At 42.6% G+C, this 287496-nt stretch overlaps 10 protein-coding genes and 1 long non-coding RNA gene across 15 annotated transcripts; 8 read left to right on the forward strand and 3 right to left on the reverse strand.

The window, feature by feature from the left end:
• The first annotated feature begins 2116 nt into the window (after nt 1-2116).
• LOC307041946 (uncharacterized protein) lies at nt 2117-47001 on the forward strand. The gene is made up of 3 exons (XM_079685561.1): nt 2117-2358; nt 27048-27491; nt 43071-47001. The coding sequence occupies exons 1-3, from the start codon at nt 2154-2156 to the stop codon at nt 45866-45868; spliced, it is 3447 nt and encodes a 1148-aa protein (XP_079541687.1). The 5' UTR covers nt 2117-2153; the 3' UTR covers nt 45869-47001.
• Nucleotides 47002-54715: 7714 nt separating this feature from the next.
• Nucleotides 54716-69281, forward strand: LOC307039710 (uncharacterized protein). The gene is made up of 2 exons (XM_079682044.1): nt 54716-68997; nt 69087-69281. The coding sequence occupies exon 1, from the start codon at nt 54763-54765 to the stop codon at nt 55387-55389; it is 627 nt and encodes a 208-aa protein (XP_079538170.1). The 5' UTR covers nt 54716-54762; the 3' UTR covers nt 55390-68997; nt 69087-69281.
• A 7966-nt stretch (nt 69282-77247) lies between these two features.
• Nucleotides 77248-149759, reverse strand: LOC307040629 (anoctamin-1-like). 3 transcript variants are annotated; one of them, XM_079683653.1, is made up of 25 exons: nt 149407-149757; nt 143907-144290; nt 126654-126752; nt 124099-124250; nt 123732-123786; nt 123119-123167; nt 122144-122199; nt 122000-122041; nt 121246-121310; nt 120294-120428; nt 118089-118249; nt 116143-116225; nt 114768-114779; nt 108144-108218; nt 107952-108020; nt 107658-107859; nt 106808-106919; nt 106653-106710; nt 96009-96109; nt 92206-92348; nt 85583-85735; nt 84614-84666; nt 79436-79620; nt 79063-79168; nt 77248-78373 (listed from the first exon to the last, which is right to left on the reverse strand). In XM_079683653.1, exons 1-25 carry the CDS (start codon nt 149509-149511, stop codon nt 78116-78118), a joined length of 2913 nt encoding a protein of 970 aa, XP_079539779.1. In that variant the 5' UTR covers nt 149512-149757; the 3' UTR covers nt 77248-78115. The 3 variants fall into 3 exon arrangements, with proteins under 3 accessions (XP_079539779.1, XP_079539780.1, XP_079539781.1); XM_079683654.1 differs by lacking the exon at nt 114768-114779; XM_079683655.1 differs by lacking the exons at nt 77248-78373; nt 79063-79168; nt 79436-79620 and adding an exon at nt 79628-82154 and having other exon boundaries at nt 149407-149759.
• Nucleotides 149760-167471: 17712 nt separating this feature from the next.
• Nucleotides 167472-170105, forward strand: LOC307041867 (general transcription factor II-I repeat domain-containing protein 2A-like). The gene is made up of 2 exons (XM_079685427.1): nt 167472-169138; nt 169340-170105. The coding sequence occupies exon 1, from the start codon at nt 168019-168021 to the stop codon at nt 169132-169134; it is 1116 nt and encodes a 371-aa protein (XP_079541553.1). The 5' UTR covers nt 167472-168018; the 3' UTR covers nt 169135-169138; nt 169340-170105.
• Nucleotides 170106-170257: 152 nt separating this feature from the next.
• On the forward strand, nt 170258-172551 carry LOC307041968 (E3 SUMO-protein ligase ZBED1-like). The gene is made up of 3 exons (XM_079685588.1): nt 170258-170638; nt 170783-171290; nt 171510-172551. The coding sequence occupies exons 1-3, from the start codon at nt 170275-170277 to the stop codon at nt 171712-171714; spliced, it is 1077 nt and encodes a 358-aa protein (XP_079541714.1). The 5' UTR covers nt 170258-170274; the 3' UTR covers nt 171715-172551.
• Nucleotides 172552-204015: 31464 nt separating this feature from the next.
• On the forward strand, nt 204016-268877 carry LOC307039601 (uncharacterized protein). Of its 2 annotated transcripts, XM_079681839.1 has the most exons (4): nt 204016-204448; nt 204629-204786; nt 268234-268317; nt 268625-268877. In XM_079681839.1, the coding sequence occupies exons 1-4, from the start codon at nt 204400-204402 to the stop codon at nt 268679-268681; spliced, it is 348 nt and encodes a 115-aa protein (XP_079537965.1). In that variant the 5' UTR covers nt 204016-204399; the 3' UTR covers nt 268682-268877. The 2 variants fall into 2 exon arrangements, 1 of the variants encoding a protein (XP_079537965.1); XR_013808269.1 differs by lacking the exon at nt 204016-204448 and having other exon boundaries at nt 204598-204786; nt 268667-268877.
• On the reverse strand, nt 205039-209306 carry LOC307039603. The gene is made up of 3 exons (XR_013808270.1): nt 207236-209306; nt 206991-207128; nt 205039-205892 (listed from the first exon to the last, which is right to left on the reverse strand). It is a non-coding gene; the product is annotated as an uncharacterized lncRNA (long non-coding RNA).
• On the reverse strand, nt 211422-219854 carry LOC307041161 (uncharacterized protein; the record flags this gene model as incomplete). Its single annotated transcript, XM_079684484.1, has 3 exons — nt 219768-219854; nt 214969-217015; nt 211422-211468 (listed from the first exon to the last, which is right to left on the reverse strand). Exons 2-3 carry the CDS (start codon nt 216944-216946, stop codon nt 211422-211424), a joined length of 2025 nt encoding a protein of 674 aa, XP_079540610.1. The 5' UTR covers nt 216947-217015; nt 219768-219854.
• A 4601-nt stretch (nt 268878-273478) lies between the features above and the next one.
• LOC307039953 (uncharacterized protein) lies at nt 273479-275482 on the forward strand. 2 transcript variants are annotated; one of them, XM_079682418.1, is made up of 6 exons: nt 273479-273632; nt 273749-273883; nt 274214-274340; nt 274600-274680; nt 274911-275118; nt 275311-275482. In XM_079682418.1, the coding sequence occupies exons 2-6, from the start codon at nt 273782-273784 to the stop codon at nt 275336-275338; spliced, it is 546 nt and encodes a 181-aa protein (XP_079538544.1). In that variant the 5' UTR covers nt 273479-273632; nt 273749-273781; the 3' UTR covers nt 275339-275482. The 2 variants fall into 2 exon arrangements, with proteins under 2 accessions (XP_079538544.1, XP_079538545.1); XM_079682419.1 differs by lacking the exon at nt 274600-274680 and having other exon boundaries at nt 273481-273632.
• A 341-nt stretch (nt 275483-275823) lies between these two features.
• On the forward strand, nt 275824-276581 carry LOC307038801 (uncharacterized protein; the record flags this gene model as incomplete). The annotated part of the gene is made up of 3 exons (XM_079680477.1): nt 275824-276072; nt 276161-276339; nt 276425-276581. The coding sequence occupies 3 exons, from the start codon at nt 275824-275826 to the stop codon at nt 276564-276566; spliced, it is 570 nt and encodes a 189-aa protein (XP_079536603.1). The 3' UTR covers nt 276567-276581.
• A 240-nt stretch (nt 276582-276821) lies between these two features.
• On the forward strand, nt 276822-279683 carry LOC307041947 (uncharacterized protein). The gene is made up of 8 exons (XM_079685562.1): nt 276822-277053; nt 277195-277312; nt 277389-277480; nt 277592-277709; nt 278043-278159; nt 278277-278468; nt 278714-279337; nt 279506-279683. The coding sequence occupies exons 2-5, from the start codon at nt 277231-277233 to the stop codon at nt 278150-278152; spliced, it is 402 nt and encodes a 133-aa protein (XP_079541688.1). The 5' UTR covers nt 276822-277053; nt 277195-277230; the 3' UTR covers nt 278153-278159; nt 278277-278468; nt 278714-279337; nt 279506-279683.
• Nucleotides 279684-287496: the final 7813 nt, after the last annotated feature.

The following is a 287496-nucleotide window of genomic DNA, read 5'->3' on the forward strand; positions in this document are numbered from 1 at the left end:
ATATATATCTATGGCTGTGTGTGACTGACTCCAGCCTCGTCATTCTGAAATCTCCGCCCCTTCACTTCAACCCCCCTCCCTCCCCCCACATCTACAGGTGAAAATTACTTTTGGGACACATTTATCGCAAAAAGTGTAGCAAAAGTCAAGACCGCAGATTCGTCGATTTATACTGCCACAGAGCAGATTCGTCAAGTTGTAATGACTGATTTGAGAGGTTGTAATAACCAAGTTGCAGTTGTAATGGAAAATATATTTTTAAAATATGTATTTTTCTGCAAGTGAACATTTCATCACTAAGTTCCTTTTTTTTTACAAGCTACAAAACTTCTTTTTTTCTTCTGTGACTTCAAATTGCTTCACAGTTATGTGGATATGTTATACAAGTGTACATTTGGTTCACAGTTACGTGGATATTTTATACAAGTGTAAATGTATGCACACAAGCTCAGATTTTTTTTCTGCAAGTGCTCACATCAGATTTTGCACGCCCTCGCATTTTGCACCATATCTACCTTCATATCTTTCGTGTTCTATTTGGGACAGTGGTGGAATTTTGTTAGCCCCATAGGGCCATTTTAAGGGTGGGGCGTAACAAATAGGATTACAGTGGGTTGAAGAGGTCAGACCAGATACGGTGGTGATATCCACATATTCATTATCCGTATTAAAAATCATACAGTCAACAACTGTCAGAGAAGATATACTCATAGAACTTAACCATAGCTTGTTAAGACTTCACAGAGGCGGTATAGATCTTCAGTTCTGCTGGGTGCTTGCACATGAGGGGGTAAAAGGGAACGAGTGTGCTGATAAATTAGCAAAAAGTACATTAGAAAAGGAAATACCAGTTCAACTTGGAAAAGCAGTAATTAACCCTTTGATGCATAAGTGGGTCTTTTTTGACCCGGTGAGGTGGTTTTCTTAGAGTATCTTTGTAATTACACTTTTTTATCATTTCATATTCCAGCTATTCCTCAAACAACATGTTTTGGATATCATGCCATTCACATTTTAAATGTTATACATTTTAAGAAATTGTAGTTTTTGTATTACTACCCTAAGCTTCCATAATTGGGTCTTTTTTGACCCATTGAGGTGGTTTTCTTGAAGTATCTTTGTAATTACATTTTTTTATCCTTTCATATTCCAGCTATTCCTCAAAAAACATGTTTGAATATCATGCCATTCAAATTGAAATTTTAAGAAATTATAGTTTTTGTATTTCTACCCCAAGCTTCCATAAGTGGATCAAAAATGACCCACATGCATTTTCTATGGAATTACGTTTTTTTTTCAAAATGTAAAAAAAATGTCTAAAATAAAAAATAGTGAAACATTTAATATAAAATATGTGTAGTGTGAACCAAAGATGTAATACTAAATAGTATACAAGTGATTTTTCTGAACCAAAATGACAAAAATGGCATACAAATATAATTATTCTAATACGGGTCCTTTTTGACCCACTTATGGAGAGAGAGAAAAGTGTAGGGTCCAGTCACTCGTGCATCTAAGGGTTAAGAAAATACTAAAAGGGATGGAGATCTGAGAGAAAGACCAGAAAGGCAAAGAGTATCATACAGTACAAAAGACAATCACAATTAATATTTATAAAGAAAGAAACAGAAGGGAGGAAATCATGATAGCTAGACTCAGACTGGATCACAGAGCATTGCATAGTACTCTGTATGTCATGGGGAAAAGTAACAGTGACAAGTGTGGGAACTGTGGAGTTAAAGAAAATGTCTTATTACATTGTGAAATCTATAAAACTGAAAGAGAAAAACTAAAGGATAAAGTTATAGAGACAGAGAGGGAGTGCAATGTGGTTGGTATTCTGGGAACAGAAGGAGTAAGAGCTACCAGAAAGGCACTGTTTACCTTTCTGAGTGAAACTGGGGTAGGTAAAATAATCTAACATTAGGATAGAATAGATCATGGATTTTTGTTTTGTTTTATTTATTTTATTTTTGTTTAGTTTATGGATATAGACGTCCATGAGTTGAGTGATGGAATGACATGATGATACACACTCATGTACAGTAGGTGGCGGTATGCAACTAAAAGCTGTTTGCGACCCGCCATTAAAATAGAAAAGAGAAGAAGAAGAAGAAGAAGAAACGGAGTTACAACCCTATTTTAAACAGTGTATGATTGAAAGTATGTCTAAAGTAGACATGTTGAGAGAGGTGGTGAGCGAGCGTCTCACTGCGGCGGCTTTAGAGATATTCGGGCTGTTTGAGAGAACCGTGGCTGAATATGAAGAACAACTCTGTCGTTCTAAAGAGGAGAACGAGCGGCATCGGAAACTTCTGGACGCTGTTCTGAAGCCGGAAGTCCGTTTACACAGAGCAGGTCAGAAACTAAACTTCGTAAACTACTGTTTGTTCTATTCCTGTGCCATTACCCTGCTGAAAAAAACAGATTAGACCATCTAAGTTGACCAGCTAGTAGATGGGTTGGCTGGTTTAGAGAGGTTTTGGACACTTTAGCTAGCCAGGATGGCTGGTGCCAGCTAAACCAGCTACCAGCTAAACCAGCGATCCTGGCCACCTAAAGTGTCCAAAACTTCACGACGCTGAAGTTGGCTTCCGATTCAGAGCATCCGATTCGGCAGTTAAGGGGAAAGTTAAGGGACATTTAATTTACAGCGCTGAGCGAACAATCCTCCGTGTTTGAACCTCTTAAATCGCTGCATAGCCGATTTATTTGGACTGGATTATCCCAGAGAGTCTAAAGATTATTTATAACACCGTTTCAGATTTGTGAAACCTTTATTCTATTTGTGAAAATACAAACAAGGGAGATTTCAGTGCTTTTTTCGCATCCTGACCACATTAGACCAGGTCCTGATCTAAAACCACTTGACCTAGACTCATCAAATCTGGACTGGATTATCCCAGAGAGTCTAAAGATTCTTTATAACACAGTTTCAGATTTGTGAAACCTTTATTCTATTTGTGAAAATACAAAAAAGGGGGATTTCAGTGCTTTTTTTTACATGTAGACCACATTAGACCAGGTCCTGATCTAAAACCACTATACCTAGACTCATCAAATCTGGACTGGATTATCCCAGGGGGTCTAAAGATTCTTTATAACACAGTTTCAGATTTGTGAAACCTTTATTCTATTTGTGAAAATACAAACAAGGGAGATTTTGCAGCTTTTTTCGCATCCTGACCACATTAGACCAGGTCCTGATCTAAAACCACTAGACCTAGACTCATCAAATCTGGACTGGATTATCCCAGAGGGTCTAAAGATTCTTTATAACACAGTTTTAGATTTGTGAAACCTTAATTCTATTTGTGAAAATACTAACAAGGGAGATTTTGCAGCTTTTTTTAAATCTAGACCACATTAGACCAGGTCCTGATCTAAAACCACTATACCTAGACTCATCAAATCTGGACTGGATTATCCCAGAGGGTCTAAAGATTCTGTATAACACAGTTTCAGATTTGTGAAACCTTTATTCTATTTGTGAAAATACAAACAAGGGAGATTTCAGTGCTTTTTTTTACATGTTGACCACATTAGACCAGGTCCTGATCTGAAACCACTATACCTAGACTCATCAAATTTGGACTGGATTATCCCAGGGGGTCTAAAGATTCTTTATAACACAGTTTTAGATTTGTGAAACCTTAATTCTATTTGTGAAAATACAAAAAGGGAGATTTTGATGCTTTCTTTTAATCTAGACCACATTAGACCAGGTCCTGATCTAAAACCACTACCCCTAGACTCATCAAATGTGGAATGGATTATCCCAGAGGGTCTAAAGATTCTTTATAACACAGTTTTAGACTTGTGAAACCTTTATTCTATTTCAGGGTGTCCGCGGGGTCTTAAAAAGTATTAAAAGTTGATAAATCAACTTTTAATACTAAACGACTACGGTAACAGGTCCCAAGGTGGGTAGACCGGCATACGCAACGCGCTGGGGCTCCAACGGCTCCGTGTGTAAGCCCTAGTATATGATCGTTTTCTGATAACGATTAAATAGCCCGCCTCCCTCTCCCCGCGTCTCCTGCTGCTGCTGGGTTGTCAGAAGAGGGGGAGGAAAAGAGAGGCAGGCACCGTTTATTAAATATTATTATATTATTATACAGAGAACAGAGTCGTTATCAATTTGTTTTAAAGCTCAATAAATAACAAAGAAGACCTCTGACCGGCACTTTTCTAATTTTGTACGGAAGATTTAAACTTTAAAGGACATGTTGACCGGTGGAACATTTCTTTTACGGAAACTCTGCCGCACGGTCCCCTCGTTCCATGGAAGAGGCGGTGAGGTGGATGTTTTTGATCTGCTGTGGACTACCGGAGAGATATACAGCAGGAGAACACGCCGTCCACCGCGGAGAATAAACAGAAGGGCAACCATGGCAACCATGCTCCGGGGTCTTCTTCGCTGCTTTTGGTGTATTTCGGGCAGCAGCAGCGCCACTTACAAGCCTGGCATATGTACTACATCGTTTCCAGCATTTCCAGCGGTCTAGTGTGAACGGACACGTTAATGAATCGAATGCGTGTGAACGGAAGCCTTTTTTGCGCTTGCGTATGCGTTTTACCGTATGCGTCTACGTGGAGCCGGGGTCTAAGCCAAACTATATCCGGTAGCACAGTGATCTGCTATTTTAAAGTAAAGTCAACACATATCGACCCTAAATATAGTCTATATTAAGAACGAGAAAAGTCATAACATATATATCCTTTTTTTGTAAACATATGACAAATGTGTGAGGGTGATGACGTCAGAGCATCGTCCTATGTGCCAGGGCTTAGCCCCGGACAGCCCCAGCCCAATTTAACCCCTGGGTATTTGAGAGGGAGCTCCTATATGGCATTACCCCGCTGAAGCTCACCAAAGTTTAACATCGCATAGTTCAAAGTTTTTTCAATTGTTTTGTTTATTGGTCAAATACTGGTTTCTAATGGTTTCTGAGGAGTTTTACTGGAATGAAAGAGCACAGAGTCTACAGAAGCAAAAAAGCAGCATACTGCATTAAACCTGACCTTCACAGAGAGGTTGAAGTTCATGTGGAAAGGAGGCTTCAGTAGTCTATCTGCACTCTGTTTAGTTTTGCTATCTTACAATCAATATAGTAAATGTGAGGTAAAGTGTGTTGTCAATGTAACCGGTTAGAACTCAAAGTTGCGATGAGGTCTTAAAATGTATGGAAAGGGTCTTAAAAAAGGTCTCAAAAGGTATTAAATTTGACTTCAGGATTCCTGCATACCCTGTATTTGTGAAAATACAAACAAGGGAGATTTTGCAGCTTTTTTAAAAATCTAGACCACATTAGACCAGGTCCTGATCTAAAACCACTAGATCTACACTCATCAAATCTGGACTGGATTATCCCAGAGAGTCTAAACATTCTTTATAACATAGTTTCAGATTTGTGAAACCTTTATTCTATAAAACCTTATACCTTATACCTTATTATACCTTAAAACCTTATCTTAATTCCAAGGGCAGCGGTCAGTGCAGCTGACAGTAATACACTTCTGTGCTGCTCACATGCTGAAGTTGATCATTATGAAGTTGTCCATGGTTCAGTGCAGAAAGGAGACAAAACTATTTTTTTTGTACTGTTTTGCCCTCCTTCAAAATGCTACTGTATTTGGCCAGGTATTGTCAATTTCAAGGTGTATGGTACATGTTTTTTCATCAAAGACTGAAACTAATGGGTGCAAGAAACATCTCTCAGCACTGCAGGAGCCCATACCACAGAAGTCAGAAAATATCAATTTCAAAAATGAAGATTAAGACCACACACCTTCTGATTTTGAAGACCTGCACAGATCGCTCACAAAATCATCCCCTTTCTTTGCTCCTATCAAAGAGGTGGTCACACAAGCACAGGAGGAAGCAGGGAAGGAGGATGACGCAAACGGAGCATGCCAGCCAAATCCTCATTATTGTGAGACACTTGTGGAAATAATTCTCCATTACACTGGTACTGTGCCTCTTTGGACAGGTCTGATGCTTAAAGATCTTGGCAAAACCTGTGACAGTAATGCTGTTGTAGAGAACTGGTTCCGCACAACAACAAAAAGTGATCCTTTCATCAAAATTGCGCAGAAGAGCAGGAGACTTTCTCCAGCTACAGCAAGAGTTTGTGGTTGGAAGACTCAAGGGCGTTGCAATAATGAAAAAACAGGTGCATCCTTCAAAAACATACGCTGAAGACAAAAGACAATCTGAGGGACCAGAGACATTTCCTCTGTCACAAGAGGAGACATGGAAGAAGCGAAGTAAAACGCAGAAAAGAAAGTCGAAGTACTTCAGCCACCCTACTCCAACTGCTCAGAGAAAAAAGTATAAACTGTCTGAAACAGATGCAAGGGAAAAGCAAAAGGGATGCTGTCCACATTGGGGAGGAGAGGGAACAATTGGACAGCAAACTGTGTCAATGACAACACTTGCACAGTGGACAACCTCCTGTACACCCTGCATCTCGCAATAAAAAGGAGACATTACATTACATTTAGCTGACACTTTTATCCAAAGCGACTTACAATAAATACATTCGACCCGGAAGATACAACCTTGAAGAAAACAGAATCATATAAGTACATCAGGTTTCATAGAGCTAAAACATTTCAAGTACTACTCAACTGGCTTTAGATAAGCCAGTCCTTTATTAGTATATAAGTGCTTTGTTAGTAATTCTATCGCTCGAAGTGGAGTCTAAAGAGATGAGTTTTCAGTCTGCGCCGGAAGATGTGTAAGCTATCTGCTGTCCTGATTTCAATGGGGAGCTCATTCCACCATTTTGGAGCAGGGATAGCAAATCCACGTGTTTTTGCTGATGGGAACTTGGGTCCCCCTCGCAGTGCGGGTGCAGCGAGCTCTTTGGCTGATGCAGAGCGGCGTGCACATGCTGGGGTGTACGGTTTAACCATGTCCTGGATGTAGGAAGGGCCAGATCCATTCGCAGCATGGTACGCAAGTACCATTGTCTTGAAGTGGATTCTAGCAGTTACTGGAAGCCAGTGAAGGGAGCGGAGGAGCGGCGTGGTGTGGGAGAATTTAGGAAGGTGGAAGACCAGACGAGCAGCTGCATTCTGGATGAGCTGCAGAGGTCGGATGGCACATGCAGGCAGACCAGCCAGGAGGGAGTTGCAGTAGTCTAGGCGTGAGATGACGAGAGCCTGGACCAGAACCTGCGTCGCTTTCTGGGTCAGCTGGGGACGTATCTTCCTGATCTTGTAAAGAGTGTATCTGCAGCAGCGGGTTGTGGCAGAGATGTTTGCAGTGAAGGACAGTTTGTTATCTAGGGTCACACCCAGATTCCTTGCAGTCTGAGTCGGGGGAAACAACAGAGGTGGCGATGTTGATTGTTAGGTCAAGAGTGGGACGATCTTTTCCCGGAAGGAAAAGCAGTTCAGTCTTGTCAAGGTTGAGCTTGAGGTGGTGAGCAGACATCCACTGAGAGATGTCTGCTAGACAAGCAGAGATGCGTGCGACAACCTGGGTCTCTGAGCGGGGAAAGGACAGAATTAGTTGGGTGTTGTCAGCGTAGCAGTGGTATGAAAAACCATGCGGGCTAATGACTGATCCGAGCGAGTTTGTGTACAAGGAGAAGAGGAGGGGACCAAGAACAGAGCCCTGAGGGACCCCTGTAGTTAATTGACAAGGGTCGGACTCGGACCCTATCCAAGTAACCCTGTAGGTGCGGTCTTTGAGGTATGAGGTGAGGAGGGAAAGTGCACAGCCTGAAACTCCAAGTTCTTGGAGAGTGCGAAGGAGGATCTGATGATTCACCGTATTGAATGCAGCAGACAGGTCCAGAAGGATGATGACAGAGGAGAGGGAGGCTGCTTTAGCCATGTGCAGTTCCTCAGTGACTGCAAGGAGGGCAGTTACTGTTGAGTGACCTGCCTTGAAACCACACTGGTGCGGATCCAGAAGGTTGTTCTGATGGAGATAACAGGAGAGTTGTTTAAAGACAGCGCGTTCAAGTGTTTTAGACAGGAACGGGAGGAGAGAGACAGGCCTGTAGTTTCTAACATCGGACGGGTTGAGAGTGGGTTTCTTTAGAAGAGGGTTTACTAGGGATGTCCCGATCACCTTTTTTTGCTCCCGATCCGATTCCGATCATTTGATTTTGACAATTTGCCGAAACCGATTTTTCCCGATCCGATCTTTATGCAATGCATTAAGAGAAAAAAAAGCATTCAAGTTGTCCCTTAAGGTTATTTTTTCTTATTTAAATTGGATATTCTATCCAACATGGATATAGCTCCTTTCTTTCACAGCAGCATTGGATCAGTTCAGTTGTGCAGCATTGGATCAAAACAAAATAAAGCTTTCAGTACTCGTTAGCTTACTGCTACAATTGGACACCGCGCCCTGCCCACTCTGTTGACAGATTTGAGAGAAATAAGCAACCAGGTCTATGAAAACAAGCCCCAAAGAAGCAACACATACATGATGTTCTGTAATTTGAAACCAAAACTAAGGCCTCAGGATGACTTTAAGACTTGAACATGGTCATTTTTGTTTTGTAGCATTGAATACAAAATGTAAAAAAAAGTATATAAAAAAAATCCTGATCCCCGATTTTTTTCCTCCCGATTCCGATCTTTTGAAAATCACGTGATCAGCCCCGATCACGTGATCGGATCGGGACATCTCTAGGGTTTACTCTTGCCTCCTTGAGACTGTTTGGAAAGTGACCAGAAGTTAGAGAAGTGTTGATGAAATGGGTGAGAAACGGTAGAATATCAGGAGAGATAGTCTGAAGGAGGTTTGAGGGGATTGGGTCCAGATGACAGGTAGTAGGACGGGCAGAGGTAATGAGGGTAAGAACCTCACTTGGAGAGAGAGAGAGGAGAAGGAGGTCAGTGTGTGGGTGAAGGGAGGGTCTGGTGAGTGAAGGTGAGTCAGAAAAAGAAAAGCGAATATCATCAACCTTTTTTTCAAAGTGGTTAACAAAGTCGCTTGACAGAAGGGAGGAGCGGGAAGGGTTTTTTGGGGGGTTTTAAGAGGGTGGAGAAGATAGAAAATAGTTTTTGGGGGATTGGAATAGGAAGATTGGATCTTATCTTGAAAGAAAGTGCTTTTTGCCTGAGAGATCGAAGCAGAGAAAGAGGAGAGGAGAGCCTGATAGGTTAGGAGGTCGTCATGGTGTTTGGATTTCCACCATTTCCGCTCTGCTGCCCGAAGGATGGTTCTTTTAGCAAGCAGTGCGTCATTTAGCCAGGGAGCAGGAGGGGACTAATGAGCCTGCCGAGATGTGAGAGGACAGAGAGAGTCCAGAGAGGATGAGAGAGTAGAGAGGAGAGTTTCTGCAGCAGAGTTTGGAGGAAAGAGTTGGAACGAGTCAGAGGAAGGGAGGGCTGAGAGCAAAGATGAGGCAAAGGTAGAGGGGGAGAGGGAACAGAGGTTATGGCGGACAGGTGTAGGATGAGAAGAGATTAGTTTGTTATGTTTGGAAAGGGGTAGAGAGAATGAAATGAAGAAGTGATCGGATGTGTGGAGCGGGTTTACAAAGAGGTTAGAAGTAGTGCAGTTCCTTGAGAATATGAGATCAAGGACATTGCCAGCGTTATGAGTTGGTGGGGATGGAGACAGTGAAAAAGCAAAGGTGGTTAACAAAGATGTTAGTTTGTCTATCTTCCCTGTCTGGAGGTTGAAGGTATCGTGGTTTTAGATCAGGACCTGGTCTAATGTGGTCTGAATTTAAAAAAAGCTGCAAAACCTCCCTTGTTTGTATTTTCACAAATAGAGTAAAGGTTTCACAAATCTGAAACTGTGTTATAAAGAATCTTTAGACTCTCTGGGATAATCCAGTCCAGATTTGATGAGTCTAGTTCTAGTGGGTTCAGATCAAGACCTGGTCTAATGTGGTCTACATGTAAAAAAAGCACTGAAATCTCCCTTTTTTTGTATTTTCACAAATAGAATAAAGGTTTCACAAATCTAAAATGGTGTTATAAAGAATCTTTAGACCCTCTGGGATAATCCAGTCCAGATTTGGTGAGTCTAGGTCTAGTGGTTTTAGATAAGGACCTGGTCTAATGTGGTCTAGATTTAAAAAAAAAAGCATCAAAATCTCCCTTTTTGTATTTTCACAAATAGAATAAAGGTTTCACAAATCTGAAACTGTGTTATAAAGAATTTTTAGACTCTCTGGGATAATCCAGTCCAGATTTGATGAGTCTAGGTCTACTGGTTTTAGACCAGGACCTGGTCTAATGTGGTCAGGATGCGAAAAAAGCACTGAAATCTCCCTTGTTTGTATTTTCACAAATAGAATAAAGGTTTCACAAATCTGAAACGGTGTTATAAAGAATCTTTAGACCCTCTGGGACAATCCAGTCCAGATTTGGTGAGTCTAGGTATAGTGGTTTTAGATCAGGACCTGGTCTAATGTGTTCTAGATAAAAAAAAGCATCAAAATCTCCCTTTTTTGTATTTTCACAAATAGAATAAAGGTTTCACAAATCTGAAACTGTGTTATAAAGAATCTTTAGACCCTCTGGGATAATCCAGTCCAGATTTGATGAGTCTAGGTATAGTGGTTTTAGATCAGGACCTGGTGTAATGTGGTCTAGATTTGAAAAAAGCTGCAAAATCTCCCTTGTTTGTATTTTCACAAATATAATAAAGGTTTCACAAATCTGAAACGGTTTTATAAAGAATCTTTAGACTCTCCGGGATAATCCAGTCCAGATTTGATGAGTCTAGGTCTAGTGGTTTTAGATCAGGACCTGGTCTAATGTGGTCAGGATGCGAAAAAAGCATTGAAATCTCCCTTGTTTGTATTTTCACAAATATAATAAAGGTTTCACAAATCTGAAACGGTGTTATAAAGAATCTTTAGACCCTCTGGGATAATCCAATCCAGATTTGGTGAGTCTAGGTCTAGTGGTCTTAGATCAGGACCTGGTCTAATGTGGTCTAGATTTAAAAAAAAGCATCAAAATCTCCCTTTTTGTATTCTCACAAATAGAATAAAGGTTTCACAAATCTGAAACTGTGTTATAAAGAATCTTTGGACTCTCTGGGATAATCCAGTCCAGATTTGATGAGTCTAGGTCTAGTGGTTTCAGATCAAGACCTGGGGCCGTATTCACAAAGCATTTTATCTTACCACTAGAAGTGCTCCTAACTCGCGCTAAAACATTTTACGTAGGAGTATTTTCTTAAAAGTTATTCACAAAGCCGCTGAGACCTACTCATACTAAGGATAAATCACTAAGAGTGAACTAAGAGTGACGCACCGTTGCTATGGATTACGTCGATTCTCGTGCATGAGTTTTGAAGCGGTCAGTACGGTGATTGGTTGTTCAGAGCAGACGGTCTCGGTGAAACTCATCCGCAACATCCCACAAACGAGCCCACTAAATCACAGAAAAATAGGGAAATAGCCTAGGCTAGAAATGTATTCCTATCAAATAGTTATGGACAGTGCAGTTAGCAGAATACACGCATGATGACAAGTTTGGGCAGACCACGATAATGACGTTGTATATGCACGTTAAAGAGTGAGAGCAAACAATAAAAATACGTAAATTGCATTAAATCAAGGAGGCAATTAAAAGCACCTGCAAACTATTATCCAATGAGCATATTTCCAGCACTTAAACACTTTCAATAACAGCCCATACCGCCGTTCAAGTCCCCCTATCATGATGAATGAAAACAATCTGCGTGTTGATGGAATGTACTTTCTTTCTATTGACAAACACGTCCTCATCTTTTGATGGCGCAATTATTTTTATGTGCGTCCCGTCAATAGCACCGACCACACCGGGCATACCTGCAATTGCCATGAAGTTGGCTTTGATCCTGTGTAGTTGTTGATTGTCCAAAGGAAACCGGATAAACTGTTGGATGATATGTGGTCTAGAGAGCGCGTTGATGGTTTGGTTTATGGCATGGCTGACTGATGGTTGCGATATTCCTAAATCGTCGGCATTGCAAAGTTGCATTTTCCCTGTTGCTAAATATCGTAGTGTTGCCAAACATTTTATTTCCGGACTAATCGGGTTATTCCTGTTAGTCGGGGATGTTATTGCATCCCGCACTAATTCCACAACAAGTTTGATACCCTCACGATTTAGCCTATATCTCTTGATCAATTCACAGTCTTCCATTGTCTCCAAAACTTTTTGTCTCGCAGCCAATTTCAGATTCTTTGTGAATAGGTCTTACTGAGTTAGGAGTCCTCTCGAGGACTTTTAAGCTCTCCTAAACTTAGGTGCTACTTTTAGGCCTAAAACACTGTGAATTGCTCTTAGTGAATAAAATAAGGAGTCCTAAATTTAAGACTGACACGCCCATTATGTTTAGGAGTTTCTCCTAAATTCGCCAGTTAGGAGCTACTTTTAGCCCTAAGATCCTTTGTGAATACGGCCCCTGGTCTAATGTGGTCTACATGTAAAAAAAGCACTGAAATCTCCCTTTTTTGTATTTTCACAAATAGAATAAAGGTTTCACAAATCTAAAACGGTGTTATAAAGAATCTTTAGACCCTCTGGGATAATCCAGTCCAGATTTGATGAGTCTAGATATAGTGGTTTTAGATCAGGACCTGGTGTAATGTGGTCTAGATTTAAAAAAAAAAGCTGCAAAATCTCCCTTGTTTGTATTTTCACAAATAGAATAAAGGTTTCACAAATCTGAAACGGTTTTATAAAGAATCTTTAGACTCTCTGGGATAATCCAGTCCAGATTTGATGAGTCTAGGTCTAGTGGTTTTAGATCAGGACCTGGTCTAATGTGGTCAGGATGCAAAAGAAGCACTGAAATCTCCCTTGTTTGTATTTTCACAAATAGAATAAAGGTTTCACAAATCTGAAACGGTGTTATAAAGAATCTTTAGACCCTCTGGGATAATCAAGTCCAGATTTGGTGAGTCTAGGTCTAGTGGTTTTAGATCAGGACCTGGTCTAATGTGGTCTAGATTTTAAAAAAGCATCAAAATCTCCCTTTTCGTATTCTCACAAATAGGATAAAGGTTTCACAAATCTGAAACTGTGTTATAAAGAATCTTTGGACTCTCTGGGATAATCCAGTCCAGATTTAATGAGTTTAGGTCTAGTGGTTTTAGATCAGGACCTGGTCTAATGTGGTCTAGATGCGAAAAAAGCACTGAAATCTCCCTTGTTTGTATTTTCACAAATATAATAAAGGTTTTACAAATCTGAAACTGTGTTATAAATAATCTTTAGACCCTCTGGGATAATCCAGTCCAGATTTGATGAGTCTAGGTATAGTGGTTTTAGATCAGGACCTGGTCTAATGTGGTCTACATGTGAAAAAAGCACAAAAATCTCCCTTTTTCGTATTTTCACAAATAGAATAAAGGTTTCACAAATCTCAAACTGGGTTATAAATAATCTTTAGACTCTCTGGGATAATCCAGTCCAAATAAATCGGCTATGCAGCGATTTAAGAGGTTCAAACACGGAGGATTGTTCGCTCAGCGCTGTAAATTAAATGTCCCTTAACTTTCCCCTTAACTGCCGAATCGGATGCTCTGAATCGGAAGCCAACTTCAGCGTTGTCAAAACTTCTCTAAACCAACCATCCTGGCCAGCTAAACAAACAGCATAGACCAGGTCACCAGCATCCATCTATCACCAGTTTATGTTTAATAATAGCATTAAATATACCATGCTGGAAGCTTACCAGGATTCCAGGTGACCAGAATTGTTTATGATTATTTAAACCAGAGAACATACATATATTATAAAGATTAATTGTGTCATGTATTCTGGTACAAAATAAAGACATTGTATAGTGTTCATAACATTATTTTTGATTTAATAAATAGCAATACCAAATTAATAATAATACTTTTTTTTTTTTATGAGATCCATTTGTGGCGGACGATATTTATTTGTGGCGGCCCGCCACAATTAAATCAATGCATGGGAAACACTGATTCAGAGCTTCCGATTCGGCAGTTAAGGGGAAAGTTAAGGGACATTTAATTTACAGCGCTGAGCATACAATCCTCCGTGTTTGTACCTCTTAAATCGCTGCATAGCCGATTTATTTGGACTGGACTATCCCAGAGAAGTTCAACATTCTTTATAACACAGTTTTTGAATTTTGAAACCTTTATTCTATTTGTGAAAATACAAAAAAGGAAGATTTTGCTGATTTTTTCGCATCTAGACCACATAAGACCAGGCCGTGCGCCGAATATTCGGCCACCAAAAATTATCGGCCGAAAATGGTTAAAAAGGCCCTTTCGGCTTTCGGCCGCGGGCATGGTCGCGCGCCGTGCTTGTCGCCGCGTTTTGATTACGCCATCACAACAACACGTTAGGTTACCAAACTTATAGGTGCATTTGTTGTTGTTGAAGGCCTGGCTGTTACAGTCTTTATTTACACTATTTTGTTGTGGGCCTACTGGCCTAGATGTTTATGCAGTTTTAAAGCACCTTGGCTTTGTTCTGAATGCACTTTGTTGTAGTTATCGTACAGAGAAAAGAAAATGCACTTGACTTGGAATTAATGTACTTTATGCCTTCAAAAGTGCTGAATAAATGTTCTATGAACCCATAATAGTGATTATTATTTAAGTTAAGTTTTGCCATAATTATGTCTTTTTACATAATCAGGTAGCTGAACAACATTGGTAAAAAATGTATACATTATATATATATATATATATATATATATATATATATTTCTATTAATCGTTTTCGGGCATTCGGTTTTCGGCCAACTGTTTCCTATTTTCGGTATCGGTTTCGGCCAAGAATTTCCCATTCGGTGCACCCCTAATAACCACTATACCTAGACTTATCAAATCTGGATTGGGTTATCCCAGAGAGGCTAAACATTCTTTATAACACAGTTTTAGATTTGTGAAACCTTAATTCTATTTGTGAACATTTAAAAAAGGGAGATTTCAGTGCTTTTTTCGCATCTAGACCACATAAGACCAGGTCCTGATGTATTAACTAGGTTGCTAGTGGCTAAAGCTATTGAATGTTGTGTCGGAAGCATCCTGAGGCCACAGTGGCTTGAGAACATGTATATAGTCTATCTTACAAAACATCATGAATTTATTTGTAGAAAGTTAGTTTGTTATTTAACAGGTATGGAGACTTTTTTTAGTTTCATACATTTTCAAAAATACATTGTTAGAATTTCTAAAAAGTACTCTTACTCAAACCACTAAAATAATGTAAATGAAGCAAAAGGCTACTGAAATCTTTTCACATGTGTACTCACCAGTGTAACGCTGCCTTGCTGTGGTCCCAGTATATTTAAACTTCATGGGATGATGGCTACTAATGAGCACTGCACATGATATATATCTGGAATGCTTTATTGATTGAAGTGGGGGCTGCATTTTGAATTCTTAAACAAGTTATGCTTGTCAGACTGTGGCATGACCTTTGCAACACAAATATAATAAAGACATGAGCATGTTTAGCAAGTTTTGATATTGTTGCATGCTGTTTATACTTTTTTTGACATAGAAAAACTGATTACTAATGTAAATATAGCTTTACACTGGTATGATCTGGAACTGTGACAGGCTCTGATAGACTCCAATCCACTTCTGTAGTTGCACTTGTCATAGCAGAGTATAGCATAATAAAGGGAAACAATGGCCTTTACGAGTCTAACTGGTCACAAAAATCAAACATTTTTAGATTTTTTTAGGGTTTTAGATCAGGACCTCGTCTAATGTGGTCTAGATGCGAAAAAAGCACTGACATCTCCCTTTTTTGTATTTTCACAAATAGAATAAAGGTTTCAAATCTCAAACTGTGTTATGAAGAATGTTTAGACTCTGGGATAATCCAGTCCAAATAAATCGACTATGCAGCGATTTAAGAGGTACAAACACGGAGGATTGTACGCTCAGCGCTGTCAATTACATTTCCCTTAACTTTGCCCTTAACTGGCGAATCGGAAGCTCTGAATCGGAAGCCAACTTCAGCGTCGTCCTGCAAATCAACCTACACATCAAAATCAATATATTATCTAAAACAGGTGCATTTTATTTAAAAAAAAAAAGAAGTAATACATATAATTCAATATTTAAATCGTAACAAAAACAGTAACACTATGTATGATAAGAAAAAGGCAACAAAGAAAGTGTTTTCTGTTTTTCCTTGTTCATGTTCATAATGTTTCCCGTTGTGTAGCGTCCAGCCTTTCCCAATCTGGCCTGCATTTATGTCTGTTGAAGCCACTTCTTGAAGCAAACTGAAAATAAATGTACAGAAGTACACTGTAAAAAGAAAACTTGACATTTACGTTAACATTTGGGCTGCTGTGGTTGCCAGAACTTGGCCGTTGAAGTATGGTAAAATACATTACAAATTACTGTTAGTTGGCATAGACGTTACAGTCAACAATTGCTTATGGTGAATTACAATGCAGGGCTCGACATTATAAATGGCCCGCTGGCCCGGAAGCATTTAGACACCCCGGGCCAGCATAACGTACTTTCCACTTGTCGGGCCAAAAAATTGTCGTGTGCTATTGGTATTTTGACGAGCAATTTTGCTAAAGTTTCATTTATTAATGCCACAACATAGCGTTTCGTGAGGCGGTTGTCGTTGTTGGAGGAAAAACAAACAGCTGTTTTTGCTGCGGAGCGCAGCGCGAGCAGTGTCCAATGAGCGGGAGCGCGCTCGTTCACTTCAAACTTTAGCGCCACCTAACCATTCACCAAAATGTTTTTAATACCAGCGGTAACCGGCCAATTGCCGGCAAAAAACAATCTTAAAATAAAAGAATGTCACCGGAGGAGTTAAAGGTCCCATGTCATGCTTTTCTGGTTATTACCCGTACCCATATTTTCTATTTGGGTATAGTGACGTTACGTCCACGGAGCCGTTACGTTACACACACACTCAATCAATCTCAGCTGCAGCTCTGCCGATTTCTCGAGAAGCCCCTCACTGCAGTGCGCAGTACCACACGCCCCTCCTTCTCAACCTCAAGATCGCCCCTCCTTCTCAACCTTTGAGACACGTGACGGGACGGCCCCTCCTTCTCAACCTTTGAGGCACGTGACGAGCTTCACTGATGACGCATTGCATCCTGTTTCCGGGGTAGCAGTTATCTTCCCTCCCTTCAATCTAACCCTTCCCTTCCCCCCATCCTAACCCTAACCACTCCCTACCTTTTTACCTAATCTTCTTTCCTCCCTCCCAAACCTAAACCCCAAAACCTCTCCTACTGTAAGAAATTAAAATCAATGTTGATATGACGTAATTTAAATTAAATAAAGGGTTTTAATATAAAGCAGTTTTATTCTGAAAAAAACGGAAGTTCACACTAACTATTAACTTAACAATTTTATTCTGAAAATTCTTCATTTCCGGTTAGCATTAGCATGTGGCTAACGTTTTGAAAACCGTGAATTGAAGGTGAAATGAGATGTGATGTTGCACACTAAACACACTGGGATTAACACTCATTTATTGACGCTGACATAACGGTTATCAGGGAATGTTTAAATAACCACAGACATCAGAATTATATATATATTAATAATATAAGATATAATATGTATGTTGTACACAAAACGGGAGTCGGGACGTCACGTGCCTCAAAGGTTGAGAAGGAGGGGCGTCCCGTCACGTGTCTCAAAGGTTGAGAAGGAGGGGCGTCCCGTCACGTGCTCAAAGGTTGAGAAGGAGGGGCGATCTTGAGGTTGAGAAGGAGGGGCCTGTGGTACTGGGCACTGCAGTGAGGGGTACTACGATTTCTCCGACTGAGACAGCGGGACGCGGCGAGGCTGTGTGTGAGCACACACACAAACTCCCAGTCAGGCTGCAGGTGTGTGTGCTCAGGCTGGTTTTGGGCTGGGTTTCGCTGTGTCTTGCTGGCTCGCAGACGGCCACTGGGCTCACAGGGAGGGGGCGGCAGGAGCTCCAACAAGCCGCTTAGGACAGAGAGTGAATACACATACTATACAGAGATGCTGTACGAGAAACCAATGTGAGTTTGGAAAATTGCACAATGTAAATCTATTTTAGTAGACCTCAACAATGGAATTATGATCAGTAGAAATGGCCATGACATGGGACCTTTTAAAAAGGAGAGTGACAGGGAGTATGAAAAGAAGAGGGAGAGAAAGTTTCAGCCACACTGGCTTGATCGATGGATTTGGCTTCAATATGATACCAATATAATTGTAGCGTCCCCGGCTGAATGATGGTCAGACTGATGGTATCTGTTTATTGCACATCCTTGCATTTATACAATCATTACCAACGTAAGAGCTTATGCCCTTATCAGCCATGTGCTAAAAACCGAATGCAACTATTTAGTATGTTAATTTATTCGTTATCTATCCGTCATTATACATGTGTGTTTACACTGCTCCGTTGTCCATTGACTTCCGGTAAAAGTTCCTTCAAAATAAGAGTCCCGTTCTTCTTACTATCAGTGTGCAAAACAAAAACTTTACCATAGAAAAATATTGTCATGCAAATATAATCACTTTTCTAAAAGGTAACTCCTTTTAAATATAGTTAGACATATTCAAGGTAATTTACAGTAATACAAATAATATTAATATTAAAACTGCAGTTACAGAAGTGTGCGCAGTGATGAGCGGGCCCTCGCGTCCTTTTGCCTGTCTGGGAGGGCAGCCGGTCGTCCCGGCGTCAAGCAGACGCGCGCGAGTCCTTGGAAATTAGCCGTTTGTCATTTTTCTAATTTTTGCGTCACAGGTCCTCCGGCAGCGACCCGGAAACGGATGTTGGCACGCCATCTCGAAGGAAAACAGATTTCTCTAAAGGCTCGTTGAGGATCGATTATCGAGGAGGCTGTCTGGAGGTGCCGTAACCAAGGATACACTGATTTAGAGAAGAGAGGAGTCTCTCTGGAGGAGCTATAACCGAGGGTACAAAAATGTATTCACCGGAGTCGATTTTGGATTGGAGGTGCAGCGCAGCATATTGTCATTCAAGAGATGCGCAGTTCTTTTGGAAAACATGTTTTTCTTTTAGCCTATTCACCTCATTAGCATAAATAATACTCATTACATTGAAAAATGCATAATTTGTAGGGATGTAACGATATACCGAATATCGCGGTATCGCGGTAAATAAACTTCCCAATACCGTCGTGAGACTGACAAAATCTACCGCGATTTTTAAAAAATAATAATTTTAAAAAAATATATATTTTTTTTAAACACTTTTTTTTTTTTAAACCTTTATTTAACCAGGTGGTCCCATTGAGATCATCGATCTCTTTTTCAAGAGAGACCTGTCCAACATGGCAGCAAGTAGGTTACAACATGAAAATAAAACAACAGATAACACAAAAGGACATCGTATTTACTAGGGATGCACCGAATATTCGGCCGCCGAAAATTATCGGCCGAAAATGGTTAAAAAGGCCCTTTCGGCTTTCGGCCGAAAGGGTTTTAGCACCGAAAAAATATCACCGAATGTCAGGGGACAGGGTTACGTTGGTAAGCTAACGTGTTGTTGTGATGACGTAATCAAAACGCGGCGACAAGCACAGCGCGCGACCATGCTCGCAGCTGGCTCACAGCCAACATGTCTGGCGCTTGGAGTTATTTAAAAATATCAGAGAAAGAGGCGCGGATTACAATTTGCAAAACGTGTTCAGCTGACATTTCTCGAGGGGGTGTAACTGCAAAGACTTTCACCACTTCGGGATTACTCCACCACTTGAAATCAAAACACCCGGACAAATATGCGGAGTAAGATCAAATCACAAGCACTGACAGCGAGAGACTGTTCAGCGCTGCCTCTCATGTGCTTGATGAGAAGAGGAACAGACTTATGGCTGATAAAGCAGAGACGCTACTGTTCATTAAAAAGAACCTCCCACTTTTCCTTAATAAGTAGACAAGGCTGGCTTATCATAAGCTTATCTAGTTCTACATGTCTACTCTATACCCACTTTCCTGAACAATTTTCATTGTGAGTTATAATTCACCATCTCAGGTTATCATTAGGGGGAAATGACAGCAGCACAGTGTTCAATATATTGTACTTTCGGTATCTAAATGATACAATGTTGTTTACATTGCTCATGAGGACAGACAACCTTATTTGCAGATTCTTGAAATTGTAATTTAATTTGTAATTGATTGTGGATTTTGTATCCAGTTTTCACTTTATGTATCTTTATACAATGTTTACTACTTTGCTTATGAGGACAGACAGCCTTATTTACAGATTCTTGAAATTCAATTGTAATTTCATTTGTAAATTGTTACATTCATGTGGATTTATCCAGTTTGCACATTTGTATGCATGCACTTATAGGTGCATTTGTTGTTGTTGAAGGCCTGGCTGTTACAGTTTTTATTTACACTATGTTGTTGTAGGCCTACTGGCCTAGATGTTTATGCAGTTTTAAAGCACCTTGGCTTTGTTCTGAATGCACTTTGTTGTAGTTATCCTACAGAGAAAAGAAAATGCACTTGACTTGGAATTAATGTACTGGATGCATTCAAAAGTGCTGAATAAATGTTTTATGGACCCATAATAGTGATTACTATTTAAGTTAAGTTTTGCCATAATCATGTCTTTTTCCATAATCAGGTAGCTGAACAACATTGGTAAAAAATGTATACATTATAAATATTTCTATTAATCATTTTCGGCCTTTCGGCATTCGGTTTTCGGCCACCTGTTTCCTATTTTCGGTATCGGTTTCGGCCAAGAATTTCCCATTCGGTGCACCCCTAGTATTTACAGGGCTACATTTACACACCTAGAGACATTGACAAGTACCAACCATATATTTATATCTCGCCATGTCAATAAGCCTGGCGTTAGACTTTTTCGCTGTCCGTCATTTTGACAGACAGGATCGTAAAATATCCGTCAAAATCCCTTATTACCCGTCGGGTCTGAACATATCACGATAGAGCATGCTCGTGAACTGTCAACGGTGGGGGGGGGGGGGGGGGGCGGTGTTATGCCGTGTGTGCATGCACCTCGCGGGACGCGCACAGCCTGAAGCAAAACCTCCCAGACATGTATTGATCTGTACGGTAAAGTACGGTTTGGGAACTATATCATTTCCTTTTGGAGGGCATGCATAACACGGCATAACACCAGAGCCTCGCTGCGGGGAAACGTTGGCGCTGTTCCGAGTTTGTTCTAATCTGTCAAAATGACAGACTGCTTTCAGATTTTTCTGTCATTGTTAAATAAAATATTCGGTTAACGCGACCACTGGTGTCCCAGCAACATCAGTACCAAGCGAGAGAGTTGTTTCCAGAGCAGGGGATATTGTAAATGCCCAAACACCCCAGCTTATAAATACCTGGAAATGTGGACATTCTCATATTCCTAAAAACCTGTCTGATGATGCTGAGTGAGTGACTAGTGAGTTTGAGTTGAGTTACTTGAAAAACTAAAGTGAAACTTGATTTATTTTATTGCAGGGTCTGATTATTAAATGTCCTTGTTTATTTGTGAGATGCAGTGGCATAAAGAAAATGCTTACTTTGTTTGGTAGGACCAGTAGGTACAAAAACACTGGTTTTCTTGTTCCAGTCTGTTACTGTCACTTTGTTTTTGACACTTTAAAATACTGCTATCCTACAAAAAGGCTGTAAAAATCAGATTTATTATGTAATAAAGAAACATTTTCCGAGTAAAAAAATGTTTTATTGAAAAAAAATATTTTATGATTTTTTTCTTCTTCCCTTTATTATTCAATATCGCGATAAATACCGTACCGTGGACTTGTTATCGCGATATTGTCGTACCGTGAGTTTTTGCTATCGTTACATCCCTAATAATTTGTGATTAAAATAATGGTTGTTGGTAATGAATTAGCGACCCCCACAGATGTATGATTTCACTGCGTCCGTGGGAGCTCAGACCCCTCCTTAGGGCAGCTCAGCTCCCATTGGCTCCCACATAACTCGAACCCTGGTTTCGTGAATATCGGAAAAACTATATGCGAGTAGTTTGGAGCAATTTGCGTAAATTGTCAAAAATTGTGTATTCGCTGTTAGCTTACGACCTCCACGATGGATTTATCAAAAATGTATTCCGCAATTTAGCATCATATTGGATAGGGGCTGAACTTGTCCTGGATTGGAATTTTTCCGATCATTCCCCTAGGAGGAGTTCGCAAGAATGTGCTTAAAATGCATGAAAAACGCACATTTTTCAAAATGGCCGACATATTACAAATGAGTAATATGTCCGCAATTCCATGAGGAATGTCTGTGCCTAAATTCGTGAAGTTCTGAGAAACGATATGTGACTACCACACAATAGGGGGTGCTACTGAGCTGTTTTAACACAAAAATAAGTTGGTTTTTTATATTCTCGAAAAGGTCGTGGGCTTTGACGTGTGTCCCAAGTTTTGCGCTCCGAAGCATATTTTAGCACATTCTCATAAAAAAAAAGTACAGGCCACGCCCACATTTGTCATTCGTTGCGACACTTTAAATATAAGTTCATACTCACCCCCAGAGTATGTCTAAAAAATTCAAAATGTATTTCGTCCATCAGTTCTTGAGTTATACATTTGTCATGTTTTTGGCGCCCCCTGTAGTCCAAAAAGAAAATTACTTTTTGTGCCTATTCCCCAATGCAGATTGAACCTTACCACCAACATGTTTTTTTTTTTTATACATTGTTGATGAGTTATGAGCATTTATATCTAAGCCCCGCCTTTTTGCGAACACACAGGCTGCTGTACAAATAAAAACCACTCTCACTGACATAACACCTCACTGAGTGATTTAACTCATATGTCTAGCTTGCAGGTTTTTCTTCAGGAATATTAGTTGATCAATATGATCAGGATGAAGCAAGCTTTGCTGTCACCGGCTGTACTAAACACTCGTTCAGAGGGTACACTTGTTGCAGGGATGGACAGTCATTATTTCACCTCTCCATGAGAAAACATCCAAATAGCAACTCACCTGCAGCCTCACCCCGACAACCAAACCAAACATTTCCCTCTCATTTTAAACCCTGGGTCACGCCCCCTTTGGTGAGCAGCTCACCTGATCTAGTGGGAGGAGCCACGCCCCCCTTCTTCTTCAATGGATTATGATAAATTTATATTTACAGAAATATGGTTTCTGGAGCTGAAAGTTGGTTGAATTATACATATTTACGAATTGATCAAAACATGAATAGAAAAATGTTTTTAAAAATCTCGCCCTCCTTACTTCAGAGATCTTCTCCTAGGAATTTGATCCTATCGACTCCAAATTCGGAGGGTAGCGTCTCAAGACATGGAGGCTGAAAAATCATAATTTTTTAGCGCACGGTGTAGTCGTTATGCGGCGCCCATTTTCACGTTCGCTCGATGCTAGGAGATCCCTCGCCATGGAACACGATGATGTCATAACTCCAACTGACGATCGTCCACCAAACTTTGGTTGTATATCACCGGTCCATTCCTCAACAGCTCTACCAAGTGCCAAATCTCAGGTCTCATCATATGCCATTATCCCTCGCCATAAAACACGATATTGTCGCAACTCAAAGGAAAATCGTCCAGGCGGCACCAGACTTCAGATGATGGTTAATGGTCCGGACCTCAACATATCTATGTGCCACTTGTGAGTTTTCCTCAAAAGCCGTTGCCATGTCAACGCATCCCTCACCGTTAAACACGATATTGCTATAAGTTCACGTGTGCTAACAGCCCAGCCCTTAAGACAGATATATTTAATTTGTGAGATTTCGTCAAATGCCGTTACCAAGGCAACACAATGCTCACCATGAAACACGGTTTTCTCATAACTCTAGTGAACATGCTCCAAACGGCCCAAAACTTCACATGTTCGATAACGATGCAGACCTCAAGTCATCAAAGCCTATTATGGGGTGTCATCATATACCGTTGCCACGGCGACAGATCACTCGCCATGAAAAACGGTTTTCTCATAAATCCAGTGAACATGCTCCAAACTGCACAAAACTTCACATGTTTGATGATTATGCAGCCCTCAAGACATCTAAGCCTATTATGGGTTGTCCTCAAATGCCGTTGCCATGGCGACATATCACTCGCCATCAAACACAATGTTTATGTTACTGCTGTAACTCCCATGTACATTGTCCGATCGGCCTGAAACTTCCCACGTTTGCCAACGACCGAGTCCTTATAACATCAGCGCAACGTCGACATGCGGAAAACAGCGAGCCTACGCGGATGGTCGAAGACCCGCTCATCGCTGCTCGCAGCTTTAATTGTTTTTTAAATTCGTTTTAAATATATTTATGTTGCATTTTTGAAGGAGCCTAGGAATTAAGATTGTCTTTGCCAAAATTATAAGTATCATCACTGAGCGATCAGAACTTGCGACAGGGGAAGCAAAACTAGACAACACACAACGTAGCTTTAGGTAGCAAAACACAGAGATATGCTCACCTCTTTCTGTTATTCTGATCAAAAGTTGTGTTCAATGGCATTAAAACAAGAAAAACGCGGCTGAAGGTTAATCCATAGGTTAATCCAATGTGTCTGTCACTTTGAAAAAATGATTGATAATCCATAATTCCATTTTTATGTAAAAATATTCATATTAGCTGATAATGATAGCTTCCAGAGTGTATGACAGCTTGCTGTTTTGGTTACACGCCACTCTCACTCCTTATGTGGTAACATGTGTGTGTATGTGGAACCTCACCTCGATTTCCTTGGCTCTATCGGTTAAAAAGAGATTTCAATCATCAAAATCAACCAAGGGGGGCCAGAGATAGGTCAAATCCACCCAAATGACCCCAGAAGTGTTTTTTGTGTGCTAAATCTCTCTTAAAAAGGTCAAATTTCACTTGTTTTGCTTCAATCTTGATACAGGGTACTTATTATATGTTATTGTTTGGATTCCTAAAGCTTTTAGTCAACCATCCCATCATTCAAGGGTGGTTTTCACTATAAGTAATGTTTTATTTTTGGACAGACATAATCATTTAAATTGTTTTACTGCGTTCAATCAGATTTTTCTTTAAAGTACAAAAAAATCTATATTGATTCTGACTCTTCTACATCCAACTGTTACGACCCGCCCTCTACCAAAAGGTAGTGGCTCATGGGAAGACCCGCAACACAAAATAAATCACACCAAACACGCAGCACTTAACGGCGAGCATTTATTTTAGAGCACAGCCGTTACTTACATGGGCCAACCGGCAAATGAACAAGTTCTGGAGGACGTGCAAAAACAAACAAAAGGAAGAAGGGGGCCTGGCTAGCCACACCACGAGCCGTAGGTCCCAGAGCTTCCCTCCTCTACTCAGAGATCTAACAAAAACCCTACGGGAAAAATAAAGCCGCGAAAACCTATACTACCTGGTCCTCCAGAGGACACATATGGACATAGTAACAAAAGGGATCTACGGATCAAAACAGCAGAGAGAGATTGTCCACGGACGGAGTCTTCCGGCATAAGGATAGGGAGAGACACCTCTTCTCCTCCAGCTTCTCCTTTTAAGTCCCCAACTGAATGGAATTAGGACACCTGGGGGAGGCGGAGGCAGGGGCGGACCAGGTGTACCTGCGCAGTAGAGAGACAGAGAGGACAACAGAAAAGGGAGCACGTAACACCAACTCACAGATTTATCATTGCTTTGAGAAGATTATTAATTTACCCCTTTTAGAAGTGAAGTTATGGTCATGATGTTTTTATTTTAATGTCAATTCAGATTGAACATAGTGTAAAAATGTAAATTATAGTTTCCGTCCAAAAAAAACCCATTACTTATAGTGAAAACCACCCTTAAATGATGGGATAGTAGACTAAAAGCTTTAGGAATCCAAACTATAACATATAAGTACCCTGTAACAAGATTGATGCAAAAAAAGTGAAATATGACCTTTTTAGAGAGGTTTAGAAAAATAAAACCACCTCTGGGGTCATTTGGGTGTATTTGCCATATCTCTGGAAACCGTTGGTCAATTTTGGTGATTGACACCTCTTTTGAACCGTTAGACCAAATCTAATCTAGGGGAAGTTCCTAAATCAACCTAGACGTTACCATTCAGGAGTGAGAGTGATGCGCACGCAATTTGCCCAAACCGAAAGCTATCTTACGCTCTGAAAAAACTGAAAACTAGGCTTATTGCCATAAATATGATGATGGATTATCAGTAATCATTTCAAAGGGACACAGAGACATTGGATTAACCTTCAGCTGCGTTTGTATGCGTTTTAATGCCCTTGAACACAACTTTTGATCAGAAAACAGCAAAGGTAAGACGTATTTGCCATTTTGGCTATGTAAAGTGAAGTTGTGTGTTGTCTTTGCTGGCTTTCGATGCCGCGAGTTTTGGTCGCACAGTGTTGATACTTATAACATTGGAATCTGTGGAATATCGGCTTTCAGGTGATATCTTGTTTGTGCAGATCCGTTGAAGTATATAATATTTCTACCTGGAGTTATGTGCGTTAGCACTCTTTCGCTTAGTGCTAATTCAGAGGCTCGGCGTTAGACTTGTGTTTTGTTTCGATACAAATGGTTAATATCATCAGGTAGCTGAGTTTCTTTTCGTTAAGTGGGTAAGACACATTCATAGTTTGTTAAATCTTAAGAGGCCCTCAGACGCTGTTTCTTGCAAGATGTTGCCGGGGGCACCGGGTTTCACAGGTTAAAAGGTCAGATAATAGTGAAGTTCAAAGTCGATGCAAATGTCTTGTTTTGTCAGTACAAAGCCCGAAGACATTTCAATGCATTTCTTTTATATAATATAAAACAGGAAAAGCAGATAATCTCTATATTTGAGAACGTAGCAGGACACATAATCAGGGCTGTGCTCAAATAAGATTTGGCTGTCCTTCATGAAGTGACAGGAAGTCACACATGTTAGTGTGTAGAATGTTCTGCTTTCGTTACTTTGTTTTAGCCTGTAGCAGGATTCTCCTTTGTTGGTGATCTTTTCTCATCAGTGACCGCCTCTTCACACATTGTCCCTTACTTAACCGTTCCCTATAACTTAAAATGTTCAACATTAGCATTAGCAAGGGGCTTTAGTTAAAAACTATAACATTTAGCATGAATGTAACGCAGCATCATTACAATTCCTCTAATTAATGACTGCCTTAATGTGTTTCTTGTTTCAGTATTATCTGGAGATGTTCATCAGTCCCCCCACATTAAAGAGGAACAGGAGCAACTTGTCGCTGTGAAGAGCGAAGATGATGAAGAGAAAGCTGAGCCACAGCTAAATCAGAGACAAGAAGAAAACAGCAGCTCAGCCCCACAGATGGAGAAAGAGAGGTATAGAGAGGACTGCAGAGGATCAGAACCAACCAGAAGCTTAGATCCTGATGGCTTCTCACAGCCAGCTCATGATTACAACCCTGCAGATAAACAAGCTGACACTGTGACATTAACTCCGATCCGGGCAGGTGTATCCCTCAGTCCACCAGCTGTGGACGACAGGACTTCAGACTCTAGTGAGCCTGAGACTGACAACAGTGATGAAGACTGGCAGGAGCCAGGGAAACCTCAGCCAGATCTAAAAAAGATCAAGAACAATAGTGTTCCCAAGGGTAATAAAGAAGGTAACACTGGTAGGAAGTCTTTGAACTGCTCTAAATGTGGTAAAACAATTGAGTCCAAGGACTGTGTGTTGGCAAAAATTCCTCCATTCGTTTGCACCGTTTGTGTTCCAAAACCGTCACAGGTTGCATGTTTTGTCACAAATAAGATAAGTGCCTCAGGGGAAAAAGCATTTGGATGTTCGGTCTGTAAGAAACAATTTGGCTTCAAATCAGACGCCGTAAGACATATGAGGATTCACACCGGAGAGAAACCCTTCAGCTGCTCAGTTTGCGGGAATAGGTTCAGTCAAAGCACGGGTCTGAGCTCGCACATGAGAACCCACACAGGAGAGAAACCATACAGCTGCTCTCTTTGCCCTAAAAGCTTTATCCGCAGCGGAGTTCTGGACCGACACATGAGAGTTCACACCGGAGAGAAACCTTACAGCTGCTCAGTGTGCGACACACGTTTCTCTCTGAGTCAGACCCTGTTGAAACACATGAGGATCCACACAGGAGAGAAACCATTCAGCTGCTCCGTTTGTGATAAAAGATTCCTACAACAGGGACACCTGACACAACACATGACACTCCATACAGGGGAGAAGTCTTTCAGTTGCCGTGTTTGTGGAAAAAAATTCACTAGACAGTACCGCGTGAAAAAACATAAGTGTGTTACTGACAGCAGCGGCAGTCAGTGAAACTGCAAAACTGCAACACAAAACTGAATGTCATATGCCAAAGATAGATTAGAAGGTTCAGATAAGAGCAACATAAATCTATTTAAATATTCTTTTAAGAAAGAATTTGTAAATGCTTATATATTTATATTACTGCGCCCACTAATGTCCACTGATTACTGTTAATGACTCATGACAATCATTATTGATAATGTGCCTATACTTCATATTTATGCTGAAGTTGTACAGAGACTAGTTCTTTGTAGGATTTGTCCAGCCCTTCCTTAGAGGTGCGGTAGGTAAGTTTGAGAAACCGACTCGAGATACACTTTTTGTTACATTCCATGGAATGCTCTTAACATCCCGATAGCAATGAATATCTTAAGTGCTTTGACAAAAAATCGATAAAAAAATGTAATCTGTGGAAGCCGTAGTACTGTAAAAAGCAAGACTAGTAACTGGATGTCCTACCTGCCTGTCAGCCTTCCATCTGTGCACAAACTTATCTCGTGCCCTCATTGGTCATGTGCGCGTTCGTGTGTGTTGGAGGAGGGGCTCTATAAGGAAGTGGCAGATTTTTTCCGGTTGTGTATTTTCAAATTCTAGCGCGCTCGAGCTAGTTTCTCCAAAATAACCTACCCCACCTTTAACTGTCATTAACTTTCTATAAAGCGTTGCATTTTTTCACTTGGCACACAACAAAAATGGATTAGCGGCTCAGCGCTGGGTCACCTGCTAGCTTCTACAGGACCATTGCTCTCCTTTTTAAAAGTGTCCTTAAGTGTACAGTGGTTTATTGCAGCATATGCCTGAGTTAGGCCTTAATGAATTGTTGACAGATCTGCTGTTTAAGTGGCCGTGACAGACCTCACTTTTACCTCACTTACCTCTATTAAGCTTACTGTACTGTTCTCGTTTTCAACGTGTGGATATTGAAACTTAACAGCCAGCTAAACTCTCCTCAGCATCATTCCTCCAAGTAACAGGCAGGAGTTGTATTTGGCAGGGATTTTAATGATAAGAAGTGTGAAACTGAAACAAAATACATTTCTCCATAAGTACACATAAAAACAATGATATGTTCTTAACATTTACAGAATAAATGTACTTTTTACAAGAACAGGTTATTGCAGGTAAATATGCAATGCGACATTACACAGCATTACGTAACACACTATAACACAGCAACACGTTTTTACAAAAATAATAATTATCCTTAGTACAAAAATATATTACCACAAATAATATCAAACACTTGTAGCTAAGATAATAATTAGTAACTTGACTTCTGCTACGTTTTGGGCTTAGAACGAAGGATGGATGGGGATTCTGCAGCTAGTGTTCCCATTACATGTTTATTGCATTAGTGTCCATGTATAAAAGGACTTCCTCTAACTTAAGGAAGTGGTCATAGCCACAAAGGAAGTGCCATCTTTTTCAAAGTACATTTCAAAATAAAAGCTGCCTTCTAACTGCTAATACATTCTTATTTGTGTTCCATGACACTTACCATTGATCAAAAATGCTAAATCGGCTATAATTTGGTTTGATGGAAAGGATTTATGTCTCAATAATGTCTTATCAGACATGTGAAACCAGACAGAACATCCTGAACTCTTGACCAATGCACATTATGCATTTTAGAAGGTGCAAGCAAAGCATAAATGTTCCAACCACAATTCTAGGAAGGTGTTGTGGTTTTTGACAACAGTTATGATTGAGGACAACAATGCACACAGGATGTGAGTGAACTGTGTACAGACTGGATGATTTTAGGTCCAACATCCAGGAGCAACAAATCATACAGACAATAGTGACAGTTGTTAAGTTTGTTTTTGTTAATAAATTAAAGTATAAAGTTTGCATATTTGTTCAATTTTGAAAAACTCAATTCTAAACATGACATTGAAAATGTGTTTTGCTTTCATAAAAATGTTAATATTCCCTTTTGTTAAAATTGCATATCATTACTGTAGTCTTCATTGTTTTAATTTGAACTTTACATTTTTAATTTATTCATTAAAGAGAAACTTCCAGGTTAAAGACACTTGTGAATAAATGTGTAGGAAAATGATGAATACACTAGATTTTTAAAAAACATATACAGAAATATACAGTACAGTGACATCTGGCGTCGTTTTTGTAAGAAATGTTCAATTCCGCATAAAAAAGCCTCGGCACGTGACGTAACACGGGGGACACAAGGGGGAGAGCGGCCGATGTAACGTATTAATAAACATGGACCCCAATGCTAGTTTCGACACAGAAGACACAGAAGAAGTTGAACATGAATATTCGAATGCATATGACGGACCACAACCTTATAATTATAAGCCTGCTAGGCGTTCAAGAGACCAGGAGCAGCCAAGGATTAGAAGAAATAACGGCCATCAGAGAGAAATTGAGCTGTGGTGTGAGGAGAACCAGTGGAGAACTGGGCAGCTATCTTGGTCAGTGACCGGCGTTAGCTACAGAATGTTAGCTAATGTCACATCACAACATTGTAAAGTTAGCTATCATATATCAGGCTATAACTAAAGTAGCGTTGATAATATAGTAACGTTACTGGCAGGACTGTTGATACTGATCCATAACAGAAACGAATGCGCAAGTATCAGCCGTATCTCGCGTTACTTAATGCAACTCCACACCACGGTGCTGTGTACCGGAGGAGAGACGCGAGATACGGCTGATACTTGACGATCTGGCGGAGAAAGGTTGTGGAGCCTCCGTTGATATGTCGTTGTAAATGGCTTGATGGAAAGCAGGTGTGTAGTCGGGGAGGGTGCACAGCTGATTGCAGCAGGTGAGTGGAGGTTGAGCCGGGAGCCAGGAGTGACAGCCACCACGCACACACAAACAACACAGACAGGGGGAAACAAATAAACACAAAGGAGACGGCTGGAGCAGTATAGCCACCACAGCGTTACCTAATGCAACTCCACACTATGTCTTACGTTGCCGTGTACCGGAGGGGAGAGAGAAAGAGCAGCGAAGGAGGGGGGGGGAGAGAGAAGTAATACGGTTTCCTGATAAAGCTGTGGAGAGTATGTGCTGCAGGGAGGTGGATGCACAACGCACCCAGGAACGAACGCTAGCTCCGGTCCTTTTTACTGTGGACTCAATGTCCTGACAGGCTGGTATTTGTGCAACCTGCACAAACACAATACTGCACCATGATTACAAATGGTGAAATACAATGTAAAACTACAGAAAAATACCAGCTCCTTAAAACACAACCGCTCTACTCAACGCAACTCTACTGTACCCGCGGTCAGAGAGCGGAGATGTGTCCCCTGTGTGATGTAATATGACGCGTTTGACGTATGACCTTAAAAAAAAGCAGTTTTTAAGAGCAGAGCTCAAAATTGCTCCTTTCCCTCTGAATTCATGCCCTTATGTCTCGTAAAACATATCAAATCCTGCATTCACTTTTTTAATTGTAATTTTCAAGCAAGTTTAAGCATAAATGTAGAAAAAAAAAAAAACTGCAAGATGCTCTTTAAGTAAGAATTGAACCTACGGGACATCTTTCTCACTTCAAAAAGTCCCTACAAGCTCTCAAAACTTTTTTGAGGCTTGATTTTGGGTCTTGGCTGGCTCTTTTAGAGGCTCGACGGGGGTTCACTTGGGAACCTGTTGCTGTTATACTTTGACCTTGTGTCCTTGTAAAACTTTTGTATCTTACTTTTGTTATTTTTAGGATATTGTAAATCCTCAATTTTTGTTAAAAACTTAATAAAACCGGTTTGTACATTGTACATTTCAACCCAATTCCTGGTCTCTCTGGTGGTCTCTGAAGGTATCTTCTTGGTCTTAATGTGAGGTAAGAACACCCTTCCTTGGAAAAGGCTGACATTAGTTGATAATTTGGACTTGAAATTGTTTATAGGAAATAGAAACCCTGCTATGGTTAAACTGTAGTTTCATATTAGTTAGTGTAGTTGATGTGGTTTTGATTGATGCTGAACTATGGCATGTGCTCTGCTGATGTGGTAATATCACTGCTGTGATATCAATGTTTGACTCTGGCTATGTTTGATATCACATTTTCATTGTTTTAATTGGTATAACTTGGGATCAAAAAAGGAGATGCGGGATTGTGGGTCCTGAAGCTGCCCTAATTACAAGGCCAACACAGTCTCACTCCCTAATAGTCCAATAGCGACGCTTGGTCAGGGTCCTTTGGCGTGCAGTTGTGACGCGCCGAGTCTCCTTCAGCTTCATAAACGGACGCAAAGAGCTTTCAACTGATTGCAATGTATTCCCATCGGCGGCGGTATTTGACGCTCAGGGAAGCAACGCATCGGTCCATGTCGGCGGCAGTTAAAGGCAATGTGAAAGTCCATTCCCATTGGATAACGGAGGATTTTACACCCGGATATAAGTATTCTCCTTACTGTCGATTGATTTTACAGTGATATCTGCACTACTCATCAACTCAAAAACACCAGATGATCCTTATTAATTACACAACATTGATTGGTTAAAATGTGTACAATGCTTTTGTATTTTTTCATCCTGGGCCTGATGCTGACTGAAGAGCCTCTGTATGATTGTTTGTTACCTGGGAGTGTTATACTAGCTATTTTAACTAGTATTGAGTGCCACAGTGACGCGTCCTAAAACCCGGATGTAAACTCCTTCCGGTTCCTTAGACAAAAACCAATGCAATTTCTCCATAGGATTTTTGGAAATAGATCGAAATAAGGTCTGTGGTTGACCCAAATTGAAGAGACAGATCACGTTTTGTTCAGCCGGACAATCTCCACATGTCTACCCTACTTTTATAATTTTTGAATCATAAATCTAATCGATCGATTTATGATATTATCCGGCTGAACAAAACTTGATCTGTCTCTTCAATTTTTGTCAACCACAGCCCTTATGTCGAGCTATTTTCCAAAATCCTATGGAGAAATTGCATTGGTTTCTGTCGAAGGAACCGGAAGTGGTACAATGCTAATTTACTTTCGAGTTTTAGGACGCGTCTGTTACGCTCTCCACGAGCTTACATGATTGAACTCACAATGCTGAACACCGGGAAGAGGAGAGAGAGTTTGAGGTAAAAAAGGTTTATTAACCAAAAAACCTTTCAGGAGACAAAAAAAGGGATTAGATGTCCACTTAATCCTGGGCCAGGGTTTTCACCAGCGGAGGTGCGGAGATGCACGGAGGTACGCTGGCAAGGTGAGCCGAGGATTCAGAGCTGGCAAGAGTTTACCAGTTGGAGCTGGTGTGCGTGGAAGCACGGGGGAAACACTGGCGAGGGGAGCCGGGGATCCAGAGCTGGAGAGAGTTGACAGGCTTGAGCTGGTGTGTGTGGAAGCACGGAGGAACACAGACGAGGTGTTGGTGGCTGGACGTGGCAGGCAGAGGAGTAGGCAGACGGATGCTGGACAGAGAGAGCACAAGGTAAGGATAACAAGGACACAGAGAGTATAGTTTAGCTATAGCGAATATACCAAGTCGTATTACCAGCGTGGTGAAATGACAAACTGGTGAATACTGGATGGAGGAACCGGGTATATATGCAGGTGAAGGTGAGTAGTTGTAATCCGGATGATGAGCAACAGCTGAGGGGATGAGTTGGCGGGAAACAGAAGTGGGTAGCCACGCCCAGCCAGGAAGACAAACTGAAGTTACCTACTGTAACTCCAGCTTCAATGAGTATTGGCTTAGCCCACTAAGGCTATCGCTATTGGGTAATCCCCCTGCGCACCCGCGCAGCACTGACACACTTGTAGTCCACGCCCACCCGCAAGGTGGGCCCCACCCTCGGGCTCCCTTCCGGTATAAATAGGAAGGAGGCCCGACAATTTGCTCCCATACAAAATAACTTTTCTTCAGCTATTCGTGGAGCCAGCGGGGCCCAGCACTTAGAGGGTTACGCCATTACTCATAGAAGCTGGAGTTACAGTAGGTAACTTCAGTTCTATTTCATATATAGCTTTGCCCTCTAAGGCTATCGCTATTGGGTTAAGGGCGAAGCATGATGTAGTCTGTGCCCCACTGGGTCCGCCCGGTACTAGAAGCACAGACACACCTGCTCAATAACAACCCATGCCTATTGCGCCATGCGTAATGGCGCATCACCGTCCCTGGAATATAGCATAAGATGAATATTTTCCATGAGGGGACGAAGGCTGGGAACAATACATACCTGCCGCTGTGAAAAAGTAGAGACGAAGGTCACACTTTGCCCAGCGACAAAAGAGGGGGAACGGCTTTGTTTAGTGTGCGTAACACCAAAGCCAAATCCCACTGAGGCGCCAGTGCGCGTGACACAGGTCTGAGTCTTCGTACTCCTCGAAGAAAACGTTTCGTCAGGGGGTAATTAAACAACGTCCCAACCCTGAATGATATGGCAGCAGCATAAACCTTGATTTTGTTGAAGGCCACATTCCTGTCCAATAACAGCTGGAGGAATGACAGCACGTGAGGCAGGGGCCACGTAATGGGGTCCAGGCTTTTCTATACACACCAACGCTGGAACGCTGTCCACTTGGCTGTGTAGGACGCTGGTAGACGCGGCCCTGGCTCCCTGAATGGTACGTACAACATCTTGAGAGAGGCCCAAGCCCTCGAAGTGTTCCCGTTCAGCGGCCATGTCCATAAGTGCTGGCCTATCACTGGGTGACTGCTGATCGCTCCCTCCACCTGCGAGAGAGTGTCCCTGCGCCACGGAATTTCCCACGGTCTGCCTGACAGCGTACGCTGTAGGCATGGAAACCAGGAAGTAAGTAAGAAAGTAAAACTTTATTTACATAGCACCCTTCTCAACACGGATGTACAAAGTGCTTTACAGTACAGTACACAGGACACAATTCAAAGTACAACTATAACATGTAGAATAAAAGGCATAAAACAGCAGCAGGTAATACATAGGATAAAACATACGATAAAACACCCATAAAAAAGACAGGCGCATGGTGGCCATCCCTCCTTCCGTGGGTTCAGACTTAACCTATTGGAAGTCCCCTCGTCCTGTCAGCGGGTGTGCCCCTGGGCAGCGTTACGTCACACATCTCTGTCACACATCAGCGCCTGTGCGCTCCGGGGCAATTAGGATCACTGACAGTCGCTCCTCCTGCACTTGGTCCAGGAACCGAGGGATCAGCGGGACTGGTGGGAAAGCGTACAACAGTCCCCTGGGCCATGGACGATGTGCGAACGCGTCCACCCCCATGGGGGGGGTGGTCCTGCGCTTTCAGAGAGAACCAGAGGGCGCATTGCGCTCTCCGGAGTGCGGCGAACAGATCCACCTCTGCTCTCCCGAACCGGCTCCAAACCTGGGCGATCAGCTCGGGATGGAGGCTCCCGTCCCCCTGGCGAGGAACTCCTCTGGACATGAGGTCTGCCCCTCTGTTCAATTCGCCGGGAACATACATTGCTCTGATGGAGAGCAAGTGTGCGCGTGCCCAGATCAACAGCCGCCTGGCTGTGTTCAGAAGCTGCGCTGAGCATACTCCGCCCTGGCGATTGATGTAGGCTGCCGCGGCTCTGTTGTCTGTGCGAATCAACACATGTTGATTCTGCAGTAACCGGGCAAAATGCTGAATTACTCTCCGTACGGAGAGCAATTCCAGCACGTTTATGTGGAGGGACATGTGAGCCGGCAACTGCCCCCCCCACTGCCTGCGACATACACGTTCCTCCCCACCCTGAGATGTGTCTGTGAACACTGAGATGTGTGACGTAACTATGCCCAGGGGCACACCCGCTGACAGGGCGTGGGGACTTTTCCAATAGGTTAAGTCTGAACCCTATTTAGGGGCAATGGATGTCCATTCTCGGGAGACGACCGACAGTGGTGCGGTTACCCAAAGTGACAGACCTAATGTTAGCCCTATTTACAGGCAATGGACGTCCACTCTCAGGAGAGAGACCTCCAGCGTGTGTCCCTGCCATGGGGACTCTATTTATTTCACACTTCCAGGACAGAGACCGGGGAAATCTCCTATCTGTGGCCCCTCCAAGAGCCAAATGACGGACTAATGACCTCCAGCGTGTGTCCAGCAGCCGCTGATATGGACTGAAATCTGTCCGTTTCGTTAAAACGCCGGACTGGAGCCTGTGCAGGACCCCAGTGAGAGCTCCAGACTGTGTGCACTGTGTCCCCAATCTGATCAATGATGACATGTATAGCCGCATGTCATCATTTCAGCGCTGGTTGTCTTGGTGGTGCCCAGCAAACAATGTGGGCTTCGTAAATAATTGGACAGCCTTCTGGGGAAAACCTAGTCTGATTAAGAGAGACGGCATTCATTCTACTTTGGAAGGTGCAAATCTCATTTCGGCAAACATTTCAGGGCTCTGTGGACTTAATCCATGACAAACTGGAGTTGAGACCAGGAGGCAGAGTCGCAGTCTTACACGCTTCTCTGCGCTCTCTCCTAGGCAGTCATCCATAGGAATCCCGACCCCAATAAAATACCCAATATTAACGGTGTGTGTGTCTGCCCAAGGACAATTTAAGGTAAAACCTAATAGAGGTGTCATACATAATAACCTAATAAAAGTAAATGTAACAACTACTACAGTGCAACAAAACAGGAAGATTAAATGTGGTCTCTTAAACATAAGATCTCTAGCATCTAAAGCAATACTGGTAAATGATTTAATATCAGATTATAATATTGATATATGCTGTCTCACTGAAACTTGGTTGAGACATGAAGAATATGTCAGCATAAATGAGGCCACTCCACCCAGCCATATCAATACTCATATTGCCCGAGGCACGGGCCGAGGAGGTGGAGTTGCAGCAATCTTTGACTCAAGTTTACTTATCAATACTAAACAAAAATTAAATTATACCTCCTTTGAAAGCCTCATTTTCAGTCTTACGCATCCGACCTGGAAAACTTTGCAGCCAATCTTATTTGTTACAGTGTACCGTGCACCAGGTCCTTATTCAGAATTCTTATCAGAATTCTCTGAGTTTTTATCAGCTTTGGTACTTAAAACAGATAAAGTAATTATCGTAGGTGACTTTAATATTCATGTTGACGATGATAAAAATAGCCTTACTGTTGCATCTAACTCTATATTAGATTCTGTTGGTTTCTGTCAGAGTGTAAATAAACCAACCCACTGCTATAATCACACTCTTGACCTTGTTCTGACTTATGGTATAGAAATTGAGCAACTATTAGTCGAACCGCATAATCCTGCTTTATCCGACCATTTCTTAGTAACTTTTGAAGTACTGTTACTAGACTACAAAGCATTAGCCAAAAGCTCCTGCAGCAGAAACCTATCTGTTAGTGCTATAGCCAAATTTAAGGAAGAGATTCCACCAATACTTAACTCGATAGCATGTCTGCATGTAGGGGAGGAAACTTATACAAAATGTACACATCCAGTGTGCATCCAGACTCGGTGAGGATACTATCGATACTGACTCAGCAATCACTGTAAGTTATATTCTTGTTTAAATAGACTTCTCTGTTTCATTTATTCTACTCTGTATAATTGTTCTGTAGTTATTGTAGCTAAAACGGCGATTTCTGAGAGATTTTAAAATCTCAGATCTGCTCTAGTCCAGCAGCTGTAACTCAGGTCTCAGTGAGTCACGCCCCTCAAGTGTGCATTCCAAGAGGTTGGAAGACTCTGCTGATTGCGTGAAGTGCATAACGCTTCCCAGCCGAAAAACATTTTAAATAGCGCATTTCAAATCAGAATAACTGAGTGTGCATCCAGACTCGGTGAGGAGGACACTATCGATACTGACTCAGCAATCACTGTAAGTTATATTCTTGTTTAAATAGACTTCTCTGTTTCATTTATTCTACTCTGTATAATTGTTCTGTAGTTATTGTAGCTAAAACGGCGATTTCTGAGAGATTTTAAAATCTCAGATCTGCTCTAGTCCAGCAGCTGTAACTCAGGTCTCAGTGAGTCACGCCCCTCAAGTGTGCATTCCAAGAGGTTGGAAGACTCTGCTGATTGCGTGAAGTGCATAACGCTTCCCAGCCGAAAAACATTTTAAATAGCGCATTTCAAATCAGAATAACTGAGTGTGCATCCAGACTCGGTGAGGATACTATCGATACTGACTCAGCAATCACTGTAAGTTATATTCTTGTTTAAATAGACTTCTCTGTTTCATTTATTCTACTCTGTATAATTGTTCTGTAGTTATTGTAGCTAAAACGGCGATTTCTGAGAGATTTTAAAATCTCAGATCTGCTCTAGTCCAGCAGCTGTAACTCAGGTCTCAGTGAGTCACGCCCCTCAAGTGTGCATTCCAAGAGGTTGGAAGACTCTGCTGATTGCGTGAAGTGCATAACGCTTCCCAGCCGAAAAACATTTTAAATAGCGCATTTCAAATCAGAATAACTGAGTGTGCATCCAGACTCGGTGAGGATACTATCGATACTGACTCAGCAATCACTGTAAGTTATATTCTTGTTTAAATAGACTTCTCTGTTTCATTTATTCTACTCTGTATAATTGTTCTGTAGTTATTGTAGCTAAAACGGCGATTTCTGAGAGATTTTAAAATCTCAGATCTGCTCTAGTCCAGCAGCTGTAACTCAGGTCTCAGTGAGTCACGCCCCTCAAGTGTGCATTCCAAGAGGTTGGAAGACTCTGCTGATTGCGTGAAGTGCATAACGCTTCCCAGCCGAAAAACATTTTAAATAGCGCATTTCAAATCAGAATAACTGAGTGTGCATCCAGACTCGGTGAGGATACTATCGATACTGACTCAGCAATCACTGTAAGTTATATTCTTGTTTAAATAGACTTCTCTGTTTCATTTATTCTACTCTGTATAATTGTTCTGTAGTTATTGTAGCTAAAACGGCGATTTCTGAGAGATTTTAAAATCTCAGATCTGCTCTAGTCCAGCAGCTGTAACTCAGGTCTCAGTGAGTCACGCCCCTCAAGTGTGCATTCCAAGAGGTTGGAAGACTCTGCTGATTGCGTGAAGTGCATAACGCTTCCCAGCCGAAAAACATTTTAAATAGCGCATTTCAAATCAGAATAACTGAGTGTGCATCCAGACTCGGTGAGGATACTATCGATACTGACTCAGCAATCACTGTAAGTTATATTCTTGTTTAAATAGACTTCTCTGTTTCATTTATTCTACTCTGTATAATTGTTCTGTAGTTATTGTAGCTAAAACGGCGATTTCTGAGAGATTTTAAAATCTCAGATCTGCTCTAGTCCAGCAGCTGTAACTCAGGTCTCAGTGAGTCACGCCCCTCAAGTGTGCATTCCAAGAGGTTGGAAGACTCTGCTGATTGCGTGAAGTGCATAACGCTTCCCAGCCGAAAAACATTTTAAATAGCGCATTTCAAATCAGAATAACTGAGTGTGCATCCAGACTCGGTGAGGATACTATCGATACTGACTCAGCAATCACTGTAAGTTATATTCTTGTTTAAATAGACTTCTCTGTTTCATTTATTCTACTCTGTATAATTGTTCTGTAGTTATTGTAGCTAAAACGGCGATTTCTGAGAGATTTTAAAATCTCAGATCTGCTCTAGTCCAGCAGCTGTAACTCAGGTCTCAGTGAGTCACGCCCCTCAAGTGTGCATTCCAAGAGGTTGGAAGACTCTGCTGATTGCGTGAAGTGCATAACGCTTCCCAGCCGAAAAACATTTTAAATAGCGCATTTCAAATCAGAATAACTGAGTGTGCATCCAGACTCGGTGAGGATACTATCGATACTGACTCAGCAATCACTGTAAGTTATATTCTTGTTTAAATAGACTTCTCTGTTTCATTTATTCTACTCTGTATAATTGTTCTGTAGTTATTGTAGCTAAAACGGCGATTTCTGAGAGATTTTAAAATCTCAGATCTGCTCTAGTCCAGCAGCTGTAACTCAGGTCTCAGTGAGTCACGCCCCTCAAGTGTGCATTCCAAGAGGTTGGAAGACTCTGCTGATTGCGTGAAGTGCATAACGCTTCCCAGCCGAAAAACATTTTAAATAGCGCATTTCAAATCAGAATAACTGAGTGTGCATCCAGACTCGGTGAGGATACTATCGATACTGACTCAGCAATCACTGTAAGTTATATTCTTGTTTAAATAGACTTCTCTGTTTCATTTATTCTACTCTGTATAATTGTTCTGTAGTTATTGTAGCTAAAACGGCGATTTCTGAGAGATTTTAAAATCTCAGATCTGCTCTAGTCCAGCAGCTGTAACTCAGGTCTCAGTGAGTCACGCCCCTCAAGTGTGCATTCCAAGAGGTTGGAAGACTCTGCTGATTGCGTGAAGTGCATAACGCTTCCCAGCCGAAAAACATTTTAAATAGCGCATTTCAAATCAGAATAACTGAGTGTGCATCCAGACTCGGTGAGGATACTATCGATACTGACTCAGCAATCACTGTAAGTTATATTCTTGTTTAAATAGACTTCTCTGTTTCATTTATTCTACTCTGTATAATTGTTCTGTAGTTATTGTAGCTAAAACGGCGATTTCTGAGAGATTTTAAAATCTCAGATCTGCTCTAGTCCAGCAGCTGTAACTCAGGTCTCAGTGAGTCACGCCCCTCAAGTGTGCATTCCAAGAGGTTGGAAGACTCTGCTGATTGCGTGAAGTGCATAACGCTTCCCAGCCGAAAAACATTTTAAATAGCGCATTTCAAATCAGAATAACTGAGTGTGCATCCAGACTCGGTGAGGATACTATCGATACTGACTCAGCAATCACTGTAAGTTATATTCTTGTTTAAATAGACTTCTCTGTTTCATTTATTCTACTCTGTATAATTGTTCTGTAGTTATTGTAGCTAAAACGGCGATTTCTGAGAGATTTTAAAATCTCAGATCTGCTCTAGTCCAGCAGCTGTAACTCAGGTCTCAGTGAGTCACGCCCCTCAAGTGTGCATTCCAAGAGGTTGGAAGACTCTGCTGATTGCGTGAAGTGCATAACGCTTCCCAGCCGAAAAACATTTTAAATAGCGCATTTCAAATCAGAATAACTGAGTGTGCATCCAGACTCGGTGAGGATACTATCGATACTGACTCAGCAATCACTGTAAGTTATATTCTTGTTTAAATAGACTTCTCTGTTTCATTTATTCTACTCTGTATAATTGTTCTGTAGTTATTGTAGCTAAAACGGCGATTTCTGAGAGATTTTAAAATCTCAGATCTGCTCTAGTCCAGCAGCTGTAACTCAGGTCTCAGTGAGTCACGCCCCTCAAGTGTGCATTCCAAGAGGTTGGAAGACTCTGCTGATTGCGTGAAGTGCATAACGCTTCCCAGCCGAAAAACATTTTAAATAGCGCATTTCAAATCAGAATAACTGAGTGTGCATCCAGACTCGGTGAGGATACTATCGATACTGACTCAGCAATCACTGTAAGTTATATTCTTGTTTAAATAGACTTCTCTGTTTCATTTATTCTACTCTGTATAATTGTTCTGTAGTTATTGTAGCTAAAACGGCGATTTCTGAGAGATTTTAAAATCTCAGATCTGCTCTAGTCCAGCAGCTGTAACTCAGGTCTCAGTGAGTCACGCCCCTCAAGTGTGCATTCCAAGAGGTTGGAAGACTCTGCTGATTGCGTGAAGTGCATAACGCTTCCCAGCCGAAAAACATTTTAAATAGCGCATTTCAAATCAGAATAACTGAGTGTGCATCCAGACTCGATGAGGATACTATCGATACTGACTCAGCAATCACTGTAAGTTATATTCTTGTTTAAATAGACTTCTCTGTTTCATTTATTCTACTCTGTATAATTGTTCTGTAGTTATTGTAGCTAAAACGGCGATTTCTGAGAGATTTTAAAATCTCAGATCTGCTCTAGTCCAGCAGCTGTAACTCAGGTCTCAGTGAGTCACGCCCCTCAAGTGTGCATTCCAAGAGGTTGGAAGACTCTGCTGATTGCGTGAAGTGCATAACGCTTCCCAGCCGAAAAACATTTTAAATAGCGCATTTCAAATCAGAATAACTGAGTGTGCATCCAGACTCGGTGAGGATACTATCGATACTGACTCAGCAATCACTGTAAGTTATATTCTTGTTTAAATAGACTTCTCTGTTTCATTTATTCTACTCTGTATAATTGTTCTGTAGTTATTGTAGCTAAAACGGCGATTTCTGAGAGATTTTAAAATCTCAGATCTGCTCTAGTCCAGCAGCTGTAACTCAGGTCTCAGTGAGTCACGCCCCTCAAGTGTGCATTCCAAGAGGTTGGAAGACTCTGCTGATTGCGTGAAGTGCATAACGCTTCCCAGCCGAAAAACATTTTAAATAGCGCATTTCAAATCAGAATAACTGAGTGTGCATCCAGACTCGGTGAGGATACTATCGATACTGACTCAGCAATCACTGTAAGTTATATTCTTGTTTAAATAGACTTCTCTGTTTCATTTATTCTACTCTGTATAATTGTTCTGTAGTTATTGTAGCTAAAACGGCGATTTCTGAGAGATTTTAAAATCTCAGATCTGCTCTAGTCCAGCAGCTGTAACTCAGGTCTCAGTGAGTCACGCCCCTCAAGTGTGCATTCCAAGAGGTTGGAAGACTCTGCTGTCGCCCATCAGCAGAAAATAGTTAACTAATTACAGCGGCGTGCCCCCAAAGCTGTGAGAACTGAGCAATCAGGTATCCATCTTAGGTTGCGTTTTCCTGGAGCGTCAGCTTCAGCGTCAGCCAGACGAAGACTGACAAAGACATTAAGAGTCCTGTGGGAGTCACGTGGGAGGCAAAGAGGAGGCAAATCCTACTCTGCTTGCGCCAAGTATCGCTGGTGTTATTTAGTTTTATTCAATTCTCTTGGGTTCTCTAGCCCCTCATGCTATAATCATGTGTATTTTCTGCATTCCTGTTCATGTGTCTTCTCGCAATTATCACTGGCCCCGTGTTTCTCCTAATCGATTTCACCGGCCTGCTCTCGTCTATCCCACATGCTCCACTGAGATCCAACATCTCGTTTCAGGGGGCCTGTGGAACTGCCAGTCAGCTGTCCCTAAGGCTGACTTCATCTCTGGCTACGCTTCCCTGCAGTCTCTGGATTTCCTTGCTCTCACGGAGACCTGGATCACTCCATCCAACACATCCACCCCAGCAGCTCTCTCCACAGCATATTCCTTCTCCCATACACCCAGACCCTCTGGCAGAGGAGGTGGCACTGGTCTCCTGCTCTCTCCCAAATGGAGCTTTTCCCTCTTCAAGCTACCTAATTTCACTCCTTCTACCTTTGAATTCCATGCCGTCACAGTAACCCATCCTATACAATTAACCATTGTTGTTCTCTACCGTCCACCAGGCGCCTTGGGGGACTTCTTGGAGGAGTTAGATAATCTCCTCTCACACATCCCTGAAACTGGCCCTCCCGCTGTACTTCTCGGAGATTTCAACCTCCAGACAGGGAAGATATCTGAACTAACATCTCTGTTAACCACCTTTGCTTTCTCACTGTCTCCATCCCCACCAACTCATAAAGCTGGCAATGTCCTTGATCTCATATTCTCAAGGAACTGCTCTACTTCTAACCTCTCTGTAAACCCGCTCCACACATCCGATCACTTCTTCATTTCATTCTCTCTACCCCTTTCCAAACATAACAACCTAATCTCTTCTAACTCTGCTCCTGTCCGCCGTAACCTCCGTTCCCTCTCCCCCTCTACCTTTGCCTCATCGGTGCTCTCAGCCCTCCCTTCCTCTGACTCATTCCAACTCCTGCCTCCAAACGCTGCTGCAAAAACTCTCCTCTCTACTCTCTCATCCTCTCTGGACTCTCTCTGTCCTCTCACATCGCGGCCGGCTCGTCAGTCCCCTCCTGCTCCCTGGCTAAATGACGCACTGCGTGCTAATAGAACCATCCTTCGGGCAGCAGAGCGGAAATGGTGGAAATCCAAACACCATGACGACCTCCTAACCTATCAGGCTCTCCTCTCCTCTTTCTCTGCTTCCATCTCTCAGGCAAAAAGCACTTTCTTTCAAGATAAGATCCAATCTTCCTATTCCAATCCCAAAAAACTATTTTCTATCTTCTCCACCCTCTTGGACCCTCCCAAAGCACCTCCCCCCTCCTCCCTTCTGTCAAGCGACTTTGTTAACCACTTTGAAAAAAAGGTTGATGATATTCGCTCTTCCTTTTCTGACTCACCTTTACTCACCGCTGGGTCACCAGACCCTCCCTTCACCCACACACTGACCTCCTTCTCCCCTCTCTCTCCAAGTGAGGTTCTTACCCTCGTTACCTCTGCCCGTCCTACCACCTGTTCTCTGGACCCTATCCCCTCAAACCTCCTTCAGACTATCGCTCCTGATATTCTACCATTTCTCACCCATTTCATCAACACTTCTCTAACTTCTGGTCACTTTCCAAACAGTCTCAAGGAGGCAAGAGTAAACCCTCTCCTTAAGAAACCCACTCTCAATCCGTCTGATGTTATTAACTACAGGCCCGTCTCTCTCCTCCCGTTCCTGTCTAAAACACTTGAACGCGCTGTCTTTAAACAACTCTCCTGTTATCTCCATCAGAACAACCTTCTGGATCCGCACCAGTCTGGTTTCAAGGCAGGTCACTCAACAGAAACTGCTCTCCTTGCTGTCTCTGATGAACTGCACACTGCTAAAGCAGCCTCCCTCTCCTCTGTCATCATCCTCCTGGACCTGTCTGCTGCATTCGACACAGTGAACCATCGGATCCTCCTTCGCACTCTCCAAGAACTTGGAGTTTCAGGCACTGCACTTTCCCTCCTCACCTCATACCTCAACGACCGCACCTACAGGGTTACTTGGAGAGGGTCCGAGTCCGACCCTTGTCAATTAACTACAGGGGTCCCTCAGGGCTCGGTTCTTGGTCCCCTCCTCTTCTCCCTGTACACAAACTCGCTCGGGTCTGTCATTAGCCCGCATGGTTTTTCATACCACTGCTACGCTGACGACACCCAACTAATTCTGTCCTTTCCCCGCTCAGAGACCCAGGTCGTCGCACGCATCTCTGCTTGCCTAGCAGACATCTCTCGGTGGATGTCTGCTCATCACCTCAAGCTCAACCTTGACAAGACTGAACTGCTCTTCCTTCCGGGAAAAGATTGTCCCACTCTTGACCTAACAATCAACATCGGCACCTCTGTTGTTTCCCCGACTCAGACTGCAAGGAATCTGGGTGTGGTCCTAGATAACAAATTGTCCTTCACTGCAAACATCGCTGCTACAACCCGCTGCTGCAGATACACGCTTTACAACATCAGGAGGATACGTCCCCAGCTGACCCAGACATCAGCGCAGATTCTGGTCCAGGCTCTCGTCATCTCACGCCTAGACTACTGCAACTCCCTCCTGGCTGGTCTACCTGCATGTGCCATCCGACCTCTGCAGCTCATCCAGAATGCAGCGGCTCGTCTGGTCTTCAACCTTCCCAAATTCTCCCACACCACACCGCTCCTCCGCTCCCTTCACTGGCTTCCAGTAACTGCTAGAATCCACTTCAAGACACTGGTACTTGCGTACCATGCTGTGAATGGATCTGGCCCTTCCTACATCCAGGACATGGTTAAACCGTACACCCCAGCACGTGCACTCCGCTCTGCATCAGCCAAACAGCTCGCTGCACCCGCACTGCGAGGGGGACCCAAGTTCCCGTCAGCAAAAACACGTGGGTTTGCTATCCTGGCTCCAAAATGGTGGAATGAGCTCCCCATTGAAATCAGGACAGCAGATAGCTTACACATCTTCCGACGCAAACTGAAAACTCATCTCTTTAGACTCCACTTCGAGCGATAGAATTACTAACAAAGCACTTATATACTAATAAAGGGCTGGCTTTCTAAATGCCAGTTGAGTAGCACTTGAAATGTTTGGCTCTATGAAACCTGATGTACTTATATGATTCTGCTTTCTTAAAGGTTGTATCTTCCTGGTCGAATGCACTTATTGTAAGTCGCTTTGGATAAAAGCGTCAGCTAAATGCAATGTAATGTAATGTAATGTAATGTACACCACCCCAAATTGATCATGTTGTTGATAGTGCTACAGATGCGCTGCGAATAAAATTAGACTCTGTTGCTCCTTTGAAAAAGAAGAAAATAAAACAACATAGATTAGCTCCATGGCATAATGCCGAAACCCGCAAAATAAAGCAAAAGTCGAGACAACTTGAAAGGATATGGCGTTCCACTAAACTTGAAGAATCTCGTTTAATTTGGCATATTACTCTCAATGAATATAAGAAAGCACTGCGTAAAGCGAGAGCAGCATACTACTCTTCATTAATAGATGAGAATAAGAATAATGCAAGATTTCTTTTCAGCACTGTAGCCAGGCTGACAGAGAGCCACAGCTCGACTGAGCCTTCTATTCCCATAGCACTCAGTAGTAATGATTTTATGTGCTTTTTTAACGATAAAATTGTTACTCTTAGAAACAAAATCAATGACCTCTTGCCTTTGACCAGTATAGTGTTATCAACAGCTCCCGGAAACGTAAATTCTAATAATATTACACTAGATAGTAAACTAGAATGCTTTTCAGCCATAAACCTTGAACAATTAAATTCAATGATTCTCTCTTCTAAACCATCAACGTGTATCTTAGACCCGATTCCAACTAAGCTGTTAAAAGAAGTTTTTCCATTAATTAGCACTTCTTTATTAAATATTATGAATATGTCTTTATTATCAGGCTATGTTCCAAAATCATTCAAAGTAGCAGTGATAAAACCGCTTCTTAAAAAGCACAACCTCGATCCAGAGGTTTTAGCCAACTATAGACCTATTTCTAATCTTCCGTTCCTCTCAAAAATTCTTGAGAAAGCAGTCGCAAAACAGCTGTGTGATTACTTAAGAAACTATGATTTATTTGAAGATTTTCAGTCTGGCTTTAGAACACAACATAGCACAGAGACAGCTCTGGTTAAAGTCACAAATGACATTCTAATAGCCTCTGACAAGGGACTTGTCTCTATTCTTGTCTTACTCGATCTTAGTGCTGCATTTGATACTATCGACCATGATATCCTATTGCAAAGACTAGAGCACTTAGTTGGCATACAGGGAACTGCTTTAGGCTGGTTTAGGTCTTATCTATCTGAACGCTCTCAGTTTGTACGTGTCAACGATGAATCTTCCATGCAAACCAAAGTTAGCCATGGAGTGCCACAGGGCTCAGTGCTTGGACCTATTTTGTTCACCCTATATATGCTTCCGTTAGGCAATATTATAAAGAATCATTCTGTAAACTTTCATTGTTATGCGGATGATACTCAACTATATTTATCAATCAAGCCTGATGAAATTAATCATCTAAATAAAATTCAAGACTGCCTCAAGGACTTAAAAACGTGGATGACCTTAAATGTTTTGATGTTAAACACGACCAAAACTGAAGTTATTGTACTTGGCCCGAAGAATCTACGAAACAAATTATCTAAAGATATATTAACTATGGATGGCATTAATTTGGCCTCCAGTGAGACTGTAAGGAATCTTGGTGTTATATTTGATCAGGATTTATCCTTTAACGCCCACATAAAATCAATTTCAAGGACCGCCTACTTCCATCTACGTAACATTGCAAAAATCAGGCATATCTTGCCTCAAAACGATGCAGAGAAACTAGTCCATGCATTTGTTACTTCAAGGCTGGATTATTGTAACTCCTTATTATCAGGGTGTACCAAGAAGTCAGTCAAGTCGCTTCAGCTGATTCAAAATGCTGCAGCTCGTGTACTAACCAGAGTTAGGAAAAGGGACCACATTACTCCTGTTCTGGCTGCCTTACACTGGCTCCCTATAGAACACAGGATAGAATTTAAAATTCTTCTTCTCGCCTACAAAGCCCTTAATGGGCAGGCGCCATCTTACCTTAAAGAACTCATTATACCCTATTGTCCTACTAGGGCATTGCGTTCCAAGAATGCAGGGTTGTTGGTTGTTCCTAGAGTCTCTAAAAGTACAATGGGAGCCAGAGCCTTTTCTTATCAAGCTCCACTTTTGTGGAATCAGCTTCCAGTTTGTGTTCGGACGGCAGACACCCTATCCGTTTTTAAGAGTGCGCTTAAGACCTTCCTTTTTGATAAAGCTTATAGTTAGGGCTGATTAGATTCAGCCCCTAGTTTTGCTGATATAGGCTTAGTTTGTCGGGGGACATCTTACTTCTTCCTTCTCTCTGTCTATACCTGTGTACTCTCATGTTCCGATTAACCCAGCTTCCCCAAATTTCTTTCTTTTTGGTGTCTATATACGCCGGGATCCGGAGTCATGGATGATCCTGCGGTCCTGTGTCATGGATTGCGAGTCCTGGATCTTGAGTCGTGGCTGCGGTCCTGGATCATAAGTCCTGGATGGATATCCTCGTGGATTCATCTTCTTATTATACACATATGCATTTCAAAACATTTGGACTACCTATGTTGCAAATGTATTATCTTTTCAATTTACACACGGCATCTATTGCACGTCTGTCCGTCCTGGGAGAGGGATCCCTCCTCTGTTGCTCTCCCTGAGGTTTCTCCCATTTTTCCCTTTAAACTGTGGGGTTTTCTCTGGAAGTTTTTCCTTGTACGATGTGAGGGTCTAAGGACAGAGGGTGTCGTATTGTCATACTGATATTCTGTACAAACTGTGAAGTCCACTGAGACAAATGTAACATTTGTGATATTGGGCTATATAAATAAACATTGATTGATTGATTGATTGATTGATGATAGTCTTCACTGGGGTCTTGCTTCCGGAGGCTTCTGCGGACCGCATCACAGATTTGAGAGGGGTCTCACTCGCAGAGGCTTCTATGGACCGCATGACAGTCTTCACCTGGGTCTCACTACCGGAGGCTTCTGGGGACCGCATCACAGACTTGAGAGGGGTCTCACTACCGGAGGCTTCTACGGATCGCATGACAGTCTTCACCGGGGTCTTGCTTCCGGAGGCTTCTGGGGACCGCATCACAGACTTGAGAGGGGTCTCACTACCGGAGGCTTCTACGGACCGCATGACAGTCTTCACCGGGGTCTTGCTTCCGGAGGCTTCTGGGGACCGCGTCACAGACTTGAGAGGGGTCTCACTACCGGAGGCTTCTACGGACCGCATGACAGTCTTCACCGGGGTCTCACTACCGGAGGCTTCTGGGGACCGCATCAAAGTCTTCACCAGGATCTTGAGAGGGGTATTGCTGCCGGAGGCTACTGTGTTCATGCCGGGGGTACTTGAGATTGCCAGGCCCTTAAATCGTATACATTCTTCGTCTTCCTCAAGCAGAGCAGCAGTGGAACTCTGCTTCCTGGGTTTTAGACCCTGTTTCAGCCTGGAGCGCAGGGTCTTCACCTCATCAATGAGGGCATCCTTCTGAGCCCTCAATGCCACATTTTCCAGCCTCACCTGCCTGCAGTCCTCTTCGTCACACTCGGTATGTGGGGAGAAGGGTGGAGGGTGCACCGGGTATTCCTCCTCATTGTCTATATCCAATGATGTAGCCATTCCAATGATGGGATTAGTCTCTCGGAGGTCATGGAGCAACTGCATGGCCACACTATGTGCCTCATCTCGGGAGAACTCAGGGTGGTCACGAGTTACATGACGGTGTAGTCTCTTCCCAGCATACGAACACCCTGTGATGGGAAAGGGTTTGGTCTGAACATTTATTCTGCCACTGGCCATTTTAAGAATGATGCCTCTTTCCTCCAGGTTCCGCACTGCATGTTTGTGCTTAAGGTGCTTATTCAAAGCCAGATAGCAGAGTCTGCACACCGGGCATTCGGACAACATCCTTCCTAAAACACACACAATGAATTATATTTAAATGGTTTTCTGTTTCTCCGTTTATATGCGTTAGCTAACTGGTGATTGCAACCATGGGTCCGATGCTTCAATGCAGGGAACACGGACCAAGGGGAGGACTTGGGCTACCACCTGGTTAAAATGGTCCCACCTCCGCACCAACTCGGGGCTGGTGATGGGTCCGATACATTGATTGTTTTTTGTTTCATGGTTCTGCCACGAGCTCACAAGACAGTTTTGGGTACGAAAACGTGGGGATAACAGTACCTCCGGGCGCTCCATCCCGCTCCGGCCTTCGCCGCAGCGGGGGGAGGAGGCATGGAACCCCTCGCACCTGCCCCCGGAGGAGGCAGGGGAGTCAGGTACCCGGAGGCGCACGGTGGTCGGCCAGGGCGAGGCCGCCACACCGCACTGGAGTCAGGGTTCCGAGTTTTTCGAGCCAGATCCCGGTGAAACGCAGTACGGAGCACCCGGCAGGAGCCTCCAGCAGACCCCCCCGCGTGGTTCCCTCGTCCCTCGGAAGAGGCGGAGAGGTGGGTGTTTTTCATCTGCTGGCGGACTGCCAGGGAGAACGTGCTGCTCGGGAGCCAGGCTCAGAGTTAGTGGCAGTGAGAGCCCGTGCACCTGCCTTTTACAGCAGGCACGCGCTGGTATCGGGGTGGGGAGAGAAGGTAGAAGCAGAGGCTGCAGAAACAGCCAGAGCCTTCCCCTCTAACACACCCCTCATTCGGTTCATAAGCACTGGGCAGAGTCCCCTGTCAACTCTCCTTATATTCCTCCGGAGACCAGTTGGGACATGGCAGCATCCCACTTCTCCTGGTACACCATATCGTTAAATGAGCTCAGTAATGTACTGCACAAAATCACATGGGTAAATGAGCTACGTAATGCCCTGCAATATCACATTTGGTTTATTTCCAAAAAGCCTGGAAAAAACACATATCCGTCATGTCCTGTAAAATATCATTCTTTGTTTATTTCCATCCTTCAGGCAAATACACATATCTTTGTCCGCTCCAGGAGCACAGTCGAACCCGCAGTTTGGAGGAACCGACCGCCAAGCACCGGAACCTGGACCCGGGGAGGAGGCCCTCCGATGGCGGGTCAGATTTGCTGATACCGCAGCTGGCTGGACACTAGCCGTAGAGGAAACCCCGGGCGGGACCAGGCATTTCCCTCTTTGCAGACAAGCATATATGTGGTTGTTACGCAGGATCAAACAGGTAGCCTGTGATGAAGTAGGGTCCTGTGCCCGGAGCAAGGCCAATTGCTGAATGCCGCAGCCGACTAAGGCCGCTATGCAACAATGGAGGATTAGAGAAACAGGTGTTTGTCTTGCACTCCGCAGCGGAGTGGGGAGGTGGAACTTCCACCCCGCTACGAAACCCGTGGTGGGACCCCTGAGTCAGACGGTTCGTCTTGGAAACGCTTCATATCGGTCGGCCCGGGAGGTAAGAGACACGCAGGGTAATGGACACGCAGGGTTACCCCCACGCAGCCCACGCAGCACACGGAGGAGGCAGGGGAGTCAGGTACCCGGAGGCGCACGGCCGCCACACCGCACTGGAGTCAGGGTTTCGAGTTTTTCGAGCCAGGTCCCGGTGAAACGCAGGACTCCAGCAGGAGCCTCCAGCAGACCCCCCCGACGGTTCCCTCGTCCCTCCCGGCCATCAGAGTCGAACCCGCAGTTCGGAGGAACCGACCGCCAGAGCACCGGCACGAGGCCGGGCCGGCAGAGGCCCTCCGATGGCGGGTCACGTTTGCCATTCGATCTGTGACATCCATAAAAAAGGGGTGAAAATGAAAAAATGTATCCCAAAATAGTGCCTCATAATGCGGGTAGAGTCCCCTGCCAACTCCCCTTGCATTCCTCCAGACTCAGAAAAAGTCTAAGTCAACTTTTTGGAGAACCATAAAAAAGGGTTAAAAGTATCAAAATGTATCCCAAAATAGTGCCTCATAAGGCAGGTAGAGTCCCATCAAACTCCCCTTGCATTCCTCCAGAGGTCATTTAAAAAACTTAAAGTTTGTTAAAAAACCATGCTGGGGGGTCTCCGAGGCAACAAATGTGTCCGGGAAACTCAAAGTTTGCAACCATGACAGAGTGTGGTTGCTCCACAAGTGGTATTCAAGCCAGAATGCAGTTGGGGTGTATGTACAAAAATAATGTGTCCGAAAATGCTGCTCATAATGCGGCTACAGTTTCCTGAAAACTCGTCTTGCATTCCTCCACTGTCACAAAGTAACACTTTACTTTTTGGAGAACCGTACAAAATGGCTAAAACTGTTGAAATGTATCCGAAAATTGTGTCTCATAATTCCTTGACAACACCTGCATTCCTCCAGAGACCAGTTTGGGAAGAACCATGCTGGGGGGTCTCCGGGCAACAAAATGTATCCGAGTCAGAGTGCACATACAGCGGATGAATTCCTCCATGAAGTTACACAGCCGTTTTTTTTCTGAGTCCTCTCAAAAACCGGGTTTCCGATTTCGTGCAGACAGTAGCTTGAAAAACATGAACGGTTTATTCGGACGGAGAAGGGGAAGTTTGGATTCCCCTCTCCGTTGTAAATTGCAACGGGGGGGTGGAAAAGTGTTCGGGGCTTCGGCCCGAAGCGCCGAAGGGTTGAGCATCTCGGAACCCCTTCTCCGTTGGCACTCTTCATTTTTGATTATTTTAAGATATAATTGACCGTTTTCTTTCATTTCTTTTTCTTTCCACGGGTGGGGGCCTATGGCAGGCCGCCTATGAGCTCCCAAATTCAGCCTGGAACCTCCAGGATTTGTGGGATAAGCTCCATAAACTGACAAAGTCATCCAAATATGTCACTTTTATAGCCCAAAGATATATAATGCAAATACATTAAAATAGTAAAAGGTAGAATTGTGCTCCGCATTACCCGGAATTTGATTTATATAGCCCCAAAAAAATGATTAAAAATCATTTTCGTGGGAAAAAGTGTTGAAACGCCTGATTAAAGCATATGCAGGACCTCAGTGAGCTCCAGACTATGTGCATTGTGTTAAGGGACCATGTGAGTGATAGCACCCATCATTTAAACGCAAAGGCCACGATTAAACATCACTTTTAGGGGGAAAACGCCGGCTCTGTCCGTTCCGTTAACAAACTGATAGGCAAATGGACGGAAATGCGTCCGTTTCGTTAACAAACTGATAGGCAAATGGACAAGCGGGTGAAAATGGCCGAGTCGCTGCTCCAGGCTGTGTGCATTGTGTTAGGGGGCCATGTGAATGATAACATCCATCATTTGAACGCAAAGGCCACGATTAAACATCACTTTTAGGGGGAAAACGCCAGCTCTGTCCGTTTCGTTAACAAACTGATAGGCAAATGGACGGAAATGCGTCCGTTTCGTTAACAAACTGATAGGCAAATGGACAAGCGGGTGAAAACGGCCGAGTCGCTGCTCCAGGCTGTGTGCATTGTGTTAGGGAACCCTATGAATGGTGTACATGAGTGTATACATGTTTTAAATAGTAGGATACCTCCAGGGCGCATCACCACATTTTACAAGCCAAGGAAGGTGCATGGATCCTGGGTAAACATTGATTAAGTGTTTTTAAATTTGTGGAACAGTGTTTTGTCACTTTCAAAACTCTCCTGTCATTGACCGGAGAAATTGGGTCGATGTTGTATTCAATCTGGCCATTAATATTCCAGTGAGATGAAGTACGTACATTGACCGGAGTGATCCCATGTTAATTTTGTCCAAAAACCGGAGCATTCCCTAGCCCATCACAGGGTGTTCGTATGCTGGGAAGAGACTGGACCGTCATGTAACTCATGACCACCCTGAGGTCTCCCGAGATGAGGCACATCGGGTCATGACAAGGCTGAAGCCTAGTGTGGCCTTGCAGTTGCTCCATGACCTCCGAGAGACTAATCCCATCATTGGAATGGCTACATCATTGGATATAGATAATGAGGAGGAATACCCGGTGTACCCGCCACCCTTCTCCCCACATACCGAGTGTGACGAAGAGGACTGCAGGCAGGTGAGGCTGGAAAATGTGGCATTGAGGGCTCAGAAGGATGCCCTCATTGATGAGGTGAAGACCCTGCGCTCCAGGCTGAAAAAGGGGCTAAAACCCAGGAAGCAGAGTGCCACTGCTGCTGTGCTTGAGGAAGAGGAAGAATGTATACGGTTTAAGGGCCTGGCAATCTCAAGTACCCCCGGCATGAACACAGTAGCCTCCGGCAGCAATACCCCTCTCGAGACCGTGATGAAGACTGTCATGCGGTCCCCAGAAGCCTCCGGTAATGAGACCCCTCTCAAGGCCCCGGCCAAGACTGTCATGCGGTCCCCAGAAGCCTCCGGTAGTGAGACACTCTCAAAGCCCCGGCCAGGACTGTCATGCGGTCCCAAGAAGCCTCCGGCAGCAATACTCCTCTCAAGACCCCGGCCAAGACTGTCATGCGGTCCGCAGAAGCCTTCGGTAGTGAGACCTCTCTCAAGACTCCGGCCAAGACTGTCAAGCGGTCCGCAGAAGCCTCCAGTAGTGAGACCCATCTCAAGGCCCCGGCCAAGACTGTCATGCGGTCCCCAGAAGCCTCCGGCAGCAATACCCCTCTCAAGACCCCGGCCAAGACTGTCATGCGGTCCGCAGAAGCCTCCGGTAGTGAGACCCCTGTATGCCAGAAGACCCTTGTGTCTGTCTCCAATAAGCTGAAAGCTAATCTGGCTAAGGATTGCCCCTCTCCCCGAAATCAATTGTCCACTGGGAAGGGACGGGGGAATACCATGCGTGAAATCACGTTGCCTAAAAGCATGGAGACGTACATTCAGACATACAGAGGTCATTGTGAGGGTGTCGCACCGACAGTAAAACAGAAAGAGAATTGTCTGTCCAAGGTCAGCCTGAAAAAGAACTTCCTCGTATTCATGGCCCATGGTGTTAACCGGCTGTCAGACTGGCTGTTTCTAAAAGACACGAAGAGGGTCCGTGGCTGGAGAGAGTATATTTCAAAGTCGGGCCGGGCAGTCACAACATCGCTGTTGTTCCTGAAGAATGTGAACCATTTCCTGAGTTACTTGTCTGAGTCAAAGCTCCGGGGGTGGAGGATCACCCAGTCTGATATGACCCACATCATCAGAGAGGTGACAGCCAACATGAACGACTTGAAAAAGTCTGTCACTGTCCACCAGTTTAAGGTGAAGAGGAACAAGCTGGATCGTCTGCCGAGCCAGGCGGAGCTTCTCGCCGACATGGCGGCCGCTGAGAAGCGCATCCCTGATCTCCTTGACCTGATGGCTAGCAATCCGACCTCAATCACTCAGTACCTGCTATATGGCTATCTAACCCTCCATTGGAGCCTCCTGTATGGCCACCGTCCGGGTGTGTACGCAAACATGACCAACACGGAGGTCTTTCAGGCGGACAGAAGGGGCACTGCTGAGGGTTACATTATCCACGTGCAGGATCACAAGATTGCCAAGACATTTGGCAAAGCACAGCTGGTGCTTACAGTAAAGGAGTTTAGCTGGGTCATGCGGTGGATGGGGATTTAAGAGGGCTTGTCGGGTCCTCAGAATGAATTCTTCCTTTTCACAACGGGGAAGCACGCCTTGTTGGAGATTTGGAGGATGTTCAAAACCAACCTCGTCTCCGCGTGTCGTTTGATAAGCTGGGTAAATTCGTAAAAAGGAAGGGATTAAGAAACACCAGAATGCAAGTTAAACAATAATCTTGTTTTAATGATAAAAAGTAACAATACAAATACAAATACAAATACAAATACAAACACAAAGGAATTACTTCCTGCTCTTCCTCCAATCTCACGGATCTGGTCAGTTTGAAGAAAAGAAGAGAGTGGTCTAAAGAAAACATCGGCTTATATCCAAAACCCCAGGAGGAGCTATGCGGCTGCCCCCCCCCCCCCTCCCCCCCGAGGGGTCCTCCACTTAGAAAAGACAGCCAATCAGAGGCGACCCTTACATTCGAGATAACAAACCCCTCCTTGCAAGTTTCACATACTTTTGGCATTTTATAAAGATAGTTTTAAGATATAGTTTTTTATAGTTGGATTATACAAATAACACATGTGAGTTACCTTAACCTCAAACAATAATAACAAGAGGAAAACATCAGCTCTGATCTCAAGCAGTAAAAAGTACCGCACACTCATTTAGCCTGCAGCTCTTCCAGACACTTGAGCTATTGTTCTTTAAGAATATTCCCTGCAGAATCTTTATTTCAAATAAAAGGTTTCACATTGCATATTTCCAGCTTCCTTTACACATACTGCTATTATTAATACAAAGTAATCAACCACACACATCTATTTAAAACAAGTAGATTTCCCTGATCATTTGACATGCTGCTTCCATTTCCCATAGAGTAATAAAACATGTTTAAGCTAATTTCTCCACACTGTTTGTAGCCCTCCAGTACCCACATATGAAAGAATAAAAGCAGAGGAATCAAATAAAACACTAATACAGGAATAGTTGATAAATGATTATACAGGACATCTGATCACAGTAAGAAATACACACACATATTCTCTAGGAAGTGACCCTTGTTATAGGTCCGAATGTCCTGTCCCCTGAAAGTCATGAGTTTTGGTTGATTAACAGAAGTTTAATTGTTCTTGTGGCTTAATGGCTTCCCTGAACTTCCCTTCACCCCAAAGTCAGCTTACTAGGAATGAATACATTTTATTGATAAGCTCAAAAGGACGTTTATCTTGGTTACTGCTGGGTGACCCAAGTCTCCAGGCCTGCAGGATGTGTAGGAGATAAACATTAATTCTACAAGACTTTAACTACATTATCTGAAAATGTATCTGGGACTTCCCCTGTTGATTGCAAGGACTATTGATAATTAACAGAGAGACCCTAGGGGCCTCTTCTTGGTATCTGCTAGGCAGAAGTCACTCAATGCAGAAATCACAAGTTTAACACATATTCTATATAAGGTGACATTAAAATGAATATACCAGATTGAACTTTCCTGCCATAACACGTTACTTTAATCCTTCAAATAACTCAAATAATACTTCAATCCCCCTTTTGGTCTCCCCCCCACGAGACCAACTCACATAAGACATTTGAAACACAACTATTGTCCTTCCTTGCCACTGTGTCTGCTCCCCAACAGTATACCTTTGTGAACAGAACACAACTTTCAATGTCAGTGAAGGAACTATCAGAGTGCGAACCTGAGTGCCAGAAAGCAGCATCCTTGCGTGTTGTTGAATCCTCAGGGCCCCCCCCCCACCCTCAGCGGAAAACGCCAACAAGGGCAGCTGATAGGGAGGGGGAGATGCGGCTTTTCCATCAAAGGTGGAACTGATGAATCTGATCAGAGAGAAGTAGACTCCTCTGCTGCCTCGAGAAGTCCCCCAGCCCGCCTGCTGTCGGGATGTCCGCGAGGTCCTTCTCCTCCAGTCCGCTGATGACAGCTTCCAAGTCGTCTGCTGTAAGGATGTCCTCGTTGACGATAGCCAGGTCCGTCCTGATGTCCTCCATGGTCCTAGCCGGTGATTTCCTCGCCGCACACTGGCTCCAGTAGTACCAGATGTCCCCCTTTGCTCCTCGGCGGACTGCATGAGATGTCCTCTGGGTCACTCTGTAGAGGCCGCAGAACCTGGAGTTGAGCCACGTAGGCCTCTTGACCTTCAGCCAGACGAACTCCGCTGTGTCGGCCTCCTGCTCCTCGGGCCCCCCTTTTGGCGTCAGCAACCTGTGTGGAGAAATCTGATACCCACCCCTCAAGTCTACGCTCAGGGCTTCTGGGCCCTCAGGTGTTTGACCCACCACTGGTAGGCCACTTCAGAATTCTAATACTTGGCCTGTGTCAACAAAATAAACCCCAACATCTTCAGGTGAACTAAATAACATATCTCAATAGCTCTGAATTCCTGACAAGCATCTGTGTTATTATAAATGAAATCCTTGAGATCCCATTTAAAATCTAAATATAATATGAACTGCTAATGTCTCTGGTAATGGAACACACTAATGTTATGGATTAAAAACAACTAAAATCATGATACTGACAAAGTGAATAATTTCCTGGTGATACTACTTCTACCTGTCACTGCTTGGATATTATCAAGCTGAAAAATGAATACAGAAATCCAACATACTGTCATCAAATGTCTTTCCATTATGAATTTAAATTAAATGTACATCCCAATAATGATCTAAACCAAAAAGTCTATGGCTTTTACTTCTTTACCAGGCTAGTTACAAGATGTTGTCTAAATTAAATTCTATCTCATTACATTACTATGTTTTAACTTAACTCTAATATGTTCTTTCTACATTTCAAACCTCAGTTACTTTAATACCTGTTGAAATATTACAAAATTGTTTTCATTATCACCGTTCACCTTCTCATTCTCATCCTGGAATTACCTCTCTCAGTAGCCCCTTGGCCACTGATTCTGCATCTGTGTTACCTGTTATAACTCAATCAATATTAGAAACATTTCAACATTCATCAAACAGTATCTTATCCCCAGATATGGAGCAGGTTAAATCTAAAACTGTCAATCAATGGTCAGATTGAACATCTGAGTTGGGGCGGCAGGTTTCTTCCAGTCCCTAAATGAAAAAATCCCACACTCCCCCTTTTTACACATGTACACATGTGTAACAAACTGCTGTATGGGAAGAAAACCTTCAGGTAACCAGTGGTTATAAGAAAATACCAAACATTATTCACAAAAGTACATCCATCATTTTTCACAGTAAACACTCCAGGGAAAATAAGTATTCATTTCCAGCTGGCAGTCCTAAAAGAAACAGAATCTTTAGATTTTAGTTTGAGTTTTACATTTGCAAACCGCCAACTCCTGTGGGAATTAGAAACGGGTCACATGTGGTTAACCCCCTTTTGCAGAATTTTTAGGAAACCTATGTTTCCCTTGGAGCTCCAAAATAATATGTTAGTCCAAAGACATGCTCGGTTAGTTATTGTTTTAGAATCAAGCAGTTGCACTGATCACATGCAGAAATACATTCACACTCACTCTGTCAGGTAGTAAAGTCAAGTTCGGTCAGCCCCAGAGTCTGTCATTGATAGTGCTTTTCTCAAGTCACACTGTCAGTCAGGGTCAAAGGTCATTTGGTCTCAGTTTCATTGGCCATGTGTCGTGCTCTGCAGAGACTTTAATATTCTACTAGCTGGAGTTGTACTAGTGACATCATTGTGTTGATGTCAACCAATGCAACAAAGTTTTTCTCGTGTTCGCAGCACCATTTTCTTCAGATGTTCAACAAACAAATGATCAATACACTTTATTAATATACCGCCCCTAGGAAACACAATAACAAATGTTCTGACAAATGTTCATGCACGGCATTCTTAAGTGAACCTGCAGAAAACGGCCTTTTGAATTAATATTCCAAATTAATCAATAATAATAATAATAATCCATTTTATCAATTTGTTTACCCTTAGAAGTGAACATACCTCATAATGTTACATCAGGATGTTAAACTAAGTTTTGGCCAAATCAATCATTATTACTGTTTCAGATCTAACTGGAGGTTGAACAAACAAAACCTTTTTTTTTTTTTTTTTTTTTTTCATGTAAACCACTAACATTTTTTCCAATTTCAGCATCAGCCCTGTTACTCGAAAATTACATCCTAGATAGGAATATCAGGAATGGAACAAACATTTAATCTTCAGAAATGTTCTCAACAAATGGAGAGTAATGCCATCTCTCTATCTAGTGAATAGCCAACATATTTAAAAAATGTCAGATATACAAAAATAAGCCTAAATACTCTTTTACTATCAAAGTCTAAAGCTAGACCTAAGCAGAACAGTTTTGGTAATGGACAATTTAATCTAGAAACAAAACAAAACTGGACCTGTGTTCTTCAAAATACATTAGTAAATACCTTGTGAAGTATTCACAATATAACTAATCCTCTCTAGGATATGAAATCCATTCATCTTTAACCAGATACTATTTCCCTATTTATTTTTAGTTCATGATAATAATGGTATAACGTCCACACGTTTACCCATAGCTAGTCACTATGTCAAGATTATCATGTGTGACATAATAATCAGATGTCTTGTTTGCCAAACAAGGATATTAAACTTTATTCTTTTCAGCATTCCAGACCATCATTAAACAATCAGCCTCCCTTCCTAAACGCTGAAGCATATCGTTCTACACCCCCTTCTGATAAACTCTTCCACAGTTATGCTGTAAAATCATTGCATGATTTCTTCAGAGTCTGAACAGACTGAGACCAGCCTGTCTCTTGATCTTGTCATATTGAGAACAGTCAATGATTCAATGTCCTCTTCAGCTGTAGTCAGTGGCAGGGCCCCCAAAACGCTAGAACCGGCCCTGGTCAGTGGGCTCCAAGGAAACTCTCTCTGGCATTGGGATGTCCTGAGGGGGAAGGGACCTCTGGATCAATGTGATACAATCAGAAGACACACGTTGTCCTCTGTACCGCAGAAATCCCCACAAACTGCAGTAGCCTACCTCTTCACACCACGGTTGCCTTGACAACGAGGCACAAGCAAACTGTCAAAACCTCCTTTGAGATGTGTTCTTTGCACAGTTCTTCTGTTTGCAATGAGCAACTTTTCACCAACACACCGATTCAGAGTACAACCCAAAGGTGGCGCACAACTATCCAATGCTGCTGTAATCACAGCAAATCAGCTACTGAGAAAAACTCAATGTAAATCTCTCCCCCAGCGGGTTACAAAATAAAACAGCTGAGTGTCTATATGGTCAGGAATGCTGAAACATGTGAATGCCAAACCCATTAATGGTAACAGTCTTCCTATTCTTCATTACTTCAGTTCTCAGTTAATAGGCAAAACAAAAGACTTTTCTTAACTACTATAGATTCATCTTTAATCTTCTTGCTTATTCTATTCTTTTTCAAATTGTTTATCTAAGTTGTGTTACAAGCATGGTTAGATTTGTAACAGAATACAAAACTAACTGTATCCAGCGCTATATATTTAAAACAAGTAATCTGACTACAGTTAATGAATATATTTTGGAACACTTAAAGGAATTATTACAAAATGTAATCTTCATTATTACTAAAGCTGAAACCTAAATAAATCATCACGGAACATTTTTCTGTCCTTATTACTTAATTGTTTCAATAAAAACTAAAAGCATTGTGAAAACTCCCATTTTTGAGAACATCTCTCAACACTTTTATTCCATCTAAGCACGAATGTTTATGACAAACTCGTCCTATTAATCCCAAACGGTCTTTAATGGTATCAATTGTGAACATTTCTTAATATTAATTGTAAATGCAACGTACGTTCTCTTTAGAACAAAGACAGGATAGTTGCAGCTGAAACTGGCTAATAGCAATGTTCTGTTAACCTAGATAAGCCTGTTGTTCTCATATCTAGTAAATATATTCTTATCTTATGTTACTCATAAAACAATATGACATTTTCCAGAATAGTAGTAACTCTATATAACCTGTACTCTCTCTACTCTTTCAAACCGTCTCATTTCTCCTGTCTTTCTGTCTCACTGCGCCCTGCAGCTGCCTCCGCTCCAGCCCATCACAAATCACCCCTTTGTGAAACTGTGTGAGATGGCTGGAGCAAAACCTCGTGCAGGACCTCTGTCATGCTTAAACATGAACAGATTCCCTCTGACTGACACATTTACAAAAACCTTATTTTTACTGTCTACTTCTTCTTCATAAACTAAAAAACACCATTGTGGTGAATCGTTTACGTTTTCCGTTTCCTATCTACTTTAAACAACCATCAACTGAGAGTAACTGTATATGATAACAACTCCTAAATAACCTCACAATATATATATTTCTTCCAATGAGTTCGTTATTTCATGTCTAACAAATGTTCCTCTTTCCATGTCGTATTCTAGATGGAAAAATCCACCTATCATATTTAATTTGAATAAAACCTTAACTTTAATGTACTTCATATACTCAGTAAATCTCTTTTTACTTTCCCCTAAGGTTACTGTATGTAATATAATTTTCCTTGAAGTATAATTAAGTACAATCCTTAGTTAATGACAAATACCATGAAATTCACAACGCAATGCAACGGTATCAATCAGTTCTCAAAGACTATGTTTAAATAGCAGCAAATCATTGTTTCTTATTTATTTCAATATATCTACCAGTTCAAATCACACATTGATCTGTTCATTTTCAATGTCTTTCAGTCCAACTTCAGATCACTAGAGAAAAAAGCAAGCAGACACCTTCCAGGCTGCTGCTGCTGCTCTCGAGAGGAAAAAAGGTGGGGGGAACTCTCACAGACAAATACTGACACCCCCTTCTCTCTCCCCCGCTGTAGCTCTCAGCCTCTATAGGAAAAGGGGGCTTCTTTCAACAATTAGCACTTCTGCCATCCTTTTATTCACTTTTTCTGCTTGAACCCACTGTTCTCGTAAGCTCTTAACTCACGCTCCTCTCATTAAAATTCTCCCTTCATTATGACTTCGTATCTATTCATCTGACTTAGGCTGTTTCTGTTACCAGTAAATATTCACAGACTTCATATTGATCTGACTTACTGTCCTTGTTACCAGTAAATATTCACAGAAAAAATTCCTCGTACAGTCTATTCAGCTTTTATTGTCCGATGTTTATTCCAACAAGTTTAGCAAGCCTCTCAGCGCGCTTCAACACCGTCTTTCAACGATGTGACGCTGACATGGAGTAACCCAGGCTTACAGAACTCTTTATCGTGACGTTTGGCTTTATAGATTCAACCCCACAGAACAAAGGATTAATGAGATCCGGTCACTTCAAAATTGCTTTTTGAAGGTTGCGTTTCTCTCCTTTGGATGTACTTATAACTCAACTTCGATTCCTATGAACCTAAGAATTGTTATTCTGATTCGTCCCCGGATGCCGTCTGAAAACGGTCACTGGACATCCCCCAACGAGTCTTCAGCCGTCTCCTTTCTGAAAAAAGTACGGGGCCTTTCACCTTCGTCTTACATACCTCGTTGATTCACTTTTATGTTATATAACTTTCCTACCTATCTAAAATATTTATTTGTACTGTTACTATAAAAACACTGTAAACTTCGTCTGACAACCCTAACATTTGGAATATGGTCAAATCACAGGTTTCGAATTAAATCGTGTCTGCTCACCTGGTAGCCTATTGTACAGAGCTCTGTTTTTAGTTGTCAGAAGAAGCCGAGATGTTTAGCCCTGGACTATTCCGTCCGCTTGCTGCTGCTGGTCACTTCCCCGAAAACACCCCACTCAGACACGTCGGGTCACCATTTGTTGGAGATTTGGAGGATGTTCAAAACCAACCTCGTCTCCGCGTGTCGTTTGATAAGCTGGGTAAATTCGTAAAAAGGAAGGGATTAAGAAACACCAGAATGCAAGTTAAACAATAATCTTGTTTTAATGATAAAAAGTAACAATACAAATACAAATACAAATACAAATACAAATACAAACACAAAGGAAGTACTTCCTGCTCTTCCTCCAATCTCACGGATCTGGTCAGTTTGAAGAAAAGAAGAGAGTGGTCTAAAGAAAACATCGGCTTATATCCAAAACCCCAGGAGGAGCTATGCGGCTGCCCCCCCCCCCCCCCCCCCCCGAGGGGTCCTCCACTTAGAAAAGACAGCCAATCAGCGCGAGCCAGAGGCGACCCTTACATTCGAGATAACAAACCCCTCCTTGCAAGTTTCACATACTTTTGTCATTTTATAAAGATAGTTTTAAGATATAGTTTTTTATAGTTGGATTATACAAATAACACATGTGAGTTACCTTAACCTCAAACAATAATAACAAGAGGAAAACATCAGCTCTGATCTCAAGCAGTAAAAAGTACCGCACACTCATTTAGCCTGCAGCTCTTCTAGACACTTGAGCTATTGTTCTTTAAGAATATTCCCTGCAGAATCTTTATTTCAAATAAAAGGTTTCACATTGCATATTTCCAGCTTCCTTTACACATACTGCTATTATTAATACAAAGTAATCAACCACACACATCTATTGAAAACAAGTAGATTTCCCTGATCATTTGACATGCTGCTTCCATTTCCCATAGAGTAATAAAACATGTTTAAGCTAATTTCTCCACACTGTTTGTAGCCCTCCAGTACCCACATATGAAAGAATAAAAGCAGAGGAATCAAATAAAACACTAATACAGGAATAGTTGATAAATGATTATACAGGACATCTGATCACAGTAAGAAATACACACACATATTCTCTAGGAAGTGACCCTTGTTATAGGTCCGAATGTCCTGTCCCCTGAAAGTCATGAGTTTTGGTTGATTAACAGAAGTTTAATTGTTCTTGTGGCTTAATGGCTTCCCTGAACTTCCCTTCACCCCAAAGTCAGCTTACTAGGAATGAATACATTTTATTGATAAGCTCAAAAGGACGTTTATCTTGGTTACTGCTGGGTGACCCAAGTCTCCAGGCCTGCAGGATGTGTAGGAGATAAACATTAATTCTACAAGACTTTAACTACATTATCTGAAAATGTATCTGGGACTTCCCCTGTTGATTGCAAGGACTATTGATAATTAACAGAGAGACCCTAGGGGCCTCTTCTTGGTATCTGCTAGGCAGAAGTCACTCAATGCAGAAATCACAAGTTTAACACATATTCTATATAAGGTGACATTAAAATGAATATACCAGATTGAACTTTCCTGCCATAACACGTTACTTTAATCCTTCAAATAACTCAAATAATACTTCAGCCTCCAAGAACCTGAATGCTCACTTGAAGAGGGCTTGGGCTGATGCTGGGCTAGAAACAGCCGTCACCTTCACCATCTTGCACACTGCCCTGGCTGACAATATCAAGCATCACCAAGATCCAGAAAGCAGGTCGATTCTCGCCAGGTTTATGTGTCACGACGTAAGCACTGCAGAACGGTTCTACGCGAATACGCCTGGAATAAAGGAGGGATTGAAGATCCGCTCCATGTTCAGGGCGGCAACAGCTGCAGCAGCATCATCAGAAGGAGGTCTACTGCCGTCAATCAATCAATCAATCAATGTTTATTTATATAGCCCAATATCACAAATGTTACATTTGTCTCAGTGGACTTCACAGTTTGTACAGAATATCAGTATGACAATACGACACCCTCTGTCCTTAGACCCTCACATCGTACAAGGAAAAACTTCCAGAGAAAACCCCACAGTTTAAAGGGAAAAATGGGAGAAACCTCAGATACCTCCGAAGAGGGCTCAGGGGCGGAGAGCAGCGATACCTCTTCTTCAGAGCCGGTTGATACTCCTGATGAGGGGACAGGGGCCGTGGACTCAACCTTTTTTCCCCGGTGCACCGTACAAGTTAGACGGCTAATATGGCCCCCAGGCCCCCACTAATCATGTTTGTATTATGTTTATTATGTATATTGTGTATACTGTTTTTGTAAAAATCGTGTGATAATTAAATAAATAATAAAACATTAGTATAACCTTGAAGGTTCCCAGGGGTAGATACAGTGCCAGGTATCAGACTATTTAAACAATGTTTACCCGTGATTCAGACACCTTCCCTGGCTTGTAAAAGGCAGTGATGCGCCCTGGAGGTATCATACTATTTAAAACATATATACCCAGGATTCAATCACTTTTCCTGGCTTGTAAAGTGCGTTGATGCGCCCTGGAGGTATCAGACTATTTTAAACAACTTTTCCCCGCCTTTCAAACACCTATTCCTGGGTTATAGCCTTTAATTTTGCACGATATCATTTAACATTGAACCTCTCCTGAAAATGCACAAATTCCGTGCATTTCCAGGAGAATTTCAATGTTAAATGATATCGTGCAAAATGACAGGCGAAAAACCTCTTCCAGACGTTTAAAAACACTTTTCCCAACCATTTAAACATTATTTCTGGCTTGTAAAATGCGGTGATGCGCCCTGGAGGTATCAGGCTATTTTAAACAACTTTTCCCCGCCTTTCAAACACTTATTCCTGGGTTATAGCCTGTCATATTGCACGATATCATTTAACATTGAAGCTCTCCTGAAAATGCACATATTCTGTGCATTTCCAGGAGAGGTTAAATGTTAAATGATATCGTGCAAAATGACAGGCTAAAACTCTCTTCCAGACGTTTAAAAACACTTTTCCCGACCATTTTAACATTATTTCTGGCTTGTAAAGTGCAGTGATGAGCCCTGGTAGTATCAGACTATTTAAAGGGTTACCAGGAGCATGAGAATATCCTCCACAGAAGGGGTGGTGGTGCCGTGAATAAGGCCGAATATGGATGCTGATGGGCGGACGGTAAAGCACCGCAAAATCCACCCCCCTTTTAGGGTCACCAGGGGCATGAGGTTCTGTAGGGTGTGATCATCTGGGTTTAGTCCGTGGGGGAGTGCTTAAGTCCGCGGGCCCGGGGACCTACGGTGTGCAAGGTTATTGAGGTGCCCATGTCAGGGACACATGCTGGAGGTCTGTTGTCCTTCCTTTGGGGGTCTTGGAGAGGCCACAGAGAGGTGATTTCCCCGGTCTCTGTCGTGGATGTCTGAAATAAACAGAGTCCCCATTTCAGGGACACATGCTGGAGGTCTCTCTCCCGAGAGTGGACGTCCATTGCCTCTAAATAGTGCTAAAATTAGGTCTGTCACTTTGGGTAACCGCACCACTGTCGGACGTCTCCCGAGAGTGGACATCCATTGCCTCTAAATAGGGTAAGGGTTGGGGTTGCAGATCCTGACAGGCACCCGTCCATCCTTCAGTGTGGCAAGGGTTCATCCCACACGCCATTCTGTGTCACTGTCAGGGAGAGGCTCAACAACAGCATTGCATGCCTGGTTAGCTTCACCTTCAGATACCTGTGTCCACAGGATCATCTCTGATCGGGGTGGGATTATGACCGGTTGTTGTCGTGGCAATTTTGCTATGCCCTGATAAGCTGGGAGAGGCATTCTGGTGGCGACTCGTTGACACTCTGTAAATGCCTGTTCCCAGAGCTATCCGGCAGCATGAGGCATGGTGGTTTTGAAAGCCGACAGTCCTGGGTGGTTGCCCTGAGTGAGAGCAGACCAAACAAGTTGAATAATGTTCATGCCAGTAAGCCCTTATCGGGTCCCAAACAATCATCATTAACAATGATCACTACTTTTCCAGACACCTTAATGCTTCCTACCATACAGTCAACCAAGGGATAACCAACATATGGGATCTCCAAGCCATTTGCAGCACGAAGGGTCAGCCATGAGACCTCATCGGCACTGGTCACATTGGTCCCTTCTAGGCATTTCCTGAACAGGCTCCGGCTCAGCAATATGACCTGTGATCCTGTATCAAGCACAAAGGGAATTGGACAGCCATTCATGTTTACAACAACATTTGGACACTCACCAATCAGGGTAGACTTAGGCTGGGATGTGGGCTCCTCCTGGGAGATTACTCCTATGGCTTGGCCCTCGGCTGTAGGGGGTTCTAAAAATCCTGGGTCCCTGATGATCCGTGGGGGCGTTGGCGCTGAACATGGTCGGCTGCACCACAACTCCTGCAGATGGGTCTGCCCTGTATATCCCACTGGTAAACTGGTGCTGCTGTGTCTGTTTGCCTTCTTCTCGCCTGGGGGAATCGTGTTTCGGCTGCGTGATGATGCCGATTCCTGGTTGGGGATTTAGGAGTAAGAAGCATGTCCTTCGTTGAGAACTCCATCCTCATCTCCTCCATCAAGTTTGCAGAAAGAGCTTTCATTTGTTCTGCAATCTCTTTCCTCATTTCCCCCATCAGCCCCTGTTGTAGCTCAGCTTGTATCTGGCCCTTTAATTGTTGCAGATTTGAGTTTGGTGTGGTGGGAGCAGTTACCCTTCGAGACAAAATGGCGTCTTCTTCATCATGCAATTCCTGCTCCAGGGCCCGGGCTTCTTTGCAGGTAGCCGTGAAGGTCATTCTTTCGTTCCGCCGGAACTGTCTGTTTATTTCTTGTTTTATTGGTCCTGGTGTTAGACCGACCATTAGCTGGTCGAGCAACAAGTCATCCCCCTCTTCGGTCCCACCTTTATCACGCTCTTGCCACTTGTAAAATTGTTCTCTTAGCCGGAGTATAAAAGCACTGACCTTTTCATCAGTCCGCTGTTTACAATTAAAAAAATGAGATCTCAACTGTGCTTCTGTAGGTCGTTTAGCATACAGTGTTTGCAAAATGTCCAATACTTTCTGTCCTGTGTCTTTGTCCCTTGGAATAACAAGCTGTAGTTCACGCTTGGCTTCTCTCTCCAAGGCGCCCAAAACAAAATCAGCCTGTTTCATGTTGACTGAGTCCTTGGGCCCTCCGCATGGCGTCCACCTGAGCCCTCCATTCAACAAATTTAGCTTTTTCTCCATCAAATTTAGGAATCCAGGCAGCCCCCATAAACCATGGCATCACAAATTGAGCAGTTACAGATGGACTAACACTAGGTCTATCCTGGGCTTCCTCCATTCTTTAACAGTGGAGCTGGTATCCTGCCGACAACGCCAATAAATGTCAATCCCAAGAAATACAAACAAGATTCACAGATAAAATCATGCAATAATCACTCCATTAAAAACCACACAACACAAGTAAAAAATCATGCAATGATCCTTATAAAATCACACCTTAGAATAATGTTGATTAAAACCAAACTTGAATAAATAATGAAAAACATGCACATTTTGGGATTTCAGGCCAATAGAATACTGCCACCCCGACATAAGTATAAACCTAATGCAGGATTTGATATATGGTTAGTTGAAGCGGTGGTTACTAAACTAAAATTAAACTTGTATTGGGCTGCAACAAATAATTATTTTCATTATGATTATTATCCTGGTTTTCTCTATTTAGATGTTTACACATTAATAAATTAAATATGATAGTTGTACACCTTCAAGGAAGATTACAAATGTATATGTCACGGCCCCATGAATCAGGGACATGTGTCCCTGATTCCTAGTGTTTTCCCCAGTCTCCCTTTTCCCTGTGTGTGTGTGCGTGTGCGCGTGCGTGCGTGCGTGCGTGCGTGCGTGTGTGTGTGTGTGTGTGTGTGTGTGTGTGGTTTCCCTTGCAGGCAGTAGCCTGATTGCACTCACCTGGTCCGACCTACTCAGCCATCTCTCATCACAGCACATCTGCTCCGGTCCCCCAGCAACTCACTTCAGATTGTTTTCTACACCAGTGGTACTGCATCCTCCCGGCTGCTCAGTTGAGTTATCTTTTCTGAGTGTTTTTCTGTACTTTATCTAACAAGTTTCTCCTTGTGCCTCCAGTGTGATCCCTCAGCCATCAACCACCAGACCCTCCAGCCAACCTGCCTGCTTCTCCCTTCCCCATACCTGCCTGCCTTGTTCTGTGCTCAGCCTGACCTGCCTGCCTCCCCTTCCATACCTCCATAGTCCCGCCATCTCCAACCCTGCCTGAGTCTCCGAACAATAAATTGGTTGAACATCTTGAGTCATTGTCTGTGACTGGGTCCAGTTTAAAACACAATCCTAACAGTATATGAGGACAATTATTAGTTCATCCCTTACTACTCTGCTGCCCTTTCTTTCTCTTTTTAAATATGTAATCGCTAAGATTTTTATGACAGATTTTTGATACCTATACTACTTCTTATAATACTTATTGAACAGGTGTTTGTTTGGCTGCAGGACATTTTGAGGTAATGAAGCTATATTCAGTCAGGAAGAGTACCTGCTGTTACTGAAAAATGAAAGATTATTTGCTAAAAAGACCAATTTAAATCAGCAGAGCGATAACATTGCATTGCTTTACTTATGGATTTAGTGACGTAGAAATGTACATTATATGGAACTAGAAAATGCATTTCCTGCTGAAAATGCGTGCGAATGCTGTAAACTGTGTACATTTGTTGCTGAATTTAGCTGAAAATGCAGAAAAAGCAGAATATTTTATTAGTTGAATGGTCTCTGTAGCTGCGGAGAAATGCAGAAAAGTGAAATGATTTGAATCAAAATTGTTACAGCTCAAATGCATTGCAATGGCTCTGTTTAAAACTTAAAAGTGAAATGTTAAACTGGAAAGAGTAGGAAAAATAGTGAAGAAGCTTAATATTTAAAAGAAAAGGTTTAAAAAAAGGTATAAACAACTAAATGTATAGCCTCAATGTCCTGAAATAGCTAAATAATGTAATGGTTGAATGGTTTCTGCAGCTGAAAGTAGGCTGAAGGAATTAAATATTAAATGTAAGTAGTAGTGAATGAATGTGTATTAAGAAGAGAAAAGAAAGTAAAAACGCTTTGAAAAGCATCAGAATATTTTAACTGCAAACTTTTGAACTAATTGTGACGACGTTATCAAACACCTGTGTGTGTAAGCCCAGAGATCAAAGGTTACCATGGTGACGACGTTATCAAACACCTGTGTACGTGAGCCCAGAGATCAAAGGTTTCCATGGAGATGTGCTGTGAAAGGAGAGCCTTTCCATTGTTCTGAATGAGAAATAAACCTCTTACATTTCTAACTATAGTTTAAAAAGGTAGCTGTTTTCGGTAGAATGTCAACACGTGGAGTATGTCAGGACCGTAAGGAGCGTCGGAGTCTGCTTTTTGTGTACTTTCGGCTAAATAATGTGGCATTTTTGGCAGATTTACTAAAGGTGTGCAGCTGCTGCTCTGAGTAAAGATCAGGCTGAATTTACAATGGGCCTTAATGGAGACATGTTGAACGTTTTTGTCACTTCATGCCCTCAAGAGGCATTTTGTTGAGTTATTTTGCTTACTTTTTTTAATGTTCCAACCTAGTAGAGGTTTTCCTACGTTTTTCATGAATATTATGTCTCAGGAGTGTAGGATTTGGGATTTATGGCAGGTTTGAAAAAAATGTTTAGGGCAAATTTCAGACTCCACTCTGTTTTGAGATCAAAGCACTGTAGACTTAACGAGCGGCGCAATACACACTAATGTTAAAATCTGAAGAAAGCTTCTTTACCAAGCTCCAAACTAAGTTAAATATCTCAAAAAGTGTAAAAGATATCAAATATCTGAAGAATACCTTTTATAGCTGAAGGTCTTGTCACCGTTTTAAAATTGGAATGAAGTCTCTCGCTGAAAGTATGTGGAAGGAGAAGCATTTGACGCTCGGTGTAGGTACAAGAGGATTTGAAGGTTCCTCCCATTGAGTTACATGTTAAAAAAAGAGTTTAAAAAGCTGAATATTTCAAAAAGTATGAATGTCAAATACAAGCAAACATGTCCTGAAGGAGCTGAACATTTTAATATTTGAATGGTTTCTGTAGCTGAAAGTATGTGGAAGGATTAACAGTTGGCGCACCGTGTAGGTAAAAGAGGATTTGAAGGTTACTCCCAATGAGTTACATGTTAAAAAAAGTTTGAATGTGTGCGCCGTCTGAACGCTCACTCACTGCTAGCTATGCAACTAATGGCGCGTTTCCACTGCAGCGCGGAGCTCGCTTTAAGCGTGCCGAGTCGTGCGGGGCCCGTTTTTTGTTGCGTTTCCACTTGGCCTAGTACCGGCATCGGGTCCTAATTCAGTTTTTCTGACCAAATAAAATCGTGGTTCTAGGGCCAGGAAGAACCAGGCTGAGTCGGGCTGAGTATGCTAAACTAGAGAGAATCGCTGGCAAGGGGGCTACAACTACAACAAGATGAACATATTTGACCATGATTTAATTGTAATACACGTTTCAAAATGATGCCGAAGTAACAACATACTGATACCGGTCAGTAAAAACCATGAATTAATGCTTTGACAAGTCTGCAGACAGACGGCAGGAGAAAAACCTTTTACATTGCGTGTTTTCTAATGGAGATTTGGCTAAGCTAACGTTGTAAATGCTCCGACCGTCCACACTCACAACAACGGCCTATACAGACATAAATAAACCAGCGACTGTATTCGCCATGACACAGATAGTCTGTGGTTTGTACTTGTTTAACTTTTGTCTAGTTTCTGAACAGATATGAGGCAGGGCTGCCAACATTTGAGTTCAGCTTGGAGTTAGATTTTTTTTTTTTGGTGAACCGAAAAAAGAAACGTTCATGTGTACAGTGTTACAAATGTATTGAACATGTACAAACTAGGGTTTCCCATTAATGTACCGGGCGCTACAGTGGAATGCGCACATACACAGTGTACCCGTGACTCTTACAATGAAGGCTTGATAATCAGCTCACAGCATATAAAATAGCAGATAGGTGTAAGCAGAGGTAAAGTGCTATTTTATAAGTGCGGGGGGGGGGGTCCTCACCTCCTCTAGGGGGCTCAGGGGGCATGCTCACCGGGAAGACTTTTGTTTTAAATATTGAAGTTAAATGCATCAACCTGGTGCACTTTGAGACCAAATGAATCTATGGTTAACAGATTTTCTTTTTCTTTATGGATATTTTACAAATCACTCACCTTTTAAACTGTATTCTTGCTTTACTGTTATATAGTATTTCATAACTGTTTTCCTTTATTCTCATAAATGGTGACCAAAACGTTTGAGACCCACTGAGATAACTAGACTAAAGTTAACTAAACAGAGAGTCCCTTACATCACTGAGCTGTAGTTATCTCTCAGTCTGACAGGACAGAGCTCTCCCTCTCCTTGTTTTAGAAACAGCTTTTAATATCCGTTAAGCTAACCAGATGCTAAAAACAACAATGCAAATAGTGAGTTTGGTAGAAATATACTGTATAGGCTAATAGTAAAGTTATTCAGCCATATTTATTGAAGATTTTACATTATAAATATTCCCCAAAATTATTCAAAAGCTTATTCTTCCAAACTCCTTGCTGTAGTACGCAGGGCCGGCCCTCGGTATAGGCAGTATAGGCAAATTCTAAGGGCGCATCAACCCATAGGAGATGCCGAAAATTGGGGAGAAAAAAAAAAAAAAGTTAGAAATTAAAAATATATTTCTTTTTTCATTTCATAACACAATTTCCCGATTTTGGATCAAGTGTACATGTTATTATCTTATACTAACAGAACTACGCATATATTGCATACCGTGTCCATAAACTATGGCACACCCCCCCCCCAAAAAAAATCAAATTGAACTGCCCCAGTAAAAACCAGAGGTTTATGTGAAATTGTTCTTTTTTTGAAATAATGGTTTTAGTGTGCAATTATAGGTTTTAATTTTGTATTTGTGTTAATTTAAAATAAATCAAACTCCCAAAAAACATATACAGCTGCTGTGTGCTTTTATTAACATTGGAATTTACTGTGTAAGCGGCCGTGGGTGGGAGAGCTTTAGAGAGCTCTCTCATGAAAGACTGAGCGGCTCTGATAACCTCAGCTCAGTGAGGTAAAGGCACACCTTTATATGATCATTATAGCTATAAAAAAGTGAATAGATGAAAAACAGGTATAAAATACTATATGACAGTAAAAAAAAGTTGTTATTAATAAACAAGAATACAGTTTGAAAGGGGAGTGATTTGTAAAATATCCATAAAGGAAAAGGGGGGGGGGGGGGCGCCAGCTAAAATCTTGACTAGGGCAGCAAATTGGTCAGGGCCGGCCCTGGTAGTATGACACTATTGATGTGTGTAGTGAGTTTGGTAGTAATAAGCTGTATACAAGTGATTTAATATGTATTCTCTTTTTGCGGAGTTGCACTTTGCAGACGGTCCCTGAGCACTCGTTTCTTCTCCGGCTGCGGATAGAGACCAATGTAATGTGTCCAGCTAAGAGGACGGCGCGTATTGGCTTTTTTTTTTTTATCAAAATTTGATTGTAGTTCGTTGTCAAACTTACCACGGTACTTAGGAGACGTCATTTGTGTCTGAATAACGTTTTGTTCATGAGTTATTGATCCGTGAAATCAGAATCTCCCAATATCGTTCCAACTTTACTGAACTAACCCAGAAGACCGTCTCATTTTGTAGACCGCACGGTTTGCTGTTCCTTCACTTTATTTTTATATTTATATACATTTATTTTTGGACGAAAACTTAGCGTGAGGAAAGGCAAGTGTGGCGTGAGTGCGTGAGATATGGGTTAATTGCGTGACTCTCACGCATTGGCAGCCCTGTATGAGGAGCTGTGAGCTCTGAGTGCTAACAGCTAATGGCTGTGTTGTTTTTCTGGGGCTCTCATTGAAGATGACGTCACGGCTCCGTCTACACTGCGTTACTATAGATACTACCCCAGTTTCTAAACTGTAATGGAAATGCGCCATAAAGTGAGACAGTCCTAACGAGGCCTAACCAAACCGAGCGAGGCCGTGTAGTGGAAATGCGCCATAACTGTCCCTGCTGTTAGGCTGCTCAGCTAGCATTGTTATGGATCTAAAGGTAGCAAAAGCTAACTTTCATAGCACAGCTTTTCTTTACTTCTCACTTAACACAATAAAGAAACACATATAGTACAGCTGTATAGTACAGCACAAACAACACAAATGATCAATACTTACATATATTTTCACTTGTAGTATTATAATAATTGAAATGCTGGTTCTTCTGGGGGTCTTCTGTCCGTGCTCAGCTACTGCAGCTGCACTGTACACTCGCTGGGGGACTGGGCTGTCACTCAAAAACTGAGTAGCCAATGGGGACGCACCCCTGAAAGTCCCGCCTACTTGGGACGTTTGTGTCAGAATTGAAAACAAAAAATGAGGGAGCGCAAACGAGAAAGCTCAGCGAAAGCAAAAGTCTGATCATTGAGAAAGAAGCAAAGAGAACTGCAAACAAAAAGATGTGTTGAAACAAAGAAAAAAGACTTATAGTTTACATGATTACACAAATGATTTGTTTGCAACTTAGTTTTATTTTTGAAATTAAATTTATTTTTTCTCTTAAACTCTTATTTTTGCTTGATTCTGAGAAAGTGTTGCTTTATCTTTATGAAACAAAACTAATCCCATACCATATACATAATTGAAGCAGGGAATCATACTTTACTCTGTACAAATATTATAGAAATACAATATTTATTCAGACTTTACATGGAAACTCACATTTTGATCCTCCTCTCCACATTTTATTACAGGAGAGGCATCATCATCTCTTCAGTCTCAGTTCAAGATGATGTTTTATAGGCAACATTAAAGCAATCAACATAGTTATACATTTATGATGATTAAAGTATTTTATTCTTTAATGTAGGCTAAAAATGCGAAGCTACATTGGAAGGAAAAACATAAAATATATATTAAGAATAGAAAACGTATACAAAGCAAACTTTAAACCTTGGTAATGCAATGAATTGAAAACTATCCATCCATCCATCCATCTTCTCCCGCTTATCCGTGGTCGGGTCGCGGAGGTAGCAGTTCCAGCAGAGAGCCCCAAACTTTCTTTTCCCTGGCCACATCAACCAGCTCTGACTGGGGGATCCCAAGGCGCTCCCAGGCCAGAGAAGAGATATAATCCCTCCATCTGGTTCTAGGTCTACCCCTTGGTCTCTTCCCAGCTGGACGTGCCTGGAACACCTCCCTAGGGAGGCGCCCAGGTGGCATCCTAACTAGGTGCCCGAACCACCTCAACTGGCTCCTTTCGACGCGAAGGAGGAGCGGTTCAACTCCGAGTCCCTCCCGGATGACCGAACTTCTCACCTTATCCCTAAGGGAGACACCAGCCACCCTGCGGAGAAAACCCATCTCGGCCGCTTGTACCCGCGATCTCGTTCTTTCGGTCATGACCCATCCTTCATGACCATAGGTGAGGGTAGGAACGAAAATGGCCCGGCTTTGCCTTCTGGCTCAGCTCCCTTTTCGTCACAACGGTGCGGTAAAGAGACTGCAGTACCGCTCCCGCTGCTCCGATTCTCCGACCCATCTCACGCTCCATTGTTCCCTCACTCGAGAACAAGACCCCGAGATACTTGAACTCCTTCACTTGGGGTAAGGACTCATTCCCTACTTGGAGTGGACAGTCCATCGGTTTCCTGCTGAGAACCATGGCCTCAGATTTGGAGGTGCTGATCCTCATCCCAGCCGCTTCACACTCGGTTGCGAACCGATCCAGTGAGTGCTGAAGGTCGCAGACCGATGAAGCCATCAGAACCACATCATCTGCAAAAAGCAGTGGTGCAATCCTTAGTCCACCGAACTGCAGACCCCCTCCCCCACGACTACGCCTCGAAATCCGATCCATGTATATTACAAACAGGATTGGTGACAAAGCGCAGCCCTGGCGGAGGCCAACCCTCACCTGAAATGGGTCCGACTTACTGCCGAGGACCCGGACACAGCTCTCGCTTTGGGAGTACAGAGATTGGATGGCCCTGAGTAGAGACCCCCTCACCCCATACTCCCGCAGCACCTCCCACAGTGACTCCCTGGGAACCCGGTCATACGCCTTCTCCAAGTCTACAAAACACATGTAGACTGGATAAGCATACTCCCAGGCCCCCTCCAGGATCCTTGCGAGAGTAAAAAGCTGATCCGTCGTTCCACGACCAGGACGGATTCCGCATTGTTCCTCCTCAATCTGAGGTTCGACAATCGGCCTGACCCTCCTTTCGAGTACCTTAGAGTAAACTTTCCCGGGGAGGCTGAGTAGTGTGATGCCTCGGTAATTGGCACACACCCTCTGATCCCCCTTTTTGAAAAGGGGAACCACCACTCCGGTCTGCCACTCCTTCGGTACTGTTTCCGACTTCCACGCAACGTTGATGAGACGTGTCAACCATGACAGTCCCTCAACACCCAGAGCCTTCAGCATTTCTGGGCGGATCTCATCCACCCCCGGGGCTTTGCCACTGTGAAGTTGTTTGACGACCTCAGTGACCTCCCCCCGGGAGATTGGTGTCGATCCCCCTTCATACTCCAGCTCTGCCTCTAACATAGAGGGCGGAGTTGTCGGGTTCAGGAGTTCCTCAAAGTGCTCCTTCCAACGCCCTAACACTCCATCAGTTGAGGTCAACAACGTCCCATCCTTACTGTACACAGCTTTTTGAATTGAAAACTATAAAAATGAAATGCAATAATGAGACATGTTTCAATCATATGTCATGCATCTGTGACCCTGCTTTGACACTACCGACTTGTTTTTATGACATTTGCAGTGGGTATGTGTGAAGCCTAATAAAGAGCAAAATAATAAACTAATGTATGGAACCTTCCTTTCGCTCAAATGTGTAAATGTTTCTTCAACCCTTACCCAAACCTCATAAACTCGTTGTAAATGGCTTTTTATTGATATGTGGAACATTGACATTTTAATTTCCAAGATTGAAATAACAGATGTCTTTGTTTATACCTAAAGTACGCTGTGCCTGTCTTTAACATGTGACATACTTTTAGCGTCGGGTTAGGGTTAGGCCTAAAAACATAACAAACTTTAGGGTTTTCAGGCATAGAGGCCTTTTTATCTGGGATAAGCAGGTAATCTGCAGTATCTTGGGCACACACATGATGAGTAGGACAAGCATCAATGCTTCAAACCTGTTATATTTTTAATCAGCTTTACCTTATCCAATAGTTTCCTCTTGCTAAAATGAATACACAACTGCAGTTGCAAATGTATTCTTTTTAATAAAAATCCCAAGTTCAGCAATATAAATCAATTTGTCTGCATTTCTTTTATTGGCACTTTGTGCAAACTAGTAGCTGGGCTTTAGTCTTGGTAAATACTCAATAATAATAATTTGCATGTTTTTGTGTACATGTGCATAAAGTATATGCAGATTTATAGATTTATGTACACTTTGCAAATCTGAGCATGCATTATTATCATACGTATTCTCAAAAATGCGTTTAAAGGTGGGGTAGGTAATTTTGGAGAAACAGGCTCGAGTGCGTTAGAATTTGAAAATACACAGCCGGAAAAAATCTGCCACTGCCTTACAGAGCCCCTCCTCCAACACACACGAACGCGCACATGACCAATGAGGGCACGAGATAAGTTTATGCACAGATGGAAGGCTGACAGGCAGGTAGGCCATCCATTTATTTTAGCCGGGCCGGCTAAAATGATTGGTCGTGCTTTTTACAGTACTACGGTTTCCACAGATGACATTTTTTTATGGATTTTTTGTCAAAGCACTTAAGATATTCATTGCTATCGGGATGTTAAGAGCATTCCATGGAATAGAGCCAGTTTCTCAAACTTACCTACCCCACCTTTAAGTGTACAGTTTCCTGTACTAATTAAAAAAGTATCAGTTTATTTTACAAATCTAAGTGCACACACTAATTGAGAGCCACATATTAACCCCCTCCCCCAATCAATTCACATCTCATCACCCAACTGCTCTCCCAGTTGTTGGAATGTACTGAAAAAGGATAAAACACAAAGTTAGTTAGCCTGAGCTAGTAGGCTATTAGCAATTCCTGCCAGCCAAGCTCTGCTAATGAAGAGCTAAGGATGAATGTCTCCAGCATCAGAGGCTCCCAGTGCTGTTGTGCGGCCCAGACCGGGGGTGCACTGTAGTGCTGTAGTTGTTGTTGTTGCTGCTGTTGCTGCTGTTGGCCTTCCCCTTCCCGGACACCCTGCTGTCAAGGTTACGGCTCTTGCTGTGCTCTTCCCTCATGAAGAGCTCTACTAGTAGAATCTTCTCTTTGTGGATCTGCATGCTGATGTCTTTTGGGATGTCTGGAATCAGCCAGTCCACAATGTCGCTCATCAGCATCACAACGTTCTGGAAGCGAACATGAAAGAATCTCTTTATCCTGTGTATTCTGGGAAACTTAAAGTAATGCTTGGTCATCTCACCTTCCTACCCTGGGTCATGATTAAGGCAACCTATCATGTATTGTATCCATCTTCACAATATTGTAACAGGCAAGTTGTTTCTATAAGATAATCTTCTTACAGATGTGTTGATAATATCAAATATGTCATTTGTTATCAACTTAGAGAGAGAGAAAATGTTTTTCTTAGTAAATGGAAGAAATTGAGGATTTATGCCACAGCAGAAAATACTGATATCATTTTCCAAGAGGCTATAGGACTTTTGACAATGGCCCCGTGTCACCAAGGTTACTGAATTTTTGTTTTTAGTTCATTTGTTTTATTAAGTGTTTTTTTTCAATTTTTTTATTTCATTTGTATTGCTCTGTTCTAGCCTAAACAAGGTTACAAGTTACTTGTTGAATGTAAAAACGAAATATTTGTAAATATAAAAGTAACAAAAATGTGGGATAAAACACTTGTAACACAAACTTAAAGAACTAAGAGAGGTTTATTTTTATTACACGCTTATTTTGGACCATCAGAGGTCTGGTATTTCTTGATAGCAGAACACTGCACAGGTATAACAGACCATTGGTAAGGCTTATGAAACTTTCTTAATAATCTATTTCCTACTTTCTTTAATTTTCACCTTACCTGGAAAATAATGACAAATGCCAGTCGCACCGCCAGTACTGTCCAGAATTCCTTTGAGATCTCGTATGGTGTGGCTGACCAAGGCGGTTCTCTGTAGTCCTTATACCTTTAGAGAAACAAACACATCTTTTGTTTGGTCTTCAACCCAACAAACATTCTTACTATAAATGTGATCCACTTAAGCGTGACCCTGAGCTCAACAGAACTTCATCAATTTTATTTAATATTGAAATCTCCTGAAGACAATAGATGTCTCAACCTTGGTAGCATTTGATTAATTATATGAAGTAACACATTACAAATGACAGTGGTATATTGATGTTGATAGTTTTTTCATGAGATTGACCATTGTGAACTGAGTTTGATTTCCCACCTGCATATCTCAACGTGGTAGCCAAGGTGCAGAGGATCCATTGGTTCTTTTCCTTCCTGGAAATGGCTGACATTAAAGTAGGAGAGCGTATGGTTGACAAATCCATGCATGGAGCCATCAGGGCTGTACATGTACTGGTAGACCATCCGAGGGATGAAGTCGGATGTGAAGGAGATGACAAATGCCTAGGAGTTTCGGTTTGGGAGGTGGAGGGAGAGGAAGGGGTTCAGAGGTTATGGACATACATGGGAGTTAGAATGTGAAAACAAGATGGTGTGGAATTTATCAACATGCAGTGTCAAGCTGAAATGAAACAATCCATTGGACTGAAGTAGTTGAGTTGAAGATGTTTCATCACTCATGCAAGAGGCTTCTTCACATTCTCTACCCTAAACACATCTCACAACAAGCAGTCATTTACCTTTTTCTGTCTCTGTTATCCATATAAACTTTCATTTCTGAGATTAGAAATTTGACATTGCTGTGTTTAAAACGTACTTTTGAAAAATAAATAGAGCTACCTTAAATTAATAAAGTGTGGATTAATCTTTGAAAAGTTGTATGATGATATGTTTGTATTAGTTTATCTTTTGAATGGTGGTTAGACTGGGGTGTGGTTTAGGGAGGTGGGGGTCAGAACTGACGTCACCCTTTTGGAGGTGTTGGCTGACTTGTTAGCGGTTATGAATGGTACCTGTGTGAGACACCTTTTTTGGAGGACTTTGGGAGCTGGATTGACCTGCCTGACACCGGAGGCAGGACATTTTAGGAGACAACATTATGCCCACCTTTTAATCTGAACAACTACATCGAAGACCGGGCTGGACTGACTGGGTTTTTTCTCAACGGAACATTGAACTACAGATAAAACTCTATGTTATGCCAGTTCCTCATTGCGCAATGTCACATACATTATGTACATCATCAGCTTTTGCTAAATCTGTTACCATTGCACTTGTAGTTTGCTTATATCACCAACACTAACTTTTCAGATTTTGTACACAAGTGTTGCTAGCAGGACTTTTCTTCGTGTTTTTAAAAGAAAAGTTAAAGTTAGCAGCCTGTAGTATATTAATGTTGGCTAGCTGATAGTACTTGCTAGCATTTGCGATATTTTCTCTCGAAATTCAGAGTTTTACATTGTTTAACCATCTTATTGTTTTATTTCTTACACAAGGAATACAAGGAATATTCACAAAAGAAATAGGCCTGAAAATGTTGAATGATTTTTTAAATCAAGTAGTCCTGTTGGTGGAGTTAGAGTGTCCTCAATCTCTATATACAGTTATCTGACTATGAATTGGGAATGGCACTATACTGTATGTTTATATTGGAAATGTTTATAGTTTGTTCGTTCTCCAAGTACCATTGACTAATCATGTTTGAGCAGGTTTTGGTTAAATGCAGGTAAACAATCCGTGGGAAAAGCAAAATGGGTTGATCAAATGCGATCTGGGAACTGGGTGTAAAAGGTTACTCGTGAAACATGGATATCCTCTCTCAATTGGTTTGCTCTGGATTTGGAGCGTGCTCACAGGTCTCTAGCCCCAATCAAGCCTGGGGCTCCATGAGACCTTTCGTGGTGCGTTTCCTGAGATTCCAGCAAAAGGAGCACATTAGAAATGTCGCGAGAAGAAATAAGCTTCTACCAGGATTTCTCAAAGGCAACGCAAGATCGGCGACGCTCCTTTTTGGAATGTAGTGCATCAGAAACGCTATACTTATAGAAACTTATAAGCGTTATCACCAGGGTCGGCTCTAGAACAAATCGAATGTGGGGGAAATCAGTTACCAAGGGGGGTCACACATTGCCGTCAACAACCAACACACAAACACCAACTTCAATTTAAAAACATGCTGTAAAGCCTATTGTCTTTCACACACATTGCAGGGGTGTAGTGCTATTTTATAGCGCACCTATGACTTGTGCATACATGCACGGTTGTGGCACGACCACCAAAACAGAAACATATAAGGACAGAGGGTGTCGTTTTCTCATACTGATATTCTGCACAAACTGTGCTGTTGTATTTGCTTTAAAGTGTCTTTACTGTAGGTTATTTTTTATTATATGTACAGCACGTATGTTTGGCTCGATCAAAAATTGTTTAAAAATGTGCTATATAAATACAATTTGATTTGATTTGATATGGACTATAGGCCGCTATAGGCGGCATACGCTTGCATATAAAAAGTATGCAATTGTATTTAGTATCCTATCCATGTGAACATGTTTTAGGTGGGGGTGGGCCTAACCTCCTGTAGGAGGGTCTGGGGGCATGCTCCCCCGGGAATATTATTTTTAAAATATAGAAGTTAAATGCATCAATCTGGTGCACTTTGAGAGCAAAATTAAGAGATCTATGGATAGCCTACATCTCTCAGCATCCATACTGTATGAAACAGAACTGTAAACAGATGTACTTTTTCTTTATGGATATTTTACTAATCACTCCCCTTTTAAACTGTATTCTTGTGTTACTGTCCTATAGTATTTCATACCTGTTTTTAATTGATTCTCTTATTCTTTAATAACTATAATGATCATATAAAGGTGTTCCTCGCAAATACTTGTTTAGATAAATGGTGACCAAACCGTTTGAGACCCACTGAGATAACTTACACTAAAGTGAACTATCTAAACACTGAGAGAGTCCTTACCTCACTGAGCTGAGGTTATACGATCCTCTCAGTCTGACAGGAGAGGACTCTCCTCCACCTTGGTGAAGAAACAGCTCTTTATATCCGTTAGCATAGCTAGCTAACCAGATGCTAACAACAACGTTCTACGTTACCGCTCGCGCACTCACAAAATACGCTCGTGCCACACACACACACAGAGCCGAGCTTGAATTAAACACAGAGAACCAGAAGTACTTGTACTGTATATCATATTATTTTCGATGGCTTTACTGTATGATTAGTGTAACAGATGAACAGATCACCACTGGGCTTTCATCTAAACACACAGCCACGTAATGATAACAAAACAAAGGTTGGGGGTCATTGGTCAAGCAACACACCAATCAGAGAGCAGCAGTGAGCACACCTCAGGCTGTGTTTTATATTTATATTCTTTATTTCTGATGTATTTCACACCAAAAACTTTAGTGGAAACGTTTTTCCCGTTGGGGGGGCACAGTGACTCATCTGGGGGGGCATGGCCCGCGAATGACCCCCCATGACGCCGACCCTGGTTACCACGGAAAGCGGACTGTGTCTGAGTAAGCTGATTATTTACCCCTCCCCTGAGGAACACTGAGTTATTGTGGTAAGAGATTATGAGCTCCGGTTTTATTAAATAATTCATAGCTGTTTGGCATATGAATATTCTAAGGGCTTGGGGGGTGGGGGGGGGAAAGTGAAGTTTCAGCTGCGCAAGTGAGTGTCTATTATGTATGGAAAGCCCAAAGTGCCATAATTGCGCATCCGTGCTCGCGGGTAGATGGCTGGATCAAGATTGATGCAAAACAAGTGAAATGTGACCTTTATAGAGAAATTTAGAAAAAAACAAACACTTCTGGGGTCATTTGGGTGCATTTTCAATATCTCTGGCCCTCCTGGTTCGATTTTGATGATTGACATCTCTTTTTAACTGTTAGAGCCAATAGAATCGAGGGTAAGTCCCTAAAAATCCATCTAAATATGACCCATTGGTGAATGATTGCTGCTCAGCCAGAATGTCCCTGAACCGGAAGCTGCGATACACTCTGGTAGCTACCATTAGCAGCGAATCTAAAATCTCCGATTTTTACATAAAATTGAATTATGGATTATCAATAATTTTTTCAAAGTGACAGACACATTGGATTAACCTATGGATTAACCTTCAGCAGCGTGTTTATCGTTTTAATGCCATTGAACACGACTTTTGATCAGAATAACAGCTAAGGTGAGAGGATCTCCCGTGTTTGCTCCGTATTGCTACGTGGTGTCTGTGTTTGCTTTCTCTGTCACGAGTTCTGATTGCTCAGTGAAGATACTAATACCTATATAATCTGTGGAATCTCAGTTTTAATCGGATATCTTGTATGTTCAGTTACGATAAGTAATAAGGGTATTTCTACCTTGAGTTCTATGCTAAGTGCGTTAGCATTTTTTCGCTCAGGAGTCATTTAGACGCTTTTTATGAGACTTGTGTTTTGTTTTGGTAAAAATGGTTCGTACTGTCAGTTAGCTGAGTTTCTTCCCGTTAACCTGGTATGACACATTAATAGGTTTTTAAACGTTAAGAAGTCCTGAGACACAGTTTTGTGAAAAACCTGCCGCCCCCTCTACCGGGGGCTCTCGGGCTAAACAGGTTAACAGTGTACGGACGCTGATGTGTATAGGCTTGGTGGGAGAGTGCTGGTGCGAGTGTATGCGTGTGTGTGGGTGCTGGGCAGGCTGTACGGCTGGGCGTACATCGACATTCCATGTGAAAGTGGTACAAACTACTATCTTGTTGTATCTATTTTTTGTTTATTTCACATGTTCTTACGTTACTTGCCCACCTTTTTATTTTTATCTTGATTATTTTATGTTGTGATGGATCTTTTAAATGTGTTCTGATGACTCACTACGCTGATGCGTTGCTCAGCAGTTCGTTAGATCGTCTAGCAATTAACAGATATCACCTGTTCTAATGGCTGGTGATGGTGCTGCCCCTCTTGGGCAGTTAGAGTTCCCAGATTTTAGTTGTTTGTCCAGTTAGGGACTTATCAGGAATGTCGAGGAGTGGTGTATCTCCTCACTCTTCTTGGGTTGTTTTTGAGTTTGTTTATGTTTAATTTTTTTAATTTTTTGGGGAAGGTTTTTTTTTGGGATCTAGATCATGCTTGGAATCCATGTTCCCCATTACGTCACTGGGTTTTGTTTTCTTTCTTTAGATTTGTTTGGTACTGTTTTGTACTGTATTGCATTTTATGTTATTGATTGTACCATTTGTTTAATAAATAAAAATGTTTTGCAGAACGTGTGGCAGAAGCCGACAGAGCTATATTCTTGTGGGAAGCCAGCCTCAATGGCCAGGTGTCACTTAGTCAGAATTTAATTATTGTTTTCTATTCATTCACAGTCTCTGAAAGTCCTAATTAGCATTTCAAAAATAGTGTGAGTACAGAACCAAATCAGTAAGAACATCTTTATACTCTACACTACATGCAACAAAATCAACAAATACAATAACTTTTTACTTACATTTATGATGACGGCCACATTTGCTACCCCTCTCAGTAAGTTGTACCATATACCTGTAGAAAGAATAATATGTATTAACAGCTAGATTGTACAGATATACAGACTATATTATAGTTATAGTATAGATATTCTACAGTACATGGAAATGTTTCCTTGCAGTTTGTTGGTTGTATCGAATATATGTACAGCAACATTTCACCTAGATCTTGCCTTTACTATTGAGTACTTTCATGCATTGTAAGCCTTTTCATAATACGATACGATAATACTTTATTTGTCAGATCAAGTCTGAAATTTGACTTGCGTCACAGCAGCTCTATGTCCAACATCAACAGACAAGTATCCAGACACAATACATGAAACACAAACAAACATTTAACATAACAGCACAATCAGTGAGAGAAAACATGCTCAAAGCCTTCAACGTGCATTTGATCTGGGATTTAGCTCTGTATTTACTGTGAGGATTGACTGATGCACAAAGGAGTGCTTCAGTCTGACTTTATTGAATCGTGGGACCCTGTATTAGATTAGATGGTAGCAGTTCATATTCACTGTTCAGAACATGGTTTGGGTCAGAGATGATGTTGTTGGACAGCCTCACTAGGTTGCTATGATAGGCTGAGTCATAGAGTCTCTGACAGGGTTGACCAACAATCTTTGAGCAGATATTTAACAGGTGGAGCAGTTTTGATTTTAAAGCTGCTGACAAACATTTGTACCAGGTAGTATTGCAGTACTGCAGAATAGACAAGATCACAGATGTAAAGAACAACAGAAGAATTTCTCTGCTCGCCCCAAAAGACCTAAGACGGCGGAGAAAATAAAGTCTTTGTTTTGTCCTTTTGCACAGATATTCAATGTGATCCTTCCATGACAGCAGATGGTCAATCATTAGACCCAAGTATTTGTATGAAACTCCCTGCTTGATTTCTACAGGAGAGCTACAGTATGATGAAAAGAACCCACCAATATCTTTGGCTCTTGCTGCCACCGGTCTTCGCAACTCAGTCACAAATTTCTTGGCATCGAGTCGTATTTCAATGATGTTGTTGAGAAGAGCAAAAAGCGGCGCCAGGGGGAAGGACGCCACGAACAATGTGACAAAACCAAACTGGATGACTGGACAGAGAAGAACAAATTAAAAATCCTGATTGGCATCCCATGCATAAACATAACAAGATGGAGATTAATTATAAGGTGAGAGTTTATATGAATAATTGATTTGGATTAAGTTTGGTAATGAAATTAAATGTACACGAGATGCATCATTTCCCTATGTAAATGGTCTTTTGTTTTGGGGAGCACTTTGTAAAGTCGTTTTTTCTGTTGTTGATAGTCCATCGAGTGTTGCTAGTACCTGGAAATGACTTAGTATTTAAGCAATCCCTGTTCCAAAATTTTTGTCCATGTTTTTGGTTAGATGCCTGATAAACAGTCTCTCGTAAACACAAGCAGAGGACATTTTCGTGTTTTTTTCTAAGACATAAATTAATTTCCGTTCTCCTTAACACTAGAACCGCCAACGGGTCAATTTTACCCGCAGCTGTTTTTTGATTGTATGTAACTTTTTGTTCAAAAAGATGTCTCCCAGTTCATGACTTTTCCTGAAAGTGTGTTATGTAGCACCCTCTGTTGTTAAAAATTGTCAATATGAAGTCAGATTTAAAAAATCACAACATAAATTGCCATTTATACCTATATCCGCCAGTGGGTAATATTTACCTCATAGAAAATGCAGCGTAGAGAGAGAGAGAGAGAGAGAGAGAGAGAGAGAGAGAGAGAGATAGTTATAGATTGTGTAATAATAATAATCAGCTCACGTTGATGACGTAATGCATGTGTGCAGGTTATACCACTCACAGGCTCCGCCCTCTACTGGACTCTATGGATACTACCCTCTATGGAAGCATTCACCTACTGAGAATTCTATAGACGTAGCCGGCCTAGGGCGGGCCTACCTGAAATCGCGCGCATCACACCGTATATAACGAGGCCTGGTCTCCTGCCCATCATCCCTTTCTCTTCAGTGAGCGGGCAACATCTGAAGCAGAGATAAGATGTTTGAAAGAAGAAGAAAGAGTTATCATACCTCCAGGGAGTCGCCACTGCTAGCGGGCCTGTCCTTCGTGCGTGCCCTAGCTGAAATAGCGGGCGCCGATCCCCACCACCTTTGCTTCGAGTGTTTGGGGGACCAGGATATGGCCGCGGCGGTGCCATTCACGTTCGCAATTCCTTCCGGGTCCGGCGTCCATGGAAGTCCACCGCCCAGGGCTGTATTCTTCCTGGATGATGATCATGGCGGCGGGTGTGTGGGCTACTCACTCATTGCTAGAGATGCCCCCGCCTCACCAGGTCAGAGCGATTATTGGGCCGCAAGGCAGAATAAGTAGCTTGGTCCACGGGCCTTGCCCCATGCCCGGTTCCCCTCAAACACAACATCTTGGTGTCATTCTGGACAGCTCCCTCTCATCTGCACCCCACATAAAAAACATCACCCGGACTGCATTCTTTGTACTGTCTTAAAACCTTTCCTTGGAATATGTTATGAATTGTAAGGTGTCCTTGGGTGCTTTGAAAGGCACCCCTAAATAGAATGAATTATCATTATTATTTATTATCTGAAACTATGTAATAACTTTTAAAACTTTTTCCAGTCACTTCCCCCATGCATTCAGCAGCAGCAGGCCATTCACTTTGATTTGATCCCGTTATGAAATGTCATCATTTTGACAATAAATAAATGCTACATAAACGTTATCTTGCGCATTTGATCTAACCATCTCCGTTTCTAACTTTCAATATATTTTAAAAGAGATCTCTCTCTCTCATCTGCGTGCGGGGGCGGGGCCTCACAGACACGCTGCATCTCTCTCTAGCTCACAGACATGCTGCAGCGCTGTGTAGTGTGCACACAGTTCTGCCGGTAATGAATATTACATTTTGTGAGGAAACTTTTCCACCAATAATTCTAATAAGTATTCCAAAATGTATTCACTTCAGGTTTACGAAAGTAACTGTAATCAGATTACTCGTTTTTCAAATGTAACGCCAGCTGAATACAGTTAGCCTACTTGATTTTTGTATTCTGATTACGTAACGCCGTTACATGTATTCCGTTACAACCCAACCCTGCTTCTAGGCTACTGTCCCGCAGCACCTGCCTCTCTGGTGGACTCTGTCGCAGCGGGGCTACTGCTGTGGTGCGGAGCACACAAAGCAGACTCTTCACAACGAAGGATCACTTCTTCTTCAAGGCAGGGAAGGTTTCACAGTACACAGTCTACTGTCCCGCAACTGCTGCCTCTCTGTTGGACTCCGGTACTGCACCTTACTCACGAGACGTTGTAAAAAAAAAATGGGTGGGGGGCGAAAGCAGTAACCACTCCGCCAACTCCAAACTCACCCCCGTCGTGCGGGCCGGATGAGAATGTCTGGCGGGCCGGATGTGGCCCGCGGGCCGCCAGTTGGTGGTCACTGGCCTAGAGCAAAGACTCCAATTAATGCAGTTTACCGTAGTGGTAAAGGCTGCATTATGGCGGAGCCCGCACTTACACAAGAGCGTGTGGCGGTGCGTTCAGGGACCTTAGTAAAAGACACTACGCCTATAAAGACTCAGATTAATGCTGTTTACCGTAGTGGTGAGAACAGCATTATGGTGGAGCGCGCGCTCACACAAGAGCGTGCGGCGGTGCGTTCAGGGTCCTCAGTAAATAATCGGACCTTTCTGTGTCGACCCTCCATGGGCAAATCTTCCCTTCACGGGGAGTTGTGCGGCGGAACGGGTCACCAGAGAGTATCACAGGTTCCTAGCTGCGGCTCCACAGCTGAGGTCTTGTCCATTAATACAATGTTATGGGGAATGGAAACTCAGCTGTGTGCTAACAAAGTGGATGGACAGGACGCTGAAACGGGGCTCTTCACTCCAGTTTTGCAGCATCACACTGTACCACTGTATCACATGGACCACTGTCTTGTGGGTGTCCCACTCCTTATTGGCCACAGCGGAGAGGCTGTGGTTATGGGCTTCAGAGGTGGTGTTCTCTCTGAGAGCACTCTCTATAACTGGGCCCAGTTCGGGAGGGCGGAAGTGGATCTGTTCGCCAGCCGGCGCAACAACCACTGTACCCTGTGGTTCTCCATGGTCCTGAGTGACGACCCACCCTTGGGGGTGGACACGTTTTCACACGAGCCATGGCCAAGGAAGCTGCTATACGCTTTTCCACCGCTGCGTCTCATTCTCCCTCTCCTGGGGAAAGTGAGGCGAGAACGTCTGTCAGTCATCCTAGTGGCTGCGGACCGTGTCGGGGCGCCGTGGTACTCAGAGATGACACAGATGAAGGTGGGCCAGCCCTGGGCGGTTCCCCAGTTCTGGGGGGAGATGTCTCAAGAGGCAGGTGCAATCGGGGTGTTACCCACTCTCAGCCAACCTCTCCAGGCTTGGCTCCTGAGAGGGACAGGCTGAGACAGGGTGGATTGTCTGACAGTATTATTCAGTCTATCCAGGCAGCTAGAGTTGGATCCACCACAGGCTGTTACAGGCCAAAGTGGCTGGGATTCCAGCGATGGTGTGAGGAGCAGAGAATAGAGCTAGTGAGTTAGGCTCTATTTTATCCTTCTTACAGTTACTGGTGGACAGAGGGCTTGCACATTCAACAGTGAAAGTGTATGCAGCAGCCATCTCGTCCTGCCATGAGGGATTTGGCGGCAGGTCAGCCTTTAGTCCAGTGTTTTTCAAAGTGGGGGGCTGCCAGGGGGCGCCAGGGGGGTCGCGCAAAGTTTGAGGGAAGGGGAATTTTTTTTCTTTTTTTAAAGTTACATTTTTTTTTTTAGATGTTATTAATATCTATCAATCTATGTGGCCTTAGATGGCAATATTTTAATTTTTTAATTTATTAATATTTTTGTTTTATTTTTAAAATCACATGACCGCCTTTCAAACCAATCAGAATCGAGCTGCCGCTACTGAGAGTGAAACTGAGTATCTGCTCAGCTTTTGGAGCAACTGAGAGCTAGTGAATATTTCGCTCTGCAGCTGGATGAGTGCATGGATGTAGCAAATATTGTTGTTTATATATGTGAATATAAATATGTTTATTGTTAATATTACTTTTGAATATTATATATAATATTATTAAGACATAAATAGCTTTCAAAAATGCTAAAAGTATATTATAATTGTTCATATTACTGTTCAAGATTATATAATATTATAAAGACAGAAATCACTTTAAAAATGCTTTAAAAATATGTTTACTGTTGATATTACTGTTTAATATTGTGTTAAGAATGTTTATAACAGAACACACAATGAATGTAATGAATGACAAACAAAAGATAAATACAAAAAATGTTTAGAAGAATAACTGATTTTTAAGCTGTATGATTCATTTGTCATATTTTCCATGATAATGTACTCATCATTTCAAAAAAGAATTGCAACAGGGGGGTCCCCGCCAGAGGATAATTCTATGTGGGGGTCCTTGGCATGGCAAAGTTTGGGAACCCCTGCTTTAGTCAACCACTGATGTCGCGGTTTTTACAGGGGGTCAGGAGGCTGCGCCCAGTAGTGCACACCTCCACCCCGCAGTGGGACCTGCCCCTAGTGCTCGAGGCTCTGGTCTCAGAACCATTTGAGCCTCTGCAGCTCTCCTCCCTAAAAGCACTGTCGTGGAAGACAGCATTGCTTCTTGCCTTAACGTCAGCCAAAAAAAGGGTCCGAGTTAACCACTTTGTCGGTTCACCCGAGCTGTTAACTGATTCGGGGTGACCGGAGCGGCGCGACACTCAGACCGAACCCTTCCTTTGTGCCCAAGAGCCTAAGGAGTGCGTTCAGGTCGAGGGCTATTCAGTTAGTGGGTTTTAGTCTTCCCCCCCATGGTGGGAAAAGGGAAGCTAAACTGCACCTCCTCTGCCCGGTGCGTGCGCTAGCATGTTATGTGGAGCGCACGGCTGCCCTTAGATGCACCGAACAGCTGTTTGTATGCTTCGGGGGCGGGGTGATCGGGAAATTTCTGTCCAAGAAACGCCTGGCAGGCTGGCTCTGCGAGTGCATTGCACATGCCTACGGACAGGCAGGGAGAGCCTTTCCCACAGGGATTTGTGCGCACTCCACACGAGCTGTAGCTGTGTCAACAGCCTTATTCAACGGTGTGAGTGTGGAGGATATATGCACAGCGGCGTCTTGGTCAACGCCAGGCCCCTTCATAAAGTTTTATCTCTTGGACATGTCTGGCTCTTTCTCCGCGTCTGTGCTTGCTGGGGCAACACAGGACTGGTGAGGAGGGGGGGGGGCTGTGGGTCAGTGGGCATCTGACCCCCTCCCCAGACGTAATGCGCTTTTGCTTTCCCGGGCCCTCTGAGGTCCCGGGACGGGCGAGGTGCGCACTTGCCCATTACGGGACACTCTCCCTATGATCCTTAGGGACTGGGAGGGTGGGTCCACAGTGAGCCCATACAGGACTGGGGATTCTCCCCATCTGCCTATGGGCGGAGGTCAGCAGCTGCTGACCAAGAAAGCCGGTCAGGGGCAGTAGGGTGGAATGGTGTTGGACGACAGTGCGTACATGCATCGGGGCTCCACCCACTGTACCCATAGAGTCCAGTAGAGGGCGGAGCCTGTGAGTGGTATAACGTTGGGTTACGTATTGTAACCCAACATTTTTATATTAGCACAGGCGAAGCCCTCTACATTCAGGTAGGCCCGCCCTAGGCCGGCTACGTCTATAGAAGTCTCAGTAGGTGAATGCTTGCATAGAGGGTAGTACCCATAGAGTCCAGTAGAGGGCTTCGCCTGTACTAATATAACAAGGGTTACAATACGTAACCCAACGTTACATACCAGTTGAATAAAGATGGACACTCGGAATGAGAGAAGTAGTCCGCGTTGTCTGTTTATGTAGACAATTATATGTCCATAGAACAGAACATTACAGATAGATCAATAGATAGATAGATAGATAGATAGAGAGAGATAGAGAGATTTGTACCTAAACAAAAGTCTAAAACCAAGCGATATTTTATCCTTCATGCTATCTGCACAAACTATGTCATATGACAAGCTGAGAGTTCACAGGTTCTATTGGTATAAGTTTCATCCCTGTGCGATCAAAAATCACTGTTCTGTATGATAAATAAAAGAACATTGTACCTTGAAAATCAATAGCGGGTAAATGTGACCCGACCCAATGCTGCAGTTTGTCATGAAAAACGATGGTTGCTAACAAGTGACTAAATAAACTAGTTAATGTCATCACATGAGTCAGTCTTTGGCTCGGTGGTAGTGAAGCGTAGCCACGCCACTGTGATGTAGTTTGTTTTTAGCATAACGTTCGCTTTTCACAACTGGCGATTGCATTTACGCTTAAAAAAAATCTGAAAATGGCGTTAATATGTGGAGAATATCCTGCTTATTTAAGGCAAAGTAGCTAGGAACTAAATCCTTAAAATAAATGTAGTGGTGAATTAGAGCATTACATTTAAATAGTAGTTAAGCAAAAGTACCTCAATATTTTACTGGATTACTAAATGAGCGTAGTTACTTTCAACCATTAGGTGTGTGTGTGCGTAGTGATATCACGTGTGGTACTGACTCATTTCCATATATTCAGGTGTCAACCCAGCAAATGGTTCCAGGAAGTGATCCGTTTCATATCTCTGCAGCCTCTTCTTCCTCTCTTCTTCTTGAAAGGTTCCTTGCTTTGACCGAATGTAGCGAATCAACTTCTTCAGCTTGCTGAGGAACACACAAACACCCACCCACCCACCCACACACACACACACACACACACACACACACACACACACACACACACACACACACACACACACACACACACACACAAAAGCATACACACACAAACCAATACAAACAGATGTAAATACACTAGCATGAACACAATTATCTTGTATGTTTGATATGTTATTCTTTGAAGCTTCATAAGAGGTGTATTTCAATTCAAACACTTTTCTTACTACTCTGTCATGTTGTGCAGCGTAAACCCTTATTGAGTGCATGAATTTTAACCATGTAGTGTTGTCTCAAATTACACATGGCAGCTGTGCCCTCAGCAGAATTGACGATCGCCGCTGTTAGCTAGCTAGCTAGCTAGCAAATCAATACAGACAGCTCAATTAACCCTATACAGTTTATAGGGGCTTCTTGTCCTTACTATGGTGGCATGTAAATTAAATAGTGACAAACCACACCTGTAGGCTATAACCTTTATTTGTATAGTGCTGTGTTTACTGGAGCAACCTTAATCGCTAAAACTGTAACATAGCCAATGTTACACACTCAACTATTTGAATGTTATGTGTTAAAGGCCATGTAATGCATCTAACACAGGTGTTTTTTAACATGTAGTTTAGATATCACCAGAATAAAAATAAATAAAAATGTTTAAAGTTTGGTCATAATTAAATGACATATACGTTAAAAACCGATGTTGGTTCCGAAGTTTGCCGAGTACGCCCCCGATCACTCCCGAACGAGCGGTGACGTCACACGTGGCAAATATTGCCATTTGATCAAATCAGTCCAAATGGCAAGCAACGCGACAACCTCAGACAGCGACAGCGACAGCGATCATTCAAGCTCAGATTCGGTGGGTTATCTGGATTCAGTTTCAGAAGTAGAGAGTGAACCGGCTAGCCTTTCACTTCAAGGCATCTTGCCTTATCAGTACGAGCCTCCTGCCCGGCAATCGAACAACGAGGCAGAAACTTGTGAAAGAGAAGCGGATTCCGCAGCCGGCAAGACTCGAGTCGGCAATACTGAATGATAAATTCTGTTTTATTTAATTTGACCTGCACTAAATGTCGATCTTAATTTGTCATCTGTTCCTCACACGTCCGGCAGATATTGTTTTTTTTTAATGTTATGTACAATATTCAGGTGTACATGTCAATGCTGTGAAAGCATGCCCACTGCAGATGAATGTGTATGCTGCAGAGAGATCTGGCAGGTGATGGAACAAATAGACAGTTTGCAACCTACTGACCAGATAGCAGAGTCCTGCATCGGGTCGGGTATATGCGGGTACCCGACGGGTAACCCGCAAAAAAGGTGATTTGCGGGTGGTATTTTTTCAAACGCTTTTTTCCGGGTTCGCTTCTGGGTAAAACAAAGATGATGCGGGTCGGGTTGCGGGTGTTGCATAATAAATATATTTAAACAATAATAATTTAGTTTAATGTTTAAATCCTCAGACCTCTCCTCCGCGGGACCGAGCATAATCATAACCTCTGCAGTGCATCTATCTGCTGCTGAGCGCACCACATTCTGAATGGCTGAGGTGAAGCTCTCTAGCGGAGAATACAGCATTTTCAATGACTCTTCCTCAAGAGCGAAATCCAACGTCTGGGAGGCTTTTGGTGTCATCCTAGATGGAGAAAATAACCAACATCCCAGGCTTTTTGAGCCAAATATGCAACTGCGTGTGTTAATAATTGCACGTTTTCACTGCTTATATATATGCGGGTTCGGGTCGGGTTGCGGATCTTGTGCCGGCGGGTCGGGTCGGGTTGCGGAACTAATTGGCAATATGTGCGGGTAGCGGGGCGGGTTCGGTATTGCACGTCACGGGTGCGGGGCGGGAGCGGGTCTTGAAAATCAGACCCGTGTAGGACTCTGTCGGATAGAAGACGCCGACGAGAAACCAAGGTGCATTATTTGCCACCCAGGCTTTAGAGAAGGCTGTCTCAGTGTTTGGACACTGAAAATAGCGTATCTTCAATACAAACAACAACACAGAGCAGTTGATGGCCCACTACACCAGTAAGTAAATATTGATTGACCCAACTGCCTATTGCAGCTTTGCTTTCATATAATACTTTTAGTCGCTACAGATATGGTACACTTTTAAAGATAACATTAAACTCTTTCAAGCAGTCAAAAACAGCTTGGCTTTTATTTTTTCTGTGTATGCAAGTTCAATATATGCTTGGGAAAAGAAACAACTACACATGTGAGGAAATATATAAGAGCCCTATGATTCTGTCAAGCAGTCATGTACAACCTCATATTTATTTTGTACAAGTAAAATACAAATATCATGTTATAAGCCAATTTGTAACCATTGCTACATAATAGTACTACATAACATTTTATTTTTCTCCAAATATATTTATAATCTGTATACTTTTTTTTCATGAGGAAGTATCGATATACAGCTTATCGACAGTTTGTACGTTGGTGCTGGGGTGTACTCGCCCCAAAAATCAGAGTCCCGCTGCCTGCATGTGCTGTAACCGAGATACGGAAGACTTACCCTGAACCGGGAGGCCGCTATCAGGGATTTCAATGGCCAAATCTGTAATTTGACATAAGTCATGCAGCTGAACTGGTTAAAATGGTTTCGCATGATGTAAATAATTTACAAAGTACATCATTTAGAATATTATTTTTCCAAAGAAACATGTAAATATAACAACATTTTCCAAATCACAAGTTTGTAAGATTGTATTAATTTACTGTTTGATAAATAAAAAAGGGTTCTTTTGTTAATTTTTCAATTGTAACATTTGATCTTTATTGCAGTGTACATTAGTCTATTTTGGTATATGTGCGAGCCCACAAATAATTAAAAGTGGTAAAAATAATAAAGATATTCAGACGTAATTCATTTTTGGCCTTACTTATTTCACTTCAACTTTTATATATTTCAGTCACTAGGCAAGTTCACTGTACTCTGGTGACATTTAGCTCAAGCTGGCATAACACCTGTAGTAACTTAATTCTGACCCGAGTTTTGTGCACAATCTTCCAGCACCCATGATCAATGTTTATAGCAATCAGGAAACATTCACAGCTCACAACTACACATCGCTTCCCCATCATGAATTGTTAGATAAAAAAAGTTTAGCGAGGTCCGATTACACATATGTTGAGCGGAAATAGCGGAAGGATACAAAACAAACAATCCAGACGAGGCTGGTGTTTGCCACGTGTGACGTCACACAGCTGGGTTAATGGCTGGCAAGCTTTTCGCTACCGGAGCGGAATAACACGGGAAAGTGGCACACATTTCATGTTATTTGGGGGGTATTTATGGAAAGAATCATTGATGTTGATATGTCAAATGAAACAGTGGAAAGTGATGAAGCGATTTATTAACACAGAATAATGTTTATTTGGGACATTTCATGGACTTTAACCATCCGGGTACTCATTGAGCACATATTGTGCATTGGAACAACAGTGTAACAATCATTAATTTTTTCTGTAGTAATGGTAAATTACTCCAAACGTGTATGAAATGTTTATCATGTGGTTTTTTTTTAACTGACATGGTGGTTTCTGTTTACCAGCTTATTACAACAACAGAGCACATCTTTGAAATACAGAGAATTGTTTATAATCATTAACAAACAATTTAAAGTGATGCATACTTACGGTACTCCAATCTCAAAAAGGTTGTTCTGAATAAGCTGCTTTCCCAACATGGTGATACTCAGCTGGATACACAGCTCCATCAGACAGCCTCCATGAGCACACTGCAACACAAAGCAACACTAAAGTCCAACACAGCAAAAAGGCATTTTAACAACAGGCCTAAAGCAAAATGACAACATGTATGTAATGGCTTAAACAGAGCCGTGGCATAGGCAGTATAGGCGAATGTTAAGGGTGTATCCATCCATGGGGGGTGCTTAAAATAGGGGGGGGGGGGGGAGAAAAAAGGTTGTATATAATTAATTAATACTATTCATATTAAATCAATGGTGGCTGGCCCATAGAGGGCGATAGGGCGCCAGCCTCCCTAAACCACACACAAAAACATTATTATTAATAATAATACTAATTAATTATGTAAATTGTCAATATTTGAGTCTTTAAAATATGAAGTGCACCCAGAAATAAGAGTAAAATGTGTTTTTTAAATAATTTGCGCAAAATATATGCTTTTCCTATACACTGTATATGACTGAAGTTCAGTTCTGGGGCGATGGACAAAATCGCCCCACGGAGACGGGTCTCTGTAGCAGGTTAGCCAATTGCTAATTCAAAGTATATATGTATATATGTTTGTATATATGTCATAAAATGTAGCCAAGCAGCGTGCTCAAAACTAATACTAATTGTATCGCCCCAAGTAAGCAACTGCTACGCAGCTGGACGACGGCCACAGGATTGTGGTGAGGAAACACAATGAGGAGGCGGATAATGACGTTTTGTTGGGCTTTTGAGATGGATTTGTGTGGGCATGACGAGACTAACTCTTCAGTTAACCCTGGCCTTTTCAGGGGATTGGTGGATTTTGTTTCCTCCCTGCACACTGTGCTGGCAACACACTCTCACTCCATAATCGTCCAGGAGCGACGCTTGGTCAGGGTCCCGTGGCGTGCACTTGTGATGCTCCTAGGCTCCTTCAGCTTCATAAAGGGACGCAAATAGCTTTCAACTGATTGCAATGTATTCCCATCTGCGGCGGGATTTGACGCTCATGGAAGCACGGCATTCGTTTGTGTCGGCTGCCCTTAAAGGCAATGTGAGCGTCCATTCCCATTGGATAACGGAGAATTGTACACCCGGATGTAAGTATTCCCCTTACTGTCGATTGATTTTACAGTGATATCTGCACTACTCATCGACTAAAGAACACCAGATTATCCTTGTTAATTACACAACATCGATTGGATTAAATTGTGTGCAATGCTTTTGTATTTTTCCCCTTTGATTCGGAGAAACAAATATTTTTTCGGAGTAAAGGATGGCAGAAGACACTAAGCTGCCCAGAATCCCCAGCTATGGTTTAGGACTACATCCATCTCTGTTTGACAAGCCCCGTGAGTAGCTCTCAAGCTCTGTGATTGGTTGACCTCCAACTGCATTCCATCCATTCCAATGGCTGGCGTCTATGTCACGTGATCTTCAAATGTATCCCTGCAGAAGAAAAAAAACATGGCCGAACTTTTTATTCTCGGTGGAAAATGCCTATTTTAAAGTTAGTTTGGCCATTAAAATGCGTTTTGATGTCATTTGATGCGAGAAATATGAGTTGTTATTTCAGATTATGTGTGCAGTGGATGTACATGATCTTTAGTTTGCTAGTTATTACGAAGATTACTTCAGGAAATTGTGTCCATACAACGTTTTCATTGTTACCAAGGTGGTTGCTAGGGACGCTGCTATCGATATTATTTCTGTTATGTTGTGTAACTGTTTAATGGTGTTATCTTTATTGCTACCCCCTTCCCCGTCAATTTATAGTGTTGGTCCACAGCGCAAACGTATTTGTTTAACAAAATCCGCATCTAAAATTGTGGCATATATACGTTATTTTCCCCTGTGCAATTCCAGTCTCACATCTCACATCACATCGTCATTAACAAATACCGGAAACAGACCAAAAACATTTTAAAAAAATTAAATAATACTTTATTCCGAGTGTGCTTGCTCTTCTCTTTGAAAGTCATCACATAACGGCATTGTAATACACGGTTCAGCTGCATTAAATATTACATATCTGCCATAGTTCTCTATTTATAGAGCCCTGATGAGAAGACTTCTAGACAAACATGAGGAACTGCCGCCAACACTGAAAATGTGACGTGGATCATAAATATATCAGCAAGTAAACAACATCTTACATTTCTTTTCACACAATAAGTCTCCTGGCAGCATCAACACTAATTCGGCTGACTTTTATATTTGATCCAATTGGTAGATAGGCTGTATTTACACAATAAAATGTGCACAGCTGATATAAAGGGACACCTAGTGGTTAAAGCATGTTATTGAATTTCATTATTTTTATTATTAGATATTAATAGGATCCCTATAAATTATATTCATTACTCGTTATTCTCTACTATTACTTAATTAAAGACTGTATATAATGACTATTTTGCACATCCCTTTCAAGATTTCAAGATTTTCTAAGGTTTATTGACATATCATATACACAAACGGTGTAGTTATACAATGAATGAAAAACTTGGGTCGCAGGTTCCTAAATAGTGCATTACAAGACATCTATCAATATTTGTGCATACCTCCAGCAATGTTAACTATGTTGAAGCACTTATTTTAACTGATATTATAAATAATGTATTATACTCTTATAAGATGTATGTATATATTTCATCTGGGGGTGAACAATCAATAAATAAAGAACACAGAATTATTAAATATAAAACACAGAATTTGTGTGATTATACTAAATGATTTACAAATAAACACCACTGCATATTTACAACTGTTACACATGCTGATGTAACGCAAATGTTTCCAACTTGGGATCAATAAAGTATATCTTATCTTAAGATGATCGATGGCTACTGTCATATTTGCAAAATTTCCCTCTGAACCTTGACAAGTGCATGTTTCAGGCTTATCAATTAACAACAGGAGGGGTCACAGACATAAGACCAGCTGTTAAATAAAGCTCTTCTGACCTTAGCTGGCATGTGGGTATATATATTAATGCTGCCCATTATGGGCACAAGCTATTTTCACTCATTTATTAATTATATTTTTTTAATTTGAGTGTTTCCTATCCCCACAGTTTAATACTGGGAACTTCTTATTATGGGGAATATGAAAACGTCTTTTAAAACTACAACTCCCAGTAGAGACGTGCCATAGATAGAGAACATGTTGCAAAACACAATAGCCAGCATGTGTAGTTATGGGGACGGGGTGGGGGAGGGGGGGTCGGGGTGGACCCGTTCAAATCCAGTTTTGGATAGTCTGCCGTGGTTCCATCTCATTTCAAGTGCTGTTCGACGCTCGGGGTAACCCTCTGAGCACACTCTCCAATCACAGAGCTTGAGGACTATCACGGGGTTTGTCAAGCGAAGCGGAGAGAATACTTACTTCCGGGTGTAATATTCTCTAAAGCAAATGAGCTGATCTGACCCTCGGTCCTGACGGACTCCAACTTGTGTTTATTAATCAAACAAATAAATAAACACAAGGATAATTATGTGTTATTGTTGAGTAAATGGAGAATTGCACAGGGGAAAATAACGTATCTATGGCACAATTTTAGATGCGGATTTTGTTAAAGTAATACGTTTGCGCTATGGACCAACACTATACATTGACGGGGAAGGGGGTAGCAATAAAGATAACACCATTAAACAGTTACACAACATAACAGAAATAATATCGATAGCAGCGTCCCTAGCAACCACCTTGGTAACAATGAAAACGTTGTATGGACACAATTTCCTGAAGTAATCTTCATAATAACTGGCAAACTAAAGATCATGTACATCCACTGCACACATAATCTGAAATAACAACTCATATTTCTCGCATCAAATGACATCAAAACGCATTTTAATGGCCAAGCTACCTTTAAAATAGGCATTTTCCACCGAGAATAAAACTAAGTTCGGCCATGGTTTTTTTTTCTGCAGGGAGAAATTTGAAGATCACGTGACATAGACGCCAGCCATTGGAATGAATGGAATGCAGTTTGAGGTCAACCAATCACAGAGCTTGAGAACTAATCATGGGGCTTGTCAAACAGAGCACATGGTGTAGTCCTAAACGATAGCTGGGTATTCTGGGTAGTGTAGTGTCTTCTGCCAACCTTTACTCCGGAAAAATATTTGTTTCTCCGAATCGAAGGGGAAAAATACAAAAGCATTGCACACAATTTAAACCAATCACTGTTGTGTAATTAACAAGGACAATCTGGTGTTTTTTAGTCGATGAGTAGTGCAGATATCACTCTAAAATCAATCGACAGTAAGGGGAATATTTACTTCCGGGTGTACAATTTGCCGTTATCCAATGGGAATGGACGCTCACAATGCCTTTAAGGGCAGCCGACACAAACGAATGCCGTGCTTCCATGAGCGTCAAATCCCGCCGCAGATGGGAATACATTGCAATCAGATGAAAGCTATTTGCGTCCCTTTATGAAGCTGAAGGAGCCTAGGAGCGTCACAACTGCACGCCACGGGACCCTGACTAAGCGTCGCTCCTGGACGATTATGGAGTGAGAGTGTGTTGGTGCTGGAGGAGCACCTGAAGACCACCACCGTTTTTAAAGGCACGTCAAAGACGTACACCACATTGATTTTAAGAATAAGAATAATAATTATTAGTTACATCTTCAGCTTTTTGCATTACTGTTGATTATACCGTTGTTCTGTAATATATGTATATATATATATACATACATATGCATCTATTAAATATATCATACATATATATTTCCATACATATATAAATATATATGTATGCAAGTATTGCCAATGCCATTGTTTTCAAGTTTTTGTACATAGTCCTCAGTCTCAAATGCTTAAGGGGGATAGAATAATCTCTAGGTAAATATCAGAGGGTTGGGTAAGGGACCCTTGGACCTAAATCAGACAGCGCAAGATATGTAACCCGCTCTATCGAAATCAGTCGGAAGTCGCAACGACTCATTTCAAAATAAACGTGGACTTGGGTGTTTTGTTTGATTTTAAATAAACAAAGTCTTGGCTTTCAGAATATGAAACTTTTATTTCCAAAATCACACGATAAATACATTTTTGAAGATTGTAAAGGGAAGATGTATACAACTCAAAATGTGTCTTCGGGTCAATGCGACTGATTTTGATGGAGCAGGTCACATATGGTTATTTTTCTAAGAAATTGGACTAGGATTTGAGAAGCCATCAAGATGATCATATTTAGATAAAGCCCTTTACCAAGTTAAGGATTAATATAAAGAGAGAAACACCTTGCTCAATAAATGATGGTGGCATTCAATGAGAATACGTCTCAGTGCTTGCTTGTATTGTTCAATATCCTTTCTCCTCGCACAAGATCTAATTAACCTTTAAAGGTCACCTATCATGCTATTCTTAGGCAATAGATATATAATAAATATATTAAGAACATGTCTACGAAGTGTTTTGCTCAAAATACCAAACAGATCACCTATTCTAGCCATGCCTCATATCCCTCTATATCACTTCCTTTTACAAAAGGGCCGATTCTGGGTATAAAGCTTTAAAAACAAAAATATTTGAGAAAAGAAAAAGAAGAGGGGGCGGAGCTTATGCCTGCTCATGCGTGAGATTCTACTGCCGTGATGAAACGCCATATCATGTTCCAAACCACATCAAGGATTATTTCTGAAACAGTATGGAGCTCAAATGCTTTTCTCTTGCGGGTTTAACACAAGGTGAGTTCCTTTTTATATCCGGCTTTTTTACACATGTGCTCTCTCCAGTACAGCTTAGCTCTGAGTGTTAGCGATGCTTGCTAACCTCTTAAGCCCTGAGCCTGTTTTTCAGGTTTCAGGCTCCAAAATGCCACTAACACAGCAAAGACTATATCTTCACTTCTAAAAGGGGTAAATTAATAATCTTTTCTCTCAAAGCAAGGTTACATCTGTGAGTTGGATGTAGTAGTGTCAGAATCAATATAGATGTTTTTATTTGAAAGTAAATTCATATGGAACATAATAAAAACATGTAAATTATAATGTCCGCCTAAAAGAAAACCATTACTTATAGTGAAAACCACCCTTGAATGATGGGTTAGTAGACTAAAAGCTTTAGGAATCCAAACTATAACATATAATAAGTGCCCTGTATCAAGATTGATGCAAAATAAGTGAAATTTGACCTTTTTAGAGAGGTTTAGAAAAATAAAGTCCCGGCGGACACACCTCTGGGTAATTTGGGAACCAGCAGTTCCATTTGACCAAAAACCACTCCTAGCTCCCTTATTACTTATCCCAGCTGCACATCCAACACATCGCTTATGATCGTAAAGACACAGAATCTAACGGTGCCCACCTCAATACTGAAAGATACAAACTCACAACGTTATCAACCAAAACGTAAATCAGAAAAAGTGGCGCTAGGTAGCTACACAATGCTAACATGGCTTACCTTTGTCTTTGTCAGGTCTAAACTGGTCTTCAATGGCATTAAAACGATAACAACGATGATGTAGTTAATCTATAGGTTAATATCCAATGTGGCTGTGTCCCCTTTGAAATGTTCTGATAATCTTTAAGCAATAAAACTGCAATTCCGTTATCTGCTGTCCGCTCTGTGCTCCGTGCGCTCTGGGTCCTGCAATTCCTGCTTCCATACGGTAGTAAACAATAAGTAAAGTCTGCTGCGTAAAGTGCTTACGCCGGCTGGCATCCTTCTTACTTTACGCAGGACCATATCTCTGGAACCCATTGGTCGATTTGGGTGATTTACACCTTTTTCTTAACGATGTATCCAATAGAATCGATGAGCAGTTCCCAAATCCACGTAAACAGAGCTCTCAAGTGTCACGCATTTGGCGTGAGACACACGCATTTCACTCCATTCACACGCTCACATGCCACACCTTGTATTTCTCACGCAGAGAGTTCTTTCCAGGGTACCGCCCACCAAGTTGCGCCGCAATTTTGTAAACAAACTAGGCTTGTTTGAGAAGCTTGCACTCCACTAGCACCCCCCCCACTTTGACATTTGCAATACAGAGGGCTTCATACTCCACTAGCACCCCCCCCCCCCCCCCCCCCGTTGACATTCGCGGTACAGAGGGCTTCATGGGAACTTTGAGGGGAGCCAGAAGTTGGAGTACCAAACACCGCTGCCAAAATCTCACTCTGAACTCTGTTCAAAACTTGAGAGCCCTGCATTACCATTGCGGACGTAATAGAGAAGCAAACAAAGCACATCTCAAAGTACAAGCCTGGACGGCAAAACTTTATACCTGGTATATTGCCATAAATATGATGGTGGATTATCAGCAACATTTCTACATGACACAAAGACATTGGATTAACCTTGAGCGGCGTTTTTATTCCGGTGAACACAACTTTTGATCACAAATCGAAAAAGGTAAGATGTAATTATTGTAATATCTTTGAAACCGGATGTTGTTTACTTTTCTGGCTGATAGCTCTGCAATTTTGGGTCCTACAGTGATGACATTACATGTGTGGAATCTGTGGAGTCTCAGCTTTAATCGGATATCTTGTTTGTGCAGTGACGATAAGTAATAAGGGCATTGCTACCGTGAGTGCTGTGCAAAAGTCCGTTAGCATTAGTTAGCATTTTTTCGCTCCATGCTAATTCAAAGGCTTGGTAGGCTATTACTCTTGTGTTTCTTTTAGCTAAAAATGGTTCATATTGTTAGTTAGCTGAGTTTCTTATCGTTAAAAGGGTATGGAACATTAATAGTTTCATAAATGTTAAGAATCCCTGAGACATAGTCTCGTAAAAAAAATGGTGGGGGGGGTCCACTGTTGGGACCCTCGGGCTTAAGAGGCTAATGTAAACAAAGACCATATTATGTGCAAAACAGTCGGGCATTGTTTCTGATAGCAACTTTCTTATAGTGCCGTGGGTCCGTATTGCCGACATTACGTCATATCGGACACAAATCTGGATCAGCCCTCCAATGTAGCATAAATGTGAACTCTCATTACAGGAACAATACCGGAAACAGACATAGGAAAGATCCTCAGCTTGCTGATTGGATGTTTTAGCCGCAATGCACGTTGGGAAGCCTGTGTTTATGCGATGTGAAATCCGAAAACATTTAAAAAAATAAATAAAAATACTTTATTCCGAGTTTTCTTGCTTTTCTCTTTGGAAGTCATCACATAACTGCATTGTAATATACGGTTCAGCAGCATTAAATATTACACATCTGCCGTAGTTCTTTATTAGAGCGCTGATGAGAAGACTTCTGGACAAACTTGAAGAACTGCCGCCGAAACTGAATACGTGACGTTGATCATAAATATATCAACAATTAAACATTTATTTTCACAAAATACGTCTCCTTGCAGTATCAATAGTAATTCGGCTGACTTTTATATTTGATCCAATTGGTAGATAGGTTATATTTACACCATAACGGTGCACAGCTGATAGAAAAGGACTTAAAGATATTACTGATTTTCTTTGAATATAAGAATATAAATACTGAGCTGAGAGAATAGTCAGGGGATTTGGGTGATGGGAGACACATCTATGGATTCACAATTTCAATAGCTTACCATTAAATGACGGATATATCTTTCTGTCTGTGATGTTTTACAAATCAGATAATAATGTGTAGAAGTAAAACATGAGAAATAGTATAGCAATATCCTGTAAAATTATGTAAAAACATGAATAAAACTACATATCTTCAGATGTTATACATACATAAGTGTCCTACACTAATAATACAACGTTATTATTAGTATGCTGTGTGTACCTTGTGTGCACCGCCTCTTGGTTAAAGCACGTTATTGAATTATTTTTGTTGAATAATGTTCAAGTTTTTCATTCATCGCATAACTACACCGTAGTTGTGTATATGATATGTCAATAAACCTTAGAAAATCTTGAAATCTTGAAAGGGATGTGCAAAATAACAATTATATACAGTTTTTAATTAACTATTAGTAGAGAATAACGATTAATGTATATACTTTATAGAGATCTGCAGATAAATGTTTAATCTTCTCAAGCACCAACAATCAAATATCTCTCCTGATTGTTGGCACTTGACAATCACCTTTCCCTGAATTGTACTCAGGTGTAACTAAAGTCTGCTTTAAGGGTTGTTTATATTTCAAATCATTAATCAGAATTTGCAAAGTAACTAAAATAAATGTAGTGGAGTAAAAATACCAGGTTAACCTCTGAATTGTAGTGGAGTAGAATTACAAAGTAACAATGAGCTGTCATGTGGGTATATATTAATACTGCCCATTATGGATACAAGATATTTTCACCCATTTAGTAATTACACGTTTTAAATTTGTACACACCAATTTGTTTCCTATCGCCTAAACCTCCAGGGCTGTACACAGTTTAATACTGTCAACTTCTAATTTTGGGAAAAACGAAAACGTCTTTTAAAACTACAACTCCCAGTAGAGACGTGCCATAGAGAACATGTTGCGAAACACAATAGCCATAATGTGTAGTTCTGGGGGGACGTTCGAGTCCAGTTTTGAATAGTCTGCCGTGGTTTCGTTCCATTTCAAAGAGCTTGACGCTCGGCGTAACCTTGGCACACTGCCACTCCAACATTAAATCCCGGAGCTTGAAGATTAATCACAGGGTTTGTCAATGGGACTGTAGTCCCAAACAATAGTTGGGGATTATGGGTAGTGTAGTGTCTTCGACCATCCTAAACTCTGAATTTTTTTTCAGATATCATCGCATTAACACTGTGCAACGTGCATTGCGGCTAAAACATCCAATCAGCGGACATGAAAACATTCCCAGTTAAACATGCAAAAACAAATCGCTAAATAAAAAGATAAAACACTGGCATGTAATTTCCGTTAGAATAAATAGAATGGTTTTGAATAATAGATGAGAGTAAAATCTACGTCACTTTACAGCCCCGCCCACTTTTGTGGAAACCAACGCTGTCATTTGAACGGCGATCAAGCCTGAAGCCACAGAGATCTTCTTTTACTGTCCTTTCTTCTTAGAGGGAGTACAGAAACACGTAACTCTGGATTAGTTTTAATGTTTGAGGTGCAATAAACAACACAGCAGCTTTTTGGCATGTTAAAACTAATATTTTTATCCTCGCTCATGAGAGTAACAGCTGGCGAAATTACAGCCTTGTCTACTGATTTTAATTTAACCATGTATCGAGCCCGATTCTCGATTTCAAATTTGAAATCAAGACTATTATCATTATTATAAGCAAGACAATAAATGGCAAAGATATGTAGAAAATAAACGTATTTAAGATACGTTCATAACAAACGTAACGTGGGAGAAAATACGTTTCTAGCTAAACGTAATTGAGAATGCAGTTACCCTGCTTGACAAAATGTTGTTAGGATGTCAAATGTCTTTATCCCTGCACATTTGCTGTTTCCTGGAAGCAGCATTACCACTGTAGATAACATACTTAAAAACATAAAGAAGTTTAAGTAAAAAGGATTAGTTCATGATTTTTCTTTGCAGCACTTTGAAAGCATTTAATTTTTTTCTGATTTCCAAGGTTTTTCACAAATGTACGAGTCAATGATTAAACATTGTTATAAATAACACCTCGAGTCGTAGTTACAAAAGGTTTTGTGTTCAGATAATGTGTAAGTGTTAACCTTACCTCTTCCATTCTGTAGGACTCAAAAACATAAAGGTAGCTGCCTGGTCTGCCTACCAGTCTAGAGAAAAAGGGGTAGATTTAGATATAGATTGGTTCGACATGAACAAAAAAAAAAGGTACAAAATGATACTTTAAAATAGAACATGGTTCCACACCTGCCCCTGAAGAAAGCAATGTAGATGATGGGGGAGAATGCATTGACAAACTTGAGAATGAAGGTCTTGAAGATAAGTCGTTCCTCAAAACTTTTGTCTGTTTTAGGAACCTCTGAAAAATGAAAAGAGGATTTTCTTTTGATGTGTTGCATACAAAATAGCCACATGCCAGAAACATTAATGTCATGGATGTGTTAAGAGAACATTGGGCAGTGGGCATTACGTGGCTGATGCCCAATGCCCAATGGCATCAGGTAACTGACACAGATGTTGTAATACAACTGATTGGTCTAAAACTAAGTTACTTTAATGCCAGGTGAACTTCCTGCGGTCTTGATTCAAAGATCATCACTCTTAAAGGCAATTTGAAACCCAATCAGAAGGTAGCAATCACACACAATAAAACACAACAACAGGAATTGGACAGGGGGCAGCTACAGTATATTTAGAGTTCTTAGAACTGGAGTAACATCCAGTACCTGCTGGGTACATGCACTCTCTTATTCCTCTATACAGTACAACTACTCTTACCAGTATGTTTTTTGCTACCACTGTAGGCTGTTAGGGAGCTGACGTATTCCTGATGCACCTGAAAACCGTAACCCCCAAACATTTGGGCCAAACAGCTGACTTGCCAAAAGACATCAAGTGGTCCTACCATTAAACTTGCCCTAACCAAAATAAAGGCAAGAACGAGTTCCCAAGGCATTCTCAAGAGGCGATCCAGGACTGTCTTCAGTTGTAGTGCAAAAGAGTGATAAAAAATGTTGCCTTTGATTAAAAGTCCCATTTTCCACTGTTTGTCAAAAACATGTGACCTGGTTAAATGCCTACATTTAACCTAACTTACCTAGCACAGTGAGCCATCGGGCCACAGCTCCGTACACCTCGTCCAGTATGAGGATGACCACCAGGTTAATGATGGCTGCAGTGGTTTTAACCGTCAGTTGTGCATGGCTCCGTGTGACCGGATTGGAGCTCATATATAGAGCAGCTTTGGTTGAGATCCGGTAGAGGATCACTCCAAACACAATGGCAAATGTAACACCAATCTGACAATGAAAAGGTTTGCAGGATTACAAACAGAATCCAACTGTGAGGGGATGGAGAAATAACCCTCATCAACCAAGTCGGATTTTCTTACCATTAACAGCATCATGACAATGTTCGTCATGTAGGCTGGGAGGCGGTCTTGACATGTGAGCTTTTCAGTCTAAAAATGAATAAATAAAAAATATATTCACCATTCACCACCATTGTAAAAACAAAAAATATGAACTAACTTGTAACAAAGAAATTTAGAGATGCAAATATGTAGAGCCTACCATATAATTACCTTGTGATGAGATTTCTGATCTTTGCTCAGTGTCTTCTGCATGACCCTTAATTCATATTCAGCCCTAGGGTGATCCTGTGATGGGGACACAAACAGAAATAATGGACAGAAAAAGTGAAATAAGTGGAATACCAGCTGGAAATGTGCCTGGTGTAGAAGAGATTGTCTGACGGAACCATCAGTTCAGAGATCAATGAACCGGTGGACCAAAGTTGTTAAACAGCAGTTCTGCATTTCCTAGCAACTTTTTATTTTATTTTAGATTTGACTATTCAATGTTATTTAATTTAAGTTTATTTTGAGTGTGTGTGTTCGCTACTTTTAGTCTGGCTTGGATAGATTTTCCGAAAGTTTTCGTTGTTTTTTTTAGGATCATGCATAATGTCTCAGTAGTGTGCAGCTACAGTACATATAGAATATGTAAGGACAACTTTGATAGTGAGGGCCATTTCTCAGTCCTCTCTCATTACCAGGCCCGGTTCTACGGGGGTGCATAAGGGTGCATTGCACCCTCAGTTGAGTCGTTATGCACCCTCATTTGAAAAATGTAAAGTGAAATTATAATTATTTTTTAATTAAAAAGGAAAAATATTACATATATAATAATAATAGTAGTAATAATAATAATAATAAGAAGAAGAAGAAGAAGAAGAAGAAGAAGAAGAAGAAGAAGAAGAAGAATATAGTTGAAATAAAATAAATTGTGGTTAAATAACATTGTCTTCTGCATTTATTTGGTCAATTTAAACGGTAAGTAACGTTGTTATGTCAGGTGCGCGTGACCTGTGCCCCTGCGCGTTCGTCATCTAAGGTGCTTACACAGCATTCAATGATGGACATCAGAAAATGGTTAAAACAACCAGCCATTATCGCCAGCAGTAACACTGCATCTACTGCAGGTAATAACAGTTCAGATCATGGGGACACTAACGTCCTCCCGCCGGACTCGCCGGCTTTGCCCGCCTCGCCCACGGAGCAGCCGCAGCCGTCTTCGTTGCCCCAAACAACGCCACCCCTCGGCGGCCCGCAAGTGCCAGAGGACCTCGGCAAAACAGAGCCTGCCCAGGTATATTTAAAAAAGTACCAACTCGCCTGTACAGTGGGGTAAGGCGCTCATTTTGCAGCTCATGGTTTCAAAACAGAGATTGGCTGGAATATTCCTGTAGACATTTCGGTCTTGAAAGGGGAGTGATTTGTAAAATATCCATAAAGAAATAGTAAACCTGCTTACAGTACTGTTTCATATGGGTGTTGAGATGTATCTATAGACCTCTTCATTTTGCTCTCAAATTGCACCAGATTGATGCTAATAACTTCAATATTTAAAAAAAATCTTCCCGGGGGAGCATGCACCCGGACCCCCCTAGAGGAAGTGAGGACCCCCTAGAGAGTGTTAGGTCCACTCCCCACTTATAAAAATAGCACTTTACCACTGCACCCTCTCTAATCTCAGATGCACCCATCAGTTTGTTCTGGAACCGGGCCTGCTCATTACCCAGTTAGTTAACATTAGACCTGGTGGAACAGCTTGGTTGAATCGCATTGGATCTATTAAAATATTTAAGCAAGGTTCATGTTACTCAAAGCAACATTATGTTGTTGCACACTTGGTACTGGCAGTTTTTGTATGTATCTGAATTTCTGGGATTTATGGACCGCTTTAAACATACGTTTGAAATGAATACACTACTATGAAAACATTTTAATGATATTGAGGATGCGGAGGACATTGTCTGAGTAGAGGGGCTATCTGGGGCCACGAAGGGTTCAGTTTGCGGGGCAACAATGGTGACTAAATAAGGGCCTTTCTGCAACTGAAACCTTTCAGGTTATAGAGGGCGTTACACCTTCAACTTAATGGGATCCGGTTCAATTGGACAAGCAGGACAAATAGGGTTGTGTTTTCTTATATATATCTTCTGTAATGTAATATGAGTTATGTTTGAGGGTGTTCTACTCTCTCAAACACCATTAACCCTACCTACAGTTAACAGGTTGCAGATCAATTTTGTTGGCATTTTAATGGAGTCAGAACAGGTAGACGTGCCATTTAACAAGCACAACAATAGAGTGCATACTCAATACCTGAAACAATAGACGTGTGTAATATAAAATACATTTGACATCAAACATTTTGTAAGAAAGTGAAAGCTTTCAGCTAAAAAGTGAACAGAAGACAAAAGGCTTGAGCTGTAAAGTCAGGAAATAATCACAGTGCTGAAAAAGAAGAAAAATAGTCATATTGTAAAAGTTGATAGCAGCAGCTTATGGAACCTGGGAGTTGGATTTTTATTTTTGTTATGAGCTATGTAATAAAACTACAGATATTCTTTTCCCCGAAAATGTGTTATTACTTTGTCAGGGATATATTTGGAGGTAATCCTATTTGTCTTATTTTGTCCATCTGCTGTGGTAGTAAACCGTTTTCTGGCATCCATCCCAGGCTCCATTCAGTGTGACTGTCAGAGAAAGAAGCAACAGTGATTAAATTAGCAAAGCAATATTGATATTAAGCTAACATTAAGTAATTCTTTCTCCGATTTGATGTGTCACCTCTGTAGCGCGATATACAACCACTTAGCTATTAATATTTAATGTTAAAGTAAAATTGCTACAACTAAATAGCTAAGGTAAGGCTATAAACAAGCTACATAAGCATGACTTCTGGTCACCACCACCAGGCTAAAGGCGGCTAATGTTTGTCGTCATGACATTTAGTTGCTAACAAGTGTCTAAATTAGACTACTAAACATCATTACGCCGACACGAGTCCGCCTAACTTAGTGGTGGTGATGCGCAGCCATGTGACCATGATTTTGTTTGTTAATAACCTAGCACTAACTTTTTACTTCTGGCGATTGTATTTAGGCTTCAAAAATCACAAAGTGGTGTTAATATGTGGAGAATGTCCTGCTGAACAACATGTGTTAAATATCATAAATGTACAGTACCAGTCAAAAGTTTGGACACACCTTCTCATTCAATGGTTTTTGTTTATTAGAATTTTGTTCTACTTTGTAGATTAATACTGAAGACATTTAAACTATGAAAGAACACATACGGAATTATGTAGTTAACAAAAAAGTGTTAAAAAAAATCCAGAATATGATTTATATTTTAGATTCTTCAGAGTAGCCCCCTTTTGACTTGATGAAAGCTTTGCACACTCTTGGCTTCTCTCTGTCATTTTCATGAGGTCATCACCTGGAAAGGTTTTCAATTAACACGTGTGCCTTGTCCAAGAGTCAATTTGTGGAATGACTTGCCTTCTGGATGTGTTTGAGACCATCAGTTTTGTTGTGCAGAGGTAGGGTTATCCGCCCCTCCCTACATGCAGATCACGCAGACTGCGTGGGGCCTCATCTTATGCGCAAATGCGGCGGAATTAATCTAATGCACAAATGTGCCGCAATTAGGAGCTCCGCAGTTACCCCGTTGCGAGGCTCCGGCGAACTAACAGTTCACGAGCGTGCTCCACACTAGCACCCCCCCGTCAACGCTCACAACACATAAGGGGGGCCTCATGAAACATCTTTGCGTGGGGCCACACGTTGGCCAGGGGCAGCCCTGGTTTCAATCAGGAGAGACGTGATGTATGAAATACATGTTTATTACAAGGACACATAATATGAAGGAATAGTGATTGACGGATTACAACAAGTGAATAGAATGATGTTTGGCAATTAGGCCCCGGTTTGCAGGATGATCATTCAGGAAGGGAAAACTGCTCCGATGAACCCCCCGGAGTCTAGACACTGGTGGTGGTGATAAGTAGTTGCCAGGGCCGGCCCTAGACTTTTGGGGGTCCTAAGCGAGCTTTGGCTTGGGGGCCCCCCTCACTCTAGCGCGCTCTCACTACACACAACACGGAACCAACTTTTGTCTTATGATGTTAGCATGGTCACACATTTTTTTTTTTAAATAATGAAGTTAAAAGCATCAATCTGGTGCACTTTGAGAGCAAAATTAAGAGATCTATGGATACATTTCTCAACATCCATATGAAACAGAACTGTAAACAGATTTTATTTTTCTTATATTTTACAAATCACTCCCCTTTCAAACTGTATTCTTGTTTTGTCATATAGTATTTCACAACTGTTTTTCATTTATTCTCTCTGGCTGTCCATCTCATAATGTTCACATAGAAACTAGCTGTCAATAGGAATATCATTCAGAAGAATTATAATTTCATGTAAAAATCTGTCACAAAAAGAGGTTGCACATTTAAATTCAGGTGTTGTTATGGCAATGTCAGTGGCCAAACAGCAACATTTACGACTGCAAATATGTTCAAACATGCTGTCGACACGTAAAGCAGTGGCATGCCACCATGTCAGCTGACCTTTTCTCAGAAATACTGTCACATAACATAATTTCATTGCTAGGTTGATGCTTAGCTAAGCTAACTATGAAACGCTGTAACTGACAGAACTAAGTATCAACTGTGTACTGTAAGGTAGCTTCTAGCTTCATCGAACAGTAAGTCAACATTTTCCAGAGAGCTTTCTTTGAAATCACCAGGTAACGCTAAAACACATTACATTTAGATTGTATGACTAAGTGTTTATTTAATATATCTGGCAAGCTATAGCTACTTGCTAAAGGTTTAGCTTACCCCCGCGATTCAAAGTAACTTCAACGTAGCTGTAATTTATGCTTTGCTTACATGTTCGCATATCTTGGAAGTTTACTGACATTTACATACCATTTACCTTTCTCAAGTGGTGGCTCTGGGGTTGTTGTGTGAGCCACAACTTGAGAATTGTCGTCTTTTTTAAGAAAAGATGTTCTTATGTCCATCTTTGAGTCCGACTGGCAGTTCAAACATTGTCACAGCTCACAGGATAGGTACCTGTCAGCCAATAAGACAGATGTGTATTTCCATTCAACTCTCTGGTTGGTCTAGTGTCTTGCCTCTGTTGCATTCACTGAACACGGGAAATTACAATTCTGCCGTCCTCTCTAGTGTCATGATGAGGTTCAGGTAAAGCATGGTGGATGTATTATATGATTGACTCAATAATATAACACATGACTTTGAGAGTAGGCAATCTAGGCATATTAACACAATTAATGAAACATACTTATCACGGCGACGGTGTACTGAGATTATTATAATCTTTTTCATTTATTTATTTTTTGCTAGGGGGCCCCTAGTGGCTGCGGGGCCCTAAGCGGCCGCTTATGTCGCTTAATGGGTCGGGCCGGCTCTGAGTAGTTCGGTCCGATCTGAAGGGAGAAGGTTTTAGCTTGGCCCTGTATTAGGAGACAGGAGGCGAAGGGGTGGAGGAGGGTTGCGCGTTGACACCTGAAATGACAACTGACGGAGAGGGAAGAGCAAATTTAAAGGGGTTAGCGGTAGCGATGATTGGCTAGCCGGGGAGTAACACCCCTGATCACTTAATGAGAGAGGAGAGAGTATTGAAGTGACGTGTAACACCAGAGGATATTGGTCTTCCTGATTGAACTTGCACTGAGCTACATTAGTGCACAGCGGAAAGCCCTATTTGACTACTGTTGTAATCCATATTATGGCAAGAACCACTCGACTCAGTAAAGAGAAACGACCGTCCATCATCAATTTAAGAAATGAAGGCCAGACGATCCAGACAGTGGAAATCTGTGCTTTGGTCTGATGAGTCCAAATTGAGATTTTTGGTTCCAACTTCTGTGTCTTTGTGAGACGCAGAGAAGGTGAGCGGATGGTTTCTGCATGTGTGGTTCCCACCTTGAAGCATGGAGAAGGAAGTGTGATGGTGAAGCATGGAGGAAGAAGTGTGAGGGTGGGGGGGCTTTGCTGGTGTCACTGTTGGTGATTTATTCAGAATTCAAGGCACACATAACCCGCATGGCTACCACAGCATTCTGCAGTAGCCAGCAAAGTATAAATCATATCTGGATTTTTTAAACACTTTTTTGTTTTCTAGATAATTCCATGTCTTCTTTTATAGTTTTGATGTATTCATAAATCTATGTAGAAGAAAAAAAGAAAAAAAAATTTGAATGAGAAGGTGTGTCCAAACTTTTGACTGGAAGTGTATATTTGCCACAGAGCATACTTTCTACAATATATTGAAATCCAATGGAAAAATCCCATTGCATTTTGTCGAGGTAGCCCTTTGCGATGCTAACTTCCGGATTAGCCTACAGAAATACGTTATCACTGCACCACTCTATTTTGACCACCTGTCCTATAAGCAATTCGCTTACATTTGGCATTTGGTGTTTTTTTAGAAGGCTTCATTCATTCATTTAAAGGATTTAGTTTTTTCGTGACAGAAGCAATTCTGGTACTATCTGGCCTCACTCACATCAAGCTAATATCAACGGCAGCCATGCTACTAACTATATCGGCAACAAGAAGTTGTCTTTGTTAAAGCACGTTTTGTAACATGAACTATACTGATGGATAAACCTAAAATGTATTGCACACCATGTATGTTGCCAATACCATTTATATTAACACATGTCATTGATGTGTTTTGAAGAGGTTTGCAGCAGCAGCAGCAGCAGCAGCAGCAGCAGCAGCAGCAGCAGCAGCAGCACAGCAGCAGCAGCAGCAGCAGAAAGGCCACAAGAGGAACGAAAGGAGTTTATCTAGAAATAGGAATTTATCCAAACCTTGAGAGCTTCCTGTGAAAGAGAGAGGAGAGTGGACACGGAAATGGGGGGTGTTAGTAACAACATCAAGGATGACCGATAACAGAGTAAAAAGGATAACAAAATGAATAGTGAGCTAGATGGCTTTTGCCCTACTGTGGTTGCTGAAAAGTGTTCCCTGAATGATTCCGTGATCATTTTTCTTTTTGCTAGGCAGTCAGAGGGCTGCAGGCTAGTCAAATACATTTGGGAGGAAAGACAAAAGTTGTTTAAGCAAACTTTTTCTAGAGAACATTAATGCAGACTTTGACAGATTTGCTCAAAATCTATTAATGTAAAACCTGGACTACCTGGAGCAGAATGCCACAGACAGATGATCCAATAATAAAACCATACAAAAAAAATCACTTCATGTTTTGAAAAACTAAAAAGGATTGGGAATATTAATTCACATATCTGTAACTTCTTAAAAACCCGCCCTTTTACTTTTTTTGTTATGGTTTCATTGTGGCATTTCAGAACTTTAATCTTGAATATTATAGAGCAGGGGTCAGCAAGTAAGTTTGGCCTTGGGTCAAAACATTTCTGAGCCACTAGATGGGGGGCAGGAACATAATCAAAGGCTAATTTAAGTAATTGATTGTTAAAATCGCGGCAGTTATTATCCAGTGGAAAGTCCTTACCTACTGGCCCAGTTAAATCAAAGTGGTTGATTATTTTTGGCTTGGCAGTGTAGTTTTACACACCGTCTTATTTGACTTTCTCAGGACTGTAAACTGTTTTTTGGGGGCAGACCCCCACAAAGAAAAAAATATACACAAGGTCATCATCTTAACAGTTTATTATGCTCATCGAGTCATCCGTGAGCAGAGCATTAAGTTGGCATGCCTATAACAGCTAAATGCAGCGATTACCATCTTGTTCAGCAAAACGCCTCACAAACGTATTGATCCAAAGCTTTAGTGCATTTTGATTCAATGCTGAGTACAGCCGAACTTGACTCTCTTCTCTGTCACCGTCCCATTCAAATGAAATCGCCGCCAATCACATTTCCATGCTCGCGCGAGGGCCGGGGGAGGGGTTACAAGGATCGAGTCTTGTGCTGCATTCACTTGCACTCGGACATGAGGGATTTTCTCTCATAAATGTCTGATGAGCCAAAACTTTTCTTTCAAAACAAAGCTAATTTTCCGGGCCAAATATTATTGCAGGCGGACCAACAATGGCCCATGGGCCGCCTGTTGCCGACCCATGTTATAGGGGAACCATCTTCAAATGTGTCCTAATTTGTATTGCATACAGTAAAAACATATGTTTAGTGCAGCAGAAGTGGTTCTACATACATGTTTAGCTCATCTCTTCCTTTTCTATGTTATGGTATGTGGGCCCCACTCACCTCCTCATCTTCAAACCCTGTCAGGTCCCACTCATAGTTCAGTCTCATCTGCCTCCTCTTCCAATGCTCCATGAACATGGCAGCTGAACCAGACATAACATAATTAGTTAAATAAACACAGGAACTCAGACACAGAAATTAATAACACTTCAAATATACCTCAAATTAAAACCTTGGTAAGTGTGCGACTATGTGCATTAATCAGCAGTGGTGATAGCACTTTAGCTATTGGTCTGACGAAGATTTCATCTTAAATTAAGGCCAATATTTCTGGAGCTTCAGAAAGCAGTACTGTGGATATCCTTGTTGAGATTTCCTCCACATCCGCCAGCTATAGTTTACAATCTGATTAGCAACTTTGATGTCATGGGACGACATAACGACATGTTACATCAAGTTGTTTCACAGGTATCCAGTTCACACGGCATTCCATTTGTGGCCAATGCGTCAGTCTCACCAATGTTCCTCTCCAAATGGGTTGTTTACCTGCATGCAACTAAAGCATGCTCAATGGTGGTACTCCAATATCAAACGTAAACCACACCAAAATCTTGGGGTTATGTGTCAAGACCATGTAGATCAGTGGTTCTCAACTGGTGGGTCGTGACCCAAAAGTGGGTCACGGACCCGTTTCGAGTGGGTCGCGGATGTGTGAGTGAAGAACAAAAAGTCGTAGTTACAAAAGGTTTTGTGTTCAGGTTTTTTGGGGAAAAAGTCAAACTTTTCTTTTGAAGGCCCGATTTTCTAACGCTGTGCATGCAGTCGGCGTTGGACTGGAAGTAACGGAGACCATAAACAGTTTTGAAAACTTCTGTCACGTAGTGATCATCTTCTCAATAAAATGTCTTTGCTAAGGTTTTTTCGAGTCTTTTGGCCAATCAGAATCAAGATTGTTGCCGGAAGTCCCCACGGAGAATAACTTTGCGGTAGAACTCTTCTTTATACATCCATGGGTACAACTTCAGATAAAAATGAACACATAATGCAATATGACCCCCGGTTTGATGATTGACAGGTCACAGAACAATGGGAGCTATCTACCCTTTCCCACAATTTAAAGTAAGTCACACAGACTATCTCCTCTTTACTCTTCTCGCAGCAAGATGTCAGAACGAATTGAAAAACAAACTATGGCATAAAATATTATTAATATGTCGGGTAGTAATAGATTTATTTATTTTCTTATCAGAGTGTACCAGAATGCATAGTTTATGTTAGTATTTTCAAAAAATCCCCCCAGACCCCCCTGCTGGGGTTGGGTTTTCAGCATGTGTGTCTTTTTTATATAGTTCAGCTTTGATTCCATCATCTCATTAAACCTTTTTTTTAAAAAGCATACTTTAGTTCTGTCAACGGATATATCCACTATACTTCACTTGTATTAATATTGTATGCTGAAAAGCATATATATTACAGCAGGTTTTTTTGTTGAATAGATTTGAGTGCTTCAAAATGTTGGGTCGCGATGTATTGACCAAGTAAAAAGTGGGTCCGAGACCTGACCAGTTGAGAACCACTGATTTTGATGATAAAAAACATATAAATCTACAATTACTTTGTATCTTAAGCCTAACTACTGCCCGACTGTCATGGTGTACTGGCGATGAGCCATTGAAAAATATACAACCAACATTTCTGCTGGCAAAATCAACATGACAACAATGAGAGGCCTGCTTTCTGTCCGATATATACCAATTTGCACTATTACAGAACATTTCAAGTCTTCCGACGCTGTCAGGTAATTGCATTTAGCATAAATTGCTCAAATTGAAAGCTTGAAAGGTGTAGTAACAGTAATAAATGGAGATGGGGTTTAATGAAGGGTTAAACTGCACCTGAAACGACAGCCTCAAAGATGACCGCAAAGATAAAACAGGACATATTCATGAAGTTGACAGTGTTTTCATGTGTGCTTTTTTAAAGTGAGCAGGTGTGTGTTCATTCACCCCACAGAGCCATGAAGATAGAGAAGAAGACGGTGGCGGGGTTGTCGAACAGGTGGCTGGCCCGGGCCGTCCCACAGGCCGTGCTGAGCTTCCAGTAGCTGCACACTTTGTCACACAGTGGGCACATGGTGATGTTGTTCTTCGGGTGGCAGATCTCCATGCTGGAAAACAACACACAAACACACGCACACAGAAATACACGCGCACACACACAGAGGGTCAGAGGTTCGATCCCCAGTCCCTGTGTAACAATTGTAAATATGCAGTGGTGTTTAGTGTTAAATATTTCTTTGTAAATCATTTGGTCACAAATTCTGTGTTTTGTATTTAATAATTCTGTGTTCTTCATTTATTAAACGTTAAATACCTGACTAAGTCGGAAATGAGTGGTCGGAACCTCCAAAATTCAGTCACTGTACTCAGAAGATTCTTTTTTGTGGGGACTTCCTCCCCGCTTCATATTGTGTCCCTAACGTTTTCCTCTTCCCTTTTTTGTGAATGTGTTCCACGTGAGAGGAGTCAGTGTGAGGGAAAACCAATTAATAAAGACTGATTTGTTGTATATCTGTTGTCAGTCAGTGAATAAACGGAGATCGGCTAAACTGTATACTGACTTAGGTCTCATCCTTCAACGAAAGATACACAACGCAGACACCGCTAATCGACACCGGTTACACCTGTAGTCAACATGTCAACATGTCCTTACGCAAGATCCTGAACTCCAAATGGCTCCCGTAAGGATGTCTACGCTATTGGAATGTATGGAGGTTGCTTTGGTTAAAACCGTCAGCCAAATGTCATGTAATGTAATAAAAAAAATAGGAAGAAAAATCCGACAGGCAGCAGGTCTGGTTTGTCTCTCTGAGTGGTTAAGTGTACGGGTGAGACATTAACACTTGTCCTGAGTGTGAGGTGTGAGTCCGCAGTGAGTGTGTGCCGGCAGCGTGTCATAATATCCTGTGGATGATGAGGAGCAGGATCAGGAAGCGCAGGAGGCCGTGTTTCCCGCCTCATTAATCAAACCATTTCCTTTATCTCCATAATTTATGTTTTCACATTTACCTTCTTCACCTCCTACCCTGTAGTTCACACAATTACATTAGCACATTTGGTTGCCCATTAGTCCTAATATTACCTCAAATAGAAGTCATGATGAATTCAATAAGTGTCAAGATGATTTAAAATGTCAAATGTTCAAACCTTTGCAAATGTGTTTTATAAGACTCTTAAACATTATGCCTCTGACCCACTCCTATGGGAGGTTGAGAGCATTTTAAAAAGTTCCTTAACCTGATTGCATCTAAATAATCAAAACAATTCCAAATATATATCGTTTTTGAGTGGTTGTGAGTTGTGCATGCTAGTTCCTGACTCCTAAGAAGTCAAAGCCTAAATTCAGTCAGGGCAAGCTTTACATTCACTCCTCAGTGGCATCCGATTGTCTGATTAAGGGCGTCCATTCTTGCCAATCTACATTTTGCCACGATCTCCATCAGCCAATCATTGTGCTGCTGTGACACTTTGAATCTGTTCTCCTCTCTACTGCAGTCAGCTTTAATTGCAGGTGTTCCTCCACCCCATACAGCACCCTTTCACTCATCTCATCATCAAATCCAGATGTTCTGCATGCTCTTCATCCCATCAACATCACCACCAGTGTTTAGACCAGGGGGGGTTCTATTCTACGCTTACGGCTGCACACACAGCACTCATAGCCCCCCGTTCATTTAGCTTCACCTTCCTCCCTGTATTGTTACAGAAAGTCAATATGCTCTGTTGTTTTTCACCCTGAAATAGTACGAATACTCTTGTATTTACATTTACGTCTGAGTAAATCAATAAGGTCTAAAAATGTTATCAGTGGGTTTTGGAGCCGTTGTTAGGTGTATTTGTCTGAATGTAATGTTATATTTTCTGCAGAACATTGGATCTCATGGTATTCAAAGTAAGATTTTGTCACAAATAAGAGGATTGACAAGAACAAGGGATCGATTAATAAAATCAAGAAATGTCTATACGAGTCAAAATAAGTTCAATTTAAATTGAAGTGTGTGTGTGTGTGTGTGTGTGTGTGTGTGTGTGTGTGTGTGTGTGTGTGTGTGTGTGTGTGTGTGTGTGTGTGTGTGTGTGTGTGTGTGTGTGTGTGTGTGTGTGTGTGTGTGTGTGTGTGTGTGTGTGTGTGTGTGTGTGTGTGTGTGTGTTTACCTTGGTAAATTGTCATCGACTGTTGCACAACCATACAGAAACACAATGACTCCCACCAGAGAGGCGGGAATCAGCATCTGGGTATAGAGACCCAACCAGGCGAAGTACAGACCAATCTTCTCGCCAAAATACTTCCTAAACAACACAAAGAAAAGAAAATCATTCAGAAAATACTGCCATGACGATTTGGGGATATAGGAACCTGAACTGTACTTACGTACTTGACCAGGGTTAGCACATTCCATAGTAATACAATGCAAGCCAGGGACATGGGGGGGGGGGGGGAGGGCCACCAGTATACTCTAATAAATATGTGTGTAAATCTGGCTCCGATACGGGCCTGTGCCTTCACATCCACTGACCTCATCACACGCCACTGGTAAGCAGGGATTCGTGACAAAAACAGCCCTGCACTCAAACAGCCGGGGGCTTTATTGGGCCGTGTTGTTGTACTAATGAGACGATAAACTCTGATATAGGAAGTCCAACTAGAGATATGCAAAGCTGTGACACAACCTCAAACCAGTCAGTTCTTTTGATGCAGAAGGTATTTCTGAGAACCACTTAATAATACCTCTCTTTTTTCAAATAAATAAATCACTAAACCCATAAATCATTACCACAATAACAAAAGATGTGCAACAAATTCAACACTCTTTGATGTTTTCAATTTCCGAGGTGCTTTGACCTTCTTATTTAAATCCCTGTGCAGGATTATAACAGTTCTGAACTTGGATCAATCCTCTGGCAGTATAAAGGATTACACTGTTATTTATAATCCTGGGTATGTAATATAGTGTATGATGTAAAGTACAAATCTATGAGCCTGAATCCTAAATCCTTCAAAATAAAAGCCCAAGCTGAAGAACAGGAAGGGGATTTTGATAGAAGAGCTGTTACCATACGGGAATGTTGGAACTAAATGATATTACTAAACGCTAAGTGTCCTTACCGCACAAGTCCGATGGGCTGGTACTTGAAGAACACACTGTAGTTTGCCCACTCTTCATACAAAAGCTGAGGAAGACAATCAACAGTGTTTTGTTGCATTATTTGGTACAGTTTTAATCATGCATTTAATCTTTCTAATTCTACTTCTAATTTAATACAACGCAATTGCTGTTTACTTCACAGTGAACTGTCACCATGCTAGTTAGCTTAGCCCCTTGATGTACATTTCAGGCAACAAAATGAGCTAGAAGAGCCTCCATCGTCACGGGTAAAGGTGGAGGTAATAGATGAAACCTGTTTTTAACAACATTAAATTGTACAGTTGAGTCTAATGATTTTTTTCTATATAATTATAAATATGAAGTAAATGCATTTGGTGGGGGACTATTTTAAGCAGCGGATTAATACGGCGAAAACACATTTGGTACTCAAGTGAGTTATCTCAGAAGCAAGATAGTAGGCTAAATGCTTGTAAACTATATAAAAATATACATTCAAAACAACAACAAAAACTTACCAAACTAAATATTTGAAACTTTGAAACATGTATGATCTACTGTAAAAACGTTAGCAAAAAAAAAGAGACTTGAGCATGCAGGTTTAATATTGACCTTGTGAGTGTTGCAAGTATTTGTAAAGTTTAGAGATAGCTAGGTCACAGACTTATGGACCTAATTACCATTCATGCACGTGTGCAGAGCTTTACAAATGCAATGTGTGAACAACAGTCTACCAGGACCTGCTCACTTCCTCACCCTTCTGTCATTGTGTACTGCGCTCTCCTCATTAATGTCCCCCTGTAAGGAAAAGAGAAACACTGATGCTGTGCATACTAACCAGAGACTGTGACCTGGGACTCTTCTTTTAATAACCTATTGGTCAGGATTAGTACTACTCACATCATGAAGAGGGTAAGCTGCAGTATAGATACCACTCCCCAGGAGACTGGTGATACCTGCAAACAAGAGGCAGGTGTTAGGGTGGGTTCCACATCTTTATGGAGGCTTACTGGCCATTTCATTTTCAGTTTATGAAGATGGAGGAGAAAATGTAAGTCATCGAAAGACCAGGATAAGTGATTTGAACTCAGAGCTTTATGCCGGGTTCGGACAGCACAATATTTGCTGTTACATGGTCACTGTGTCGGATACGATTTTTTTGTCATAACATCTTGCTGAGACTTGGCAGAGAGACACGACTGCAGCACAAATCAAAGCTCGCCTTCTTTCATAACATTTCATAGAAAATCGCGAAAACCCCAGTTCCACCTGGAGCTCAAACATCTTTATCTCTCCCATCATGGTCTTTGCTGAGAAAGCTCTCATCGCTCTCATCGCTCTCATCGCTCTCATCGCTCTCATCGCTCTCATCGCTCTCATCAATGTAAATACAAAAATAAAAAGTCACAGCATCCGGGTCAAACTGCGGTTCTCACTGTGTGAAGACACACGTGCTTTAACACATGCAGAATAAAACCTTGGATATGCATGGAAGTAAATCTGGTCCATCTTTTTAATCTGGATTGTATACATTGAATCTGAGCAACTGAAAATGTGTGGTTTGTTATAACTAAATTCAGAGGCAAAAAATGTATAATTATTTGGTACTAGAAATTCAATGGCTTTTAATTGTATAATCAGATGGAATCAGATTTACTTCCATCTCAAAAGGAAGAAATTACAACTTCAGCACTGGATGAACCTATTAATATTCCTTATGGGCAGAATTGCATCTGTTCAAATAAATTCCTCAATTAAATGATCTATTTTCAATAACTCCAACGTAACCCACCCTAAACTTACTAAAGTAAGATTGACTCACCTCTAAACTCCACTGGAAAACAAGACAGAGAAGTGAACTGTTGAGAGACTCACCCATGCTGTACTTGGCCTTGCATTTGGTTCTTTTTAATATTTCAAAAACCTGGAATAAAATGAAAACACAATGACGGAACATGACAAGGCACTAGGACAGTTAAACTCTTTATAACTCTTGTATATATTGTAATACACATTTTATATATTGTAGACTAGTACAATGTGCACATTTTTACTTAAAGTTTCCTATGTTTACATTATTATTTTAGGCTATTTCATTTTATTGGACATTTTACTTACATTTCTTATTTTACATAAATATCTTCATTTGACTATAATTATTTGCACATTCTTATGTTAATTTTCCATCTATATAATACAGTGCATATTTGTTTAATGATTTATCTTTTATCTGTTTCATTCTGAACGGGAGTAACTGTCCCCCAGAAACCTATGCTGATTCTGATTTTCATAATCTGCAAAAGCAATAATGACCACAACCAAATTGACCTATGTGGGTCAGAGAGAAGGTAGTATTTACATAAATTCCTTTATTTTTACACGTTATGGCATGCATACGATCCTTGCACAATCTGTCAGAAGAATTCATAAAAAAAGTAACATGTTCGTTATTGTAAGAAACATCCCAGACAAACTTCCGTGGACTTACTATAGAACTCCTGGTTTTGCTGTCAAAGAAGTTATCTTTGTCTGAGAGGTCAAACCTGTAAATGAAACAAAAAAACACCGTTCTTAGATACTGCTTAAAGTAAATCGACGTTTTCACCTTAAACTTTAATAGAAGTGATATCAAAAACATTTAAAACATTTTTTTTATGTATTTGTGATATAAAGTGTTTATTAAGCTGTCTTTTGTGGCCAGCAGCTATGGCCATGCTAACAGTTAGCCTCCATATTGAAACACTTCTCTGGTTAAAAATAATTGCTCTACTTCTCATAAAGGGTTTCCTCTTTGTGGTTGTGTAGCATGTACACCCATATTAAGCTAAAAAGGTAACACATATGAAAACACTTACAGGTGTTGTTTCTCTCTGGAGAACGTGTGTGAAAGGTGTTTGATGTTCTGTGGTTGATGTTCCTCAACATGAGGGTGGAGAGGTTCCACGAGTTTACAAGCCAGGGAGCAGATCTTCTCCACAACACCACTCAACTGCTTCACCTCATACACCTAGAACACACACAGTTCATCAAGGTTACTTTGTGAGTGAAGTGCATTTAACACAAGAACAGACATGAAAGACATCCACAATCCATTTCAAGTTAAGCCATCCTGAAATACCATGACAATGTTTCACTTTTTTTTTTTTGGAGCAGCGTGGGTTTAACTGTATGCTTGTTTAATGCTAAACATGGTTTTATCTATGTTTTCCCTATTACATTTAGAGCACAATATGTACTGGGAATTCGTAAACTGCATATAGAGTTCTCAACTCACCAATAAAAGCTTGTTGGAAGTGTTGCATTAACTAAATGTAAAGTGATGAAGAAAAAAACAACAACCCCCGAACTGTATATGCCTAACTGAAATGATTGTATTATAAATATGAAAATGTATACTCGCTTCAACATGCTTCCACTGGGTCGGATAATACAAATCAATACGTTTCCGTAGCTATGTAGACGACACACACATTTACATAACCATTTCACCAGGTGACTTGCTGTCCAGTACAAACACTGAGTAAATGCATCGAACAAATCCATGGTTAAATGTGTCAGGACTTCCATCAAATAAACAAAGATAAAACTCAGACAATAGCGTTTGGAACAAAAAGGCATTGTTTAAAAGTCAGTGCTCATCTTCTGTAGAGAAGGCCCAAAAGCTATAAGATTTTCTGGATTTCTGTTATTATATAGTGTTAGTATCTGTTGTTTCGGTTCATCGGTGGTTATCTAAGGGGGAGTCACACGTCAAAGGTATTGGGCCTCAGGCAGTAAAAAGGTTAAGTGACAGACGAAAGTTGGGCAGCAGTGCATTAAGTTTCATTTCAAGTGATGTGTGCATAAAGAAAACCACGCACACATAGGATCTGTATCACTGCTGACTTTCACTTATTGACAAAGAGAAGTCAGTAAAGGAATATCAATCATCTCTCACCTTTGGATATTTGTCCTTTAGAGATGTTCTGACCGACACACCGGTGTGAGCCTCGTGATAAATACAGAACTATTGCCCAGACAGAGCTTATCCCTATATGTCCACTATGCTTTAATCGGAAAGGTTAAAAACAACTGAAAAGGCCAAAAATCTAGGTGTAGTCATGGACTCTGACATGAATTTCCCAGCCACATTAAAACAATTCAGCCTACTATCACCTTAAGTTATATCTAGATTCAAAGATTCAACCACTGTAATGGTTTCGTCACAGGTCTCAGTAAAAGATCCATCAGACAGCTGCAGCTGATTCAGAACGCTGCTGCTCGAGTCCTCACTAACACTAAGAAAGTGGATCACATCACTCCTGTTCTGAAGTCTTTACACTGGCTTCTTGTGTGTCAAAGAATACTGCTGTTGGTTTATAAATCACTGAATATTTTTTTTCTGATCTTTTGCTACATTCAAACTCTCAGGTCTTCTGGGAGGGGTCTGCTTTCTGTCCCCAGAGTCAGAACTAAACATGGAGAAGCAGCGTTCAGTTATTATGGTCCATAAATCTGGATTGAATCCCAGAAAACTGCAGTTCAGGCAACTTTTATTATTGTAATTTTGTACCTGTCTTGTTGTATTTTAGCTTTTTTTCATGTGTATTCTCAGTTTAAATGTGATTAAATGTTTTTTTTATTTTACACCAAGTCTTAATGTTTTTAATAATTTAATTGTAAAGCACTTTGAATTGCCTTGTTGTTAAAATGTATAACATAAATAAACTTGCCTTGCCTTACTCACATGTAATCAATATGAAGGGAAGCATATACCAAATACAGTTTTACTGTCATTAATATACTCAATATTCATGATTTACACTTGCATAAACAAATGGAGAATGCTCTGTATAACTGTATACTGTAACTATAGATATCTGATATGTAGTAGCCTCAGTGAAGATGAATGTCTCTGAGGATGGACAGGCAGATGTCTTATTAGACAGTTATTAGTTATAGTTATACATTTTTGCAATTACTTTTACCACCTGTTACGAAACAATCCTCCAAAAATCCAAGTATGTTGTAATACTATATTTATCTTTTTCTCTCATCTTTTTTTACAATATATTGCTTAACAGTCAATGCAGGTGTAAAAACCAGAACAAGGACATCACTTCCTAAAAACTGTACAAAGGTAAGAATAAATGCCAACTTTTTACAGACACTGTGATGTCTTTCTACAAAGCCCACTTTGAAGACTGTAACAGAGTGTAACAGATATGGTCAGGAAAACTGTTACACTGCATTTTATTTTCCTGTATGTGGATAGTGGGCTTTAAAAGAGCCGGACCCTGACTATAAAGGACAAGACTTTGACACCAGAGAACAGCCTTTGTGTGGTTGGATTAAGGGAACAAATGCACTGTAAAGTGCGGTCAACAGAGAGTGTAATAGGGGTAACTTTACAGCCTCAACAGAGTCTTACCTTCTTGGTGGGCATCTTCAGCTTCATCAGCTCGGCCTCTCGACAGAGGATGTTCCAGGGAGCATGAATCTTCACAAAGCCAACCCCTGCAATCTTGGTCTGAAATACAAAAAATGTATTCATGTTTTACTGTGGTCAGAATTCAAAAAGCACACTCGGATAGAAGAATTGAACGTTGCATGTAAAACTAATCTTAGAAAGGACCATGGCAGAGTATTTGAATGCATGTACAAGGGGGACAACCCAAAGAGCAATCTGGACCAGGACTGGACTTCACTCTGCTTAAAGACAAACTCATATTTAACATCAGTTGCGACAGAAAAACTACTCCACGAGCTGAGAATTAGTAGTTCATTTTACTATTAACAGCATATTAGGGTCAATGTAAATTAATATTTCCGATGTTGTGTATTTGTATATTTTCGCTTATTTAAGGGGATGAGAGGAACTCAGGTCAATGGAGATCATTCAATCAATCCATCAAAGTCTATTTTATAGCCCAATTTCAAACATTTGTCATTTGTCTCAGGGGACTTTACAATTTGTGCGGAATATGAACATGTCCATACCCTCTGTCCTTAGACGCTCACATCGGACAAGGAAAAACTCAAAAGAAACCCCACAGTTAAAAATGGCAGAAACCTCAGGGAGAGCAACAGAGGAGGACTCATCGATTTTGACACCTCTTGCTACTGTATTCAATCAATCAATGTTTATTTATATAGCCCAATATCACAAATGTTACATTTTGTCTCAGTGGACTTAACAGTTTGTACAGAATATCAGTATGACAATACGACAATCTCTGTCCTTAGACCCTCACATCGTACAAGGAAAAACTTCCAGAGAAAAACCCACAGTTTAAAGGGGAACATGGGAGAAACCTCAGGGAGAGCAACAGAGGAGGGATCCCTCTCCCAGGACGGACAGACGTGCAATAGATGCCGTGTGTAAATTGAAAAGATAATACATTTACAAAATAGGTAGTCCAAATGTTTTCCTTCTAAAATATAAATCAAGCCTCTGACAAACACAATCATGTTCTGCTTGTGATGCCGTTTGTATATGCCCTGTTTTCAGGAAATCAAAAATCAAGCACCTCTATGTACTTACAACCTCAAGTCCATAGGCGGATTTTGCGGGGGGCAGGGGGGCATTGCCCCCCCCCCCCCCCCCCCAGTGGCTGAAATATGTTACAACATTACTACGTCTAAAACTGTTCCAATACAAATATTTTGTATATCAATATTTTAATAAGGTAGGACACTGGTTAATAATATTGTAGCGTGTTCAAGTAACCAAGGGATATACAGTAGTAGTTATCAAATAAGTATAAGATGTGCATAGTTATGATAAGTTTTACAGTTATGTAATGCTCTGTTGTTGGGGGGAGAGACCGCCCCTTCCATATGAGTGTGTGTGTACGGCGGGCATGGAAAAGTCATACTCAGTGCGTTGAGCGCTGGCTTTATTGCTACTGTATCCGTAGCACCCCACGCAATAGTTGGGACTGTGTACTGGCGTCCAGTGTTCGAATTACCCATTTGCTTTCGGGGGAGCCCTATTTTTCAAATAGTGCTTCAACATTCAAATCGTGCTTCAGGCTCCGCATCGGCAGGCCTCTCCCTCGGTGTGGAGCTGTCAAACTCGACCCTAACGCCGCTTACAGTCGGCCAACTAAAAGTTGTTCCGTTCACGTTGTCATTTTTAGACTCCTTCGCTTCTTTGCTTGTGAATCCAAAAGCTGCGGGGCTTGGCTGTTTTCGTTTCGTCATATTTTTTAAAGAATGCAGCGCCGCCACGTACAGATGGCAACACCCAGAAAAATTCACAAATATAAAACAAATATTCAGAAACTGTAATGAACAATTACTATTATTTATTTCTAGAACTAAGAACTTTTATTGACAGAAACTCAACATTTCTAATCTGTGTGACACAAATATGCACAATTTTTTAGGCTGCCCCTATTTATCTCAAAGTCAGCCTTCAAGGGAGCTGCCCCCCTCTTTAGGGGAGCCAAGCTCCTCCTGATTTCGAACACTGCTGACGTCAGTAAAAATGGTTTGCCCCCCCAAGCGCAAATGCCAAACTCCGCCTTTGCTCAAGTCTGCCATTTCAACTCACTGCTGTTGAGAGCCTTACATTCTATTTTTATGCTGGCATCAGGACATCTTATACATAGGGAGAATATCATTTTACACTTTTACACGGCTGATAGGCAGATATATCTAAGTTGCCACACTGCAAATAGTTTGACAAAAATGGCCTGACTTTAGGAGTGGAGGTCTCAATCTATCAGTGGATGTCTGTGCAATACATTAAGCTCCACCTTAACGAGACATAACTGATGTTTTCTCACATCCAAGGCTTGTCGATCCTGTCGGTCCCGTAGCGTCACGGTTCGGACGTCACGGTTCGGCACATGCAGTCACACGACGAATACGCCTTTTTTTTACGAGTGGGAAAAAAGTCTGTCACTGAGCGCATTATCCATTACACTATATATAATACAGGGGGCGGTATTGTGCTTAAAAGCTGTTTGCCAGCCGCCCTTAAACAACAAATGAAGAAGAAGAAGAAATTTGGGACTTTTTTTTTGCTTTTTCTTGTTGTACCGAACCCGTACCAAACCGTGACCCCCAAACCGAGGTACATACCGAACCGTGAATTCTGTGAACCGTTACAACCCCTACAATCCACACTAAAAAACCAGGAGGATGGGTCCAGTACTGATCCAGGCCAGCACAACGTCTTTCAGACTGAAAACCTGCCTTTTACGCTTGTACCGTGATCATTAAACCACACACACACCAACAAAATAGTAAGCATTAGCAAAGTAGCTAATTAGTTTAGAAAATTAAATGTTGTCTGTTGTTTTGCATTCCATTCTTTCTGGTTTACAAGACTTTATAGTCACTTTGAATAAACGCATCGGAAACATGAAAATGCAATGTAATCAATCTTATTTTATATAAACAAAACATGGATGGACCTCAGGAAGACACAGATGAGTAGAAAGCAGAGAGGAGGAGAGGAGAGGGGAGGAGAGATGCAGGAGAGGGGAAGAGAAAAAGGGAGGTTTGTAAACTCCCTTTATTGGACCCTCAGAGGGAAATGTGAGATCACTGTCAAATTGTCACTTGAAGCCTAAAATTCAACAAAACCTGAGTTCTCCTTGCCAGATTTTGGAAAAAAAATAAACAAAAACAAATAAAACTCTCCCACAGACTGAAAAAAACGTTTTAAAAACTCAAACTGTGTCGACAACCAAGGACACTAAACAAATAAAAGCACCAGGGCTTCAGTTTGAGAACCAAAAATACACTCCTGCCCTGGCCCTCGGTGCAGGGGCCCTCTCTAACTTTTTCTATTGTTCATTGCACAACCCTCCACTTGCCGTGACTGTCCACTTTTCAATGGGCAGCTTGTACAGGCACTGCCCACTGACTGACAAGCCTCCATGCCTGCCAGAGCATAGGTTCATAACCTTAAAATAGATTTGTAAGACCACTTTTTTTCCTTCTCTTCAATCCCCACACAGCTGGGGTTATACACAGAGTCGGGAAATTGTACTCACATTCTTCACTCCACTGGTCACTCAGAGTATGGTCTTCTGAACATGCTCTTAGAGATTGTGGAAGGGCAACAACCTTCTCGACAACTCTGTTGCTTGATCAGCCTGTTGAGGTGATGTTGATGCTGTCTCTCAGGGTGCAGGTGTTGCCTTCATCTTCATGATACCAGAAAAAAAAACTGGATGTCCTCTATCAGACTTGTTTGTGTTTAGAGCAATACGTTTGTGGCAAAGATTCAAGGAAATCAAATGCAATTACTACTATCAAGAATCTTTCAACCTGAATAGCTGTGTCTCAAAAGCTAAGCTATATAGTTCATCTGATAGGACAACCATATCTTATCCCTCAATGTACAGGCATTGGATAACTCAAGCCAGAAAACCATCACATACCAAGAGAGAAGAAATATTAAGAGTATATCAAAAGCTTTGTGTTGGTTCAAAGACATTGGTTGGTTCATTGATATAATAATGATCTATACCAGTGGTATTCAACTAAAATTCAATGAGGTCCAGTTAGAGAAAATCTCCCCATGCAAAGGTCCGGAACATCAAAATGTCTAACTTGCTTTATGAATTAATGTGATATATATTGAAGTAGCCTGTAGCTTTATCAACATCTGCATGTAATCAACAACTGACTGCCAATCAAATGGAGAAAGTACAATTAAAAAACAACAATATTTATTGTCAATTAACATTGACCTATACAGATATACAGTAAATACTGTGGATATGTGTAATGTTCCTCTCGGGCTGCATTTAAAAATAAAATAGAGAAAATAAATAAAATAGCTTTTGAAAATATGTGCATCTTAAAAGTGCTTAATTTTAGATAAATAAAATAAAGTTTAGCAGCAGCTTGAGTTTCCCTTTTTCTTTGTTAACCGTTTCACATCATGACTTAACAGTTTCAGACGATTATAGAACAATATCAGTCTTTACACATCATAACAATTGAACAGTTTTAAAGTTTCCCTCTTATATTGCAGCCCCTCACTCACTTTTTTTAAATTCAGTGCGAGAATTGAGCTCGAGCTTGTCCTGCCAGGAGTTTGTAAATCTGGGCTGAAATTGTGTCAGGGCCATTCTCATACACATGCAGGTGTTCATTGGTTACAGTGATGCAAACACAGGTATGGTGAAAAAAGTGAGAACTATTCGAAGCAGAAAAGAAACAGCGTAATATACCATCTGACAAAGGCCTGTGCTATAATGCTTCAATTAACTGGTTATTCTTTATAATATACTCAGATCAATAGGAGACAGAGATGTTAAGTTTTTTTATTATTATTTACAGCAGGGGTGGGGAACCTTTTTCCTTTCAATTTTTAAATAATCCTCCGAGGGTCGTACAAATGATTGAACTCAACCTCTGCTTAAAAAAACAAAAATCACAGCCCATTCCTTTGGCCTTTCTTTCATGCTGTGCAAAGAAAAAGCAACCTCTTAATCCAGAGATCTTACCATGACTCGCGCATGCATGCACGTGCACGGTTGTGGCATGACCACCAAAACAGAAAGATATGGACACAAGATGTGTGCAAATGTATTTAGTATCCTATCCATGTGAACATGATTTAAGTGGGGGGGACCTAACCTCCTCTAGGGGGGTCCGGGTGGCATGCTCCCCCGGGAAGATTTTTTTTTTTTAAATATTGAAGTTAAAAGCATCAATCTGGTGCACTTTGAGAGCAAAATGAAGAGATCTATGGATACATCTTTCAACACCCATATGGAACAGAACTGTAAGCAGATTTTTCTTTTGGGATATTTTACAAATCACTCCCCTTTTAAACTCTATTCTTGTTATTTTTAACAACTTTTTTGTTACTGTCATATAGTATTTTTTACCTGTTTTTCATTTAGTTTCATTAATAACTATAATGATCATATCAAGGTGTGCCTTAACCTCACTGAGCTGAGGTTATTTGAGCCTCTCAGGAGAGAGCTCTCTTCCACCTGGTTGTAGAAAAGGTCTTTAAATTCGTTAGCATAGCTAGCTAACCAGATGCTAATAACGACAGATCGCCACTGTGCTTACAACTAAAGACAAAGCCACGCAAACACTGCGGCATTTGTACTGCAATATTTTAAGGGCTGGAGCGGCGTTCCGGTGCTCTCCGTCAGCACTCCTTTCAGACGAGACATACCACGTGAAGATACGTTACGCTCGTGTTGTGTTCAAGGAACCTGTCCTTGGCCAGGAAAAAAAGGTACTTGCTTGTTTAATTATTTTTGTAGTCTAGATTCCTTCTTCTTCTTTGAAGTGAGAAGTTGTCCGTCAGTCGGACTGACGGACGGACTCCCCCCCCCCCCCACCCCCAAAACGAAAACTCTTCGGTTCTCCACGAATTACACAAGTCACCCAAATCAGCGTTAAAAAAGCGGGAGGCGCCGAAAACTCCCCTATTAATAGGGATGTAACGATATACACTAAAGGACATCGTATTTACAGGGCTACATTTACACACCTAGAGAGATTGAAAAGTACCAACCATATATTTATATCTCGCCATGTCAATAAGCCTGGCGTTAGACTTTTTCGCTGTCCGTCATTTTGACAGACAGGATCGTAAAATATCCGTCATAATCCCTTATTACCCGTCGGGTCTGAACAGTTCACGATAGAGCACGCTCTTGAACTGTCAACGGGGGGGGGGGGGGGCGTTGTTATGCCGTGTGTGCATGCACCTCGCGGGACGCGCACAGCATAAAGCAAAATCTCCCAGACATGTATTGATCTGTATGGCAAAGTACGGTTTGGAAACTTTATCATTTCCTTTTGGAGGGCATGCATAACACGGCATAACACCAGAGCCTGGCTGCGGGGAAACGTTGGCACTGTTCCGAGTTTGTTCTAATCTGTCAAAATGACAGACTGCTTTCAGATTTTTCCGTCATTGTTAAATAAAATATTCGGTTAACGCGACCACTGGTGTCCCAGTAACATCAGTAATAAGCGAAATAGATTTTTTCCAGAGCAGGGGATATTGTAAATGCCCAAACACCCCAGCTTATAATTACCTGGAAATGTGGACATTCTCATATTCCTAAAAACCTGTTTGATGATGCTGAGTGAGTGACTAGTGAGTTTGAGTTGAGTTACTTGAAAAACTAAAGTGAAACTTGATTTATTTTATTGCAGGGTCTGATTATTAAATGTCCTCGTTTATTTGTAAGATGCAGTGGCATAAAGAAAATGCTAACCGGTACTTTGTTTGGTAGTACCAGTAGGTACAAAAACACTGGTTTTCTTGTTCCAGTCGGTTACTGTCACTTTGTTTTTGACACTTTAAAATACTGCTATCCTACACAAATGCTGTAAAAATCCGATGTATTATGTAATAAAGAAACATTTTCCGAGTAAAAGAATGTTTTATTGAAAAAAATAAAATTCTGAATTTTTTTTCCTTCCCTTTATTATTCAATATCGCGATAAATACCGCACCGTGGACTTGTTATCGCGATATTATCGTACCGTGAGTTTTTGGTATTGTTACATCCCTACCTATTAATGTATTGATTATAGGTCCGGGTCCATATAGGTCGCGTCTGGGTCCTCCTGATCTATACTGTACATCTAAAGCATCTCATATAGGGAAAATGTTATCCAGGATTGTTCTGTCAGGAACACTATAAGTCTCCATCCATCCATCCATCTTCTCCCGCTTATCCGTGGTCGGGTTGTGGAGGTAGCAGTTCCAGCGGAGAGCCCCAAACTTTCCTTTCCCTGGTCACATCAACCAGCTCTGACTGGGGGATTTCAAGGCGCACCCAGGCCTAGGTCTACCCCTCGGTCTCCTCCCAGCTGGGACGTGCCTGGAACACCATAGGGAGGCGCCCAGGTGGCATCCTTACTAGGTGCCCCAACCACCTCAACTGGCTCCTTTCGACGCGAAGGAGGAGCGGTTCAACTCCGAGTCCCTCCCGGATGACTGACTTCTCACCTTATCCCGAAGGGAGACGCCCGCCACCCTGCGGAGAAAACCCATCTCGGCCGCTTGTATCCGCGATCTCGTTCTTTCGGTCATAACCCATCCTTCATGACCGTAGGTGAGGGTAGGAATGAAAATTGCCTGGTAGACAGAGAGCTTTGCCTTCTGGCTCAACTCTCTTTTCGTCACAACGGTGCGGTAAAGCGACTGCAGTACCGCTCCCGCTGCTCCGATTCTCCGGCCCATCTCACGCTCCATTGTTCCCTCACTCGAGAACAAGACCCCGAGATACTTGAACTCCTTCACTTGGGGTAAGGACTCATTCCGTACTTGGAGTGGACAGTCCATTGGTTTCCTGCTGAGAACCATGGCCTCAGATTTAGAGGTGCTGATCCTCATCCCAGCTGCTTCAAGCTCGGTTGCGAACCGATCCAGTGAGTGCTGAAGGTCGCAGACCGATGAAGCCATTAGAACCACATCATCTGCAAAAGCAGTGGTGCAATCCTTAGCCCACCGAACTGCAGAACCCTCCCCCACGACTATGCCTCGAAATCCGATCCATGTATATTACAAACAGGATTGGTGACAAAGTGCAGCCCTGGCGGAGGCCAACCCTCACCGGAAATGGGTCCGACTTACTGCCGAGGACCCGGACACAGCTCTCACTTTGGGAGTACAGAGATTGGATGGCCCTGAGTAGAGACCCCCTCACTCCATACTCCTGCAGCACCTCCCACAGTAACTCCCTGGGAACTCGGTCATACGCCTTCTCCAAGTCTACAAAACACATGTAGACCGGATAAGCATGCTCCCAGGCCCCCTCCAGGATCCTTGCGAGAGTAAAAAAGCTGATCTGTCGTTCCACGACCAGGACGGAATCCGCATTGTTCCTCCTCAATCTGAGGTTCGTCAATCGGCCTGACCCTCCTTTCGAATACCTTCGAGTAAACTTTCTCGGGAAGGCTGAGTAGTGTGATGCCTCTATGATCCCTCCGATCCCCCTTTTTGAAAAGGGGAACCACCACCTCGGTCTACCACTCCTTCTGTACTGCTTCCGACTTCCACGCAACGTTGATGAGACGTGTCAACCATGACAGTCCCTCAACACCCAGAGCCTTCAGCATTTCTGGGCGGACCTCATCCAGCCCCTACAATCTGTCTGTACAATTATTTGCAGAATGTCCTTCAGTCTGTTTGAAAAGTTTCTGGGCACCTTATAGTCTTTAGGGCAACTGGCCTGTAGTTCTTAAAGAGCAACTTGCAGGTTAGAGACCGCAGTGAATAAATGTTTAGCAAAATTATTTATACACTAGATTTTCAAAAATATATACTTAGATATACTGACAGTGACATCTGGAGTCGTTTTTGTAAGACATCTTTACTTCCGCATAAAAAAAGACCACCCGCGTGTGACGTCACATATCTTATGAATGAACATGGATCACAATGCTAGTTTTGACACAGAAGAGGTTGAAAATGTATATTCGTATGCATATGATTATAATTATGAGCCTGCTAGGCGTCCAAGAGACCAGGAGCAGCCAAGGATTAGAAGAAATAACGGCCATCGGAGAGAAATTGAGCTGTGGTGTGAGGAGAATCAGTGGAGAACAGGACAGCTGTCTTTGTGAGTGACCGGCATTAGCTACAGTTAATTTTAGCTAACGTCGGTCACATCACAACATTATAAAGTTAGCTATCATATATCAGGCTATAACTAAAGTAGTATTGATAATATAGTAACGTTACTGGCAGGACTATTGATACTGATTCATAACAGAAACTAATGCGCAAGTTGTTGTGTTCTAATATACTCCTGCCAATAGGGGGCGCAGTGTAACCAGAGTATACATACAATGTTGAGAGAAGAAGAGTAAGCCCGGGAGTTGATGCTGTGGCAGTTAAGCATGACGAACAGTAAAGAGTTGAGTACCCGTATCCTCTGTCCCTTGTTTCATTAATTTCTTTCTACTAATACACAACAAATTGGCGACGAGGATGGCCGTGGCTTCTACTCCTTTACCTCCCACCTTTCTTCAGTGTCCGGGAGAACCTACTATGCCATTTGGAACATGGCTAAAAATGTTCGAAAACTATCTGCTAGTGATCGACGTGGAAGGAGCCAAGTGGCCGGATACCCGTATACGTGCAACGCTGCTACACAGCGTCGGAACCGAAGCACAGAGGATATTCTACACATTGACTGAAACGGGAACTACATACAACCATGCCGTGGCTGCACTACGGGCGCATTTCGTGCCGAAGGTAAACGTAATTACGGAGAGACACAGGTTCCGCCAACGAGCCCAGAGACATGATGAAACAATTGCACAGTACGTCTCTGCGCTACGTGAAATGCTCATTTTTTGTGAATTTGGAAATGCAGAACAGGATATGCTGCGTGATCAGATCGTGGAAAAAGCCTACAGTGGACGCATACGTGAACGCTTGCTGCTAGAAGACAAACTGACACTGGATAAAGCCATTCAGATTGCAAATCAGGTGGAAATGGCGGCGCGCAACGTGGCCGAGTTCTCCAACAGTGAAGTGCCTGTGAGAGAGATCAGCGCGCCAAAATGGGAACAAAAACGTCCCGCTGCAAGTAAACAAAGGCAAGGTGAGAGAAAGTCTGAGCAAGCACGAAGATGTTACAGATGTGATTCAGATAAACATATGGCCAATTCCACACAATGCCCTGCTACAAACAAAATATGCAAATCCTGTGGAAAAACTGGGCATTTTGCCAAAGTGTGTCGTTCAGAACAAAAACGTGAAGTGAGGGAGGTCGTTATTCCAGAACTGACTGTTTTATTGCTGAATAATTCTGCCCCAAAAGAGAAGAAAATAATGTGCACTGTAGATTTGGGACTTTCTCCTGCTAACCAGTCATTTGAGATGATAGTAGATACTGGTTCTTCAGTGTCACTGCTGCCGGCTCATGTGTACGAGACCTATTTCAGTCACATACCACTGAAACCTACAAAGGTTCCTCTAGTCACATACTCAAGACAGAGAATCCCAGTACTAGGGAAACTGCATTTACGTGCATTCCATGACGGAAATACTGCCTCAGCTACCCTTTTCATTGTGAAGTCAGGTTCAATACTGCTGGGCCTGGACCTGTTTGAGGCACTGGAAATGGTCATCATGAGAAACAGAGTGGTACTGAAGTCAGAGCACACAGTCAGAGAGATAACAACCCCACCTGCAACTCCTACTACACCGACACCTACTGCATCTGCACCTGTTAATACAGTTTTACCTATGGGCTGTGTTAGGAACATAGTACACAAAGTAAGAGTGAAAGATGAGGTGAAGCCTGTGCAGCAGAAATTGAGAAGGCTTCCATTCTCAGTCAGAGATGCTGTTTCTGCAGAGTTAAAGCGCCTTCTTGATGCTGACATCATTGAAAAAATAGATGCCTCTCCCTGGGTATCACCGATCGTTGTGACTCAACGAAAGAACTCATCTAAAATAAGGATGTGTACAGACCTCAGGGAGCCTAACAAGGCCGTCATAATGGATTGCTACCCCATTCCACACATGGAGGAGCTCTTCTCAGAACTCAGAGGAGCTACCATATTCTCGACCTGGCTAATGCATACTACCAGCTTCCACTGCATGAGGACAGCAGAGATCTGACTGCTTTCATTACTCACGAGGGACTTTTCAGGTACAAGCGAGTTTGCTATGGGCTAGCATCAGCACCCTCAGCATTTCAGAAGATGATGTCCATGGTGCTGAAAGATTTACCTGGAGTGCAGGCATATCTGGATGATATCATCATTTACTCCTCATGCCGTGCTGAGCATGAAACCCGCCTGAAAGCAGTACTGTACCGACTGCAGGAAGCTGGACTAAGTCTCAACACAGATAAATGCAAATTCTACCAGGACAAACTAACGTATCTAGGACACAGCATAAGCAAGGAAGGTCTGCTGCCAAATGATGACCACATTGCAGCTATTCGGGATCCTCCATCACCCAGTGATCCAGTGACTCTCAGGCTGCCACTGCCACACGGACAGGACTGCACCTCAGACACGGAACCAGAGATGGTTGCTGCTGTCTCTGCCCTGCTGACTGCTGTTCCCTTGTCTGACTTCACAGATTCCTGCACTTCCTGTCCAGAGTTACGTCAGCTACGCAACTACATGACAGACGGGTGGCCAGCTTCATCCAAAGGCCTGCCTGCTAACATGTTGCCGTACTACCATGTGAGAAATGAACTTTCTGCACATGAACAACTCATTCTGAGAGGGAGTCACAGGTTAGTTGTTCCAGTAAAGCTACACTCACACATGGTATCCTTAGCACACGAGAGCCACCAAGGCATTGTACGCACAAAACAGAGACTCAGAGACTTGTATTGGTGGCCTAAAATGGATGCACTGGTACAATCGGTTATCGCCGCCTGTGTGTCCTGCCAGATGAATGATAAAACAGCTAAAACTAACCCTGCACCTATGACACCAGTCCCTCTGCCTCAGGGGCCATGGCAAAAGCTTGCCCTCGACATCGTGGGCCCATTTGAGACTGGTCCGGTGGACTGTAAGTTTGCTATTACTATGACTGACTACTATTCAAAATGGCCAGAAGTGTGTTTTGCCCCAAGATGCAGTACTGCAACAGTGATCACCTTCATGAGATCAGTGTTCAGCCAAAAAGGGAACCCTGTGTCTGTGGTGACAGATAACGGTCCACAATTCACATCCTCAGAACTCGCCTTTTTCCTAGAAGAAAGAGACATCCAACACATCAGGACTACAATCTACCATCCAGAAGGAAATGGAGCGGTGGAGAGGCTAAATAGAGTGCTGAAGGAAAGCATTCTCACGGCACAGAGAGAGAACGCTCCGTGGAAAGCTCACGTTGCTGAGTTTCTTCAGGTCTACAGAGCTACACCTCACGCCACTACAGGGACATCTCCGTTCCAGCTCATGTATGGAAGAAAAATGCGAACCAAACTCTCAATCCTGCCACAGCTTACGGATACTCAGGATCAGGAACTGAGAGACAGAGTGGAAAAGAAACAGTGGCACATGAAAACATATTCTGATGCAAAAAGAAATGCCAAGATTCCCAAAATACATCCGGGAAGCCTGGTGCGTGTGAGAAACCCGCTGCATGTCAAAAAGGGAAAGCCAAAGTTCAGTGAGCCTCTGAAAGTGACCAAGCAGAAAGGACCTCACAGTTACACACTTGATAATGGAAAAACCTGGGATGCTTCACACCTGTCGGTGCTTCCAGAAACATTCACTCCTCCATCAGAAGAAGTGAGGCCTGCTGAGCCAGCTACAGTGCATGGTGCTCAGAGCAGGAACCAGCGAATCAGAAAGCAGCCTGTTTGGATTGAGGACTATGTCACTTAAACTGTGGTTGAATTAATGTTTGAAAATGTTCTGCATATTGTGATATGTGAAGTTATTATCATTACAGATGGTTTCCTGGTTACTACGTAAGTGTCTGTTTAAAATGCTAATGTTATGCATGCTGTTCAAGGGGAGAAGTAACTCTTTTTAAGAAGGGGGGAAATGTTGTGTTCTAATATACTCCTGCCAATAGGGGGCGCAGTGTAACCAGAGTATACATACAATGTTGAGAGAAGAAGAGTAAGCCCGGGAGTTGATGCTGTGGCAGTTAAGCATGACGAACAGTAAAGAGTTGAGTACCCGTATCCTCTGTCCCTTGTTTCATTAATTTATTTCTACTAATACACAACACAAGTATCAGCCATATCTCGCGTTACCTAATGCAGCTCCACACTACGTCTTACGTCCCCTACACACGGCGGTGTGCGTTGTCGCTTGCTGGCGGGGGGGCTGAAACTCTACCAACAACCAATCACATGAATCTCCCGCCCCAGACACACAAGCACGCGGTTTGATTGGCTAGAGCTTGTACTGGCATATGATTCGATTGGCTGACGCCTCCATGGAGGCGTCAAAAGTAGAACATTGCTCTACTTTTGCAGCGAGCACCGCGAGAGAAGCTACGCTTTGCTCCCACAATGCAGTTTGGCGAATCGTGACGTCACCCCATTCAAAGTGAATGGGCAGAAGCGTTGAAGCGGCAACGCACGCCGCCGTGTGTAGGGCCGTTACGGTGCTGTGTACCGGAGGGGAGAGAGAGCAGCGAAGGGGGGGAGAGAGATGTAATACGGTTTCCTGATAAATGTTTTGTTTGATAGGCTTCAGCTGTAGAGAGTATGTGCTGCAGGGAGGTGGATGCACAACGCACCCAGGAACGAACGCTAGCTCTGGTCCTTTTCCTGTTAGGGAAACTGTGGACTCGATGTCCTGACAGGCTGGAGTTTGTGCAACCTGCACAAACTCCAGTTCACCATGATTAAAAATGGTGAAATGCAATGTAAAATTACCGAAAAAATACCAGCTCACTAAATCACAACTGCTCAAACCAACTACAAACTACTACCGCGGATTGGGCAGAGAAGGAGTCCGAGAAAGTTGCTCCCCCATGTGACGTAATATGACGCGTTTGACGTATGACGTTAAAAAAAGCAGTTTTTAGTAGCAGAGCTCAAAACGGCTCCTTTCCCTCTGAATTTCCTGCCCTTATGTTTCGTAAAACATATCAAATCCTGCATTCACTTTTTTAATTGTAATTTTCAGGCAAGGTTAAGCATAAATCTAGTAAAAAAAAAACCTGCAAGTTGCTCTTTAAGTAAGTCCAGGGGCCTCATTTATAACGCCGTGCGTAGGATTCACGTGGGAATCCTGGTTTCCCTTTATAAATCACAACCGACTCGAAATGCAGTGCCGCTTTTGCGGGCTTGACGTAACGCCCATATTTGCCTATAAATAATCAAAGAAACGCCCTTTCATTCATTCCTTTTGACTGACGGCATGGAGAAGATCGCAGGAAATGACGACAGAATAGCTAAAAAAACATCTCACGCCATGTCAGATTTTGATTATTTTGGGGAGGTCGAGATAAATCATATTGTTTGGTGGATGCAGTTTGAACCAGAGTAGCAGCATGGAGGTCGGATCGTCACCAAAATAACTAAATAAGTGGTCCGAAAAGGATAATGACAAAAAAAATGCCTTCCTCAGGCAGTGTGTTTGTACCGGGGACAGGAGACACCCCTTGATGAAAACTGTAAGAAATGATCGGGGAATCCCTCCGGAGTGGAGTCATGACCACTGGATCTGAATTATGTTTTTGTATTTGGTGGTTTGTGTCCCAGCTGTCGATCAGCTGTGCGCAGCGTCTCCATTGCAGCCTGTGCATCTCAACCCCCCCTCCGCAGCAACTCTATATCCGTCAGTTAAAGGAAATACAACTAATGTGTTGTGTTATATTAGCTGTACAATTTACCACATATGGTGCTCTTAGTTTCCATACCTCCTGTGTTTTACGAGCGACATATCAAGTCTTGGCAAACGGCATAAAACACGATTAAAGATGTATTATTAAACATATATAAAACCATGCTCGTCTCTACAACCTATATACATGCAAAACGGCGTCAGTTTAGACGCAATTCTGTCCTCCTGCTTACCGCATCATGTATGAGAAAACATTTCATAACATTAACACAACATATTCGAGGTGGTTTTAAATAACATATCCGTATTTATTTATTTCTCCCAGTTATGTTTTTGTGTGCACTGAGGAGTCTCAAACAGGAGTTTGTTAAATCATTTTAAGATTGGCTTTAATCAATGTTTGAAAATGAATTCTTCATCTATGATAAATGAGAGGTAACATTTTATTTATGGTATTATTTCCACCTATTTCTCTACATTCTTCCTTCTGCCAACGGTGTCGCAGTTTCTCGTCTCTCCCGTTTTTGTGCTTAGTGCGTACGCATGGGTTAGAGTTTGCGTGGAGGTCCGCACGTTTTCCCGTGAAGTTAATATTTTATAAATCGCAAACATTGCGTAGAAACTGCCGTACGACATTTTTTGAGCGTATATCCCTTTATAAATGAGGCCCCAGGGCTTTTTTCTTGGGTAGCAGGGAAATCACTGCTCGGTGACAGGAAACAGGAAGAGATACTGTTCTGAAACACTCCAACACAACTACATGTAAATCAGATCATAGAGTATTTCCGAACTGCTTTTGAAAATCTCTGGAGAGACCATCAATCGCTGGTGCTAGTCCTGATCCCATCTAGTTGACAGTAATGATCAAAAAAACGGTATGGTAGATCTGTATCCAAGATAAGATATATGCATGTGTGTCTTGTATTACCCCCTACCACACACACACACACACACACACACACACACACACACACACACACACACACACACACACACGCACACACACACACACACACACACACACACACACACACACACACACACACACACACACACACACACACACACACACACACACACACACGCACACACACACACACACACACACACACAGCAGCCAGCGCACGTCTGTGTGAAGCAATAGCTGATCGTGCTCTGTGCCATTCTCATGACAAAGAGTTTCAAACAGCCTGTGATTCAATGGCCAAGATTGGATGAAATGTATCACCTTCACAGCATCATCCATAACAGCACTTAAATCAGGGCTCATCCTCTTGCTAGCTAGTGCTTCACGGTGAATAATACAATGCATCAATTTAATGTCGGGATTTACCTTTCTTACGTGTCCAAAAAGTCCCTTTACGCGCCCCATCATCGCAGCTGCTCCATCAGTACAGATGTGGCTGCAGGTTTTCCACTGCAGATCATGTTCTCTGAAGAAGCTATCAATAACCTGGAACAATTCTTCCCCAGTTGTCTTTCCTGGCAGCGTTTTGCAAAATGAAATATGCTCGTTTGTCCGACGCATCTTTGTAACGCACGAAGGACAGGAGCTGCGCTTCTCCACTCACATCTGTCATTTCATCCAGCTGCAAAGCGAACTGACCGGCTAGTTTTATTTTTTTCACATTTGTCCAATTACATATCATTGATCCGACGGGATACGGTGTTATTCGACAGGGGAATTTTCTTGAGTGCTTCGGCTGCTTTCTTGTCTATAATAATTTCGGCCAACGCAGTCGCTGCAGGGAGAATGAGCTCCTCAACAATAGAGTGAGGTTTTTTTTATTTAGCCACAAGCAAGATGCCTCGAGTGCTTTTATTGACACATTCGTGGCTTTCATCATTACTGTCTGGCTCGACTTAAATTCCGATAGCTTTCGTCTGTAAAATTCTTCACTTTTATCGACACTTCCCGAGTGTTTGGTGCTCTGGTGTCTCTGTAAATGCGCTGGCTTCATCGCACTATTAGCCAGGACTTCACCGCAAAAGAAGCACTGAGGCTACGGTGGGTCCGCAGAAGTAGAAATGAATCCAAATAATATATATGTTTCACTGTACTGCCTTGGTTTCAGTTTGGCCTCTTTCTTACGTTTCTCTGCGGGCTCCTCTGAACCCTGGCCTGAATCCAGAGCAAGGGGACGTTTCAGCCATTTATCCATAGCGCAGACCTACCAGTATTTTTCTGGCTGCAGGTAAGCAGCTGTTTTCATTGTGGGATTTTGGCACAGTTGTGCCACAGACTATTGTCTCCCCAGGGAAACTAATCGCGCACTATCATTTTTGACGGGATTATTATTTTTTTTACCTTGGAATTCCACGTACCCCCTGCAGTTCCCTCACGTACCACTAGGGGTACGCGTACCCCCGGTTAGGAAACACTGACTTACACTATACTTAATAGATTTAAGGTGGAGTTAAGAGAAAAGAACAAATGTCAACTCACGTCTTCATCTTTCTCCAGCTCCAGCCCCATGTCTCTCAGTTTCCCCTCAAACTCCTCCCTCCTGAACATCTTTTGATCCTCGTGACCATTGACAGCCTCTCCGGGATGACCCAGCTCCACGTCGGCCCCCGGGGAGGATGGCAGAGACGAAGAGTCCTTGGCCTTCTGTGCTTTGTGATTTCGGAGATGCTCGTTGCGTCCACGGCGAAAGCTGCGGGCCACGGCATTCTCAGTGAGCAGGTGTGACGTCGGTCGGCTGGACCGGGCCCCGGCGGGCTTCTTCACATGGTAGGTGAGGACGTAGTCCACCCGCCGCTGACCGTCCTGGAAGTAGAGTCCATGTTGGCACTGGGTGTTCTCCTCTGGGGTCAGAGCCTTCAGCAGCTGACAGCAGCACATACACAGACAGACAGAAGGGTTTGTTTAAAAGAGGATTTTTCTTTTCATTTTCATGGAGGCAAGATTAAAAGCTAGTGATGATTTGGAAAATGGGTTATAACAGTACATTCCACAGTTGATATGGCATCACAGTCTGGTGAAAAGTTATGGTACGGCAAAAATATAATGACAAATATAATCAGACTCACACGTCCATGATTTCATGTGAACATTATTATTTCAATGTTTACTATTATATAAAGTTGAGACTAATTGCCGAGCCACTCCAATCAGGAATGGTGCCATTCCCTGACTCACTCTCTGATGGATGTATGAATGAAGTGATAAGTAGTAGTACAAGACAAACGTTTTTAAGTGCGTTCACTTGATAGAGCTACTGGCCCATACTGGGGATCAGACCCTGCTGCGGCGGATGAAGGTTCAAATCTGGCCAATAAACCTTTTACGCGTGCATCCCGTCTAGCTTTTATATCTATCTTTTCAAATAGACTGAACTATCAAAGAAAAGTGTTTGTTGACTTGCTATACATATTAATGTTCCCAGTCTGAATGTATGATGAAATAATTATGCATAATAAGAGGCCAGGTGCAGAAACACACAGACATAGAGAGCACTCATCCTCCGATCTGTCAGTGAGAGAACAATGTCCCAGTCCCATAGAACCACACACACATCACTGGGGCAGGGGGAACGAATATGAAATGATTTATGTTTAACAAAACTTGTATTGCTTAGTGACAAAATCCTACTTCAAAGATTTGTCTTCCTATTAAAATGAAAACATATACATAATGTGCAGTTAATACATCAAACTAATAACAGCCGTGAACCCATGAAATTCCATTGGCTCATATGTTATAACTCTCAAAAAGGAAATAAAAAATGGACTGTAGCCTATACCAACATTTATATAAAACGCCAGATAAAAAATACAGAAACATCTGAATCAGTAACAGAAATAAATCTGAATCATGAATCATAATCATCCATTCATAAAAAACGATTAAAAAAAAACATTATAACATTTAAATAAATAAATTATACCATGAAATATAGATACTGTAAACTAACAAACTACGTACAGTGTACACTGACAAAATACTCAGAGTGCCCTCTGTGTTGCTTTTCAGTAGATTGTAAATTAGACATAAATAGTGTGTGGATTATGAGCTGTGCCAAGATCTGAGTCTACAGAATCTCTCCTTCTTAAGTCTACTTATAACGTCTGGCTGCAGATCTGAGGGATGGGGACAGATCAAGCTACACAGACATTTACACAAATATTTTACACCTGAAAACTAGTTTACTCGTCCCAGGTGGGGTTGGGTTCCAATTTCTGGTTCTATGTTGGCGATATATAGATTACTCAAACTCTGACCCTAACACAGCTGGTATAGGGATGCAGTGATTACATATGTGTGTAGGCCAGCCTGGAAGCTATAGCACTGAAAGGAGCCCTTGACAACAAGCAGGGGGATTTCTCCTTTGGATTTCAGACTATTAGAAAATAAGATCTTTGGCAAACACACATTTATGATGCTTACAAGATTTGTTCAGCAGGATAAACTCCACATATTAACACCACTTGGTTGATAGTTGAAGCATAAATGGAATTGCCAGACAAGTTCACTTTAGGATATAAACAAACTACATCACGGTCACATGACTTCACGTCACCACCGCTAAACTAAAGAGGGCTAATTTTCAGCACGATGACATTTAGTAGTATCATTAAGCCAATTGTTAGCAACCACTGCTATAGGAGCAGTATGATATTTTCTGATATACTTTATTTTATGTTCTGTGTTAATATTCTATGTGTCATTAAAAAGGTGGTTGCTAACAAGTGACTCAATGAGATTGTCATCACGCCGAACAGTCTGCATTTAGCTTAGCGGTGGTGATGTGCATCCATGTGACCGTCATGTAGTTTGTTTATAGACTAAGCTAAAGGCATTCTGTTTGGCGTGATGACATTTAGTAGTCTCATTGAGTCACTTGTTAGCAACTGCCATTTCTATGACACATACTACAACTACTACTTCAGACCAAATGTATGTTGTAGAACAAAACTTAAAAATCTCTTAATCTTTTTTAACCACATTTCTAAATTCAGGCAGCTAACCAAAAATCGATTTAAAAAAGTGATTTTACCAAAAGGAGTAAATGCTAACTAATTTCCAGGTTTTAGGACTCATTCTTGCACCATTAAGTATTGAATCATACAATGCACAGAGCATTGTAGACATTTACACATAGCCGTTTTTTCTTTTTGAAGGACATATTATTACCTTTAGCATTAGATAATACAATTCATCCCATAGCAGCGAAATAAAATGTTACTTTGGTCTTGTTAATGTGCTCCCTGAAGTTAGTGTCTGCACTGTGTGTCTCGTCAGAGATCACACAGTGAACTGTTTTTATTAACACCAACATAGAGCCAACTCCTATTCTAAGAAATAATTTAAAAGGATTGTCTTGCTTTGCAGTGTGCTAGATGAATTGAATCAACATGTCCTATACTCGGCTTTGTCAGGATTTGAGTTTCATGTGTTAAGTTTTGAGTTTATTTTGCTGTTCTGTGTTCCCTGTCTCATGTTTTCCTCCTTGTGTCTTGTCAGGTCCTACTTCCTGTTTTTGCCCTCCTGTCGTTAGTTTCCCTGGTGTGTCTGATTGTCTCATTGTGTTCACCTGTTGCCCTTGTGTTTCTCCCTCCTTTACCCCGCTGTTTCTTGTCCCATGATTACCCCTCTCTGTATTTAGTCTTGTCTTTCCCTGTCGGTTCATTGTTTGTCTTCCCTTCACGTCACGCTCTATGTTTGTCCTTGAAGTTTCTGATCCTGGATTCTGTACTCGTGCTCCCCTGTTTTGGTAATGTTAAGTTTGTTTCTTGTTTTCTTTTGTCATCAGCTTTTTGTAAAATAAAGCTCGCTTTTTGTTAATACTGCATTTGGGTCCTACCTTTCCTGAATCATGACAGGCTTATCTAATTGTTCAAGTTTGGAGCTACATTAGACTGTAGTTAGATTGTCAGCCAAAACAGCACTATGTCTGACTTCTCAGTTGAAAAGAAGCTGTAGAAAGGTCTTTGGGTTTTGGTATTTACAAATGTTGTTTGTTTTAAATGATAAAAGCATCATTTAATTACATCTAATTCTGTATTGCATCCAGCTCTGGTGGTGAGTACTACACAGTCTGAAAAGAAAACTTCTTGTCTTACAGTACGTCACAGGAGAATGTTTAAATGAATCTCTGAAACATTGCCATGCTTCTAAGAGTAGCTCCAGCTCCCCAGTTACCTATGATGTCTACATTCTAAAACCTCTGAGATTAGCACTAAATAGGACAGAAAATAACTTTTTTTAAATGTTTTGCCATTTTATTGATAAGACCAATTTTTAGCCCTGGTACCAAACAATTTTTACAAAGGGAAAAACGTGTTTTACAGGAGCTAAGAGTTACAACTGAATAAGATTTTAAGACAAAGATTGCATGCCAGATTCACATTCTACCCACACCGAAATAAACTATTAGGATGGGTGGATAATTAAGGAGCAGGGTTATGGTCCTGTGTTTGCCATGCACCACCTGCAGCCCTAGAGAACCATGTAGCGCAAATACCAAGCACCACAGACAGGTAGCACGTCCAATGACATCAGTGTGCCCAAAATAGTGCCAGGAGCAACGCCACCAATAAGTCAACGGACTGTTTTTGTGAATGAATGTTGCTGCGAGACCTCTGTTTCTGAAGTCAAGACATTGACGAGTCCTAAAGTTGCTAAAAAAAAAACATGAATTTGAACGTCTACCAAATTGAAGATGAAGAAGTTGAACCCTAACCGTAACTCTAGCTTACCAATATTCAGAAATGAATTAATCTGACAAGAGGTTTTCAATTGTTCATGCACTCAAGTTTAAATTAAATCTGTGTGTATGGATGTTTCATAAAGGAGTGTCCATGTCTCTTCAGCTCTTCCTTGATGAGCTCTCTGCTGCCCAGACCACCAGAGAAGAGTCATACTTTATCAGCAGTTAAGTGCTCCTGTCAATTAGCACGATGAACCTTCTTTTGATCTTCCTCTTGGCCTGAGGGTTCAGGTCCATAGATAAACATCGCTGTCAGGGAATCCTTTCTCACAAGACTTTGTTGAATTCTCGATTCTTATTTAGCGATCTGTTATTTATTTGATAAGACTGTTGGTATGGATGCCCCTTCATAAACTTTGGAGGACTACGCTAAATTGTTTCGATGCCCAAAAATACATCAGTTTTGGCATCAGAAAATCTGTTTCATCAGAAAAAACAAACTGTAAATAGTTTTCTAATATTAATATATTATATAATTAATAAGTATATTTTGAGAGCACACAACTTTAGATTTATGATAAATGGCTTAACTTTCCCTAGTAAGTAGAAGAAAAAGAGAACAATTGAACAGCGCAAGAGAAGGAAAGAGTTTGAGAAACAGAGAGCTGGAGGACAGAAAAAAACAGAAGAAGACAAACAGGAAGTAAACACCAACAGGAACATGGTATGACTCCTGTAGTGTTGGAGTGTAGGAAAATAAAACGTTCACACTTACGGGGCGGAAAACCTTGATTAGTGTTGCTGTCATCAGTTTAAATATCCCAAAGGTAAAACGTAGCCTACTCTGTTGCCAGTTTGACGTGATGCATTGTTGCCATGAACGCAATTCCAACTGTTGTAACACACAAATCCTAAAATGCTTTAAACTATTATATGATCCTATTATTGGACTGTACTTTTTGTGTTGTTATAATTCCGGTCTTGAACAATTTCAACTTGCCTGGTCGAATACTTAAACTGAAGACTCTTTGGCTGCATAATTAAAATAAATATCTTCTATATTTTTGGTATCTTTGGAACTTTTGAGAACTCCTCAACAATTCAAAATGAAGTTATGTGAGTTCAAACAATATGTCTGTGAACATAATACGAACACAACAGGAAGTCAGTGAGGTCTTAGAGGTTCAATGAAATTGACATACAATTGTTAAAATGCAAATAAGTTGTTTATTTTGGCTTGGAATCGTCCACATGTGTTGGACATGCTGTCTGCTCGGTTCTGGAGACACTCACCTTAAACTTGCCGTGGAAGATGACATCTTGTAAAAAATGTGGAACCTGTTGCTCAGACCCTGAGGTTGGAGAGAGGTCGACTCCCACTTCTGCTCCCTCTGTCATTGTCCTGCAGGTAGAAAGTCAGTGATGTGCCGAACAGCTGTTTCCAAGCACAATACTCCTCTGTGTGCTCCTCCTGTCTCTCCGTTTGTGTCTCTTGTTTGAGATGATATGTGATAGCATCTGGTGTACCGGCCCCTCTCCTGCCTCGCCTCCTCTTTTCTTGTGACTTGACACTTTTCTGTGGATTTGCTCTTGTCTCGTAAAGCTCTGTGTGGATCTGTGTCTCAGTGAGGAGCTGCGAGACTGCAGCTCTGTTACTTGAGAAGCCGCCTCTGAGCCAAGATCTAAACTTAGACAACGATAAAACTCTGATGAACACAAGGTGCCCTCCCTCACTCTCTCAGTCTGTACTCAACTGTAATCACTACAAGATCTGCCGCAGCAGTACAACACACACACACACACACACACACACACACACACACACACACACACACACACACACACACACACACACACACACAACCTCTGTCAGTCAATGACTTAATCACACACATTTGATGCATTGCATGTAAAACAAATGACAGCATGGCTCACACAGTGAAAACATTCCTGTGTGTGTGTGTGTGTGTGTGTGTGTGTGTGTGTGTGTGTGTGTGTGTGTGTGTGTGTGTGTGTGTGTGTGTGTGTGTCATGATATCAGGCTGCAGACTGAATGAATTCATGCTCAGCTATGAGTGGGGACCCTTAGTGATCTAAAACAGCAGCAGTGCTGGGGAACCCCAGTAGTTACAGAGCTGCAATCTCTGTGGAAATGAGAATCTCAATGCTTCGTTAATCCCAGGGTAAAATTAGGTTTGTAACATTAGAATCAAGTAAATAAACATTTATGAAGAAATATGTTGAGAAAAAAACCTCTGAGATTAGCAATGAATAGGACACATCATACATTTTTTTTATAATATTGCCATTTTATTGATAAAACCAAGTTTTAGCACTGGTACCAAAGGATTTTATATGCCTTACATCGGATAACAATTGGGATTTTTTTACCAAAACTTTGTCCAGGAGCAAACAGTTACAACTGAATACAATTCAAAAGATTGCATGCCAGATTCACATTCTACCCTCACCAAAATAAACTATTTGGATGGATAATTAAGGAGCAGGGTGATGCAGGGCCTGTGTTTGCCGTGTGGAGAACCATGTAGCGCTAACACCAGGCCCCACAGACAGGTAGCACGTCCAATGACATCACTGGGCCTAAAATAGTGCCAGGAGCAACGCCACCAATGTGCCGACTGCATCTAATATCAAGTAAGTTAACGGACAGTTTTTGTGAATGAATGTTTCTGTGAGACCTCTGTTCTGATGTCAAGACATTGACAAAAAGTCCTTACATTTCTCAAAAATAATGTGGATTTGAAAATAAATTGATACTGCATTAGGTTACATAACATCTTTATTGTTTTGTTTATATATAAAGTGGTGCAGGAATGAGTCCTAAAACACAGAAATAAGTTTGCATTTTACCACTTTCGGTTCCCTTGTCTTGACGTTTTTTGAACATGTTTTTGGTTAAATGACTTCTGTGAATCTGTGGAACTCAAGCTGAAGAGATTTTCACATTTTGTCCAAGACATAATACACATCAGTGAATACTCCAGCTTCTATCTGTCATATGAAAAGCGATTGCTAACATGTGACTAACTGCATGCATTTTTTAGGTCATTGTGAATTATTAAGTCAAATTTGTGTCACATTTTCTGTACAGTACACTTTCTTTGTCTTTTGTGTACACATAAGCTTTCCTTTGACCAGGAGATACAAAAGCAGTACTACTTTTTGTCCTTAACTTCACAGTTATATGGTGCAATGTGTTTAAAAGAAATACAGAGACATTGTCCAGGACACATTTCTAGAGAAGAAGGGAGATTTATTTTCACTGTGAGAATGATCACAGTTGTGCGATAGCTAAAACTCTGGAATATAGACTAAATACAGTTTGAGTGATTGACTTCATTTCTGTTAGTGTTAGCTTTTTAAAAAGGAGCCCAGGAAACCTGTGACATTTTTTCCTGAAGTATATTAAAAAGTGAGCAAAACACGGAGCTTGAAGTGAATTTTCTGTGGATATCCGTCTGTGAAGCTGTTCCAGGAAACTGTCTTTCTTCCGTGATTGTTTACTTTGTGAGAACTGAGATCGAGAAACTTTCTGTACAACCTCTTATTCCTGACACTTCAATCCCACAAGCTTATGTAACACAGCGGCAACATCCGCACTCAAGGGTATTTTTAGACTTTAAGAGTTAAAAAAATATACAGAGAATCGAGCAAAAGGAAAGCAGGGACCTTGTAGAGCCCAGCTCCCTGGAGAGAGCATGTGTCTGACTCGATGCTGGGAGCAAGATGTGGGGGTCAGAGGTCAGTTCTCACAGGAAACAGAAGGAAGTGGTTTTTGTGTTCACATACTGTATCCCAGCTTTTCCAACAACAATGGCCAAAACGTTGTGTATACCAGTCAAATGAAGTTAATCATCCTGTATATTTTTATCTGGATCTTACGGACCCTTCAATGGTTTAGTGTTTGTTGCTTCAGCCTCAACAAACTAAGAGGCCAGAGAATTGGCTAAGGCTCTTGTTAGTTTTGTATGATGATGGATCACTGAGCATCTACTCTGTGTATGTCACAAAAGAGTAACACATGCTCATATATAATTAATGAGGAATAACTCATTAAGAAAGTGGCGACATGTCATATTTATGTTTCAATATAATAATTCAATGAAATATATTATAATATATAATATATTCTGTAGCAACTCATCATATCCTGTGACGGAAGAAGTTTAGAATCTGTTAACAACTCAGACACTTAGGAGGTAGGACCCAATTGCACGACCCGGGAGACAGAGGTAAAGTATTGGTAAGAACACAAGAATCGTGACAGAATCATCATTCCATTAGGAGAAACTCAATGCAGCTTCAGAAACGATGCAAATATAAAAACACAAATGTGCCAAAACACATGCAAATGAAGAATCATCTTTACCATCTATTCTTGACAACACATGCACTATTTAGAAAACATTCACCAATAACATCAAAAATCGTTTACTAAAAGCACGGCGTAAATGAAACGCTGCAAATAACAAATGCTACAAGAAGCTCAAAACCCAACGGACCACAGGGGACTAGATGAGGCGCGTGAATTGCGAGCACGGGAGCCTCGCAGCGACAAAACTGTGGCACGCTTCATATGCTATGCAGAGACTGCCTTCTTCATGTCGTGAATTGCAGCTGTTGTTTTAATATGGCAATTGGCAAAAGTTTGAGATTTGACTTATACAACATTCGCAAGTTGTACATTGACTCATACAATAACCCACCTTCGAGTGATGCTCTAGTTTCTTCATGTTTTTTTGTTGTTTTCCCTCTTGCTTGCGCCGGACTGAAACTGTCTTTTCGCCGACATCTCTTCATCTGCACTAGTGGCCGTATCATAGCCGTGATTGGGGGGGCGCTGAGAACTGCGCACAAGCCGAGCTCATAAGCCGAGGCCCCCTGAGCAATGTGAAGCCCCATGCAGCCTGCATGATCAGCCTGTAGGGAGGGTCGGCCATGCTTATACCAATGGAATTTGTGGAATCTCAGCTTTCATATGATATTTAGTTTGTGCAGATAGCATGAAGTATAAAATATCGCTACCGTGAGTTATGTGCTAAGTGCGTTAGCACTCTTTCGCTTAGTGCTAATTCAAAGGCTTGGTGTTATCCTTGTGTTTTGTTTAGCTAAAATTGTTCATATCGTCAGTTAGCTGAGTTTCTTCCCGTTAAGTGGGTATGACACATTAATAGGTTGTTAAATGTTAAGAAGCCCTGAGACACAGTTTCATGAATATTGTTGTGTTTGCCGGCGGGGGCAATTGGGTTAAAGCCTGTGTGCCCTCTGTGGGGGAAAACTTCATTGTAGCAATGCAGTGGGAGTCACTGACTCAGGAAGGAGACACAGGGCGAGCTGGAGCTTTGATGCCAAACACGGATGGTTTGTTCGAATCTTCGGCCGGAGGATTCACAAAACAAGTCACGAGTCAGAGGTTCTGACTTCATGGTAGAGTTGCCACATAAATTCTCAATAACTCTACCCCAGACCCAGCGCCGTATAGACTGAGAGTTACGTCATCTCCGTTCACTCCAATGGACCACTTTTTTACAGCAATGGCGGATCGTGGAGCCTCTCAATCGTTCCCCGGAAGTTAGCGCCAAGGCTAGCAGAGCTGCAGAGTTGCAGCATAATAGACCGTTCGTGACGGACTTTTAAAGGTAAGAAGAAGTTTAAAGATTTATATTGCGGATATTATCAGTACATCTGATTCAAATTAACCTGTGTATTAAAGGATGTCAGTGGATTATCCCTAAATTAGTAGATTTAGGGAACGTTTACAGATAACAGATAAAGCTAGGATTCCGGATCAAGTCAGCAGCACACGTTGAACAGCCTTTTAATTGTAAATTCCGTTCTCTTAATGTCATTTCGACCAACGTTGTTGAATTAGAGAAGAGGGTCTTCTAAAAGGGATTGTATGCGGGGGTGGAGGGAGTTAAATATTAGATAAATATAAACTTTGGTGCGTGTAAGAGTGAGTGTTTTTAGCAGAGCCATATTGTGTCCTTGTGATTATGTTGATTATTACCTGTCTGTATAATGTTGCAGCTCAGCTGATTTTGGATTGATGGCAAAGGGAGAGGGACTTAAGTGAGAGTGGAAACACAAGGTAAGTTTAATACTACTGTTTTATATAAGTAAGCATACTACACATGTATTCTATCACTGTATTATATAAGTAATCTTGTTAGTAACCTACTGTATGGCAGGTGGAGGGGCAGTGATGTTACAGGTTGAGGAGCAAAACTGCAAGACTGCAAACTCACAAGACAGAGAAATCAAAGTTTGTTCTCCAGAGAAGAGGTTGATTTCACTTCATTTATTTAATATTTTCTAAAGATTTGGAAATGGCAACAAAAAAAAACTTGAGAGCTGCAACCAAGACAACTGTAACAACATGAGTAGAGCCACCAAGGTTTTTCAAGTCCATCTCTTACTCCATTTTGCCAACCCAAATGTCCAGGTACATGACGGGACACCTTGCTTGTTTTGGTTGTTTGCGCTCCTCTGGCTGGGTGCTGGCAGGTGGAGGGCAGTGATGTTGGCAGGTGGAGGGGCATTGATGTTACGGGTGGAGGGGCATTGATGTTAGCTGTTACACACCAGGCTCAAACTTAACACATTGCATCCTTCTTTGCAGTGTCCTTAATCCTGGAAGGGGAATCTGCTATTCCTGCAGAGTTTTGTAACCCGTTGGTCCGCACGCAAAGCGAATTTTTAAAGCCTTCTTAATTGTCTCATTGCTCCATTTCATCCCCTTTGTGGTGAGTCTGCCTAATGCCTTAGGTTGGTCTTTTGAAAACGTTTTCTTACATTTCTTGTCCCTAATTTTAGTTGTTTTCTTGAGAGCTGCATTTTCCTTCCTGATTTTTCTTAGTGCAGACTTTGCTTTTTTGGTGATCCCTTCTTGGCTCTTTAATTTTCTCTTTAATTTTTTTAATAGATCTGTTTGACTGGCTGCTGGTTCCCTCGTATGCTGACTGGCTGCTGGTTCCCTTGTATGCTGACTGGCTGCTGGTTCCCTTGTATGCTGACTGGCTGCTGGTTCCCTTGTATGCTGACTGGCTGCTGGTTCCCTCGTATGCTGACTGGCTGCTGGCTGAGTGGGTGGTGTCCACCCTCCCTGTCTCTCCTCACTAGCCATGTCCTCTCTTTCTTCACCCTCACTTTCCTTTCTCTCAGTCTCCTCATCCCTTCTTCCCTCAATCTTTGAGACTAATGTAAGTAGAAGACATGGCACTGTAGATCTTCGAACATTTAAAATATTATACCACTTAAAAATAAGAAATATGACTTTTGTTACTAAGAGTTCATACTTATTATACCTGTGTCACCTTTCACACTATAGCTGTGATCATGAGCTATGGGCTTTGTAGATACAGGTCCCGGGGTGAATCGTGGTGCAGGGGCCCTTCTCTTTTTGACCACAGGGCGATGCACGAAGATGGTGGGTATAGCCTCTACTCTCAGCCTAGTCTTGCCCTTTTTTGTCTTGACAAACTGGTCTGCATCAAAATGTGCCTGCGGAGTGACTTGAGGTAACTTCACACACAGAACAACTCAGTTTTGTCTGCCCACATACATATTCCATAGTGGTTGAATACACAGTATTAGGAAACACTTTATACTTACTGGACATGTTATACTCATTACATACTGTATATAAAATATGACCAAGAATGTGAGACAACAATATATAAATTCATATCACATCTGTTACTGATGCCATTTGTCATACTTTGTTAAACTCACAAATAATAAAGTTCCATAACTTCAGTTGGGAAAAAAGACCACACCTTATCTCCCCAAGGCAATTTCCCATCCAATAGGTGTGCTATATTTAAGCAATAGCTCACGACAGGCCGTGGTATATGCTCATTATATCACAGCTAAGGGGCGTGGTTCGGCCCGACGCGAAGCGGAGGGTCGACAACCCCCTTAGCTGTGATATAATGAGCATATATCACGGCCTGAAGTGAGCTATTGCTTTTATAAAACGGTTACCAAGTGTGGCAATATGAAAGAAAAATACACACTCTAATTTAAATAGTTTTTATTAGTAAATAATGATGTTCAAAATAAAATAGTCCCTCCGTTGCCTTCTGCACAAAACATAGTGCAAGGTGGTTGCTATGCAACAACACTAACAGCAAGCGAACATATTAGACAGAGAGCGTTGATCCATTATTTGGCTGTTTATTTACATGAATGTGTATGTTGCTGTTTATTGTGCAGCCACTGAAATACTGTCCAGCATCAGTAGCATGGCTTACGTGGTCACTTGTATAGGTTGAGGTTGTTCGAGGCTGTTGCTTGGCGTGGCGAGAATATTGCTCCACTTTCTCCGGTCCCCGAGATTGGGCTTCCAGTAGCTCTGGAGAGAGCTTTCGCACCTGTGGCCACTAACGGTCATAATTTCTCTGCTTTGTTTCAAGACCCGCATCAAAAAGCTTTTGAATGGTGCTACTTTTCCAGTTGGTCTACCTGCTCTTCACGTAGCTCTGCATGTCGTAGTTTAGGTGCTTTTTTTTCTGGAGATAGGAACTGCTCAATCCACTCCTACATACTATAGTAAGACCCCCCCGGAGGTCGAAGTTAATCTTAAATGTTTCCATTTTATGCTTTGTAAGTTTGTTTCGTAACGGAAGAAATTTAAATATATTTATAAAACTGACAAGTCAAATCAAGCAATCTGATTGGTCAATAGCGTTTTTGCGGACCTCTTTGATTACAGATTTGAAAACATCGTTGCTTGCTTTAAAAGTAGCACAATTCATTATGTTAAACCTTCAAAAGTATCTAGATATCCCTGCCCTAATGCCAAAGGAACTGCACACTGAATATGTTTTGCCGTTTGATGTCTATGTCTGGACCGCTGCGTCAAAAAGGAGGGCTTCTGCCCCGTTACTTCTCCGCTGCTTTCTTGTTCCAGTATGGCAGTTTGCTTTTCAGCCCAACGGTATACTGTTTTTCTCAGACGCGGAGGGATACTGACTTGTTTTGAAAAGTAACTTACAATTCTACCCGTGGTATACGCTCAGTATATCACGGCTAAGAACCAATCAGATTGCTTGATTTGACTTGTCCGTTTTATAAAGGTGTGTATAACCCTTTCTCCTGTCTGTTACTCCCTCTTTCAGCACAAGAACCAGAGGGGGATTCAATGGAGCCTGAATACCTGCATTGAGACCCTCACCCTGCACCCTGAGTCTCAGCTCTGTGTTTTTCAAGCCTTTCCCTGTTTTTTTTGTATTAAACAAAACATTAAGCTTTCCCAATGGTGTGGTTTTTCGTTTTTTGAAAAAGTGCAAATGCAGTGTTTGTATATAATATCCTCATATCTTTTTTTGCTGTTGGTCGTGAAATTGCTCCTGCTGACTTGAGCAAGCCATTTTTTCTTCCGCTCTGTGTCAGTGGGGAAGCCGTACATTCATACTCCTTTCTCGGAGCGATTTGAGCATCCCCAGGCAGCACAGCAAACCATGGTGGCGACTAGGAGGCAGCACAGCAAACCAGGACAACACGGAGGAAAAGGCACAGACAAACTGCATGATATGCTATTCAATGTTTATTGAATTCCATGTATTTGCAATGGATGTTCCTAAAACAACACATTTAACATCATCATCATGCTGCTGCTGCTGCTGCTGCTGCTAGTCCTTTGATAGTCACCTGTCGGTCTCCTGTCCTTTCTGAAAGCCATAAAGATGACATTAGTCATTTAGATAACTTGTGTCCTCAATTACCATGGGATTACTGAAACTACCATGAATTTAAGAAAATGGTAGAAATGAATCTAATCTGAATTTTGAAGCATTCCTTTAGATCCCCTCCCTCTAAATATATCAAACATTAGAAAGTGATGCTCCTGACTACCATACAAGTTTAAGAAGATAATATTGGTTTTAAAGAATTCAAAGCTATAAACAGCAACAGGCTCTTTAACCAAGGCACTGTTAGCCTAACATGTAAACTAGTTGTTCACACTAACCCTAATATTATCACTTAATATTAGCAAATTATATTTTATTTTTTTAAACATATTGATGTAAATACATACACATATCGATTTGTTTTATAAATATTGCAAATCAAAACCTTTATTCTCTAATAATTACCAAAAATCGTAGTTTTATCTCCTGTTATCAATGCATTCACATTGCCTGCCATGAACTTCCGGGGAACGATCCTCGTCTGCGTGAACCACGTGACGATAACCGTTTTTGGACTTCCGCTGTCGTAACTCTTCTATCTATACGGCGCTGCCCAGACCCATGTATTTAGCTAGTTCAGAGAGAATAATCAACATTGTGCATAACAAGATAGAATCATAACCTGATCAGCTGACGCCAACAGGCAGGAACAGGGAGACAGAACACTTAGAGCACACAGCCAAGGTTACAGGTGCGTGTGCTCAGTCAGGACAGTTTGAACTGATAAACTGGGTCAAAGTTATGGGCTTTGGAAAATATTTCCCCAACACCCTCTACTTCCCCCTCGATCACAATCATCCCTCACAACTGGAACTGTACCGCCAAACCTCAAAACTGCTGCAATAACACCAACACTCAAGAAACCTGGATCTGACCGAGATGAGCTGAACAACTACAGGCCAATCTCTAACCTCTCCTTCATCTAAAAAATCCTTGAAAGAGTGGTTGCTGCCTTCATGAACCCTTCCAATCGGGTTTCCGCTCAAAACACAGCACCGAAACAGCTCTGGTAAAAATCACCAACGACCTCCTCCGTGCAGCTCACTCTGGGCTGCTCACCATCCTCATCCTCCTTGACCTCACAGCTGCCTTTGAAACCATCTCCCACCAACTACTCATCAAACACCTGGCTGACATTGGGATCACTGGTACTGCACTCTCATGGTTTTCATCCAACCTCACAGACAGAAAACAATATGTCCGTCTCAGCAACCACAGGTCAAGCTGTTCCACTGTCTCCCATGGTGTTCCTCAGGAGTCAGTACTGGGTCCACTCCTATTCATTATTTACCTACTCCCCCTTGACACTATCCTCCGTCATCATAATGTCCATTTCCACTGCTACGCTGATGATACCCAGGTCTACATTTCCAGCAAACGCAACACTGCCCTCACCCCAACCTCTCTCACCAACTGCCTCCAGGACATCAGGAGCTGGATGAGCAGGAACTTCCTGAAACTCAACGGCAGCAAAACTGAAGCCCTGCTCATTGGCACCAAAACCACCCTCTCCAAAACTCCATCATCCTCTGCCTCCAACCTCATCATTGATGGCTACTCCATCCCCTTCTCTGGCCAAATTAAGAGCCTTGGTGTCATCCTGGACAGATCCCTCTCATTTGCACCTCACATAAATAACATCACCCGGACTGCTTCCTTCCACATACGCAACATCTCCAGACTCCGCCCATCCTTGTCTCAATCAAACACTGAAGTCCTGGTCCACGCATTTGTCACATCCCGCATCGACTACTTTAACGCCATCCTCTCAGGCATTCCCACCAAACTCATCAATAAACTTAAAATCATACAGAACTCTGCAGCCCTGATCACCACCCGCACCAAGTCCTCAGAACACATCACCCCCATTCTCCTCCAACTGCATTGGCTCCCTGTTCAATCCCGTATCAACTTCAAAAACCTACTGCTCACTTACAAAGCCCTACATAACCTGTATATGAGCTGTGCAGTTGCCCAGGTAGGCGTGACCGAAGATCTGGATTGGAGCATGCCGGGCCCGACTCTCTAATTCCCACACACACCTTCCAGGGAAAACTACAAGAATGTGTGCACCTCAGTTAGTCGAGAGAGGTCTGAATCTGTGGCAGACGTCTCTCGGTACTCTCTCCTTGGTCTTACAAACAATATCAGAATCTCTCATGTTCACCACCAGACTCTTTCACGCACAGTATCATACCGTCTTTAACGTACTGTCATTCCTTCCTTCATTTACTATCATACATAAATAATTATTCGCTCTCACAAACAAAAACTAAATCTCTTAAACGCACCATCATACTCTCGTACACACACCACTATTGTCTTTCACAAACAACTATAATCTAATAGAACATTATAATAGTGTATGTGAAAGAGGATAGTAGTATGTGTGTAATCGGTAAACAGTGTATGTAAGACAGAATAATAACCTATGTAAGAGGGAATAGTATGTCATGTTGATAACAATAGTTGTATATGTAAAACAGAATAGCAGTGAATGAAAGGCTGAATAATAGCTTATATAAGAGGTAATAATAGTTAATGTGAATGACTATATAGGTATGTGTATAAAACAGAATGATAGGGTGTGTGCATAAGAATAGTTATGTGTGTGAGAGAGTATGTTTGAAAAGGAAGTGAGTTTGATTGAAAAGGAAGTTGGACTAAATTATCAGTTCCTGATTGGCTCTACGTTTTTTGTTTGACGGACACCGCCCACCCACATAGCGCCACTGTGAGATGAGAAAACGGTGTAAAGGGAGCGACTTAATGAAGCCATAGGCCTTTTAAATAATATTTAGATAGGCCTTCTCCAAATGTTAGCACATCGCTGTCAGGAATGATGGATCAAAGACGACAGTCGACGTCGTCCACAGTAGGCAATTCTAGTGCGAGCGTTGACAAGGAATTGCAGCGGGCCTTCAGACGTGGATCAGGGAGTGGCGGTGGAGCCTCATTAGGCACCAACCTGAACCAAGTGCTGCAACCCCGATATCAAACTCAGCAATATTTTGGGGGATGGACTTCAAAGTCAAGGAAGAGGTACCTTTATTTTTTAAGTGTCAAACGTGGTCATTTTAATATGTATGATGTTGTTGATTGAAGCCAACGTTTCTTACTGCTTGAAGCTATTGCTTCTTACGGTACGTCTACACTACAGGCATCAAAAAATGCTTTCAACGCTTCGCCCATTCGCTTGAATGGGCTGACGTAGAAGATTTTTAATCTTCGCCGAACTGCATTGTGGGGAGCATGGCATGGCTTTGCAAGCATCACGAGCATCTATCGGCATCAAAAGTTGAACAATGTTCAACTTTTGAGACTCGATGCTTGGCATCAGCCAATCAAATTCCGTTTATGCAAATCCCGCCAGTGCAAGCGCAGCCAATCAAACCGCGTGCAAGCTGGGAGAGCCAGACCGCAGTTAATTTCCTCATATTCCAAACGAGATATTACGGTAGCAAATCACCCGGTTCTTTACGACCGGAACTATTTACCGGGATACAAACCGGAGGAACCAGGCATGGAGGGAGGTGGCAGAGACAGTGGGTGAAACTGATTTCGCCTGTTTGGAGAGTTTATATCCAGTTTACTTCGTTTTAACATTGCTATTGCTTTGTATGTCGGGGGCGGGAGATTCATGTGATTGGTTGCTCGCAAAAAATCGCCAAGCTTCAGACATGCCCAGTTTCAAGATTTTTTCATGCCTGTAGTGTAGACGGGCCGTAAGCGGGGCAGTCAAATGTTAGAAACGAGACTAATCACAGGGTTCCCGCGGGGTCTTAAAAAGTCTTACATTTAATAATCAGAATTTAAGCCCTTAAATATGATTTTAAAAATTAAGAAAGGTCTTCAATATGATTTAATACTGTATGTCTTTAAACGGATTTGGAATGTATTTCTGTGTTGCAGTTCCCCCCAAATTATGTATATGGAAATAAATCAACATGGAACCAATAATCACTAACTTTGCATCCCCTGACCCCTTATCGGAGAACGCCCAGCTAGTAACTAACCAAGCTTTAGCTAGCATCAGTCAGAGCCGGAGGTATCTTCGCATCTTTTTACGAACATTATGGGGAAGTGTAAGTTTAACCGAATATGGTTGGAGAAAGGGAAATTTAGTGCTTGGTTGAAACTAGTGGAGGGGAACGTGTTTGAAGCCCGCTGCACCTTATGCTAGTGTGTAAAGGCTTTTGGAATCACACACGCAGTCAGCGAAACATAAGACCCAGGTAAGGAATAAACAACAAACGCCTGCCATGTCCTCTGTGTTCGCCAATGCTTCGTGAGCATCACGCGTGTCCAGTGTAATGTTACCCAGTAATTCAGCTCCCACAACAACATCGGGGATAACCTTGGGTCTACGTCAACCCTAAAAGCGGAGGTGCTGTGGAGTGTGGACGCTAAATACCGTAGCCAAACACCAATCATACAATTATATTGAACGTGAATAAGTTTACTTTGTAAGTAATTCTGGGACTTATTTCTTCTTTTATTGCAATTTTCCTTCATACTTTCTTGCCGTGAAATAGGTATTAAATTATATTCAAAGTGGTCTTGCATTTGAGTTTTTGAAACCTGCAGGAACCCTTATTCAGACCATAAGCTTCATTTCGATACATTAACGGTTGGGGATAACGGTATGCCCTTGTAACTGCGACTGGTACTCTTAATACTAATGATAATACACTCTCAGGCCCTGCTGTATTGTTTCTCACATACAGTTTTTACATAATTGTTACAGATTTAATTTAATGTTCAGTTTCTCAGTTCTCTTTTAGTATTTTTTTTATCTAATATTGCAAGTGTTTTTATTGTTTGGGGGGTTGTTTTTGCTTAGTTTGTATGTATATTGCTACTGGATGTCAACATTTCCCTCAGGATCTATAGAGTATCTATCTATTCTATCTAATCTATCTAACTAACAATAATGATCCTTTCTTTTTTAGGACCACTGGCACTGTCCAAAATCACCCCACCTTCACCAAGGATGTAATTATGTTACCTCATCCAGAATGGGATGCAGTTTGAAAGCACAAAACAAAGAGAAGGCTTCATCAAAAAGGCTTTATTTTAAATTCCTTCAAGATGAAGAAAATCTGGGACTGCAGGACAGTCATTGCTGAGTCAAGGGAAGCATTCAAGCACAACATTCCAGGGGGAGTCAGGTATTGTCTGAATATTTAGGCTATGTCTCGTATTGTTCATGAGTTGATTGCTTCAAATAATTGTATGTGTATTTGTATTTTGCTCTTTTTTTTCAGTATTGAACTTTTGATGCCATGTGGAAACAAACTTGTTTCACCAAAGCTGCGTGAGGGACAGGAACTGAATGGCTTTCTAATTCACAAAGTGTTTAAGTCAAAGGCAGTGTAAATCAGGCTATCAAGCATGCTTCAAAATACGGTAACCAATTTCAAACAATATGAAGCGATACTTATTTTTTTGTAATTTGTTTGTAGCACAGAGGTTTCTTGTTTTTCCAATGAACTTAACCCCTTATATTATTATTTTTAATAATTTTTTCACATTTTTGTTTGTATGTTTTGTTTTAGTTGGACAGCTCAGATTCAGAGGATGGTATGATGGCAGACACACAATCCGCATCCAGTGAACAACACATTTCCACTCAGGCTACCCCTGACTGTGTGACAAGGGCTAGAGGAAACCAAATTGCATCAACACCACTGGTTTCTAGTTATCCTTTCACAAGAAGTAGCAGAGCAAACCGAGCCGGGGCAGAGCAGCAATCTTCAAGTGGAAGAATAACCACAGAAACCCAGGCCAGTGCAGTTCAGCAAGAATCCAGTGGCAGCATGGCCAGAGAGACCCAGCGCAGTGCAGTTGATGACTATACTACCTACCTCTCGATCATGTCCATCTCTGACCATTCATCTGATGATGAGGAGTTAAACCAAGCGATTATGGCCAGTCTTCAGAGTCATATGTAAGTGAGTGGGTCATAACAAATAGTTCAGTAATTAAAGATAAACAGGAACAGGGTGAGCATGAAGTGAATCTGATAGGACTTTTTACAATATTGACTTCATATAGGCACACCAGCCAGAAGCCATTTTCCACTTGTAAAATCCTTTAGGTTTGCAATGAGGGTTTTGTTGTTGAAAAGTATGCTCTTATCCCTATCCTAAAAAATTGTTTTCTTTCTACAGGGAAATCACAAACAGCAAGTCTTCACAGGAAGTGCTCCTCGATCTTGCATCCAAAATTGACGTAAACCGGAGATGCAGGTTTAACATAAATAGGTCGGCAGTTGTGGATGGTGCTGTTCGTGGCTTCAAACGACTTTCCTACAATCCTGCATCCCAGATGTTCGTCAAGTTTTCCGATGACTTGGGAATAGATGAAGAGGCTGTGGACCTCGGTGGCCCAAGGAGAGAGTTTTTAAGACTCCTTATGGAAGCATTGGCACTGTCACCAATGTTTGAAGGAAGGGACAGCAAATTGAACTTGGCTCAGTACTGGTAAGTGTGATATATTTGGCCGATGTGTATTAATTTATTGGGACTCCTCATGATAACAGCCCTTTAGTCAAATATTTTTCCCATTCTTTTAATACTGTGTTTTTTCATAAATATAATTTTTCTCCAGCTTTAAGAGAAGATCGGTATTTCATTGCTGTTAGCCTTGTTCATGGGGGTCCTCCACCAGGATTCCTTGCACCAATACTGTATTCATGTCTTGTTGGTGGGCACTCCTCATTAAGCCTGACTTGGAGGACATTGTTGACACTGACCTTTTTGAAAAAGTTAAAAAGGTAAATGCATTGTAAACAGTGGTGGCCGGCCCATAGGGGCGCTAGGGGCACCGCCCCCCTCTTCCCACATGTTTGATTGTCATTCAAAATAAAAAAAAATAAAAAAAAATATTTCTAAAAAAAAAATATTTTTAATTTTTATATATTTTTTTAAAGCACAAGGTAAATATTATATAGTTGGTATCAGTAAAATGTATAATCTACAATAAAATATTTTTTAAATTGTTTTACGATGTCTAAAGTTACTGATAATTCACATGTTTCCTGCCTGGCCGCAGCGTGTATCATTACCCTCTCTCGTCCGGGCGGTAGAAAGGAGCAGGGTCGGCGTCATGGGTGGGCATTCGCGGGCCATGCCCCCCCCAAATGAGTCACTGTGGCCCCCCTGCCAGGCCAGGCAAGCCCTGCCACTTTGCCGTTTTAAATTTTTTTTTTTTATCATATTATAAGTGAAAACGTTTCCACTAAATCTTTTTTGTGTGAAATAAATCAGAAATAAAGAATATAAATAAAAAACACAGCCTGAGGTGTGCTCACTGGTGATTGGTGTGTTTCTTGACCAATGACCCCGGCCTTTGATTTGTTGTTATTAATTCAAAAAATGCGCGCATAATTAGCAAGTCAGTGAGAAGAAGCTAATGCTCGGACTGTCGGACAGTAATAAAGTAATGGATATACGTAAATGGCTGCAAGGTGCAGCTGCTACACGGCCTCCTCCAACTCCTCCACCTCCTCCACCTCTTGAAAACGAAGGGAATAATGCACCCATCTCCAGCATCGCCGGCGGCACCACCTCTGAAGAGCTGGAGCCGTGCTCTTCGACCAGCCAACCTCCTAGCCAAGCCCATCCACCTGCTGCAGCTAACGTTAGCGCTGGAATTCAACAACCCATAGATGATATTGGAACTGATCAGCCCAAACAAATCTTCTTAAAACAAAACCCTTACAGCATCCTCACTGGCAGGCGGCGTTCGTTTGTCTCTGCTTGGTATCACAACCGAGACTGGCTTGAATACAGTGTCAAGGCCGATGCTGCATTTTGTTTCTGCTGTCGGCAGTCTAGCAAAACCCGGAGAATGGATGCATTTATGTCTGTTGGCTTCCGTAACTGGAAAAATGCGGTGGAGAGAGACAAGGAATTTCAGAAACATGCAAATTCAAAGGAACATCTCTCTTGCAATGCAATGTGGAAGGAGCGAGAGAGGCGTGCCAGCACTGGAAAGGAGATTTCTACACTTGTTAACGCAGACCAACTACGAAAAAACAGGTATTATATCTCCTCTCTTATTGATTTCTGGTGGAAAACCAGCTGCCTTTACGAGGGAAGATAGAGGCTTTTGATAACATGTCAGAGGGGGGCAGTGGCCTTTTCCTCTCCCTGCTGGACTATACGATAAAAAAAGACCCCAAATTGGCTGATGGAGTGAAATCAATCCCTCGAAACGCCACTTACACTTGTCACGAAATGCAAAATGAACTCATAAGTACACTCAGCAATGTGGTGACTGAGGCTATCGTGGAGGATATAGGAGACTCCTTTTACACACTGAAAGTAGATGGAACCCGACCAATAATTTCACCATATATGTAAATAATCTCTGTAATAATTTATCAAAGGCTGCTTTCCATTTTTATGCAGATGATACTGTTATTTATTGTTCATCCTCTTCTATAGAGCAATGATGTTATTCCATCTAATTTATCTCAACTCAAGTTAGTATTAAATACAGACCAATCCAAACTCATTATATTTTTAAATGGCAAAAAGTTAACTTATTTTCTCCCCAACATTTGTACTGTTCAAGGGACTGACATTGACATTGAAAGGGTCACTACATACAAATATCTAGGTTTTATTATTGATCAGAACTTATCTTTCAAGTCACACACTGAAAATGTTGTTTTAAAATTAGGTTTCTCCTTTCAGACAAGGAAACATTTGATCTCTGTAACGTTTTTACCAGTATTGGATTCTGGCGATCTGCTTTACATGAATGCCTCTAACGTCTAACCAGTGCCTAAAGACTTTGGATACTGTGTACCATTGCATTGTGCATTACGTTTTATTACTGGAAGGATATATATATTGTGAGTTTGGAATAAATATGCACTTTATGAAAATTATTAGTTGGTTACTGTTAGTAAAAACAGTAAGGTTAATAGCCTACTGGATGTTTGTTTTGCTAGTGGATCGCCAGGCCCTCTGACCTGATCTGTGGAGTCTCAGCTGTTCATATGAACAGGGCTTGACGTTATAAATGGCCCGCTGGCCCGGAAGCATTATTTATACACCCCGGCCAGCATAACGTACTTTCAAATCGGCCCACAGCTGTTTGCTGCGGAGTGCAGCGCGAGCAGTCTCCGGTGAGCGGGAGCGCACTCATTCACTACAGTCAGTAGTGGGAACCGCAGTAGACAAAAGGCGTCGCTATAGCAACACGTCATGTTTATGTGAAAAGGGGTGGGGTCAATATGACCCGCTGGCGGAAATAGGTAACAACAACAGAGGGTGCTACATAACACACTTTCAGGTGTGTGTGTGTGTGTGTGTGTGTGTGTGTGTGTGTGTGTGTGTGTGTGTGTGTGTGTGTGTGTGTGTGTGTGTGTGTGTGTGTGTGTGTGTGTGTGTGTGTGTGTGTGTGTGTGTGTGTGTGTGTGTGAGAGAGACTTGGCTTAATGAAGCGTGCAGTGCTGTGTGTGTGAGAGACAAGAGACTTTACAGCATGTGTGTGCCCCCCCGTGGTAAATGATTGCCCCCCCCATTCGATTTGTTCTGGAGCGGACCCTGGTTCACACGCATTCGATTCATTAACGTGTCCGTTCACACTAGACTGCTGGAATTGCTGGAAACGATTTAGTACATATGTCAGGCCTGTAAGTGGCGCTGCTGCCGCCCGAAATACACCAAAAGCAGCGAAGAAGACCCCGGAGCATGGTTGCCATGGTTGCCCTTCTGTTTATTCTCCGCGGTGGACGGCGTGTTCTCCTGCTGTATCTCTCAGGTAGTCCACCAGCAGATGAAAAACACCCACCTCTCCGCCTCTTCCAAGGAACGAGGGGACCGTGCGGCAGTTTCCGTAAAAACAATGTTCCACCGGTCAACATGTCCGTTAAAGTTTAAATCTTCCGTACAAAATAAGAAAAGTGCCGGTCAGAGGTCTTCTTTGTTATTTATTGAGCTTTAAAACAAATTGATAACGACTCTGTTCTCTGTATAATAATATAAGAATATTTAATAAACGGTGACTGCCTCTCTTTTCCTCCCCCTCTTCTGACAGCCCAGCAGCAGCAGGAGACGTGGGGAGAGGGAGGCGGGCTATTTCATCGTTATCAGAAAATGATCATATAGCCTAGGCCCTATATACAGGTACAACAACTGGAGAAGACCTTTTTGTCGAAGTGTGCAAAACAATGGGCGAACTTGGTCTGCAATGGGCTAATTTTGCCAGTGTCACTACAGATGGTGCGCTTAGCATGGTCGGATCTACGAGGGGTCTAGTAGGGCGCTTGAACGGCGAGTTCGAGGAACGAGGTCTCGCCCCACCGATTCAAGTTCACTGCCTGATTCACCAGCAAGCGCTGTGCTGCAAAGTTTTGAAGTGGGCGTCTGTGATGAAGGTGGTTATGCACTGTGTCAACTACATCCGGAAAAATGGGCTGAAACACAGGCAGTTCCAGGCCTTTCTCTCCGAGCTGGGGTCTGCTCACCAGGATGTGCTGTACTACACCGAAATCCGGTGGTTAATTCGAGGCAAAGCATTGCGCCGTGTCTACGACCTGCTGCCCGAAATCAACACCTTCCTCCAATCTAAAGGTGAAACGGTACGGGAGCTGACCGACCCGGAGTGGAAATGGGACCTCGCGTTTTTAACTGATGTGACTGAACTGTTGAACCACCTCAACCTACAGCTCCAAGGCAAAGGGAATCTCATCAGCGACATGTATTCCCACATAAAAGCATTCGAGGTCAAACTGCAGCTCGTTGTGCGACAGGTCCAAAAGCTGGACTTCACACATCTCCCTGCCACCCAAAGCTACTGCGCCGAGAAACCAGCCGCCCCTTTCCCAGTCGCAAAGTGCAAAGATGCCCTGGAGATGCTGCAGCGAGAGTTCAGTGTGCGCTTCCGCGAGCTTCATGTCAACAACAAAGACATAAGTCTGTTCCAGAACCCCTTTGCTGCTGACATTGACGACGCACTTCCCTCTCTTCAGTTTGAACTAGCCGAGCTGCAGAATTGTGATGTCCTTAAAGACGCATTCAAGCCTGACCACCGTCTTGAGTTCTATGCTGAGCTACCAGAGGGCACTTACCCAAACATTAAACAACATGCTCTGAAGATGTGTACCGTTTTTGGCAGCACCTACACCTGCGAGCAGACGTTTTCCCGCATGAAGCAAATAAAAAATCCAACGAGGAACAGACTCTCAGATGAACATTTGCATCAAACTTTGAGACTGGCAACCACTAGGCTACACCCAGACATCGGACTTCTCACCAGCCAGAAGCAAGCACACAGTTCACACTGATATGGTAAATATACTGATTTTAAATATTACATTTTTATATGGCTGTAAACATGAACTATGATTTTTTGATGAAATATGATTAATGTTTTTAATGAATTTTAATGAATAATGCTACACTGTATTTGTAAAATCACATCACAAGGAACAACAGGCAGCATATTTATGTAATTTACTGAATGTGTCCAATGTCATCCCTTTATGCCAGGTTTCCAGGCAGCAAGAGAGGGGACTGCAACTGCTGACCTCAAAGATCACTGCCCATCCATCCTTCCTTCCACCCTGGCTACAAGTACCAATTCAGTTCACCTACTGCACATATTGCTGACTTCCCATTCTGTTACTCTCTTCTAGTTTAACCTGCCGAGGGTTTACTGCTCAGTCTCTCCTCCCAATCTCTTCTCTCAGCATCTGCCTCTCCATCGTTGTCTCTCTCTCTCTCCCTCTCTCTCCTCTCTCTCCTCTCTCTCCTCTTTCTCCTCTTTATGCACTGCCCCTCATCTCAATCTCCTATTTCAAAGGGATGATAATTGTGCTGTAAAAGTGTTTGGGTGCTCATTGCATTTTCACCTTGAACAAAAAAAATCTCACCTGAATATACAAATAAGAGTTGGTTATTTGTAGTGGTGGGCCGTTATCGGCGTTAACGTGCTGCGTTAACGTGAGACTCTTGTCGGCGATAAAAAAAAATATCGCCGTTAATCTATTCTCAAAGTTGGGTTGGGAGCTGGGTCTATACTACGCAAGCGATGATGACTTTCACCTTGATAATTTAGCGCGGATGTATACCTAGCCGAATTGCACTGTAGGGGGCGAGATCGAGTCTTTGACCTGTGTTTCTTCTACTGTCTATGGATCTGACCCCGGTCAAATCAGCCACATTAAACGTGACATGCTAACATGGATACAGCAGGAATGAAGCCGCGGGGTTTGCTTCAGGGGAAATTTATTTTTAAGAAGCTTCCCGATGGAAACCTCGACAAAAATAAGGTTGTTTGCACCTTGTGCAATGCGGAATTAGTTTACTGTAGGAGTTCATCCAGTCTCAAGTACCACCTAAACGCAAAGAATCCCTTAGCTAATGCGGAAGATGCCGGGCCGAGCACTGATGTAGCGTGGGGGAAGACTCGTCGTCAAACAACTATGTTTGAGTGCAACCGAGGCAAGCCCGTCAGCACAGCTCTATCAGCCAAGCTAACTAGTCTCCTCGCTCAGTGGATTGCCACCAGCTGCAGGCCCATTAGCGTGGTTGAAGATGACGGGCTCGAGCTTGTTCTCCAGGCGGCCACAGGTGACCCATCTTACAAACTACCTGCGAGGCGAACTATCATGAGGAGAATAAATGACCAGCACGCAGAAGAGAAAGCTACGAAAGTTGAGAAGATGGTAGAGGCGAGGTCTGTAGCACTGACTGGGGACCATTGGACGTCCGTTAACAACGACAACTACCTCGGCGTTACAGTACACCTCATCGATGCTAGCTGGGAACTTCACTCCTTCGCTTTAGGTATGCTACGTTATGTCATTTTAAATTACATAATTTAATTTCGTAGCCTTTTAATTACCACCACGTTATGTTTGCTTCTTGATAATTGCTAGTTGTTTACTACTAGTAGTGAAATTATTCTAATTTACTTTGTCTGTCCGTTAGGTGTGATGAAAACAGAGGAGCGTCACTTTGCAGAAGCGTGTGCAAGGCAGTTCCTCGACGTCGCTAATCAGTGGGGGATAACTGACAAAATAAGCACTATTGGAACAGATAGCACTCCTAATATGGTGGCAGCAGGGAGGATACTTCCATTCGAGCACTTGCCCTGTGTTGCGCATGTTGTACAGAGAGCTATTGTAATGTCATTTCGGGAAGGTGGTTTTGATGGTGCACTGGCCAAGTGCCGTAAAGTGGTCGGACATTTCAAACACAGTCCGGCCAACTCAGACGAGCTAAATGTCCAACAATCCTCCCTTGGACAAGTTAAGGAGTCACTCGTGCAAGATGTTCCAACACGTTGGAATTCCACTCTTGAGATGATAAAGCGTGTGAGGCGCAACAGAGACGCACTGCACACAACGCTGTCGCTGCAGAAGCACAACCTGGCCCTCCCAACAAATGCGGATTATGAGAAGTTGGCAAAGCTAGAGAAACTGCTGGAGCCATGCAGGTATGGTCTACAAAGATAGTGTGTTCATGAATTGGCATACAAGTTTTTAAATGTCACTTTGTATGTAAGAAACACCTGCCCTTAAATGTGTAATCTGAGTTAAATTAATCTGTCACTAATAATGTTTTGCTGTGTGTGTGTCTGTGTGTGTGTCTGTGTGTCTGTCTGTCTGTCTGTCTGTCTGTCTGTCTGTCTGTCTGTCTGTCTGTCTGTCTGTAGGTACATCACTGAGCTCCTTGGTGGAGATAAGTATGTATCCTGCTCTGTGGTTCTACCTGCCCTGTGCCACCTCCAGCATGCGATGAACATTTCAGATGATGATCCTGCCTATATTGTACGATTCAAGGCTGCCTTCATCAAGGACCTCAACCAGCGGAGGGAGAAAATAAACCTGGAATGGCTTAAGGCAGGCCTATTCAACTAGCGGCCCACGGGCCGAATCAGGCCCTTCAGAACTTTTTTCTGGCCCACAAGAGGTTGCCTGCAAATCGAAATGGCATATGTGTAATAGCATAAATAACACTAATGTCTGATCACACTAAATCCGACGATGTGGCGAAAACGCTGTTTTTTCCATTCATTTGAATTATTTTGAATCCGTTATTTTGCCTGCCGCGCTCTGTTCATTAAAAAAAAGAAACGCACTGTGTCCGCACTTGTCATTGGCTCAGTCAAACTCACGTTACACACTAGGTTCGCGGGCCAGCGAGTAACAGCTTCAAGATGTCTCTCTCCAAGCCCAAGCAACGTAAAGTTGATTCGGAAAATCGCCAATTCCAGAATGAATGGAATGACAAATATGTATTTACTTTGCCAGCCGCAACAAGTAATAAACCGGTGTGTTTATTGTGCAACAAAAGTATATCCGTGATCATGAAAGAATACAACGTAAAGCGACACTACAATTCAAAATCACGGCTCGTTTTCTGCCAGTTTTCCCGTGGGCTCAGAGGAACGGAGAAGGAAAGTACAGGGACTGCTAGCATCATTTGAACGGAGTCAAGTGGCTTTTAGTCACTTTTGCACGGAACAAGAGAGAGCTACGATAGCATCCCTGCGAGTAGCCTGGACACTAGCCAGACAGAAGAGGCCCTTTACCGACACGGAGACCGTTAAAGAGTGCCTGCTTGCTGTCATCGATGAAGTGGTTATTGACCAAAAAGTAAAAGACAGCGTCACTTCAGCCATTAAAAAAGGTACCTCTCTCAGACACAACAACACTTCGCAGAGTGGAACTACTTGCAAAGGATGTGTCGGGGAAGCTTTTGGAAAACCTTCGAAAAGCAGAGTTTATATCAATCGCTGTGGACGAATCAACTGACTGTACTGACATGGCCCAGCTGTGCATCTATGTGAGGTTTTTCGATGGAGTTCGCTTTAGGGAAGAACTTCTGGGGCTTATTCCGTTGGAGGGACACACTACAGATGAGGTTATCTTTCAAAAGATAGTCTCGTTTTTTAACGAACGTCAAATGGATTTAAAAAAAGTGTGCCTGTTGGTCACTGATGGCGCTCCAGCTATAATCGGCAGAGTGCAGGGGCTGGTGGCACGTCTATCTGCCATAGCCCCACGAATGCAGTATTTACACTGTATAATTCATCAATCTGTGTTGTGTGCAAAGCTCTTTGAAAAACACCATGGACACTGTCATGAACATTGTGAATTTCATTCGCTCAAGCTCCAGCCTACAACACCGCCTGTTCCGTCAGCTGCTTGCTGACACGTTTGCTGGACACACGGACTTACTCGTCCATAACGATGTCCGATGGCTCAGCAAAGGAAAGGTCCTGGATCGTTTCTGTGAACTCCGCCAGGAGATTGTGTCTTTCCCAGGGGTGAAAGTGGTTTGAATTTCTTGCAGGTACTATAATGCTACCCCGACCTTCATTGGTTCATATTGTTCTCCTCCCGCCCCCAGCTTCATGCATCCCTGAACACAAACTTCACATTTGTAATGCCTTTATGGGGTAGAAATTAGAAGCACTTGACAATATGTATAGTCAATTATTTATTTTCAACTGTGCATACAACTTGTGTCAAAACTTAACAGACCATTAGCAAGGCATGTTGAGGGAGGTAAACTACACACTTTTCCACATTTTCCACAGAGGGCTGAAGTAGCTCTCCTCTTCTGTGTACCGGCGAGCCATGCAGCTTGTTGAGTGGGCTGCTCTTCTTCCTTGGGCCCAGCCAGGTCTTCACATAAGGCAGTGGATCCCACTGTCTGCATGGTGGTCCCACAGAGCTGATGAAGAGGAGATTTGCTGCATTTTTTGCTGTAAGTTTGCTCCTATACTCAGTTATGATGTTGTTCATTGTGCTGAACCCCCGTTCACAGTCAGCATTGCTTGGAGACAGTGTGTCCACTGCCATGAGCAACTTCTTCATTTTGTTGGGAATGTTTCTTCCTCCACTGGCCTTGTATTCTGTGAATCCAAGATGGGCCTCTTGTTGGTTCACATGTAGGACATCACACAAAGCCCTCACCTCATTATCTCCAAATCGAGGATTGTCATGGTCCCAGTTGTCAGGGTTGAGGACTGCCATTTGATTGATAAGGCTGTTATAAGCCTCTTTTCGGTTGGCTGCAACACTGGCCTGTGCTCTGTTTGCTGTGGTTGTGAAGAGTCTTTCTTTCATATTGTCTGCCACTGCTCGGATGAACTGAGCAGAGTCAATGATGGGAGACCTGCCAACTCTTAACTCCTCTCCCTTGAATTCCATCACTTCCTCTGCCTGACTGGCATCAACTGCATGTTGTCCTGGGTAGCGATTGAAACTTTCTATGCGTTTGACATACGTCGTCATGATGTCATGGGCCTTTGGGAGTGTGGTCTTCCTGTTCTGAAGAATTTCTGACAAGTTCTTAAGTTCAGTCAGAACATCTGCCATCAGTGCAAGACTTTTCAGGAAGTTGATGGAGCACAACTTAGAAAGCAGACCTTTGAATTTGGCCCTCTCTCTGCTGTCCCTTGTATCATCCTCTGATGCCTCACGGAAATGTTGTGCCAAGACTGGATAAGACTGCCAAACTGCAGAGACTGCCCTCCATGAAGAAGCTACCCAGCGAACACTGAACACTTTTCCAATCCTCCTGAGGGCGATGTCCAGGTTGTGAGCACATTCACTCAGCTGCCGCATGTTTTTTGGTGACTGGCTATATAATGAATATAGGCTGTCCATGAAGGCCTGGAAGTCCTTTGTTCCCCCTGTCACATCCAGTGCCTGGTCAACAGCAAGCTCCAGTCTGTGATTAAGGTAGTGCCATAGTATGATCCCTGGGAAGTCATCCTGGAGCAACTCCCCAACACCTGACTTCACTCCCAGCATGACACTGGCCCCATCACTGCAAAATCCAATGAGGATTTCTCTCAGCAACTCAACAGTGAAGCCATTTTTAAGCAAGCAACCCATAATCTGTTCCTTGATATGAGCAGCAGACATACTATCCAGCTCAACCAGGTCCAATGGAAAGGCAATGGGCTCCATGTCTCCATCAACACTAGCCTTCAGGAACACAATTAGTGTTGATTGTGCCCAACACTGGTTGACTCATCAGCCAATACTGTGATTTTGCTCTTGGTCTCTATTATCTTTTTTAGAAGTTCCTTTTTCATCTGTGATGACACATGCTCAATTATGTCAACACAGACAGTTTTGCTATGCAAAACACGCCCTAAATCAGCAGAATTTGCATGCTGCAGGTAGGGGTCTCACCAACTAATCGACTAGTCGACTAGTCGACTACCTTTACCACTAGTCGGCGCTGTAGGCCCTAGTCGACTAGTCGTGGAAAAAAATGGAGGTAAACGAGGTGCTGCAAAATGCTACAAAACACGTCCGACATTCTTACGGTACATCTACACTACAGGCATCAAAAAATGCTTTCAACGCTTCGCCCATTCACTTGAATGGGGTGACGTAGAAGATTTTGAATCTTCGCCGAACTGCATTGTGGGGAGCATGGCATGGCTTTGCAAGCATCACGAGCATCTATCGGCATCAAAAGTTGAACAATGTTCAACTTTTGAGGCGCGATGCTTGGCATCAGCCAATCAAATTCCGTTTATGCAAATCCCGCCAGTGCAAGCTCAGCCAATCAAACCGCGTGCAAGCTGGGAGAGCCAGACCGCAGTTCATTTCCTCATATTCCAAACGAGATATTACGGTAGCAAATCACCCGGTTCTTTACGACCGGAACTATTTACCGGGATACAAACCGGAGGAACCAGGCATGGAGGGAGGTGGCAGAGACAGTGGGTGAAACTGATAGTTTTTTCACCTGTTTGGAGAGTTTATATCCAGTTTACTTCGTTTTAACATTGCTATTGCTTTGTATGTCGGGGGCGGGAGATTCATGTGATTGGTTGCTCGCAAAAAATCGCCAAGCTTCAGACACACCCAGCTTCAAGATTTTTTCATGCCTGTAGTGTAGATGGGCCGTTATGTATGGCAGTACTTCAACGAAGATGTAACCAACTCCACAGTGAAGTGTCAGTTGTGTACAGCTGTACTGAAGTACAATACAAATGCATCTGCTATGCGCAACCATCTGAAGATGAAACGCCCGCTGCCGACAGCTAGCACTAGCAGTAATGCTAGCACCAGTGAGCAACGGACCGACGTCAGCACTGAACAGAGGCAAACGAACAGCAAGAAAACACGGGTCAACAGTGATGCGGATGATGAGCTACGGGATTACTGCCAGCGGACACCGCATATCCCCACAATGGATAATCCACTGGAGTGGTGGGCAGAAAACGTGCACCGCTTCCCCCGCTTTCGAGGAGCTACCTGGCTATTCCAGCCACAAGCACCCCGAGTGAGAGGGTTTTTTCCCTGGCAGGCAACACTGTCACCCGAAAGCAGTCAAGCCTCCTTCCCTCACATGTCGATGCGTTGGTGTTCAAACCAAAAATATGGAAAGGTGGACGTTATCGTGGAGGACAGCGAAGTGTTGCGCAATGCGCTGTTGCGCACTGGATTTACGTGGCATTTATGTAAACAAGAGTTTTTTGCTGTCGATTTTGGTGAGTCCAGTGTTTGTTATTTACTCAGCCATGTAACACAAATTAAAATGCAGTGTTTAATGTTACTGTATGAGTTCCAATAGAAAATACAGTTGTAAACCTCTCTTTGTGTGTCTCTATTATGACGTAACGACTAGTCGACTAGTCGACTACTATTTTGAAAAACTAGTCGACTAGTAAATATTGGTAGTTGTGAAACCCCTAGCTGCAGGTCAATCAGACTCTCAAAGTCTGTGAAAGGCTTGTTGTTCTTGGCCACATAATAGGCTGTCATGAATACCTTGGCAGTAGACTCAAACACAGACTCCTGACTACTCGCGTTCATTCTCAGAAGAATATCTTTATTTGCTGTCTGAAGAATCTTGACTGCTTCATTATGTGCTGCAGAGTTCTTGTGCTCACGGATTTTTTTGCGCAGTGATGAAAGCTGGACATCCCTTGATTGACCAGCTGGGATTATCTTTCCATCAGCCCACTGAATAGCAATATTAACACCACGGGATGCCATGACACCCAGATCCTTCACATCATGGCATGGGGTACAGCCTAGCCTTCCATTGTGAGCATATATCCATTCATTTTTCTGTTTGAACTGTTCATATTGTTCTTCTTTCCATATAGAAGGGTATGCAAGAGGGCTAGCATCACCTGTGGTGGCTTCTGAGGGACCTGCTGCCACTACTTCTGGCTGAGTCTCCTCTTCCTCCCTCTGGGCCTCAACTATTATAAATTAGAATAAAAATGTATAACTAAATTCAGCAGACAGTCAAAAAAGTCTCCGTCTTTCTTTGAATTTTCAGAATATTGGTTACATAAATTAAAATACTAATAAAATAAAATATCTCAAAATGTATGCCACAATGTGCAGATTAAAATAGAAGATATCAAAGCAAAATATTTAATGTTAAAATAGTATGCTGTGTACATGTTGTGTTCTGAGTAAGATAGCCATTGACTATATAGAGCAGGGGTGCCCAACCTTTTTTGAACCAAGACGGCGGCGATCGTTGACGGGGGGGGGGGGGTTATTAACTATAGTTATTTGACCACAATATTTGACCACAATTACAGTTTATTTTATTTTCAACTATATTCTTCTTCTTCTTCATATTACTACTACTATTATTATTATTGTTATTGTATATGTAATATTTTTCACTCCCTTCTCTTTTTCAAGTGAGGGTGCATAACATTCAACTGGGACCCTTATGCACCCCCGTAGAACCGGGCCCGGAGGTGGCCAAACTACGGCCCACGGGCCACATGCGGCCCGTTGATCTGTTTAATGCGGCCCGTCCAATATTGGTATAAATGAGCCAGGGTTCCCGCGCTGATCTTAAAAAGCCTTAAAGTCTAAAATCCAACGATCCAATTTTTATTTATGTTATCCCCCACTGTCCACACGCCGCGCGCGCCGCGCAAAGTCCCTTCCTCCCTGGTTGTCACAGCTGCGCGTGGACGTCGTGCCGCGCGCGGGAGAATGAGATTAAAACAACCCTCAGCCCGACATGAATCAAGACGGAACCAAACAATGCCCCCCGGCCCGGCTGTCACATTGATACATCATTGTGGCCCCTGAACCAAAAAGTTTGGCCACCCCTGTTGTAGGACATTAACGATAAAACAGAATATTGTTGTTCTACTTTTAGACATCTCGCGATCGACTTGGGATCCACTGGTTGGGCACCCCATATAGAGATATACAGTTTGCTAGTTAGCTAACTTATTATATTCATCATGGCCAGGTTCATGTCCATTCTCTGGGCTAAATAAGCATCATCACCTGTGTCATCTGTGGGCGTTGTTTTTCTAATTTTAATCACATTCTGAGTTTCTTCATCTCTCTCCTTTCTCTTAAACATCTGAAGAATCGTCGTTTGCATCTTTGCTTTAATTACCACGTAGCCTAATTTTCTAGCTGTCATTCAGTCACTCCATTCTTTTCTCCTCCCGCTGTTCTGATAAAGTGGGAAAAAGCAAATATGTGACCCGCTCTATCGAAATCAGTCGGAAGTCGCAACGGCTCATTTCAAAATAAAAGTGGATTTGCGTAAAAAAATAGTTTTTCGGGGTTCGCGTGTTTTGTTTGATTTTAAATAAACAAAGTCTTGGCTTTCAGAATATGAAACTTGTTTCGGCAAATTCAGATGATAAATACAACTTAGAAGCTTGTAACGGCATAATTACAAGCGGAGAACGGAGTAACTTGAGGTCACAGCAGGCATAACAACAGCCGGTGTTTCTCGTTAGTGTTTTCCCCGGGAAACAAACACAATACGCAAAAATACACAAACACACACACATGTATACACACACACTCGCGAGCTTCCCCCAGACCAGTAATCCAAACCAAAATATCTTCCCTTCGTAGTATAAAATCCACGGGTGGAGCTGTCAATTCTTCCTGGTCCTCCGGACCGCCTGGAAATCTCTTACCGGTACTAAGGACCGGGTAGGACCGGCACACTTTCAACACTGGTCTTTCCTTCGCACGAGTAAGCACAAACGAGCTACAAACCTCTTGGAGCGCATGTTAGATGAACAGTTTATGGCAGATGTTTACTTTCTGTGTGACATTTTTGGACACTTGAACACTTTGAATTGCAAACTTCAGGGTCGTGAAAAGTCTATCGCTGATTTGGTTGTAAGACTTTGTGCCTTCAAGACAAAGCTAACGATCTTCAAAACAGACCTATTGACGACAAAACTGCTGCAATTCCCAAAACTCTGTGCATTTATGACCACATCACCTGGAGCAAACATAACGCCAGTCATGACAGACTTCATGACAAAATTGACTGATAACTTTACTGACAGATTCCAAGGCTTCAGCATTCCAATTGAGGTATTGCAGTTTGCCCGTGACCCGTTTTCCATCAAGCCTGATGCAGACTTCTGTGTAAAAGTAAAAGAGGTCATACTGTATCTTGCATTGATGAGAGCCTCTTTCAGATGGAGCTGGTTGATGTGCAGTCTTCCTTTGCTTTAAAACAGCTCCTGCAGTCTGAGGGTGTAGTGGACTTTTGGTCTAACCATGTTAGCCAGTATCAGTACCCCACAATGAGGAAGGTGGCCTTGCTTACAGTATACTGACAATGTTTGGATCTACCTATACTTGTGAGTCTAGCTTTTCTCACAATAATGCCATCAAAACAAGGGCACGTTGCTCCATGACCAATGAAAAGTTGCATGAGTGTCTCAGGATTGCTCTTACCACTTATGAGCCAAACTATGCTGAAATAGCTAAATCAAGGCAGTGTAATTTCTCTCACTGACTCAAACAGGCTAAACATGACAGAAGTCTGATGCATGGAATGTATGCAGATCTGTTTTTATGGTCATTCACTTTATGGTCATTCAAACAAGCCTACTTACTGTTTCGAAAATTGTAAAAATGTTTCCAACATATGAATGTTATTGTGAATCTGATGGCTATTGTTTTACTATGTTCTATTTGCATTTAGTATTACATTTCATGGACTTGTGTTGTCTTCAATGCACCTTATGTATGCTTGGAAGTGTTGAGGATATTTTACACAGGGCTACTTACTGTTAATGTGATGAATACTGTTATTAGTGAACATGGAACTGTTGGGGGAAAAAACCTCATGTCTCCTTAGTTTTAAAGATGCAACATTTTGCACTTTTGTGTCAAGTCTTGTAACCGAAGCTTTCATACTTTTTTATGGACTGGTTGCTTTCTGTAATGATTTATGTTGATACAATTAAAGTAAAAAAAAAGGGATGCACTTGACTAGTTCATTTAATGTATTAGTATCTATTAACACTATGTAAGCAAGAGTTATTTGTAGTGATTCCTTGACAAAGTATTGTGTGGCCCACAAACCCCCTGTGATTTTCCTATTTGGCCCACTTGCTAATGAAGTTGAATAGCCCTGGCTTAAGGTATGTCAGAGTGACCAGAATATAACTACATTGTATGACCATAATAGACTGTAAAGCCAGATGAATAAGTCATGAAGAAATATGGAGGTTGGATTTGGAAAGTGACATTTTCATCAATCAATAATTATTATTTTTTATTCATCAAAGGTGGCGACTGCTCTAGATCCACGATTTAAGGACCTCAAGTGCTTGCCCAGAGCAGAGAGGGAGCCAGTGTGGGCAAAGCTAAGTGCGTTGATGAAGGGAGAAGAACCTGCTCTGCAGCCACTCAGGGAGGAGAACCCTGAGCCACCCAAGAAGAAAACAGCCCTGCTACTGATGGGATCCGACTCAGAATCAGATGAGGAGACACCAGAAGATAGGACAGTGGAGAGGTACAAGGTAGAGCCCAGTGCCAGTCTAGATCAGTGTCCACTGAAGTGGTGGTCGGAGCACACTGCTGTCTATGGTAAGATGGCCCAAATTGCCCGTAAATACTTGGGGACTCCTGCCACAACTGTCCCATGCGAGAGACTTTTTTCTTTAGCAGGCCATATTGTGCAGAAGAGGAGAGCTTGTTTGTCACCAGAAAATGTGAACAAACTGGTCTGCCTGAGTGACTGGTGGAAGAAGGAGAAATAGAGCTTTGACTGACACAAAGCTACTGACTGTAAACAGTTCATTACAACCTGTTATATAGGCCTACTGTTCAACTAAAAATAAACAGTTAATAAACACAAGTACATCTCATTGTCATTGATTTATTTTCATCACCAATTATCATAGAACAGCTTTCTCAAGCAGTTTGTGATGCATTTTGGAAACTGGAGATGAGCCCCTGGTCTAATGCACCACCTGGCTTGAGAAACCCGTTCTCAAAGACTTACTTTTAGTCATTATTTGGGTAGCACACATATTCTGAATGCCTTCGGCAGAATTCAAATGAGCCATTTTAATCTAGATTAATCTAGATTAATTCCAAGAATACAGTGAGATTAATCTAGATTAAAAAAATTAATCTATGCCCACCACTAGTTATTTGATATATTGTTCACCAAGTTTCTTGTCTTGATGATTTCTCATCTCACTGTAATATAGGCCTACCATTTCTATTGTATCACTCATAAACTGTCAATCACCATGTTTTTCTAACCTTTCCTTGCTATTTTTACATGGTTGTTATTAGAAAATAAAAGGAATACCTGTGGTATTTCAAATTGAAAAACATGTGAAGTAGCCTACTCACTTCTTTTGCAAATCACTTGTAATGATGAACTATTTTGTGCTAGAAATTATGTCTATAACAGGCAGTGGCCTAGTATACAGCCCACATGATCGATCCCGGCCCCTCATCACAGTCAGGAACGATAATGTGGCCCCCAGAGAAAAAAGTTTGGGGACCCCTGCCCTATATGATCATTTTCTGATAACGATGAACGGCTCCGTGTGTGCCCTATATGATATAGGGCACACACGGAGCCATTGGACCCCCAGAGCGTTGCGTATGCCGGTCTACCCACCTTGGCACCCGTTACCGTAGTCGTTTAGTCCCCCCCCCCCCCCCCCCACCCCCCACACACACACAGAGCGGAGCAAGGCAACGAAACTTAAAATAATAAGCAGCATTTTACGGCGCGCTATGCATGGGGCCGCCTTGTGGGGTTTCCCGACATGTCGTTTCAATAAATTAAAGGGTGTTTCATGTTGTCGTTGCTGTGAACCTTCTTAATACCTTGGAAAATGCCGTTTAATATTTTTTAATAGCCTTCATTTTCGCTAAATTGATTTATCAACTTTTAATACTTTTTAAGACCCCGCGGACACCCTGGTGTGTGTGTGTGTGTGTGTGTGTGTGTGTGTGTGTGTGTGTGTGTGTGTGTGTGTGTGTGTGTGTGTGTGTGTGTGTGTGTGTGTGTGTGTGTGTGTGTGTGTGTGTGTGTGTGTGTGATACTTGCAAACCCTCCCGATTTTCGCGGGACCCTCCCGCATTTCTCCCGATTTCTGACAACATCTGATTTACTCACGACTGTTTCCACTCGGACTTTAATACAGCTACACCATTGTTTGGTTTCCATGGTAGCGCGTCTCTTTAGCAGCGCGCGCAACTCAAAGTCTGAGAGGGTGAGGAAGATGAAAACTGAACAAGAATCGACAACTCGACCCTCTGATCACTCCTTTCCTCTAAAATACAGGTCCAGCCCACGCATATGCTCCATGGTGCCACAGGTATTGCCCTTACAACTACAATAAGCATGTAAATGTTAATCTACAGTTCCGGCGATCCACTAGCACCGGAGTCTACACCTGCAGACAACTACTGTAGCGTCACCTTGGATACGATTCCAAACAACTCACAGACACACAGGCCAGGGCGCTGAAAGGGTGCCCTTTGAGAATCAGATCTGACGACGCTGATTGGCTGAAATTATGTTTCGGCGGCATAGTTTACAGATAGCAACAGTCAGCTTGTTGGCTGCAGCTGCTCTGGCTGAGGGCTCCTTTGAACGGAAGCCTTTTTTGCGCTTGCGTATGCGTTTTACCGTATGCGTCCTTGTGGGGCCGGGGTCTAAGCCAAACTATATATCCGGTCACAGAGATCTGCTATTTTAAAGTAAAGTCAACACATATAGACCCTAAATATAGTCTATATTAAGAACGAAAAAAGTCTTAACATATATATCCTTTTTTGTAAACATATGACAAATGTGTGAGGGTGATGACGTCAGAGCATCGTCCTATGTGCCAGGGCTTAGCCCCGGACAGCCCCAGCCCAATTTAACCCCTGGGTATTTGTGAGGGAGCTCCTATATGGCATTACCCCACTGAAGCTCACCAAAGTTTAACATATTTGATAGTTCAAAGTTTTGTCAATTGTTTTGTTTATTGGTCAAATACTGGTTTCTAATGGTTTCTGAGGAGTTTTACTGGAATGAAAGAGCACAGAGTCTACAGAAGCAAAAAAGCAGCATACTGCATTAAACCTGACCTTCACAGAGAGGTTGAAGTTCATGTGGAAAGGAGGCTTCAGTAGTCTGTCTGCACTCTGTTTAGTTTTGCTATCTTACAATCAATATAGTAAAGTGTGTTGCCAATGTAACCGGTTAGAACTCAAAGTTGCGATGAGGTCTTAAAATATATGGAAAGGGTCTTAAAAAAGGTCTTAAAAGGTATTAAATTTGACTTCAGGATTCCTGTATATACCCTGACACACACACAATGTTCGTATTTAGTCTCCTGATTTTAAATGCCCTAGTATGGTTTTGTCACCATTTCCATAGCCCAATCAAAAATATTTTCCACCAGCCGCCACTGCTACTAGAGTATTATATTCTAGTATGATGTTGTCTGTAAGTTGGAATAATAGTGTTTATAAGAAAGTACAGTTTGATACGTAAGTAAGTTTGATTTATGGCCCAGATAAAAGTGTGTGAAAGAGAGAATGATTGTGCGTGTAAAAGTGTTGAGCTATATGTATAAAAGAGTTGAGTGGTGTATGTGTGAGATTCTGATATTGTTTGTAAGACCAAGTATAAGTTGTGAGCTAGACGGCCTCTCATACTATCCGTACTGTAAGGGGCTGAAAGGCAGGGTAGTGGGAGGCACCTACATTCCCAACAGGTGGCTCCACCCTCTTCCAATTAGCAGTATTGGGAGCAGGGGTGGAGACCTCACACCTGGGACTTACCAGGGAGGAGCGACTGGACGAGCGGACGAACAACCCGGAAGTGGAAGTGAAGTTGGAGACGCGTGACAGAAAGCTCAGAGAGAATCGGAAAACTCGGATACATACAGAAACGGTAGCATTGGACTGTTATTTTTTGGCGGATTTGCATAAACTGTACATTGAGTGTTTCATCATGTCAACCAGCTCAGATGGTAGCCAAAGAGACGATATGGAATGGATGATATCCAAAGCTGCGAGGAAGAAAAGATCTTTGAAAGAAAGAGATAGTTCAGAAAGAGCTAGAAGGTGGTCGGATTGGTCGGGTGAAGCCGACAAGGCTAATCAAAGCAAAAAATCAAAAATCAGTCAAAGTGTCAGCCAAGCAAGGTTGGATAAAGAACTAGAACACGAGTGGAAAGTTGTAATAGAATTCAATCAGGATGGTGGGCATTACCACCCGATTAAACTTACCAAAGCAATTGAAAAAGAGATTGGAAAAATTAAATTTTCTAAATTCATGAACAACAAGCGGGTTTTGATACATGCCAATAACAAACAGCAGCAGGAAAAGATTCTGGGAATGAACTCACTGAATGGGGAGAAAATGAAGGCGCATGTACCAGGAGCAATGGCAAAACTGAGAGGAGTAATTTCAGGAGTACCATTGGACATGTCAGTGGAAGATATTAAAAGTGAATTAAAAGGAGGTAAAGTAGTGGAAGTCACAAGGCTTAAAAGCAAACGGGATGGCACATTCAAAGAAACATTATCAGTTCTCATTCAGTTTGAGAGAACATTACCTAAGGCAGATATGGGATATTTGAACTTCACTGTTAGGGAGTACATTCCCGAACCTCTCAGGTGTTACGCATGTCAACGAATGGGGCACACAGCGCAGCAGTGTAAAGGGCAGCTAAGGTGTGCGAGATGCGGAGGAAAACATGAGTATGGAAAATGTGAAAAGGATGCAAAGGTTAAAGGTTGTAACTGCGGAGGAGATCACAGTGCTGCGTTTGGAGGATGTGAAGTGCAGAGAGAGGCCAGAGAGGTGCAGAGGGTTAAGATCACAAACAAAGTTTCATACGCAGAAGCAATAAAGAAAGTAAGGGGAACAATAACAATCAATAAGACCCCTAGTGGAATGGAGCAGAGCATTACAATACAAAATGGCAGGAACACACCAAAAAGTAATCTTCAAATCCAACCCCACAGCGCCACCAAGAGTAAAGAGGATGATGATGTTCTAGGAGTGAAAAAGGTGAATTTTGTGGTATTCATATGCCATACTGTAAATGTTGCATTACAGTTAAAAAAGAAAAGTGATAGAATCAAAGCCATTGTGGAGGCAGCTGGAAAATTCCTAGACATGAAAGATATTAAAGCAGATCAGATACATGCAATGTTAGCTATAAATGGAGCTTGGGAAAATGAAAATCAGGATGAGGGTTAGATCCTTAATCATGGTTCTGCACATACTACAGTGGAACGCAAGAAGCCTCATAGCTAATGGTCAAGAATTCAATAAATATATATATGAGCTAGAGGTGGTCCCTGAGGTAATATGTATGCAAGAAACCTGGTTACGACCTCAATTAGACTTTGTCATTCCAGGATTTAGCTGTATAAGGCATGATAGAGCTAATAGTCAAAATGGTGGAGGGTGTGCCACGTTTCTCAAAGATGGTGTGGTATATAGGGAGGTGCAATCTCCTGATGATATAGAGTGTATTATAGTGGAAATTTGCAACCCTAGGAAACAAGATAACATTAGGATAATCAATTTATACAACCCATGTAAAAATCTAACCACTGATATATTTAAAGAAATAGCAGGCAATAAACATAGGAAGGAAGTTTGGTGTGGTGATTTCAATGCACACAACAGTCTATGGGGCAGCAACCATACAGATAGTAACGGACATATAGTGGAAGAAATGCTGGAGGAAAGAACACTAGTATGCCTTAATGATGGACATGGCACAAGAGTAGATGTACACAGGGGGAAAGTCTCATGCCTGGATCTGACATTAGTGTCCAACTGTTTGGTTCATACATGCGAATGGTTTGTTTTTAATAGCTCCACTGTAGGAAGTGACCATTATCCAGTGCTTACTAAAATGAATACTAATGTATATATGCAGGAAGGAGGTGTAATAACCAGGTGGTGCTTTGCTAAAGCTGATTGGGGGAAATTTAGGATATGGTGTGAGGAGTCGGTACACCTGCTAACATCAGAGGGAAGCATAGAGGTCATTACAAGCCAAATAACGCAACATATACTGAATGCAGCAGAGAACAGTATACCCAAAACAACAATCAAGGGTAGGAAGAAAGTGGTGCCATGGTGGAATGAGGAATGCAGCAGGGCTATTAAAGAGCGAAATAATGCATTTAGAGAATTAAAGAAAAACATGACGCAAAATAATGTTATAGAGTTTCAAAGGAAAAGGGCATCTGCTCGAAGGACAATTAAATATACAAAAAAGAGAACATGGAGAGAATTTTGTTCTACCATTGGCAGAGGAGTTAAATTGGGTGATGGTCCATGTTTAAGCGGATGAGTGGGAAAAGGAAATCCATTAAAATTCCAGCCTTGGTGGATGGGGAGAGGCTGGCAGTGACAGATAAAGAGAAGGCAGATATGTTAGGAAGGACACTTGCAGCAGTACATAGTGGGGAGCATCTCAGTGATATGCATAGGCAGCAAAAACAGCAGTTACTAGCAGAGAATGAAAACGTGAAGGAGAAGAGACAGGATAATAGGTCGGCTCTGGACGTGGAATTTACAATGTCAGAACTCAAAATAGCCTTACAAGGTACAGGATATACAGCCCCAGGACAAGACCAGCTATGCTATGCTATGTTTAGACAATTACCTATGGAAACTATGAAAATGGTGTTGAGTCTTTTCAATAAAATCTGGAGAGAAGGAGATATGCCAAGTGTGTGGAAAACAGCAATCGTGCTACCATTCAATAAGCCAGGGAAAGATACAGCTAACCCTAGTAACTACAGACCAATAGCTCTTACATCACACCTATGTAAATGGATGGAAAAGATCATTGTCCGTAGGCTCTCACATGTACTGGAACAGAAAGGGCTGCTGAGTAGTTTTCAGAGCGGATTTCGTAAAGGGCGTTCCACAATAGATGTGCTAGTAAGAGTGAGTAACGATGTGGAAAAAACATTGAAAATGAAAGAGATAATGGCAATAGTGTACTTTGACATTGAAAAGGCGTATGACTCTATGTGGAGGGATGGGTTACTGATCAAATTGGGTAGAATGGGTATTGGAGGGAGAATGTACAATTGGGTAAGGGCCTTTTTAACAGACAGGACATTTAGAGTAAAGGTTGGAGCAGATATTTCCAACTATTTTGAAATAGAAAATGGTATTCCCCAAGGGAGTGCAGTCAGTCCAATATTATTTAACATCATGATTAATGATAAATTTAAATGCTTAGACACATGCATACAATCGGCTCTGTACGCAGATGATGGGGCTATTTGGATGAGGGGAAGAAATGCCCCAGACGTAATGGAAAATATAGCTAGAGCGATTACAAAAGTGGAGAGGTGGTCATATAACTGGGGATTCAAAATGTCAGAAAGCAAGTCATGCTACATGGTATTTACAAACAAACGCAAGATTGATGGCCAACAGCTAACACTATATGAGCGTCCAATGACAAAGGTGAATGAGTTCAAATACCTAGGACTGTGGTTTGATAGCAAATACACATGGAAAATGCATATTAATCAAGTGGAAACAAAATGCAAAAAAGTATTACATTTATTGCGAGCTGTAGCTGGATGCAACTGGGGCGCAGATAAACAAGCATTAATAGACATTTACAGATCAATTATGAGGTCCACAATAGACTACGGTTGTATAGTATATGGAGCAGCAGCAAAAACATCGCTTTTAAAATTGATAGAATACAATATAAAGCATTGCGGCTGTGTATTGGAGCAATAAAGTCATCCCCTATTAATGCAGTTCTGATAGAAGCAGGAGAGACACCTCTGGAGATCAGAAGAGAGAAACTTGCTCTGTCATACTGGGTCAGACTACAAGGTAGTGGAGAAGAAAATATTCCAAACAGAATATTACAGGATTGCTGGGAATATGCAAAATTCCAGGGACGTGGGTTTGGCTGGACGAGTAAGGAAAGAACGAGGGCATATGGAGTGGAGAATATCCCATTTAGCAGTGTTCCCCCATGGCTGTTCCCAGAAGCTAACATAGATATGAATATCATAGAAAGGAAAAAAGAGTGGCAAATAAATGAAGTGGGAATTAAAACAAGTATGTATCTGAACGAAAAGTACTACAATTACCTACACATTTATACAGATGGCTCTAAGAACAAGGAAGAGCGTGTTGGAGTTGGCATATACATCCCAGACTTTAAAATATCTATTTTAAAAAGAACATCTGATCAATTATCAGTGTATACAGCAGAAATGCTTGCTGTAATAATAGGATTGCAGTGGGTTGAAGAGGTCAGACCAGATAGGGTGGTTCTATGTACAGATTCATTGTCCATATTACAAAGCATACAATCAACAACAACTACTAGAGAAGACATTCTCATAGAACTGAATCATAGCCTGTTAAGACTGCACAGAAGCGGCATAGATCTGCATTTCTGCTGGGTGCCTGCACATGAGGGGGTGAAAGGGAACGAGTGTGCTGATAGATTAGCAAAAACTGCACTACAAAAGCAAATAACACTACCAGTTCAACTTGGTAAAGGAGAAGGAAAAGCAGTCATTAAGAAGAAAGGGATGGAGATCTGGCAGAAAAGGTGGGAGAAAGACCAGAAAGGCAAGGACTATCACAAAGTACAAAATACAATTACAATTAATATTCATAAAGAAAGAAACAGAAGGGAGGAAATCATGATGGCTAGACTCCGAATAAATCACACGGCTTTGAATAGTACGCTGTATATCATGGGGAAAAGTGACAGTAACAAGTGTGGGAACTGTGCAGTAAAAGAAGATGTAGAATATATTGTTAAATTGTGACATCTATAAAGCGGAAAGAGAACAATTAAAGGCTAAAGTCTTAGAGGCAGAGAGGGAGTGGAGTGTGGTTGGTGTTTTGGGAACAAAAGGAGAGGGAGTAAAAGCTACCAGAAAGGCATTGTTTACATTTTTGAGTGAAACTGGGGTAGGAAAAAGAATTTAACATTAGGTCAGGAAAGAACATAGATTTGTTTTGTTTTGTTTTATTTATTTAATGGTTTTATTATTTTTTTTTTTTTTAATTTTGATTAGAACATAGGTTAATGAGTTGGAATGATGTGATGATGCATACTCATGTACAGTAGGTGGCGGTATGCACCTTTTAAGTTGTTTGCAATCCGCCAAAAGCAAGAGAAGAAGAAGAAGAAGAAGAAGAAGAAGAAGAAGAAGAAGAAGAAGAAGAAGAAGACCTCACACCTGGTACTAATCACTCTCTCAAGGGAGACAAAGCACACAGAGTTGCTCAGTTGTGTGTGGCACATGGAGGGAGCAGGAGGCTCCCAGTGTAAGGAAACGTTTTTGTAGGCTGGTAAGTCGGTTAGCGGCCCGGCTACATTAGCCTTTGTTTAATGAAAGGTAGTGATGGCAAAATGAAGCTTTGAATGAAGCGTCGAACCACTTGGACAATTGTGTTGGAAATAGGTTCATTTCTCGAAGCTTCAGTTACAGCGACCTCTCCTGGCGAAGTGCAAGGCTGCAGTGGGTTTAACGCATCTTTGCCTTGAAAAATATTCGATACACACACACACTAAGACTGAATATCATGTTCGATTTGCAATTAAAGATTGATAATAGTGTGTATTGGGTTATTGAGAAGAGACTAGAGAGTGCTTGATATTTTTTTGGGCGGAGAGGGCCTTTTCTCAGTTATTAAAGTATTAAAGTTGAAAAGCAATGATTAAAAATGTAACTATTCCGAGCTTTGAACCAGCTGCGCGGAGGATATCGCCGCATCCTGGCCGCCAGCTCTATCCACTGGGCTATCAATTCCTTAAACCATGTTTTTATATTAGTCATTGTCTTTTTGTTCACAACTTCTCCACATTTCGAAGTGTTTCACGAGCCAGAACGACCTATTTTTCTTCCTGGCTTGCTCTATAATGATCCAATTCAAATGCAATGCCAACAACAACTCAACAGCAACAATGCAAACTACGACAACAACCCACACATTGCGCATTGTTTAGAGCGGTTATAAAGTGTTGAAGCGCTCAAATTTGAAACTGTTTCAACCTGTCACCTGTCAGAATAGAGACGAGGCAGTGCATTGAATCACCTGATTGGACGGCGAACCAGTGAGTTGATTCATTAAGGAAATGAAGCAGTTGCTGGTTCGGACGTCACATGTCACGTGATTTGAAGCAGTTGCTGCTTCGGACGTCACATGTCACGTGATTTGAAGCAAGCTTCGAAGCACTGCTTCTATGGAATAGGAAGTCCAGGGTTGAAGCTCCGTTCGAAGCTTCAGTGTCAAACTGCCATCACTAATGAAAGGTATTTTTGGAGTTTGACAGCAATAAAGCCTTTTTTGGGATTTGAACTCTGCCTCTGTCGTGATTGCTGCACTACCACTTTCCTATTTATCTGCCCAGTCCTGTTACAGTACATTATGTGCTAGTTCTGTTAACAGTGGTTAACTAGGTTGTGTGTATATTTGTGCTTGCTCTTGTAACTATGTTTATCTTGTAATACAACGTTAACTGTGGTTAACTTGTACCCAGGCTTTGTTTTGGTGACTGCCTATTTTTGTTAGCCTTAATAATAATAATAATAATAATAATAATACATGGGACTTTTATAGCGCTTTTCATGAAACTCAAAGACGCTTTCACAGAGAATTTAAGAAAACACAACAAAAAAAGACAAAGAAATACAAAAAGAGATAAACAAAACAGAAAATAGGGGGGGGGGGGTCAGTGGTTGAATGCAGTGTTGAACAGGTGGGTTTTGAGTGATGTTTTGAATGCTGTGAGGGAGGAAGAATCTCTGATGAATTGGGGTAGTGAGTTCCAGAGGGTGGGTGCAGCAACGGAGAAGGCTCTGTCGCCCCAAGACTTGAGGTTGGTCCGGGTGGGGAGGGACAGGAGGTTGGCAGTGGCAGAGCGGAGGGAGCGAGTGGGAGTGTGTCTGTGGAGGAGGTCAGTCAGGTAGGATGGGGCCAGGTTATGGAGGGCTTTGTACGTCATCAGGAGGATCTTGTACTGAATTCTCTGGGGGATGGGGAGCCAGTGGAGCTTGATGAGGACGGGTGTAATGTGTTCACGGATTCGGGTGTGGGTGAGTAGACGGGCGGCGGAGTTCTGGATATATTGAAGTTTGTTGAGGATTTTTGCAGGTGAACCATAAAGGAGGCTATTGCAATAGTCCAGACGGGAGGTGATGAAGGCGTGGATGAGGGTTTCGGCAGCAGTGGGAGAGAGGGATGGACGTATCCCACTTTAGAAGTGAGGTTTTCTTTAGTTTATTTTGTTGTTAGTTATTTTGTTTATACTAACTTGTTAAAACTCTTTAAAGAGTCTCCCTTAGTTCCTTTTGTTGTTTGTTTAAACTGGTGCCTGTGTGGCCTTTTGTTTCGATTGTGGCTGTTTGTTGCCAATTGTATTGTGCTCATTCATTAAACAACTTCCACTTTACCAATTTCAACTGGTTATATGTTACTTTCCACGAGCCGGGACGTAACACCTGGGGTGTTTCTCAATCGCGAGTACGCTTGCTTGGTAGCACATGTCTTCTGAGCGTCTTGCTTCAGAAGCGAGGCAAGAATACTTCCTGGCATTCGGAAAACGAAGAGTGGAACAGGCTAGCAAGTGTGCAGGTGTGCGTCATATGAGAGGCCCTTCCTTACATTTTCCGCCACAGATTTGTGGAAATTGGTCCGTGCGCAAAGCATTGTGGGGATTTTAAGATCGCGGAGTCGACACATGTGCAGCCTCGAAATTTCTCCAAACGAAGTACGCCGGGCTCGGTAAAATTCCAAGTATGCTGGACATTGGAACAGTACTTCGGCGGCACTCGATGACGTAGTATGCTTGAAATAGTGGCTCTGGAGCAGCTTTACTCGACATTGAGAAACACCCCTGGTTTCCCAAATGTGTGCATCACTTTTTAGTGTCCCCTGGTTTCCGTTGTGTTTTGAGCTTCTTGCAGCGTTTTGTTTATGCAGAGCTTTTAATAAGTGCTCTGCATCTGATATTAAGTTGCTGAAGATGTTTCTTCATTTGCATGTGTTTTGAAACATTTGTGTTTTTATATTTGTATAGTTTTTTGGAACTGTTGCATGTTTCTCCAAATGAAATTGTCTTTGACTGTTGTAGCACGTTAATAAGTCAAAGTCAACTTTAATTCTTCTGTGTGTGTGTACAGACAGAGAGATTGAAATAATGTTTCCAACAATCCCGAATACAAAATACAATAATACAAATATACAAATATGTATACAAATATGTATAAATATGAATATCCTCTATACAATCAACACATTTATACATATGCACACATTAAGATAAAACACAAAAATCAATATATACAAAATAACAAAATAACAGTCACTTCAATATCTTAGCGAATGTACATTAGTGCAATATTGTCCATAGCGTAAAAAAGTGTCCGGAGCTGGAATTGAGTGTCTGAGTGTGTGGGGAGTCCAGTGGGGGCAGGGGGAGAGGGGAGGTAGAGTTCAGCCTCCTGACGGCCTGGTGTAAAAAACTGTTCTTTAGTCTGGTTGTGCTCGACCTCAGGCTGCGGAACCTCCTCCCTGAGGCAGTCGGAGTGCAACAGAATGAGACAAATTAAGCACTTTTTTGAACATTAAAGCATTTAGACATGTGAAAGTAGAGGCACAAAATACAAGCCTGAAAATTAGCTAAATCGGACGGATCATCTCTGCTTCATTATTCCTCTGCATTGTTAAGAAAATATTTATTATTTATTATCAGTCAAGTACATTTTAGTTAGACAGCCTGATAGGGCTTCACAATGTGTTCAGTGTATGAGCCCCCCCCCCCCTCCCCTGTCTTTAATCCTCAGAGAGGCTCACAGCTGTGCTTCTGGAACTCCAGGGGTCAAACAGAAGGTTCATAGAAAGTTTAGTCAGAAAATGTGTTTTGAGTTTGGATTTAAAGGCCGCTAGGGACGGACACTGATGTCCATGTCCTTCCTGTTTGATCCTCACTTCTTAGGAAACACTCACAATTGTTGATTGTAAAGTGAGAACACTCCACTTGGGAATCCCATAGAATCCCATTTTTATTTAAAATAAGCATATCATTCTTCACAAAGCAAAAAACAGGGGAGAAGATGTGTTTCATTTCAAAACATGTTTTTTTGTACAGCATTGGTATCTTGTGACTATCTGTATGCTCTCCTGTCCCACAAATGCATGCTACTAATGCAGCATCCCGGTCATTCACCTCTGAGTTTCTGTCTCAGTATTTAGGGTCACATCTGGATTATGAGTCAGGCCAGATGCTGTGGTCCTGCCTGACACCCACGTTTTTTGGGCGGCACCTGGAAGATTTATGACATCCTGCTGCATCCGTATTTTTGAAATACGTTCACATGACCAATTTTGTCATTTTATTATGTATGATGTAATTTTACTTATCTTTTTTAAACCAAACACAAAACATCTACTGCACATCTTTCCGTCCTGGGAGAGAGGGATCCCTCCTCTGTCATTTTCCCCGAGGTTTCAAACATTTTCCTCTGTTCATTGTGGGAATGCATTTTTTGTTTATCTTGTCCACTGAGAGGATCTAATGACGGAGGCTGTTGTATGCTGTATACTCTGTTAAGCAAACTGTTAAGTCATTTGTCATTTTGGGCTGTGAAACAATATTTGATTGATTGATAGTTATTTTAAAGATGAGACAAACAACATTTTGACTGGATTTATGTAATGATTCTGTTTAGTTTTGGTTTTGTTGTTTGCTTTTTTGTGGTTTCTTCGGTCTCCCCCCACCCTTCTCTGTTTTTCACTGCAGGGCTGGTGTGTGACAGGGAGTTGGCTGGCTCCTCCCAGCAGCAGACGAGGCACACCTGTTTCCACTCACCTCTTCAACCTGTTGACATAAAAGCCCGGTTCTCTTGCCACTTCCCTGCCAGATAATTCCGTCGTGGTCGACCCTCCTGTGTGTCTCGCTGCTCTCCTCGTGCCTGTGCTGGATTTTTGTCTCCTGTCCTTTCTGTCTCCGTGCCAGCCAGCTTCCTGCCTCCACTGCCGTTACCTGTGCCTCTGCTTAAAATACACTTTTTTGACCATCTCTCTCTCTAAGTCTTTTGCTTTGGGGTCCAATATCTCTAGGCCGTAACAGAATTATCTGGCCATAATATGGACCCCGCAGAGACTGAGAGATTTAAGCAGGCTCGGTGTCACTCAGCTCAGCGGCCGCTTGGACCAGTTTTCCACCCAGCTCAATGTTCTGACGGCTCCAGCTCCTGCCCCACCGCCTCCAGCTCCAGATATTCCAGTCACCCATCCCGGCCAACCCCGTGAACCGTTCATCCCCACCCCTTTGTAGGGTGACCAGGTCCCAACAAACCAAATGTGGGACAAGGAGTATGTTTATGTGGGACAATGTGGGACACCCTCTCAACAGCAACCCCCCCCCGGAAAAAAAATCTCTATTTCTATTCTGTTTCATTTGGTTTATTCAACAGCATCCAATAAACAATGACAGAAAGTGAGGTCAAAATGCAGTAACAATTTAGTATCTTAATAAAAAAAAGTAAACTAAGTCTAACCAAGGCAGCAGGCATTATTCACTTCAAGTGTTTAGAAATGCATCTTCCTAATTCAACTAGTGTATTACCTGTAAAAGTAGGCACAACATAAATGAATAGATAAAATAAAACCATAAATACAAATCAAAACTGGCCAGGAGGGAACAAAGACATAATAATACATAAAATAAAATAGCTTTCAGTTTTGTCCATCACAGCCACAGCAGATGGGCCCCCCCACAGTGTGTGTGCTATTTTGTCACCTAGAACCACTGGTGTCTTTAAAGGTCACATGTCATGCTTTTCCGGTTATTACCCGTCCCCTTGTGTGTTATGAAGGTTTTTCTGCATGTAAACGGTGTGCAGAGCAGAGTCCTGCACGGGTCTGATTTTCAAGACCCGCTCCCGCCCCGCACCCGCGACGTGCAATACCGAACCCGCCCCGCTACCCGCACATATGACCAATTAGTTCTGCAACCCGAACCGACCCGTCGGCACAGGATCCGCAACCCGACCCGAACCCGCATATATATATGAGCAGTGAAAACGTGCAATTATTAACACACGCAGTTGCATATTTCTCTCAAAAAGCGTGGGATGTTGGTTATTTTCTCCATCTAGGAGGACACCAAAAGCCTCTCAGACGTTGGATTTCGCTCTTGAGGAAGTGTTGGAAAATGCTGTATTCTCCGCTAGAGAGCTTCACCTCAGCCATTCAGAATGTGGCGCGCTCAGAAGCAGATTGATGCGCTGCAGAGGTTATGATTATGCACGGTCCCGCGGGGAGAGGTCTGAGGATTTAAACATTAAACTAAACTATTATTATTTAAATATATTTATTATGCAACACCCGCGACCCGACCCGCATCATCTTTGTTTTACCCAGAACTGAACCCGGAAAAAAGTGTTTGAAAGAATACCACCCGCGAATCACCTTTTTTGCGGGTCACCCGTCGGGTACCCGCGGGTACCCAACCCGATGCAGGACTCTGATGCAGAGTCAAAACCCTCAAAGTACACCCTGTAGCGAGTAAAACTCTTAAACAGAAAATACCTCCCCAAAACGCCTCGTTGGTGAAACGTCATCATGACGTCATCATCCATTTGATAATTCGTGCTTACGAAAGCACGTACCCGGAACTAAATGGGCCAATCCGTGGAGCCGTTACGTTACGTCCGCGGAGCCGTTACGTTAAGCCCCCGCTGATTGGTCCAAATTGACCAATCCACACACACACACTCAGTGCAGGCAGCCCTGCTGATTTCTGCTCCCTGCTGCAGGCTGATAACAGACAGTTGGGATCGCGCAAAATTCTCTCTGCAGACCCATTCTCAGAGCGTTTATCAATCTATAAACCTTTTTTCTTACTCAATATCAAGCCACACTTATTGTTTTTATTTCGGCTGTGACTTTGTGTGTGTTCAGGTTGAGTTTGGCTGTGTTTGGCTCTGTATCGCTAAACAAGGAAATCACGGAGGGGGGGGAGGAGCTGCAGCGAGCCGTTTAGTGGAGAAAGTGAATACTGCTGAATACACATACTTTACAGAGATGCTGTATGCGAAACCAATGTGAGTTTGGAAAATTGCACAGTATTTTTCTATTTTAGTATACCTCAACAATGGAATTATGATCAGTGGAAATGGCCATGACATGTGACCTTTAACTCAAACAACTCTCCACAGAGGCAGGGGCAAGCACATCTGTTATTATGGATGCTGCTTTTGTACGACCACATGACATTTTCTTTACTATATCAGAGTCTTGAAAAATGGTCGGCGCTAGCTTGTTACCACAGTCATTTGACTGGTATGATTGGGAGTGTTGCACTGTATGGTAAACACTGGCCATCATTTTGTGGTTTGAGTAGGAATGTCTCCATAGAGTGGGATGTCTCTTTTTGAGCGACATGTTTCTTGTGAGAATCGCATTCTCAGTGTCTTTTGACGTCGTATTCACCGCCATGTGAAATTGAAAAATTACTCTATTTCTCTGAGAGTCGCCCTGCACTGGCTTCACCCACGGGTAAGTGTCTTCCCAGTCTTTCTTGTATGTGCATCTTCTTTTCTTTTTAGCTGTAGTTTCAGTTTCCTCCATTTTCCATAACCTGCTGCGTCGCTTGCGATATTGACTGACTTTCGTTGTTGTTCTTTGGCGGGGCCGCGTGGGGGTATGTGTGAATGAGTTACTCTCATTGTTTAACACTTGACCAGCACCCGCTGTGTGTTACAGTTTGATTGACAGCAAACACAGGGGTGTGTGTGTGTGAGTGAGTTACTCTCATTGGTTAACACTTGACCAGCACCCACCGTGTGTTACAGTTTGTTGACAGCAAACACAGCCCTGTGATGATAGCCTTCCCTGCTTTCTCAACAGCTATTGGATAAATCAGATTTTAAGAAAAGCGTTTCAGCCAATCAAAATGAAATATGCGGGACATCGTCTCAATTTGTGGGACGCACCAAAAGTCGTGAAAATGTTGTGCAGCAAAGCAGGACATCCGGTCACCCTACCCCTGTGAGGTATTCAGGTAATTCAGGGACATGCAGTCAGTTTTTTCACCAGTGCTCCAGTTTTTGATCAGCAGCCTTTAACTTACTCCTCTGACAGAACTAGGATAGCCTTCATTATGAGTTTGTTATCTGGTAAACGGTCTCTGCGTGGGCGGTGGCCATAGCCAAGGGTAATCCAGCTATCTATAACTTCTTTCCTGTGTTTGAGATCGAGATGCTTCGAGTTTTTGACCACCCGCTTCAGGGTAAGCAGGCCGGTAACCGGCTCCTTCTTTAAGTCAGGGTTCAGATTCAGTCTCCACATATTCCATTGATTTCCGCATTCTTGCAGCAGAGAGTTGGTGGGGTGAGAGGGCTCTACAGGGAGTTTTTTCCAGTGGATTAAATGAGGAGTTAAAGGATGAGCTCGCTGCTCGAGAAAAATGTTGTTTTCCAGTCAAAGCTTCCCTCAGAAACCCTTCCCGAGCCCAAGGACATTTTTTCTCTTGATCGTAGGCTCCTAGCCCGTGTAACTCACCGTACTGCCCCAGTGTCACTGTTACACTCAGGTAATCATCACGAGAACATTTCCCTTTATCTCATTCCCTCACTCCTCTCTCCGCTTGTGTTAGGTCTCCCCTGGCTTACACATAGACTGGGCCACCTTATCTATCATCAGTTGGAGTTTGTTCTGCCACTCTCACTGTTTACACTTTGCCATACCCACCACTGTTACTTCCAAACCCGTTCCCCCAAAACCTGTTGACCTCACGTCAGTTCCCTTCGAGTATCATGACCTCCAGGAGGTCTTCAGCAAGGATCGTGCCCTGTCTCTACCACCTCACCGACCTTATGACTGTGGCATTAACTTGCTCCCCGGTGCTCCCTTACCTTCGAGCAGACTTTATAATCTCTCCAGGCCTGAGAGGGAGGCCATGGAGACTTATATCACTAACTCTGTTGCTACTGGTCTCATTCGCCCTTCTCGCTCTCCATTGGGGGCAGGCTTCTTTTTTGTTGACAAGAAGGATAAGAGACTACGCCCCTGTATTGATTTCAGGGGTTTGAATGACATCACAGAAGAATAAATATCCTTTCCCGCTCATAGACTCAGCTTTTGGTTTCCTCCATCAAGCCACCATCTTCTCAAAGTTGGACCTCCGAAATGCCTACCACCTAGAAAGGATAAAGGAGGGAGACGAGTGGAAGACTGCGTTTAAGACGCCCCTGGGACATTTTGAATATTTAGTTATGCCTTTTGGGTTAACTAACGCCCCTGTTGTGTTTCAGGCACTCATTAACGATGTCCTTCGTGATATGCTAAACAGATTTGTCTTTGTGTATCTTGATGATATCCTAATTTTCTCTCGTGACCCCCAAGAGAATGTCCAACACATGAGGTTGGTGCTGCAGAGACTGCTGGAGAACAGACTTTATGTGAAGGCTGAGAAGTGTGCATTTCATGTTTCCTCTGTTTCATTCCTGGGTTTTGTGGTGGAGAAGGAGCAGGTCAGAGCCGACCCTGCCAAAGTAATGGCAGTTGCCGAATGGCCCTATCCTACAACGAGAAAGCAACTCCAAAGGTTCCTTGGTTTTGCCAATTTTTACCGCAGGTTTATTCGTGACTATAGTCGAGCAGCCGCCCCACTCACCAAGCTCACCTCAGTTAAATTTCCCTTTGTGTGGTCATCTGCAGCTGAGGCTGCTTTTGCTAGGTTGAAGGGTTTGTTTTCCTCTGCTCCTGTGTTATCTCACCCTGATCCTTCAGCCCCTTTCGTGGTCAAAGTGGATGCCTCCGACACTGGTGTTGACACCCGTGGCCCTCGAGCCGCATGCGGCCCTTTAAGCCCTCTGCTCTGGCTCCCTTGAGCTTGGAAATAAGAAGGAAATAAAATAAAAGTATTTGTAGGACTATTTATATTTTGTTGCATGGTTGAAAATGTTTCGTATCTTGTATTTTGAGGTGATACTGTGACACATAAATAAAAAACAAAACGGTTTTAATTAGGTCAACTAAAATATGCGTCACATCCTGCTACGGTCCCGCGCGAGCGCCTTTTCTTGGAGGCGAATAACCTGACCCCCGGCTCGATGAGCGAACTATGGATAAATCAAAGAAAAGTATCGGAGGAACACAGGATTTAATTCTGTGTGGACAGAGTTATATGCTTTCACAGCAAACGATGCTGGTTCACCGGTATGTTTGATATGTAGAGAGAAGTTGTCAACGGTGCTGCAGCCTTTACGTATCGAGGAACAACACGGGAGAGGAAGACAGCTGACAATCTTCAGTCATAATTCAATGGGGTATGTCATTTATTTCAGAAAACACTTTTTGTTATATACCATGGAATGCTCCCGTTTAACTGCCAGCTCCACCATTTGGTAGAGCACATTTCGGGTCTCGATATCTTGTTGAAAAAAAAAAAAAAAAAAGTTTAACTCCATCTGATTCAGCCAGCTCTACCCTTTGGTTGACATGTTATGCACAAAACAACCTCTAGATGTCACTGTGGTTCAAACAGAATGCCCTTCAGCTAGCTTCAACTTAGAAAGTTGACAATGCTAAAAATCACTGCTGAAGAAATCACTCTTTTTGGTCAACTTTTGTAAGGTAAACATATCATTTTTGACATATTTTAGTGGCAGGGCACAGACTGAACATAATTAGATAACTTGATGCACAAAAAAAGTTTTAACAAGGGTGTAATTCTTTTTTGAAAATATGCTCAACCAATCGGTCAAATTGGCCTTTTATGGTAAGCTAGCAATATGACTTTTTCAGAGTTTCAGAGATGTTTTCCAATAAAATATGGTAAATAAATGGCTAGATTCATGGTAATATTACTAAATCTAGTACTGTCTTATGAGTCTCAGAGTGAAAGAGTGATAATAATTTATATAGCACCTTTCATGCATGGCATTCAGCCCAAAATTGCACATAGATGAGCAAGTTAGGCCAACACAGGATATGGACATGTGCTGTTAGGCCAGTGGTTTCCTGTTAGGCCAATTCAGCATATACAGTAAGATGAGCAAGTATTTTTTTTATCATGAAAAACACTTCACATGACTTTTTTCATTTTTTCTTTTTTACAATTATAATTTATTATCTTTTATGAATATATCTGGTTGTATATATTGCTCATTTTCCATAAAAGAAACAAATGTATTTGAGTTTGTGTTTTATTTGAGTTTGATGCATATACATACTGTACTGTATATGATGGTTACTTTTACCATAGAAGGCCAGCTCGACCATTTGGTAGAGGCTCATAAAGACAAAATTGAAAGAAAAAAAATGTGTTTGTGCTTATTTGTGGCCCATTTGATAATAAAATGCAAAAAAAAAAAATGTCCATAGCTTTTTTCTTGGTCCGGCAGTTAAAGGGTTAATGTCCCGATAGCAATGAATATATTAAATGCTTTGACAATAAATACATACAAAAATTAATCTCTGGAAGCCGTAGCGCTGTAAAAAGCACGACCAATCATTTTAGCCGGCCCGACAAAAATAACTGGATGGCCTACCTGCCTGTCAGCCTTCCATCTGTGCACAAACTTATCTCGTGGCCTCATTGGTCATGCGCGTTCTTGTGTGTTGGAGGAGGGGCTCTGTAAGAAAGTCTGAAGGAAGAGGCATATTTTTTCCAGTTGTGTATTTTCAAATTCTAGCACACTCGAGCTGGTTTCTCCATTCTTACCTACTCTAACTTTAACTCTTTTTAGGGTGCAGCTATATGTTTTATTTATTTCAAAGTGGGCCCATTTTAATTATATATTTTTTTCCTTCAAATGTGCAGAAGACTCCCCAAGTGCTGTGTTTAATTTATTTTAAAGTAGGCCTGTGTATTATTTTTAATTCTCCTCATAGGAGTTCTTTGTTTCTTATTAGAGGTTAACAGTTTTATATAATGTAATAAATAGCCTAATAAATGCAAAAAAACTGTAGTTTTTGTCTGATATAACAATAAATACAACTTTATATGCTATCAAGCTATGAAATACGTTTTGCAGTTCCAGACCAAAAAAATGTTTGGGAAAAAGGAGCAAAATGGCTCTTTCAGTCAAAGAGGTTGCAGACCCCTGGGTTAGGTTAACCCTAACCCTAACTCGCATAAAGTTAGCTGAAGTTAACTAGCTGAAATTCTCCCGCTGCGCCTCCCTTGAAGCTCTCTGGCGCCCCCCCGGGGAGGCGCGCCTCACACTTTGAAAACCGCTGCTCTACAGCATGTGAGAAAACTCTGTTTATCAGCCACCCTATTAGGGATACCATAACATCCTACATGCTTTTTATACAGAGGGTGTTTCCTCAGCAGTACCAGGATACGTTGACGTCACCAGAGTAGCTTCCTCTGATCCGTGGACATTCAATGCCTCTCCGGCAGGTGTCCCATTTACCGTTTACAGCTCGAGTGTCATGGAATGTGTTTCTCAGGTGAAAACCTGCCGGAGTTGTTTCATGCTGTGGAATATGAGTTGTCACTCCAAATGTACTTACATGCGAGCTGCACAAGCTGGAAAAGGTCAAACAATTTGGACTGCAACCCTGACCTAGGGTTACCAGATGTCCCCGTTTTCCGGGGACAGTCCCCGTTTGTATTGGGCTGTCCCCGGTTGAAACTGTCCCCGGAAATGTCCCCGTTTTTGATATGTTAAAAACACATAGTAAGGTGAAATACAACGTTTCATGTCAGGAAATACTGGGTAAACAGACTGTGGTCAAGCCAGCCCCCACTTCAGAAAACACAGTCAAAAGCACGTTGTATTGCGGTGCGCGAATATCCTATGGATTACGGTAGAGGCCTGTAAAAACTGCCTTCAAAATGAAAGCGTTTACTCGGTCAACAAGAAATATACCTAAAAGAAATATGTACTATATAATGTGATCAATAATCATTCAAAACAAACTACGTATAACTACCACATTATAACTGAGTGAATGTCAAATGTAAGTATACAGTTATGAAGACATACAGTATCTGACATTTCCACTGGGTGACTAATTTCAATTGATGTTGAAGCCATCTCACAACACTCCTAAAATAACATTACTTTCTGAAGCACAATTTAAAATGTATGCTGTTTAAAATCTCAAATTAGATCTATTGTCCATCTATATTTTTGATTATTATTTAATGGAAACCGTCCATAATCAAAGAGTCATTCGAAGTCAATCAAATACTTCAGGGTGATAGCAGGAGACCCCATCTAGTCAATCAGAGAAAATCCGGACAATCTGATGTAGAATTTCAAAATAAAATACTTTTGAAATCTCATATGGGCTATTGTCCTTCTATTTTTATACAAGAATAAATAAAAAACTTTCAAATTATCAAAGACTTATTTCACTCCAGGGTGATAGCAGGACACCCCATCTAGTCACTCAGAGAGAATCTGGCCAATCTGATATACAGTTTCAAAATAAAAGACCTTTGAAGTCTCATATATGAGCTATCTTCCTTCTGTTTGTATCCAACAGTTCAATTGTTCGAATTACATTAAACCAGAATTGTCCCCCTTTTTTCTTAAACAGTGAAGAAAATTGGATATGTTAATGATATATTGACTGCAAAACTCAAAATGTCCCCGGTTTTCATTTTGAAAATCTGGTCACCTTACCCTAACCTAAAGCAGCGCAGAGCAGCTGACGTCACCTGCTGTCTGCTGTCTGGGACATGGAGTCCTCCACAGTGACTGCAGGGGGGACGTCAGCTGATGGAGGGTTGTTGCAGCAGGAAGGGGGTTCTTCACTGGGCTGCAGTCGAGAAGTCTTCTTTTCTCAGGAAGGTTTCTAACAGAGAGAAATAACTCAAAGTAGCTAATTGGCAGCCGATAAGAGCTTTGTGGATTCTCAACTTTATAACCTTACTTTAGCTTTCTATGATGATTTTTTTTTTTTTACTAATGAAATAAATATATATGCCTTGAATACTGTTAAAATCAATGTTTTGATGGCATAGTGCAGCCAGAGTGCAGCTTAAACATACCGTCAGTTTAAATGCTATTTTATTCTGGAAAAAAACGGAAGTTCTCAATACCAAGCTTTTATTCTGAAAATCCTTCGTGACGACATCCGGGACTACCGTCCATTAGTATCATTAAAGTGGTTATTGAAGCCGTTAACATGTATTACATATAAAGTTATGAAAGAGATAAGGAGGAGAAAGGGCATGTGGAAGTAAGCAATGAATGTAAAATGTTGAAATCCTCCGTTTAACGCAATATCGGACACAGAAGACCGAGGGGGGAAGTCTCCTACGTCACCACAGCCCCCAGAGAGGAGGAGCAAACAGCCAACAAGCGGGAAGGACGAATGCTTGTGGGCTCTCTTCTGCTCGGCCGACCACAGAGAGGGTGCTCTTTACATCCTTCTCTCTGAACATCTTCTGCTTGTAACATTACCGCGCTTCTTTTAATTAAAGTACCCATTTGAACCTTCTCAGAGACTCAATTAGTCTCCTTTTTAAACCTTCTCTCCTGGACGCGAAAATAACGAACACAGTTAACAATACCTTTGTGACAGCCTTAATTGGGTATTAAATGTATGTATTTAAAACAAACCCATGACTGAGGTTGGTTCAAACACCGCTACCATGAAAGTTAATTATTTATCAATACATTCCTGTTTGGGCACATATTAACCAGGTCACAAAGGGTAAATCGCACAGAAGTACATTAGCCAATCAGAACGAAGCTCCCGCAGCATCGTTGGCACGTGAAACTTTAAACCCAGCGCCGTATAGATAGAAGAGTTACGACAGCGGAAGTCCAAAACGGTTATCGTCACGTGGTTCATGCAGACGAGAATCGTTCCCCGGAAGTTCATGGCGGGCAATGTGAATGCATTGATAAAAGGAGATAGAACTTCGACTTTTGGTAATTATTAGTGAATAAAGGTTTTGAGTTTGCAATATTTATACAACAAATCGATATGTGTATGTATTTACATCAATATGTTTTAAAAAATAAAATAGAATTTGCTAATATTAAGTGATAATATTAGGATTAGTGTGAACAACTAGTTTACATGTTAGGCTAACAGTGCCTTGGTTAAAGAGCCTGTTGCTGTTTATTTATAGCTTTGAATTCTTTCAAACCAATATTATCTTCTTAAACTTGTATAGTAGTCAGGAGCATCACTTTCTAATGTTTATTGATATATTTAGAGGGAGGGGATCTAAAGGAATGCTTCAAAATTCAGATTAGATTCATTTCTACCATTTTCTTAAATTCATGGTAGTTTCAGTAATCCCATGGTAATTGAGGACACAAGTTATCGAAATGACTAATGTCATCTTTATGGCTTTCAGAAAGGACAGGAGACCGACAGGTGACTATCAAAGGACTAGCAGCAGCAGCAGCAGCAGCATGATGATGATGATGTTAAATGTGTTGTTTTAGGAACATCCATTGCAAATACATGGAATTCAATAAAAATTGAATAGCATATCATGCAGTTTGTCTGTGTCTTTTCCTCCGTGTTGTCCTGGTTTGCTGTGCTGCCTCCTAGTCGCCACCATGGTTTGCTGTGCTGCCTGGGGATGCTCAAATCGCTCCGAGAAAGGAGTACGAATGTACGGCTTCCCCACTGACACAGAGCGGAGGAAAAAATGGCTGGCTCAAGTCAGCAGGAGCAATTTCACGACCAACAGCAAAAAAATATGTGAGGTAATTATATACAAACACTGCATTTGCACTTTTTCACAAAACGAAAACCACACCATTGGGAAAGCTTAATGTTTTGTTTAATACAAAAAAACAGGGAAAGGCTTGAAAAACACAGAGTTGAGACTCAGGGTGCAGGGTGAGGGTCTCAGTGCAGGTATTCAGGCTCCATTGAATCCCCCTCTGGTTCTTGTGCTGAAAGAGGGAGTAACAGACAGGAGAAAGGGTTATACACACCTATATAGCACACCTATTGGATGGGAAATTGCCTTGGGAGATAAGGTGTGGTCTTTGTTCCCAACTGAAGTTATGGAACTTTATTATTTGTGAGTTTAACAAAGTATGACAAATGGCATCAGTAACAGATGTGATATTAATTTCTATAAAGTTGTCTCACATTCTTGGTCATATTTTATATACAGTATGTAATGAGTATAACATGTCCAGTAAGTATAAAGTGTTTCCTAATACCGTGTATTCAACCACTATGGAATATGTATGTGGGCAGACAAAACTGAGTTGTTCTGTGTGTGAAGTAACCTCAAGTCACTCCGCAGGCACATTTTGATGCAGACCAGTTTGTCAAGACAAAAAAAGGGCAAGACTAGGCTGAGAGCAGAGGCTATACCCACCATCTTCGTGCATCGCCCTGTGGTCAAAAACAGAAGGGCCCCTGCACCACGATTCACCCCGGGACCTGTATCTACAAAGCCCATAGCTCATGATCACAGCTATAGTGTGAAAGGTGACACAGGTATAATAAGTATGAACTCTTAGTAACAAAAGTCATATTTCTTATTTTTAAGTGGTATAATATTTTAAATGTTCGAAAATCTACAGTGCCATGTCTTCTACTTACATTAGTCTCAAAGATTGAGGGAAGAAGGGATGAGGAGACTGAGAGAAAGGAAAGTGAGGGTGAAGAAAGAGAGGACATGGCTAGTGAGGAGAGACAGGGAGGGCGGACACCACCCACTCAGCCAGCAGCCAGTCAGCATACGAGGGAACCAGCAGCCAGTAAGCATACGAGGGAACCAGCAGCCAGTCAGCATACGAGGGAACCAGCAGCCAGTCAGCATACGAGGGAACCAGCAGCCAGTCAAACAGATCTATTAAAAAAATTAAAGAGAAAATTAAAGAGCCAAGAAGGAATCACCAAAAAAGCAAAGGCTGCACTAACAAAAATCAGGAAGGAAAATGCAGCTCTCAAGAACACAATGAAAATTAGGGACAAGAAATATAAGAAAACATTTTCAAAAGACCAACTTAAAGCATTAGGCAGACTCACCACAAAGGGGATGAAATGGAGCAATGAGACAATTAAGAAGGCTTTAAAAATTCGCTTTGCGTGCGGACCAACGTGTTACAAAACTCTGCAGGAATTGCAGATTCCCCTTCCAGGATTAAGGACACTGCAAAGAAGGATGCAATGTGTTAAGTTTGAGCCTGGTGTGTTGACAGAGGTCTTTGATTTCCTAAAATTGAAGGCAGATAGGTTGACAGACCTTGAAAGGGAGTGTGTGATGACCTTGGATGAAATGGCAATCACACCAAGTGTGGAGTTGGACATGATTACAGGCAAACTGTACGGTGATGTGACTTTACCAGGTCACACTGGAGTGGCAACACATGCTTGTGTGTTTATGTTGGCTGGAAACACAACACGGTGGAAGCAAGTAGTGGCATATCATTACACTGGCAATTCTACCAATGGAGCAGAGTACAGGCCAATAATTATTGATATAATACAGAGGGCAGCATCAATAGGGCTACATGTGCTTGATGTCACCACCGACATGGGTAGCCCTAACCGAGCCATGTGGAAATCCTTTGGGGTGGACCAAAATAAAACATCGGTGCCACATCCAGCAAAACCAGACAGGCAGCTTTATTTCATGCCCGATGTCCCACATCTGGTAAAAAATCTAAAAAGTGCCCTTGTCCGTGGGCAGGTCTTCATAATTCCTGAGGATGTTGTTTACAGAGAGAACCTCCCCTCTAACGAGGTTTCTGTGGTCCCCATTAAGGACTTATTGACCTTTCAGGAAGGGATGGCATTAAAAATAGCTCCCCATCTTTCAGCTGCAGCCATCGAGCCAAGTCACTTTGATAAGATGAAGGTTGGTCTTGCTCTAAATGTGTTCAGTAAGGCTACAAGTGCTGGGCTGAAATACATGGTGCTGCAAGAAAACCGCCCTCTGTCCTACCTGACGACAGCGTGGTTCCTGGAGCAGGTTGATCGTTGGTTTGATCTCATGTCATCCCGCCATCCAATTACAGCCCTGAGCAGGCTCAAGATGGAGGAGTACAAAAAGGCCATCACCGTCCTCCAGAACATCGTCCATCTGTTTCGTGGGATAAAGATAGGTCAAAAGGGAGGTTGGAAGCCTGTTCAAACAGGGGTGATAATGGCAACAACATCAATTTTGGCCATACAAGAGGAGATGCTTACACAAGGACACAGGTTTGTGTTAACGTCAAGGTTCAAACAAGACTGCCTTGAAAATACAGTCAGCTGTGTGAGGTCTAAAAATCCTGTCCCAACTCCAGTGGAATTCCATCATGCACTGAGAATCATATCTGTGGGGCAGTTCCTCACCACCATCAGCTCTGGGAGCTATCAGAAAGACCACAGTAGCTTTTTGGCAGACTTCCTGGACACAGGGGAGCCAAAAATCACTCCATCAGTCAGAGTGGAACAGCTGATGGCGGTGAACAGAGCAGCTGCACCTGACCTCACAAAAACTGAGAAATGTATTCTCTTCCATCTTGCAGGCTACATTGTCCACAAAATCATCAAGTTTGCCAGCATCTGTGAAAAATGCTAAATTGCAACAGAGCACCATGATGAGAGTCCTTCTGGTGACAACAGCTTGTTAGTGGACTTGAAAGACTTCAAGGCAGGTGCTCTTTGTCGTCCCTCCCAAGAAGCCTTTGACTTCATTCACCAGATTGAGGAACTATTTAGGACCAAGACTGGTTCCTCCCTCATGCAGCTCCCCAATGCAGTGGGTGTCTTGGAGAAAGAAGCTCAGGCCCTCTCTAGCAGGCTGCCGTCATGCTGTGGAGTACAACAAAAACTCGTAAAAAGATTAATACGGCTGAGGCTGAGAATTGAGGCCAAACAAATCAGAAATGACAGAAAAAAAAAAAAATTAAAAGATGGCCATTTTGGAAGCAAGAGCCAATCCAAAAAGGTGAAAAGGAACAACAGCAGCCAAGCTACCACATCCAGCAACCCCCAAACAGATCCACAGCTGCAATCATTTCTATTGGTCGTTGCAATGGAAATATTTGGACTAAACATTGCTCTTCCACCTGCCAGCACCCAGCTAACATCACTGCCCCTCCACCCATAACATTACTGCCCTCCACCTGCCAGCACCCAGCCAGAGGAGCGCAAACAACAAAAACAAGCAAAGTGTCCCGTCATGTACCTGGAAGTTTGGGTTGGCAAAATGGAGTGAGAGAGGGACTTGAAAAACCTTGGTGGCTCTCTACTCATGTTGTTACAGTTGTCTCGGTTACACCTCTCAAGTTTTTTTTGTGCCATTTCTACCTCTTTAGAAAATATGAAATAAAAAATTGAAGTGAAATCAACCTCTTCTCTGGAGAACAAACTTTGATTTCTCTGTCTTGTGAGTTTGCAGTCTTGCTCCTCCACCTGTAACATCACTGCCCCTCCACCTGCCATACAGTAGGTTACTAAAAAGATTACTTATATAATACAGTGATAGAATACATGTTTAGTATGCTTACTTATATAAAACAGTAGTATTAAACTTACCTTGTGTTTACACTCTCACTTAAGTCCCTCTCCCTTTGCCATCAATCCAAAATCAGCTGAGCTGTGTTGGAGATTTGGAGGATGTTTAAAACCAACCTCGTCTCCGCGTGTCGTTTGGTAAGCTGGGTAAATTCGTAAAAAGGAAGGGATTAAGAAACACCAGAATGCAAGTTAAACAATAATCTTGTTTTAATGATAAAAAAGTAACAATACAAATACAAATACAAAGGAAGTACTTCCTGCTCTTCCTCCAATCTCACGGATCTGGTCAGTTTGAAGAAAAGAAGAGGCTGGTCTAAAGAAAATATAGGCTTATATCCAAAACCCCAGGAGGAGCTATGCGGCTGCCCCCCCGAGGGGTCCTCCACTTAGAAAAGACAGCCAATCAGCGCGAGCCAGAGGCGACCCTTACATTCGAGATAACAAACCCCTCCTTGCAAGTTTCACATACTTTTGGCATTTTATAAAGATAGTTTTAAGATATAGTTTTTTATAGTTGGATTATACAAATAACACATGTGAGTTACCTTAACCTCAAACAATAATAACAAGAGTGAAACATCAGCTCTGATCTCAAGCAGTTCAAAAGTATCGCGCACTCATTTAGCCTGCAGCTCTTCCAGACACTTGAGCTATTGTTCTTTAAGAATATTCCCAGCAGAATCTTTATTTCAAATAAAAGGTTTCACATTGCATATTTCCAGCTTCCTTTACACATACTGCTATTATTAATACAAAGTAATCAACCACACACATCTATTTAAAACAAGTAGATTTCCCTGATCATTTGACATGCTGTAAATCTCAGTAAGAATGTCCCCTCCCCCAGCTCTCTCGTCCCTGTCATAAAAGCTGCTTCCATTTCCCATAGAGTAATAAAACATGTTTAAGCTAATTTCTCCACAATGTTTGTAGCCCTCCAGTACCCACATATGAAAGAATAAAAGCAGAGGAATCAAATAAAACACCAATACAGGAATAGTTTATAAATGATTATACAGGACATCTGATCACAGTAAGAAATACACACACATATTCTCTATGAAGTGACCCTTGTTATAGGTCCGAATGTCCTGTCCCCTGAAAGTCATGAGTTTTGGTTGATTAACAGAAGTTTAATTGTTCTTGTGGCTTAATGGCTTCCCTGAACTTCCCTTCACCCCAAAGTCAGCTTACTAGGAATGAATACATTTTATTGATAAGCTCAAAAGGACGTTTATCTTGGTTACTGCTGGGTGACCCAAGTCTCAAGGCCTGCAGGATGTGTAGGAGATAAACATTAATTATACAAGACTTTAACTACATTATCTGAAAATGTATCTGGGACTTCCCCTGTTAATTGCAAGACTATTGATAATTAACCGAGAGACCCTAGGGGCCTCTTCTTGGTATCTGCTAGGCAGAAGTCACTCCATGCAGAAATCACAAATTTAACACACATTCTATATAAGGTGACATTAAAATGAATATACCAGATTGAACTTTCCTGCCATAACACGTTACTTTAATACTTCAAATAATTCAAATAATCCTTCATTTTCCCCCTTTTGGTCTCGCCTCACGAGCAGGGCTCTCGACTAACTTTTTTCACCATCCTCCCGGAACCGTCCCGAAATACAATCTAAGCTGTCCCGAAATTAATGTGGAACGTCCCGAATTTAAAATATTAGTTTTTCTACATTATCATTAGTTAAAATCATTCAAAGTGACCTTTAACATAAATAAAACATCATACAAATCATTAGAGGATAATTCATCAACCTTTTTATTTGAGTAAATCAGACAATCACATGAACAAAGCCAAATATATTTAAACAAACACACAAACGAGAAAATTACTCTAATATTGAATCAAATCAAGTCCCATCCAATTAACAAAAAGATCCAACACTCTGTCCTGAAGACAGAACCCAGAGTAACCACTAACCAGGATGACAGTCTGTAACACAGTCAGGAGACCTTTACAAACTGCCCCGTCCCCTCGCACACAGACGGGAGAGAGAGATTTCGTCTGGATTGGAAAACTCGAAAATACATCATAGACGCATGTTGTAGTCTTATTGCAGATTAGAAACGGAGTTGGCTAAACTAAAACTGCGATATAATGTTTATGTAGCAATAATACATTTGACATATTTTTTAAATGTCTCCAGTACCGATAAAAAGTCAGATAACGTCGGAGCTTAACGTTACCACTGTCTTTAATAATTCCGGCCCGGGCGGAGCCCGTTTAATACCGGGGCTCGGTACCCATCCATACATGGGGAGAGGTGAAGCATATTGCTAAGGACTAAATACGATGGAGGGTTCTCATGCTCATCTCAGCTTTATTACCCATAGGGGATGAAGAGGAGTAAGTAAATAAAGAGGCCGGCGCTCCAGGGTCTGGTTCTGCGTTTTTGTGATGTAACGGTAAAACATTTCAGAATTCCTCCGTGGGAAACCATTGTCTTTTTACATCACTCAACCTGCGAAATACACACACTCAGTACATACTGTAGCTGCTAGACCCGCGAATTTGCGGGTCAGGAATTCGCAGGCACAGCCAGCTGTGCGGCTGGCTGCGGCACAGCTGTAGCTACGTACTGTGTGTGTGTGTGTGTGTGTGTGTGTGTGTGTGTGTGTGTGTGTGTGTGTGTGTGTGTGTGTGTGTGAGTGTGTGTATTTCGCGGGTTGCTAAATGTTTTGTGCGTGTGTGTTTATGTTGACAAGGAGGTTTAATAACTGTGTGCTACACAAAACGTGCAGTCGGTTTCATTTTCATTGCCGTTTGTAGTAGAGTTAGCAGGGTATTTTTATTTTAACTATCGTCCCAAATTAGTCCCAAAATTATTTTTTATCCTCCCCGACACTATTCTTTTCGGTCCCGGGACGACGGGACTTCCTTAAGCTCGAGCCCTGCTCACGAGACCAACACACATAAGACATTTGAAACAAAAACTACTGTCATTCTTTGATACTGTGTCTGTCCCCCTTCATTAAACCTTTGGGAACAGAAAACAACCTCCAATGACATTGAAGAAAGACCAAAATATGTTAAAAAACTGCGTCCTTGTTTGCCGAATCATCATACTCGTCCTCTCCCTCCGCATATGCCAACAAGGGCATTTCGTACAGTGGGGGAGGAGCAGCTTTTCCTTCAATGGTGGAAATGATTAGTTTGACACACAAGTGAAGAAACACACTCCTCAATGTCAGTTTCGGTGATTTATTGACAAGGATGACGACACCCTAAAACAGAATAATGCAGCAAGATGAGCTGACAAAGTATTACATCCATGCAATTCAATCAACACAAATATATACCACGAAACAGAGTATAGTAGTATAATAGTATAATATATATATAGTATAATATATGGTATAATATAATAGTGGAAACAGTCTTACATGAATGAGTGGACGAACGTCTCAACTCGAGGCGGAGTGCATGAACAATGTTTGAACTAAAATGGCCGCTCGGCACTTCCGGGTCAGAGCACGGCATAACCGGGCAGCGACAGCAGTGACACTGCCCTCTAGTGGCCGGCGATAAACTCTTCATCCCCCCCAGACCGGAAAGCTATGGGCCGGAATAGGTTAACGGTCTACATCCCGTATCCAGCTGCCAGACTCGGGCTCGTAACGTGCAGGCGGCCTCCTCAAGCGGCCCGGCCGAGTCGGCTGGGGCAGCGTCGGCGGCGACTGCGGCACCGGGAGCGGTGCACCCAGGAAGGCACCCGTAGGAACAGCGAGGTCAGAGGACGCCCCATCAGCAGGCGTCGGTGGGGAAGCGCCAATAGCCGAGTCGCGGGGCCCGACAGCCGGCCGCTGAGCAATCCCCTGGGGCGTCGCCCAGCCCGGGTGGATAGGTGGGGGCTGATGACCCAGGGCAGCGGGCGGCGGCGACGGCGCAGCCGACCGCTCGCGGGCGCAGGGTGTGGCCGGCGTGTAGGCACGGAGGAACCGCCGGTTGCGCAGTGTCAGACGTCCCGAACCGTCAACCCTGACCCGATACTGGTCGTGGCCCGGCGACTCCACCACGATCCCCGACCTGTCCCATTTGTGGGGGCTCGGGCCTTGCTGGTTCTGGAGGAATACCCTTTCGCCGAGTGCCAATGGGCGGAGCGGTCTCGAGTGAGTCCCCAGAGACTCGGTGGTACGGGACATACGGGTCCGAAGGGCGTCCTCCTTCGCCGCCCATGCCTCGCGCCATAGCAGGCGGATATGCGGGTTCGAGAACTTCTCGAGGCGGTTCACGAAGGAGAGCGAGCCACGAAGTGGGCGGCCGAAGATGATCTGTGCTGGCGAGAGGTCGCAGTCGGGGTCAGGCGTGTTACGCAACTGCAGCATAGCGCACAGGAAGCGGTCCTGATCAAGGCTGCCCGACGGGCCGGTGTTGGACATCAAGAGGCGCTTAGCAGTCTTAACCGCAACCTCCGCCCTCCCATTCGACTGCGGAAAGCTAACGGAAGACACACGGTGTTCGACGTGCCATAAGCGGAGGAAGTCCTCGGTGTGGCTCGCCTTGAATTCCGGACCACCGTCGCTCGAGAGCTCCTCCGGTACGCCGAAGGTGGCGAAGAACGACCGGAGGTGTTGGACCAGGCCAGCTGAGCCCGCCAGGGCAGTACCCGCCGTAGAGCTCAGGACCTCTACCCAGCCCGAGAGCCGATCCCCGACAACTAGGTAGTGACGGCCCCCATAGTCGAAGAAGTCAGCAAACACCGCCTCGAATGGCGTGGACGGGGGTGGGGACGGCCGGGGGGGTGTAGCCGCCTGTGACGGAGCATTGCGGTTGCAGTCTGCACACCCGTCCCTGGTGGCCTGAATGTCCCCGGACATCCCGGGCCAGTAAACTATGGCTCGGGCATGCTGCCCCATGGCTGAGGTCCCCTGGTGAGCGGCATGGAGATGCCGAAGGACCCTCCCACGGAGGGATGGGGGAACCACGACGCGGTCCCGATAGAGCAGGACGCCGTCCTGGGCGTAGACGGACTCACAGACCGATGACAGACTCGCCAGGGCAGGGTCGTTAACGTCAATCCCACCCTCTTGCTCGATGAGTTGGAGGAGGTGGCCGAGGCATCCATCAGCCGCTGTTTCCCGTGCGAGGAGGGGCCAAGAGACGGCTCCGAGCTCCCGTGCGTCGTCGCGGATGGAGGCCATGAGTGCTGACTCCATGGCGTCAGGCCCGCTCGGCAGCCCCAATGAGAGGCCGTTCGCTGAACCCGAGGGGGAAGGATGCCTCGACGTGGCATCAGCGGCATAGTTGCTCTTGCCAGGCAGATGCACAATGTCGAAGCGCCATGGGAGGGTGCGCTGCTTCAGTCTAAACAGACGCGAGTTTGTGATCTCATCCAGCGTACGGTCGCCAAAGATTTTCACCAACGGCTTATGGTCGGTGACCACGACGAGGTTGTCGGACCCCTGCGTGAAGTACCGCGTCTGTTCCAGGCCCCATGCCACAGCTAGGGCCTCTCCCTCGACGGCTGCATAGCGCTGCTCCGCAGGGGACAGGAAACGCGAGCCCGCGAGGGTGACCCTCCACCCTCCTGGACAGCAGTCCGGTATGCCCGAGGCACAGTGACAATGTTGCTGGAGCAGGAAGTAGCCAATGCCACGCATGGACCAGTCAGGGCGGAGGCAGGTACGCTTCTGCATGTCGTAGATCTCCACGCCCTCGCGGATGGCCTCCATTATGGCTTGCTTGGACGTCTGGAAGGCCTCCTCCAGAACGGGGGACCATAGGAACGCACAGCGTGGGCTGAGGAACGGCTTAAATGGAGCCATCGTGTCACGCAACTGGGCGTAGTTAGCCACCTGGTTGACAAGGCCGAACCAACTCCTGATGTCCGTCGTGGAGCCTGGGGTGGGGAAGTCCCGGATGGCGTCCAAGTATTTTGGGAGCGGTTCGATGGTAGATTCCGACACCCTGAAGCCAGCGAAGTCGACGCACCTCTCCGCGAACTGAAGCTTGTCCGGATTCAGCACGATCCCCGATCGGCCGACACGCGTCAGGAAGTCGATGGTCCTCCACCAGTGTTGCTCCAGGTCGGTGTCATAGTGGATGGTGTCATCCACACAACGTTCCTTGCGTTCATAGTCCGAGAGGACGGCGTCAAACCGACGGTTGTAGCCATCCCCTGACGACAGGAAACCCTGTGGTGCCCTGGTGTAGCGCCAACGGCCGAAGGGCGTGATGAAGGTAGTGAGGTGGCGATCCGACTCACGCAGGGGAACACTGTGGTAGCCGTTCCAGGCGTCCGTGACGGTCTTCCAGGTGCCCTTCGGGACGCGGCGTGCGAGGTGGAACGGGGACTCAGTGGCGAAGGTCTCACGTTGGCAGAACTTGTTGAGGGGGGAGAGGTCCACGGTCCTGCGGGGGGAACCGTCGTGCTTCCGAGTGACTACCATACGATGGCACCACGTCACCGGCTCGCCGTACGGCACGCGTTCAATGACCCCAAGGGCTTCGTCCCGCAGGAGGTCATCGTGAACCCTCCGCTGCCAGTGTAGAGGCACCGTAGCCGCGGTGTGGCATGCCTTAGGCGTAGCTGCGGGGTCCACGTGCATCTCGATAGGCGGCCCCTCCATGCATGGTAGTGCCCGATGGGGGCAAGTATTGAATGTCGACGAGGCATATCTCCCGAGTAGCCAACCTTTCATCCGGTTATTGTTCTCTGGCGTACAAGGGAACGGCAGTGCTGCGGGGCGCGCCGGGGGGACCGTGCGCTGAGGACATGAGCATTGGGCGTCCCCGGGGTCACTTGGCCCCACGCAGCCGCCGTTGGTTGACCTCGTCGCATTGATGGACAGGGGCTGGACTGGCGTGTCAGCCGTGTCAGGGCTACGCCTGTCCTTGGGCCCCCTTGCAACGTCGTCCGACGGGAAGTTAATGGGCAAGAGGCCGAGGTTGAGCAACGACTCGTAGGAGAGGTACATGGCCCGGACTGAGCTGCTCACATATACCATGGAACGGCAGGATGTAGTACGGCCCCCGCTGCAGGTCGTCGAGAGCCTAGCGAAGAACGCTCCCTCGATGGCTATAGGGGAGCGGTTGGCGGCCAACAGGCTGAGGCTGACGGGTCGCAGGTCGTCCCGCGCGAAACCGCAGGCCAGGAACTCCTCCAGAGACCAAAGGTCCGACTGCGCGCCAGTGTCTGCGACGGCGGATATTCGAGCTCCGTCGGCCGAGCCCCGGTTGCTGGTGCCATCCCTCGGCCCGACTGGCATGTCCATCGAGATGGTGATTAACGCCCGGGGGTGGTCTTTCAGCCTGGCTCGCCTCCATTCGCCCTTGGAGAAGATGTGGTGCTCGAGTATGATAGGTGAAGGCCTGTCGACACAGCCGTGCGACGTAGGGGCGCGGCGTCGGCGAAGGCTCCCGCGACGTCGGCCAGGGCGGGCTCCAGCTTGCACCGACGAGACCTGGGATACCAGCTCCGACCCCATGGCGGCCTGTTGACTGTCGGATGACGGCTGTTGACGCCTCTGTTGTCGGCGGGCCCTGTAGCAGCCGATGCACACCTGGTGAGGCTTAGGATTCCACCCGCGAGGCCCCTCCGTGAAGACGTTAAAGACGTTCTTACATTCCGGACACGAGGCACGTTTAGCCCCGTCCGCGGGGCTCGGGGCGGGGCTCGCCTGTGGAGTCGTCTTCAAGCGCCGGAATGACGACATGGCTGATAGGGAGGACGACGGGAGAGCGTTACGGGCCATCTCTTTGTTCTCGACGAGTGCAATCACGTCATTAACTGGCTTGACCAGGACGTCAGTTGTCCCTAGCGTCTCGCGGCGTATGTCCGAGTCATAGATGCCATTGAGCAGCACATCGCGGATAATGTGGTCGGTATAGTCCACGTCCTTACCACACTCGCATACCGCATTATATGCGCATGTCTCTGCTTTACCCCGCACTCTGGCAGCGAATGCGCGGAATGTCTCGTCGCGTTCCTGGCGTAACTGAAGTAGTTCGGTGCGCAGGACGCATGTAGCAACTGGGATGACAGCTAGGGAACGCATGACGGTGATCAGGTCTGGCAAGGGTCCGGAAGCGGCTTCGGGGACGGCTTTCAACAGGCTGTCTCCAAGTACAGGCCCAGCGCACTGAAACAGCTGGAAGGGGGCCTGTGCGTCCCCTATGCCTGAGCCGGCGCGGAATACATTCCAACGGCGGATGAACACGTTCCATTCCTCTATTGACACGCCCACATCAACTTTGGGCCGATCGAGTCTCGGGCCGTGAGGGGCTGGGGCCTGGGCTGGCGCGGCCATGACAGGCGCTGCGTGCTGGTGGCTACATCCATGAATCGTCAATATAGCAATGACGAGTGCTTCAGACAAGTCATCGGATTTGAACTCGCAGCCGGGGACAGGGCATCCAACAACGACCATGGTGTCGTCATGAAGAAACACACTCCTCAATGTCAGTTTCGGTGATTTATTGACAAGGATGACGACACCCTAAAACAGAATAATGCAGCAAGATGAGCTGACAAAGTATTACATCCATGCAATTCAATCAACACAAATATATACCACGAAACAGAGTATAGTAGTATAATAGTATAATATATATATAGTATAATATATGGTATAATATAATAGTGGAAACAGTCTTACATGAATGAGTGGACGAACGTCTCAACTCGAGGCGGAGTGCATGAACAATGTTTGAACTAAAATGGCCGCTCGGCACTTCCGGGTCAGAGCACGGCATAACCGGGCAGCGACAGCAGTGACACTGCCCTCTAGTGGCCGGCGATAAACTCTTCAACAAGGAGCGGATGCACGGCACACAACAACAACCACATGTTATTAAAATGGCCACAAAAGTAGCTACAGAAATAAAAAGAGACATTATTAAACCTTTCCATTGACCAAACATGTTAGCAAACCACTCCTCTAAGAAATTGTGTACCCCCGATTGTTCATGCATAGTTTTAGATAGGGTGCGAAGGCCTTCTAAAGCCCTTGTGACAGAACCGTCCGGAGCCGTGTTATTGGGAATAAATGTGCAGCACATCTCCCCAAACATTGCACAAACTCCACCCTTCTCTGCAAGAAGCATATCCAACGCCATCCTATTTTGCACAGCCATAAGGGATGTTGGACCCAATTGTTCAGCCAGGCCTTCTACCGCGTCCCTAGTGAGATTGGCCAATCGGAGTATGTTGTAATGTACATAGTTGATCCTTTCTACATTTTTAATAGGGGTCACAGGGAAGAAGGCAGAGATAATTGGCAAACTTTCAAACCCTGCAGCGATTTGATCAGCTAGTTTGTATTCGTTAGGGACCCCTCGTGGGATTCCGATGGAATCGATGTAGGTGGGAGAGTCGACAGACAAATCGAAGGAGCCCGGGGCGTGGCGTTTGGACAGCGCGTGTCTCCTACGTCGAGTGATTAGGTTGGTGTTAAGGGTGGCTTTAGGGTCCGTGGGCCCCAGTTTTTTGCCTAATAACATTAGGGGTGCCTGGAGGCGCACCATAGCACACAATCCTACAGATAGTTCGGGAATACGGGTGAACAGGCGGTGGCCCCCACAATAATAGTAGAGCCCAGCTCTGGCCCAATGTCCTATATTAGTGCTAGACATGGTGAGGTTACACCAATCCGTAGAGACATTTCCTAGGTCAAAACGTGGGGACTTTTGATCCATGGAAAAACATGTGTACCCACCGGCGCCTTTGTCATGTGTAAATGGGCCTGTCCTAGTGTCATTATCAATTGGAGGGAAAACTTTGGCTAGGGTGGCACAGTTAGGAGGGCTGGCCATCCTAGTCAGTTGTAACATACAGTTGTACCCCCAGGTATCTGTGGGAAACAGGGGCGCAGGGTCAGTGACTAATTGCGGGCGGGCCGTAGCACAGGCTAGGCAATCCCCTGCCATTTGTTCTTGGGCTGTTTGGGCAACCCATTTTAACCATAGGTTGTCATCTGTGTATCCTGTGGCCATTTGGATGACGTCTAGAGGTTGAAGTTGGCTATAATCCCCCGTGCATTTATCCGTACATGTGATTTTAGACAGGTATTTAATATTAGATGCTGCATGAGGAAGGTTTCGTTCTACCTTTGGTTTAACTTTAATTTCGAAGAGGCCTTGTGGCGAACCCCCCCCTGCATGTACCGCGAGGACATAAAGTCCAGCGTCGGAGAGCACTACATTTTTTAGCGTTATGCGTACTGGATTACAAAACCTGACAACGCACGGGATGTTTGGGTTTCTCCTAATCACTTTCATTCTATGTTTGAGGGATCTAACAATTTCCGCCGATCGGTAAGGTGGCGTGTATCCCCAGTCATCAGGACCCGAATTTGCTAGGACACCGGACCAGGACTCGCAGGTGCACCCGTATGTGTATGTGACGGACACATAAGGGTCGCCTTTGGTCTTGTATGTACTGCCTCTGTAAATGTAAGGAGCACCTTTAACCGTATCTGTGGTGATTCTGTTACATACCGCAGGGGCTAAGCAGACATATTTGGCTAGGTAGGAATAGGTACTGTTGAGGCTTCTGCAGGGGGCAATTTTGCACAGGTCGAGTTGTATTATTCCATCACTACCTGCATGGAGAGTGAAGGTTTGTCTAGGAGACATTGGGGTAACTACTGTCTCATAATGGCCCCGTTTGACTCTAGTTACGGATTCATTTGGTTGGGGAGTGGAGTCTGGGTGGTCAATGGAATCACATAAGATTAAAATAATGGCAACAATCACAGTAGAAACCAGGGCTAGACCTGCTAAACATTTCCAGTTACCATACATAGTTATACTGTGAGCTCCAACCCTTCTAGTGTCAGTATACGTCTATGCTAACGTCTGGTGTTAAAACCCAAGTTATTAAAAATTGTGTGGACCACTGGGTCACTCAACCATGATTTTAAAGGTTACAATGTACATACAGTAGGGCGAACAAGTAGATTATTACTCCTAACACTAGTAGCGACCAACAGGTTATCAGGAAATTCAGGGCTCCTTCAGACATTTTCTATTCTTCTCTGAAATGTTTTGGTCCCTGTGTCAGTACTACATGAGGTAAAAAGAAAGAAAAATCCCTTAAATATGGGTTTTTTAGGAAACAACTCCCTAAATTTGGGTTTATAAATGGGATCTTCTTATAGGTAAATAAATGACTTTAACCTGTGGATTAAGATACCACTTCCCTCAAAAAATGGGTTAGTAAATGAGGTGCTATGTGTAGCTTATAGCAACCTGATCAGAGGGGAGTAGGTTCCTCTGTCTTCCCGTGAAGTCCTGTGTCTTCGTGCTCCGGCCTGCTGACGGCGACTTCTGGGCCGTCTCTTGTAGGGATGTCTTCGTTGTCCTTCTCCTCCAGTCCGCTGATGCCTGCTTCCAAGTCGTCTGCTGTAGGGATGTCCGCGAGGTCCTTCTCCTCCAGTCCGCTGATGCCTGCTTCCAAGTCGTCTGCTGTAGGGATGTCCGCGAGGTCCTTCTCCTCCAGTCCGCTGATGCCTGCTTCCAAGTCGTCTGCTGTAGGGATGTCCGCGTTGATGATAGCCAGGTCCGTCCGGATGTCGTCGAGGGTCCTTCCAGGTGATTTCCCCGCTGCACACTGGCTCCAGTGGTACCAGATGTCCCCCTTTCCGTCTAGGCGGACAGCATGGGATGTCCGCTGGGTCACTCTGTAGGGGCCGGTGAACCTGGGGTTGAGCCACTTGGGCCGGATGACCCTCAGCCAGACGAACTCCGCTGTGTTGGCCTCGTGTTTTTCGGGTCCCCCTTTGGCATCAGCAACCTGTGTGGAAAATCCTGACACCAATCCCTTAAGCTGCTGGAAATAAGGTTTCGGACTCAGGACCTCTACTTCCTTTCCTACACTCAAGGCTCCTGGGCCAGGAAACTGATGGCCATGTGTCAGCTCAAATGGGGAGAAGCCTGTCCCTTTGTTTATAGAGCTCCTAATTGACATGAGAGCCAGAGGCAAGGCCTCTAACCATTTCATGCCTGTCTCCTCACATGCTTTGCTGAGTTTCTGTTTGATGTTCTGGTTCATCCTTTCTACCTTTCCCTGAGATTGGGGGTGATAGACAGCTCCAAAACTGTGTCTTAGTCCTAAAGACTGTTCTACTGTGCGTAGGTCGTGGTTCTTGAAATGGCTGCCATTGTCTGACCTCACTTTCCTAGGAAACCCATGTAGTGGAATGTAATGAGTGACTAAGAACTTGATCACTGAGTCTGCATCTTCTCTCCTGCATGGCATAGTTTCTGGCCAACCTGTGTATGCATCGACTACAACTAGTAAGTATCTGAACCCTCTTACTTTGTCAATCATGTCAGTGTAGTCAATTATGATTTCTTCTCCTGCCATCTTAGGTAAAGGAAACTTTCCCTGATGCGGTTTTACAGTGGCTCTGATGTTATGGGTTAAGCAAATTACACATTCCTCTAGGTAATTAGCTATCATGTCGGGTAGGTAGGGGTGCCACCAGTGAGTCAGGTGTCTGTTCATTTGAGTTTTGCCGCAATGTGTTGGGCCGTGTGCTTCTTTAAGCATTGATCTTACCCATCCGGGGGGTATCACTGGTCTCCCATCTGGGGAGTACCATATCCCGTCTTTGTTGGTAGCTCCTCTGTCTAACCATACTGTCTTGTCTTGAGGAGACCCTGTTGCTTGAGCTTCTTTAAGAGTATCATCTGTTACTGCGGGCAGTAAGTCAGCAGATTTTGAGACCAGCATTTGAAACTGGGGCATATACCCTGCTTTGGCTTTAGCTGCCTTGTCTGCTGCATTGTTACCCCAAGCCAAATAGTTGTCTACCGTGCTGAGACCTTTACATTTAAGTAAAGCTAGTTTGTTGGGTAACATTACTGCTTCTGCAAGCCTGTTGATCTCTTTCTCGTGTTTGATGGGAGTATTGGTGGATGTTACAAATCCTGCTCGCATCCATTGGCGCATTTCCACATGTATAACACCATATGCTGAATCTGTATAGATGTTTACATCTTCTCCCTTTGATAGCTCTAATGCTGCAATGACTCCCATTACTTCTGCCAACTGTGCTGAGACTTTCCCTGTTACTTCTCCTGTTGATCTTTCCTCAAACTCTCCCTCAGCTGTTTGACTCACGACTGCGTAGGCCGCTTGGAGCCCTTTGGTGGGGTGTCTAAAACAACAGCCGTCTGTGAACAGGTTTTCTGCATGTGGCATAGGCTCGTCTCTGAGATCTATTCTTAGCTTCACATCCTGGATGATTCTTTCCTCACACCTATGGGGTTCTCCGCTGCCAATGGTGTCTGCGCTGTTAACTCCTTCATGTGTGTAGGTGATGTGTGCTTGCGTCAGAGTTTTCTCTAACCTGGTCTGTCTTGTGGAAGTCATTGTGAATGCACTTGAGTTCACAAAAGAGACAATGCTATGTGTTGTCAGTACTGTCAAAGGGTGTCTCATCACAATGTGTGAAATTTTGTTTAAGATACGTGCTGTACCTGCTGCATGTCTTGTACATGGAGGTTCCCTGTTCTCCACTCTGTCCAGTATAATACTAATGTACATCAGTATTGACCTACATCCCCCCTTTTTCTGAAATAGAACACCATTTACCGTGTTTTCATTTTCAGAAACATCAAGGAAAAATGGCAATGCATAGGATGCAGAGGCGAGAGAGGTGACCTGAGACATGGATTGTTTGAGAGAAATGAACGCAGCTTCTGCAGCTTGTGTCCAGTCCAGTGTGACAGTGAGATTGCGCATGCCTTTCTCATTGATCAGTGTCCTCAGTACAGCTGTTCTTGGGTTATACTCTGGGATATAGTGTCTGCTGTAGCCTGTGAGACCCAGAAAAGATAACATGTCTTTGACTGTCCTGGGTTTTGGGTGATGCAATATAACCTCCTGATGTGTTGCTGACATGCCCGTACCTGCTGGAGAGATAACTCTGCCCAAAAATGTCATCTCTTTACGGGTGCATTGTAGCTTTTTCTTGGAGACCTTGAACCCTGTTGCATGGAGGCGAACCAGTAGGTTCCTGGTGGCCTCTAAACAAGAGGCTGCGGAGGGTGCTGCAATGAGAAGGTCATCTACATACTGGATCAACACCACCCCCTCTGGTAATGAAACGCCATCTAGCTGTTCCCTGAGTATTTTGTTAAATATTCCTGGAGACAAACTGAAGCCTTGGGGCAGTCTCGTGTACTGTAGTTTTTCCCCTCCCATTGTAAATGAAAAAATAGGCCTCATTTTCTCCGCCAGAGGTATGCAGAACAAAGCGTTGGCCAGGTCAATACAGGTGAACCAGGTATGCTCAGGTGTGATATTACAAATAGCCGTGTATGGGTTAGGAACTGGTACCAGAGCTGTAGTTGTAATAGCATTAATGGTCCTTAAATCATGAGCCATTCTGTACTCCCCGCTAGGTTTTGATACCGGGAGTATTGGAGTGTTCCACTCGCTTTGTGAGGGTTCCAACACCCCTGCTCTCTTCAGACCCTCAACTGCCTTGATGATTCCCCCTTTGGCCTGTGGTTTAACAGGGTACTGTGATAGATTTACAGGCATAGTGCTGCTCACCTCAAATGTTATTGGTGCAGCCTTTGAGCAGAAACCTACGTCATGAGAGTCAGATGCCCACAGGTCAGGTGGGAGGTCACGCAACATGTCTTCAGTACATGAATGGTCAGTTTTTTCTCTACCGTGATGTCTCTCCACTTCGTGTCTCTCCATGAAGATGCATTCTTGTGTGCAGATTTTTAGAGCATAAGCCTTGTGTGAGGGAGAGTATGTGAGTGCTGCTATTTGTGTTGGTTCCCAATCCTCGACTTCTAGCAGTGTCTTTACCATAGGACCAAGTTCCCTAGCTTCATAGCCCTTCCCGATAGCTAAGGAAATGTGTGGTGTGGCTTCAGCTGACATACGGTACCAATAGAGTTGTTCATCAGTGAGTTCAACAGATGCAGCCACCCCCGCTTGTCCCACAAATAAATTGGTTGTGGCTACGTCCCAAATGGACATAGCCACCTCTGCGTCATACGCATATGCATAACTTTGGTCGTCCATTCTATCATAATTCAGCGTCAGATGGGGAGGATCTGGAGGGGAACCATAAGGCCTGAGGAGGTTAATCCACGGCTTCCATTGTTGAAAAATAGTCTGGTGTCTTGTCTTGGGGCCGGTCCAGCAACCCCCAGTATATAGTGGCATGCTGAGTTGCTTCTGCTGCAGTGGATTGGGCCAACATCATTTGAGAAGCTGATTTTATGGTTGATAGTGAACAATTGAGGCGAGTGCCATTTGGGAATGATATTATTAGTCCGTCGGGGGAACAGAGGATGGAGGCGTTAGCTTTGATAAGAACATCCCGCCCCATGAGGTTAGCCGGACTTTGGGGTGCCAGAATGTACTGATGAAGAAATAGCTGGCCCGCTATTCTGGTGGTTAATGGCGTAGTGAGCGGCACCTGCTCTATTTCTCCCGAAAACCCTATGACTGAGACTGTATTACTGGACTTGGATGTGTTGAAAACGGGGGAGTTGATAGTTGAATATCTAGCTCCTGAATCAACAAGGAATGGTAATTTCGCGTTTTTTACAGTCATGTCCATGTAAGGGTCCGCCAGGCCCGTACATTCAGGGTTCCCTGGGCGACCTCATTGTGGTGGGTAACAGTCTTGTTCGTACTGGACAAACTGGCCATAGGGAGCAGCCATCACATTTGGTGCAACGTGACCCTGGTCTTGGTGTTGGGCCTGTGGAGCTGCCTCTTGGGGTTTCTGGAAATACTGCATGTCCGCTCTGTACCCTTGTACATGCCCTCTCTGTCCCCCTTGTCCCCGCCCTTCCTGTGGAGGGGTTCCCTTTGGGCACTGCTTGTACCAGTGGCCGGCCTGTCCACAGATGAAGCACGCCCTCTGTTGATATTGGTACACTCCTGGAGCTGTTTGAAACCCTCCTCTACCTCCAGCTCTGCCTCTGAACCCGCCCCTCTGTTGCTGAAAACCATTATTGTAGCCGTATTGGGGCTGGTTATAGAATGGACCTTGGTTGGGAAAACCCCCTTTCGGGTTTTGCGGCCCCGGTGCCTGCTCTGCCGGCGCCACAGGATGAACAATCAGCTGTTTGGCACTTTTCTTCTCATTTTGAACTGTTTTACGGGCTATTTTTAGCTGAGCACGGAGTAGTTGCACTCTCAACTCTTCTTCCTCAGTTTTATTCTTTGTAAGTTGTTTGTTAAATTTTCCTACATGATGGCCCAGATGACGCTCCCGTGTCTGCGTGTTTAGTAGATCCACTTCTGGGTTGTCCTCCATAAGAGCTTTAATCTCGGCAGGTACTGCTGCTAATATTGCTTTACGGAACATCTGCATATGTTGGTCACTATTTTCTGGACTACAGTCAGTAGCTACTATGTATTGTTGGCGTGACCTGAGCAACATGGTTGCTGCGGCCTCTCCAGGTGTGAACGTGAAAGATAGTGAGCCGTAACCTCCTCCCGTCTGTGGGAAATGTTCTCTCATTGCCAAGCTCAGCAAGCTGTGTATGTTGTTGGAAGAGATAGGCTGGTTATCGTTCATTCTTACTGTTCCTGATCTTTCCTCAACTTTCTTTACGTCATGGCTGGAAGTCTGTTGTGCTAATATCCTCCTGAAATCTCCAAGGCAGATTGTTTGTCCTACTGACATATCAGCAAACTTTCTCATCCAATGTCTCCCTCCCTCAGTAGGTAGCGGCATTTTGTCAACCAGTGAATGCACATCTCCTAGTGAGAAAGGGTGGTAAGCGGTATTCCCATTGGGGAGCGCCACTAAAGGAGCCTGTAATACTGGACCCATAAAGGCAAGAGGTGTGGGGTTTTCTGAGGTGTGCCGAGATCTCAAACTCATGCGGGGAAGTGCAAGAACCTGTGTATCAGTCAGTTCAGTGATTGTTCCTGTCATATTTATGTACTTAACTTTGCTCCCGCGCCCCCTGCCGTCGACCTCTACCTGTTCCGCTCCAGAGGAACACTCACCACTAGCATCCCCCGATGCCCCACCCTTGCTGGTGGAGTAATGGCCTGTTTGTGCCTGCCGTCCTTGGAACGGCAGGTCACTCAAACTGCCCTCTCCCTTGGGAGAACTTTCACTGTACCCTTCCCCACCTGCTTGTTGTTGGCTACCGCCCTCCTGCTCTCTATTCATTCTTTCCTGACTTTCTCGTTCCATTTCTTCCTTCTCTCGTCTCAGTAATTCTTCCGCTTCCTGGCAATGGACCCCCTTACTATCCTGATTGTCCTTACTACCATAATCTCTTCCTCTTTCCTCAGATGCTCTCTCCTCCAGTTTCTTTCTGTAATCGTCGGCCCGTGCTTTCTCCTCTCTTTCCCTCTCCTCATATTTTTCTACAATGGCGATCAATTCTTCCGGTGTGGGGCTGCTTTCGCCCTTTTTAACGGAGGTCTTCCTTAAAGGAGTTAGCAAAACATTTCCCACCATTTTAAAGTTACCCCCCCTTACACTTGCTTTTTCTTGGTCTGACCCAGAGCCCACTGGTGTCAGTGGCATTTGTAGATTATACCCGGGGGGTGCGATTAGGACAGGGGAAGAGTAAGGAGGCGGTTGTGTAGATAAACCGGATAAATCCGGATAAATGAGGGGGGAATTGATTGGGACATACTGATCCTCTATATGTCCTGTCTGAGACCACTCTCCTGAACTAGCCTTTCTTGCAGTGCACACGTCATTTACAGCACTGCTGAGATTTCGTCTCCTCCTGTCTGAGGCAGAGGTGCCCTTTTGAGTCATATCCCTATAAAATCTGATACGTTCTGCAACATATTGATGTATGTCGTCATCTGTGGGTGGTGGTGTCAGCACGCACGCTTCCCTAATGTCCTGGGGGAACAGTAGAGTGCCAACGTCACTAGAGCGTTGAAACTCCCCCCCCTGTGTTTGGGCTTCTACCATGACTGGGGGATTGTTGACTGGGGGGAAAACCACAATCATCCCCTTCCTGACAAGTGCTGCGTTGTGGCAAATCCTCCTCAATTTATCAACCGCCTGTTTCTCTTCCTTTAGTTTCTGACGGGCAAATAATCCGGGCTTCTGCTCGTTTAGGTTACCCAGTTTCTTTACAAGCTGTCGCTCATACTGATTCAGAGCTGAGCCTAAATTTCCTAGAGTGTCATCCCCTCCCACTCTATCTTCTTTTATCATTTTATCATGGAGGAACCTAAGGTCGGCACAAGCCTTCTTCTTGTCTCCCTGTTTTGTCCCACTTAGAATGAATCCCTCAATCTGTCCCCATTGTTCTTGGAAACTTCCGGGAATTGGGACGTCTAAACCACTTTTTTTGAACTGCCCTTCCATATTGACTTTGCGTGTATTTATCTGACTAGGTTAATATGTGTTCACTAGTAATTTGTGATATACTGGACAATGCTCGTCGTCACTCCTAATGTAGTTATTGTATTTATTTAACTGCCCTGCCTTTGTCTAGACGTGTAAATAGTTTGAGTGTATAAACACATGTATTTGAACTCCACCTTGAGTGATACATTTAATAACAGAAAAGTACCAATAAAGCACCTATATAGGAACAGCGGACTGGCTTATTGAAAGCCAGTTGAGTAGCACTTGAAATGTTTTGGTACTTATAAAACCTGATTATAGTTTAATGATCCTGTCTTTTTTGATTGTATGTTCCTGGCGAAACGCAGCTATTGTGAGTTGTTTTGGATTAAAGCGTCCCCCAAATGTAACGCAATATTGTGGGAAATACTACAAAATACGTCCAGCAGATGGAGCCAACAAACTATACTATTAAGCAATATTTGAACCGCTAGTCTGTCTTTTCTGTGCCACACCTTGTTGGCCACCAGATGGCGGCACCCGACCAGGAATGAGCTCCACCTCACCGAGGGGAGAAATGATTTTCGAAGCAGCAGGCTTAAACTTTGCTTCTTTATCTGACTTTCTCTCTTTGTTACTAGTAAATATTCACAGAAATGTTTTTCCCCGTACAGTCTATTCAGCTTTTATTGTACGATGTTTATTCCAACAAGTTTAGCAAGCCTCTCAGCGCGCTTCAACACCGTCTTTCAACAATGTGACGCTGAAATGGAGTCGTAACCCAGGCTTACAGAACTCTTTATCGTGACGTTTGGCTTTATAGATTCAACCCCACAGAACAAAGGATTAATGAGGTCCGGTCACTTCAAAATTGGTTTTTGAAGTTTGCGTTACTCTCCTTTGGATCACTTATAACATAAATAACTCATCTCCAGCCCCGTCGAGCTGTGGATTTGTTATTTTGAGTCAGTCTGATATGGAGACTTAATACTACCATTTGACTACTCCAGACAGTCTAACTGTGGGGACTCTATACCTCCACTTTTTAAGCCAGGGACTTTAATACCCTTCTAGCTGCAGGAACTCAATATCCTATTTTAACTGTGGGGACTCTATACCTCCACTTTTTAAGCCCGGGACTTCAATACCCTTCTGGCTGTAGGAACTCAATATCCTACTCTACAACTAAAACACGCATTTGCATTGTTACTATAAAAACACTGTAAATTTCGTCTGACAACCCTAACAATTGGAATATGGTCAAATCACAGATTTCGAATTAAACTGGCATCTGCTCACCTGTTATTGTACAGAGCTCTATTTTTAGTTGTCAGAAGAGGCCGAGATGTTTAGCCCTGGACTATTCCGTCCGCTTGCTGCTGGTGGTCTCTTCCCCGAAAACACCCCACTCAGACACGTCGGGTCACCATTTGTTTGAGATTTGGAGGATGTTTAAAACCAACCTCGTCTCCGCGTGTCGTTTGGTAAGCTGGGTAAATTCGTAAAAAGGAAGGGATTAAGAAACACCAGAATGCAAGTTAAACAATAATCTTGTTTTAATGATAAAAAGTAACAATACAAATACAAATACAAAGGAAGTACTTCCTGCTCTTCCTCCAATCTCTACGGATCTGGTCAGTTTGAAGAAAAGAAGAGGCTGGTCTAAAGAAAACATAGGCTTATATCCAAAACCCCAGGAGGAGCTATGCGGCTGCCCCCCCCGAGGGGTCCTCCACTTAGAAAAGACAGCCAATCAGCGCGAGCCAGAGGCGACCCTTACATTCGAGATAACAAACCCCGCCTTGCAAGTTTCACATACTTTTGGCATTTTATAAAGATAGTTTTAAGATATAGTTTTTTATAGGTGGATTATACAAATAACCAGTGTTGGGTGTAACGCGTTACAAAAGTAACGCAGTTACAGTAATATATTACTTTTTGCTGTAACGAAGTAATGTAACGCATTACTAATGAAATGTGGGTAATATATTACCCGTTACAATGCTTAGTAACGCAGTTACAACACATTTTAACCCGAAATTAAATGGTGTTTTGTTTTTTAAGAATGTACTAACATAGCGAGACATTCCGACACCGGACAAATTGTGCGGGTAGATTAGTAAACCTGGTGTTTACCCTTCAGGCTTTGCATCGGGATCTTCGGGGAAGTTGAACGTTATGCAACCATTCAAAAAGAGAACGTAGCGAAAAATACAAACAACAAATTGTGTCAGGTGCACGTGACCTGCTCCGCTGTGCGTGCATCATTTCAAAAGTGCTTCCACAGCAGTGACACACATCTGATGTGTGGATAATCATTTTTACGAAAATGGTTAAAGCAACCATCACTAAACGCCAGCAACACTGCATCTACTGCAGACAGTAGCAACAGGTCAGATGCGGACATCACGTTACCCTCCGTTGTGGACACTAGCTTACTCCCGCCTGACTCGCCGGCTCCGGAGCAGCAGTCTTCGTCGCCCGAAACTACGCCGCCCCTCTGCGGCTCGCAGGTGCCAGGTATATCTAAACAACTACCCGCCTGTACAGTGGGGTAAGGCGGTCATTTTGCAGCTTGTGGTATAAAAATAGACAATGGCTAGAATATTCATGTGAAAATAGTACCATATTCTGACATGCCTGTAGAAATGTTGGGTCAAAAATAATGCATACAAAGCACAGATGCCTTCACCACGAATGGCTACAAAAAGATCTCATATCCCAAGCTTATTATCAACGAGCTGATGTTGCAGCTGAAATGTTCTCCAGGTCACAAAGTCAACCTCACATAATGATGTGATACCAGTTTTCAAGCACAGTAAATATTCTCTTCCCAGCGTATATGATGGGACCAAGCTGATGATGTAGTAGGCTACATGGTTTTAATAATACTTTTTCCTTTCAATGTTTGCCATTTCAAACCATGAGCATGGTTTAAATAATATTTGCCTTGATTTACAATATGTTAACCTTCATTATAGTCCTTGACAGCAGTCTGTACTGCTGTATTAACAACGTGTCACATGTTAAGAATTTACAATCAGAATCGAGTATTCAACTAAGCCCTGTAATACAAGTTGTTAGTAGCCTTAAGGGCCTACACAGTTGTTATGCTATACCACATTGCCCTTCACTGGATGCATAATGAGCTGCACTAAACTACATTTTAGCATTTAAAATACCTAGCTATTCTTTTGCGGTTATTTTGGTGAAAGTAACTAAAAAGTAACTAAAGTAGTGTAACTCATTACATTTCAGAGACAGTAATATTGTAATGTAACTTATTACTTTCAAAAGAGAGTAATAAGTAATATGTAATATATTACATTTTGGAAGTAACTTGCCCAACACTGCAAATAACACATGTGAGTTACCTTAACCTCAAACAATAATAACAAGAGGAAAACATCAGCTCTGATCTCAAGCAGTTCAAAAGTACCGCACACTCATTTAGCCTGCAGCTCTTCCAGACACTTGAGCTATTGTTCTTTAAGAATATTCCCTGCAGAATCTTTATTTCAAATAAAAGGTTTCACATTGCATATTTCCAGCTTCCTTTACACATACTGCTATTATTAATACAAAGTAATCAACCACACACATCTATTTAAAACAAGTAGATTTCCCTGATCATTTGACATGCTGCAAATCTCAGTAAGAATGTCCCCTCCCCCAGCTCTCTCGTCCCTGTCATAAAAGCTGCTTCCATTTCCCATAGAGTAATAAAACATGTTTAAGCTAATTTCTCCACAATGTTTGTAGCCCTCCAGTACCCACATATGAAAGAATAAAAGCAGAGGAATCAAATAAAACACCAATACAGGAATAGTTGATAAATGATTATACAGGACATCTGATCACAGTAAGAAATACACACACATATCCTTGTTATAGGTCCGAATGTCCTGTCCCCTAAAAGTCATGAGTTTTGGTTGATTAACAGAAGTTTAATTGTTCTTGTGGCTTAATGGCTTCCCTGAACTTCCCTTCACCCCAAAGTCAGCTTACTAGGAATGAATACATTTTATTGATAAGCTCAAAAGGACGTTTATCTTGGTTACTGCTGGGTGACCCAAGTCTCAAGGCCTGCAGGATGTGTAGGAGATAAACATTAATTATACAAGACTTTAACTACATTATCTGAAAATGTATCTGGGACTTCCCCTGTTAATTGCAAGGACTATTGATAATTAACCGAGAGACCCTAGGGGCCTCTTCTTGGTATCTGCTAGGCAGAAGTCACTCCATGCAGAAATCACAAGTTTAACACATATTCTATATAAGGTGACATTAAAATGAATATACCAGATTGAACTTTCCTGCCATAACACGTTACTTTAATACTTCAAATAATTCAAATAATCCTTCAGCTGCAACATAATACAGACAGGTAATAATCAACATAATCACAAGGACACAATATGGCTCTGCTAAAAACACTCACTCTTACACGCACCAAACTTTATATTTATCTAATATTTAACTTCCTCCACCCCCGCATACAATCCCGTTTATAAGCCCCTCTTCTCTAATTCAACAATGTTGGACGAAATGACATTAAGAGAACGGAATTTACAATTAAAAGGCTGTTCAACGTGTGCTGCTAACTTGATCCGGTAGCTTTATCTGTTATCTGTAAACGTTCCCTAAATCTACTAATTTATGGTTAATCCACTGACATCCTTTAATACACATGTTAATTTGAATCAGATGTACTGATAATATCCGCAATATAAATCTTTAAACTTCTTTTTACCTTTCAAAAGTCCGTCACGAACGGTCTATTATGCTGCAACTCTACTGCGCTGCTAGCCTTGGCGCTAACTTCCGGGGAACGATTGAGAGGCTCCACGATCCGCCATTGCTGTAAAAAAGTGGTCCATTGGAGTGAACGGAGATGACATAACTCTCAGTCTATACGGCGCTGTGTAAACCTAGCCAGATGCGAAGTAAATGAAAGGGACATTGGAAAAAGGGCACTTCTCTAAAAGCAGAGCAAAAGGGCAGATGCTCAACCGCCCGTTGAGGTTATCTGTGCACATGCCTTTAAAGCACATTTCATAAATAATAACATACACGATAAACACAATTTGCAAAAGTGTCACATAATATTAAAACAAGTTCAAAATATAGAAGCGCTAAAATATATAAGTCATATTTGCAAACAGATCAAAGATATGCACACACCAAACAGCCGTAGCTCAGTTGCCGTGCTTGGGAGGAAGTTGATCACCTGATGGTCACTAGTTGAAGTGCCAGTACGAACCAAAACAAATTAAAATACAGCTGGAGTGGTTCAAGTTCACCTCCTGGGCCAAAGTGTGTCCTTGAGTAAGAAACTACACCTCGAACTGCTTCAGACCCTAAAACATGGCCGCCGCTACGCTCTGACAGGGCTCCATCAATGCACTGTGCAACTTAGGCCCATTCCCAAACCGCCCCCTACACCCTACCCCTCCGTTTGCGCGTTCACGCGGAGGGTCCGCCATATTGAGGGCTGTTTCAAAGCAACGAGTGTGGAGTGGTGTGGAGGGGGAGTGGGCTATCAAGCCCTCAAACAGCGAATCTGCAGCGGTGCTGACTTGAGACCGGTCTCTACCTGACCGGAGTCAACGCTGTGTGTGTCCGTCAGGAAACACGCTGTTTACAAGTAGTTCCAGCAAACATCCACTGATAAACTGCAATGTTAACAACCTCATGATAACCTCATATGTTTTTAACTTAGGATCATACCTGTGTTTAGTCTAGAAAAAGGTAAATGTGTGCATTTTATTATAAAGTTGTGTATATTTACAGACCGTTGCAAAAACTAAGAAGCTTATAAACATCAGGTTTAAAACTAAAAGAGCTTTGAAACACAATGAAAGATGTTTGGAGTTTTACTTTTTGTCTAAGAGATGCTGATTTGAAACCGTTGTTACATACAGTTACGGCACTTCCTGTTTCTGCCGGAGAGAGGGGAGGCCGTCCCAAAGCTTGCCGCTGTATTTACTGGCCTGGCCATCGGGAGGACCGGGAGGTTTCCCGGTGGCCTGGCCTGTTAAGTGGCCTGCTGGCTTGAGGATTCTTTTTTTTTATGTATGTATTGTGAACGCAACGCTGCCCAAATGTGGGTCTGACTCTGCCTCACAGAGGGTGACTGGCTGTCTACTTGATGTGGCCTGCTGACATGGCCACTTTCATAAAGATCATACACTAAAGCCCTCGATTGGTCTCTCTTGTGGCTTTCACACCAGCGCTTTTCCCGCTCTAGCTCCGTGCTAGAGCTTTTCTGGTTCAGCTCCGGTTTCCCTTTTCTGCTCCCGCTCTGTTTACACCGCCCAGAGCCCGACTGGTGCAGCCGCTGCTGCGTCATGACGTCACCGTTTACATAGCTGATTTGCTACCCAACGGCGCTCACAACAACAACAATGGGGGACTGCGTCGGGTCGATGATCGTGTTGCTATTAATCATACGAAGTGTTGGAGATTTGGAGGATGTTTAAAACCAACCTCGTCTCCGCGTGTCGTTTGATAAGCTGGGTAAATTCGTAAAAAGGAAGGGATTAAGAAACACCGAAATGCAAGTGAAACAATAATCTTGTTTTAATGATACAAGGTAACAATACAAATACAAAGGAATCACGAAGCACTCTGCAGAGTACTCCGGGCTCAGGTTCTACCACGTGTGAGACAGGTCTCAGGAACGGCCGGTCAAAAACAAGAGCGCGAACCAAAGGAAAACACAGGCTTTAATACTAAAACACAGGAGGAGGTGTGTGCGTGCTTTCCCCCAGAGGTCATCTTATTGGGAGAGACCAACACATGGCCTGTCACACCCAATCAGTGCGACACAGCAGAAGAAACCCGGAAACAAAAAGTCTCTTTCAGTTTGACGAAGACCAGACACCTTTTGGTGTCTGGTACGAACCTGCTCTAAACAACAAGTTTCCTTATCTTATTTCACATCTTGCAGCCAGCACACACACATCCCCTTTATGGCCCTTTGTCCCTGAGTCCATCTTCCCCCCTCAGGTTACCACACACAAGTTAAAAGTATGTTTTAAGATATAGTTGGCTAAATATACGTAATACATGTAAATCACTTTCATATCAATAATAACGAGGAACACATTATTATGCTCTTAAGCAGTATTAGAGATGCTTTTCAAATAGTCAAACTTCACACAGGCCTAATATAGAGAACACACTCATTTGTCCTACAGCCCCTCCCGCCATTTGAGCTATTGTTCACATCTTTACTTCAAATAAAAGGTTTCACATTGCATATTTCCAGCTTCCTTTACACATACTGTTATTATTAATACAAAGTAATTAACCACACACATCTATTGAAAACAAGTAGATTTCCCTGATAATTGACATGCTGAAAATCTTAGGAAGAATGTCCCCTCCCCCAGCTCTCTCGTCCCTGTCATAAAAGCTGCTTCCATTTCATATAGAGTAATAAAACATGTTTAAGCTAATTTCTCCACAATGTTTGTAGCCATTTAGTACCCTCACATGAAAGAATAAGAACAGAGGTATAGTTGAACAGTAATCATGCAGCACATATATTTACTGCAATGAAAACAAACATATTTGCCCCAAGCATGTGTAACGCACCCTCTTCTTTTATGAGGGGAACATTCCAGAGTCTTGGAGCTATCCCCAAATTAGGATGTCCCCTGCTTGCATCCCTCTCTAAACACAAAGACTTCACCTCAATATATTGGGGAGGGAAAATATACTTTGTCCCTTCAAATTTAACACACATGAATATATATAAGGTGACATTAAAAGGAATATACCAGATTGAACTTTCCTGCCATAACACGTTACTTTAATACTTCAAATAATTCAAATAATCCTTCATTTTCCCCCTTTTGGTCTCGCCTCACGAGACCAACACACATAAGACATTTGAAACAAAACTACTGTCATTCTTTGATACTGTGTCTGTCCCCCTTCATTAAACCTTTGGGAACAGAAAACAACCTCCAATGACAGTGAAGAAACTATCAGAGTGAGAGCCTGAGTGCCAGAAAGCAGCATCCTTGCGTGTTGTTGAATCATCAGGACCCCCCCCCCCCCCCCCCCCTCAGCCGAAAACGCCAACAAGGGCAGCTGATAGGGAGGGGGAGATGCGGCCTTTCCTTCAAAGGTGGAACTGATGAATCTGATCAGAGAGAAGTAGACTCCTCTGCTGCCTCGAGAAGTCCCCCAGCCCGCTGACGCCAGCTTCCAAGTCATCTGCTGTAGGGATGTCCGCGTTGACGATAGCCAGGTCCATCCTGATGTCCTCCAAGGTCCTAGCCGGAGTGTTCCTCGCCGCACACTGGCTCCAGTAGTACCAGATGTCCCCCTTTGCTCCTCGGCGGACGGCATGAGATGTCCTCTGGGTCACTCTGTAGAGGCCGGAGAACCTGGGGTTGAGTCACGTAGGCCTGACGAACTCCGCTGTGTCGGCCTCCTGCTCCTCGGGTCCCCCTTTTGGCGTCAGGAACCTGTGTGGAGAAATCTGATACCCACCCCTCAAGTCTACGCTCAGTGCTTCTGGGCCCTCAGGTGTTTGACCCACCCCTGGTAGGCCACTTCAGAATTCTAATACTTGGCCTGTGTCAACAAAATAAACCCCAACATCTTCAGGTGAACTAAATAACATATCTCAATAGCTCTGAATTTCTGACAAGCATCTGTGTTATTATAAATGAAATCCTTGAGATCCTATTTAAAATCTAAATATAATATGAACTGCTAATGTTTCTGGTAATGGAACACACTAATGTTATGGATTAAAAACAACTAAAATCATGATACTGACAAAGTGAATAATTTCCAGTCGAGACTGCTTCTACCTGTCACTGCTTGGATATTATCAAGCTGAAAAATGAATACAGAAATCCAACATACTGTCATCAAATGTCTTTCTATTATGACTTTAAATTAAATGTACATCCCCATAATGATCTAAACAGTCTATGGCTTTTACTTCTTTACCAGGCTAGTTACAAGATGTTGTCTAAATTAAATTCTATCTCATTACATTACTATGTTTTAACTTAGCTGTAATATGTTCTTTCTACATTTCAAACCTCAATTACTTTAATACCTGTTGAAATATTACAAAATGGTTTTCATTATCACAGTTCACCTTCTCATTCTCATTCTGGAATTACCTCTCTCAGTAGCCCCTTGGCCATTGATTCTGCATCTGTGTTACCTGTTATAACTCAATCAATATTAGAAATATGTAAACATTAATCAAACAGTATCTTATCCCCAGATATGGAGCAGGTTAAATCTAAAACTGTCAATCAATGGTCAGATTGAACATCTGAGTTGGGGCGGCAGGTTTCTTCCAGTCCCTAAATGAAAATATCCCACACTCCCCCTTTTTACACATGTACACATGTGTAACAAAATCCTGTATGGGAAGAAAACCTTCAGGTAACCAGTGGTTATAAGAAAATACCAAACATCATTCACAAAAGTACATCCATCATTTTTCACAGTAAACACTCCAGGGAAAATAAGTGTTCATTTCCAGCTGGCAGTCCTAAAAGAAACAGAATCTTTAGATTTTAGTTTGAGTTTTACATTTGCAAACCGCCAACTCCTGTGGGAATTAGAAACGGGTCACATGTGCATTTTTCCAAATGTGTGGAATTGTAGGAAACCTGTGTTTCCCATGGAGCTCCAAAATAATGTATTAGTCCAAAGACATGCTCGGTTAGTTATTGTTTTAGAATCATGCAGTTACACTGATCACATGCAGAAATTCATTCACACCCACACTGTCAGGTTGTAAAGTCAAGTTCGGTCAGCCCCAGAGTCAGTCATTGATAGTGCTGTTCTCAAGTCACACTGTCAGTCAGGGTCAAAGGTCATTTGGTCTCAGTTTCGTTGGCCATGTGTCGTGCTCTGCAGAGACTTTGATATTTCAGCAAAGGCCAGTATCCTGTCTACAAAAATCAGTCATATATGGAGCGCCATCATTTATCAATTCACGATTACCACTTTAAGTCAGATATCTCTAACTTGTCATCGGGACGGCTGCTTCCCACATTTCCTGCAACTTGGTACAAAACTCACTTCATAATAGTACTACTACTACTACTGCAATTTATTTACAACTAAGTAGTATTAAAATGTCTAATAAATCTAATTCAGAAACTTGTGTACATAACTATTATCTTAAGTCAAAACATTACTAGGATCTGTGTAGCTCTGCATTTCATAGCTCATTATACTCATTTATCTTCAATTCTGGTCTACTTAAAAACAATGTTAAACTCTTTAGCAGTGTGTGGAACCTTGGGTGTCCGAACATGCAACCACCACCCTTTACTTTATCAAGGATTAAAAACAGTTTCCATCCTAAAGCCCTCCTATGGTAATAACTATGCCACAATGGTGAAATCAATATTGTAACAAATGAGATCCCTGCTTTATTCACACATGAATAAAAGTCTCTTGAAGAATAATTTATTAATAGGATGGAAAGATTGAAGAATATGGTTCTACACTGTGCTACTCCAAAACACCCCCTGCTTAAAGTGTAGTGCATATTTCCCTCATGTCTCCCCCTTTAACCCTCAGTGTGTTTTTAGGATGATTTTCTCATTTTACATTAATAGTTTCCTCTTTACTGCTATTTTGAATTTACCAATCGATTAATTCATGGTTAATACCTCTTTTTATCTTTACTTATTTATCAAGTCAATTCAAGTTCTTTAAATGTGGTGTCTTCTATGTGCGTTTGTTGAATAAGTGTGTTTATGTGTAAACTCACTCATTCCCGTTCTCCTTTTCTCCTCCCCTGGTTGTCTCAAGCCGTGACCCCCGACCTCCTCACTTCAAATCGACTATGCCAACTCTTCTGATTCTGTCTTCTCTTCAGTCCATCAGCTCTTGAATCCATCCGCTATAACTGTTTTAGGCAGCCTTTGGCCCAGTCACATCGGCAGCCCACATCAGGCCACTGTTCTTGCACTGCTTAGCATTTCATCTCCTCCTTTACAGTCTCTGCTGCTTTATGGAGGGCGGATTCTGCTCTCATGTCCCCCACTCTGCTCCTGTGCCAAATCTCGTGGCTCAGCTTCATGCCCTGTCTGAGGGACTGATGAGAGTATTTATGTATGTCAGCAAGCGGTTTGGTTCTGGATGCCTCAGGTGGAGACGGTTCAGCTCCGGTTCTCTGTCTGTTTGATGGAGAAGGAGGAGTCTCCTGTTGGGTTAGGTCTTTTGTCTGCTTGGAGGGTCGGGGTCGTAGCCTTTCTAACTCAGAGGGCGAGTCCAGGTCCCGGGACGCATTATCCATAAGAAATCTAGCACACTGAGATTAAATCAATCCAACCCTTTCCACTCTGTCTCTTTCTAATCATACTATCTGTCTTAGTTGCTAAATGCCATCTAAACAACACCATTAATGTCTACTAATGATATTACAAAAACTCCCTCTATAAATTGTTTCATCCATTGTTACATATCTACCCAACCTGACTCTTTCAGGAAACCATTTTCTTCCATAAATTGAAATACCTGTTTCAAGCATCACATATTTCACACACTACGAAAGAACATCTCCATACTTTCTCCAATATTTTAAATCCCACTGTTACTTAGAACAATAGTAAACCTGCAGAGCACATTGATCAGATCACAGTAATATAATTTGACTCAAGTGTAGGCCTATGTCTACTTTCCATTTTACTTATTACTTTTGGTGAATATTTCTTTATATTGTCTAAATACCTTGTCTATGATGTGCAAAAAGTTAGAGTATAAAAATGTGTTTTTCTCAATGTATTTACACTCCACGGATTCTTGAGTGTACTCATCTGCTAGTGTTGTCGTTCCTAAAAATGTTAGCAAACACAAAACTCCCACTACAACATTTATAGATAAATTGATCTAACAAAATGAACTCTTTTCTAATTCAAAATGTGACAAAAGAACAATGATTTGTCTTTCACAAGATGGTGGTCTAACAGAATGACTCTTGACCTCATGGGGTCAAATAGATTTAGCCATGAGGCGGCTGACTTTAAAATGAACTGGGACAAAGAAACCACATGCATGTGGGTACATTATAGTTTAGAAATATAACAAAAAACAACACTACTTAAAAATAATAACAATTCAAATGACTTCTGGTGAAAAGCATGAAGAACAAAACAACTGAATCTACTCTCAATGTTCATGTACACATTACATTGCATTTAGCTGACGCTTTTATCCAAAGCGACTTACACCATCACTGTGTATTTAATCAGTAGTTACCGGTTGTATCCTTAATCAAACTATTTCACCATCTTCACTTATTTTAGGTTACTCATTCAACAATATGACATTCTCCCGAATAGTAGTTAACTTTATATAACTTTTACTCTCTATATTTTAGCAACAACCTTACTTTTCTCTCTCTCTCTGTCTACTTTCCAAAACATCTAATTTCTCCTGACCACAAGTTTCTCATAAATCACCCCTTTGTGTAACCGTGTGAGATGGCTGGAGCAAAACCTCGTGCAGGACCTCTGTCATGCTTAAACATTAACAGATTCCCTCTGACAAACTTACAAAAACCTTCTCTTTACTTTCTACTCTTTTGTTCCTGTATTTAATATAATTTTCCCCTTGGAATATAATTAAGTACAATCCTTAGTTAATGACAAATACCATGAAATTCACAACGCAATGCAACGGTATCAATCAGTTCTCAAAGACTATATTTAAATAGCAGCAAATCATTGTTTCTTATTTATTTCAATATGTCTACCACTTCAAACCACACCTTGATCTGTTAATTTTCTATGTATTTCACTCCAACTTCAGATCACTAGAGAAAAAAGCAAGCAGACACCCTCCGGGCCGCTGCTGCTCTCGAGAGGAAAAAGGGGGGGGAACTCTCACAGACAAATACTGACACCCCCTTCTCTTTCCCCTGCTGTAGCTCTCAGCCTCCTTTGGAAAAGGGGGGCTTCTTTCAACAATTAACACTTCTGCTATCCTTTTATTCAATTTTTCTGCTTGAACCCACTGTCCTCGTAAGCTCTTAACTCACGCTCCTCTCGTTAAAATTCTCCCTTCATTATGACTTCAACTCAACTCAACTCAACTTTATTTATTAAGCCCTTTTCAAAACAGCCGGAGCTGAAACAAAGTGCTGTACACGCCATACAAAACAAAAACAAAACAACAATAAATAACAATATAAAAACAACAAAACCAATGAAGCATATAAAAAAAAAAAAAAACAGAAACAGAGTCTCATGCTGGGTTAAAAGCCAAGGAATAAAAATGGGTTTTTAGGCGAGTTTTAAAAATGGACAGTGAAGGGGCTTGTCTAATGGTCAATGGGAGGCCATTCCACAGTTTGGGACCGGCAGCGGAAAAGGCTCTATCCCCTCTGAGCTTCCGTTTAGACCTCGGTACCTCCAGGAGCAGCTGATCAGCTGACCTGAGGCACCGGGCAGGAGAGTAAGGATGGAGCAGCTCTGAGAGGTACGGCGGGGCGAGACCGTTAAAAGATTTAAAAACAAATAAAATAATCTTAAAATGGACTCTAAAATGCACAGGCAGCCAGTGGAGGGAGGCTAAAATGGGAGTAATGTGCTCCCTCTTACGTGTTCCAGTTAGAAGGCGTGCGGCAGCATTTTGGACTAACTGGAGACGTGCGAGGGAGGACTGGCTGACTCCAAAATACAGTGCATTACAGTAATCCAGCCGAGATGTAATAAAGGCATGGATTACTATTTCAAAGTGCTTGTGTCCAAGGAAGGGCTTCACCTTTGCCAGCTGCCTAAGATAAAAAAAAGCTGGACTTCACTACTGCCCTAATTTGCCGGTCAAGTTTAAAATCACTGTCCATCTTAAAACCCAAGTTTGTCACTGTTGGCTTCCTGTAATGCATTAAGGGGCCCAAGTCAACAGGAGGGGGTTTACATGAGCCACTGGGACCGAACACCATCACTTCTGTCTTATTTTCATTGAATTTTAAAAAGTTTAAAGACATCCAGGCTTTAATGTCTTCAAGACATAACAGAAGCGGTTGCAGAGAGAAAGCATCCTTCTTTTTTAGTGGCATATAGATCTGGCTGTCATCAGCATAACAATGGAAGGAGATACCATGCTTCCTCAAGATGGAACCCAGGGGCAGCAGGTACAATGAGAAAAGCAGGGGCCCTAAAATTGAACCCTGTGGAACCCCATATGACAGTGGAGCAGGGTGGGATTGTTAAATATGTTCTTTATTCTCGCGTCCAGGAGAGAAGCTTTAAAATGAGACTAAATGGAGTCTCTGAAAAGATTCAAATGGGATACTTTAATTAAAAAAGGCGCGGTAGTGTTACAGACAGAATATTGTTCCGGCAGAAAACAGCTGTGATCTGGTTCTCCTGAGCAAGAAGAAGACAGCGGATCTCTCCTCCGGCGCTGCTATATATATCCTCTGCTGGCTCCTCCCCGCCAGCCGGCTCACCTCGTCTCCAATGTCCGTTATTGCATTTAAACAGAGGATAGGTTCTTTTCACATTCAATATATGCTTAACACGCCGTTTCTCCTCATATTCTCTTTCATCACTTTTAATTTAACACATTCTAAACGCTGTAATCAATACTCTAAACAATACTTCTCGGCTCGTTTGGTTGCCGGTCATTCCGGATGTTGTCACATGCTACTCTCGTCTGTAAACAATAATGTATTCAAATAAACTGTACTTTCATTTAATATTCAACATGGTAGTATCTCGACATCTATCGTTGTAGTGTTAAATCAGTAGGTTTCGGTTTTCACCACACCAAGTCATTTCGCTCCTCAATTCACCTCTTTAGGAAATCGTATATTAGCCACATGCTACATGCTAACCGTAGATGAAGGATTTTCAGAATAAAAGCTTAACTGCTTGTGCACAAGAATTTCTGGTTTTTCAGTATAAAAGAGCGTTTAAACTGACGGTATGTTTAAGCTACATTATACCATCAAAACATTGATTTTAATTTCTAACAGTCCCTCCTTACACACCTAAAAGGTGTGTATAATACTGAAATCAATGAGTTCTTCATCTGAACTTTGCATATTACATATCTCATATTAACAAACATACAATCAAATGGAATGGTTTCACAGCCGGCTTTACAAAAATACAAAATAAATTCTTGTCTGTGTTCAAACATGAAAGTTTTCCCTTGTGCATAACTTCTAGTGTTTACATTCAATATCATTCTTCAAAATAGCAGCAATGGCTTGGTATCAGAACATTTCTTCCTCCCTCCTTTCACAGAAACCGTTCTCATACCACGCTCAGTGTTAAGGCACTTGTTTTTACAAAGTGAAAAGAAACAAACCATTTTAGAATAGCAATGATTTATACAACATGAAATCTACCATATTAGAATAGTATAAAATAATAAAGTCAAATAAAATGGACTATCTTAGAATAGTGTAAAATTAATTGGAATAATAAAAATATACTATCTTGGAATAGTATGAAGTAAATTGAAATGGATTCACTCCATTTTAATTTTGCTCACTTCTTCACATGATTTCATCATTTAAAGAATCACATCGGCTGGACATTCATTGATCAATCTCATCTCCGAACATCCATATCATTTAAACTAACTCATCATTGTCATCCACATCTGTATACGGGGTGGGTCGTCTTGTTCTGCTAGCATTTGTAACTGTCTCCTCCTGAGAAATTTACCCTCCCTCCTTTCATACCATTTAAGGTATGAAAGTAATATGTTCTCTAGAAGGGGCCGTTGTGCGTTCTACTCTGGGGTATGGCATTCTAGACAGTCATTTCTTGGAGAAGATTTTGGTCAGTTACAACAGTTGTAGAGTTTCATCACTTAAAAGTTCCTACTCAGTACCTTTGGGTGGTCTGTTCTAATGCAGTGATAAAGTCCCTGAAATGGTGTGAAAACCGGTGGAATATCAATAACTCATTATACCAATTTATTTTCAATTATGGTCTACTTAAATAACTATGCTAACCCCTTTTACAGTGTGTGGAACCTTGGGTGCCCGAGCATGTGATAATTACTCCCTCCTTTAACAAGGATTTTAAAAACAGAAGTCATTTCATTAATGGTTTGTAGTTTAATTCAGGAATTTACACCTATGGCAGATATGTTTCTCCTTTAAATAACATCTCTAAAAGTCAGGTCATCTGGTGAATGGATGACCTTTAGGAGCTGGTGGCGCTTGTCTTTTAAAACTCATACTCTGGTGCCGTGCGCTCCCTCTGAAGCTGCAAGTAAGATTTAAAACATCTGCAGGGTGGGTTGAGCGACCCCTTCTCCCTAAACGATGTTTGTTGTAACAAATATGTACCATCACAATGAGTGATCCAAGGCCCCGCATGTATTACTCCCAACTACATTAGTTTTTTTTTTTAAATTAAACTTTGCTTTCGCTCTTTGCCCAGTGTCATTTTAAAACTCTACATCTTGGACGAAAAACAAATGTTATTTCCACCTTAATCTTCCCTCCTGAGGTAATAACCATGCTACAATGGAGAAATCAATACTCTAGATTGGAACACCATCTTTGGCTTGGTACTAGCTCTACCTTTAACATTTTCCATACAAATAAAGATTTGTCTGCTTTTATAGAGTGGTTACTAAAACCATTCCTTTAAACTGTAGGTCTATACTGTAACAAATTAAATCTTCCCCAAATTCACACATGAATAAAAAAACTCTTAAAGAATAATTTGTTCATATGATGAAAAGATTGAATAATATGTTCTACCCTCAGTGTGTTTTTAGGGTTATTTAATAGTTTCCTCTTTTTTCTTTATAAATTCACCAATTGATTAATTCATGGCTGATAAATCTTTTTCTTTACGTATTTCTCGTTGGTGAATAAGTGTGTTTATGTGTAAACTCACTCACTCCCGTTTTCCTTCTCTCCCCCTCTGGTTGTCAAGCCACGACCCCCTCACATTCTGCCGGACCATGCCAACTCCTCCGTTCTTTCCTCTCCTCCGTCCACCTTCTCCTCAGTCCATCTGCTCTTGGATCCTTCCGCTGTAACTCTCTTCAGTGTCCCATCTGCTTTGCTTTTCATCTCCTCCTTTACAGTCTCTACTTTGTTGCATGGAGGGCGTATTCCGCTCTCATGTCCCACACTCTGCTCTTGTGCCCAAATCTTGTGGCTCAGCTTGGAACTTCATGTCCTGTGGGGGACCGATGAGAGTGTGCCTTTTTATGTCACCTGGTTTTGGTTCTTGGTGCCTCAGGTGGAGATAGTTCTGGATGCAGCGTTGGAGTTGTTGGTTCAGCTCTGGTTCTCTGTCTGTTCTATGGAGGAGGAGGAGTCTTCCGTGGTGAGGTCTTTTGTCTGCTTGGACGATGGGGTCGTAGCGTTCCGACAGGCGGAGAGAGAGAGAGAGAGAGATCTCGGGACGCATTATCTATAGTTAATTCTAACACACTGAGGTAAAATAAATCCAACCTTTTCCACTCTATTTTCCTAATCTTACTATCCATCTTAGTTGTTAAATGTCATCTAAACACAATTCATGTCTACTAATAATTTTACCATATCCCTAAACATTGCCTTCACCCACTGTAACATGTTTATTCCAATTAACTCTTTCAGGAAACCATTTTCTTCTATACATTTAAATACATAGATGTTTCAAGCACCACATATTTCACACACTATAAAGGAACGTCTCCATATTTTCTCCATCACTTTAAATCTCACTGTTATTTAGAACCTTAGTAATTTTTGTGACTGGACATATCTGCAATGTCGCCACTATCTGCTGGGGAATCTTGTTCATAGAGTTTGTACGTACAAAGCTGTACTTGTGGGTTAGTAGCCTGTGTCTAACAATCATTTTCAATAATTGTGCTCAGGTCACCGATCGGTTGTTCATAGCTTAACAGGGGGTGCTTCCAGACTCGGTGAGGACACTATCGATACTGACTCAGCAATCACTGTAAGTTATATTCTTGTTTAAATAGACTTCTCTGTTTCATTTATTCTACTCTGTATAATTGTTCTGTAGTTATTGTAGCTAAAACGGCGATTTCTGAGAGATTTTAAAATCTCAGATCTGCTCAACTCCAGGCGTAACTCAGGTCTCAGTGAGTCACGCCCCTCAAGTGTGCATTTCAATAGGTAGGAAGACTCTGCTGTCGCCCATCAGCAGAAAATAGTTAACTAATTACAGGGGCGTGCCCCCAAAGCTGTGAGAACTGAGCAATCAGGTATCCATCTTAGGTTGCGTTTTCCTGCAGCGTCAGCTTCAGCGTCAGCCAGACGAAGACTGACAAAGACATTAAGAGTCCTGTGGGAGGCAAAGAGGAGGCAAATCGTACTCTGATTGCGCCAAGTATCGCTGGTGTTATTTAGTTTTATTCAATTCTCTTGGGTTCTCTAGCCCCTCATGCTATAATCATGTGTATTTTCTGCATTCCTGTTCATGTGTCTTCTCGCAATTATCACTGGCCTCGTGTTTCTCCTAATCGATCTCACCGGCCTGCTCTCGTCTATCCCACATGCTCCACTGAGATCCAACATCTCGTTTCAGGGGGCCTGTGGAACTGCCAGTCAGCTGTCCCTAAGGCTGACTTCATCTCTGGCTACGCTTCCCTGCAGTCTCTGGATTTCCTTGCTCTCACGGAGACCTGGATCACTCCATCCAACACATCCACCCCAGCAGCTCTCTCCACAGCATATTCCTTCTCCCATACACCCAGACCCTCTGGCAGAGGAGGTGGCACTGGTCTCCTGCTCTCTCCCAAATGGAGCTTTTCCCTCTTCAAGCTACCTAATTTCACTCCTTCCACCTTTGAATTCCATGCCGTCACAGTAACCCATCCTATACAATTAACCATTGTTGTTCTCTACCGTCCACCAGGCGCCTTGGGGGACTTCTTGGAGGAGTTAGATAATCTCCTCTCACACATCCCTGAAACTGGCCCTCCCGCTGTACTTCTCGGAGATTTCAACCTCCAGACAGGGAAGATATCTGAACTAACATCTCTGTTAACCACCTTTGCTTTCTCACTGTCTCCATCCCCACCAACTCATAAAGCTGGCAATGTCCTTGATCTCATATTCTCAAGGAACTGCTCTACTTCTAACCTCTCTGTAAACCCGCTCCACACATCCGATCACTTCTTCATTTCATTCTCTCTACCCCTTTCCAAACATAACAACCTCATCTCTTCTAACTCTGCTCCTGTCCGCCGTAACCTCCGTTCCCTCTCCCCCTCTACCTTTGCCTCATCGGTGCTCTCAGCCCTCCCTTCCTCTGACTCGTTCCAACTCCTGCCTCCAAACACTGCTGCAAAAACTCTCCTCTCGACTCTCTCATCCTCTCTGGACTTTCTCTGTCCTCTCACATCGCGGCCGGCTCGTCAGTCCCCTCCTGCTCCCTGGCTAAATGATGCACTGCGTGCTAATAGAACCATCCTTCGGGCAGCAGAGCGGAAATGGTGGAAATCCAAACACCATGACGATCTCCTAACCTATCAGGCTCTCCTCTCCTCTTTCTCTGCTTCCATCTCTCAGGCAAAAAGCACTTTCTTTCAAGATAAGATCCAATCTTCCTATTCCAATCCCAAAAAACTATTTTCTATCTTCTCCACCCTCTTGGACCCCCCCAAAGCACCTCCCCCCTCCTCCCTTCTGTCAAGCGACTTTGTTAACCATTTTGAAAAAAAGGTTGATGATATTCGCTCTTCTTTTTCTGACTCACCTTTACTCACTGCTGGGTCACCAGACCCTCCCTTCACCCACACACTGACCTCCTTCACCTCTGGGTCACCAGACCCTCCCTTCACCCACACACTGACCTCCTTCTCCCCTCTCTCTCCAAGTGAGGTTCTTACCCTCGTTACCTCTGCCCGTCCTACCACCTGTTCTCTGGACCCTATCCCCTCAAACCTCCTTCAGACTATCGCTCCTGATATTCTACCATTTCTCACCCATTTCATCAACACTTCTCTAACTTCTGGTCACTTTCCAAACAGTCTCAAGGAGGCAAGAGTAAACCCTCTCCTAAAGAAACCCACTCTCAACCCGTCTGATGTTATTAACTACAGACCCGTCTCTCTCCTCCCGTTCCTGTCTAAAACACTTGAACGCGCTGTCTTTAAACAACTCTCCTCTTATCTCCATCAGAACAACCTTCTGGATCCGCACCAGTCTGGTTTCAAGGCAGGTCACTCAACAGAAACTGCTCTCCTTGCTGTCTCTGACAAACTGCACACTGCTAAAGCAGCCTCCCTCTCCTCTGTCATCATCCTTCTGGACCTGTCTGCTGCATTCGACACGGTGAACCATCGGATCCTCCTTCGCACTGTCCAAGAACTTGGAGTTTCAGGCACTGCACTTTCCCTCCTCACCTCATACCTCAACGACCGCACCTACAGGGTTACTTGGAGAGGGTCCGAGTCCGACCCTTGTCAATTAACTACAGGGGTCCCTCAGGGCTCGGTTCTTGGTCCCCTCCTCTTCTCCCTGTACACAAACTCGCTCGGGTCTGTCATTAGCCCGCATGGTTTTTCATACCACTGCTACGCTGACGACACCCAACTAATTCTGTCCTTTCCCCGCTCAGAGACCCAGGTCGTCGCACGCATCTCTGCTTGCCTAGCAGACATCTCTCGGTGGATGTCTGCTCATCACCTCAAGCTCAACCTTGACAAGACTGAACTGCTCTTCCTTCCGGGAAAAGATTGTCCCACTCTTGACCTAACAATCAACATCGGCACCTCTGTTGTTTCCCCGACTCAGACTGCAAGGAATCTGGGTCTGGTCCTAGATAACAAACTGTCCTTCACTGCAAACATCGCTGCTACAACCCGCTGCTGCAGATACACGCTTTACAACATCAGGAGGATACGTCCCCAGCTGACCCAGACATCAGCGCAGATTCTGGTCCAGGCTCTCGTCATCTCACGCCTAGACTACTGCAACTCCCTCCTGGCTGGTCTACCTGCATGTGCCATCCGACCTCTGCAGCTCATCCAGAATGCAGCGGCTCGTCTGGTCTTCAACCTTCCCAAATTCTCCCACACCACACCGCTCCTCCGCTCCCTTCACTGGCTTCCAGTAACTGCTTGAATCCACTTCAAGACACTGGTACTTGCGTACCATGCTGCGAATGGATCTGGCCCTTCCTACATCCAGGACATGGTTAAACCGTACACCCCAGCACGTGCACTCCGCTCTGCATCAGCCAAACAGCTCGCTGCACCCGCACTGCGAGGGGGACCCAAGTTCCCGTCAGCAAAAACACGTGGGTTTGCTATCCTGGCTCCAAAATGGTGGAATGAGCTCCCCATTGAAATCAGGACAGCAGATAGCTTACACATCTTCCGACGCAAACTGAAAACTCATCTCTTTAGACTCCACTTCGAGCGATAGAATTACTAACAAAGCACTTATATACTAATAAAGGGCTGGCTTTCTAAATGCCAGTTGAGTAGCACTTGAAATGTTTGGCTCTATGAAACGTGATGTACTTATATGATTCTGTTTTCTTAAAGGTTGTATCTTCCTGGTCGAATGCACTTATTGTAAGTCGCTTTGGATAAAAGCGTCAGCTAAATGCAATGTAATGTAATGTAATGTAATGTAATGTAATGTATTGTTTCTGGTACAGACTAAAACATGGATCCAGTGTATTTAGAGATTCCCCTAATCTGTAAATCCCCATCACTTACATATCCCAATCACTTAAACCCATCTCATCATTTGATACAAGAACTGCATATAAGGGGGTGAATCATCTTGATTATAACCGCCTCTTGTTTGGGACCGAGTATTTCTAACTCCTCCTCTTGTTGCTCAGCTGATCTTTTGGCTCTGGGGATAAGTGAAAGTCTCTGAAACACAGCTGGAGTCTTGTTAGTGATGTGGGCATTCTATGAGTGAACTAATGGATCCATGTCTTACATAATATTGTACTCCCCTTCCAACCAGAAAGGTGCCAAGTGTAATGAGCACAATCAACAATGCTATTCTGACTCTTATCCGTAGGGGACCCCACAATTGGTTTGGCTTTGTTCTCATCATCTCTATTTTAAACCTGGTTGTGTCCGTTACAGAATTTAAATAATGAGTACAAAAATAACATAACAAATTGGACTCTTTTTACAGATGTAAAACAAAAAATAGGTATTCACATTAATGTACAATCTATAAAAATCTATAGACAATTTGTCTTTTGAGCTGTTTCTATCTTTATCTTATTTCTATTTATTGTTTTGTTCCAGCTCTGCCAAATCAGTCCTAACTCCCAATAATGTTCTGGAAGTTGCCAGTGAAGGGTGACAATGTGTGAGGTGGTGTCAATTTGCTCCTTTTTCTTTACCTTTAAACCGGAGCGCGTGTGAAGTTTGTTACAACCTTTCACGCTTCCGTCCACCGGGGATCAGCCCACTGTCTTTTGTGAACTTTCACCCTCACCCAATCACCTGGCCGAACAGGAGTCTCTTCTGGTGTCTCGTCTGGTATCTCTGTAGTTTTCCTAGCCTGCTGTGTAGACAAAACTTGCATAATATTACTCAGAGTTCTGACATATTCATCCACTTCTATTTGTCTAATATCTAAAACTGGACCACTCCCTCCTTGGAGAAGGCCCGAGCTTCGGCATACCTCTTGTTGACTACATGTTATTATTTATTAACTACAACGTCACTGAAATCAACATATCTGTATAATCATGACACTCCCTCCTTTGAGCATAAAATGCTCAATTAATATTGCAATGATTACCCTATTCTGTACAGGACATGTAAAACTCATAACGTTGCATTAAATAAATATAACTTCTCCGTGTACCCACAAGGGGTACAAAAATATCGTATGATTTATGGTTTTCTGATGGTATAAATGCATATTCACTATAAAAAAAATCAGCAATTAGCACTTCTAATAGTTTACTTGTTTCAATAATGGCTTTTGTAATGGTATTATGCGTCATCGTTGCTGCGAAAAACAATACCTCTGGTGTCGCTAATGCGTCTCGATAACTCTAGGATTAGAGGATTGGTTGACACTGCTGAACTAACATATGATAAAATAATATTTCTCCAAACTGGAGGGAAAATATGAACTATTCTCTCAGAGAGTGACCTGCATGAAGGGCTGGTGCCCCTCACTCAAATGAGATATTGCCTTACGCACAACACCACAAATCAGTAAAGTTACTCAAGAATAAATAAATAAAGACTGATTCTTGAAACTGTTGTAAAAACCCTACAACTTCTTCATCCAAGCTCTCAATCAGTGTTATGTTATTTAATCTGCGGCTCATGCCTTAAAACAGACACTTCAGACCGATTATAAAATTGTGTTTATGAGAAAAATGTAATCTGACTCCATAAATCAAATAATTGTTTGATTAAAAACTGCACTTCTGGCTAACAATAAAGGAAGTTCCCCTTTAAACACAGCCCCGGTCTTCTGACGGGGTCCATCTATGTACTGGCTGGAAAATGTTGGGCCAGTCTCCGTCGCTCCGTCACTGTTCTCCCGTTAACAGTCACTCTCTAGTTCAGCTGGGTTCTTGTTGACTTCTTCACTGGTTTGAGACAAGCGACCCTATCGGACACCTCCCTTTGTAGCCAGACTTCACCACAGCAGAATCGAGTTTCTGTTTTCAGGTCTGGACAGCTTCACGTCAGGTGTATCGCCGCCCCTTGCATATTTTGGGTGGAAGCCCGTCTTCTTGACCTCACTAGTTGTGTGGACACAATAGTTTTCTGTGTGGGGGAACAACATCACTCGTAATGTATTTTCCTTCTCATAATTACAAAAATAGTCTGCTAAATGTTCTACTCTGCTACTTCTAATCTGTGGATGCTCTGTGTAAATGCAATATTCTACTCACTATCTTTTAAATAACATTCAACCTCTCCCTCCTGTGGTGACATATGTGGCTCTATGTAGCTGGATTTCCAAATACTCGTTCTCCAGTGGAGTCCTCCCACACTCCTTCACATCTCTTCAGGAAGGCATACATGTCTTCCCCCGGTTCTTTTCTCAGGCTGTTGAGGGCATGTAAACTCCGTGTTGTTGGGTAGATGTGACGAATAGCAACCCTCGACCTGATGTAGTTGAATGGAGTGGAGTGTCATCTGGGTCATTTGTGCAATTGGCCTCGGAATCTATTGCTCTCACTTCAAGTCGTCTTTCAATCCGTCCGAGCAGGGCCCTCATGTCTCCCAAGCACAGGTGGTCCTGGGCTGTGTATCTCTTCAGATCATTCACCCACTTCTGACCTCCTTTCGTGAGTGGAGGTAGCTTTGACACTAATGCTTCCATGTCCCTGTGAGTCCATGATTTGTATCGAAATCCTCCTCTTCCAGCCGCTATCAATGGCATGGAGGTATATGCACCGGTTCTTCGTTCTTCTTGTTCTCTCTGTTGTCTATCTGCAACAATGTCATTATGGGCTTCAACTGCCTTTCGTCTCTCTTCCATTCCTCTGTTGAGTTCCTTTTTCATTATTCTGCCGAGTTCTTCCACATGTAAGCTGTTTGTCAATCCTTGGCTGGCATCTTCCAGGTGGAGTACCAGACTTGCAACCATAGCTTTTCTTTTTTCAGCTCCGTTCATAGCAATGTTTACAGGTCCATACCAAGAGGGTTGTCCGGCTTTGATCCATGTCCTCTGTCTTTTACTTGAAACTGTTAAAGCATCGGATCTGATTTTTACCCTTTCCTTGATATCTGCAGTTGAGCCTGGCCCTGCGTCTAGTCTCAACTTAGTTTGTTTTGGTGACATGTTCTCTAATTATTTATTAACCTATCAAAGATGAAGCACTAATCTTCTGACTAGCACCTTCGTTGCTGTTCGTCCGAACTTTAATTTAATTTTTGTTTTTTGTTTTTTTGCTCAAAGTTTTATTATTTTTATAGATTTTTTTTTTTTTTTTAAGTTTAAGGTAAAATATTAATAAAGTTAATTAATATATAAAAAATATGCAAAATTAAAATATGAAATGTTAAAATAAAGTTGTACCGTGTATGGTTTTGACTTTGAAATATGAATTTGGTTCAAAATCACAATGTTATGGTGTTTCCGCTATTTGGGTAATAATTCTGTACTACCACCAGAGTGCGCTATTTTAAATTGCAGCTTAATCCACTAGGGAATAGCTGTTTCAAAACTGACTCGTTTTTAACAAAGGAGAAACTTAGTTTCCTCAAAAATATCTTTAAAATAGGAATTTACACTATGGTTAAACAACACAACACATAACCGCCAAAACACATTTGCAAAGAAGAATATTCACAATGTTATGGTGTTTCCGCTATTTGGGTAATAATTCTGTACTACCACCAGAGTGCGCTATTTTAAATTCCAGCTTAATCCACTAGGGAATAGCTGTTTCAAAACTGACTCGTTTTTAACAAAGGAGAAACTTAGTTTCCTCAAAAATATCTTTAAAATAGGAATTTACACTATGGTTAAACAACACAGCACATAACCGCCAAAACACATTTGCAAAGAAGAATATTCACAAAACCGCCAATACACATTTACCAGCAGAAGTACTTCCAATAGTTCTAACTCTAACAAGAAGTATGATGTTCTTTAGAAGATGGAATGCCTAGCCTCAGTGTGTTAAAGCAAACAGAGTACTTCAATTAGCATTTCATGAAATGGTGACTGCCGTGTGGCTCACCGTGAACATGAGGTCAAGACAAAATGGCAACTGGTTTTCCAACCTTTGACCTGAAGAACAAAGGGATTTGAGAAAACACCTGGAGTTGAAATTGGTGAGGTGATATTTTGTCTAGTAAATTCAACACACAACACTGTAGTTTAAAATAACATTTCCATTTAGTTTACAATGATAAATGGGCCTCATACCCTTACGTCATAGCCCTCTACCCATGTACGTAAATGTTTTGACTTTAAGAGTCTGTATGGTCATCTCTTCTGTTTAAACACGCTATTTATGGGACAAATAGGACGCTAAGCAAACACAATTAGAAGAATATCGTCTATCTAACGCACGAATGTCGCACTTCCTGCCGTAATCCACAACGCAATGTCTTGAAAAACAGAATGGTGTAACCACTGAGAGCTTCAAACTACTCAGGCCTTTTCCTTGAAATAGGACTTTTTTAAAACAGCCTCACGCTGTTGTTACACAAAACACTCACTCCAATAACCTTAGCTTCAAACTTTGGCTGTGTCTTTGCCTCAAGCAGTCCCGACTGCTTAATGGCCTAAAACCATTCACGTAAAACGTAAAACGCCACAAAAGACACATATAGTGATTGGCCTCTAGCCGACATGTACTAACAGACAAACGAATAGCATGCAGGGTTAAATAGAAAAAAAGAAATTGAACTCACCCTGCCTGTAACAAAGCAACGCCACGTGGTATGCTACCAATATTTATCAATTTAGGCTTGTTTTAACTTAAATTGCACAGCTATTTTCAGGATCCGCTGGCCACCGTCAAACACACAGAACTAACATTGTCCTACATTAACTATTGAAGAATTCGATATAACAGGTTTCTCCATACCTAGTTGATTTGAGCTCTCTGTGTGCTGAACGGATGCCAGCGGGTCCAGCAAGCAGCCTGCTGTAGTCTCTCCCGGTGTTGCGAGATCCTGGGCTATAGCTCGCCAATTGTTAAATATGTTCTTTATTCTCGCGTCCAGGAGAGAAGCTTTAAAATGAGACTAAATGGAGTCTCTGAAAAGATTCAAATGGGATACTTTAATTAAAAAAGGCGCGGTAGTGTTACAGACAGAATATTGTTCCGGCAGAAAACAGCTGTGATCTGGTTCTCCTGAGCAAGAAGAAGACAGCGGATCTCTCCTCCGGCGCTGCTATATATATCCTCTGCTGGCTCCTCCCCGCCAGCCGGCTCACCTCGTCTCCAATGTCCGTTATTGTATTTAAACAGAGGATAGGTTCTTTTCACATTCAATATATGCTTAACACGCCGTTTCTCCTCATATTCTCTTTCATCACTTTTCATTTAACACATTCTAAACGCTGTAATCAATACTCTAAACAATACTTCTCGGCTCGTTTGGTTGCCGGTCATTCCGGATGTTGTCACATGCTACTCTCGTCTGTAAACAATAATGTATTCAAATAAACTGTACTTTCATTTAATATTCAACATGGTAGTATCTCGACATCTATCGTTGTAGTGTTAAATCAGTAGGTTTCGGTTTTCACCACACCAAGTCATTTCGCTCCTCAATTCACCTCTTTAGGAAATCGTATATTAGCCACATGCTACATGCTAACCGTAGATGAAGGATTTTCAGAATAAAAGCTTAACTGCTTGTGCACAAGAATTTCTGGTTTTTCAGTATAAAAGAGCGTTTAAACTGACGGTATGTTTAAGCTACATTATACCATCAAAACATTGATTTTAATTTCTAACAGGACTCAGAACCACCAAGGCTTACGTACATGGTTCTGTCTGCCAGATAGGACTTGAACCATTCCAAGGCAGTACCAGAAATACCCACTAGGTGCTGTAACCGAGGCACTAAAATGTTGTAGTCCACAGTATCAAAAGCCGCAGTTAAATCCAGGAGGACAAGAATCACATAGTCCCCAGAGTCATTTGCCAGGAGGATGTCATTAAAAACTCTTAGTAAGGCTGACTCTGTGCTATGCAGTGTTTTAAAACCAGACTGGAAAACCTCCAGGACATCATGCTCATCCAGAAAAGATTTTAATTGTGTATAAACAACTTTTTCTAGGATCTTTGAAATAAAAGGCAGTTTTGAGATGGGTCTAAAATTGGCTAGCACACCAGGATCGAGACCAGGTTTCTTAAGCAGGGGTTGCACCACAGCATGTTTAAAACTTTGGGGGACAATACCAGAAGACAGACTGCTGTTAATAACGGCCAGAACCGACTGCCCTATACTAGGGAAAACCTCTTTAAAAAAGTGAGGCGGGACAGAGTCACAAGGAGAACCTGATGGCTTAATCTGGCCAACCACATCTTCTAAGGCCTTCAGAGACACAGGTTCAAACACATCAAACACAGCTGAGGAAGGAACAGGGTCAGAGGGGTCCGATGCAGGAGTAGAGATGAGGGCCCTTACAGTAGTAACCTTATCAATGAAAAAGTGCAAGAAGCTATTACACATTTCGGGGGAAGCCTCTGTGTACCCAGGCTGGGGGGGGTTAAGAACAGTTACAATGGTTTTAAATAACACACGCGGGTTGTGACGATTAGAGTCGATAATGTTAGACAGGTATTGTCTTCTGGCCTCTTTAACAGTGCTCTGGTAGCAGCGCCAACAGTCCATTAGGATTTGATAGAAAACCTGCAGCTTGTCCTTCTTCCATCTGCGTTCAGCTTTGCGGCACTCCTGTCTAGCTGCGCGAGTGTTCGCATCAAGCCAGGGCTCAGGTTTAGCTTTGGGCTGCACAGTTTTTAATGGAGCCACAGAGTCCAGTATGGTTCGGCAGGAGGAGTGAAACCAAGAACTGAGCTCCTCCGTGTTTGCATATGTTAAGCCAGAGGGGACACACAGCTGGTTAAAAGCAGACGAGAACTGACCAGCAGTGACAGGGTTAAAAATCCGACGGCTCCAAGCAGGAGCGCAAGATTGAACTGCAGCGCGGGAGAAAGCAGCTTCGAACATCACAGGCAGATGATCAGACAGCACATTACTACAGATTTCCAGGTTGGATACAGACAAACCATGACAGAGGACAAGGTCTAATGTGTGTCCACGTTCGTGTGTAGGACCGGACACACACTGTACCAAGTTAAAAGAGTCAATAAGGCTTAAGAAGTCCTTCACCAACGGCTTGTCCGGACAGCACACATGAATGTTAAAATCCCCGACAAGGAGGACACGATCATACTGAGGCATAATTTCAGCCAGCAGATCAGAGAAGTCATTTAAGAAGTCCTTATTGTATTTGGGGGGTCGGTAGATGACGGCGCACAGCACCGGATCGGAGCGATCCACCTCAAATAAATGTGCCTCGAAACTGGAAAAGGAGGACAAGACGGCGCGCTGCTTACATTTAAAGTCATTTTTATAGACCGTCGCCGTTCCTCCTCCACGGCCCGACGTCCGCGGGGAGTTAAAAAAAGAACAGCCGGCCGGTAAAAGTTTGACCAGCGGGCTGCACTCACCGGCACCGATCCAGGTCTCTGTCACGCAGAGAAAATCCAAGCCACGAGAGTTGAAGAAATCCTTCAGGATAAACGTCTTGTTCGCCAGTGATCTGGCGTTTACCAGGCCGACCCTGGCGGGCGCCGGGGGCTGCGGTTCAGCGGATCTGCGAGACCGTGGCAGCGTCTTCAGAAGATCGTGGTTTACCCCGCGCTGGAAAAGCCGAGGAGGGCCGGGGCGGCGGGGCTGGAATCCCACAAACGATCCGATGACAGGTACAAGGCAGGCATCGATGGGGTCCAGGAAACACTGGGTCACAACGAAAGGATGGATTAATCCAAGTCCTGTCCGGGAAATGGACGAAGATCCTGCCAGCCAGGTTTTAAGCTTCACCAGCCGACCTCCGCGTTTGCCGCGACGACGGAGACGCTTCCGCCGAGGAGGCAGGGCCAAGGCCCGGCACAGGTGAGTTGGGATCCCCGCCAGTAGCGGGGGCACAGTTTTCTGCCCACCATGCTCAAACGCATCCAAAAACCTGACATTATGTCGAAGATCTAAAAGATATTGACGATCATACACCAGCAGAGACTCGATCTGTGTAGCGACAAGGGTTAAGAACATCGAAAACACAAACAACTGTAGGAGTAGCAGGCGGCCAGGTACACACACCGGCGCCATCTTGTACACAGCATCAGGTAAGTGTCATCTATTCATCTGACTTAGGCTGTTTCTGTTACCAGTAAATATTCACAGACTTCATATCTATTGATCTGACTTAAATATTCACAGAAAAAATTCCCTGTACAGTCTATTCAGCTTTTATTGTCCGATGTTTATTCCAACAAGTGTAGCAAGCCTCTCAGCGCGTTTCAACACCGTCTTTCAACGATGTGACGCTGACATGGAGTCGTAACCCAGTAACCTCACTTCAGAATGACTTTCTGAAGTTTGCGTTACTCTCCTTTGGATCACTTATAAAAAATAACTCATCTCCAGCCCCGTCGAGCTGTGGATTCGTTATTTTGAGTCAGTCTTATATGGAGACTTAATACTACCTTTTGACTACTCCAGACAGGCTAACTGTGGGGACTCTCTACCTCCACTTTTTAAGCCAGGGACTCCAATACCCTTCCAGCTTTAAGAACTTAATATCCTACCTTTCAACTAAAACACGTATCCGTATTGTTACCAAAAAAACACTGTAAACTTTGTTGGAGATTTGGAGGATGTTTAAAACCAACCTCGTCTCCGCGTGTCGTTTGATAAGCTGGGTAAATTCGTAAAAAGGAAGGGATTAAGAAACACCGAAATGCAAGTTAAACAATAATCTTGTTTTAATGATACAAGGTAACAATACAAATACAAAGGAATCACGAAGCACTCTTCAGAGTACTCCGGGCTCAGGTTCTACCACGTGTGAGACAGGTCTCAGGAAAGGCCGGTCAAAAACAAGAGCGCGAACCAAAGGAAAACACAGGCTTTCATACTAAAACACAGGAGGAGGTGTGTGCGTGCTTTCCCCCAGAGGTCATCTTATTGGGAGAGACCAACACATGGCCTGTCGCCCCCAATCAGTGCGACACAGCAGAAGAAACCCGGAAACAAAAAGTCTCTTTTAGTTTGACGAAAACCAGACACATTTTGGTGTCTGGTACGAACCTGATCTTATTTTACATCTTGCAGCCCGCACACACACATCCCCTTTTATGGCCCTTTGTCCCTGAGTCCATCTTCCCCCCTTCAGGTTACCACACACAAGTTACAAGTATGTTTTAAGATATAGTTATTATAGTTGGCTAAATATACGTAATACATGTAAATTACTTTCATATCAATAATAACGAGGAACACATTACCTGTGCTCTTAAACATTACTAGAGATGCTTTTCAAATAGTCAAACTTCACACAGGCCCAATATGGAGAACACACTCATTTGTCCTACAGCCCTTCCATTTGTTTGAACTATTGTTCACATCTTTACTTCAAATAAAAGGTTTCACATTGTATATTTCCAGCTTCCTTTACACATACTGTTATTATTAATACAAAGTAATTAACCACACACATCTATTGAAAACAAGTTGATTTCCCTGTTAATTGACATGCTGAAAATCTTAGGAAGAATGTCGCCTCCCCCAGCCCTCTCGTCCCTATAATGAAGATGCTTCCATTTCATATAGAGTAATAAAACATGTTTAAGCTAATTTCTCCACAATGTTTGTAGCCATTTAGTACCCACACATGAAAGAATAAAAACAGAGGTATAGTTGAACAGTAATCATGCAGCACATATATTTACTGCAATGAAAACACACACATTTGCCCTAAGCATGTGTAACGCACCCTCTTCTTTTATGAGGGGAACATTCCAGAGTCTTGGAGCTATCCCCAAATTAGGATGTCCCCTGCTCCCATCCTTCTCTAAACACAAAGACTTCACCTCAATATATTGGGGAGGGAAAATATACTTTGTCCCTTCAAATTTAACACACATTCTATATAAGGTGACATTAAAAGGAATATACCAGATTGAACTTTCCTGCCATAACACGTTACTTTAATACTTCAAATAATTCAAATAATCCTTCAATTCCCCCTTTTTGGTCTCGCCTCACGAGACCAACACACATAAGACATTTGAAACAAAACTACTGTCATTTTTTGATACTGTGTCTGTCCCCCTTCATTAAACCTTTGGGAACAGAAAACAACCTCCAATGACAGTGAAGAAACTATCAGAGTGAGAGCCTGAGTGCCAGAAAGCAGCATCCTTGCGTGTTGTTGAATCACACTGGCTCCAGTAGTACCAGATGTCCCCCTTTGCTCCTCGGCGGACGGCATGAGATGTCCTCTGGGTCCCTCTGTAGAGACCGGAGAACCTGGGGTTGAGTCACGTAGGCCTGACGACCTTCAGCCAGACGAACTCCGCTGTGTCGGCCTCCTGCTCCTCGGGTCCCCCTTTTGGCGTCAGCAACCTGTGTGGAGAAATCTGATACCCACCCCTCAAGTCTACGCTCAGGGCTTCTGGGCCCTCAGGTGTTTGACCCACCACTGGTAGGCCGCTTCAGAATTCTAATACTTGGCCTTTGTCAACAAAATAAACCCCAACATCTTCAGGTGAACTAAATAACATATCTCAATAGCTCTGAATTTCTGACAAGCATCTGTGTTATTATAAATGAAATCCTTGAGATCCCATTTAAAATCTAAATATAATATTGAACTGCTAATGTCTCTGGTAATGGAACACACTAATGTTATGGATTAAAAACAACTAAAATAATGATACTGACAAAGTGAATAATTTGTTGAGACTGCTTCTACCTGTCAGTGCTTAGATATTATCAAGCTGAAAAATGAATACAGAAATCCAACATACTGTCATCAAATGTCTTTCTATTATGAATTTTAATTAAATGTACATCCCCATAATGATCTAAACAGTCTATGGCTTTTACTTCTTTACCAGGCTAGTTACAAGATGTTGTCTAAATTAAATTCTATCTCATTACATTACTATGTTTTAACTTAGCTGTAATATGTTCTTTCTACATTTCAAACCTCAGTTACTTTAATACCTGTTGAAATATTCCAAAATTGTTTTCAGTATCACAGTTCACCTTCTCATTCTCATTCTGGAATTACCTCTCTCAGTAGCCCCTTGGCCACTGATTCTGCATCTGTGTTACCTGTTATAACTCAATCAATATTAGAAACATGTCAACATTAATCAAACAGTATCTTATCCCCAGATATGGAGCAGGTTAAATCTAAAACTGTCAATCAATGGTCAGATTGAACATCTGAGTTGGGGCGGCAGGTTTCTTCCAGTCGCTAAATGAAAATATCCCACAACTTCGTCTGACAACCCTAAAATGTGGAATATGGTCAAATCACAGGTTTCGAATTAAATCGTGTCTGCTCACCTGGTAGCCTATTGTACAGAGCTCTGTTTTTAGTTGTCAGAAGAGGCCGAGATGTTTAGCCCTGGACTATTCCGTCCGCTTGCTGCTGGTGGTCTCTTCCCCGAAAACACCCCACTCAGACACGTCGGGTCACCACTTGTTGGAGATTTGGAGGATGTTTAAAACCAACCTCGTCTCCGCGTGTCGTTTGATAAGCTGGGTAAATTCGTAAAAAGGAAGGGATTAAGAAACACCGAAATGCAAGTGAAACAATAATCTTGTTTTAATGATACAAGGTAACAATACAAATACAAAGGAATCACGAAGCACTCTGCAGAGTACTCCGGGCTCAGGTTCTACCACGTGTGAGACAGGTCTCAGGAACGGCCGGTCAAAAACAAGAGCGCGAACCAAAGGAAAACACAGGCTTTAATACTAAAACACAGGAGGAGGTGTGTGCGTGCTTTCCCCCAGAGGTCATCTTATTGGGAGAGACCAACACATGGCCTGTCACACCCAATCAGTGCGACACAGCAGAAGAAACCCGGAAACAAAAAGTCTCTTTCAGTTTGACGAAGACCAGACACCTTTTGGTGTCTGGTACGAACCTGCTCTAAACAACAAGTTTCCTTATCTTATTTCACATCTTGCAGCCAGCACACACACATCCCCTTTATGGCCCTTTGTCCCTGAGTCCATCTTCCCCCCTCAGGTTACCACACACAAGTTAAAAGTATGTTTTAAGATATAGTTGGCTAAATATACGTAATACATGTAAATCACTTTCATATCAATAATAACGAGGAACACATTACCTATGCTCTTAAGCAGTATTAGAGATGCTTTTCAAATAGTCAAACTTCACACAGGCCTAATATAGAGAACACACTCATTTGTCCTACAGCCCCTCCCGCCATTTGAGCTATTGTTCACATCTTTACTTCAAATAAAAGGTTTCACATTGTATATTTCCAGCTTCCTTTACACATACTGTTATTATTAATACAAAGTAATTAACCACACACATCTATTGAAAACAAGTAGATTTCCCTGATAATTGACATGCTGAAAATCTTAGGAAGAATGTCCCCTCCCCCAGCTCTCTCGTCCCTGTCATAAAAGCTGCTTCCATTTCATATAGAGTAATAAAACATGTTTAAGCTAATTTCTCCACAATGTTTGTAGCCATTTAGTACCCACACATGAAAGAATAAAAACAGAGGTATAGTTGAACAGTAATCATGTAGCACATATATTTACTGCAATGAAAACAAACATATTTGCCCCAAGCATGTGTAACGCACCCTCTTCTTTTATGAGGGGAACATTCCAGAGTCTTGGAGCTATCCCCAAATTAGGATGTCCCCTGCTTGCATCCCTCTCTAAACACAAAGACTTCACCTCAATATATTGGGGAGGGAAAATATACTTTGTCCCTTCAAATTTAACACACATGAATATATATAAGGTGACATTAAAAGGAATATACCAGATTGAACTTTCCTGCCATAACACGTTACTTTAATACTTCAAATAATTCAAATAATCCTTCAGAAGTCAGATTAAATTAAATAACGACTTCTCCAACCTTATACTTTTCTCCAGAGTGCCGTGGTTCATTGTTTATTAATGTGTTTCCGCGGCATTTACCGACCGCTGCAGTGCTGCTCGTCCACTGGAATGTATTCTCCCGTTAGCTCCGGGTTAGCTAATACTTTAGAGCGGCCTCTCTAAAGTATTCACTGTCTGACTGTCACACAAGCAGCTGATAAATATCCCCAATTCCCCTTAAGTGAATGTGTGTCAGTCTGAATTGACGCTGTTTGGCATCACAACGCTGTTATTAAAGTGTCTCTGGTATAAAATGGGTGATGTTATCATAGCAACCGAAGCTAAACTGACCATCTTGACTACTTGTTGCTATCCTATTGTGGCATAAGCCGTTTTCTACAGGCACATTTTACCGGCGTATTTTTCATTATGATTCTACTTGTGATAGTCGGACATGACAACCTGTGCAGCCCATGTATTGATTCCATCCGATAGCTGCTATAATACAAAACAAAACGTCTGCCTGCTCTCCACAATGATCAATAACAGCAAGCGGATGGTCAAAGTAAGGTGCAAATAAACAGAATCACACGAAGCCGGGTTAGTGTTGCCTGACTTTATAAAGTGTGTTTCTTCTTATAAATGTGTGGTTGCCTTCTAGTCACTTTGCTCAGCAATACTGCTTGTAGGCAGGCATGACGAGACTCTTCAGTCGACCCATGTTCAGGGGAGGTGGGTTTAGTTTCCTGCACGCCTCAACGTAAGCGATGCCGCCTCTTAGCTCCGAAGCTCTTGCCTCTAGACCGACAATTTTTTGGAGCTGGAAGTGAACCGGACTCCGGAGCTAAGAGGCGGCGCCACTGCGGTGCGAACAGGAAAAACCACTACTTTTCAGGCTCCAGCTCCGAGCCGGAGCTGAAAATGCGTTGGTGTGAAAGGGGCATGTGTGTCATTCAAGCTCGGGAGGGTGTGTATGTGTGGCGCGAGAGAGAGAGAAAGCGTGCGCACCGGTTACGTGTATTGTTGTTGTTAGCATCTGGTGCTAGCTAGCTGCGCTAACGGATATAATGAGCTGTCAACAAGGTGGAGGAGAGTCCTCTCCTTTCAGACTGAGAGACTGATAAATACAGCTCAGGGGCCTCATTTATAAAGGGATATACGCAAAAAAAATGGCGTACGGCAGTTTCTACGCAATGTTTGCGATTTGTAAAATACTAACTTGACGGGAAAACGTGCGGTCCTCCACGCAAACTCTAACCCATGCGTACGCACTTAGCACAAAAACGGGAGAGACGAGAAACTGCGACACCGTTGGCAGAAGGAAGAATGGAGAGAAATGTGTGGAAATAATACCATAAATAAAATGTTACCTCTCATTTATCATATATGAAGAATTCATTTTCAAACAGCCAATCTTCAAATGATTTAACAAACTCCTGTTTGAGACTCCTCAGTGCACACAAAAACATAACTCGGAGAAATAAATAAATACCGATATGTTATTTAAAACCACCTCGAATATGTTGTGTTAATGTTATGACATTTCTCATAAATGATATGGTAAGCAGGAGGACAGAATTACGTCTAAAGTGACGCCGTTTTGCATTTCTATAGGTTGTAGATACGAGCATGGTTTTATATGTTTAATACATGTTTAGTCGTGTTTTATGCCGTTTGCAAAGACTTGATAAGTCGCTCGTAAAACACAGGAGGTATGGAAACTAAGAGCACCATATGTGGTCAATTGTACAGCTAATATAACACAACACATTAGTTGTATTTCCTTTAACTGGGGGGGGCTGAGACGCTGCGCACAGCTGATCGACAGCTGGGACACAAACCACCAAATACAAAAACATAATTCAGATCCAGTCGTCATGACTCCACTCCAGAGGGATTCCCCGATCATTTCTTACAGTCTCATCCAGTGGGGGTCTCCTGTCCCCGGTACAAACACACTGCCTGAGGAAGGCTATGTGTATTTTTTTTGTCATTAACCTTTTTCGGACCACTTATTTATTTATTTTGGTGACGATCCGACCTCCATGCTGCTACTCTGGTTCAAACTGCATCCACCAAACAATATGATTTATCTCGACCTCCCCAAAATAACCAAAATCCGACACGGTGTGAGATGTTTTTTTTAGCTGTTCTGTCGTCATTTCCTGCGATCTTCTCCATGCAGTCAGTCAAAATGAATGAATGAAAGGTCGTTTCTTTTACTATTTATAGGCAAACATGGGCGTTACGTGAAGCCCGCAAAAGCTGCACCACATTTCGAGTCGGTTGTGATTTATAAAGGGAAACAGGCGTAGGAAGTGCCATACGCACTTTCCTCGCCGGTATGCAATGTTTGGTGAATCGGAAAGTGGCGGAAAATGTATGGACCTATTTTTCGGATTTCTACTACGTAAGCAACCTTCCCACTTCAATCCTACGCACGGCATTATATATGAGGCCCCTGGTGAGGTAAAGGACTCTTGAGTGTTTAGATAGTTAACTTAGTCTAAGTTCTCTGTGGGTCTCAAACGGTTTGGTCACCATTTATGTAAACACATATTTCCATTTGAAGGGGGAGTGATTAGTAAAATATGGATGAATAATTTAAAAAAAAATGTTAACTAGGTGAAAAAAGGTAAGATAAACTTTAAAAACTTGTTGAGAGCTAAAACTAGTCTTTGCTGCTGCCTCAAAGAGGAGCAGGGGGGAGACGGTTGAGGCTGGTTCAGGAGCACAGACACACTCACAACTATAAATGAACCAAAAACAAATACATAAACAAGTTTCAATGTTTTTTCATATTGGATATGGTATGTTATTGGTTATGGCCATGTTCTTATGATTTTATGATTATTGAAATGTATACAGTTCTGTTTCATATGGGTGTAGCCTACTCTCTTTATTTCCCCCTCAAAATGCACCAGATTGATGCATTTAAGTCCAACATTTAAAAAAAATCTTACCAGGGGAGCATGCCCCCAGACCCCCGTAGAGGATTTGAGGTCCACCTCCTCTTAAAATGTGTTCACATGGATATACAGGACTGTCTCAGAAAATTAGAATATTGTGATAAAGTTCTTTATTTTCTGTAATGCAATTAAAAAAACAAAAATGTCATACATTCTGGATTCATTACAAATCAACTGAAATATTGCAAGCCTTTTATTATTTTAATATTGCTGATTATGGCATACAGCTTAAGAAAACTCAAAAATCCTATCTCAAAAAATTAGAATAGTTCCTCAGACCAAGTAAAAAAAAAAGATTTATAACAGCAAAACACAATCAAACATTTGAAAATGTCCATTAATGCACTCAGTACTTGGTTGGGAATCCTTTTGCACGGATTACTGCATCAATGCGGCGTGGCATGGAGGCAATCAGCCTGTGGCATTGCTGAGGTGTTATGGATGCCTAGGATGCTTCAATAGCGGCCTTTAGCTCATTAGCATTGTTGGGTCTGGTGTCTTTCAGCTTCTTCTTCACAATACCCCACATATTCTCTATGGGGTTCAGGTCAGGGGAATTTGCAGGCCAATCGAGGACAGTAATGCCATGGTCAGTACACCAGTTACTGGTGGTTTTGGCACTGTGGGCAGGTGCCAGATCATGCTGGAAAATGAATTCCTCATCTCCATAGAGCTTTTCAGCAGACGGAAGCATGTAGTGCTCTAAAATCTCTTGGTACACAGCTGCATTTACTCTGGGCTTGATGAAACACAGTGGACCAACACCAGCAGCTGACATGGCTCCCCAAACCATCGCTGACTGTGGGAACTTCACACTGGATTTCAAGCAACTTGGATTTTGCTCCTCTCCAGCCTTTCTCCAGACTCTGGCGCCTTGACTTCCAAATGAAATACAAAACTTGCTTTCGTCTGAAAAGAGGACTTTGGACCACTGTGCAACTGTCCAGTGCTTCTTTTCCTTAGCCCAAGTCAGACGCCTCTTCCGTGGTCTTGAGTTCAGAAGTGGCTTGACCATGGGAATACGGCTATTGTAGCCCATTTCCCGGACACGTCTGTGAACAGTGACTTTTGATACCTGGACTCCAGCTTCAGTCCACTGTCTTTGAAGCTCCCCCAAATTCTGGAAGCGACTCTTCTTCACAATGCTGTTAAGGCTGCGGTCATCTCTCTTGGTTGTGCAGCGTTTCCTGCCACATTTCCCCCTTCCAACAGACTTTTTGTGGATGTGCTTTGAAACTGCACTCTGTGAACAGCTTGCTCTTTGAGAAATTTCTTTTTGTGTCTTACCCTCCTGATGGAGGGTGTCAATGACGGTCCTCTGGACAGCAGTCAGATCAGCAGTCTTCCCCATACTTGTGATTTAGTTTACTGAACCAAGCTGAGTGTTTTTCAAGGCTCAGGAAACCCTTGCAGGTGTTTCGAGTTAATTAGACGATTCAAGTGATTCGTTGAACACCCTACTAGTATACTTTTTCATGATATTCTAATATTTAGAGATAGGATATTTGAGTTTTCTTAAGCTGTATGCCATAATCAGCAATATTAAAATAATAAAAGGCTTGCAATATTTCAGTTGATTTGTAATGAATCCAGAATGTATGACATTTTTGTTTTTTTAATTGCATTACAGAAAATAAAGAACTTTATCACAATATTCTAATTTTCTGAGACAGTCCTGTAGGTTCCTAAATATATTTGCAATTTTTTTTTAAATAGTAATCCATGTCCATATGTTTATTCTGGGGTAGTAGATTTAAAGTTTAGGCCTATCACTATGGGCAGCAACGTTGTAAATATTGACAAATAAATCCAGAAAAATGGCACAAAAGAAAACTAGTAGTGGCCTGGCTGGGTGTATAATTCCCGGCCTGACTTATTGTCCCAGGGAGCCTCGTTGAGCTGCGAGTGTGGCTACAGACGGAGTTCACTCCGTCACGGAGGGGTAGGGTCGAGGGAGTGGTTTGGGATTGGGTCTGAATGCCCCCTTGTGGGATTATTAAAAGCAGACTTATTTTTCTCTTCTTCAAAACTACGGAAGGCATGGATGGTTCAAATAAATTGATGCCAATTATGTCGTCACTAATGTTAGATTTATTTTTTTCATATAAAAATTCACATTTTAAAATCAATGCAGAGATTTAAGAACAGAGGCCTGTACTACGAAGCTGGTTCAACCTAATCTGGATATGTTTGAGTTAGCCGGTTGGCCTAATCCAAAACATATGCGCTCTCGCTAAACTGTACTATGACGCGGGTTATCAAGTGGATCGCTCAAGCCAGCCGTGCCGTGTCTAGTTAGGTGCGCGTTCACATGAAAGGGGTGGTATTTGGAGCATTCGACCAATCACAAACATGGAGAAGCATACTGTACTGACAGCACAGCGTCATACTTCCTGAATGAAAAGTGAACTTTAATATTAGTCAAATATGAAGAAGTTAAACTTTAAACATCCATGACTTAAACACTTTATCCAGGATAAAAGCCACATAGCTGCACCTGCAAGGTGAATACAGCTGGTAAAAGAAAAAGTGTTTGAATGCGTACATTAACAGGTTTATGATATCACTGCCCCGTCTAAGACACGAGTGGATCTGACTTTAATTACATTTGTCTCGAGTGTTTCGTCAACTTAATGTGTTGCTTAAAATAATACTTCTGCATACAGTATGTGACATTGTGACACTGTGAGTGTTGCACGGCCAGATACGGCTCAGCTGACTCAGATATGGAAATATATGATACATTATGATGTGATATGCCGCGGACTGTACTTAATGTTTCTCTGATCCGGTTACTTATGTTGTGGCAGATATTTAATTAAGCTTTCTTAACGCTAATGTTATAATAGTCAGATTGCTCTGAAGATGGGAGGTGATATTCTATTAATGTTCACGTTCACACAGTCGGTGATTTTTGCCAGCCGTCTTTCCTGCATTTCCTTTCTCCTGTAATATGACTTGATCGCTTTCAACTCCGCACACTGAGCTCTGATTGGTCAGCAGGCGTGTAGCTTTCACTGTGTTGATCTCTTATCCTGGAACCTATCCTGCTTCGGAGCACATACTACGTTCCAGGGTAAGTCACCATGGAGATCTAGCCCGCTAAAAAGTGAACCAGCTTCGTAGTACCGGAAATCCCAGAAGTTATCTTGATAAACGAAAATCCTGCTTCGTAGTATACCTCACTGGTCCCGACCAGGTTAACCGCACGGCATAAGTTACCATTGAGATCTAGCCTGCTAAAAAGAGAACCAGCTTCGTAGGACCGGAAACCCCGAGTTTTCTCTGAAGTTAGACGGCTAAGCGAAAATCCTGCTTCGTAATATACCCCCCAGGTGTACTGTGAACAGCGGCGCCGTAAGGGGGTGAAAGGTTAGGACGATTCTAAGGGCCCATGACTAGCAGGGGGCCCCAAAATGTTTAGAACATTAAGAAAAAAAATGTAAGTACCCTTTCATCAATAATTAACATTCATATAACGTTATATTGCGTAGTAGGCTACTCACTAAACTTACGATTCATTTAACTTATTTTCTTCCAAAAGTTAATTATCCAAAGCCTCTGTACACCCCCCTCTATTTACATGTAATGGTTTGGTCCTAAGACTCCTGCCTCCAAACGCAGCACTTTTCTAGCAGAGTGAAAGCATGTGAGGAGGGATGCGGTAGGTGTGGTCCATGAGTGGTGGAATTTAGCTAAGCGTAGTCCATTGTAAATTGTAATGTTTTTTTTTACTAAGCTGACATTAAGTAGGCTACTGTTAATATCTTCACAGAAAATTCAGAGGTTTTACATTTCACTGCTCTTTTAGCTGACATTAAATGCAGGTACATGTTTATCAGCTATTCATACTAAATCAGTTGTCCCTCCCCCTGGTGCCAGGACCAACAGATCCATCTTCAGGCTCAGCAGCCCTGTCCCCCTATAAGGCTGAACCTGAACCAGCTTTTCTCCCAACTGAAGGAGGTGAGCAGCATTGTGTTGAATGACATGCCACTTAACATATCTGAAGGGAGACTGGAATACAACACATATATATCAAAACAAAAAGCTAACATCTAATTTAAATTATACATTTCAAACACAGTATTTTCCCACATAGCCACTGATCTATATAAGACAAAAAACCGCTTTTAGTCTATTTAGGATGTTTGAAGCCTTGATTGATCAGTCTGTATTAGGTAAATAAAATGTTAATCACCAACATTTTGGTTATGATATTAATACTAACATTAAAGAATATATTATCATATGTGTCATGTACACTCTACAGAGCCAGGGCCCTCTTCAGTTTTGTCAGGAAGGTGTGTGGAAGTGGAGGAAGAGGTGAAGGACAGTGACAGTGCCAGTGGCAGTACCAGTGTAGATGATGAGGAAGAAGGCTCCAGTGAAGACAAGAGAAGGTGTAGAGAAAGGGACAGACAAAGTGAGGAAAAGGACAGACAAAGTGAGGAAGCTGTAAAAAAAAAAGACTGAGAAAAGGTAATAGGCTCTGATTTGGCACCACCATAAGGCCTTTTCATTTCCATTTCCGTTGTATTCCACTTTAATACCTGCATATTTTGTAGTTGGTATGTACATTTCATTTTAAAATCTGCTGCTTATGTTATTTTTTGTGTTATGGCATTTTATAAATGATTTTGTTGGTGGTAATGTTCACTTTATTTTAATTTAAGAGGTCATGTATATTTAAGTTATATTTATTTGGATTTATGCATTCATGTTGAGAATGTTCCATTCATAAATGTTATTGTTAGGCATGTACACCATAAAAGATGACTATTGATATTTATTGTCAGGAATGTTAGTGTTATATCAAATAGTGAATTCTACTGCAGCAGAATGTTGCACGTCTGCACAGTGTTATATGTTCACCGCTCAGTGTCAGTAAATATTGTGCGGTTAGTATTGGACTACAAGATAGATGCAAGCCTGTACAGGTGGAGTTATTTAAAGCATAAATGAGTGGGTTGGGTTCTGGAGGTGTGGTTAGCAATTTTGCTTGGTTGGCGTGGCCTGGGCCTGGTGATGGGGGGGCCCAATTTGATATCTTTTCACGGGGCCCAAAATCCCTGGCGGTACCCCTGACTGTGAACATATTGGTTAGTTACTGTAAAAACATATGCAGCACATTTTGACATTGGGTGGCCATCAGCTAAAGTTACTGCAGTTTAGTTGGCTTGTTATAAATGAATGTATTAATTTCTCAGAGAGGGTTTGATGGAAAACCCCTTTGTTTTAAAATGTTAGAAAAAGAAGACAAACAACACAGCTCATCTTTATGAGATTAAAATATGATTGTTTACACTTAGATCCCTGTCAGGGATTATATCCAGATTTCTATCCCTTTTTTTGCAGTCAAGTCAATGAGTGTGACTGCGATTTCCTTAAGCCTCCTGGGAAAATAAAGTGTCGTACTAATTTAACCATAAGCAGTGTGTTCTTTACGGGTCTTAATCATATAGTTTGTTCCTACTGCAATAAGACATTATGAGTTGAAAATAATAAACAGGGCTGAGTTTACAGGCACTTCCTGTGTTCCAAAGAGGTTCTGCAGAACGCTTTACTGAAGCTTTGTGCTACACTCGGTTTGAAAGTTTACAAAGTCTGAACATTCTTAAAACCATCATGACGTTAAGTGTTTCATGCTTAATTACCAACAGCAGTGATCCACAGCAGGTGAACTTACTGAAGAACACTTTCTCCTGCTTTGAGCACGGGTTATTCTCAGTAATGGACCTGAGCACCAGAAGCTTTACATGATGAAATCTAAGATAAGTGGAGCTACTTTCCTCCAGCCCTGCAGGCTGAGTTCAGAGTATCCTGCCCTCTTCAAACACTTCAGGAGAGGGGCAGCAGCTGCAGGTTTACAGTGAAGCACATAAGATATCCATCCAAGCTCCAGTCGTGAATGTGGACCTGGATTGTATGTCAGACAGCCTTATTTAAACGTCAGCTGAACTTTGTAACGTAATACTATTAATACAAAATATTTTCATTCACAATCAGTATCAATCAGAATCAAAGTATTTTATTCCTCACGAGGAAAATTGGGTTTTTTGAAATTTGCTCTATTTCAGAATAAAATAAATAGAAACATATATTGAAAGAAATAGAAAAAAATGTATCAATAGAAAAATAAGAAAGTAAAGCTAGAATGTGAAATAATAAGAAGAAGATGATCCTCTTTTTATGTATCCCCCTAGTTGGAAATTTAGTTTTTCACATGCCTTAAAAATATCAAATACAATACAGATATTCATATCAGGAGAAGAAGTTCTCATGCTGCCATCTGGTGGAGTACGTGTGTTGTCACGTGCACACTGCACTCTGTTGCAGGTTTAAGGGCTGAGCTCTACGTATGAGAGGTGCTGCTGGGAGGAATGTGACAGGGTGACATTTTGAATTGTCACTTTATAAGTTAAAAACGGTTTTACTGCATGAAAGAACAAACACTAAACTATCCCTGAATCCTATCACTCTACTTTTTTTTCTTATTTCAATACTGTCCATATAACTAAATATGTAACCTGCCAATTACATGTTTTTGAAAAAATACATGACATTTACTGCCACTGAATCTATATTTTATCTCCAACTACTTGCTAGCATAAAAGATAAGCCTTTGTGTTTTTCTTTGCATTTATAAGAATTGGAATCACAATCAGTGATTTATTTAACCCACTTGATAGAGATATTAACCTTAAATAACTAGTACTTTACTCCCACTGCTGACTGAGAGCTGGCAGCGGAGTAGTCACTCACTGCAAGTTCTTCCAATCTACAAACTTTGATGTAATGCAATAAGTGCTTTCTTCTCTGATATGTATAGCTACAAGAAAATCTGCCTCGGAGAATTCACATCTTTTTGAATACCTTGTTACATATATATATTTCATTGCTCAAATGTTTTAATCATTGCTGTCTATCTGCCACCAAAATCTTAATATGGCGTACTTCCGGAATTCTCTAAATGCCAATAAGGGGCATACTCTGGTCATAAAATAAGGAGCTCCAACAAGGCGTGTAGGACAGAGAGTGAATACACATACTATACAGAGATGCTGTATGAGAAAACCAATGTGATTTTGGAACATTGAACAATGTAAATCTATTCTAGTAGACCTCAACAATTGACTTATGATCAGTAGAAATGACCATGACATGGGACCTTTAAAGAAAAATAGAAAAACAATAGAGAAAAAATATTGTTTTATTAGAAACGCGGAAATGTACATGTAAGAAATAAACCTAAATATATAAGTCGTCATGAACCAACCCAGTCTCACGGCATTTCGTGTTCACCAACACGATTTTTAATCTATTGATTCGTGTTCACCAACACGATTTTCCCCTTTTTTTCGTGTTGCACAGCACGATTTTAAAAGCAATGTATTTCTATTGGTAGTCTTTACCCTTTTTTTTCGTGTTGCACAGCACGATTTTAAAAGCAATGTATTTCTGTTGGTAGTCTCACGGCATTACGTGTTATAGGAAGACCGGAAGCTGTGTGGTTCATAAAAACATGTTCTTACTCAATATCAAGCCACAATTATTGCTTTTATTTTAAATCGTATCATTTCGGACTTTTGTTGCTGTCTGTGAGGAAAATAAATGGGGCTCATTTTTCCTTCTAATTTGTTATTCTTTTCAAAATAACACACTGTTATTTAGTCAACAATAACACACAATTATCCTTGTTTTTATTTATTTGTTTAATTCTATAATCTCTGGCTTTTTTGCCATCCTTCAGGAACTGAATTTCAAAATAAAAATAATCGGAAACAGACGTAGGCCTATAAGGGACATTTCGAGCATCATCGAGTTTAGGATGGCCGAAGACACTACACTACCCATAATCCCCAGCTATCGTTTAGGACTATAGTCCCCGTGATTAAACTTCAAGTCGGGATTGGATGTTGGAGTGCGCCAAGGTTACGGAATCGAAACTGGATCGAACGCCACCCCCCCAACAATTAGAAGTTGCCAGTATTAAACACCAATTATTAACCAATTAAAATGAACCGATTAAACATCTCTCTGACACAGTTTAAACGCATTTCAAGTGGAAGAATTGTCCGTGTCTCCTCTTCGTGTCTCGGGAAGCTGGAAGCTGTATTATTTTCAAAGAATTAAAATTAAAAAAAAACTTTTTTTAACCATAACGGTTACTTTACACAACATTGAGTCAAACTTATCCTTGTTTTAATCCTTGTTTTATTTATGTTAAATTGTTGTTGTCGGTCAATTTTCCATTTTATTTATTTTGGTTTAAGATATCATTATTTTTTATTTATTATTATTATCATGTTAGATGTTTAAACTTTTCTGCATTTTATAAGGCAATATATACTTTTTTGTTTTTGTCCGTAGGCTACTTAGGTTATTAAAGAGTTATCGTGTCAAAATATAGAAAATGTATTAATATTTTATTGTATAATCGGTACAGGAAATTACATCATTCAGAGCACCACCTATTGGCTGCCACCGGCATTACGATCCATCCTCTGACAAAGTAAGTTGGGTCACTAAAGTCTGATACATGTTTTGCTTAGATTTAATAATTGGGGCTTTTTTTTAAGCCTTTACTCGCATGGTTCATCATACATACTGAACTGTTCTAAGTCTGAGAAATGCTTTCGCCATAATCAGCAAAGCAACATTAATGTGAAATTATTCTTGCGGGCGGCTAGCTAGCTAGCTCACGTTCAACATAAGCTTAAACTAGATTAGCTACATTTATATCAGCTCATAAGTGGTGTGTGAAAAATATTTGTCTTAATTGCGGCTACATACGTTGGTGTTAAAGTGTGAGTTATACGTTATCTTAATCGCTTTTGTTTTACACATGACAGTACTAACGCTGGCCGACATTTTAATATATGTTTGGGGGGGAGGGGCATAGCCCACGTCCATGTGCTTGTTACGCGTATGAAACAGGAAACACGTAAATGAACTCAGTCTGTCTAAAGTAGTTAAACCGCCACAATGTGCATTTAAAAAAGCTAGTTTCACTACATAATTCACTTTTTCTGTTCTCTCCTGCAGCTCCCATACCCACAGCACAAACCCATACACTGATCTACACCATCATAAAACCGACGGCACTTTTAAGAGCCAAACTCAACCTATCTCTCTGTCTATCTACCTACCTTTCTTATAGCTATTGTCTCTATCTTTTTCTATCATTCATTATCTATTTCTTCATCTATCCATCTCAATCTTACAATCTGTCTCTCTATCTCTGTTTGTCTCATACAGCAGCTGTTGCATATCTGTTGTGTCTGTCTGTCTGTCTGTCTGTCTGTCTGTCTGTCTGGCTGGCTGGCTGGCTGGCTGGCTGCCTGGCTGGCTGGCTGCCTGGCTGGCTGGCTGGCTGGCTGGCTGGCTGGCTGGCTGGCTGGCTGGCTGGCTGGCTGGCTGTGTTGCAATGGCAACAAAACACAACCCAGACCCCAATAATCCCACATCCAAAGAAGGGAAACGCATGGCTCTTGAGCTGAAGCATGAACACATGCTAGCTGAAGCTAAGGTTGGTGTTTTAACTGATATGACCTCATTCATTTCCCACTTGAATTTGGCACTATCTGTTATCCAAAAAATGCTGAACAGGCCAAGAGTAACTGGATTTTGGATCAATGTATAGGGCCTTTGCAAAACGGTTCATCATTACAACATGGGGGGCAGAGGCTTACTAAATAAAGCTTGTTCAACTTGTTTTACTTCATTTGTTGTATATGGTAGGAAAAACGTGAAGCAAAAATGTTCTTCAAGTGAATGAGTTTACTTTTATTTGTCCACTGTCATATGGTATCAGTTTATCAGCAACATCAACCTTACATGAGTTGTTACTTGGTCACAGAAAGCAGCTGAGGAGAGGAAACGGGCACGCTCTGTAGGAGACACTTTACAGTCCCCTAAAAGGGGCTGTGTAGGACGTGGCAAGCCGAGAGGGAGGCGTGGAGGGCGACGCCAAGGCTCAGCTACAGGTTGAAATCCCAATTATTTTAAATTTTTATGAATTTACTAAGTAAATGGTTGGAAAATCGAATTAAAACACACTAATTGCTTGTTGAGGGTCTACAATAATTCCAATATATAAACGCATAGTGACACTACAGTCGGAGACATTCCCACTGTGGTGTCATAAGAACTATGCTTTATTTAATTTCACAAGCTTTTAAACAATAGGTAGATAATACAAATCATCAGTTATCTGTTGTTAACCCTCTGTGTGATGTTTTACAGTCACATCCCCCCCGACTGAGGGCTTCCAGTCTTCCAGTGTGGAGGTTCTGCGTAGTGAACCTTCAGCACAACACGAATTTGGTAAATCACAAAAATGGCTTTAAGTTTAAAACTAAAATCAATTTTTAAATAAATTGTGTTAGTGAGAGAAAATAACCTTATACACAACTGACAGTTCAGGACTCGAACGAGGAATGTAATTCAGTAAAGATATCGGCCAGTTCCATACTGAGCAAAGAAATTATCCTTGATTTTTAGTGTTCATCTTAAATATAGTCATTTACAGTTAAAGTTTCCCATTCTGTTCACAGAAAAGAATATGGAGAGCCTCTCTGACATTCTTTCCTCATGTCCTCCTCCTGAGCCTCAAAAAAGCTCTGCCTCATCCTGGTCTTTTCGGCAGCAGAAAGCCTCAGAGCGCTGGAAAGAAGCGAGACCACACCACCTACAATGCCTTCTAGAAAAAGAGGCTGTTGGTCATCCCCTGTGTGGCCTCTGCCACGAGCCGGCTGTCATTAGGTGAGATAACATTTACCTTTATTTAAATTACTTTAACTAATTGTAATTTTTAAGTATTAATGCTCAGTGCCCTGCTATTTCAGCTTATATGCATGACTTTTGGGATGTTATAAAACTGGATACCTAGAGAAAACCCACATGAAAATGAAAGTAATTCTAGGATATTAGAATAATTTTGTATTTCCTCCCAAGGTGTAGAGAGTGTCTCCCCGAGGAGTGATTCTGTGGAGACTGATGTACTTCATCACAAGAACCAGCCACTCCACAACAGGGACAGTTTAATGAGTGTTTTTAAAAAAAAAAAAAATTAGTCCAACAACGTGTGTTGTTAGAGCGGAAGGTGGATATGACACCCATGACCAAGGTATGCTCTCTCAAACTTGCATTTTGATGTTCACATGTCTCTTCGGCCAGCATATAATGGTAATTAGTGCTTTTCTTTTTTTTTTGACAGCTTGTATATTGCCAACTGTGAAGGCACCCAACTGCGCCTGTAAAGGCACAAACTTCACTGTGGTACCAGGCAAACCAGTGATTTTAATTACCATCAATGGAAAACAAATATATATATATTTGGATTTCTATTGAATTGTTGTTATATGTTTACTGTTGTGGGCTGAGGCATTGTGCTTCCACTTGGAGTAAAACCTTCATGTAATATCTGTTCATCTTTGACTATTTGCAGATGGAAAATGTGTCTTAATTATGTTTATTTACTTGTTCCAAGGGCGTTATGACTTGCATCTGCATGTCTGTCAAACTTGCCAGCAGCAGTGGACCCCCGACTTGAAAGTCCTCCTTAAGAGTGGATACTGGCCAGCTTCGGTCAGTATTTCCACACTTTACACCTTGGACCTCCTGAGCTCCTTTGAAGAGCTCAAGGTCATCTCTCCGGGATTCTCCAGACAGGCCTTTGCAAAGCTGCTGGAGCATCGCACAAAGTGTGGAGGAAGAGTAAGTGTAAATATTCTTTACCATATTATACATTATAACATTTCCGTAAATAGACAAAATCACAGCAATATATGTAATTATCTTCCAGTCTGGACCTGTCAACGGAGATGCACTGCAGCGCAGCTTTCTGGAGTTCTCCTATGCCTCGTATGAGGAAGACCTGCTCTGCTGTGGTGCTCCTTTCATCTGCCCTGCCTGCACGCCGGAGATGTTGGCTGTTTCTGCCGATGGAAACAGGAAGCTGTATCGCTTTCGGCGAAGTGGAAGGTGCTGTTTTTACAATGTTGTTATTTAACTTTTTTGATTACTGTTTATATTTCATGGATATATTTGCTAATCTTTTTTTCCTCAGTTCTGATGGCAGCGCCTTTTTTAATGGGCTCTTTGTAGCAGAAGACAGCGCGGTGGAAACATTTGTCGACAAAATACAGAGATCACTGAAAAATGCGAGTTTTTATTCGTCATTTTACCTTATAGGTATATCACAAAAATAGCCATGTATATCCGACCCTGACTTTCTTCAAATTCAGCTACTTCTCCTTACCATCTACTCCAAAATCAGATAATTAGAACAAATGGTGTAGATCGTGATTCCATTGCTTTTAACTGATTTGTCATGATGTAATGTGTGTCTTAGACCCGGGGAAGAGGCACATGTGGGGACTCCCAGTGGACAGCAGCGAGGGAGACGTCAAGGAGGGCTTTGAAGCTAGATGAAGAAGCGATGGAGGTGGCTGTATGCCGCCATGGGTTTCTTTTGAAGGCCTTAAATATGTACAGGGGGGAGATATTCGCCTACCCCCTGTATCTTCAAAAGGAACTCATGCCAGCCAAAGCCAAGTTCTTCGCCATGGATGTGGCTTGCAAGTACTGGCCGTACATGGAGAAAGCTGTAAGTGTCCTTCCTGCTCTCCAGGAGCTGACCACCATGAAGCCATTCCTCAGTGTAATGCATGCTCGAGCCCATGCTACAAATGCGAGGTATGTGAAATATTTTTGTATAACGTACATTTATATTTTTTATATTTATAATACTGAAGTAGTACATATCTAAGCTATACTGTTTAGTATAGTAGTATGTAGCCTCTTTGCACAACAATTCCAGCAACCTTTTACCATCAGATTATATGGAGTGGGAAGAACCAGGAGGGAGCAGGGATGACCGCTGGGGAAGAGGTGGAGCAGGTCAACAGCTACCTGTCCCGTTGTGCCCTGACAACAAAATACATGTCCAAAGCAGGTGAGTGGAAGGTTTTGCCCTATTATTGCATACTTTTTTAGATGACACATCATAACCTCATTATTGCTTTCAAAAGCACGACTGGACATGCTCACAGTGCATGCAATGGGATGGAACAGGAAAAAAGGTGACTCCCTTCATCAGGCACTTTCCACAAGATATGTGAAGGTGAGCCTCCTATTAAAGGTGTTGTTGTGTCCTTTGTCATTTGCACATGGCTTGTTGTTAATCATAGCAAGTTTTAATCTTGATAAATGTCCATCGTCTACTGTTTATCAGACTAGTAAGAGGCTCCTGGAAGAGACTGTAAGTCTTGAGGAACTCAAGACGGAGCTACATTGTGTCTCAGATGACATGGTGTCGACGTGGATTTCCGACGTGAAGGAATGGGCATCTGGTAAGCACGACGAGATAACACCAGCTACATATCATTGTCCATGACTGTTTGAATTTACAGATTTGATCCGAAAGAGTAGCCAATTTTAAGGCAATAAGGCTGATTTTTCATGCCACGTAATGGGACCCTCACTGGATTTCAGTAGACAGGGACATAATCTTCAAGCAATAGCAAGCCAACTATGTGTCCATGTTTATCTCTGATATGTTCCAGTTTCCATAGTTGTACCATCAATTTGTGTTAAAAGGTGTTAAATATGTTGCACAACTTTGTTTCTCAAAACCGTTACGTGTTGTGTAACAGTACATTTTACTGCCAATATTATTTCTACAGGAACATCAGAAACATCGGGTACTTCTGAAGACTTCCTTCAAACAGCACTGCAGCAAAGCATTGAGGGGCTTTACCTAAGTGTGAGGCAGCGGAAGCCATCCCTTTACTGACAGAATGGTATAACAATATGATGTTTTAGGTTGCAGATTCAACCTACTGAATTATATATATTTTTTGCACTTGCAAATATAGTTTGTCACATATCCCTATCCTACTACTTCATGTCTTTTTCAGACAGCAGCAAGCTCCGCCATCGACTTCGAAGGAAGCTTGCAGACAACAAAAAGCGCCTTAATCAGGAGGTACTGAAGTACAACCAGCTGGTACACGACTCTGCCAGAGGCATAGATGTTGCTGCGGTGGAGCATTCCCTCTCTGGAGGGAGCATCATGTCCGCGCTGTGGTCGTGGGAAGTTCATGGCATGGGTCAGTTTTCAGATATTTCATAATAATTCATTTGAAGTTCTGTTATATGAAGGTATACCTTGCTGAGTTATGCACATATCATGTAGAGTGTTAGAACGTTCATTTAGTTTAAGGGTATATCTTAAGTTTTCTTATTGTGTATACATTTGATTATTTTGAAAGTACATGTTTGGAGTTTTAAACATATTGTTATGCTATAATGAAAATGTGATTCATGTATATACATAACTGTGATTGGATTTTAGCTAACTTTACAGCCAAGAAAAAGATACTTGATCAAGTCATGCTTACACGGTGACTGCAAGAGGAGAAAGGCATCCTATTGTGGGAGATGGCGCAGCATTGCACATGGTTGCAGAACATGGCAGTTGCTCTAAAAAATAAGGTGGCTGAGGAGGGTAAGTTGAAAGCAAAACTTAACCTACCTTGTAAAGTATGAGTTTTAAAGGAAAAAAAGTCAGCCCAAATCATTCTTGGTCACAGAAATTGGATGGAGTATAATGGCCTTTGCCCATTCGACCTGGCCATTTTACATAATGAAGTCCCTTGACAGTGACAATCATCTTTATATGTACATGGGAGAGAATATACTCCATTGAAGTGCTCTGGCCTCGTGAAGTAATCTTACTTTATAGTATGTCCATATAACAATATTTTGTGTATTTTCAGATGTAGACAAGGGGAATGGAGGACTTGGGTGCACCCTAAGAAGGAAGCATGCTGAGGCGTTGGAGAGGTTGCAGGTGGTACTGCGGCAGTACAAGACTGCTTTAGGTCCTGATACTTGTTTCCTTCAACATGAAGAGGAAAGTCAAAGTGGCCCAAGCAGTCCAGACACCAGTGAAGATGAAGAAGGAAACATAATTTAGGTAATTTACTTATGAATTAATGTACAGTATCTTTGTTGATTTAGCCTCAACCTAGACATGTTGCTGTTACTTTTGTATTCATTAATGCTAAACATACATTGTGTATTCAAAAACCTCAAATTTGGTTTCTGATCTGCCCCTCTTTTTTGTTTCTCTGTATTTCCCCAGATTGCTGCTGCTCTCAAGCACGAATATCCGCCAAGACTTGATGTGCTATCAGAAATGTAAATACTTTACTGACTTTATATTTAGAGATTGTATTCATACTCCTCAATGGAAGATCACCCTTGAATATGTTGACCATATGACTTTTCCCCATGCCGCAGCATCAGGCCAAACATTTCACTTGTACATGTGGTGGCTGTCCATTTCCAGCCGCGTCCTTGGGGATGTTTTCCCTTTGCCTGTTGTGTGGGCGTGGTGGCTGTCACTCTGGCTCCCGGCTCACTTGCTGCAATCAGCTGTTCACCCTCACACCTGATTCTCATCAGCCATCTACAACGGCATATCAGCAGAGGCTCCACAACCTGTCGGCGCCAGATCGTTGTTAAACCACAGTGGTAAACCTCCAGGCTACTCAGCATTATCAGCTACCTTATTTCTGGATGTTCTGACGCTAACGTGTTTTCTTCCTGTGCTCCAGGATCATTCTCTGACCGCCGTGTTGTCGTCACCAGCCTCCACTTCCTCGCCACTCCTGCCGGATTATCCTTCCCGCACCTTTTGTTCACTAATAAACCCTTTTTGAACACTCTGCCGTGTCCTGCGTTTGGGTCCTCTCAGATACCGTAACAGAACGATCTGGCCAGCATGGACCCAGCGGACACAGGCCACCAGTCCAAGACTGCGGACGAACTCAGCCAAGCCCTGGCCAGTCAAGGCGCTCTCGTGGGGCATCACGCTGTGGTTCTCCGTGAGGTAGTGGAGACTCTCCGGAACCTCTCCGCTAACGTGCAAAGGATCGGCCCGCAAGTAGAACTGCTCACCACACAGTATTCTCCTCCGCAGCCCGCAGCCCCTCCTCCCGCTCCTGCCGCACCTCTCTATCAGCTACGAGAGGCCGTCATTCCCACACCGGAGCGATACGCTGGAAATTTGGGGATTTGTAGAGCCTTTTTGTTCCAGTGTACGTTAGTTTTTGAGCAGCAGCCCAGTACTTATCATACAGATGGGGCTAGGGTAGCATACGTAATGAGTCTGTTGAAGGGGAGTGCTTTAGATTGGGCTACAGCTGTTAGGGAGAGCCAGCCACACATTTGCTTTTCATTTGATACTTTCATTTCCGAAATGAAAAAAGTTTTTGATCACCCAGTACGAGGGAGGGACGCTTCCAGGCGCCTACTTTCTCTAGCCGTCACCCCAGTCCCAGCTACTCCTCACCTGATCCCCAAATTGGGACTGCCACTGCCCCAATCTCCAAAAGGTCAGGCTCGTCAGTAGGTGTGGGGATTCTGGCGAGCCCTTCCTCCTCTCTCAACCCCCGACCCAGAACGCAGCTAGAAGCCGTGCTTTGCTGCAACCAACAGTTCCTACCTCTGCTCACTTTAGTGGACTCGGGGGCGGACGAGAATTTTTTGGACATTAATATTGCAGTTCAGGCAGGAATTCCCTCCGAAGTGTTAGATTCACCTCTTAATACTAATGCTCTTAATGGTAAATTCCTGGCCCAAGTCACTCACCGCACCTTGCCAGTAAACCTCATTCTGTCTGGAAACCATCGTGAGGTTATTCAGTTTCACCTAATTTCCTCACCTCATGCCCCCATAGTGTTGGGCCATCCCTGGTTAAGAACACACAACCCCCAGATTAATTGGGTAACTGGCAAAATCCTTAGTTGGAGTTGTTTTTGTCTATCCTCATGCCTGCAGTCTGCCCTACCGCCTGCAGAGACCGCCACTCCACCACCCAAGATCGAGCCGCCTGACATGTCATCTGTCCCCACTGAATATCATGACCTGGGAGAAGTGTTCAGTAGACAGCGAGCTCTTTCTCTTCCCCCTCATCGACCCTACGACTGTCCCATTGACCTTCTTCCCGGGGCCCCTCTGCCTTCCTCCCGTCTGTTCAACCTGTCTCGCCCTGAGAGGAAATCCATGGAGAGTTACATCCATGACTCCCTGGCTGCCGGTGTCATCCGCCCATCCTCCTCCCCGGTCGGAGCTGGTTTTTTCTCCGTGTCCAAGAAGGACCGCTCACTGCGGCCCTGCATTGATTACAGGGGTCTTAATACCATCACTGTAAAAAACAGATATCCATTACCCCTCATCAACTCTGCCTTTGAACCCCTCCAGGAAGCCACAATTTTTTCCAAACTGGATCTCCGCAATGCCTACCACCTCGTAAGAATCCGAGAAGGGGACGAGTGGAAGACGGCCTTTAACACACCACTCGGTCACTTCGAGTATCTGGTAATGCCTTTTGGACTGATGAATGCCCCAGCAGTTTTCCAGTCGATGGTTAACGATGTGCTCCGTGACCTCCTCAACCGATCAGTTTTCGTCTACTTGGATGACATCCTTATATTCTCTCGTAACCAGGAGGAACACATTATCCATGTCAGGCAGGTGCTGCAGAGACTCCTGGAGAACAGACTCTTTGTGAAGGCGGAGAAATGCGCATTCCATGTCAACACAGTCTCATTCCTGGGCTACATCGTTGAGGGAGGAAAGATTAGGGCCGACCCTGAGAAGATCCAAGCAGTGGCAGGGTGGCCAAAACCAACCTCAGTGAAACAGCTTCAACAGTTTCTTGGTTTCGCCAATTTCTATCGGCGCTTCATCAGAGACTACAGCAGAGTGGCGGGCCCTTTAACCAGACTCACTTCCCCTACAACTGGCTTTTCCTGGACGCCAGAGTGCGATGCAGCCTTCTCGGAGCTAAAGAGACTCTTCACCACTGCCCCTGTGCTCATCCACCCTGATTCCTCTCGCCAGTTTGTTGTGGAGGTTGATGCCTCCAACACCGGGGTAGGCGCAGTTCTTTCCCAGCGCTCGGAAAGAGACCAAAAATTACACCCTTGTGCATTTTTCTCCCGCCACCTCACTCCAGCTGAGAAAAACTATGACGTGGGTAACAGAGAGCTGCTGGCTGTCAAACTTGCCCGAGAGGAGTGGAGACACTGGCTGGAGGGAGCTGAGCTCCCTTTTATTGTATGGACAGACCACAAAAACTTGGCTTACATCCAAACTGCCAAGCGCCTTAACTCCCGTCAGGCTCGATGGGCTCTGTATTTCGGTCGCTTCTCATTCACCCTTACCTACCGCCCAGGGTCACGGAACCTCAAGCCGGACGCTCTCTCTCGCCAGTTTGCTTCCGAAGAACCAGCTGCCGGTCCAGACACCATCCTGCCTGCCTCCTGCGTGGTAGCGGCTGTTACTTGGGAGATTGAGTCACTTGTTAAGGAGGCTCAGCGGGCGCAGCCTAACCCAGGTAACTGCCCAGCTAATAATCTCTTTGTGCCTATCTCTGTCCGCTCCAAGGTCCTGCAGTGGGCACACGCCTCCCGTCTCTCGTGTCATCCTGGTGTCCATCGCACACTGTTTATCCTCAGACAGCGGTTCTGGTGGCCTTCCATGGCTCAAGACACCAGGGTCTTTGTTGCTGCCTGTACAGTATGTGCCCGCGCCAAGTCCTCCCACCAACCTCCCTCTGGTCTGCTTCGCCCGCTGCCAGTACCTAGTCGCCCTTGGTCGCATGTGGCCTTGGATTTTGTTACTGGACTTCCACTCTCACAAGGTAATACCATCATCCTAACTATTGTGGACAGATTTTCCAAGATGGTACACTTTGTTGCTCTCCCCAAGCTTCCCACAGCCCGAGAGACTGCAGATCTTCTGGTCAACCACGTTGTTCGACTACATGGAATCCCCACCGACATCGTTTCTGACCGGGGTCCCCAGTTCATTTCCCACGTTTGGAAAGTCTTCTGTCGGGTTCTGGGAGCATCGGTGAGCCTGTCGTCGGGTTATCATCCTCAAACAAACGGGCAAACGGAACGGGCCAACCAGGACCTGGGAGCGGCTCTCCGCTGTGTGGCTTTCAGGAACCCCTCTTCATGGTGCCCACATCTGCCATGGATCGAATATGCCCACAACTCCCTGTCAAATGCAGCCACAGGTATTTCACCTTTTCATTGTGCCATGGGTTTTCAACCACCCCTGTTTCCAGCACAGGAAGAGGAAGTTGCTGTTCCTTCCATTCAGACCCACCTTCGACGCTGTCGTAAGGTGTGGAAGGACACCCGAGCCGCCCTGCTCCGTTCCGCTGCCCGCAACCGCCTCATCGCAGACCGTCACAGGACCCCGGCCCCCAACTACTTACCAGGTCAGAGTGTTTGGCTTTCCTCCAAAGACCTCCCACTCAAGACAGAGTCTAAAAAACTCACGCCAAGTTATGTCGGCCCCTTCTTCATCGACTCTGTTGTTAACCCATCTGCAGTCAAGCTCAAGCTTCCCCCACACATGAAGGTTCACCCTACTTTTCATGTTTCTCTGCTAAAACCTGTTGCCAGCAGCCCCTTGTCTCCTCCAGTGACTCTTCCCCCACCCCCCCGCATCATCGATGGTCACCCAACCTACACCGTCAGGCGATTGTTGGACGTTCGTCGCCGTGGAAGGGGATTCCAATATCTCGTGGATTGGGAGGGCTATGGCCTGGAGGAGAGGTCTTGGGTTCCCCGGCGAAACATCGACGACGCGTCCCTGGTACGGGACTTCCACCGGGATAACCCTGGTAGACCTGGTAGACCAGGTAGGCCGCCTGGAGGCGTCCCTTAAGGGGGGGGTACTGTGGTGGCTGTCCATTTCCAGCCGCCTCCTTGGGGATGTTTTCTCTTTGCCTGTTGTGTGGGCGTGGTGGCTGTCACTCTGGCTCCCGGCTCACCTGCTGCAATCAGCTGTTCACCCTCACACCTGATTCTCATCAGCCATCTACAACGGCATATCAGCAGAGGCTCCACAACCTGTCGGCGCCAGATCGTTGTTAAACCACAGTGGTAAACCTCCAGGCTACTCAGCATTATCAGCTACCTTATTTCTGGATGTTCTGACGCTAACGTGTTTTCTTCCTGTGCTCCAGGATCATTCTCTGACCGCCGTGTTGTCGTCACCAGCCTCCACTTCCTCGCCACTCCTGCCGGATTATCCTTCCCGCACCTTTTGTTCACTAATAAATCCTTTTTGAACACTCTGCCGTGTCCTGCGTTTGGGTCCTCTCAGATACCGTAACAGTACACAACTTAAATTGTATTGAAGAAAATGCTCAGCGTCCCTGGAATGCATCCTGAGCAATGAACCATTCACTTTTGATCCTTTTTGAAACACTAGAATGTAAATTCCTAAATCTCCAAGTATATCTTGCTGGTTACCATACAACTTGGTGAGCATATCATTGTCCAAGAGCAGGAGGTCTTTCCCTTTTTTCCCAGAACGAGATGCCTATGCATTATTATTTTCGATCTCTTATAGGATTTACCTGTCATTAACTTTATATGACTGCACCTGTTACACCGCAGGCCAATAACAGCTTTCCTCTAATTGTTCATTTTTGTTTATTTTGCGTTACTTGCTTTAATTGCTTTGTCAGTTATATTTCCTTTTTGGTCTCCAGCTATTAACCTGATTGATTGAAGTACTTCAATCAACATGTACAATGCAGTCTTTTAGGATGTATAATTAGGGACATTGAGATAAACAACAAAAAGTTTATTTGGTGAATCACCTCATTGTTGTTCTCAAAACCAAATAATACATTGTTATAAATTGTTATATTTGATTTACACATATAATGTACATGTTTAATATACATAGTTAAACCATAAAAAAATGGTTGTGTTGTATGATTTCTTAATACTGTATGTTATAACCATTTGCATAACTTGATTTTATGTTCTGTTGTCCATGCTTTTCATGTTAGACTAACCCCAACGCTCTAGAGTCAAGGCATACACCCTTATGGTGGCCTTTTACTTGTATTGTGGTGAAACACATAAGTAAACCATTGCCAGAGAGGACCATTTTATTGTTTTAAAAACAATGTTATTGATGTGGTTGGTTGATGAATAAATATAAATTAAGCATACGTCTGTGGTACTTTTTGTGGTTTACATCACACTGCATTATAATGCGTTTGGAAATAAATTCATTTAGAAGTAACAATATGGGTTAGCACTTGAATATTTTTGTAAAGAGATGATCCTCATCCGGAACACTGGTTGTTGGTTTAAGATAAGATAGAACTTTATTGATCCCAATTTGGGAAATCTTTGCGTTGCAGCAGCATTAAAACACATGGCATTATACAATACAAATAAAAAGACAAGAAATAAAGAAGAAAATATACATGTTGAATTTACAAATGAGCAATAACAAGATATGCAAGGTATTATATTTACATATTTTGTATATTCTTTTCTAAACCACACACTGTTATTTACTCAACAACACATAAGTATCCTTGTGTGTATTTATTTTTTTGATTAATAAACACAAGTTGGAGTCCGTCAGGACCGAGGGTCGGAGCAGCTCCTTTGCTTTAGAGAATTTTACACCCAGAAGTAAGTATTCTCTCCGCTTCGCTTGACAAACCCATCCATGGACAAACCCCGTGATAGTCCTCAAGCTCTGATTGGATGTTTGAGTGCGCGCCGAGGGTTACGCCGAGCGTCGAACAGCACTTTGAAATGGGATGGAACCACGGCAGACTGTCCAAAACTGGATTTGAACGGGTCCACCCCCTCCCCCACCCCGTCCCCAGAACTACAAATGTAGTAACTGTGTAGTAACTACACACTATTGTGTGTTTCGCAACATGTTCTATGGCACGTCTCTGCTGGGAATTATAGTTTTAAAAGACGTTTTCATATTTCCCATAATAAGAAGTTGCCAGTATTAAACTGTGTACATCCCTGGAGGTTTAGGCAGTGGCGAAGCGTGTCTATCACAACTGGACCTTCTGTAGACACAAACGCCCCCTCGCCCCCCACCACGCACGCCGCAGCAGCAGCCGTCGCAGCCGCTCTTGTCAGATTTAAATGCACAACAACGCGTACTACACTCAAGACAGACATTAACGAACCATTCATCAAAAAGTGTGTGGAAACAAAATGCAACCAGCTCAACGAGATGCATAACCAGCGAATAAAAAGTAGTCTCACTCACCAATGGTCATCATCACTTAAAGACAAAATCCATCCTCCTGTCCTTTTGGATGAATTTTTCGATCACCCTGTCATAAAGCTGATCACTGCTTTTCAGATCCAAAAGAAGTTGCCTTTCAATAGCCATGGAAGCTAATGCAGAGAGTCGGGATTGTCCTGTTCTGTTCCGTGCATATGTTTTTATCCGTTTGAGGGCGGAAAATGTCCTTTCCACAGATGCAGTGGTGACGGGGATCGTTACAACCAGACATATCAGTGCATATAGCTGATGCATGCTGTCACAAAGTTATTTTCGTTGGAAAAAGAAAAAGACGTCAGATGGGTTCTTTCCCTGAAAATCTGTCATACAATACATCACACACAGTTTTCAGCCGAGGCAAGTCAAAGTGCGGCCCGCAGCTCTCTGTGAGGCTTGCGAATGCAGTTTCAGGGAAGTTGCTGTTAAAGCTGGTTGTTGAGGGTCCAGAAGAGAAAGGAATGACAATTTTTCGTGATCTTTAAACCGATTTTGCACCTGATTTAAAATGTTCTCAAGAATGCCATTGTGCAGCTTCTTGTAGTGTGAGCGAGAATCTCCGTGGGCTCTCTGTCCAGTTGGCAGGCCGGTGTCCTGCACAGTCTCATCATATATTTGATCAAAACAATCCCTCTGCCCTTCAATGCAAATGCAAAACTCTTCCACCCTTGTCAGACAAAACTGCATGTCGAATGACTTGTTCTGTAAGATGTCGAAGAGAACATCTGCATGCGCAAATATCTCGTTAAAAGCTGAAAGGAAAAAAACAAATTCAAAGTTGCCCAGGTTTGATAGGTAGCCATCAGCACTGAGAATGGCAGCATCATCAAATTCCTCGTGGTGTTCAACTATGTAGTCAAACAGATCCTTAAGAGCATCCTTCTTTTCAAAGACAGTGCACAACAATCTTGATGCAAAATTCCACCTGGTTGGTGCCACTCGTGGCAGTTGCTTCTGGCATATTTCATCAAGCAGCTGCGTTCGTTT

This window comes from Notothenia rossii, assembly GCF_949606895.1.
Source record: "Notothenia rossii genome assembly, chromosome: 5".
Classification (NCBI taxonomy): domain Eukaryota; kingdom Metazoa; phylum Chordata; class Actinopteri; order Perciformes; family Nototheniidae; genus Notothenia; species Notothenia rossii.

Bases quoted from the DNA above. Each gene is read 5' to 3' on its own strand.
- LOC307041946 (XM_079685561.1), top strand. From the start codon at position 2,154: ATGATTGAAAGTATGTCTAAAGTAGACATGTTGAGAGAGGTGGTGAGC. The intron at 2,359-27,047 runs GTCAGAAACTAA...TTCTTGTTTCAG, and splicing joins AGTCCGTTTACACAGAGCAG to TATTATCTGGAGATGTTCAT. The intron at 27,492-43,070 runs GTAACACTGGTA...ATCTCGTTTCAG, and splicing joins TCCCAAGGGTAATAAAGAAG to GGGGCCTGTGGAACTGCCAG.
- LOC307039710 (XM_079682044.1), top strand. From the start codon at position 54,763: ATGGCCCATGGTGTTAACCGGCTGTCAGACTGGCTGTTTCTAAAAGAC.
- LOC307040629 (XM_079683653.1), bottom strand. From the start codon at position 149,511: ATGACAGAGGGAGCAGAAGTGGGAGTCGACCTCTCTCCAACCTCAGGG. The intron at 124,251-126,653 runs GTAAGACTCTGT...TGTGTGTTCTAG, and splicing joins TGAAGATGCCCACCAAGAAG to GTGTATGAGGTGAAGCAGTT. The intron at 85,736-92,205 runs GTCAGTACCACA...TTCTCTGTCCAG, and splicing joins ACCTGAATATATGGAAATGA to TCATCCAGTTTGGTTTTGTC.
- LOC307041867 (XM_079685427.1), top strand. From the start codon at position 168,019: ATGGGCGAACTTGGTCTGCAATGGGCTAATTTTGCCAGTGTCACTACA.
- LOC307041968 (XM_079685588.1), top strand. From the start codon at position 170,275: ATGTTTGAGTGCAACCGAGGCAAGCCCGTCAGCACAGCTCTATCAGCC. The intron at 170,639-170,782 runs GTATGCTACGTT...TCTGTCCGTTAG, and splicing joins ACTTCACTCCTTCGCTTTAG to GTGTGATGAAAACAGAGGAG. The intron at 171,291-171,509 runs GTATGGTCTACA...GTCTGTCTGTAG, and splicing joins AAACTGCTGGAGCCATGCAG to GTACATCACTGAGCTCCTTG.
- LOC307039601 (XM_079681839.1), top strand. From the start codon at position 204,400: ATGACTAATGTCATCTTTATGGCTTTCAGAAAGGACAGGAGACCGACA. The intron at 204,449-204,628 runs GTGACTATCAAA...GCTGCCTCCTAG, and splicing joins AAAGGACAGGAGACCGACAG to TCGCCACCATGGTTTGCTGT. The intron at 268,318-268,624 runs GTGAGCAGCATT...TACACTCTACAG, and splicing joins TTTTCTCCCAACTGAAGGAG to AGCCAGGGCCCTCTTCAGTT.
- LOC307039953 (XM_079682418.1), top strand. From the start codon at position 273,782: ATGGCAACAAAACACAACCCAGACCCCAATAATCCCACATCCAAAGAA. The intron at 274,341-274,599 runs GTTGAAATCCCA...GATGTTTTACAG, and splicing joins ACGCCAAGGCTCAGCTACAG to TCACATCCCCCCCGACTGAG. The intron at 275,119-275,310 runs GTGAGATAACAT...TTTCCTCCCAAG, and splicing joins CACGAGCCGGCTGTCATTAG to GTGTAGAGAGTGTCTCCCCG.
- LOC307041947 (XM_079685562.1), top strand. From the start codon at position 277,231: ATGACCGCTGGGGAAGAGGTGGAGCAGGTCAACAGCTACCTGTCCCGT. The intron at 277,481-277,591 runs GTGAGCCTCCTA...ACTGTTTATCAG, and splicing joins TTTCCACAAGATATGTGAAG to ACTAGTAAGAGGCTCCTGGA. The intron at 277,710-278,042 runs GTAAGCACGACG...TTATTTCTACAG, and splicing joins CGTGAAGGAATGGGCATCTG to GAACATCAGAAACATCGGGT.